Source organism: Phasianus colchicus, chromosome 15 (genome assembly GCF_987193195.1).
Source record: "Phasianus colchicus chromosome 15, bPhaCol1.hap1.1, whole genome shotgun sequence".
In the NCBI taxonomy this organism is placed as follows: Eukaryota; Metazoa; Chordata; class Aves; order Galliformes; family Phasianidae; genus Phasianus; species Phasianus colchicus.
In genome coordinates, this window is record NC_143450.1 from 1,376,331 (window position 1) to 1,661,155 (window position 284,825).

Below are 284,825 nucleotides of genomic sequence, written 5' to 3' on the forward strand. Positions count from 1 at the left end.
TTCATTTTAGATATATTTTGTACTAAGAACGGTATAGAGGACCACAGGAATGGAGCATGTTTTCAGAAACATTTCAGGTAAACCACATGGGTTTTAACAGAGGAGCACTGATCACAGTCATCGTGGAAGCTGTCTCTCTAAGCAAAATTCAGTGTATTTCCTGCACACCCATTTCATTTGGAAAGGAAGGATGAAAGGTTACTCCACATCTCATTGTAGCTAAAAACACATGCACTTCTGTGGAAATGGTACAGTGCTATAGGTAAAGATTCAGAAAAGCAAAGAAGAAAAACAAAAACAACTGAAAGAGCAATGAATTGAAAAGAATGAAAAATAGTAAAGATGAAGTGAATCCGGCACGAGAGGCAATTCCCACAGCAAGCCAACTCTGCAACCTCTGTCCTGGCTGCCAACGAAGGTATCCCTTTGTGGCCAAGAAGATCAACAGTATCCAGGGCAATGGGTCATATTAAAAGGAGAATGGCCAGCAGGTTGGGAGAGGTGATCCTACTCAGCCCCAGTGCTATTCTGGAGCACTGTATCCAGTTCTGGGCTCCCCAGTTCAAAAATGGGATCTTGTAGGAAGAGTCTGGCAAAAAGTGACAAATTAAGGGCCAGGAGCATTGCTTGTGCAAAGAAAGGCTGAGAGAGCTGTGTCTGTTCACTATAGCGAAGAGAAGGCTGAGGGGGGATCTCATCACCGTTTAAAGTGCATCAGTCATGTCGATGGGGTGGAGTGTTTTCATTGATGACCAACGATGTGGCAGCAGTGAAAAACCGGAACACAAGGAAGTATCATTTAAACAAAAGGATAAAATTATTTATTGGCATGCAGACAGAACTCTGAAACAGCCTGCCCAGAGAGTCTGTGGATTTTCCCTCTCTGGATTCAGGACATGCTTTAAGATGGGGAATGGAATCTGTGATGACTAGAGGTCTCTTACAATCCCTACAATTGTGCGATATGGTAATTCCCTGACCACGAGTGGAAGAAGAGGAACTGTTCCCCACTTTCCTCTGTGTGCTCCATCCTTCTATAAAAAAACCGGTAAATCTCCGCTTCCCAATGTGATTGAAACGACTGACAGTTCAGTTTAGTTTGTTGCAAGAAATATCAAGAAAACGCTTGAACAGAGCATTCTTTCAGAGAAATTTCAATTTTACCAGGACAATTTAAAGGAGGACCACACTGATCACAGTAATCGTACCATCTGTCCCAATACCGACAAATACATTCAATGCATTCCAAAGCAAACCCATTTCAACTTGAAAATAAGTGTGAAAGATTACTTGGCGTCTCATTACATTCCAACGGATGTACACTTCTACTAAACGAGAACAACGAAAAATGCGAAGGATACGTCTTGTAAAAAAAGAAAGAAAAAAAAAAGTTGCATAAGGAATAGAAAACGGAAATAAAGGCAGAGAGAATCGAGCACGGTAAGTGGAGAAGCACGAGACGCAATTCCCTCCGCGAGCCGCATGATGCCGCTCCGAGCTAAGGAACGCACGATGCGATCGAGGGAAGGGAGGGGAACACCTTCCGGTGCCCATGGAAAAGAAGGCAGAGCAAGAGCGAGCGGCGGGGAGGAGGACGCGCGTCCCGTGAGGAAGGATTGTGGGGGCGAGCGCGGGCGGAGGGTTTGTAGCAGGCAGGTGGTGAGGTGCTTGGCGTGGAGAAGGAGCGGTGCGGCGTTGAGGGCGATGGTCGGCGGTGGAGCATCGCGTCGGAGCTGGGCGGCCGCGGTGCTGGTGCTGCAGGCGGCCTGGGCGCTGGGCGGCGGGCAGGTGCGCTACTCGGTGCCGGAGGAAGCGGAGGCCGGCACGGTGGTGGGGCGGCTGGCGCAGGACCTGGGCCTGGAGGCGGGCGAGGCGGAGGCGCGGCGGCTGCGGCTGGTGTCGCGGGGCCGGCGGGCGAGCGTGGAGGTGAGCGGGGCGAGCGGGGCGCTGGTGGTGAGCTCGCGGCTGGACCGGGAGGAGCTGTGCGGGAAGAGCGCGCCGTGCGCCCTGCGCCTGGAGGTGCTGCTGGAGCGGCCGCTGCGCGTCTTCCACGTGGAGGTGGAGGTCACCGACATCAACGACAATGCCCCGCGCTTCCCCGCCGCCTCCAAAAACATCAGCATCGCGGAACTGTCTCTGCCCGGATCGCGTTTCCCGCTGGAGGGCGCGTCGGATGCGGATATCGGTTCGAACGCGCAGCTATCGTATACACTGAGCCCTTCCGAGCACTTCGCTCTTGAATTACAAAGAGCAAATGATCGGAATATTATACCTGATCTTGTATTGAAGAGATCTCTGGACCGCGAGTCGGTGTCGGAGCACCGCTTGGTGTTGACGGCGAGTGACGGGGGCAGGCCGGCGCTGACGGGCGCGGTGCAGCTGGTGATCTCGGTGCTGGATGCAAACGACAACGCGCCGCAGTTCAACCAGTCGGTGTATAAAGTGCAGCTGCCGGAGGACGCGGCGGAGGGCACGCTGGTAGCGCGAGTGGCAGCCACGGACCCGGACGAGGGAATTAATAGCGAAGTGACTTACAGTGCCACCAACTTTGTTCCATTCAGTGGAAAAGATTTGATTTCTGTCCATCCCCAGACGGGGGAGATCAGACTCACAGGAGCTTTAGATTTCGAGGAAGTCAGTGTGTTTGATTTTCGCATTGAGGCGAGAGATAAGGGGACGCCTCCGTTGTCGGGGCACTGCAGTGTGGAGCTGGAGGTGGTGGACGTGAACGACAACGCGCCCGAGGTGTGGGTGACGTCGCTGTCGGTGCCGGTGCCCGAGGACGCGGCGCTGGGGACGGTGGTGGCGCTGCTGAGCGTGTCGGACCGGGACTCGGGGCCGAACGGGCGGGTGCGGTGCGCGGTGCGGCCGCCGTCGCCGTTCGGGCTGGTGGCGACGTTCGCGGGCTCGTACTCGCTGGTGCTGCGGGAGGCGCTGGACCGGGAGCGGGTGTCGGAGTACGAGGTGGAGGTGCGGGCGGAGGACGGCGGGGCGCCGCCGCTGCGCGCCAGCCGCGGGCTGCGGGTGCCGGTGTCGGACGTGAACGACAACGCGCCGGCGTTCGCGCAGGCCGTGTACACGGTGCTGGCGCGGGAGAACAACGCGGCGGGCGCGGAGCTGGCGCGGCTGTGGGCGCGGGACCCGGACGAGGCGGGCAACGGGCGCGTGAGCTACTCGGTGTCGGAGGGCGGCGCGGGGACGGGCGCGGGCTCGGGCTCGGGCTCGGGCTGGCGTCCGGCGTCGAGCTACGTGTCGGTGGACGCGGAGAGCGGGCGTCTGCGGGCGCTGCGGCCGCTGGACTACGAGGAGCTGCAGGTGCTGCAGTTCGAGGTGCGGGCGGTGGACGCGGGGGAGCCGCCGCTGTGCGGCAACGCCACGGTGCAGCTGTTCGTGGTGGACGAGAACGACAACGCGCCGGCGCTGCTGCCGCTGGCGGGCGGCGGGCCGGGGCCCTGGGCTGCGGGCGAGGCGGCGGGCGAGGCGGAGGCGGGGTCGCGGGCGTCGGGCTCGGCGGGATCTCCGGGCTCGGCGGGCTCGGTCGTGTCGTCGTGGTCGCTGTGGGCGCGGGCGGCGTGGGGTGCTCCGGCGGGGCAGGTGGTGGCGAAGATCCGCGCGGTGGACGCGGACTCGGGCTACAACGCGTGGCTGCGCTACGAGCTGCGGGAGCCGCGGGGCGAGGGCCCGTTCCGCGTGGGGCTGTACAGCGGCGAGGTGAGCACGGCGCGGGCGCTGGAGGAGGCGGACGGCCCGCGGCAGAGGCTGCTGATCGTGGTGCGGGACCACGGCGAGCCGCCGCGCTCGGCCACGGCCACGCTGAGCGTGTCGCTGGTGGAGGGCGCCGAGGCGGCGCTGGCGGCGGCGGCGGGGGCGGTGTCGGTGTCGGCGGGGGCGGGGCTGCGGCCGGCGGCGGGCGCGGAGGGCGGATCATCGGCGGCGGCGTCGGCGACGAACGTGTGGCTGGTGGCGGCCATCTGCGCGGTGTCGAGCCTGTTGGTGCTGGCGGTGGTGCTGTACGGGGCCGGGCGCTGGGCGCCGCGGGCGGCCGTGCTGGCGGGGCCCGGGCCGGCGACGCTGGTGTGCGCCAGCGAGGTGGGCAGCTGGTCGTACTCGCAGCGCCAGAGCCGGAGCCTGTGCGTGGCCACGGACGGCGCGGGCAAGAGCGACCTGATGGTGTTCAGCCCCAACTGCCCGCCGCCGCCCGGCCCCGCGCCGAAGGAGACGCCGCACGACGCGCCCTCCCTGCTGGACACGGTCAGTATCTCTCGCGCGCCGCTCGTCCCTTGTTTTTGTCCTTCCTTCTTCGTCTTTCCATTAGTCTTCTTGTTCTCTCTTGTTCTCCTCCGTGTACTTCCTTCTCTCTGCCGGAGCTGCGAGTTCTGGCAGCCATATTCTGTTGGACTTTGTTGATGAGCAGAGTCTGCTTGGGGCTCCGGTGCTTGTTATTGATAAATGCATTTGAGAGTGATATGTGTTGGATTATCTCCCCATGTGTGATGCTGGAATATTTTTGTGGATCTGATGCTGATTTTATTAGGATATCTGTCTTCGTAATTCTCACACATCTTTTTACTATTATGAAGGTAATACAAGTGCTTTTGAACTCTGTTCCATTTGAACTTATAGCCATTCTTTGCTGTTCTGTTTACTGGTCTATTTTGCAATTCTGTGAAAATATTAACTCATCATTTGCCTGTATGGTTTTGTCCATCCCGGAGCTCTTTAGTTGTTGGTTTGGAAATTCTCTGAGTTTAGGTGTTCTGTATAGGAGTTTTCCTTTGATGGATTCAATTCAATTGCAGTGAGCTGCTGTGATACGAGTTTTACCATTTCTGTTTGTCATTGTGTAAACACAGAAGGGCTGCTTGACATTCTGGTCGTTGTGATCCACCAGCCATTTTGCCCTGGGGCTGTGTTTGTAAAAGCTTTGTTGAAGGTTGAGCTTTCTATTCTTCTCCATTTGTGGCTATGGAAAATTGTTGTAGCATGCTGACAAAACAATGATGTTGGTGTTGCACTGATTGTGACATATTGTTTCTTAATGTATGGAGAAGAACTTTTGATGTCAGTTCTTCTTCCTGTTCCATCCATGCACTGCTGTTGCATTTTTTGACTTTTTGTGTGAAATTGCCATTTGTTGTTAATTTATCATTCACATTCATGCACAAGCTCCTCAGTTGTTGATTTGGAACTTTTTGTTTTCACTATTCACTCAGTATCTGATTTTTTCCCTAATGGAAGAAAATCAATGCGATAGAGCCATTTGTTCTACAAGTGCTGTTGCCTAGTAGAGCCTCACACTGATGAGCTGCGAGTCATTCTCATGGTGGATGTCCAACAGGCACTATTTCCTGTCTTTAGTGACGCTCAGTGTAGGCTGTGCTCATATCAGGTCCAGTTTCTTCTTAGGGTCTCATCTGCTAAAGACATGATGTGTAACAGTGGTATTGCAGGATTCCCTCTGCCCATGGTACACATTTGTCAACATTGGTTAATATGACAGTGTTCATGATGGAAATGGGAAAGTTGATATGAACTATTGCTCTATCTTTTCTTTTATGTTTATACTTGTTCTGCTCCATAGACGGTTCTTACCTACTAGTCTGTTCCTGCCTACCACTCTGTTGTTCCCTGTGACAGAGGGATGCAGCCTTGGGGCTGAGCATTGTTTGTGCTTGTCTGTTGGTCACATCTGAGTGCTGACAGTGATGTCCCTTGCGTGTGCTCCTTGAACAGCAATTGTTCTGTTGCAGAGTAATTAATTTTGTTCTTCTGATAGATGGAAGGGTTTGCTCTGGGTACTTCTTTAAAACTCTTCTCTGCAGTTTGTATTTGAAGGCATTCTAATCATGTATTGTTTTGTATTATATATTAATGTGGGAAACTATGTTGGGATTAAATATATCTAATCTTGCCATGTGTAGTTCTAGAAGGAGAGTGACACTAGATGTGCTGGACACTAGATGTGCTGGAACCTGAGAGTGGTTTGCTTGGAGCCCCACTCTTGGTGCTGGAGAGGCTGATCAGGATGTTCTGTCCTGTAATGCAGTCAGTGCTGGTTTTGATTGGCACTGTCACGACCTGGAGTCTACAAATGCTCTTGGTTGATGATGCGCGGTCTTTCCAGCTGAGTCTGCTAACGGAGTACAAGTCACAAAGGGTCACTCTTATGGTGACAGCCTAGCAGGTGTTCACTGCCAGTCCTGTTAATCACTCCTGGTTTCTTGACAAAAATTCTATCCTCCTCTTCTTCTTTTGTCTTGTGAAGGAATTGTGTGGAAGGTGACACTTGTGACTTGACGATTTTCTGACTATAAATTTGTGTTCCTGATGGGGAATTGGCAGGATGGCCTCTATTGACGTTCTTTCTGTATTAGTAGCCATACCTTCACAAAAACCAGTACCATTACCTATTTTTGTAAACAGTAATAGAAAAGAACCCTTGAAACATAACTATTGCGAGCATTTGATACATAACAATGCCTTGCTCGTTAACATTAGAATTATCTTGTCTCACATCCGTGTAATATTTCCTTATCAATTTGTGGAATTATTGCAAAACATGAATCATTGTCTTCAGAGAATGTGCAAGGCACTGTCTATGTTGCTGTACTTCAGTGGATTTGTCAGGTTTGGTGCTGTCATTGATGGGGAAGGTCTGTGAAGGTCAAAGCCGAATTTGGGGTGGGAAAGGCAAGTGTGGCATTTGGTGGAGATGAATATGGCAGAGACAATGGGTGGGGCCTGTCTGTTTGCTCCTATGACCTTGGGTGGAATTCCTTCTTCTTGAGAGAGAAGGAAGTCATTGAGAAGACCATGTGTCATGCCATAAGGCAAGAATGGAGATGTCTGCTTGTCTTCTGTATCCATGTTCAGAGTGGGGAATGGATGTTACCAGGAGGCTGTAGGAAATGGGAGCTGGAGGCGTTGAGATAGTACCTGATCGTGAGATATTATGTGGTGTACAGATGAATAAAATGTATTATGAGGTTATGAATTCATCTGATACATTGGTCATGAATCTCTTGCTCTCATTTGGGAATTGTTGAAACTATATCAATGCTTCCGTTGTTCCCGCAAAATGGAGTGAGAATATGATTGTGAGTTCAGTGTTGATGTGAGCATTCTACCTTTGAATGCAAAGTCAAATTTGAGGTAGATAAGGGTGTTGATGGTCTCAATCTTTCAAGGTCTAATTTTCCATAAGGATGGCAGTTCAACACCTTCCATGTCCTGCTGTTCCATAGCATACCATCTCCTGTGTTGGGTTTTGTATATGTACTTGATTATCCTACCTATAATCATTTTGTCTTGTAGGTGTGTTTCTGAAGTAATATATAGACTTTCAGTCTTTTCTGAGTTTTAAAGTAGAACCAGTAGCAATGTTTGGTCATCCCGTTGGCCTTCTCTGAAGGTGATACTTTTCTCCTTTCCTGCTGTTCTTTGCTCACCACATCTCTGCTGTCTACTAACCGTGCTGGTGTCCATCAAGTTTATCTGCTTAGAAGGCGCTGTGCTGTTTTAATTGATCCTTCTCAGTAACAAATGAAAATTGTGTTGACCACTGGCTCTTGGGGTTTTTTTTTAATAACCTTTGAACAAGTAGCAATCTTACAACCTTTGCTTGTGGTAGCAATGGTAATGGAGGACGGTTGGACTAGATGATCTTGTAGGTCCTTTCCAACCTTGTGATTGTATGATTCTAAGTATAGAATTCTTCAAAATATTTTCTTTGGTACCACCAAGTTGTTTCTACAGAAGATGCAGCACACATCATGTTATATTTTCCCATTCCATGTATGCTAATAGCATGCTTTGAAATACAGAGTAGAACAATATCACAAGGAAGATCAAGAATGAGAGAACTGTTTTTCCATATTAGGTTTGGCATTGTGTTTGAGGATGACATCAGAGGATCTGGCAATGTCAGTTCCATGTATCTTGAGTTAGCCAGGCATTCTTGTCTCCTCTGCACACTGATTAAAATGATGTGATTCTTCTCTAGTGTCTTGTGATGAGACTTTGGTTCCACCTGATCTAGCTGTTTCTCCCATCAGAGGTGTTCTCTTCCCCTGGTACCTGCCTGGTGCAAGAGATATGTTGGTAATAGAATGTGGTATACAGAGTGCTAATTATTTTATGATGATATTTTTTCTCCCATATATGGAAATCTGACATGGGAGATTAACACTCCAATTTTCCCTCCTTGTGCCATGGGGGGGAATCTTCGGGAGCTGCAATAGCTGGGGATATTTCCATGATGGTGCTCTTGCTCAACAGTATTTCTGAAGAGACAAGGGGACGTGAATGTAGTCCTTAAGGGTTCAAAGAACAACGTGAGCTGTCTGGGATCAGAGCTTGATAACATCTCCATCTGAGATCGTTGAGATGGTTCAAAGCATTCAGAGTTTCTGAGGCTGGTAAGATCCTGGCAGCCAGCGTGTGCCTCTGCATCAGCTCAGCTGCTAATAGTGTTGTTGAGCAAAGTTGAGGATCTGCAGAACCCTGGGTCATGTTGAGTTTGGGACTTAGAGCTGGATCCATTTGGTGGAATGGATCAAAGTTCAGACTTGTGGTTTTTGTTGGCGGTGTCAAGAAGGGCCTGGGCTTCCTTATCAGAGAAGAAAGTGTCTTGTCTGAGGAACACAGAGATGTTCAGAAGAAGATGGAGTGTATCTCTGGAGAACAGCTGGAAAATGCTGACTGAGCTGGAGCTCGTATTTGCAAGGCACAGGATAGGGTTTGCCAGTAGAAAACCTTTAGAGAAGGCCATCCACACAGTGTTTGAATATGGAATATTGTTGCTCAAACGAGGAGCTTTTCCCAATATTGATAATTCTAGCTGACTTCATTAAACCTCCCCATGATCTTCCCTCTACTGCTATTCTTTCCTGGGAGGGGAAAATGTACCCTCTGTATTCAAGACATTTGCTAAACATGTGCTTCAATGACATGCAATGGGATCTTATTTTTTTTTTCTCTCCTGTTATGCGAGTGTCCCACTCTGTTGTTTTTCTTCTCTCGTAATGGAAATAAGTTGATGATAGTGAATGAGATGTAGTGTGGTGAGTTTTGCTGCTGTCAGATTGTACAACTTTGAGCAGCTGGCCATGAGCCTGAGGTCTGGATTTTCTACTTCAGTGATCTGAGGTTGTCATTGATTGAGAGAAAGTCCTTAGTTTTCAGGTCTCCCGCTTTCTTTCCTTCTGAAAGGTGTGTGCCAGGGAGCGCTGCACACTATGCCATGATCACGTTCCTCTTGGGAACGTGCATCCACCGATACCACAGGCAAATCCATCATACTTAAAAAGACCCTGTGATTGATTAATAGAGGTAAGTTATTCTACTGTTCTGCAGTTGTCTGTTTTCAGTGAATGGAGTTCATATGGCCTGGATATTGCTTCTAGGTTTGCAGGATTCTAGTGATCATGTCTGTACCAATGCAGGTAAGATACAAAGATGCATTTTAAGTTTACACCGGTAAAACTCAGAAGGCACAAACCAAACACAGTGGACAGCAAGGAATTAGATTTGAATCTGGATTCAAAGCATCACTGCTGTTCTTCAGAAGCAGGCTTGCCTTCAGCAGTGTTATTTCTGCATGAACTAGCAATAGGTTGTAACAGGAAGGCTGGCAATACCCCAACTCTTAGGCACTTCCTCCTGCAGAAGCATCCAGCTGTGCTGAGTCTCCTCTCATGTCCTCCTCTAATGGCTTCTGCCATAGAGAAGTGGTGACTAAGCAGCGTTTGGAGAGCTCATGCTCACTTCACATCCCTTCCCGTTGAGCACCTCACAGCAAAGTCGTTGCAGCCTTACATTGCCAGCAGCATGGATTTTCAGCATGGAATCCCCCCCGTTGGAGGAATTGGTGAACGATCCTTTTCCCGTGGAAGGGCTCACTGAGGAGTACACGAGCCAGAAGTGGAAAAGGGAATCTGTTTCTCACTCCTTTCACTGCACTTAATCTTTGTGAGACTTACAATGGCATTTAAAGCCCCGCTTCACCGTGTGTCTGCTACAAGGAATGTGTACATTTAATACAAGAGAGGTAGGAAACAGGTATGTGAACAGAGCATGCTTTCCAAAACGCTCTATTCAGAAAGATTTCTTAACAGAAAAACACTGATCATGGCCATTTTATGAACAGTCTTGCTAACAGGCAAAAGCATTCAGTAGATTTCAAGGCATGGCAATTTCACTTGGAACACAAGTGCGAATGATGATTGGAGCCTACTGTCAATAAAAGGGGTGAAAATGGATGTGAGAAAGGAGTCAGAACAGAAAAACCCCATTAGTGTCTGAAAGAAGTGAATTGCAATGAATGAGGAAAGGAACTCCGAAAAAATAAAGATGAAGCGAATCTGGCGCGAAACGCAGAGAAGCACAGAGGCAATTCCCTCCGCGAGCCACATGATGCCGCTCTGAGCTAAGGAACGCGCGATGCGGTCGAGGAAAGGGAGGGGAACACCTTCCGGTGCCCATGGAAAAGAAGGCAGAGCAAAAGCGAGCGGCGGGGAGGAGGACGCGCGTCCCGTGAGGAAGGATTGTGGGGGCGAGCGCGGGCGGAGGGTTTGTAGCAGGCAGGTGGTGAGGTGCGTGGCGTGGAGAAGGAGCGGTGCGGCGTTGAGGGCGCCTCAACTCTGCCTTCAGTCATTGTAGGACTGACATACACAGCAACTGGAGCCACCATTACCCGAGTCTTGGCTCAAAGCAACATTTAGATATACGTTGCTGTAAGAAATATATACAGAAGGCAGGTGATCAGAACATGTTTTTGGAAGACTTGAGTTAAACCACAAGATTTCCGACAGAGGTCAAAGTAGAAACTGTCCTACTAACCAACCTGTGGGTACAAAACATTTCACGGCATGGTCATTTCAAGTAGAAGACAACAGGAAGAGATTAATCGGTGTCTCGTTGCAACTAAATAGTTGTGAACTACGACTTAACGAGTACAATGAAAATTGCTGAGAGTAAAAACTTGTAAAAAAAAAAACTATATCTCAAAGCGAACTGAAGCATAAGAAATGGAAAATTGCAAAGGCGAAGCGACTCCGGCACGATCTGCAGAAACACAAGAGCAGTTCCCTCCGCGAGCCACATGATGCCGCTCTGAGCTAAGGAACGCGCGATGCGATCGGGGAAAGGGAGGGGAACACCTTCCGGTGCCCATGGAAAAGAAGGCAGAGCAAGAGCGAGCGGCGGGGAGGAGGACGCGCGTCCCGTGAGGAAGGATTGTGGGGGCGAGCGCGGGCGGAGGGTTTGTAGCAGGCAGGTGGTGAGGTGCGTGGCGTGGAGAAGGAGCGGTGCGGCGTTGAGGGCGATGGTCGGCGGTGGAGCATCGCGTCGGAGCTGGGCGGCCGCGGTGCTGGTGCTGCAGGCGGCCTGGGCGCTGGGCGGCGGGCAGGTGCGCTACTCGGTGCCGGAGGAAGCGGAGGCCGGCACGGTGGTGGGGCGGCTGGCGCAGGACCTGGGCCTGGAGGCGGGCGAGGCGGAGGCGCGGCGGCTGCGGCTGGTGTCGCGGGGCCGGCGGGCGAGCGTGGAGGTGAGCGGGGCGAGCGGGGCGCTGGTGGTGAGCTCGCGGCTGGACCGGGAGGAGCTGTGCGGGAAGAGCGCGCCGTGCGCCCTGCGCCTGGAGGTGCTGCTGGAGCGGCCGCTGCGCGTCTTCCACGTGGAGGTGGAGGTCACCGACATCAACGACAATGCCCCGCGCTTCCCCGCCGCCTCCAAAAACATCAGCATCGCGGAATTAACCACTATGCCTGGGACCCGTTTCCCGCTGGAGGGCGCGTCGGATGCGGATATCGGTTCGAACGCGCAGCTCTCGTATACTCTGAGCCCTTCCGAGCATTTCGCTCTGGATGTAAAATCGTTAGATGAAGACAGGAAATCTCTTTTTCTCGTGTTAACGCATCCTCTTGATCGCGAGTCGGTGTCGGAGCACCGCTTGGAGGTGACGGCGAGTGACGGGGGCAGGCCGGCGCTGACGGGCACGGTGCAGCTGGTGATCTCGGTGCTGGATGCGAACGACAACGCGCCGCAGTTCAACCAGTCGGTGTATAAAGTGCAGCTGCCGGAGGACGCGGCGGAGGGCACGCTGGTGGCGCGAGTGGCAGCCACGGACCCGGACGAGGGAATTAATCAGGAGTTTTCCTACAGCATCGTCAGTTCTGTTCCTGCGTCTCGGAGAGATTCACTTAGCATTGATCCGCGGACAGGGGAAATCCGGCTCCGAGCCCCCTTAGACTTCGAAGAAGTCCGTTTACACGAGTTGCAAATCGAGGCGAGAGATAAAGGTTTTCCTCCGTTGTCGGGGCACTGCAGCGTGGAGCTGGAGGTGCTGGACGTGAACGACAACGCGCCCGAGGTGTGGGTGACGTCGCTGTCGGTGCCGGTGCCCGAGGACGCGGCGCTGGGGACGGTGGTGGCGCTGCTGAGCGTGTCGGACCGGGACTCGGGGCCGAACGGGCGGGTGCGGTGCGCGGTGCGGCCGCCGTCGCCGTTCGGGCTGGTGGCGACGTTCGCGGGCTCGTACTCGCTGGTGCTGCGGGAGGCGCTGGACCGGGAGCGGGTGTCGGAGTACGAGGTGGAGGTGCGGGCGGAGGACGGCGGGGCGCCGCCGCTGCGCGCCAGCCGCGGGCTGCGGGTGCCGGTGTCGGACGTGAACGACAACGCGCCGGCGTTCGCGCAGGCCGTGTACACGGTGCTGGCGCGGGAGAACAACGCGGCGGGCGCGGAGCTGGCGCGGCTGTGGGCGCGGGACCCGGACGAGGCGGGCAACGGGCGCGTGAGCTACTCGGTGTCGGAGGGCGGCGCGGGGACGGGCGCGGGCTCGGGCTCGGGCTCGGGCTCGGGCTGGCGTCCGGCGTCGAGCTACGTGTCGGTGGACGCGGAGAGCGGGCGTCTGCGGGCGCTGCGGCCGCTGGACTACGAGGAGCTGCAGGTGCTGCAGTTCGAGGTGCGGGCGGTGGACGCGGGGGAGCCGCCGCTGTGCGGCAACGCCACGGTGCAGCTGTTCGTGGTGGACGAGAACGACAACGCGCCGGCGCTGCTGCCGCTGGCGGGCGGCGGGCCGGGGCCCTGGGCTGCGGGCGAGGCGGCGGAGGCGGCGGAGCCGGGGTCGCGGGCGTCGGGCTCGGCGGGATCTCCGGGCTCGTCGGGCTCGGTCGTGTCGTCGTGGTCGCTGTGGGCGCGGGCGGCGTGGGGTGCTCCGGCGGGGCAGGTGGTGGCGAAGATCCGCGCGGTGGACGCGGACTCGGGCTACAACGCGTGGCTGCGCTACGAGCTGCGGGAGCCGCGGGGCGAGGGCCCGTTCCGCGTGGGGCTGTACAGCGGCGAGGTGAGCACGGCGCGGGCGCTGGAGGAGGCGGACGGCCCGCGGCAGAGGCTGCTGATCGTGGTGCGGGACCACGGCGAGCCGCCGCGCTCGGCCACGGCCACGCTGAGCGTGTCGCTGGTGGAGGGCGCCGAGGCGGCGCTGGCGGCGGCGGCGGGGGCGGTGTCGGTGTCGGCGGGGGCGGGGCTGCGGCCGGCGGCGGGCGCGGAGGGCGGATCATCGGCGGCGGCGTCGGCGACGAACGTGTGGCTGGTGGCGGCCATCTGCGCGGTGTCGAGCCTGTTGGTGCTGGCGGTGGTGCTGTACGGGGCCGGGCGCTGGGCGCCGCGGGCGGCCGTGCTGGCGGGGCCCGGGCCCGGGCCGGCGACGCTGGTGTGCGCCAGCGAGGTGGGCAGCTGGTCGTACTCGCAGCGCCAGAGCCGGAGCCTGTGCGTGGCCACGGACGGCGCGGGCAAGAGCGACCTGATGGTGTTCAGCCCCAACTGCCCGCCGCCGCCCGGCCCCGCGCCGAAGGAGACGCCGCACGACGCGCCCTCCCTGCTGGACACGGTCAGTGCCCATCGCGGTCCTCTCGCCGTTTATATCTTTCCTTCTTTCCTTCCTTCCTTCCTTCCTTTCCATTTTTCTTTCTGTCGTTTCCCCTCATCTCCTTCTTTCTCCTATGCTACTTCCCGTGTGTTTGCTTCACGTCCTCTTGCATGTCCCCGCCATCCCTTCTCCTTCTCGCTCTCCGCTCTTTAACGTGTGTGGCTGCCGCGGTCTCGGGCCCGCCCCGGTCATTGCTGTTTTGGTTCTGGAGCTGCCCATGCTCTCAGCGGTGTGTCTTGGGAGCTTGTCTCCTAGTAGGTCCTTCCAGGAGTTGTGCAAGCTGAGGAAAGATGGAGAAGTTGTGTGAGAGTGGGCTGTAAATTTTTTTCTCCTTTTTCCGTGATGAAAAACTGTGATACCATTTGGTGCTGTATGTGATCCCGTGTCATTTTTATCTTCTTCCTTCTCCCATTTGCCTGCTTGCTGTTAGATAAGTTTGTGAAGTACCATTGAATGTCTCTTCCATTTCTTGTTGCACGCTTGGATTAGTTTTCCTTTTCTGGATTTATTTTATGTATTTTCATTTCTTTGCTTATTGAACATTCTCATCTGTGCTATTGTCCATCCAAGAGCTACTCAGTTGTTGGTTTGGAACTTCTTTCTGAGGTTAGTTGTCCAGTATCTGAGTTTTTCTTTTATTATCGTTATTATGGAATAAAACAGAGGCTTTGTGTTATCAGTTCTGTAGACACTGTTTCCTGGTAGTGTCTGTCAGTGAAGGCCTGCTAGACTTGAAGGATGTTTTTCTTGATGGTTGTTCACTAGCTGTGGTGATGCTGAGTGTAGACTCTTGGGATGTCTGTATCTGACATTCTGATGTACAAGAGATGCAGTGGTAAATGACACTGGTATTTCAGGTTTCTCTCCTCAAATGGTGTATTTTTCTCTTCTTTGAGTCAGCTGACAGAGTTATCCGTGAGGTCAATACATTTTCCCGCATCCTTTCCAACCATGGTATTACTTCTCTGCTGCACCGACTGTCCTTGTCAATTCCTGCCGACCTCTCTGTTATTCTCTGTAGCAGATGGGCTCAGCCCCTGGGCTGAGGTTGGTCACTTCCATTGGCTGTTAGCCATGTCCCATGTCTGCACCTATTTCTGCAGCATGTGATGTGGTGCAGAGCCATTAGCACTTGAAGGCTTACTGATGAAAATGTTACTTGTTTCTTTATTTAATTTGGGTGAACTTGTGGTGGGGTATGTGCTGTCCTATTTCCTTGCCAGGTTCAATTTGAGAAGGTGATTCTAGATTCTGGAGCTTCTGCTGATTTCTTATGATTCAAGCTCTGCAAATGCTGTTGTTGGTGTGCAGCATTTCTTCCTGTGTTTGCTGGAGGTTGGAAGACATGAAGGGTCAGTCTGGTTGTGCCAGAATAGCAGGCAGGATTGAGTGTCATTGGTGAATGCTGTCACTGGATTTTCAGAAACGTTTCTTTTCAGAAACGTTGTCTTCCTTTTATTTAGGTCTTCTTACAAAGAATCATGATACAAGGCAGAAATTTAAAGTTGAGGGTTATGTTTGTGATGTAAACTTCTGTATTTCGATTTTCATGGCAGAGTTATAATGAAAATCGATATGGACTTTTCCTATTTTTATTAGTATATATATATATTTTTTTTAATTTGTTGTTGTCTTCCTTGGTAGTGAAATGTATTTCGAGAGAATAGTGTGACCATATTCATGGAAATGGGAATGTATACTTCTATTTTATTTTTATTTTTTAAATAGGAATGCTGTTACCATATTGAGCAATATGAATTGTTGAGACCTCCAAGATTGCTTTTCAAAATGGCATTTTTCTCCTTCTTCTCTCCTCTACCTCCTTTGGCAGTCTGTGATCCTTTTCTGTCCATTTTGCACTTGAAACTTTCATGACTAATGCTTTTGCTTGCAAGAGTAGCCCATGTATGTATGTAACCCATATCTTAAGAGCAGATCTCAAGAGGATGGGGCCAGGCTCTTTCCAGTGATGTCCAGCAATAGGACAAGGGAACAAACTGAAACATAGGAAGTTCCATCTGAATGTGAGAAATAACTTCTTTACCTGGAGGGTGACAGAGCTCTGGAACGGTCTACTGAGAGAAGTTGTGGTGTTTCCTTCTCTGATGATACGGAAAACCCATCGAGATGCTTTCCTTTGCAACTTACTCCAGGGAACCTGCTTTAGCAGGGGTGGAGTAAGTTGATCTCCAGAGGTCCCTTCCATACCCAACAATTCTGTGATTCTGTTTAATTGTATGAAATTTTCTTACCATGTGCAGTTGCAGAAGGCGGTGTCAGCTTCTGTGTCTGCTGGTGTTGATGTTGCTGCCTTTTCATGGAGGAAAATAATGATTGTGCTCTCAAGTTGGTGTAGTTGTGAACTTGTTTTCTCTATGCTGGAAAATGGTTTGAGGTCTGGAGTCCTGTTCTGGTGTTCTTTTAACAGTGTTATCAGCATCAGCCACTGACTTAGAAAATCCCTGAAACTCTTTCATCCAAGAAGAAGTCAAATGCTTCCATACAGTTACTATTATCAATTACAGTGCTTTGTTTGACGTTGCCTGTGCTATTCCCTCACAGAATGAAATCAGTGCTTATTGCCTTTAGAGGTGTCATGACACCAGCGTTAGAAATAGTGTTGCTTACAGGCCTGTAACGTTTCCATCTGAAATGACTGAAGCACTGCAAAAGAGGAATGGTCAGCAGCACAGATTCTGCTGGATTCTGCATGTATACAGTAGTCTCTCTTTATTTCTGTTAATGGCTCTGTCACTGATAGGAAAGTTGTCCAAAATGCATCCAGCCTCTGGGTGAGAACTGCACGTGTGGCACCTGTGAGAAGTGAAGCTGGCAATGACAGTGAGTAAGGTCTGCTCTTTGCTCATGTGATGGGTGATCCTAATCGATGGGAAAACTTGTGTGAGGGGAGGACATCATTTGGAAGAGGGTGGAACATGTCATAAGAATGAGAGATCTCTCCTTGTCTTGAGAACAAGTGTCCCAGAATGTGGAGTTAACGATACCAGAGGTGGAATGGGCCCAGAGCATTCTGGGCCAGGATCATTTGCCAGGTTCCCAGAGATGGGAGCAGTGATTCTCCTGCTCTTGAGCTTGTATGTAGTACTGGTCTTTCTGAGCATGAGAGGCTGTGTGTTATTCATGGTGCTACGTGATTTGATTTGTTTGCTTGGAAGCTTTCTTTGTTTTCTTCCATGGAAGAATCATTGATGCACATAGGGGAAGACCTGGTATGCTGAGACAATCCAAATAATTGCATATTTATAGGTGAGACTTGGAGAGGCCTTCAAAGAAGCACTTGTTGACAGTACAGCCGTTATATGAGGTGTGATGAGCTTTCCCACGTCCACATGTAGTCAAATTCTGTGTGCCTTCACTTCCTGTTGTCCTTGTGCCATTCCTGATTGTGAAGACATCTGTGCATTTATTCACTTGTGTTCAAATGTGAAACGTTGTTGCCCAAACAGTGGCTTTTCACAATATTAGTATTTCTGCTCTGCTGTAGTGGACCTCCCCATGATTTTCCTTCTCCTGGTATTATTGCTTGGGAGGGGAAGAAGTGTGCTCTGTACTCCAGATGTTGGCAAGCCTTGTGTTTCAATGATGTGCAATTGGATCTTTTTGTTTCCTTCTCGCTGTCAAAAAAGTGTCCCACATTATTGTTTTATTTCTCTCGCACTGGAAATACTTTGGTAGCGGTGGATGGGATGTAGTGCGCTGAGTTCTGGTTGCTGTGACATTGCAGATCTTTGGGCAATTGGCCATGAGTGTGTGATACATCCTTTCCACTCTGGTGGGCTCTGGTACTCTTGGAGAGAAAGTCATTCGCTTTCAGGTTTCGCTCTTGCTTCCCTTCTGGTATATGTGTGCCAGGGAGCACTGCATCCTATCCAGTAACAGTGTTCTTTTTGTGAAGGAAGGTTTGCTGCTACTATGGGTAAGTCGTCCATATTAAAGGAATGTGTGATCTGTGTTGTGCTTCCTTTGTGTTGGAGAGAGTGAATATTGCCTGAGGACTGGAGCCTTCCTTTGATGAAGTGCATTTGAATGGGTAGAGCAGTTTCTGCCACAGTCCAAGGTTCCTTCCTGGGTTGTGTGTCAGTCTAGAGTTGGAAATAGAGGTGGTTTTTCAGGAGACAATATTTGGTGGGTATAATCGTTGTGTACTTGACTTTTTCTCAGTTTATACACTTCCTTTGGACTGATGGTGTGCCATCTTGTGTCAGGACTCATTCTAAAATATGAGTGTATACGCAAAATCCTGTATAGCAGCCCAGGTCACTTTCTCTGCAGAAAAAAGAAAGTTCTTTACAGCCACAGGTATGTGTTTGTATTTTTTATTTTTTATTTCTTGGAGGACTCACCAGTGTTGGAGGCAGTAAGCTAAGGTGTTCGGCAGTAGATACTCTGTCAACTTGGGTGCTATTCACAGAATTTTCTCAGCTTCTCTGTGTGAACTTGGTGGTTTCTCAGTATAGCTATAGGTAGTGTGAAAGACAAGTTCTTTGTGCATTTGTGATGAGTGTGCAGTGGTACAATCCTTGAGGATTTGCTTTACCCTCAGCAGAAGAATAAAATGCCACATCGGCTTGATATGAGTTAGAACAGTACAACTCTCCCAAGATGTAGGTTATCTTGAATCATTCAAATGTCTGTGCAATCTCAATTTTGACCTCAGCCCAACTCCAAGTTACCTGAAAATAAAACAGTACTCATTTTGCTGCCTATAGCGTATGTGTTCTCATCCCTCTGGGTATGGCATGAATGAGAAGGTGATCTGCTTATACTGTGTAAATGGATGATCTTAGCAAGTGGGTAAGTAGAAGGAAAATACATTTATGCTCTTTAAACATCTTTCATTCTGGATTCACATGGAATGAGTTTGCTGTTTTTTTTTTTTTTATATAAAGTCTGTCCCAGAATTTCTTCCCACGCAGTGGTCAAGACATTGGTCTCTATCCAGGCTGTTATGTCTGTTATCTACGTGAAGCTGCAAAAAAACGTGTCTTGGAGAATACTACTCGTAGCATTTCTCTATTTGCTCACAGTCTGCTGCATCTGGAAAAATCAACAAAATGCTTCTACACAGGGCAGGATTCATTTTTGTCTCTATCTGTCAGTCTGGGGTAATACTGATGTGAGATCACAGGAGATACATAGGTGCAAAAAACGGAAATGCAGAACAAAGCCTGTTCCATTGTATCCTGAGTGTGTCAGGAACGTGTTAATGAAAGTCTCCATCCCTGGGTGATGCAGTGTCTGCTGGAAGTTGCTGCTTACCTTTCTCATGAGTTTGTCAGCTCAGGAGCATCACAGAAGCCTCATCTTCAGAGGCTGAACCTCCACTCTGCCCTGCAGGAAAGAATCTGGATTAGGAGACATGCTCTGTCCAAATGCTTCCTCAGACCAATGAGCCTGCCTTTGGTTGGGGTAAAGAAATACAGGTAAGGTACAAAGATGCAGGACTAAGGAGAGTCTTTGTGATTAGAATTTGTAGACTGTGAACTCACCAGAAATTAAACACGAATAACCTGTGAGGAGAAGTCATTGGTCATGAGTGTAAGAAGGGGAGCTGTTTCCCGCTTTTCTCCCTGCACTCACTCCTTATAAGACTTACGTGAACAGCCTGTGAACCTCAACTTCCAGTGTTTAGGCTAAAGATGACATTCATTTTAGATATATTTTGTACTAAGAACGGTATGGAGGACCACAGGAATGGAGCATGTTTTCAGAAACATTTCAGGTAAACCACATGGGTTCTAACAGAGGAGCACTGATCACAGTCATCGTGGAAGCTGTCCCACTAAGCAAAATTCAATGTATTTCCTGCACACCCATTTCATTTGGAAAGGAAGGATGAAAGGTTACTCCACGTCTCATTGTAGCTAAAAACACATGCACTTCTGTGGAAATGGTACAGTGCTATAGGTAAAGATTCAGAAAAGCAAAGAAGAAAAAGAAACAAAAACAACTGAAAGAGCAATGAAGTGAAAAGAATGAAAAATAGTAAAGATGAAGTGAATCCGGCACGAGAGGCAATTCCCACAGCAAGCCAACTCTGCAACCTCTGTCCTGGCTGCCAACGAAGGTATCCCTTTGTGGCCAAGAAGATCAACAGTATCCAGGGCAATGGGTCATATTAAAAGGAGAATGGCCAGCAGGTTGGGAGAGGTGATCCTACTCAGCCCCAGTGCTATTCTGGAGCACTGTATCCAGTTCTGGGCTCCCCAGTTCAAAAACGGGATCTTGTAGGAAGAGTGACAAATTAAGGGCCAGGAGCATTGCTTGTGCAAAGAAAGGCTGAGAGAGCTGTGTCTGTTCACTATAGCGAAGAGAAGGCTGAGGGGGGATCTCATCACCATTTAAAGTGCATCAGTCATGTCGATGGGGTGGAGTGTTTTCATTGATGAGCAACGATGTGGCAGCAGTGAAAATCTGGAACATGAGGAAGTATCATTTAAACAAAAGGATAAAATTATTTATTGGCATGCAGACAGAACTCTGAAACAGCCTGCCTAGAGAGTCTGTGGATTTTCCCTCTCTGGATTCAGGACATGCTTTAACACGGGGAACGGAATCCATGATGACTAGAGGTCTCTTACAATCCCTACAATTGTGCGATATGGTAATTCCCTGACCACGAGTGGAACAAGAGGAACTGTTCCCCACTTTCCTCTGTGTGCACCATCCTTCTATAAAAAAGCCGGTAAATCTCCGCTTCCCAATGTGCTACTCACGACTGACAGTTCAGTTTAGTTTGTTGCAAGAAATATCAAGAAAACGCTTGAACAGAGCATTCTTTCAGAGAAATTTCAATTTTACCAGGACAATTTAAAGGAGGACCACACTGATCACAGTAATCGTACCATCTGTCCCAATACCGACAAATACATTCAATGCATTCCAAAGCACACCCATTTCAACTCGAAAATAAGTGTGAAAGATTACCTGGCGTCTCATTACATTCCAACGGATGTGCACTTCTACTAAAAGAGAACAACGAAAAATGCGAAGGATACGTCTTGAAAAAAAAAAAGAAAAAAAAAAAGTTGATGCATAAGGAATTGAAAACTGAAATATAGGTAGAGAGAATCGAGCACGGTAAGTGGAGAAGCATGAGACGCAATTCCCTCCGCGAGCCACATGATGCCGCTCTGAGCTAAGGAACGCGCGATGCGATCGAGGAAAGGGAGGGGAACACCTTCCGGTGCCCATGGAAAAGAAGGCAGAGCAAGAGCGAGCGGCGGGGAGGAGGACGCGCGTCCCGTGAGGAAGGATCGTGGGGGCGAGCGCGGGCGGAGGGTTTGTAGCAGGCAGGTGGTGAGGTGCGTGGCGTGGAGAAGGAGCGGTGCGGCGCTGAGGGCGATGGTCGGCGGTGGAGCATCGCGTCGGAGCTGGGCGGCCGCGGTGCTGGTGCTGCAGGCGGCCTGGGCGCTGGGCGGCGGGCAGGTGCGCTACTCGGTGCCGGAGGAAGCGGAGGCCGGCACGGTGGTGGGGCGGCTGGCGCAGGACCTGGGCCTGGAGGCGGGCGAGGCGGAGGCGCGGCGGCTGCGGCTGGTGTCGCGGGGCCGGCGGGCGAGCGTGGAGGTGAGCGGGGCGAGCGGGGCGCTGGTGGTGAGCTCGCGGCTGGACCGGGAGGAGCTGTGCGGGAAGAGCGCGCCGTGCGCCCTGCGCCTGGAGGTGCTGCTGGAGCGGCCGCTGCGCGTCTTCCACGTGGAGGTGGAGGTCACCGACATCAACGACAATGCCCCGCGCTTCCCCGCCGCCTCCAAAAACATCAGCGTGTGGGAAAATTCCCCACTGAATTCCCGGTTTCCTTTGGAGGGCGCGTCGGATGCGGATATCGGATCGAACGCCCAGCTCTCATATACATTGAGCTCTTCCGAGCACTTTGCTCTGGATGTGCAGCGAAGCGAGGATCATTTGGAATCGTTGTTCTTGGTGCTTACAAAGTCTTTGGACCGGGAGTCGGTGTCGGAGCACCGCTTGGTGTTGACGGCGAGTGACGGGGGCAGGCCGGCGCTGACGGGCACGGTGCAGCTGGTGATCTCGGTGCTGGATGCAAACGACAACGCGCCGCAGTTCAACCAGTCGGTGTATAAAGTGCAGCTGCCGGAGGACGCGGCAGAGGGCACGCTGGTGGCGCGAGTGGCAGCCACGGACCCGGACGAGGGAATTAATCAGGAGTTTTCCTACAGCATCGTCAGTTCTGTTCCTGCGTCTCAGAAAGATTCGTTTAGCATTGATTCGCGGACGGGGGAAATCCGCCTCCAGGAACTCCTTGATTATGAGGACGTCCGTTTATGCGAGTTGCAAGTTGAAGCAAAGGACAAAGGATTTCATCCCTTATCGGGTCACTGCAAGGTGGTGGTGCAGGTGGTGGACGTGAACGACAACGCGCCCGAGGTGTGGGTGACGTCGTTGTCGGTGCCGGTGCCCGAGGACGCGGCGCTGGGGACGGTGGTGGCGCTGCTGAGCGTGTCGGACCGGGACTCGGGGCCGAACGGGCGGGTGCGGTGCGCGGTGCGGCCGCCGTCGCCGTTCGGGCTGGTGGCGACGTTCGCGGGCTCGTACTCGCTGGTGCTGCGGGAGGCGCTGGACCGGGAGCGGGTGTCGGAGTACGAGGTGGAGGTGCGGGCGGAGGACGGCGGGGCGCCGCCGCTGCGCGCCAGCCGCGGGCTGCGGGTGCCGGTGTCGGACGTGAACGACAACGCGCCGGCGTTCGCGCAGGCCGTGTACACGGTGCTGGCGCGGGAGAACAACGCGGCGGGCGCGGAGCTGGCGCGGCTGTGGGCGCGGGACCCGGACGAGGCGGGCAACGGGCGCGTGAGCTACTCGGTGTCGGAGGGCGGCGCGGGGACGGGCGCGGGCTCGGGCTCGGGCTCGGGCTCGGGCTGGCGTCCGGCGTCGAGCTACGTGTCGGTGGACGCGGAGAGCGGGCGTCTGCGGGCGCTGCGGCCGCTGGACTACGAGGAGCTGCAGGTGCTGCAGTTCGAGGTGCGGGCGGTGGACGCGGGGGAGCCGCCGCTGTGCGGCAACGCCACGGTGCAGCTGTTCGTGGTGGACGAGAACGACAACGCGCCGGCGCTGCTGCCGCTGGCGGGCGGCGGGCCGGGGCCCTGGGCTGCGGGCGAGGCGGCGGAGCCGGCGGAGCCGGGGTCGCGGGCGTCGGGCTGGGCGGGATCTCCGGGCTCGTCGGGCTCGGTCGTGTCGTCGTGGTCGCTGTGGGCGCGGGCGGCGTGGGGTGCTCCGGCGGGGCAGGTGGTGGCGAAGATCCGCGCGGTGGACGCGGACTCGGGCTACAACGCGTGGCTGCGCTACGAGCTGCGGGAGCCGCGGGGCGAGGGCCCGTTCCGCGTGGGGCTGTACAGCGGCGAGGTGAGCACGGCGCGGGCGCTGGAGGAGGCGGACGGCCCGCGGCAGAGGCTGCTGATCGTGGTGCGGGACCACGGCGAGCCGCCGCGCTCGGCCACGGCCACGCTGAGCGTGTCGCTGGTGGAGGGCGCCGAGGCGGCGCTGGCGGCGGCGGCGGGGGCGGTGTCGGTGTCGGCGGGGGCGGGGCTGCGGCCGGCGGCGGGCGCGGAGGGCGGATCATCGGCGGCGGCGTCGGCGACGAACGTGTGGCTGGTGGCGGCCATCTGCGCGGTGTCGAGCCTGTTGGTGCTGGCGGTGGTGCTGTACGGGGCCGGGCGCTGGGCGCCGCGGGCGGCCGTGCTGGCGGGGCCCGGGCCGGCGACGCTGGTGTGCGCCAGCGAGGTGGGCAGCTGGTCGTACTCGCAGCGCCAGAGCCGGAGCCTGTGCGTGGCCACGGACGGCGCGGGCAAGAGCGACCTGATGGTGTTCAGCCCCAACTGCCCGCCGCCGCCCGGCCCCGCGCCGAAGGAGACGCCGCACGACGCGCCCTCCCTGCTGGACACGGTCAGTGCCCATCGCGGTCCTTTCGCCGTTTATATCTTTCCTTCCTTCCTTCCTTCCTTTCCATTTTTCTTTCTGTCGTTTCCCCTCATCTCCTTCTTTCTCCTATGCTACTTCCCGTGTGTTTGCTTCACGTCCTCTTGCATGTCCCCGCCATCCCTTCTCCTTCTCGCTCTCCGCTCTTTAACGTGTGTGGCTGCCGCGGTCTCGGGCCCGCCCCGGTCATTACTGTTTTGGTGCTGGAGCTGCCCATGCTCTCAGCGGTGTGTCTTGGGAGCATGTCTCCTAGTAGGTCCTTCCAGGAGTTGTGCAAGCTGAGGAAAGATGGAGAAGTTGTGTGAGAGTGGGCTGTGAAATTTTTTCACATTTTTCCGTGATGAAAAACTGTGATACCATTTGGTGCTGTATGTGATCCCGTGTCATTTTTATCTTCTTCCTTCTCCCATCTGCCTGCTTGCTGTTAGATAAGTTTGTGAAGTACCATTGAATGTCTCTTCCATTTCTTGTTGCACGCTTGGATTAGTTTTCCTTTTCTGGATTTATTTTATGTATTTTCATTTCTTTGCTTATTGAACATTCACATCTGTGCTATTGTCCATCCAAGAGCTACTCAGTTGTTGGTTTGGAACTTCTTTCTGAGGTTAGTTGTCCAGTATCTGAGTTTTTCTTTTATTATCGTTATTACGGAATAAAACAGAGGCTTTGTGTTATCAGTTCTGTAGACACTGTTTCCTGGTAGTGTCTGTCAGTGAAGGCCTGCTAGACTTGAAGGATGTTTTTCTTGATGGTTGTTCACTAGCTGTGGTGATGCTGAGTGTAGACTCTTGGGATGTCTGTATCTGACATTCTCATGTACAAGAGATGCGGTGGTAAATGACACTGGTATTTCAGGTTTCTCTCCTCAAATGGTGTATTTTTCTCTGCTTTGAGTCAGCTGACAGAGTTATCCGTGAGGTCAATACATTTTCCCGCATCCTTTCCAACCATGGTATTACTTCTCTGCTGCACCGACTGTCCTTGTCAATTCCTGCCGACCTCTCTGTTATTCTCTGTAGCAGATGGGCTCAGCCCGTGGGCTGAGGTTGGTCACTTCCAGGTGCTGTTAGCCATGTCCCATGTGTGCACCTATTTCTGCAGCATGTGATGTGGTGCAGAGCCATTAGCACTTGAAGGCTTACTGATGAAAATGTTACTTGTTTCTTTATTTAATTTGGGTGAACTTGTGGTGGGGTATGTGCTGTCCTATTTCCTTGCCAGGTTCAATTTGAGAAGGTGATTCTAGATTCTGGAGCTTCTGCTGATTTCTTATGATTCAAGCTCTGCAAATGCTGTTGTTGGTGTGCAGCATTTCTTCCTGTGTTTGCTGGAGGTTGGAAGACATGAAGGGTCAGTCTGGTTGTGCCAGAATAGCAGGCAGGATTGAGTGTCATTGGTGAATGCTGTCACTGGATTTTCAGAAACGTTTCTTTTCAGAAACGTTGTCTTCCTTTTATTTAGGTCTTCTTACAAAGAATCATGATACAAGGCAGAAATTTAAAGTTGAGGGTTATGTTTGTGATGTAAACTTCTGTATTTCGATTTTCAAGGCTGAGTTATAATGAAAATCAATATGGACTTTTCCTATTTTTATTAGTATTTTTTATTTTTATTTTTTAATTTGTTGTTGTCTTCCTTGGTAGTGAAATGTATTTCGAGAGAATAGTGTGACCATATTCATGGAAATGGGAATGCATACTTCTATTTTATTTTATTTTTTTAAATAGGAATGCTATTACCATATTGAGCAATATGAATTGTTGAGACCTCCAAGATTGCTTTTCAAAATGGCATTTTTCTCCTTCTTCTCTCCTCTACCTCCTTTGGCAGTCTGTGATCCTTTTCTGTCCATTTTGCACTTGAAACTTTCATGACTAATGCTTTTGCTTGCAAGAGTAGCCCATGTAGATGTATATCTTAAGAGCAGATCTCAAGAGGATGGGGCCAGGCTCCTTTCAGTGATGTCCAGCAATAGGACAAGGGAACAAACTGAGACATAGGAAGTTCCATCTGAATGTGAGAAATAACTTCTTTACCTGGAGGGTGACAGAGCTCTGGAACGGTCTACTGAGAGAAGTTGTGGTGTTTCCTTCTCTGATGATACTGAAAACCCATCGAGATGCTTTCCTTTGCAACTTACTCCAGGGAACCTGCTTTAGCAGGGGTGGAGTAAGTTGATCTCCAGAGGTCCCTTCCATACCCAACAATTCTGTGATTCTGTTTAATTGTATGAAATTTTCTTACCATGTGCAGTTGCGGAAGGTGGTGTCAGCTTCTGTGTCTGCTGGTGTTGATGTTGCTGCCTTTTCATGGAGGAAAATAATGATTGTGCTCTCAAGTTGGTGTAGTTGTGAACTTGTTTTCTCTATGCTGGAAAATGGTTTGAGGTCTGGAGTCCTGTTCTGGTGTTCTTTTAACAGTGTTATCAGCATCAGCCACTGACATAGAAAATCCCTGAAACTCTTTCATCCAAGAAGAAGTCAAATGCTTCCATACAGTTACTATTATCAATTACAGTGCTTTGTTTGATGTTGCCTGTGCTATTCCCTCACAAAATGAAATCAGTGCTTATTGCCTTTAGAGGTGTCATGACACCAGCGTTAGAAATAGTGTTGCTTACAGGCCTGTAATGTTTCCATCTGAAATGATTGAAGCACTGCAAAAGAGGAATGGTCAGCAGCACAGATTCTGCTGGATTCTGCATGTATACAGTAGTCTCTCTTTATTTCTGTTAATGGCTCTGTCACTGATCAGAAAGTTGTCCAAAATGCATCCAGCCTCTGGGTGAGAATTGCAAGTGTGGCACCTGTGAGGAGTGAAGCTGGCAATGACAGTGAGTAAGGTCTGCTCTTTGCTCATGTGATGGGTGATCCTAATCGATGGGAAAACTTGTGTGAGGGGAGGACATCATTTGGAAGAGGGTGGAACATGTCATAAGAATGAGAGATCTCTCCTTGTCTTGAGAACAAGTGTCCCAGAATGTGGAGTTAACGATACCAGAGGTGGAATGGGCCCAGAGCATTCTGGGCCAGGATCATTTGCCAGGTTCCCAGAGATGGGAGCAGTGATTCTCCTGCTCTTGAGCTTGTATGTAGTACTGGTCTTTCTGAGCATGAGAGGCTGTGTGTTATTCATGGTGCTACGTGATTTGATTTGTTTGCTTGGAAGCTTTCTTTGTTTTCTTCCATGGAAGAATCATTGATGCACATAGGGGAAGACCTGGTATGCTGAGACAATCCAAATAATTACACATTTATAGGTGAGACTTGGAGAGGCCTTCAGAGAAGCACTTGTTGACAGTACAGCCGTTATATGAGGTGTGATGAGCTTTCCCACGTCCACATGTAGTCAAATTCTGTGTGCCTTCACTTCCTGTTGTCCTTGTGCCATTCCTGATTGTGAAGACATCTGTGCATTTATTCACTTGTGTTCAAATGTGAAACGTTGTTGCCCAAACAGTGGCTTTTCACAATATTAGTATTTCTGCTCTGCTGTAGTGGACCTCCCCATGATTTTCCTTCTCCTGGTATTATTGCTTGGGAGGGGAAGAAGTGTGCTCTGTACTCCAGATGTTGGCAAGCCTTGTGTTTCAATGATGTGCAATTGGATCTTTTTGTTTCCTTCTCGCTGTCAAAAAAGTGTCCCACATTATTGTTTTATTTCTCTCACACTGGAAATATTTTGGTAGCAGTGGATGGGATGTAGTGCGCTGAGTTCTGGTTGCTGTGACATTGCAGATCTTTGGGCAATTGGCCATGAGTGTGTGATACATCCTTTCCACTCTGGTGGGCTCTGGTACTCTTGGAGAGAAAGTCATTCGCTTTCAGGTTTCACTCTTGCTTCCCTTCTGGTATATGTGTGCCAGGGAGCACTGCATCTTATCCAGTAACAGTGTTCTTTTTGTGAACAAAGGTTTGCTGCTACTATGGGTAAGTCGTCCATATTAAAGGAATGTGTGATCAGTAGACTGCTGTTGTGCTTCCTTTGTGTTGGAGAGAGCGAATATTGCCTGAGGACTGGAGCCTTCCTTTGATGAAGTGCATTTGAATGGGTAGAGCAGTTTCTGCCACAGTCCAAGGTTCCTTCCTGGGTTGTGTGTCAGTCTAGAGTTGGAAATAGAGGTGGTTTTTCAGGAGACAGTATTTGGTGGGTATAATCATTTTGTACTTGACTTTTTCTCAGTTTATACACTTCCTTTGGACTGATGGTGTGCCATCTTGTGTCAGGACTCATTCTAAATATGAGTGTATACGCAAAATCCTGTATAGCAGCCCAGGTCACTTTCTCTGCAGAAAAAAGAAAGTTCTTTACAGCCACAGGTATGTGTTTGTATTTTTTATTTTTTATTTCTTGGAGGACTCACCAGTGTTGGAGGCAGTAAGCTAAGGTGTTCGGCAGTAGATACTCTGTCAACTTGGGTGCTATTCACAGAATTTTCTCAGCTTCTCTGTGTGAACTTGGTGGTTTCCCAGTATAGCTATAGGTAGTGTGAAAGACAAGTTCTTTGTGCATTTGTGATGAGTGTGCAGTGGTACAATCCTTGAGGATTTGCTTTACCCTCAGCAGAAGAATAAAATGCCACATCGGCTTGATATGAGTTAGAACAGTACAACTCTCCCAAGATGTAGGTTATCTTGAATCATTCAAATGTCTGTGCAATCTCAATTTTGACCTCAGCCCAACTCCAAGTTACCTGAAAATAAAACAGTACTCATTTTGCTGCCTATAGCGTATGTGTTCTCATCCCTCTGGGTATGGCATGAATGAGAAGGTGATCTGCTTATACTGTGTAAATGGATGATCTTAGCAAGTGGGTAAGTAGAAGGAAAATAAATTTATGCTCTTTAAACATCTTTCATTCTGGATTCACATGGAGTGAGTTTGCTGTTTTTTTTTTTTTTATATAAAGTCTGTCCCAGAATTTCTTCCCATGCAGTGGTCAAGACATTGGTCTCTATCCAGGCTGTTATGTCTGTTATCTACGTGAAGCTGCAAAAAAACGTGTCTTGGAGAATACTACTCGTAGCATTTCTCTATTTGCTCACAGTCTGCTGCATCTGGAAAAATCAACAAAATGCTTCTACACAGGGCAGGATTCATTTTTGTCTCTATCTGTCAGTCTGGGGTAATACTGATGTGAGATCACAGGAGATACATAGGTGCAAAAAACGGAAATGCAGAACAAAGCCTGTTCCATTGTATCCTGAGTGTGTCAGGAACGTGTTAATGAAAGTCTCCATCCCTGGGTGATGCAGTGTCTGCTGGAAGTTGCTGCTTACCTTTCTCATGAGTTTGTCAGCTCAGGAGCATCACAGAAGCCTCATCTTCAGAGGCTGAACCTCCACTCTGCCCTGCAGGAAAGAATCTGGATTAGGAGACATGCTCTGTCCAAATGCTTCCTCAGACCAATGAGCCTGCCTTTGGTTGGGGTAAAGAAATACAGGTAAGGTACAAAGATGCAGGACTAAGGAGAGTCTTTGTGATTAGAATTTGTACGCTGTGAACTCACCAGAAATTAAACACGAATAACCTGTGAGGAGAAGTCATTGGTCATGAGTGTAAGAAGGGGAGCTGTTTCCCGCTTTTCTCCCTGCACTCAATCCTTATAAGACTTACGTGAACAGCCTGTGAACCTCAACTTCCAGTGTTTAGGCTAAAGATGACATTCATTTTAGATATATTTTGTACTAAGAACGGTATAGAGGACCACAGGAATGGAGCATGTTTTCAGAAACATTTCAGGTAAACCACATGGGTTCTAACAGAGGAGCACTGATCACAGTCATCGTGGAAGCTGTCCCACTAAGCAAAATTCAATGTATTTCCTGCACACCCATTTCATTTGGAAAGGAAGGATGAAAGGTTACTCCACGTCTCATTGTAGCTAAAAACACATGCACTTCTGTGGAAACGGTACAGTGCTATAGGTAAAGATTCAGAAAAGCAAAGAAGAAAAAGAAACAAAAACAACTGAAAGAGCAATGAAGTGAAAAGAATGAAAAATAGTAAAGATGAAGTGAATCCGGCACGAGAGGCAATTCCCACAGCAAGCCAACTCTGCAACCTCTGTCCTGGCTGCCAACGAAGGTATCCCTTTGTGGCCAAGAAGATCAACAGTATCCAGGGCAATGGGTCATATTAAAAGGAGAATGGCCAGCAGGTTGGGAGAGGTGATCCTACTCAGCCCCAGTGCTATTCTGGAGCACTGTATCCAGTTCTGGGCTCCCCAGTTCAAAAACGGGATCTTGTAGGAAGAGTCTGGCAAAAAGTGACAAATTAAGGGCCAGGAGCATTGCTGGTGCAAAGAAAGGCTGAGAGAGCTGTGTCTGTTCACTATAGCGAAGAGAAGGCTGAGGGGGGATCTCATCACCATTTAAAGTGCATCAGTCATGTCGATGGGGTGGAGTGTTTTCATTGATGAGCAACGATGTGGCAGCAGTGAAAATCTGGAACATGAGGAAGTATCATTTAAACAAAAGGATAAAATTATTTATTGGCATGCAGACAGAACTCTGAAACAGCCTGCCTAGAGAGTCTGTGGATTTTCCCTCTCTGGATTCAGGACATGCTTTAACACGGGGAACGGAATCCATGATGACTAGAGGTCTCTTACAATCCCTACAATTGTGCGATATGGTAATTCCCTGACCACGAGTGGAACAAGAGGAACTGTTCCCCACTTTCCTCTGTGTGCACCATCCTTCTATACAAAAAGCCGGTAAATCTCCGCTTCCCAATGTGCTACTCACGACTGACAGTTCTGTTTAGTTTGTTGCAAGAAATATCAAGAAAACGCTTGAACAGAGCATTCTTTCAGAGAAATTTCAATTTTACCAGGACAATTTAAAGGAGGACCACACTGATCACAGTAATCGTACCATCTGTCCCAATACCGACAAATACATTCAATGCATTCCAAAGCACACCCATTTCAACTCGAAAATAAGTGTGAAAGATTACCTGGCGTCTCATTACATTCCAACGGATGTGCACTTCTACTAAAAGAGAACAACGAAAAATGCGAAGGATACGTCTTGAAAAAAAAAAAGAAAAAAAAAAAGTTGATGCATAAGGAATTGAAAACTGAAATATAGGTAGAGAGAATCGAGCACGGTAAGTGGAGAAGCATGAGACGCAATTCCCTCCGCGAGCCACATGATGCCGCTCTGAGCTAAGGAACGCGCGATGCGATCGAAGGAAGGGAGGGGAACACCTTCCGGTGCCCATGGAAAAGAAGGCAGAGCAAGAGCGAGCGGCGGGGAGGAGGACGCGCGTCCCGTGAGGAAGGATTGTGGGGGCGAGCGCGGGCGGAGGGTTTGTAGCAGGCAGGTGGTGAGGTGCTTGGCGTGGAGAAGGAGCGGTGCGGCGCTGAGGGCGATGGTCGGCGGTGGAGCATCGCGTCGGAGCTGGGCGGCCGCGGTGCTGGTGCTGCAGGCGGCCTGGGCGCTGGGCGGCGGGCAGGTGCGCTACTCGGTGCCGGAGGAAGCGGAGGCCGGCACGGTGGTGGGGCGGCTGGCGCAGGACCTGGGCCTGGAGGCGGGCGAGGCGGAGGCGCGGCGGCTGCGGCTGGTGTCGCGGGGCCGGCGGGCGAGCGTGGAGGTGAGCGGGGCGAGCGGGGCGCTGGTGGTGAGCTCGCGGCTGGACCGGGAGGAGCTGTGCGGGAAGAGCGCGCCGTGCGCCCTGCGCCTGGAGGTGCTGCTGGAGCGGCCGCTGCGCGTCTTCCACGTGGAGGTGGAGGTCACCGACATCAACGACAATGCCCCGCGCTTCCCCGCCGCCTCCAAAAACATCAGCATCGCGGAATCTTCTCTGCCCGGATCGCGTTTCCCGCTGGAGGGCGCGTCGGATGCGGATATCGGTTCAAACGCGCAGCTATCGTATACACTGAGCCCTTCCGAGCACTTCGCTCTGGAATTACAAAGAGCAAATGATCGGAATATTATACCTGATCTTGTATTGAAGAGATCTCTGGACCGGGAGTCGGTGTCGGAGCACCGCTTGGTGTTGACGGCGAGTGACGGGGGCAGGCCGGCGCTGACGGGCACGGTGCAGCTGGTGATCTCGGTGCTGGATGCAAACGACAACGCGCCGCAGTTCAACCAGTCGGTGTATAAAGTGCAGCTGCCGGAGGACGCGGCGGAGGGCACGCTGGTGGCGCGAGTGACAGCCACGGACCCGGACGAGGGAATTAATAGTGTAGTGACTTACAGTGCCACCAACTTTGTTCCATTCAGTGGAAAAGATTTGATTTCTGTCCATCCCCAGACGGGGGAGATCAGACTCACAGGAGCTTTAGATTTCGAGGAAGTCAGTGTGTTTGATTTTCGCATTGAGGCGAGAGATAAGGGGACGCCTCCGTTGTCGGGACACTGCAGTGTGGAGCTGGAGGTGGTGGACGTGAACGACAACGCGCCCGAGGTGTGGGTGACGTCGCTGTCGGTGCCGGTGCCCGAGGACGCGGCGCTGGGGACGGTGGTGGCGCTGCTGAGCGTGTCGGACCGGGACTCGGGGCCGAACGGGCGGGTGCGGTGCGCGGTGCGGCCGCCGTCGCCGTTCGGGCTGGTGGCGACGTTCGCGGGCTCGTACTCGCTGGTGCTGCGGGAGGCGCTGGACCGGGAGCGGGTGTCGGAGTACGAGGTGGAGGTGCGGGCGGAGGACGGCGGGGCGCCGCCGCTGCGCGCCAGCCGCGGGCTGCGGGTGCCGGTGTCGGACGTGAACGACAACGCGCCGGCGTTCGCGCAGGCCGTGTACACGGTGCTGGCGCGGGAGAACAACGCGGCGGGCGCGGAGCTGGCGCGGCTGTGGGCGCGGGACCCGGACGAGGCGGGCAACGGGCGCGTGAGCTACTCGGTGTCGGAGGGCGGCGCGGGGACGGGCGCGGGCTCGGGCTCGGGCTCGGGCTCGGGCTGGCGTCCGGCGTCGAGCTACGTGTCGGTGGACGCGGAGAGCGGGCGTCTGCGGGCGCTGCGGCCGCTGGACTACGAGGAGCTGCAGGTGCTGCAGTTCGAGGTGCGGGCGGTGGACGCGGGGGAGCCGCCGCTGTGCGGCAACGCCACGGTGCAGCTGTTCGTGGTGGACGAGAACGACAACGCGCCGGCGCTGCTGCCGCTGGCGGGCGGCGGGCCGGGGCCCTGGGCTGCGGGCGAGGCGGCGGAGGCGGCGGAGCCGGGGTCGCGGGCGTCGGGCTCGGCGGGATCTCCGGGCTCGTCGGGCTCGGTCGTGTCGTCGTGGTCGCTGTGGGCGCGGGCGGCGTGGGGTGCTCCGGCGGGGCAGGTGGTGGCGAAGATCCGCGCGGTGGACGCGGACTCGGGCTACAACGCGTGGCTGCGCTACGAGCTGCGGGAGCCGCGGGGCGAGGGCCCGTTCCGCGTGGGGCTGTACAGCGGCGAGGTGAGCACGGCGCGGGCGCTGGAGGAGGCGGACGGCCCGCGGCAGAGGCTGCTGATCGTGGTGCGGGACCACGGCGAGCCGCCGCGCTCGGCCACGGCCACGCTGAGCGTGTCGCTGGTGGAGGGCGCCGAGGCGGCGCTGGCGGCGGCGGCGGGGGCGGTGTCGGTGTCGGCGGGGGCGGGGCTGCGGCCGGCGGCGGGCGCGGAGGGCGGATCATCGGCGGCGGCGTCGGCGACGAACGTGTGGCTGGTGGCGGCCATCTGCGCGGTGTCGAGCCTGTTGGTGCTGGCGGTGGTGCTGTACGGGGCCGGGCGCTGGGCGCCGCGGGCGGCCGTGCTGGCGGGGCCCGGGCCGGCGACGCTGGTGTGCGCCAGCGAGGTGGGCAGCTGGTCGTACTCGCAGCGCCAGAGCCGGAGCCTGTGCGTGGCCACGGACGGCGCGGGCAAGAGCGACCTGATGGTGTTCAGCCCCAACTGCCCGCCGCCGCCCGGCCCCGCGCCGAAGGAGACGCCGCACGACGCGCCCTCCCTGCTGGACACGGTCAGTGGCTCTCCCTGGCCGCTCGTCCCTTGTTTCTGTCCTTCCTTTCTTCCTTCCTTCTTTCTTGCTTTTTCCTGTTTTGTCTTAGCTCTCCTTTGCTCTTCTCCAATCTTTTGCATTTTACTCTCCATGCCCAAGCTGCCTGTTGTGATTGGTGAGAGCGCTGTTCCGATGCGGGACCTGCCAGGGACTGGTGTATGCACTGCCTGCTACTGCTGCTGGGCATGGTGCAATTCTGTGAACTTTTTGCCCGCTTCCCAGGAAGTTCAGAGAGCTGTTGTGTTGCTGACAGCACTGTGTCTTGGTGCTTAATTCAGGAAAGTGTTGAGGGAGGGTGAAGTTGTAATTTTTGTTTGTATGGTGTTATTTTTTTTTTTTTTAATTTCTGATGCTGATGATTCAATGGTATTGGTGTCGTGCTCCAATGCAAATTGTGGAGCAGTGCCTCTCTTGGGCCTTTTGCCTAGTCCTTCCTGGCTTTCTTCTTCTCCTTTTTTGCTTTCTTCCTGTTGTCCCCTCTTTCCTTTTCTCTGCTTCCTTTTTTTCTATTCCGTTATCCACACAGGAACTTGTAGTTGTATTCTCTGTTTTTATATACTTCTTGCAAGAGTGTTGTATTTGCAATTTTCTGTCCGCATGTGATGCTTGAATATTTTGTTGGTCTTGCTCTTTTGTTTCAGGAATGGTGGTGTCTTGCTCATTGTCACACATTGTTTTTACTCTAACCTAGGTTAGGCAAGCACTACTGGACCCTATTCCACTTCAACTTACATCCCTTCTTTGCTGTTCTATTTATGGTCCAACTGAGGCAATTGTATGAAGATTTTTGTTTTAGATTTGCATCTACCATTTTGTGCATCCCAGATGTCCTTAGTTGTTGATTTGGAACTTCTTTCTGAGGCTTGCTGTTTTGTACTGGAGTTTTCCTTTGATGGTATAAAGTCATTTGCATAGAGCTGCTGTGTCACGACTTCTGGCAAGACTGATTCTAATAGTGCGTAACACTGGAGGACCGCTGGACATGAAGGGTCATTCTGGTAGTGGTGGTCCACTGGGCATTTTCCTCTTCTTTTATTAGCGTGGAGTGTGATTGTGCTGTTAACAGGAGTGTTTTTTTCTTCTATTCTCCCTTGCAAGAGACACGATGCAGTACACTGATTATTATTTCAGCATTCTGTCTGTGCGTGGTGTGTCTCCATCTCCATCTACATCAGCTCATCAGTCAAAGTCATGATAGTAAGGAAGTCGGAAAGTGATTATGGGCTTTTCCTGTATTCTTTCCAGACCTGTAGACTGTCCTTACAAAGTCTTGCAAATGTCTCTCTCTGTTGCTTCCTTTGAGAGAGGAGTGCAGGCCCGTAGCTGAGTCTGCTGGTGACCCCAGAGTGCTGACAGTGACATCCCTTCACTACGTTTCTTGTGCATCAAGTGAAGTGATGCAAAGCAAAGAATTTTTGTTCTGAATGTTGGGAGAGGGGATGGCTCAGGGTTCTTCTGTAACACTTTTCTCTAGAGTTAGCAGTCAAACTCTTTTCAATGGAAATGGCTTGCTTTTTGCTTAATTTGTTATTTTTGTCATTATTTATTGGTGGGACATATTTCGGGCTGTAACCTGTTTTGACTTCTCATTGCCATTTGTGGTTCTCAATGGTGATTGTAGGTTCTGGAGCTGTTAGTGCACAGGACAGTGTTTATTGGAGTTCCTCCTGCTGCTGCAGGACACAACGCTTTTGTTGCTTGTGACCTTCTGTCCCAGACAGACATCAGTGCCTCTTTTGATTTCCCACATCAGACTAATGACTCTACAAATCCTGTTAGTTGATGGTGTGCTGCATTTCCAGGTGGGAGTGCAGAATGTCTGGAAGTCACAAAGGCTTGGTCTTGAGGCAACAGTCCAGCATGTAGCATTCACCATCATTGGCCCTGACTGTGTTGTTATCAGTTACAGTTTCTTTTCAAAAATTCTGTCCTCTTCTTTTTTCATTGTTCTTTGAAGGAGATGTGATACAAGGTGATAGTTGTACCTGGAGAGATTTCTGATTGTAGACTCGTGTTTTGGCAGGATGTATTGAACATCTTTTGGTGTTTTTTTAGTATTTGCATCTCTAGCTGTACCTTCACAAAGCACCTGTGCCATTTTTGAAGTCAAAAGTGAAAAGGGCATCCTTGGATACTCGCCTTTACACTTCAGATGAAACATAAAGATGCCTTGCTCATTAATATTAGAAATTCCTTTTGCCTAGCTCTGTGTAATGACTCCATCTGAATTTGCAGAAGCATTGCAAAACATTGAGACTTATCTGTGGAATGTCAGCCAGGCACTGTGTATTTGACACTATTTGGTGTGTTTGGACTTCTTGCTCTGATTGGTGGGATGGTTCAGGGAACGGCAGTGTCAATGCTGGATTGGGAAAGTGAGTAGAAGCTGGAATAGAGGCTGCTTGTTTTTTGTATCCATTGTTCAGAGTGGGGTTTGGAGGTTACCAGAGGCCATAAGAAATGGGAGGTCTTCCAGATCTGGCAGTAGTTCATTGTGTTGACATGACTACAGTACACTGTCTTTGGATGTTCTGAATACGTGTCTCTCTGTAGTCGTGAATCCCTTCTGCTCCTCTTTGCTTTCCTTAAGTGTATGTAATTAATTCTGGCATGTCTGAGTAATGGATCAGCGAGATCCCAGGAGAGTTCTATGATGTCCTGTGTGTTTTGCCCTTGTGTGAGGCTGAATTTGAGTGAGGTGAGGCTGCTGAAGGCCTCATCCTTTCAAGGTCTGATTATGTCCAAAGAGGAGTATTCAACACCATCCCTGTCCTGCTATTCCATAGCTTGCCCGCTTCCACATTGATATTTCAGTTTCTTTGGTCAAACTCTTGGTTTTCCTTCCTAGAATCATTCTGCACTGTAATCCTGTTTTGGAAGTGATGTGCAGTCTGGCCTTTCAGTCTTCTCTCTCTGAGCATGAACGCTTGCTGCTCAAGTAGGAGATGTCACAGAAATGGAGCATCATGAAATGAAGTCCATTTTTTTTCTTCCATATTATATGATGCTGTTTTCTTGTTGGCGGCCACACCTGTGAAGCTGTGTTTACTCACCACATCTCTGCTTGTGGCAAATCATGCTGGTGTCTACCAAGTTTGTGTCATCAGAAACAGTGTCCTCCTTTTTACAGATCTGTCATAGAAGTAGTCCTGATATGTGGATATCATTGGCATGTGGGTGTTTCTTTTTACACTCTTCTCACTTTAATACCGCAAGGAGTCTCTGGAGAGGATGACATAGCACAAACCATATTCTGTGTTGTATTTCCATGTATGACATTAGCAATTTGAAACGGCGACTTATGGAATGACAAAGAGAGGTAGAACAAGTAATGAAAGATCAGTTTTTCCATGCTATGCAAATGTTTGTTAAAGCGGGAAACTGTACAGGATGTTGCAGTGTTGTTTCAATATATGCTGTGGTGCCAGGCTTTCTTGTCTCCCATGAGTGCAGATAAAAACAATGTGATTATTTCTGTGTGCCTTAAAAACACGTTGTTGCAAAGCAGTGAGCAATTCCTCCCAAGAGATGCAGTCTCTTTCTTTGGCACCTGCCTGATGTAGGAAATGTGTTTGGTACTGGGATGTGAGAAGCAGAATGCCGTCTACTTTCTGATGAATGTTTTCCTCAAGTATTGGGAAAGTTACTCACAGCTGTGCGCGTGCTAATGCTACATTCTGTAAGATGTCAGATGTAATTCATCTTATAATTTCCACATGAGATTTCTTAGTAGATGCAGAACATTCAGAGTGCATCCATTCAGTTCCTGTCGCTGGGAGGAATCTGGCAGACAGTGTGTATTTCTGCAGCTACCCAGCTGTTCATGCTGTCACTGATGAGGAAAGGTGAAGGTTTGCACATCCATGGGTCATGATCAGAGTTGGGCTTAGAGCTATGTCCAGGCAATGGGGGGATCAGTGTGCATGTGTTGTGATAGTGATCATGTGAGCAGCACCAAGGATGGCCTGGGTATTTGATCCTGGGGCTTTTTAGCAGTGAAGAGTCTTGTGCTAGGGTAATGATGATGCTTGGTAGATTAAATGCTAATACGGTGGTCACTAGCTGTAAATGGTCGACTGTAGATACTACTTGCCATGGCCTGAGATAGAGGTTGCAAGAATTAATTGTGGAGAAGAGACCAAGTACAGTGTGCAGCCTGACCTGCTTTCTCTGAAATCCTCCAAAAATTCAGTTGTTTGACCTTAACATGAGAGCCTATGTATTGTTCCTTGTGGCAACACTTGTTCCTTGTCGTATGTTTGAAGTGTCCATATCCTTTTTTCCGTGGACATTCCCTTACGTTATGTAGAGGAAGAACCAGCAAGGAGAGCTGCACAACAGATATTGCCCTCTGTGGGACATGGGGAGGCCTTCCACTAAGTGACTGTTGACAACAAGGCCATCTGTGAGATGTGATGAGTCTGTCTGGTGCCCTGACCGATCAGATTCTGTGTGTCCTCACTCGCTGTTGTACTTGTGGCGTCCTGCTTGTGAAGCCATCTTTCATATGTGCCTTTATTTTCTCATGTTCCAACTTTTGGGGGTTGTTTCTCCTACAAGAGTTTTTCCCATTGTTGATGATTTTTGGCTGATTCCTCTGAAACCTCCCATTTGTCTTCTCTGTGCTCCTGTTCCTCCTTGGGATGGGAAGAAGTGTTCTTCTGTTTTAAGGATGTAGGCAAACTGTATGTTTAATTGAAGTGCAGTGGGATCTTTCAGCTTTCTCTTTCCTGTTTTATGAATCTAAATCTGTTTTTTGTTGTTTTGTTTTTTTCCTCTCGCATTGGAACTATGTTGGTGAGATGCAGTGTGCTGAGTTCTGACTGCTGTCAGATTGCACACCTTTGAGGAGCTGGCAATGACTGTGGGATCTGGATTTTCTACTTCAATGATCTGAGGTTGTGATGAAGTGAATGTCATTAATTTTCAGGTCTCCCTGTTGTTTCCATTCTGATAGATGTGAGGCAGGGAATACTACACTCTAATGAGTGATCATGTACTTTTTCTTAACAAGCAGGCACTGCTACAGCATGCTACAGGTAAGTGTTTTATATTAAAAGATTATATGTTCTATATGTAACTGTATGTTTTGGTGCTGTTTAGTAGTGGTCTTTTCCTGGGGTATTTTCCTGAAGGTTTTAAGCTTCTGGCAGTCATGTGCATACCAGTGCAGGTAAGATACAAAGATGCAGGAGAAAGAAGAATTCCTGTTTAAATTCTGAATATGAACTCAGATGGTATAAACCAAACTGCACTGGCATCAAGGAATATGGATCTGGGCTCCAGACATTTTGCTGTTCCATGTAAGACTGACAGTCTTCCATATTTCAGAAGCAGATTTCCACATGAAACAGTGACTAGTTAAAGCATGAAAGCAAGGAGGACTGTAGGCCAAAGTGTGTTCCTTGATCCTGAACTGTGTTCCATGTTTTTGAGCTGTAAGAAATGAAGATGCAAGTTGCTCTTTGCCTTGGCTGACTGTTGCTGTTGTGCAGTGCAGGTAGTGGTGAAAGCAAAGGGTGGCAGAGAAGAGCTGTGTAAAGTGGTGATGGATTTCTTCGTGTAGGTTAAGATGCACACCCTATTTTCAGGAACAGGGTGGAGCAGAAGAGTAGCATTTAACTGCTGAGTCCATAATTCCTGTCCACCAGCATGTCTGTAACAAATGGTAAGGACAAATATTTTTTTTAAAGTATGTCATAAAATGGAAAATCCAAAGACTTCAAACCCCAAAGTCAATCCCGTCTTGTTGGAAGGAAGCATCTTGCCAGTAACAGAAATTGTTTGCTCTTCTGCCCACCCACTCATCGCATCTCATCTCATCTCTGCTTGCAACGGTTTCCATCTGCAGGGGACTGAGGGTTGACGGCATTACCAGCAGTTCACTCTTGGTTCATACCTTTTCCTCCAAGCATTTCAGAACAAGAACTCTGCGACCTTGAACTGCCAGTCAAGGAAGTGGACAGAGAATCTCTCATGGAGGAAGCATCATTAAACTGCCCTGTTCCCACGGAGTGGAGTACTGGGGATGAACCCATCGTCCAATATCAGTGCAATATTCAATGCATTCCAAAGCACACCCATTTCATCTCAAAAATGAGTGTGAAAGATTACTTGGCATCTCATTACATTCCAACGGATGTGCACTTCTACGAAACGAGACCACCGAAAAATGCGAAGGATACGTCTTGTCAAAAAAGAAAAAAAAAACTTGATGCATAAGGAATTGAAAACGGAAATATAGGTAGAGAGAATCGAGCACGGTAAGTGGAGAAGCACGAGACGCAATTCCCTCCGCGAGCCACATGATGCCGCTCTGAGCTAAGGAACGCGCGATGCGATCGGGGAAAGGGAGGGGAACACCTTCCGGTGCCCATGGAAAAGAAGGCAGAGCAAGAGCGAGCGGCGGGGAGGAGGACGCGCGTCCCGTGAGGAAGGATCGTGGGGGCGAGCGCGGGCGGAGGGTTTGTAGCAGGCAGGTGGTGAGGTGCGTGGCGTGGAGAAGGAGCGGTGCGGCGTTGAGGGCGATGGTCGGCGGTGGAGCATCGCGTCGGAGCTGGGCGGCCGCGGTGCTGGTGCTGCAGGCGGCCTGGGCGCTGGGCGGCGGGCAGGTGCGCTACTCGGTGCCGGAGGAAGCGGAGGCCGGCACGGTGGTGGGGCGGCTGGCGCAGGACCTGGGCCTGGAGGCGGGCGAGGCGGAGGCGCGGCGGCTGCGGCTGGTGTCGCGGGGCCGGCGGGCGAGCGTGGAGGTGAGCGGGGCGAGCGGGGCGCTGGTGGTGAGCTCGCGGCTGGACCGGGAGGAGCTGTGCGGGAAGAGCGCGCCGTGCGCCCTGCGCCTGGAGGTGCTGCTGGAGCGGCCGCTGCGCGTCTTCCACGTGGAGGTGGAGGTCACCGACATCAACGACAATGCCCCGCGCTTCCCCGCCGCCTCCAAAAACATCAGCGTCTCAGAGAACTCCCCTTCTGGTTCTCGCTTTCCGCTGGAGGGCGCGTCGGATGCGGATATCGGTTCGAACGCGCATCTCTCATATACACTGAGTCCTTCTGAGCACTTCGCCTTGGATATAGAAAAAACGGATGATCGAGATACAATACCTGATCTTGTATTGAAGAGATCTCTAGACCGGGAGTCGGTGCCGGAGCACCGCTTGGTGTTGACGGCGAGTGACGGGGGCAGGCCGGCGCTGACGGGCACGGTGCAGCTGGTGATCTCGGTGCTGGATGCAAACGACAACGCGCCGCAGTTCAACCAGTCGGTGTATAAAGTGCAGCTGCCGGAGGACGCGGCGGAGGGCACGCTGGTGGCGCAGGTGACAGCCAGGGATCCGGATGTGGGAATTAATAGCGAAGTGACTTACAGTGCCACCAACTTTGTTCCATTCAGTGGAAAAGATCTGATTTCTGTCCATCCCCAGACGGGGGAGATCAGACTCACAGGTGCCTTAGATTTTGAAGAAGTCAGTGCGTTCGATTTTCGCATTGAAGCAAGAGATAACGGGATGCCTCCGTTGTCAGGTCACTGCAAACTGTTGCTGGAGGTGGTGGACGTGAACGACAACGCGCCCGAGGTGTGGGTGACGTCACTGTCGGTGCCGGTGCCCGAGGACGCGGCGCTGGGGACGGTGGTGGCGCTGCTGAGCGTGTCGGACCGGGACTCGGGGCCGAACGGGCGGGTGCGGTGCGCGGTGCGGCCGCCGTCGCCGTTCGGGCTGGTGGCGACGTTCGCGGGCTCGTACTCGCTGGTGCTGCGGGAGGCGCTGGACCGGGAGCGGGTGTCGGAGTACGAGGTGGAGGTGCGGGCGGAGGACGGCGGGGCGCCGCCGCTGCGCGCCAGCCGCGGGCTGCGGGTGCCGGTGTCGGACGTGAACGACAACGCGCCGGCGTTCGCGCAGGCCGTGTACACGGTGCTGGCGCGGGAGAACAACGCGGCGGGCGCGGAGCTGGCGCGGCTGTGGGCGCGGGACCCGGACGAGGCGGGCAACGGGCGCGTGAGCTACTCGGTGTCGGAGGGCGGCGCGGGGACGGGCGCGGGCTCGGGCTCGGGCTCGGGCTGGCGTCCGGCGTCGAGCTACGTGTCGGTGGACGCGGAGAGCGGGCGTCTGCGGGCGCTGCGGCCGCTGGACTACGAGGAGCTGCAGGTGCTGCAGTTCGAGGTGCGGGCGGTGGACGCGGGGGAGCCGCCGCTGTGCGGCAACGCCACGGTGCAGCTGTTCGTGGTGGACGAGAACGACAACGCGCCGGCGCTGCTGCCGCTGGCGGGCGGCGGGCCGGGGCCCTGGGCTGCGGGCGAGGCGGCGGAGGCGGCGGAGGCGGGGTCGCGGGCGTCGGGCTCGGCGGGATCTCCGGGCTCGTCGGGCTCGGTCGTGTCGTCGTGGTCGCTGTGGGCGCGGGCGGCGTGGGGTGCTCCGGCGGGGCAGGTGGTGGCGAAGATCCGCGCGGTGGACGCGGACTCGGGCTACAACGCGTGGCTGCGCTACGAGCTGCGGGAGCCGCGGGGCGAGGGCCCGTTCCGCGTGGGGCTGTACAGCGGCGAGGTGAGCACGGCGCGGGCGCTGGAGGAGGCGGACGGCCCGCGGCAGAGGCTGCTGATCGTGGTGCGGGACCACGGCGAGCCGCCGCGCTCGGCCACGGCCACGCTGAGCGTGTCGCTGGTGGAGGGCGCCGAGGCGGCGCTGGCGGCGGCGGCGGGGGCGGTGTCGGTGTCGGCGGGGGCGGGGCTGCGGCCGGCGGCGGGCGCGGAGGGCGGATCATCGGCGGCGGCGTCGGCGACGAACGTGTGGCTGGTGGCGGCCATCTGCGCGGTGTCGAGCCTGTTGGTGCTGGCGGTGGTGCTGTACGGGGCCGGGCGCTGGGCGCCGCGGGCGGCCGTGCTGGCGGGGCCCGGGCCGGCGACGCTGGTGTGCGCCAGCGAGGTGGGCAGCTGGTCGTACTCGCAGCGCCAGAGCCGGAGCCTGTGCGTGGCCACGGACGGCGCGGGCAAGAGCGACCTGATGGTGTTCAGCCCCAACTGCCCGCCGCCGCCCGGCCCCGCGCCGAAGGAGACGCCGCACGACGCGCCCTCCCTGCTGGACACGGTCAGTGGCTCTCCCGGGCCGCACGTCTTTTGTTTCCGTCCTTCCTTTCTTGCCTTTTTTAATTTTTTTTTCCCCTATTATCTCCTCTTTTCTTTGCTTCTTTTCCTTCTGTTCCATCCTCTGTGCAGAGGCTTGGAGTTCTGACAGCTGTGTTGCACTGCTCTGCAACTGTGTTGTAGAGCAGTACCTGTCGGGGGCATGTATTCTTTTCTTTGACATATTTGTTGCAAGAATCTTGTATTTGCAATTTTCTTTTCATATATCTTGCTTGAGTATTGTTGTTGGATCTTATTCTGTTGATTCAAGAACGATGGTGTCTTGCTCATTTTCAGTCAACGTTTTTACTCTAAAATGGGTAGGGCAAGCACTACTGGACTGTATTCCACTTCAACTTGCATCCACTCTTTGCTGTTGTATTTATTGGCTCATTGTAGAAATTCTGTGAAGATGTTTATTTTACATTTCCATCTACCATTTTGTCCATCTCAGAGCTCCTCAGTTGTTGATCTGGAAGTTTATTCTGAGGTTTGATGTTTTGTATTGGAATTTTCCTTTGATGGAATGAAATAATTTGCACTGAGTTGCTGTGACATGAATTCTGGCAAGACTGATTCTAATAGTGCGTTAACACTGTAGGATGGCTGGATGTGAAGGGTCATTCTGGTAGTGGTGGTCCACTGGGCATTTTCCTCTTCTTTTATTAATGAGCAGTGTGATTGTGCTGTTAACAGCACTGTTTTTTTTCTTTCATTCTCCTTCTCAAGAGACACGATGCAGTACATTGATTATTATTTCAGCATTCTATGTGTGCGTGGTGTATCTCTGTCTACACTGGTACATCAGACAAAGTCATAATGAAAGTAGGAATTTGATTATGGACTTTTCCTGTATCCAGTCCTGCACACCTCTTGCCAATGCCTCTGTTGTTCCCTCTGAGAGAGGACTGCAGTCCCAGTTAAGGACCATGGAGTGCTGACAGAGATGTTGCTTTGGTATGTTTCTTTTGCATCTGGTGAAATGATGTAAAGCAATGAATTTTTGTTCCGAATGTTCGGAGAGGGAATGGCACAGTGTACTTCTGTTACACTTTTCTATGGAGTTAGCACTCAGAACATTTCCAATGAGAATCGTTTGCCTTTTGCCGAATTTATTATTTTTGCCATTATTTATTGGTGGGGACAAGGTTTGGGTGTAACCTGTCATATCCCGTTGCCGTTTGTGGTTCTCAAAGGTGATTGTAGGTTCTGGAGCTGTTAGTGCACAGGGCTGGGTTTCTCTCAGTTCTGCTCCTGCTGCTGGACACAAGGCTTTCATTGCTAGTGATATTCCTTTCCAGAATGAAATGAGTGCCCCTTTTGATTTGATATGTTGCTGGTAGTAATTCTGTTAGTTGATGGTGTGCAGCATTTCCAGGTGGGAGTGCTGAATGTCTGGAAGTCACAAAGGGTCGGTCTTGAGGCAACAGTCCAGCATGTAGTATTCTCCATCATTGGCCCTGACTGCGTTGTTATCAGTTATAGTTTTTTTGTCAAAAATTGTAGCATTGTCTTCTTTCCTTGTCTATTGAAGGAGATGTGATACAAGGTGACAGTTGTACCTGGAGAGTTTTCTGATTGTAGCCTCATATTCCATCAGGATGTACTTCAGCCTCTTCAGATGTTCTTTCAGTATTTGCATCAGTAGCTGTAGCTTCTCCCACAGCACCTGTGCCATATTTAAAATCAAAAGGAATAGTGCATCCTTGGATTCCCACCTATACAGTTCAGATGAAACATAAAGATGCCTTACTCATTAACATTTGCAGAAGCATTGCAAAACATTGAGTCTTATCTGTGGAATGTCATCCAGGCACTGTGTATGACACTGTTTGTTTGGTGTGTTTGCACTTCCTGCTCTGACTGGAGGGATGGTTCAGTGAAGGACAGTGTCAACGCTGGATTGGGAAAGTGAGTAGAAGCTGGAATAGAGGCTGCTTGTTTTCTGTATCCATTGTTCAGAGTGGGATTTGGAGGTTACCAGAGGCCGTAAGAAATGGGAGGTCTTCCAGATCTGGCAGTAGTTCATTGTGTTGACATGACTACACTGCACTGTCTTTGGATGTTCTGAATATGTGTCTCTTTGTAGTCGTGAATCCCTTCTGCTCCTTTGGGCTTTCCTTAAGTGTATGTAATTAATTCTGGCATGTCTGAGTAATGGATCAGCGAGATCCCAGGAGAGTTCTCTGATGTCCTGTGTGTTTTGCCCTTGTGTGAGGCTGAATTTGAGTGAGGTGAGGCTGCTGAGGGCCTCATCCTTTCAAGGTCTGATTATGTCCAAAGAGGAGTATTCAACACCATCCCTGTCCTGCTATTCCATAGCTTACCCACTTCCACATTGATATTTCAGTTTCTTTGGTCAAACTCTTGGTCTTTCCTTCCTAGAATCATTCTGCATTGTAATCCTGTTTTGGAAGCGATGTGCAGTCTGGCCTTTCAATCCTCTCTCTCTGAGCATGGACACTTGCTGCTCAAGTAGGAGATGTCACAGAAATGGAGCACCGTGAAATGAAGTCCATTTTTTTCTTCCATGATGCTGTTTTCTTGTTGGCGGCCACACCTGTGAAGCTGTGTTTACTGCCTACATCTCTGCTTGTGGCAAATCATGCTGGTGTCTACCAAGTTTGTGTCATCAGAAACAGTGTCCTCCTTTTTACTGATCCTTCATAGAAGTAGTCCTGATATGTGGATATCATTGGAATGTGGGTGTTTCTTTTTACACTCTTCTCACTTTAATACCGCAAGGAGTTTGCAGAGAGGATGACATAGCACAACCCATATTCTGTGTTCTATTTCCATGTATGATATTAGCGATTTGAAATGGAGACTTATGGAATGACAAATAAAGGTAGAACAAGTAATGAAAGTATCAGTTTTTCCATCCTAGGCAAATGTTTGTTAAAGCGGGAAACTGTACAGGATGTTGCAGTGTTGTTTCAATATATGCTGTGGTGCCAGGCTTTCTTGGCTCCCATGAGTGCAGATAAAATCCATGTGATTATTTCTGTGTGCCTTAAAAACGCGTTGTTGTAAAGCAGTGAGCAATTCCTCCCAAGAGATGCAGTCTCTTTCTTTGGCACCTGCCTGATGTAGGAAATGTGTTTGGTACTGGGATGTGAGAAGCAGAATGCCGTCTACTTTGTGATGACTGTTTTCCTCAAGTATTGGGAAAGTTACTCACAGCTGTGCGCATGCTAATGCTACATTCTGTAAGATGTCAGATGTAATTCATCTTATAGTTTCCACATGAGATTTCACAGTAGGTGCAGAATATTCAGGGAGCAGTTCCTGTCGCTGGGAAGAGGCTGGGAGGCAGTGTGTGTTTCTGCAGTTACCCAGCTGTTTGTGCTGTCACAGATGAGGGAAGATGAAGATCTGCACATCCATGGGTCGTGATCAGGGTGGAGCTTAGAGCATTGCCCAGGCAATGGGGGGATTAGTGTGCAAGTGTTGTGATAGTGATCATGTGAGCAGCAACTAGTGTGGCCTGGGTGTTTGATCCTGAAAAGTTTTACCAGTGAAGAGTCTTGTGTGAGGGAAATGATGATGCCTTGGTACATTAAATAGTAAATCGGTGGTCACGAGCTGGAAATGTTTGACTGGAGATACTACTCGCCACGGCCTGAGATGGAGGTTGCAAGAATTAATTGTGGAGAAGAGGCCAAGTACAGTGTGCTGGCTGGCCTGCTTTCTCTGAAAACCTCCAGAATTTCAGCTTTTATACCTTATCATAGAAGGTTATGAGTCATTCCTTCTGTCACTGTTCCTTGCTAATGGGTTTGAATTGACTCTCTGCTGTTTTCCTTGGGCATCTGCTTTTCCTTGTGTAGAGAAAGAACCAGAAAGGTGAGCAGCACAGTGATATTGTCTTCAGTGGGACGTGGGGAGGTCTTCCACCAAGTGACCTTTGACTGCAAGGCCATCTGTGAGGTGTGATGAGCCTCTGTGGTGCCCTGAGGAGTCAAATTCTGTGTGTCCTCACTCGCTGTTGTAGTTGCGGCATTCCTGCCTGTGAAGTCATCTTCCTTATGTGCCTTTATTCACTTGTGTTTGAATGTGGAATGATCCTTTTCATACAGGAGTTTTTCCCAGTGTTGTTGATTCTAGCTGGGTTCTTTGTACCCCATGATTTTCCCTCTGCGTGTATTTCTCGTCTAGTTGGATGGAAGTGCTTCTGTATGTTTAACAGGTGAACTGTATGTTTAACTGTAGTGTAATGGGACCTTTCTGGTTTTTTTTTCTTTTTTTTTTTTTTCTCTCCTCCTTTATGAATCTTGCTCTGCGTTTTTTCTTCTCTCACACTGGAAATGCATTGGTGAGAGTGGATGAGATGTATTGTGCTGGCTTCTGGCTGCTGTCAGATCACACGCCTTTGAGCAGCTGACCATGAGTCTGGGGTCTGAAATTTCTACTTTTGTGATCTGAGGTTGTGATGGAGTGACTGTCATTAGCTTTCATGTCTCCCTGTTGCATCCATTGTGATAGATGTGTTCCAGGGAGCGCTGTGCACTGATCATCGATAGTGCACTTTTTCTTAATAAGCAGCAACTACTGCAGCCATAATAAAGGTAAGTTGTTCATATTAAAAGAACGTGATCAGCAGATGACCGTACATTTTCTCACTGTTTTGTTGGCGTATTTTATGTTGGAGTGTTTATTTTTGGGCTGATGTTGTATTTGTTTTATCGTTCTAGTAGTCATGTGTATACCAATTCAGGTAAGATACAAAATCATGGGAGAAAGTGGAATACATCATTATGTTTTGACTGTGAACTCACATGGTATAAATCAAATCCCACTGGCATCGGAAAGTACATATGGACCTGGACTTTAGGCATCATTACTGTTCCATGGCAGCCTGAGAGTCTTCAGCAATGAAGTGGCAGATTTACGCTTGAGTCAGTGGTAAGTTGGAGCATGAAAGCAAAGAGAATTGTAGGCAGAAGCGTGTTGCTTGACCCTGGGTTGTCTTTGATGTTGCTGAGCTGTAAGACATGAAGATGCAACTTGCTCACTGCCTTGGCCTGACTGCTGCTGTTGTTGTGTGCAGGTGGTGCTGTAAGCAAAGGGTGTCAGAAGAGAGCTGTGTAGGCAGGTGGTTCTTCTTTTTTTCCTGCTTTTCAGTGACACGGCAGAGAAGAATGGTAAAGTTTAGCTTTTGGATCCAGCAAGCTTTTCCACCACATGTGTGCAGCAAATGCTGAGGACAAATTGAAATCTTACATGCACAGAAAAATGGATAATCCATAGAAGCCAAACCCAAAATATCAACTTTATCTTGTCTGAAGGAAACATCTTGAAAATATGACAATGTGTTTGCATTTCTGCCCACCCATGCTCAGTGCATTTTGTCTTACCTCTGCATCTGACAGGTTTTATCTGCAGGGAAGTGGTGATTTACTGTCAGTACTCGCAGTTTGTTCTTGTTCTGCAATCTGTTATCTTTGAGCACTTCACAAAAACATCCCTGGAGCCCAATGGTGTGCATCCACAAGTGATGAGGGATCTGGCAGAAGTGACCACCAAACCACCCTCTACCATGTGTGCAAGGTTTGTCAGTGCTGGGTCCAGTTTCACTCAGCATCTTCTTCAGTCATCTGGATGAAGGCATAGACTCTTCTCTCAGAAAGTTTGCAGATGATACAAAGCTGATAATAGTGTCTGACTCACGGGAAGGCTGTGCTGCCATTGAAGAAGACCTGGACAAGGAGACTGTCAAGTTCGGCATAGGGGAACCTGAAGAGGTTCAACATGAGCTAGTTTAGAGTCTCACACCTGGGAGGAATAACTGCATGTATCAAAACGCATTTGGAGCTGATCTGCTGGAGAGAAGCTGTGCAATGCTGAGCAACCTCTGTCCTTGTGCCCAACAGTTTGGTCCTGAGCAAATAGGTTGCATGAAAAGGAACATGGCCAGGAAGTTGAGGGAGGTGATCCTTTCCCTCTTCTCTGTCCCACTGAGACCACATCTGTGGCACCATGTCCAGTTCTGGGCTCCCCAGTTTCAAAAGGCAGGGACTTCCTAGAAAGAGTCCAGCAGAGGATGACAAAGATGATTATTGCCATGGAGCATCTCCATTACATAGGAAGGCTGGGAGACCTGAATCTGTTCAGCATGAAGAAGAGAAGGCTGAAGGGGGTTCTAATCACTGTTTATAAATATCTAAATTGTGATAGACAAGTTGATGGGGTGGACTGTTTTCCTTGGTGAGCAAGAATAGAACAAATGGCAATGGCTGGAAACTGGAACAGAAGGAAGTTCCATTGAAACACAGGAATAAACTTCTTTATTGTCAGAGTGACAGAACTCTGGAATAGGCTGCCGAGAGGGGTTGTGGAGTCTCCTTCTCTGGAGAAATTGAAGACACGTCTGGATGCCTACCTGTGCAATCTGCTGTAGGGAGACTGCCAAAGCATGGGGGGTGGACTCAGGGATCTCAAGAGGTCGCTTCCAAGCCCAGCAGTTCTGAGATCCCCTTATTCTATGACGACTAGTGGAAGAAAAGAATCTTATTCCATGTGCCTCCATGCACTGCATCCAAAAGATGCGTATCACCGCTTCACAGTGTGTTTGGAACAAGTGACTGTGCAGGTTATTTTGCTGTGAGAAATGTCTTGAAAGACAATTGAATGGAGCATGGTTGGAAAAAAAAAAAAAAAATCCGTTCTACAACAAGAGAACAATGATCTCAATATTCGTATGATCAGCCCCACTCACTAACGAATTCATTCAATATATTTCATGGCTCACCATTTCAATTGGAAAATGAGTGTGAAGGAACACTTCGTGACTCGTTGCATTCCAGTAGATATGCACTTGTACTGAACGAGAACACTGAAGATTACGGAGGATCCATCTTCGGGGAAAAAAATAAAATGAAAAAAAGAGGAAGAAAGATAAAGAAGTAAACAGATGTGTAAAGAATGGAAAATAAACAGAAGACGGATTGAATACAGCGCGATACGCAGAGAAGCACAGAGGCAATTCCCTCCGCGAGCCACATGATGCCGCTCTGAGCTAAGGAACGCGCGATGCGATCGGGGAAAGGGAGGGGAACACCTTCCGGTGCCCATGGAAAAGAAGGCAGAGCAAGAGCGAGCGGCGGGGAGGAGGACGCGCGTCCCGTGAGGAAGGATTGTGGGGGCGAGCGCGGGCGGAGGGTTTGTAGCAGGCAGGTGGTGAGGTGCGTGGCGTGGAGAAGGAGCGGTGCGGCGTTGAGGGCGATGGTCGGCGGTGGAGCATCGCGTCGGAGCTGGGCGGCCGCGGTGCTGGTGCTGCAGGCGGCCTGGGCGCTGGGCGGCGGGCAGGTGCGCTACTCGGTGCCGGAGGAAGCGGAGGCCGGCACGGTGGTGGGGCGGCTGGCGCAGGACCTGGGCCTGGAGGCGGGCGAGGCGGAGGCGCGGCGGCTGCGGCTGGTGTCGCGGGGCCGGCGGGCGAGCGTGGAGGTGAGCGGGGCGAGCGGGGCGCTGGTGGTGAGCTCGCGGCTGGACCGGGAGGAGCTGTGCGGGAAGAGCGCGCCGTGCGCCCTGCGCCTGGAGGTGCTGCTGGAGCGGCCGCTGCGCGTCTTCCACGTGGAGGTGGAGGTCACCGACATCAACGACAATGCCCCGCGCTTCCCCGCCGCCTCCAAAAACATCAGCATCGCGGAACTGTCTCTGCCCGGATCGCGTTTCCCGCTGGAGGGCGCGTCGGATGCGGATATCGGTTCGAACGCGCAGCTCTCGTATACACTGAGCCCCTCCGAGCACTTCACTGTGGATATTCCGAAAGTGGAGGAAGATGGTGAACCCCTATTCTTGGTGCTCACAAAACCTCTGGACCGCGAATCGGTGTCGGAGCACCGCTTGGTTTTGACGGCGAGTGACGGGGGCAGGCCGGCGCTGACGGGCACGGTGCAGCTGGTGATCTCGGTGCTGGATGCGAATGACAACGCGCCGCAGTTCAACCGGTCGGTGTATAAAGTGCAGATCCCAGAGAATACGGAACGTGGTGCTTTCGTAGTAAGGGTAAACGCTACAGATCTGGATGAGGGAACGAACAGTAACATCTCATATTCTCTTACGAACTTCTTCCCTCCTGATGCTAAAGATATTTTCGAAATAGAAAAAAACAGCGGCGAGATCCACCTAAGAGGTTCCTTAGATTTTGAAGATGCTGCTGTATACCGGATGCAAGTAGACGCGCAGGATAAGGGAAATCCACCGCTGAGCGGCCACGGCAAGGTGGTGGTGGAGGTGCTGGACGTGAACGACAACGCGCCCGAGGTGTGGGTGACGTCACTGTCGGTGCCGGTGCCCGAGGACGCGGCGCTGGGGACGGTGGTGGCGCTGCTGAGCGTGTCGGACCGGGACTCGGGGCCGAACGGGCGGGTGCGGTGCGCGGTGCGGCCGCCGTCGCCGTTCGGGCTGGTGGCGACGTTCGCGGGCTCGTACTCGCTGGTGCTGCGGGAGGCGCTGGACCGGGAGCGGGTGTCGGAGTACGAGGTAGAGGTGCGGGCGGAGGACGGCGGGGCGCCGCCGCTGCGCGCCAGCCGCGGGCTGCGGGTGCCGGTGTCGGACGTGAACGACAACGCGCCGGCGTTCGCGCAGGCCGTGTACACGGTGCTGGCGCGGGAGAACAACGCGGCGGGCGCGGAGCTGGCGCGGCTGTGGGCGCGGGACCCGGACGAGGCGAGCAACGGGCGCGTGAGCTACTCGGTGTCGGAGGGCGGCGCGGGGACGGGCGCGGGCTCGGGCTCGGGCTCGGGCTCGGGCTCGGGCTGGCGTCCGGCGTCGAGCTACGTGTCGGTGGACGCGGAGAGCGGGCGTCTGCGGGCGCTGCGGCCGCTGGACTACGAGGAGCTGCAGGTGCTGCAGTTCGAGGTGCGGGCGGTGGACGCGGGGGAGCCGCCGCTGTGCGGCAACGCCACGGTGCAGCTGTTCGTGGTGGACGAGAACGACAACGCGCCGGCGCTGCTGCCGCTGGCGGGCGGCGGGCCGGGGCCCTGGGCTGCGGGCGAGGCGGCGGAGGCGGGGTCGCGGGCGTCGGGCTCGGCGGGATCTCCGGGCTCGGCGGGCTCGGTCGTGTCGTCGTGGTCGCTGTGGGCGCGGGCGGCGTGGGGTGCTCCGGCGGGGCAGGTGGTGGCGAAGATCCGCGCGGTGGACGCGGACTCGGGCTACAACGCGTGGCTGCGCTACGAGCTGCGGGAGCCGCGGGGCGAGGGCCCGTTCCGCGTGGGGCTGTACAGCGGCGAGGTGAGCACGGCGCGGGCGCTGGAGGAGGCGGACGGCCCGCGGCAGAGGCTGCTGATCGTGGTGCGGGACCACGGCGAGCCGCCGCGCTCGGCCACGGCCACGCTGAGCGTGTCGCTGGTGGAGGGCGCCGAGGCGGCGCTGGCGGCGGCGGCGGGGGCGGTGTCGGTGTCGGCGGGGGCGGGGCTGCGGCCGGCGGCGGGCGCGGAGGGCGGATCATCGGCGGCGGCGTCGGCGACGAACGTGTGGCTGGTGGCGGCCATCTGCGCGGTGTCGAGCCTGTTGGTGCTGGCGGTGGTGCTGTACGGGGCCGGGCGCTGGGCGCCGCGGGCGGCCGTGCTGGCGGGGCCCGGGCCGGCGACGCTGGTGTGCGCCAGCGAGGTGGGCAGCTGGTCGTACTCGCAGCGCCAGAGCCGGAGCCTGTGCGTGGCCACGGACGGCGCGGGCAAGAGCGACCTGATGGTGTTCAGCCCCAACTGCCCGCCGCCGCCCGGCCCCGCGCCGAAGGAGACGCCGCACGACGCGCCCTCCCTGCTGGACACGGTCAGTGGCTCTCCCTGGCCGCTCGTCCCTTGTTTCTGTCCTTCCTTTCTTCCTTCCTTCTTTCTTGCTTTTTCTTGTTTTGTCTTTGCTCTCCTTTGCTCTTCTCCGATTCTCTGCTTCTTATTTTCCATGCCAGTTGTGATTGGTGAGAGCACTGTGTCCTTCAGGCATGTTCCGGTGCGGGACTTGCCAGGGACTGTTGTATGCACTGCCTGCTACTGCTGCTGGGCATGGTGCAATGCTGTGAACGTTTTGCCCACCTCTCAGCTCTTTGGGAGAGTTTTTGTGGTACTGACAGTGCTGTGTCTTGGTGCTTAGTTCAGTAAAATGTTGAGGGAGAATGAGTTCTTAATTTTTGTTTGTATGGTGTTATTTCTTTTTGTAATTTCTGACACTGGTGATACGGTGGTATTGGTTTCTTGTTGCCATGGAAGTTGTGGAGGAGTTGGTGTCTCTTCCACTTCTTGTTGTATCTATGCTTTTACTTCTAAGGACTTGTGTTTAATCTGCTTATTATGTTTATTTAACTTTCATGCCTATGGTGTCATCTATTGAAGAGCTCCCCAGATGTTTGTTTTGGATTTCTTACTGAAGTTATCTATCCATTATCAGAGCTTCTCTCTTCTGGAGTAAAGTCATTGCCATCGGGGTATTACAACATCAATTCTATACGTACTCTTGCCTGTAATTGTTCTGCAGAGGGGTCATTTTGGTGGTGATGTCCACCACTGTATTATTTGCCTGTGATGATGTTGATATTAGGTGTTGTTTCTTCTTTGATTCTCATCTGCAAGAGATGTAAACGGCAATGAGAAGTTTGCATTCTCTCCACCCACATTCTATCTGTCTTGACATTGCTTCACCTGATAGAGTTATTATGATGGTAGCAAAGTCAATACGTCCTTTGTCTGTATGCATTCCATCCATGTCATTACTCTCTAGTTCCATGGACTGCCCTCACTCGTTCTTGCCAACCACTCTGCTGTTTCCTCTGACAGAGTGATGCAGCCCTGGAGCTGACCACCACTGACCACAGCTTCCCTGCTGGTCACCTCTGAGTGTTGACTGTGATATTCCTTGTTTGTGACTCCTTTTGTTGTTTGCCACGGATTTTCATTCTTACTGTGGAGAGTGGGGATTGTTTTGGGTATTTGTGCAACATTCTTCTGTACAGTTATCACTTTAAACCATTTTGACGGTAGTATTTTGTTTTGGTTTATTTATTAATGTATTTATTATGTTATTTGTTGTATGTTGCTGTGAAGTGTAATGGTTCTAATTTTCTTGCTAGGTGTAGTTCCAGAAGGTCATTCTGGATGCTAGATGTGCATGAGTCTGTAGCTGGGGTACTTGGAGCCCCACTCATTTGGGTGGGCATGGAGCATTTGTTGCTTGGTGTTTTCTATCCTGTAATTATATTAGTGCCTGTTTTGACTGCCACTGTCATGACATGGACTCTACAAATGCTGTTGGTTGATGGTGTTCAGCATTTCCAGCTGAGACTGCTAAAGAAGTGCAAGTCTGGAAAGGTTGGTGTTGTGGTGACAGCCCAGCAGGCATTGTTCTCTGATGGTTCTGGATATCAGTGCTTGTTTCTTGTCAGAAACTCTCCTCCTCTTCTTCTTTGGTTGTGCTGTAAAGGAGATATGACACAAGGTGTCACTTGTGACTTGAGAATTTTCTAACTATAAATCTGTGTTCCTGGTTAGGAACTGGCAGGATCTACTTTGGCTTCTTTTGATGTTCATTCAGCATTAGCATCAGCAGTTGTACCTTTCCAAAGACTGTTAGATGTTTCTCTTCAAAATCAAAAACAGAAAGAGGGAAAAGAACCCAGGAAATACACGGGTTCAGTCCATTTGAATCATAACGACGACTTGCTCATTAACTTTAGAAATACATTTCATTACATCCATGTAATATTTGCTTATGCACTTGTGGAATCATAGTCATCAGAGTTTTCCAAGCACTGTGTATGTTTTACTGTTCTTCTGGTTTTGTCAGGTTTGGTGCTGTCATTGATGGGAAAGGTCTGTGAAAGCCAAAGCCAAATGAGGGGTGGGAAATACAAGTGTGGCATCTGGTGAAGATGGAAGTGGAAGCGGAACAGGGAAGGGCCTGTTGTTTCCTCCTGTGAAGGGTGACCTTGGGGGAATTCCTTGTTCTTGAGGAAAGATAAGTAATTGGGAAGACCCAGGGACATGCCGTAAGACAAGAATGAGAGATGTCTGCTTGTCTTCTGTATCTATGTTCAGAATGTGGAATGGACGTTACCAGGAGGCTATAAGAAATGGGAGCTGGAGGCCTTGAGGTAGTACATGGTGTGGAAATGCCTAAAATGTCTTTTGATGTTATGAATTTATCTCCTGTACTAGTTTTGAATCCTTCTCACTCCTCTGGGAATTGTTTAACCTACCTCAACACTTCTGTAGTTCCTGCAAAATGAAGTGGGAATAGCACTAGTGAGTTGCATGGTGGTATGGGCTTTTTGCCCTTGAGTGTGAAGTCAAATTTGAGGTAGGTGAGGGTGTCTGCAGTGGCCTCAACCTTTGAAGGTCTGATTATCTCCAAAGAGGGCAGTTCAGTACCCTCCCTGCCCTGTTGTTCCATAGCGTGTCAGCTGCTATGGGGGGGTTTTGATTTTGCATATATACTCGGTTTTCCTTCCTGGAATTATTCTGCATTATAGGCCTGTTTTTAAAGTGATGTGTAATCTCAAATTTCACTGCTGCTTTTGTGAGCTGTTCAAATAGCAGCGATAGGAAATTTTGATCATCCCATTGACTTTCTCTGAAGGTGATGCTTTTCTTCCTTCTCTTCCTGTTTTCTGCTGTCTACTAACTGTGCTGGTGTCCACCAAGTGTTTCTGCTCAGAAGCTGTGGTGTTCTTTCCATTGATCCTTCTCAGAAAGGGACGTAAAATGTATTGACCAATGGCACCTGTTTTTGTTTTGTTTTTTGTTTGTACAACCTTTGAGGAAATATAGATTTCTTCAGTTTCTTTAGTACCACCAAGTTGTTTCTACAAAAGACACAGTATGCATCATGTTATATTTTCCCCTTCCATTTATGATAATGTGCATTGAAATACAAAGTTGTAGGACACTACCATGTGGAAGATGTACAAATGAGAGAAATGCTTTTCTGTATTGGACAAGGCATTGTATTTGGAGATGACAGCAGAGGATCTGGCCATGTCAGTTCCATGTATCCTATGGTAGCTAATCCTTCTTGTCTCCTGTGAGTGCTGATTAAAATGTTGTGATTTTTCTCTATGCCTTATGATGAGCTTTTTGGTACCACCCATCAAAGGTGTTCCCTTCTTCTGGTAGCTGCCTGGTGCAAGAAATGTGCTAGTAATGGGATGTGAGGTGCAGAGTGCTGATTATTTTCTGATTATTTCCTCCCATATATGGAAAGCACACATGATGTGGGAGAGTAGCATCCCAAATTCTCCTCCTTGTGTCATGGGGGGAATCTTCAGGAGCTGCAATAGCTGTGGATGTTTCCATGATGGTGTTCCTGCTCAGACACTATTTCTAAAGAGACAAGAGGAAGTAGATGTAATCCTTAATGGCTCGAAGAACAATGTGTGCTGTCTGGGATCAGAGTGGTCGCAGTTCTAAAGAGAGAATATCTAATCACTATTGAGTGTGGTACTTAGAGTTGGATCCAATTGGTGGAATGGATCAAATTTCGTGTTTGTGATCCTGTGAGCAGCTCTGAGTAGGGTCTGGACATTCATTCTTGGTTTCCTTAGCAGGGAAGAGAGAGTCTTGTCTTGAAGGACTCAGAGATTTAGAAGAAGATGGATTATGTTACTGGACAATAGTTGGAAAATGCTGACTGAGCTGGAGAAGGTGTTTGCAAGGTTAGGGGTTGTCAGTAGAAAAGCTTTAGAGATAGCCAACCACTCAGAGCTTCTTGGCCTGGATGCTATGATAACTTCCAGGAATTCAGCTGTAGGATGTCATCGTGAGAAGTGATGTGAAATTGATGTGGCCACACAAATGCCTTGCTGTATGGGTCTGAAGTGTCCATCTGCTGTCTTCCCTTGGTATCCCCTTCCCCTGTGAACTATCTTAGTTATCTGGGAACACACAGTATATACCATCTTTGACCAGGGAAGTCTTCAAAAGTGTGTCTGTTGACAGCAAGGCCATCTATGAGGTATGATGATGTTCCACAGTTCCCTATGCAGTTAAGTTTTGTATGCCTTCACTCCCTGTTGTATTTGTGTCATTACTGCTGGTGAAGTCATTTGCCATATTTACTTTCATTCACATGCGTTTGAATATGGAATGTTGTTGCTCCAGCAAGGAGCTTTTCCCAATATTGGTTGTTCTGGATGACTTCATCAGACCTCCCCGTGATCCTCCCTCTGCTGCTATTCTTTCCTGGGAGTGGAAGAAGTGCTGCCCGTATTCAAATCCTGTTCTTCAGAGATGTGCAATGGATCTTATGTTATCCTTCTCTCCAGTTATGAAAGCATCCTACTCCATTGCTTTGGAAATATATTTGTTAGCAGTGGATGAGATGTAGCATGTTGAGTTCTGGCTCCTGTCATATTTCAGATCTTTAGGCAGTTGCCCATGAGTGTGGGGTCTGACTTTTCCATTCTAGTGAGCTCAGGTAATCACTGAGTGAAAGTTATTAGCTCTCAGGTCTCCCTCTTACTTCCCTTCTGATAGATATGTGCCAGAGAGCACTATATCCAGTGATAGTCTGTTATTTGTTCTAAGGAAGTATCTACAAAGACTACAGGTAAGTCATTTGTATTAAAAGATTATAGGAGTGATAGACAGCTGTATTTTTTTTCTTTTTTGTGGTGTCTTTTTATTGGATGGACTAAATATTGCCAGGGTATTCCCTGTAGGTTTAGAGTCTTCCAGTAATCTTGTGTATGCTAATGCAGGTAAGATACGAGGATGCAGGAGGAAGAAGAGTTCATCTTTGCATTATGACTTTACACCAGGTAAGCAGATGACAGAAACCAAACTGATCAATGACTTCTTATGAATCTGGACTGAAGACATCATTGCTGTTATCAGGAAGCCTTTCATTTTCTTCAGCAGTGGGTTTCCACATGAACCAGCAATATATTAGAGCAAGAAAGCAAAGAGATCAGGAGGCACAAGATTGTTCAATGCTGAAGGACCATGGCGTACATCATGAGAAAGATGTGGGTTGCTTTCACCCTTACGCTGGCAGATGCCAGAGTACTGGACAGGTGGTGTTGAATACAAAGGGGGTCAGAGAAGACCTGCTGTGTAGGCAGGTGGCAGATTTTGTCCTGCATGTTTAGCCACTCAGCAGACTTATTTGAATCGAGGAAGAGGAGAATGATCCCAGTATCCAGCCCTAACAATGTGCCTGCTGCAAGTATTGGTCACAGATGGTGAGCACAGATACCCACAGAACAAGAAAATGTCATATTTCCTTTCTCATCTGAATCATCTTGCTAATACGGAGGATCCTGTGCACATTCTCCCACAACTCCCAACTGCAGGGAAGTGTAGGCTGACAGGTAGCTCTCACTTTGCATCCCAATTTCCTCTAAGTAACTTCTCTGCCTTCAATCACTGCAGGACTGACATACACAGCAACTGGAGCCACCATTACCCGAGTCTTGGCTCAAAGCAACATTTAGATTTACTTTGCTGTAAGAAATATATACAGGAGGCAGGTCATGAGAGCATGCTTTTGGAATTATTGAGTTAAACCACAAGCTTTCTGACAGAAGTCATAGTAGAAACTGTCCTACTAACCAACCTACGTGTACAAAACATTTCATGGCATGGTCATTTCAAGTAGAAGACAACAGGAAGAGATTAATCGGTGTCTCACTGCAACTAAATTGTTGTGAGCTACGACTTAAGGAGTACAATGAAAATTGCTGAGAGTAAAAACTTGTAAAGAAAACTATATCTCGAAGAGAACTGAAGCATAAGAAATGGAAAATTGCAAAGGCGAAGCGACTCCGGCACGATCTGCAGAAACACAAGAGCAGTTCCCTCCGCGAGCCACATGATGCCGCTCTGAGCTAAGGAACGCGCGATGCGATCGGGGAAAGGGAGGGGAACACCTTCCGGTGCCCATGGAAAAGAAGGCAGAGCAAGAGCGAGCGGCGGGGAGGAGGACGCGCGTCCCGTGAGGAAGGATTGTGGGGGCGAGCGCGGGCGGAGGGTTTGTAGCAGGCAGGTGGTGAGGTGCTTGGCGTGGAGAAGGAGCGGTGCGGCGTTGAGGGCGATGGTCGGCGGTGGAGCATCGCGTCGGAGCTGGGCGGCCGCGGTGCTGGTGCTGCAGGCGGCCTGGGCGCTGGGCGGCGGGCAGGTGCGCTACTCGGTGCCGGAGGAAGCGGAGGCCGGCACGGTGGTGGGGCGGCTGGCGCAGGACCTGGGCCTGGAGGCGGGCGAGGCGGAGGCGCGGCGGCTGCGGCTGGTGTCGCGGGGCCGGCGGGCGAGCGTGGAGGTGAGCGGGGCGAGCGGGGCGCTGGTGGTGAGCTCGCGGCTGGACCGGGAGGAGCTGTGCGGGAAGAGCGCGCCGTGCGCCCTGCGCCTGGAGGTGCTGCTGGAGCGGCCGCTGCGCGTCTTCCACGTGGAGGTGGAGGTCACCGACATCAACGACAATGCCCCGCGCTTTCCCGCCCCCTCCAAAAACATCAGCGTGTGGGAAAATTCCCCACTGAATTCCCGGTTTCCTCTGGAGGGCGCCTCGGATGCAGATATTGGAACGAACGCGCAGCTCTCGTATACACTGAGCCCCTCTGAGCACTTCGCTTTGGATGTGAAATCTAAAGACAAATACAAAGTTTCCATTGCCCTGGTGTTAACGCATCCTCTGGACCGGGAGTCGGTGTCGGAGCACCGCTTGGTGTTGACGGCGAGTGACGGGGGCAGGCCGGCGCTGACGGGCACGGTGCAGCTGGTGATCTCGGTGCTGGATGCGAACGACAACGCGCCGCAGTTCAACCAGTCGGTGTATAAAGTGCAGCTGTCTGAAGATGCCATTCCTGGAACTGTTTTTCTGCAGCTAACAGCGACAGACAAAGACGAGGGGATAAATGGGGAAATGTATTATGGCTTTAGCGGGACAATTCCTGAGAAAATGAAAGAATTATTCGTAATCGATAGAATATCAGGAGAAATGAGAACAGTGGGAAAACTGGATTTTGAAGATGTTCAGTCGTATGACCTGGAGATCGAGGCGGGAGATAAGGGGACGCCTCCGTTGTCGGGGCACTGCAGCGTCATTGTGGAGGTGCTGGACGTGAACGACAACGCGCCCGAGGTGTGGGTGACGTCGCTGTCGGTGCCGGTGCCCGAGGACGCGGCGCTGGGGACGGTGGTGGCGCTGCTGAGCGTGTCGGACCGGGACTCGGGGCCGAACGGGCGGGTGCGGTGCGCGGTGCGGCCGCCGTCGCCGTTCGGGCTGGTGGCGACGTTCGCGGGCTCGTACTCGCTGGTGCTGCGGGAGGCGCTGGACCGGGAGCGGGTGTCGGAGTACGAGGTGGAGGTGCGGGCGGAGGACGGCGGGGCGCCGCCGCTGCGCGCCAGCCGCGGGCTGCGGGTGCCGGTGTCGGACGTGAACGACAACGCGCCGGCGTTCGCGCAGGCCGTGTACACGGTGCTGGCGCGGGAGAACAACGCGGCGGGCGCGGAGCTGGCGCGGCTGTGGGCGCGGGACCCGGACGAGGCGGGCAACGGGCGCGTGAGCTACTCGGTGTCGGAGGGCGGCGCGGGGACGGGCGCGGGCTCGGGCTCGGGCTCGGGCTGGCGTCCGGCGTCGAGCTACGTGTCGGTGGACGCGGAGAGCGGGCGTCTGCGGGCGCTGCGGCCGCTGGACTACGAGGAGCTGCAGGTGCTGCAGTTCGAGGTGCGGGCGGTGGACGCGGGGGAGCCGCCGCTGTGCGGCAACGCCACGGTGCAGCTGTTCGTGGTGGACGAGAACGACAACGCGCCGGCGCTGCTGCCGCTGGCGGGCGGCGGGCCGGGGCCCTGGGCTGCGGGCGAGGCGGCGGAGGCGGCGGAGGCGGGGTCGCGGGCGTCGGGCTCGTCGGGATCTCCGGGCTCGTCGGGCTCGGTCGTGTCGTCGTGGTCGCTGTGGGCGCGGGCGGCGTGGGGTGCTCCGGCGGGGCAGGTGGTGGCGAAGATCCGCGCGGTGGACGCGGACTCGGGCTACAACGCGTGGCTGCGCTACGAGCTGCGGGAGCCGCGGGGCGAGGGCCCGTTCCGCGTGGGGCTGTACAGCGGCGAGGTGAGCACGGCGCGGGCGCTGGAGGAGGCGGACGGCCCGCGGCAGAGGCTGCTGATCGTGGTGCGGGACCACGGCGAGCCGCCGCGCTCGGCCACGGCCACGCTGAGCGTGTCGCTGGTGGAGAGCGCCGAGGCGGCGCTGGCGGCGGCGGCGGGGGCGGTGTCGGTGTCGGCGGGGGCGGGGCTGCGGCCGGCGGCGGGCGCGGAGGGCGGATCATCGGCGGCGGCGTCGGCGACGAACGTGTGGCTGGTGGCGGCCATCTGCGCGGTGTCGAGCCTGTTGGTGCTGGCGGTGGTGCTGTACGGGGCCGGGCGCTGGGCGCCGCGGGCGGCCGTGCTGGCGGGGCCCGGGCCGGCGACGCTGGTGTGCGCCAGCGAGGTGGGCAGCTGGTCGTACTCGCAGCGCCAGAGCCGGAGCCTGTGCGTGGCCACGGACGGCGCGGGCAAGAGCGACCTGATGGTGTTCAGCCCCAACTGCCCGCCGCCGCCCGGCCCCGCGCCGAAGGAGACGCCGCACGACGCGCCCTCCCTGCTGGACACGGTCAGTGGCTCTCCCGGGCCGCTCGTCCCTTGTTTCTGTCCTTCTTTTCTTCCTTCCTTCTTTCTTGCTTTTTCTTGTTTTGTCTTAGCTCTCCTTTGCTCTTCTCCAATTCTCTGCTTCTTATTCTCCATGCCAGTTGTGATTGGTGAGAGCGCTGTTTCCTTCAAGCATGTTCCGATGCAGGACCTGCCAGTGACTGGTGTATGCAGTGCCTGCTACTGCTGCTGGGCATGGTGCAATGCTGTGAACGTTTTGCCCACCTCTCAGCACTTTGGGAGAGTTATTGTGTTGCTGACAGTGCTGTGTCTTGGTGCTTCGTTCAGGAAAGTGTTGAGGGACGGTGAGGTCGTAATTTTTTGTTTGTATGGTGTTATTTTTTTTTTTTAATTGCTGATGCTGATGATTCAATGGTATTGGTGTCGTGCTCCAATGGAAATTGTGGAGCAGTGCCTCTCTCGGGCCTTTTGCCTAGTCCTTCCTGGCTTTCTTCTCCTTTTTTGCTTTCTTCCTGTTGTCCCCTCTTCCCTTTTGTCTGCTTCCTTTTTTTCTATTCCGTTATCCACACAGGAACTTGAAGTTGCATTCTCTGTTTTTATATACTTCCTGCAAGAGTGTTGTATTTGCAATTATCTGTCCGTATATAATGCTTGAATATTTTGTTGGATCTTGTTCTTTTGTTTTAGGAGTGGTGGTGTCTTGCTCATTGTCACACATTGTTTTTACTCTAACCTAGGTTAGGCAAGCACTACTGGACCCTATTCCACTTCAACTTACATTCCTTCTTTGCTGTTCTATTTATGGTCCAACTGAGGCAATTGTATGAAGATTTTTGTTTTACATTTGCGTCTACCATTTTGTGCATCCCGGATGTCCTTAGTTGTTGATCTGTAGCTTCTTTCTGAGGCTTGCTGTTTTGTACTGGAGTTTTCCTTTGATGGAATAAAGTCATTTGCATAGAGCTGCTGTGTCACGACTTCTGGCAAGACTGATTCTAATAGTGCGTAACACTGGAGGACCGCTGGACATGAAGGGTCATTCTGGTAGTGGTGGTCCACTGGGCATTTTCCTCTTCTTTTATTAACGTGGAGTGTGATTGTGCTGTTAACAGCACTGTTTGTTTCTTTGATTCTCCCTTGCAAGAGACACGATGCAGTACACTGATTATTATTTCAGCATTCTGTCTGTGCGTGGTGTGTCTCCATCTACATCAGCTCATCAGTCAAAGTCATGATAGTAAGGAAGTCGGAAAGTGATTACGGGCTTTTCCTGTATTCTTTCCAGACCTGTAGACTCTCCTTACAAAGTCTTGCAAATGTCTCTCTCTGTTGCTTCCTTTGAGGGAGGAGTGCAGGCCCGTAGCTGAGTCTGCTGGTGACCCCAGAGTGCTGACAGTGATGTCCCTTCGCTATGTTTCTTGTGCATCAAGTGAAGTGATGCAAAGCAAAGAATTTTTGTTCTGAATGTTGGGAGAGGGGATGGCTCAGGGTTCTTCTGTTACACTTTTCTCTAGAGTTAGCAGTCAAACTCTTTTCAATGGAAATGGCTTGCTTTTTGCTTAATTTGTTATTTTTGTCATTATTTATTGGTGGAACATATTTCGGGCTGTAACTTGTTTTGACTTCTCATTGCCATTTGTGGTTCTCAAAGGTGATTGTAGGTTCTGGAGCTGTTAGTGCACAGGACTGTGTTTATTGGAGTTCTCCTGCTGCTGGACACGAGGCATTCGTTGCTTGTGACCTTCTGTCCCAGACAGACATCAGTGCCTCTTTTGATTTCCCACATCAGACTATTGACTCTACAAATCCTGTCAGTTGATGGTGTGCTGCATTTCCAGGTGGGAGTGCAGAATGTCTGGAAGTCACAAAGGCTTGGTCTTGAGGCAACAGTCCAGCACATAGCATTCACCATCATTGGCCCTGACTGTGTTGTTATCAGTTACAGTTTCTTTTCAAAAATTCTGTCCTCTTCTTTTTTCATTGTTCTTTGAAGGAGATGTGATACAAAGTGATAGTTGTACCTGGAGAGATTTCTGATTGTAGACTCGTGTTTTGGCAGGATGTATTGAACCTCTTTTGGTGTTTCTTTAGTATTTGCATCTCTAGCTGTACCTTCACAAAGCACCTGTGCCATTTTTGAAGTCAAAAGTGAAAAGGGCATCCTTGGATACCCACCTATACACTTCAGATGAAACATAAAGATGCCTTGCTCATTAATATTAGAAATTCCTTTTGCCTAGCTCTGTGTAATGACTCCATCTGAATTTGCAGAAGCATTGCAAAACATTGAGACTTATCTGTGGAATGTCAGCCAGGCACTGTGTATTTGACACTGTTTGGTGTGTTTGGACTTCTTGCTCTGATTAGTGGGATGGTTCAGGGAACGGCAGTGTCAATGCTGGATTGGGAAGGTGAGTAGAAGCTGCTTATCATCCGTATCCATTGTTCAGAGTGGGGTTTGGAGGTTACCAGAGGCCATAAGAAATGGGAGGCCTTCCAGATCTGGCAGTAGTTCATTTGTTGACATGACTACACTGCACTGTCTTCGGATGTTCTGAATACATGTCTCTCTGTAGTCGTGAATCCCTTCTGCTCCTCTTTGCTTTCCTTAACTGTATGTAATTAATTCTGACATGTCTTTGTAGCGGATCAGCGAGATCCCAGGGGAGTTCTGTGATGTCCTGTGTGTTTTGCCCTTGTGTGAGGCTGAATTTGAGTGAGGTGAGGCTGCTGAGGGCCTCATCTTTTCAAGGTCTGATTATGTCCAAAGAGGAGTATTCAACAGCATCCCTGTCCTGCTGTTCCATGGCTTACCCACTTCCACATTGATATTTCAAATTCTTTGGTCAAACTCTTGGTTTTCCTTCGTAGAATCATTCTGCACTGTAATCCTGTTTTGGAAGCGATGTGCAGTCTGGCCTTTCAGTCTTCTCTTTCTGAGCATGAATACTTGCTGCTCAAGTAGGAGATGTCACAAAGATGGAGCATCATGAAATGAAGTCCATTTTTTTCTTCCATATTATATGATGCTGTTTTCTTGTTGGCGGCCACACCTGTGAAGCTGTGTTTACTGCCTACATCTCTGCTTGTGGCAAATCATGCTGGTGTCTACCAAGTTTGTGTCATCAGAAACAGTGTCCTCCTTTTTACTGATCCTTCATAGAAATTGTCCTGATACGTGGATATCATTGGCATGTGGGTATTTCTTTTTACACTCTTCTCACTTTAATACCGCAAGGAGTTTCTGGAGAGGGTGACATAGCACAAACCATATTCTGTGTTGTATTTCCATGTATGACATTAGCAATTTGAAACGGCGACTTATGGAATGACAAAGAGAGGTAGAACAAGTAATGAAAGATCAGTTTTTCCATGCTAGGCAAATGTTTGTTAAAGCGGGAAACTGTACAGGATGTTGCAGTGTTGTTTCAATATATGCTGTGGTGCCAGGCTTTCTTGTCTCCCATGAGTGCAGATAAAAACAATGTGATTATTTCTGTGTGCCTTAAAAACACGTTGTTGCAAAGCAGTGAGCAATTCCTCCCAAGAGATGCAGTCTCTTTCTTTGGCACCTGCCTGATGTAGGAAATGTGTTTGGTAGTGGGATGTGAGAAGCAGAATGCCGTCTACTTTCTGATAAATGTTTTCCTCAAGTATTGGGAAAGTTACTCACAGCTGTGCGCGTGCTAATGCTACATTCTGTAAGATGTCAGATGTAATTCATCTTATAATTTCCACATGAGATTTCTTAGTAGATGCAGAACATTCAGAGTGCATCCATTCAGTTCCTGTCGCTGGGAGGAATCTGGCAGACAGTGTGTATTTCTGCAGCTACCCAGCTGTTCATGCTGTCACTGATGAGGAAAGGTGAAGGTTTGCACATCCATGGGTCATGATCAGAGTTGGGCTTAGAGCTATGTCCAGGCAATGGGGGGATTAGTGTGCATGTGTTGTGATAGTGATCATGTGAGCAGCACCAAGGATGGCCTGGGTATTTGATCCTGGGGCTTTTTACCAGTGAAGAGTCTTGTGCTAGGGTAATGATGATGCTTGGTAGATTAAATGCTAATACGGTGGTCACTAGCTGTAAATGGTCGACTGGAGATACTACTTGCCATGGCCTGAGATAGAGGTTGCAAGAATTAATTGTGGAGAAGAGACCAAGTACAGTGTGCAGCCTGACCTGCTTTCTCTGAAATCCTCCAAAAATTCAGTTGTTTGACCTTAGCATGAGAGCCTATGTATTGTTCCTTGTGGCAACACTTGTTCCTTGTCGTATGTTTGAAGTATCCATATCCTTTTTTCCGTGGACATTCCCTTTCGTTATGTAGAGGAAGAACCAGCAAGGAGAGCTGCACAACAGATATTGCCCTCTGTGGGACATGGGGAGGCCTTCCACTAAGTGACTGTTGACAACAAGGCCATCTGTGAGATGTGATGAGTCTGTCTGGTGCCCTGACCGATCAGATTCTGTGTGTCCTCACTCGCTGTTGTACTTGTGGCATCTTGCTTGTGAAGCCATCTTTCATATGTGCCTTTATTTTCTCATGTTCCAACTTTTGGGGGTTGTTTCTCCTACAAGAGTTTTTCCCATTGTTGATGATCTTTGGCTGATTCCTCTGAAACCTCCCATTTGTCTTCTCTGTGCTCCTGTTCCTCCTTGGGATGGGAAGAAGTGTTCTTCTGTTTTAAGGATGTAGGCAAACTGTATGTTTAATTGAAGTGCAGTGGGATCTTTCAGCTTTCTCTTTCCTGTTTTATGAATCTAAATCTTTTCTTGTTTTGTTTTTTTTTTCTTCTCACATTGGAACTATGTTGGTGAGATGCAGTGTGCTGAGTTCTGACTGCTGTCAGATTGCACACCTTTGAGGAGCTGGCAATGACTGTGGGGTCTGGATTTTCTACTTCAGTGATCTGAGGTTGTGATGAAGTGAATGTCATTAATTTTCAGGTCTCACTGTTGTTTCCATTCTGATAGATGTGAGGCAGGGAATACTACACTCTAATGAGTGATCATGTACTTTTTCTTAACAAGCAGGCACTGCTACAGCATGCTACAGGTAAGTGTTTCATATTAAAAGAATATGTGTTCTATAGGTACTGTATGTTTTGGTGCTGTTTAGTAGTGGTCTTTTCTTGTTGAATGGAATGAATACTTTTGGGGTATTTTCCTGAAGGTTTTAAGCTTCTGGCAGTCATGTGCATACCAGTGCAGGTAAGATACAAAGATGCAGGAGAAAGAAAAATTCCTGTTTAAATTCTGAATATGAACTCAGATGGTATAAACCAAACTGCACCGGCATCAAGGAATATGGATCTGGGCTCCAGACATTTTGCTGTTCCATGTAAGACTGACAGTCTTCCATATTTCAGAAGCAGATTTCCACGTGAAACAGTGACAAGTTAAAGCATGAAATCAAGGAGGACTGTAGGCCAAAGTGTGTTCCTTGATCCTGAACTGTGTTCCGTGTTTTTGAGCTGTAAGAAATGAAGATGCAAGTTGCTCTCTGCCTTGGCTGACTGTTGCTGTTGTGCAGTGCAGGTAGTGGTGAAAGCAAAGGGTGGCAGAGAAGAGCTGTGTAAAGTGGTGATGGATTTCTCCGTGTAGGTTAAGATGCACACCCTATTTTCAGGAACAGGGTGGAGCAGAAGAGTAGCATTTAACTGCTGAGTCCATAATTCCTGTCCACCAGCATGTCTGTAACAAATGGTAAGGACAAATATTTTTTTTAAAGTATGTCATAAAATGGAAAATCCAAAGACTTCAAACCCCAAAGTCAACCCTATCTTGTCGGAAGGAAGCATCTTGCCAGTAACAGAAGTTGTTTGCTCTTCTGCCCACCCATGCTCAGCACATCTCATCTCATCTCTGCTTGCAACGGTTTCCATCTGCAGGGGACTGAGGGCTGATGGCATTACCAGCAGTTCTCTCTCGGTTCATACCTTTTCCTCTAAGCACTTCACAACAAGGTCTCTGCGGCCTTGAACTGCCAGTCAAGGAAGTGGACAGAGAATCTCTCATGGAGGAAGCATCACTAAACTTCCCTGTTCCCACGGAGTGGAGTACTGGGGATGAGCCCATTGTCCAATATCAGTGCATACAAATCCATGGACCGTGATCGGATACACCCCAATATGTGAGACAGTTGGCAGAAGTGATAGCCAAACCACTCTCTCTCATGTTTGAAAAGTCTCCAGTCTTCTTCAGCATCCAGTCTTGTTCAGCATCTTCTTCAGTTACCTGGATGAAGGCATAGAGCTAGTTTGCTGATGATACAATGTTTCTGACAGACCAGAAGGCTGTTCTGCCATTCAACTAGGTGTAGACAAACTGGCATACTGGTCAGAGAGGAACATGATGAGATTCAACAAGAGGAAGTGCAGAATCTCACACTTGGGAAGAATAACCACATGCATCAATGCAGATTAGGGGATGACATTCTTGAGAGGAGCTCTGCAGAAGTCTGCAACCTCTGTCCTGGTGGCCAACAGGTCAGCTGCTGGCCATGAGCCAGCTGTATCCCTTTGTGGTGAAGAAGACCAACAGGATCCAGGGCAATGGGTCATATTAAAAGGAGAATGGCCAGCAGGTTGAGAGAGTAGATCTTCTCCTCTACTCTGCCCCAGTGAGGCCTTTTCCAGATCACCATATCCAGTTCTGGCTCCCCAGTTCAAAGACAGGATCTTGTAGGAAGAGTCTGGCAAAAAGTGACAAATTAAGGGCCAGGAGCATTGCTTGTGAAAGAAAGGCTGAAAGAGCTGTGTCTGTTCAGCATAGAGAAGAGAAGGCTGAGGGGGGATCTCATCACTGTTTATAAATATGTACCATGCGTCAATCATGTCGATGGGGTGGACTGTTTTCATTGGTGAGCAACGATGGAAGAAGTGAGAGTGGTAAAAAAGTGGAACACAAGGAAGTATCATTTAAACAAAAGGATAAAATTATTTATTGTCATGCAGACAGAATTCTGAAACAGCCTGCCCAGAGAGTCTCTGGATTCTCCCTCTCTGAATTCAGGACATGCTTTAGCATGGGGAATAGAATAAGTGATGACTAGAGGTCTCTTACAATCCCTACAATTGTGTGATACTATAATTCTGTGACCACGAGTGGAAGAAGAGGAACTGTTTCCCACTTTCCTCTGTGTGCTCCATCCTTCTAAGACTTGTACCAAGAGCCTGTGAATCTCCCAATGTGCTTCCCAATGTGCTTGTCACAACTGACAGTTCAATTTAGTTTGTTGAAAGAAATGTCAAGAAAACACTTGAATAGAGCATTCTTTCAGAGAAATTTCAATTTTATCAGAAGAATTTAAAGGAGGACTACACTGATCACAGTAATCGTACCATCTGTCCCAATACTGACAAATACATTCAATGCATTCCAAAGCACACCCATATCAACTTGAAAAGAAGTGTGAAAGATTACTTGGCGTCTCGTTACATTCCAACGGATGTGCACTTCTACGAAACGAGAACAGCAAAAAATGCGGAGGATACGTCTAGTAAAAAAAAAAAAAAAAAAAAAAAAAAAAGTTGCAGAACGGATTGAAAACGGAAATGAAGGCAGAGAGAATCGAGCACGGTAAGTGGAGAAGCACGAGACGCAATTCCCTCCGCGAGCCACATGATGCCGCTCCGAGCTAAGGAACGCGCGATGCGATCGGGGAAAGGGAGGGGAACACCTTCCGGTGCCCATGGAAAAGAAGGCAGAGCAAGAGCGAGCGGCGGGGAGGAGGACGCGCGTCCCGTGAGGAAGGATTGTGGGGGCGAGCGCGGGCGGAGGGTTTGTAGCAGGCAGGTGGTGAGGTGCTTGGCGTGGAGAAGGAGCGGTGCGGCGTTGAGGGCGATGGTCGGCGGTGGAGCATCGCGTCGGAGCTGGGCGGCCGCGGTGCTGGTGCTGCAGGCGGCCTGGGCGCTGGGCGGCGGGCAGGTGCGCTACTCGGTGCCGGAGGAAGCGGAGGCCGGCACGGTGGTGGGGCGGCTGGCGCAGGACCTGGGCCTGGAGGCGGGCGAGGCGGAGGCGCGGCGGCTGCGGCTGGTGTCGCGGGGCCGGCGGGCGAGCGTGGAGGTGAGCGGGGCGAGCGGGGCGCTGGTGGTGAGCTCGCGGCTGGACCGGGAGGAGCTGTGCGGGAAGAGCGCGCCGTGCGCCCTGCGCCTGGAGGTGCTGCTGGAGCGGCCGCTGCGCGTCTTCCACGTGGAGGTGGAGGTCACCGACATCAACGACAATGCCCCGCGCTTTCCCGCCGCCTCCAAAAACATCAGCATCGCGGAATCTTCTCTGCCTGGGACCCGTTTTCCGCTGGAGGGCGCGTCGGATGCGGATATCGGTTCGAACGCGCAGCTCTCGTATACAATGAGCCCCTCCGAGTACTTCGCTCTGGATGATAAATCTGCAGGGGAATACTTGAAATCTCTTTTTCTTGTGTTAACGCATCCTCTGGACAGGGAGTCGGTGTCGGAGCACCGCTTGGTGCTGACGGCGAGTGACGGGGGCAGGCCGGCGCTGACGGGCACGGTGCAGCTGGTGATCTCGGTGCTGGATGCGAACGACAACGCGCCGCAGTTCAACCAGTCGGTGTATAAAGTGCAGCTGCCGGAGGACTCGGTGGAGGGCACGCTGGTGGCGCGGGTGGCAGCCACGGACCCGGACGAGGGAATTAATCAGGAGTTTTCCTACAGCATCATCAGTTCTGTTCCTGCGTCTCAGAGAGATGCATTCAACATTGATCCGCGGACGGGGGAGATCAGACTCACGGGTCTCTTAGATTTTGAAGACGTCCGACAACACGAGTTGCAAATCCAGGCGAGAGATAAAGGGACGCCTCCGTTGTCGGGGCACTGCAGCGTCATTTTGGAGGTGGTGGACGTGAACGACAACGCGCCCGAGGTGTGGGTGACGTCGCTGTCGGTGCCGGTGCCCGAGGACGCGGCGCTGGGGACGGTGGTGGCGCTGCTGAGCGTGTCGGACCGGGACTCGGGGCCGAACGGGCGGGTGCGGTGCGCGGTGCGGCCGCCGTCGCCGTTCGGGCTGGTGGCGACGTTCGCGGGCTCGTACTCGCTGGTGCTGCGGGAGGCGCTGGACCGGGAGCGGGTGTCGGAGTACGAGGTGGAGGTGCGGGCGGAGGACGGCGGGGCGCCGCCGCTGCGCACCAGCCGCGGGCTGCGGGTGCCGGTGTCGGACGTGAACGACAACGCGCCGGCGTTCGCGCAGGCCGTGTACACGGTGCTGGCGCGGGAGAACAACGCGGCGGGCGCGGAGCTGGCGCGGCTGTGGGCGCGGGACCCGGACGAGGCGGGCAACGGGCGCGTGAGCTACTCGGTGTCGGAGGGCGGCGCGGGGACGGGCGCGGGCTCGGGCTCGGGCTCGGGCTGGCGTCCGGCGTCGAGCTACGTGTCGGTGGACGCGGAGAGCGGGCGTCTGCGGGCGCTGCGGCCGCTGGACTACGAGGAGCTGCAGGTGCTGCAGTTCGAGGTGCGGGCGGTGGACGCGGGGGAGCCGCCGCTGTGCGGCAACGCCACGGTGCAGCTGTTCGTGGTGGACGAGAACGACAACGCGCCGGCGCTGCTGCCGCTGGCGGGCGGCGGGCCGGGGCCCTGGGCTGCGGGCGAGGCGGCGGAGGCGGCGGAGGCGGGGTCGCGGGCGTCGGGCTCGGCGGGATCTCCGGGCTCGTCGGGCTCGGTCGTGTCGTCGTGGTCGCTGTGGGCGCGGGCGGCGTGGGGTGCTCCGGCGGGGCAGGTGGTGGCGAAGATCCGCGCGGTGGACGCGGACTCGGGCTACAACGCGTGGCTGCGCTACGAGCTGCGGGAGCCGCGGGGCGAGGGCCCGTTCCGCGTGGGGCTGTACAGCGGCGAGGTGAGCACGGCGCGGGCGCTGGAGGAGGCGGACGGCCCGCGGCAGAGGCTGCTGATCGTGGTGCGGGACCACGGCGAGCCGCCGCGCTCGGCCACGGCCACGCTGAGCGTGTCGCTGGTGGAGGGCGCCGAGGCGGCGCTGGCGGCGGCGGCGGGGGCGGTGTCGGTGTCGGCGGGGGCGGGGCTGCGGCCGGCGGCGGGCGCGGAGGGCGGATCATCGGCGGCGGCGTCGGCGACGAACGTGTGGCTGGTGGCGGCCATCTGCGCGGTGTCGAGCCTGTTGGTGCTGGCGGTGGTGCTGTACGGGGCCGGGCGCTGGGCGCCGCGGGCGGCCGTGCTGGCGGGGCCCGGGCCGGCGACGCTGGTGTGCGCCAGCGAGGTGGGCAGCTGGTCGTACTCGCAGCGCCAGAGCCGGAGCCTGTGCGTGGCCACGGACGGCGCGGGCAAGAGCGACCTGATGGTGTTCAGCCCCAACTGCCCGCCGCCGCCCGGCCCCGCGCCGGAGAGCGGTTCTTTGGAGAAGGGCTCCTCTCTGTCTCCTTATTCTTCGGGCACAGTAAGTTTTCTTGCGTCTTTGTACTTCTCAGTTGCCATTTTTCGGTTCTTGTGCATTTTTTGCTTTTGTTTTTTTTTTTGTGTTTGTTTTTTTCATTACTCGTTGAAATGTTTTATTCTAGTAGTACTTCTACAAGTCGTTTCGCTTTAGTCATTGGCGGTCATAATTTTCACTTTTTGTGTTTGACTGTTTTGCATATGAATGTATTTTTTCGTTTGTGCCATTGCTAATTATGTTTTTGCTGAATGAGGGTTTCACTGAGCTGTGGATTTTTCTCACAGTTGAAAGTTGAACTGAAGGCACTGACAAATGGGGTGTGATTTGAGTGAGAAAAGTTTGTGGATGTAATATATATTCTTCTTCCTCTGGATGTTCACTGAATGGTATGTTAGAATAAGTGAGTCATAAAGGTCGTTAAAGACAGTGGTAGGAATTGTTGGAGGGCACATGTTTTCTGCTTTGCTTCGAGTTCCATGCCAGGCCGGGCTCCCATATCCTTTTCGCGTTGTGTCCCATCCATCTCAGAAACAGGCTATGGGTAAAGTGAAGTCAAAAAGTGTTCTATTGCTACGTATTAAGAGGAAAGAAGAAGGAATCGTTTCTTTATTCATTGTTGAAGTCTGTTGATTTTGTAATGAAAACCAGTCATTTTTTCTCCTGTGTACCTGAAAAAGCTGGAAATACAGATTCATCTGAAGATGAAGAGTAGGTCTTAATACTGGTTTCAGCATCGATTTCCTTATTTGGAGAGTGATTGCTTATTTACTGTTTTTTTCTAATATCAGCTCATCTTGGCTATGCACTGATGGCACTGGTCGACTCTTTTTCATTCAGGCCAGCTGTAAAACACTTTTTGTGATGAAGTATTAGGGTTATGTTTAAAGTTTTGTAGTTGATGCTAGAAACTGGATATGTCTTCTGTGGAGAATTGCAGAGATCTCTTTACACTGCTTTAATTCTCTTTTTATTGTAAAAGCAGCGTATGTTGGGCTGCCGAGGTTGTATGAAGAAAGAGTACTCTTCTCGTTATGCATTCAGTTCACTGAAGGTGTGTGTATGGCTAATTATCATGGTATCATTTTTAAAGCATATTTTCTGATGACTTCTAGAAGTGATTTACACAAAAGTTATGGTCTGAAAAAAAAAATTCTCCGACTGCTAGTGATATGACAAGAATGCTGCTTTTGGGGGTAGCAAAATCCTGTGAAGGGAGCTGAAAACGTAGTGGCTGGTGGTTTTTTGTTTGCTTTTAATAATATAAGATTGAGATTTCCCTGTGAACTAGTAAAAAAAATATCTGAGTGCGTTCCATGAATTTCTGTTTCTGCATCTGTTTTAGATCTCTTAGTTCAAGTTTTTAGTTTTTTGTTTAATCAAATAAATTGGGTATTGTGTTTGTATGCCTTTAATCTCAAGCCACAGCTGATACGTATCAATAGAGCGGGTGATCACCTCTTGATCATGCATGAACTGTCTTCATTTGTCTGTTATCAGGACTTCTTCCAGAGCTGCAGATCTGTCATTTTTCTTTTAATTCACAAGAATGTGATAAGAAGCTGGAAAAGCAAACCGCCATCTCCTAGAGGAGAATTCTGTGATTTCAGTTTATAAGATTAAATCAACGGTGTAGAAGAGAATGTATAACCACATCAAGTAGCTCATTTCTCTGTGCTGTATGATGAAGGGAGATGAGCCTTTTCTTGCCAAACCGTTTGGGATAGAGTGGGCTTTGCCTTCTGTGCGATTTCTCTTGGTAATTCTGAGTTCAATCATGAATTGAAAATCTGAATGTGATTTTGCTGTAGTCGGATAGCGGCAGGAAAGAACGCTGTAGTTCGTTTAGAAATATACAGCAGTCAGCTGCCAGAAACAAACCACGTGGATGCTTTTATTTCGTAGGGTATTCTGGGAAAGAGTCGTCAGCAGAACATGCGAGAATACCCAGTTGATGCCTGGAATAAACAATGACAGCTTGGGGCGGGGTTGTTAGCTGCTGCAAGCTCTGGCTGCTGGAAAGTGGCGCTGACGAATTAGCGGTGCTTTCAGGCATAGGAGGCAGCTAAAGCAGTGCTTGGAGCCGGAAACTTGGCAACACAGCACGGCACTGTGGGAGCCGCCAGGCTCGGAGCTGCTCGGCCGCACGCAGGACCGAACCCCGCTGCTCCTGCATCCTTCTCTGAGCTCGGTGGTCGCTGGCTGCGGTAACCAAAGCAGCCTCTGCCCTCCGGTTCCAAACGCGAGCTCTTTCCTGCGATGTAGCGTCGTGTTTCTGTGGCTTGATGGGGACGATGAGGATGTGGGAAATCAGAATTTTCGTGGCGTTCGCTGAAATCTCTAAGTCCCCTATGTAGAAGATTATTCTCCCCGGCTTATTTTAAGACTTCCCATTCCTACCGTGCCCACGGAGCAGTTGCGAGCTCCCGTGGCTTGCATTTCGACCTCGCTGTCTGCTCATGTAGCGGTCAGATTTCTCTCCGCAGAGGGCTGCCAGCTCTGCGGCGACAAAAGCGGATGAGCCCGGGGCTACCGGGCGGGGGGGAGGCGGCAGTTCGGGCTCGGTGCTTCTGGCTGCAGTTTTTCTCATCCCGCGAGCAGACCCCGTTCTCTGTCGGGCAGAGTACGAGCCGTGCTCACGCTCCAGCGGGGCCCTCGGTTATGGAGGGCACCCCTGGCATTTCCCTACGTATCGAACAGGACAGGACGTGTTTGTACTCTGCAGAAATCTCCCGAAGGCATCTCTCTGCATCTGCACGGCCTCGGGGAACAGAGCAGTAAAAATCGTCGTTCACATAGATAACGCTGTTCCAACGCGCGTGGAACAACAGTTCCATGTGGTGCAGTTATCCCCGAGATAACCCAGTTTAAGTACTCACCTTTATTTTTTGCCCTTCCTCGCTTAACGGTTTCTTCTGGCCGCTACCATTGTCTTTAGCCCAGTGTGCACGTCTGGACTAATGACGTCTTCTGGCCGGAAAAAGGGATGATTGGCTGAAAATACAAGACGGGGCGGGACGAAGAGAAGAGAAGAGAAGGCTCTCGGGGCTGTGGGGCGTGGTAAATGCAGCGCTGCGGCCGCCAACCGGGAGAGGGAACGCGAAGGGGGCGGGAGATGATGGAGGAGGTGTGGCTTCGGGTGGCGGAAAGTGGTGTTTGGGGGAGATTTCGATCGCTTAGCAGTCGATGTAGATAACAGAGATCTGTTTCGAGGTCATAGAATGTGGATTATTGGAATGGACCTACGAGGATCACCGAGTCCAGCTCCTGGCTCCACACTGAACTGCCCCAAAATCAAACCCTGTGTCTGTTACAGCTGTCTGAATATTTCTTGAGCTCTTGCAGTTTGGATACTGTTACCACTGCCCTGGGAAGCCTGTTCCAGTGAAACATGTCTTTAAATAAGCCTTTCAAATGGATCAGTGAAAGAACTTGTCCTCTAAAGGAAAACCTATGTCAAAAACTTTGCATTTAATCTATTGATCTATTGATGATGTCTTATTCAATCTTGATTGAACAGTTTTCATAATATTCATTATCTGTGTTCTTCTTCTATAGTAAATTATTATGATCAGCTAGATTTTGCTGTTGGAGATATTTATGATCTTGTTTCAAAGTTTTAATCTGGGCAGCCATCTGCTGTTCGTTATTCATGGTGCTCCAGTCTTCAGTTAAGCAATTAGGTCCTCTCTGGGGTCTCTTAATATTGAAGGCTTTTGAAGAGGAAGCATAATAAATGTTTGTTTCACCATGAGCTACCCAAAGCTGTAGGACAGGTCTCACTAACTCTATACAGGGTGAATGCCTTTACACCGGTGTTAACATTCTCAGTCTGGGTGTTTCCCTTAGTTGAAGGCAAGCATGAGATCAGAGATGAGAGATTTAAAGTAATAGTTGTAAATCAGCTGTGACACTAAAGAATGGTTCTACATTCTTAGTATTTACAAAGACTGATGCGCAAATACCATAATTAGGGTAAGATCAGGGCTTGAAAGGAGACCCTTGAGATAAGAGATCATGAAAATCGTGTTGGGAGGGAGGGTAGTAAAGCAGGCACCATAGCTGTGTGTTGAGCTGTTTGTTGTTGGGCAAATCTGCCTGACTGTTGGGGACATCACTGTCCATAGCATAGGAGAATAGCACAGGTGCGAGAATATTAAACAGGGCTGAAAAGTCTAAAAAACTAGTAAGAAAGAAAGAATTTTGAGGCAGGTCTCCTAAAAGCCTTAAAGTCAAGCATTAGGCAACTCTGCAAAGGACAAGAGATGTAGCAGAAAACTAAAGAAACTATCTTCAATGGTAAATGTGTAGTGAGTGAGTGAATTAAAGCCAAAATCAATGTAGGCTGCCAAATACTTCCAACAGGTGACTGCATCTTGGAAAGAGGCAAATGTATAATTACTTTGACTGGTTTTAGCCGTTGTTCATTAACCAGTTTTTTTTCCTAACACTTCTGTTATCTCAGGCAGCAGCATGCATAACCACAGGTAGTTATTAAAATATTAGTGTTTGGGTTGGTTTTTTTTTTTTTCCGTGTCCTTTTCAGTGGGTTTACCTGTTGAATGACGGCTCTTGAACTCAAATTTCTTGGGTTTCTTCGACGCCAACTCGGTCACAGATTGGTGAGCACAGTCCATGTTTTACCTGTGTGTGCCCAGGGACACCAACAGCTGGCTGCTCCAGTCCTCCCAGATGGATCGATTTACCTTTGTTATTGCTCAACATTAAGGGAGGTTTGGGTATTTCCTTTGATTTTATGAGGTGTTAACGCATTGGGTCGGGGTGTTTTTAACAATTTTGTATTGTACTTTACAGAACAGTAAGAACACTTTTTTTTTTTTTTTTAATGTATTGTAGAGGATACCATACCTTGGCAGACAAAAGTGTAGTGCACCTTTGGGCTGGGGAGGCCTTGGTGACATTTTTAGGGTGACTAGTTGGAAATTTCTTCTGTTATCAATCAAGCAAACAATAAGCTCCAACATAGATTGGATATTGTATATATTTACGTTATATATTGCATGCAATGGTCCCCTGGCCAAATTTACATGGTGTGTGAGTTAAGGTGGGTGCACACCAATGTTGCAGTACCTACAGTCAGCCCCCTGCAGCTGTAACAGGTACATCAATGCAGTAAAAGGAAAATGCCATGTTCAGACACTCCCAGGAGCTCCTGGAGTTAGAAAATCATAATAACAGCAAATACATGTGCTGAGGCGGACCATGGCTTGCTCTGGTACACACAGGATAGAAACCTCTCTGGGAGGTTTTGCTGAGCTATAAGGTTACAAAGAAATCTATTGATTTTTTTTTTTTTTCCTTTAACTTATATCCAACTTTTGGCTGTGCTCCCGGTTTTTTAAAGGCCCAGTTACTTTGTATAATAGAAATGCTTTTTACTTGGCTGGCATTTCTCAACTGCATAAAGAAACAGTGAACACTGGTAGGGTTAAGTTCTCTTCTTGCTGTGGGTTTATAGCCTCTTGGTTTTGATTGATCGGATCTCATGATGATAATAAGCTCTCAGAGAAGGAAGCTGGAACCCGAGGAGACCAGAGGGGATTGTCAGGGTCGAAACCAGGGGGTAAATTGCTGCCAAAGGTCACTTGAGGAAAGGTTTTCCAGGAGGTTTTTTGCAGCGCATTCTGCCCTTTCTCAGCTGCTTAGTGGGCTGGGGGAGCAGACAGCTTTGATTTTCACACATGGGCTGTTATCTCTGCGTGGTATCAGTTTGTCTCTCAGCACAGTTCCTAAGCATATCCTAAATGCAAGAGCTTTTTGGCGCCGGTCTTTACTTCTATGCGAGCAAATCTCCCGTTGCAGCCTCCCGGTCCTCCCACCCAGCCGAGCCGTCCCATCCTGCTCTGTAGGTTGGATGGGAGCTCGCCTGTGGCTGCGAGTGATCAGACTGGGACTGTTACGGGAGAGACCCGCTTTCCCTCCTGTAATCCGAGTTCATTTACTCTGTCCAAAAGAGTAAGCAGGAAATAGGCTTTTTTTTTTTTTTTTTTTTTTTCCCTTTTATTTTCCCGTCTGCCTTTTTAGTTTAACAAGGGTAGAGTCTACTGCCTCCTTTAATCGTGCTCTTAAAACCCCTCTGGGAGATGTTGTTCTCAGCCGGAGCGTGCTGGGACTGTGCTAACCCATGTTTAGCCGATGCCTGTCACTTCTTATACACGTTTCCTTTCCAGCCCGTACTCTGACAGCGGCGGGCACATCGTCTGTCTGGAGCAGAAAGGGGGAGGGAGCGGGGGCTTCGCTGCGTCTCTCTCTCACGGAAACTCAGCCATGTCTTTAAGTAGGGGACCGCGAGCCTCCTCCCAGCAACGGCTCTCCGTAGGGAAGGAAAAAAAAAAAAAGAGAAAAGGCAAAAAGAAAGGGGTGGGGGGGTGGTAGGAAAAAGAAATAAAGAGGGGAAAAGAAGAGAAAGGAGTGGGGGCGGTAGGGAAAAAAAAAAAAAGAAAGAAAAAGGGGAAAAAAAAGAGGGAAAAAAAGGAATAGTTAAAAAAAAAAAGAGAGAGAGAGAGGCAGCGGCGGGGGTCTCGCAGCCTCCATCCCCGGCACGGCCTCTGGGTGGCGCCGCTGCCGCGGGCCGCCGCCGCGCGCCCGGTAAGAGACGCGCGGGGCCGCAGCTCCCGGCACAGAGAGCGGCGGCGGAGCGGGGGGCAGCGCGGCGGAGCGGAGCGCAGCGCAGCGGCCGCCTCTCTCCGCGCACGGCGGCGGCAGAGCTGCGCGGGACCGGGGCGCCTCCCGCGCCCGGAGCGAACTTCTTCACGCCTTGCCGCCGGTGCGCCCCGGTGCCCGCTCGCTGGGAACTTGGGCTGCTCGCTGAAATATTGGATTATGTTCCTGCCGAGCCGGGCTGCGGGGAGCTGAGCAGGGGAGGAAGAATGCGGGTCTATTGGATGGTCTTCTGCCTTATTTGCTGCACCGCGAAGGGACAAGTGGTGTACTCCATCGCCGAGGGAACAGAGCGCGGAGCGTTTGTTGGAAACGTAGCAAAGGATTTAGGAATAAACGCGGCTGCACTTTCAGCCCGGAAATTTCGCATGATCACCGGTTCAAGTAAGCAATATTTTAATATAAACGCAACCACAGGGGTTTTATCTGTTAATGAGCCAATAGACAGAGAGCAGCTTTGTGAACTAAAATCTACATGTCTTCTGAATTATGAACTTGTGCTAGAAAACCCTCTAGAGCTTTATAGGATGGAATTTAAAGTCCTGGATGTAAATGACAACTCCCCCAGCTTTCCTTTAAGTGAATATCGTGTAAGTGTGCCTGAGTTCCTGTCACCTGGGGCAAGATTTGCACTCCCTAATGCCCAAGATCTCGATGAAGGTACTAACGGTGTCCAGAATTACATTCTGAACCCTGATGACCATTTTCATTTGGAAATGCAGACGCACGGGGACGGGAGTGTGTATCCTGAATTGGTGCTGAAGAAAGCCTTAGACAGGGAACAGCAAGCCACTCACAGACTTGTTCTTACAGCCAAAGATGGTGGAGATCCTCCAAGGTCTGGTGATGTCCCTGTCGTTGTGACTGTTCTGGATACCAATGACAATGCACCAGAATTTGAGCAGTCAGTCTACAGGGCGAGCGTCCTGGAAAACTCTCCCATTGGCACATTGGTAGTGCAAGTGCATGCCACGGACTTGGATGAAGGTCCCAATGGAGAGGTCATGTATTCGTTTAGCAATGCTACGGCTACTGACCTACAGCAAATGTTCTTAATTCACCCGCACACTGGGGAGGTGACAGTCAGTGGCGATTTAGCAGTTCAGAGACCTCTCCTCGAGATGCTTATTGAAGCAAGGGATAAAGGGGCATTTGCCTTGTCAAGCACAGCTAAGCTGCTGGTGGAGATCACTGATGTGAACAATCATGGCCCAGAGATAACGATTGCATCCCTTTCCAATCCCGTCCCTGAAGATGCTGTTCCTGGCACAGTGATAGCACTGCTGAGTATTGTGGATAAGGACCCTGGGGAGAACGGGAAAGTAACCTGCCAGATCCCTGATAACCTTCCCTTCCAGTTAAAACCTTCCCTGGAAAACTACTACAGCCTGGTCACCAGCGGGCTCCTGGACCGAGAGCTAATAAGTGGGTACAACATCACCATCACTGCCACAGACTTGGGATCTCCTCCCATCACCACTCAGCAGACACTTTGGGTGCAGATTTCTGATGTGAATGACAATCCCCCTGTCTTTGCTGCTGACACATTTGATGTGTTTGTGGAGGAGAACAATCCACTTGGTGCTTTTCTCTACCAGGTCTCAGCCTCTGACCTTGATATAGGGGAGAATGGGCAGATCTCTTATGTACTCAGGAATTCAACAGTTGCAGGCAGTGCCCTGACCAGCTTTTTGTCTGTGAGCTTGGTCAATGGGAGCATCTATGCAAAACGTGCCTTTGACTTTGAGCAGCTTAGAAGCTTCCATTTCCAAGTGGAAGCCAAGGACAATGGGTCACCAGCCCTGAGTGCTGCCATGACTGTGAATGTTTACATCTCAGACCAGAATGACAACGCCCCAGCCATCCTGTATCCCATCAGCCAGAATGGCTCAGTGGCAGTGGAAGTTGTGCCCCGCCTGGCTGACGAGGACTACCTAGTGACCAAAGTGGTGGCAGATGATGAGGACAATGCAGAGAATGCCTGGCTCTCCTATCACCTTGCCCACTCTACTGACTCCACACTGTTTCACTTGGCACCGCACTCGGGTGAGCTACGCACCGCTCGCTCCTTGCGCTCCACCGACCTCCTTAAGCACAAGGTGGTAGTGGTGGTGCGGGACCATGGGGAGCCTCCGCTCTCCTCCACCGTGACTGTGGGCATCCTGCTGGCTGACACTCTGCCCCAAGCTCTGCCTGACTTCGATGATAATGGGGAGCCACGGCCGCTGCTCAACGCTACAAACATCTACTTGATTGTTTCTCTTGCTTGTGTCTCCTTCATCTTTACAGTGTTCCTCCTCTTTCTTGCCATTGCACGGCTGTGCCACTGCTGGGCTTGTCACCGCCAGGGCTGCTGCTGCAGCATTTGTTGCTGCTCAGCTGATGAGTATGAAAAATACCGATACAGTGTGCACATGCTTCCCAGCTCCCACCTCCCACCGGACATGCTGGAAGTCACTGGTATGGGTAAACTGACTCATACTTACTTGTACAGGGCATCTGTAGGCCTTGGGCTTGAGAACAGCGACATCCCAAATGGGGATGCTGGGAATGTTCCCAATGGCTCAAGGTTACAAGTGCCAGGACCCTGCATCCAAGTGCAACAGATCCAAAGTGACCGTTTGAGTGCTGTCTTCATGGTAAGTACTTCTTCCTTTCACTTGTTTTCTCCCAATCACCTGGCCACTAAGAAGCTCATCCAGGAGAGCAAGTGTAATTTCATGGTGCCTGTAGGAAACTTCTTATCCTTTTATATATTTCCTAAAGCTAGAATCTGACTGGAAGGCTCTTTTTGAATTGGAGCATGGTCATAGTGTGGCAAAATGTGCCACACACATTTAGAGTATGCAGACGTAGCTGAAGATAAATACCTTGTAAATTGAGCCATTCTATTCAGATAGCTAAGTAGAGTCATGATAAGAGTTCACACAAGTTTCTAATCCATGAGAGGTTTTTCTATGTTTACAGAACTAGTGATTTCTTTTCTAATTCTGAAGACTTTTTTCATTCAGGGTTGAGTAATTTAATGAGCCAGGATGCTGGCTTACAGTGTCCAAGTTAGGACTATGTTGGAATAGCAGGAATTCCATATTGGAAACCTCTTGAGAAGATGTCATAGTACTCATCTCTATTTTCAAACCCTAACATGTGATGGGTGACTGTGGAAGAAAATATGTCATTGTCATTACAGTGAGGGGCTACAATGTGGGGTACGTTTATAGATCATATTTGTTGGGTGCTACCAGGTCACTTGTCCAAGATCCAGTTTTCGTCTATGCAAAGTAACATTACTTGTGTTTTTAATAGGTGTTTTGCATCTTATGTATATTTTTGTGAAGTTTTGAGATGTTTTGTCTGCACATTACCAACTTTCCCTACTATGCGTAGCAGACAACTAATGTGTGGATCCAGCAGTTATGGGCCCTAAAAGCATCATCGTTTTTGTGAGCCAGATGAATTGCCTAGAAAGGCTCAGTCATTTGATTCATTTTTTTACTGTAATATTTACTACTGTAATTAAAGAGTGATCTTTCTTAGTTATGTCAGCTTTGGATGCCTCAGTTTAAGTAACTCAGTGAATCCTGCCCTTCAGGGTACTTTCTGAAACTCAGCACACACCAGTATGTCTCAAGTTCCAACTTTCCAGTTAGGGATAGTGACATAGTTGGACTAGATGATCTTAGTGGTCTTTTCTGATCTTAATAATTCTGTGATTCTGAACGTGTCTACATCAGTGCTTTTTAGGACTGAGACAGTGGCCAGCTCTGTCCAGGCCAACATTCTGTGCTAAGAGCTATTCCAGATGTTCCCAAGGGAAAGGTAAGAACCCTTGGTAGACAGATATGATAATAATCTGTTTCCCACAGTTTTTGTCCTTATTAACAATTATTGGAAATTGTAGTAAGTTTGTAGTCGTGATGCTTATTTCATTATTATGTTTTTTAATGCTTGGAAATGGCCAGTCCCCTTTTGAACCTGGATGTATGGGTAGCTTCAGTAACTTCTTTGGCTAACAAATATACATTCAACTAGACAGCGTCTGAAAAATATTTCCTTCTATAACTCTTGAACTTTTGTGTAGATTCATTGTTCACTCTTAACTATGCAATCAGTTTGTTGTGTCTCTTATTCACCTTTTAGTGAGGTGAAATAGTTTCATGGGTTGTTTTTTTGTTCTCTTTTCTGAACACCTTTCACACAGAAATCCTATTCTCAAGGAAAGATCTGTTCTCAAATATATGCCACTTGATTTACTCCTGATGGTCTACCTAGTATTTAATTGAAGAGCTGGCCAGTTTTAAGCCACTGTAGTGGAGTAGAAGACTGTGCCTCTCAGTAAGAAAATAGCAGCTGACAGTATCAAAAGAAGAGTTTGTTCCTTATGCTTTGGTGTATTTTGGAAATATCATTGATTATTTGGAGGATCTCAAAAAAACCTTCCACATTAAAACCTTTGTAGTGGGGAGTTAAAAACTTTTTGGCTATTGCTTAATTCAGGGTTTGTTTGCAGGAACACTAATTGTGTCTTAAAAGTGTATCCTTGGCTGTAGAGTAGATCCTAATTGCAAAACTTTCATAGCAAAAGTGATACAAAAGAACATTTTTACAATTAATGTCTGCATTCCTATTGAAGAAAATCTTGAAACTCAGATTGCTAACATATTAATGGACTGAGTAATAATAAAAAAAAACAAATGCATTCCTGTTCTTTGTAATAGGAACAACCAAAATGTGTCCAATTACTTCTGTCTGTATTTCAGCCATTCAGATAAATTTTTAGCATTGAGATGTGATAGACATTTTTAGGAGCTTTCCATAGTGGGGAAAATAATTCCTGGATGTTTTCTTCAGCAAATTTCTTCCCTTCGCTCCTATGTTCAGGGATGGGCGACCCTAGTTGTGACAGGTGTGGGAAATCCAAAGGCTGTGCATTAGTTGTGTTGAGCAGAAGAGTAAGGGAGAAGGCTCAGAATTATGAAAATTTATCTACCTTTAGGAACAAAATGATGTCAGTTATTATTAATTTGTTGCTGATAATTGTAGTGATTTGTATGTTGAACAACTAACAACATGTATATAATATAGAGCATTCAGCTCTGGGGATCTCAGCGTTTCACAGAATCACAGAATGGCCAGAGTTGGAAGGGACCTCAAGGATCACGAATCTTCAGCCCCCTGCCACATGCAGGGCCACCAACCTCCCCATTTAATACCAGACCAGGCTGCCCAGGGCCCCATCCAGTCTGGCCTTGAATGCCTCCAGGGATGGACGGGGCATCCGCAACCTCTCTGGGCAGCTGTTCCAGCACCTCACCACTCTCTCTGTAAAGAACTTCCCCCTGACATCCAACCTCAATCTTCCCTCCCTCAACTTCAAACCATTTCCCCTTGTCCTGCTTTATCTACCCTTTCAAAGAGTTGATTCCCCTCCTGTTTGTAGGCTCCCTTTAGGTACTGAAATGCTGCAATGATTCACCCCGCAGCCTTCTTTTCTCCAGGCTGAACAAGCCCAACTCCTTCAGCCTGTCCTTGTAGGGGAGGTGCTCCAGTCCTCTGATCATCTTTGTGGCCCTCCTCTCAACCCTCTCCAACAGCTCACTGTCAAAGATGAACATCAACTATTAGAGCAAGTCCAGAAAAGGCCACAATGATGATCACCTCCCTGTGGAGGTAGGCTGAGGGTGCTGGGGCTGATTAACCTAGGGGAGAGAATGTTCTGGAAAGACCTCTAGTCCTTAAAGGGGAGCTGCTGGAAAACTGTGGAGGAACTTTTTATCAGGCATTGCAGTGACGGAATGAGGGGTAATGGTTTCAAACTAAGAAATTATATGTTTACATTAGATATGAAGAAGAAACTCTTCTTGATGAGGGCAGCTAGGCTGCTCTCTGCTGCCCAGAGAGCTGTGGGTGCCCCATCCCTTGTTGTGCCCAAGGCCAGGTTGGATGAGTTCAGACTTGAAGCAGCCTGGTCAAGTGGGTGACAACCAGCTCACAGCAGAGCTCTTGGAACTGTGTGGGCTTTAAGATCCTTTCCCAGTCATTTCATTATTCTACGACTCTACTTATTTCTTGCAGAAATTTGAAGTTATGAAAATGAGGAGTGGATAGAAGATACAGTTGTGTACTTTGATTTCCGTGCCTCCTTTGGGATTTGCCAAGTTATAGAATCAAGTAAAACAGAACTATTTGAAAGAGATTCTTAAAAAATAGTTTCCAGTTACCTTGGATAGAAAAGAGAACTGTCACTCATTCTTGAAAACTGTTCCTTTACCAAATCCCTTTCGTTGCTCTATTATTGAATATTTTGCTCCTTTTATATTAAAATGAGAGGACAAGCATTTTTTCAGCATTTACCAGTGGATATTTTTTGTAAAAAATAGCATGTAAGTTTGTTCACTGAATTTTCTGTTTACGTGCTTTCAGACCAACTCATTTGAGCATTACATTACCCTCTGAACTAAAATGTAATAAAAAGTAAGCATCAAATATTTAAAAGGGAAAGGGAGCAACTCCTTTGTTATAAAGCAAGGCACTGGGAATGACTCCAAAATTACAATGTAAGCAGAAGTTAAATCCCCAATTAAAAAAAGTATTCTTAGGATTATAATTTTTATTACCTGTAAGACAGAGAAATATCTACGTATACTACAAGTTAGTGGAAGTTCCAGAAATTAAAAGTGTTTTCAAAATTTAGGTTTATTTATTTATTTATAGTTGGTCCTTTTTTGATACGGAATTGAATGACAGGCTTGAATGCTTTTTACATATACAGAAGTGTGAGAGCATTTTGTGCTTTTACATCTTCTATTTAGGTTAGTGCTAAAAATAGAACTTTGGCCACAACTGTAGTACAGTAAACTGTAACTGTACATCTTTCAGCATCTTACTGTCTCTGTGTGCAGTGTAGCATGTGTGGCAGCCAAGTGAAAAGCATTTGACATGGCAATGCTACATTGCTGTATTAGAGACAAAGGCATTAGTGGCTTTACTGACTAAAGGAAGCATTACTTCACTGGGGTCATTAGTTTTCGGGGTCATGATGTGGCCATGGATTGTTGCAGTGTTTTTTGTTTGTATGTTTTGTCCATTATGTGCACAAAAGGCCTGTAAGATATTTGCGCATTCGGAGCACAGTGAGCTCTCTGTGATTTTGCACTCCATATTTAGGTTACATCGACAAAAACAGACATAAATGTGGCAGTGGAGAGTATTTCCTGGTAAATTGTAGTGACAGTGGGATCATTTTATGCTAAGTGGCATGCATTTCAAGCGACAAAAGTAGATGCACTTCTTGACAGTGGCATGCAATCTGGGCTGAGCTGCTGCAGGCTAAGCATCAGTGGCTTACCACAGAAGTAAGGACCAGCCATGTAAGTTCCCTATGCATCTCATTCTGATGGGAACATGCCTCGTAACTTAACCAAATAGAAAGGTAAGACACCATGCCATTTTCTCCCATCTGTGCAGATAACAACCTGCCCAGATACAGCAGTCCTGTGCCCACTTTTTAAGAAGTCAGACTTGTAGGCAGATTTCTTGGCTACAGAAGTTACTCTTGGAGTGAGGCTAAGAAAATCCTTGAAACAGCAACAGTCAAAGGAATTTCAGCAATGGGAATTTAGTGGATTTCCCTCCTTCTGACCACTCCACTTATCTTTCCTGAAGAAGGACGCAGCCTCAAAGTTCAACAAAAAGGACATTGTGTCCAGGGAAGCCTACAGATGTTGCCTGGGCTGAAACTTTGCATGTCTGATGTCTGCCTTGGAGTACTATTTATAGAAGTAGTGGAGGGGAGGGAGAGTGACAGAAGGAGAAGCTTGAGACAAAGGCCTTGAGGGGATGCAAAGAGTAATGTGACTGTATTTGGAGATGTTTAAAGGCAAAGGCAGTGATGGGGAAGCCTGAATGAATTGGGCTGAGGGAGAGTGGATGTGAGTAGTACTTCTTGTATGAAAGCATAAGACAAGAAAACCCCATTTGGATCAAGGCCAGTCCTTTCCTATACGAGCCAGCATTTGATCTTAAATCTTCGTATTTAAAGATTTAGATTTTAATTGTAAAAATGCTCCTTTTATTTGCAAAATTCATTAGGTTGTGCCCAGTGTCCCAGTTGGAAAGTTATTCCTCCAATGCTTTGAAACCAACTTCTAACATCCTGCCAACAGTTATTTGCTATTAACTTGTAGACATCTGTTCTTGTGCCAGCAATGTCATTTTAGTGTAAATAGTTCTTTTCCCTTTTAAGGGCTGTTTTTCTTCATAGTTCAGAAAGCAACTATATTTTTTTCTTAGGCTTTATTTGACTGTGCTAAACAGATCGACCTTTTTTAGTCTTTTTTTTCCATGGTCATCTCTGTATTTGTCTGGTCATGCTAACATCTCTTCTTTGCATCTGCTTTTCCTTTGTGGAAGCATATTTCTTGCAAATTTGTTCCCCAGACTATGTATATTTCCATATGGCCTTCTACACAGTGATAGAAATATTTCCCTAGCCAGAAGATAGAAAATATATTGCCTGATACTTCTTGAGACAGAAGTTACCTCCTCCATAGATGGAATATGTTGATTGATCTATCAGGAAAGTATTATCATAATACTTCTTTGATGGTAAAGTAGATGGGTAAATCTTCCAAATTGGTGTTTCTTGTGCCTGACTTCTTCAATCTAAATGTTTGATGATTGAACATCTGGAAGGCAAAGCTACCTGCTGACAGCAACTCATCCTCTTCGTCTGAGTCATCTCTTTTCACTTTGTTTAGACATAATCTGTAGACAGTGCTCAGACTCGATGCACAACTTTTAAAAGATTGAATTTAGGTGGGATGAATAGTGCCTTGTGGGAGTCTGCACTTTGGGTTCTTAGATGTAATTAATTTCTGTGATGGGTGTCAGGTTGTTCCTGCAGTTAATAATGTCGTATGGTTGTCTTTAGCAAATATTACTAGATTTGCACAACATCCTGTAACGTCATTTCACTTTTACTTTGGGCCCTGGAAGCCATCCCTGGGTGTCAGCTGGTACGACCAGCCCTTGAGGACTCCCTCTCCACTGTCCTCTTTGTAGGCTAATTCTGCTAGTCTCTAAAGAGCTATGCTGCTGGAGTTGGATCCAGTTCTATAGTTTGGCATGTTACAGTGTCTTTATAGTTCTGCCCTTGCTACAGTTCTGTTGAGTCTAATTAGTCAGGTGAGACCATATGTGGGGTTCCTGTTATTGATCAAGCTCCCCAGTCCCTCATAGCGTTACTGCATGATGGTAGCAACATTTCCATCTCAAAAGCAGAGTGAGAAACCAGTTGTCTCATACTTTGTGTCTCTAATGTCTCATGTGCTTACCAAACGATAGTAAGCTATTATTAACATCCATGACAATGGAATAGAGTAAAAATACCCTATTAAAAGCACTTAAAGCCACTGCCACTTAATTTTCTTTGAATAATTTAATTTTACAGTCCGTTCTCCAGCGTCTGGAAGGTGGGACTTCCCAAGTAACCAAATAGTCTAAGTATTGTGGAGTATCTTAGTCCATGCAGGTTAAGATGCTCATGACTCCATGAGGCCAGCTCACAGCCAGGACAGTGTGTTGGCTGGGCTTCTGCAGAGCTTGAGCTGAGCTAAGGCAGCTCTGCTCGATGCGGACTGCTGCTCCAGTCCTCAGAAGCTGTGTTAGCTGAGAGCTTCCTGCACGTAGCTGTATCCATGAATCCTGCAGGACCAAACTTTCTCAGTGCAAATTAAAGTTAGTTTTCCATATCAGTAACATAGTTCACTTCTGGATCATAAAGGCTCTGCATTACATCTAAGGCTGTGTTGAAGGACTTGCTCTGCCTCCTGGTTGCTCCTCATTAATGTGCATGCTTGTGCAGCATCCTTACTTATTACTGGGAAAATCCCTTGCAGAAGGCAGTTCTGTAAACTGTCAGTGCGTACACTGGAAATGTGCTCATATACAGAGATCTCTATTTGCAGAGGCTGAGTATTTAGTTCTGACATACGAGGGAATAGCCTTTGAAAGAATTATTATGAACACAGTAGACTTGTAGTCCTGCAATGTAAGAGTGTTGGACAGGGAAACAGTATCAAAACGTGTTATGACTGAGGTAGTTGAGGGAATTCCAGAAAACACACCTCTCAGTCAATTATCTTTGTAGCAGAATCATGATTTCCACAGTGCAGAAATTATTTCTGATTCATTGGGATTAAAAAGACTGAGATGATGAAAGGAATTTTGGTTAAGTGTGGCTTGATGTGAACTGTCTGAAGAACTGTCAGAACTGTTAAAAGAGGTAATTGGGCATTTGGGAATCAAGAGATTGGCAAGCCAAGACTTTTTGTGATCAGAGACATTTGGAGAATAAAAACAAATCTGACAAATATAACAAGCAGAAAGTATATGTCAGAGAAAGAAGGTACATTTAAAAAAAAATAAGAGGTTTTTACTTTCCACTCTTCGAACAGTGTCTCTAAGGAACATTGATTTGTTTTTATTATTTGGACTCTTTCTTTCTGAAGGAATGGTTTGCTTGTTCTAATTGGTTATTTCTTCTGTCCCTCCCTGGGCTCATCTCAGCCTGATGGATGTTTTCCCCCTGACACCTTGTTCAATGAAAGCCATCTTTTCTTTATTGTTCTGAAAGAGCTGCCTCCTCAAAGTAAAACACCTTTGTATGATTGGTCTGCAAAATCAAAGTTTATGATGTTCATTTGAGAAACATGAGGCTCTTGGTTCCAAGAAGCACTGTGCTGTTCCTCATCCCTTGCCAATTCTTGTGCAGCAAGCAGAAGCTGAGCAAGGTAGTTTTACAGCTGAATGGACTTGGCTGTTATGTGTATTGGGAATGTATTTTAAATAGCTGTTAGGCTCTGCTTTGTAGCCAGCAGTTGTGTAGGGATTGGATATCCATATGTTTCAAGCAGTTTTCATTGCATGATGTTATATTCACAGAGATGTGGTTAGACCTATAGTACTAGGGCATATAGCCTGATTTTCAGACTTCTCCTTTTGTAAGGTCCCACAAATCTCTGTGCAAGAGAGATTGGAGCGACTGGAGAGAGTCCAGAGAAGAGCCACTAAGGTTGGGACTTCTTCTATGAGGAAAGGCTGAGAGAGTGAGGACTCTTGTGGCCTGGAGAAGAAAAGGCTGAGTGGAGAGATCTCATTTGTGGAAAATGTCAGAAGAGAGGGTGTAAGAAAGATGGAGCCAGGCTTTTTTCAGTGCTGCCTAATGCCAAGACAAGAGACAGTGGGCACAAAGTGAAACACGGAGGTGCGCTTTGAACATCAGGAAGCACTTTTGTGCTGTGAAGGTGGTGGCATTGGCACGGGTTGGCCAGAGAGGTTGTGAGATTCTCCTTCTTGGAGATGGTCAAAACCTGCCTGGATGCAGTCCTAAGAAGGATGCTCTGGATGGCCCTGCTTGAGCAGGGGTTGGACCAGATGGACCCAGAAGTCCCTTCCAACCTCAACCACCCTGATTCTGTGATGCTCTTAATGGACGACTGTTCTGGGTGTGCTCTACTCTACAGAGGGACAAATGCTGCAGCTTCTTTGTTAGAATGTATCCTCAAACACCTTTTCTAATGGAAAAATAATAGTCTTGGGCGATTCCTAGGAGAGAGTATGGTGCTGTACTGCATTGACTATGAGGGACAGTTTTCTTTTTCTAAATGGATGGAGATTAAAAAATATGTATATTACTTTTTGACAGAAAATAATAGACGTTCAATTATATGTTTGATCAGGGATAACCTTTTCTGTGTTTCTCATTTTCATTCAACGTATCAAAGATAGCAAGAGCTCAAGACATCTGCTGTGTGGTTAAGACTAAAAGAACTATGGAATGTAAGGAGCTTTATTCAGTAGAAAATCTATGACTGCTGATACACCATAGGAAAAGTGGTTTTTAAGGCAATTGATGAGTTGAGTATTCAGTGACCCAGTTTTATGAAGGGACACTGATTTTACAAAGAGCACCAGAATGCTAAAGGTGCTGAAACAGAACTGATTTAACATTTTGTGTTGTAACACAGATGACCTTTGCAGTGTTGCAGACTGAGGTGTTTATTCTTTTAAAGGATTTCAGATTTGCAGCCAGAATCCCATTGTATTACTCATTTTTTCCACTATTTCTCACACCTCCAGCCCCCTGAAAAGGGAGGTCTAGCCAAATTCGTTCAAATTATCAAATTTTGCTCTGTGTATCAACCTGCTGTTTATCTCCTGTAGGTTTAAATCATAAGAAAATTCATGATATTTCAGGGGTCATTTAAATGTGATGTTTTAAATATATCTTCTTCAGTTGTCTTCTTTGTAGAACTGTGTAGTGTCATGCAGGATGGCCTTTATCAATTCTATGTATTTCTTCAAGAGGACCCTTCACATAATTTAAAAAAAAAAATTGTTTTTGTTTTGGGCGTCATGAAAAATCTGAAGATAATTCAACTCTAAAAATATTGCTTGGAAGGAAATCAAGTGTAAAAGAAATTAATTTCCTCCGTTCCAAACAAAAAGGAGATTATTGCCATCTTCTCTAGCTTTTAAGATCTGGTGAAGTAAAATCACCCTTGTAAATGACTTGTCTAATCTGAGTTGTCAGTTGGAATGGTTTCAAAGGATTTGGGTTGTTGGTTTTGAAGTGCTATTTGCACTTTCATCTTTGTTTGTTTTAATTGTATTATATATTTGTCAAAGGATTGGAATTAGTGGGTTCTTGTCTCCTCTTTTACAACATCCTGCTTCTCTACAAGGCATTCAATCTCTTTAATGCATCTCACCTTATTTGAAAAACTACAAGAAAAATTAACTTGAGCTAATGCAGAACGTGGAAAGATGCCAACTTGATCAGAGTCAGAGTGTGAGTGTAGAACAGAGATGTGCACTGAGGAATACTATATGAGTTCTTCATCTGGTGAAGCTTTTTACTATTGCAATTATGTATGTCAGGAAAGAGCTTTTCTTCATTCAGTCTGCTCACAGTGGAACCAGATCATTTAGAATAAAACTGGAACTGAACACTGGGGCCCTGAAGCTGTAAGCCCCCACTGTACCAATGGATAGCTCAAATCCAAGGGTCTCTTCTGTTTCGTTTTTGTTGTTATCTAGGAAATGAGACCAGTGTTTTTTAATGTAGGAAATGTAGGTTCTTGTAAAACTTAGGAAACAGTTGGAGTTCAAATTAATTCAAAAAAATAAAGGCGAGAGGGAATCTAACATTGTTCCTCTACTGTGTATAGGGTGTTGCAGAGACAGAAAGACAGGTGATGGTTACAAGTTTCAGGAAAGGAAATGCTTGCTGGACATGAAGAAGAAATGGCCTCTTGTGTGAGGTGCAACCCAGGAACAGTCGGGCAACTAAACTCCACCATCTCTCTCTCAGTCTTCCTCCTTAAAAGAAGTGGGGAGAAAGTATGATAGAAAAGGCTCAAGAGTTGAGAAAAGGACAGAGTTGTCACTCACCAATTATTGTTATGGGCAAAACAGACTCAGTGTATGGATGTTAATATAATTTTATTGCCTATTACTAACAGACAGCAGCATGCTAAAACAAAAAGCAAACTAAAATCACTTTCCCCCCCATCCACCTTCTTCAGCCTCTTCTTCTTGGCACAGAGGAACAGGTAATGGGAGCTGTGCTCAATCCAGAACTGAGCATCTTCTACTCTTTCATGGCCACTCCTTGCTCCTGCTCCATGTGGATTCCTCCCATGGATGCCATCCTTCCCAAACTGATCCCTCCCACTGGCTACAGCTCCTCAGGCTCCTCCTCTTCATCCATCAGGGGTGGATTGCGCTAGCGCAAGGCAACAAGAAGCCTAGATCTTGCCTTTAACTACATATAACTGAGATATAGTGGAGAAAATTTTAATTTTCTTCTCCCTCTGTATAAAATGAGGGCTTCCTACAATAAATCAGCAGCATGTGAAAGATGAGTCAGATTACACAGTTGAATCAGCTGGTGGTCTTGTGCTCTCAGGATAAATGCAAATGGAGAAGAGATGCTTCATGGTATAGTGTCATTATTCAGTGAAAAGGTGTAGAAATGGCCTTCCTGCAGCAACTTGTTTGTGCTATCTGTAGAACTGGGGCTCATGTTCTGCCTTTTGCAAGGAAATCCTGCTCTCCCTTTTAAATATTCTTTCTGCTTGAGAATTCAGGGTTCTGTTACTCTGTCTGTTGGTAACTCTGGCACCCAAGCAAAGTTGATGGAAAGAGATTACAAGCAATCATAATCTGCTTCAGTGAAAAACATAATAATGAATTTCATCAGAAAGCTGATAAATGCAAATTCCAGTTTTCATCCGTGATACATACTGAGTAATTTCATCTTGTATCTATGATTCTGTGATTTTTAAGGACTGTTACTGATACTCTTCTCACATTAGGGAAGGGTGCTGCTCAGTTGATTAATGAGAGCACTTTAGGACTTAGAGAACTTGAGTCATGGTTGCCATCTCATAAAATCCAAAGAACTGAAAAAGGCAAAGATATTAAATTTCAAAAAATGTTTACGTGTCCTTATTCCCTCTTAAGTGGTACTGTAGAACAAATGTCAAGACAAAGCGTAAGTAGCAGAAAAAGTATTTTAAAATAGCTTTATATTTATATATACTTTTCTTTCCTCTGAAAACACTGCCACACTTCATCTAATGTGTATTAAATAGATTGAATATAAATAAATCGCAGTCTGGGAGTAGGGGATTTTTGGAGTGCATTCTGGAAAATTTCCATATCTTATAGCTATTTAAAATGCATTAAAATACCAAACAAGTGTATATTACAGTATCTCATGATACATTTTGTCTCTCTATACCAAGGGCTTCCAGCCATCTTCACAGAGGCAGCAGAAATGTGCTATTTATCAGCTGCGATGCTGTACGGTTAGACTGTTCCAAATGTATGTTTGGCTGCTGCTAATGGACAAGTCTGGTTTGCTGGGATGATTTTATATGTAAAAATGTTCTGTCTGAAAGGTACACTTACTTTTATAAACAGTCTTCTGTCTCTTAATGTAATGCATTTGTAATGTAATATTAATTCTTCTAAAAGGAATGTTTTCTGAAATACTTTAACAGAGAGAGACTGGGCAGTAGTAATTATCATATATAGCAGCACCTTGTGTTCAAGCTAAATTTGCTTCTAGTCCCACACCTATATTTTTTATATGGAGAATATTTTGCTCTAGGCAAAGTATCACGTGACATCTGTGACTCCTGCAGCAGATGGAGGGAGATTTAGAAATGTGAGAATGTGAGGAACTAATTACTTTTTATTAATATTCATTAGAACAATTTAAATGGTTAACTTGGATTTATGAACTTCCGTATTTACATCTCTCTCCATTAGTGAATGAATGAAAACCTTTCAGGTTTCAGGCTGTGCTCATACCACTGCTTACTATGAAAGCGGTTTGGTGCTATTCATTATAAAACCCTCTGGCCTCTTAGAGTGGTGATATGCCCAAAGCAATGGTTGCCTGTTAAAAGTTTAACTGAGCAGTTTGATCATTCCTCAGGCTGAAGGTGGTGAAGAATATTCATTTTGCCTGCAATAAAAATGTGGCTAATCTTAAAAGGCTTGGCAAGGCCTATTTTGAGGAAAAAAGACTTGATATTTGTTGTGAAGTAGTCTGTCATGTTAAATAGCTGTTGAGATCTACTCAAGTTGGCTGAGTTATAAGCTTTTGAGAAATTCTTGTCCTTTGAACTTGGTAGACTCTTGAAAGAGCTGGAAAGCTCTTTCCTTCAAGTCCTGCCAACACAGAAGACTGTTTCAGCCAAGAGCTGGCAGGACCTTCCCATAATAGCAGTTGTATGACGGTGTCCCAGATGAGAATGAAAACTGAGAACAGGAGCATTGAAAGGAAAAGGAAAAATAATGCTCATACCAGGACCAGGATGCAGGGAAAGGGAGGATCCCTAATTTCAATGCAGAAAGTGTAGAAATGCATTGCATGGAAGCAGACCAAGTGATCCCATGACCTTACCCTGATGTCTTTTGAGTATCTTGAGATATGGAGACACCAGGGCCTCTCTGGGCAACCTTTGTTAGTGTTCAGTTCCCTCCACAGTTAAAAATAAATAAATAAATAACATTTTTCTTATTCATAGGCAAAATTTATCTTAGAAGGAAATTAGTTCAAAACTTCAGAGGCTTGTAAGTCCTATAGGTCAGTTAGCGCATAGCAGACATTCATCAATGGAAAGTGCGATGTTACTTCTTGAAGAGAGAGGCCACATGAAGCTTCCTGTGGGGAACTGACTTTACAGTATCACTAAAAGCACATGGAAGGAATAAAAGGAACTAACAATAGAAAAACAAACATGTCAGAAGTGTCAAAGTTCAGAATTAAGAGCTTAACTAAGTGATTTGATGATGTAACGCTATAGTAATTAAACAGGTATCACAGTAGAACAAAATAGGTAAACCATTTGGTAGCTCAGAAACCCAATAGCTACTTCTTTTTGATATTTTTACTTTGAGTGGAGGTAGTTTGTTTCCATCAAGATAGCAAACTATAAAGGTTTTTTTATTGCAATAGTACAAAACCCAGAAAATAACCCACCAGTACTTGGCTGCGTCCTTAGTGTGGTTGGTTTTATGTCCTTGAATGAAGGACTGAAAAGGAGCTGAAAGTATTTTAATGAGAATGCAATGTCAAGATTACTCTGTGTTTATTCAGCAAGAGGATAACTATGGTGTCAAGTTTTCAGGACTAAGTATCTTGAGAATGGGAACGTTGTGAGGGCTGTGTCTCCTTGTTTTTTCAAACCTTTTTTTGGCTCTTTCTGCGTTTGACACCACAGTGCCGTTGTCTGCTGTTGTAGGAACAAGTAGACACAATATGGGGCTTCCATCAATAATATATATATACATTTTTTTTTTCCATTATTTTGCATAATCTCTACAAAATGCATAAGGCAAATCTGCATTAATATTCTAGAACTAGATAGTTCTAGGCACCAGATATAGCCTAGCTTTTAAAAGAATATTTTATTATGTATACCACTTTGAACTATTCAGTATAGGCCCTTGTGCTCAAGGAAGGAAATACTGAACTCTTCCTAAAGCTGAAACATAAGTAGTTTAGTGTCACTGACATTACAAGAATCCTGAAAAGAAGATGGAAAACAGATATGCTTGTTGTACTTAAAGTTTTCTCCCTTCAGCACCCATTACAAATAATAAATTATACATATGTATATGTAACTTCTTCCTTGAGAATATCCGCATGTCCTCTGCAGTACTGCTGTAAGCCATTCAGTAGGCACTTGAGCCCAGATACTGCTGCCATTTTAAGAACCAATTAAGACACTTGCTAGAAATCATGAAGCCCTTGATCTAATAGTGAGTAGAACCCAGTCATCATGAATTTATCTTTTATGGCACAATCAGCTGTTTCTGTTACTGTCATAGAATCGTAGAATATTTTTATTTGGAAGGGATACGTAAAAGTTATCTTGTCCAGCTCCTTAGCAATTAACAGGGACACATACAAATAGATGAGGCTGCTCAGAGCCCATCCAGCCTGACCTTGAGTGTCTCCAGAGACAGGCACCACCTCTCCAGGCATTCTGTGCTCAAGCTTCACTGCCCTCATTATGAAAAAACTTCTTCCTTATTTCCATTCTAAATCTTTCCTCTTTTAGTTTGAAACCATTTCCCCTTGTCCAATCACAACAGAACCTGCTAGAGTCTGTCCCCATATTTCTTACAGCCTCCCTTTATATACTGAAAGGCTTCAGTTGGTCTGGGCTGCACAGCCTCAGCTCTCAGCCTGTCCTCACAGGGAGATGTTTCACCCCTTGGATCGTTTTTGTGGCCTTCCTCTGGACTCACTCCAACAGCTTCATGTGTTTCATGTGTTGAGCACTCCCCATCTGGACGTAGCACTCCAGGTGAGATCTCAGCACAGAGCAGAGGAACAGACCTCCTCCCTTGCCCTGCTGGCTGTGCTGCTTTGGATGCAGCCCAGGATATGGTTTGCTCTCTGGACTACAGGGGCACAATGTTGTCTCATGTCCAGCTGCCATTCAGCAGTACCCCCAATCCTTTTAGACAAGGCTGCACTCCATCCTGTCATCCTCCATCTTGTACTGACAGTGGTGGTTGCCATGACGCAGGTATTAGACCTTGCACTTGGACGGTGTTCTCCTGGGCCCACTGCTCACCCAATCCCATCCATTGGGTGTGTTGACCACACCACATAGCTTGCTTTTGTCTTGCCTTATTTTCAAAACCCCCAACTCAGTTCCAGGGAATTTTTTCTTCTTCTTGGTATTGCAAGAGATACTGCTTTTTATTCCTTCCTTTGAGCTTCTGATCATCATCTGCCTTCCACTTACCTGCATTTTCTCTTTCCTTTGCATTTCTTTCTAATGTCTCAATCTCAGGTGCTCTTATTTGCTGCATCAGAGGTTATCTTGTTGCAGCAGTGAATCTGAACAGAGCTATCTCAGCATTTCTGAAGCTTGCTACAGGCCCTGATCTGGACAGCTGTGGTCAGCAACTTTCTGACATCTTCTTAATAACATGATTGCTATTTCACCTAGACCTGTCAGCCCACACAACATCATGCTGTCAAGTTCTCAGCTAGTTTTATCTGTGACATTATAATTCTTGTATTTTCTATGGTCCATTCACCACTGCCTCTTTCTCTTTTTGGATCTTCTGTCTCAGTATTTTGTCTCACCACCCTGGAATGTCTTTGGTGAAATTTTTTGAACTTCACATTTATCTTGTTTTCCTCATCACTGTGTATTAAGGCTCCAGTTCTCTCCGTTTTCTTGACACCTTACCTCAGGTCATTTTGTTGCTCTTCGTTCATTTGAATGAAATCTCACATAGGGTTCTTTGCAGCAAATAATGCCAGCTCTTCCTGTTAGTCCTTTTGTGTTTTCTTTGAGTGCTTTCACTTGTGCACACACTTGTATTCATACCTCAGTCATACTAATCTTAGTCATTTCTTCTAGTCAAATTTCTGCATCCAGCATAAAATATAATAAAAGGGGACAGGTAAAATCAGAAGGATTACAGAAAGGAAAAGCTCAGATTAGTTGCAGGTAATGAACTCAAACTATTGATACAATCTTTGTAAGAAATGATAAAGTGAAATTGTTGCTGGGCTTATGTACAGGATTATTGGCAGATGATCTTTGGCATGTTATCAGATGCTGCTTGTAAGTGCCCAGTTAGAATCCAATTGATGTTCTCTTTCGATGACCTTATTAAGGGCAAAATGTGATAGAGATTGTAAAGGTGGAGTAGAGGGCACAAATTGACTGGAACATAGAATACAAGTGAAGAGGGGAAAAAAGAACCGACTTCTGCATGGCTATTCAGGGAGATGGTGGGGGCAAGGAAGATGTGAGATCTCAGAGTGCTTCAGGACAAAGAAAAACAAAAATGTAAAAGTAATCGGCCAAGGGTGTAAGCCAGGGTCAGAAGCTGTTCCTGGTTCTGCTGAGTAAGAAAATCAATGGGTCTTGTCCTGAGGTGAGATAATATCAGCAGAATCTGCAGTAAAAACATTGTGCTCATTGTGGATGTGGTTATACATTAAAAATAGCCCAAGCACAACACAGTTTAGGCAAATATGCTGGTTTTTATTTATTTATTTATTTTCTTTCCCTAATAGGATTTGAAATAAAATCTTCTAAGCTCAGAAATGCCTGCTGAGAATTTAGCAAACAAAAATGGAATATTTTCCTGCCCTACTTTCCCTGCTCAGCCATTCCCTGGCAGACATGAAATACAGAAAGCTGTGGAACAGCAGCCATTGGATTACTGATCTCATAAAACTCTTCACAGAGTCAGTATGTTTTATGGGGCTGGTGCTGCAACGTGCTTCTGCCTCCTCTATGGCTCTCAGCTGCTGTGTAAAATAGCTAAGGGGTTTATATTTTCTGTCAATGTACAGAAGACCATAGCATGTCTATCAGAACCCCAAGCCAAGACCTGCAGCTCAGCCACAAGGCTGATGGGATGAAGGGTTATTGGTTACTTAGCTGCGTTGCTGGGCAAAGTCTTCCCCGTTGGTGCTAAAAGTTGGGTAGACTTATGTGATGGAGGCTTTCCCCCATCATTTTATCACAGGGTGAAGTTACTTCCTTCTCACCGTATGGAGAATTCCCCTAAAAATGGCTAATCCTGAGAAAGCTGTGAAAGGCTGGAACCAAACATGCAGAACTGAAACATCCACGTCATATGTGGCTCTTATGTCATAGCAGATACACTAAATACTGCTTGTATACAGGCTGTGTTTGTGGTAGGGAGCTCTAGAAGCCCCAAGCAATGCTTTCGTTTTCTTTTGGTTGTTCATCCATTCTGCAGCAAAGAAGTGACTGATACCTAGCTGGTTCTACCTGCTGTTGCTTGAAAGCAATACTGCAGTGGTGTGGGGACTGTGTTTGAGTGCTACATCCAGGGCTAGAAGTGTTGATTTGCCCCATTTTTATGCTTTAGAAGGCATAACACTAATGATTTCTTTTCCTGCTTGATACAAGTTGCAGCTTGATAGGACCCTTAATGGATAACCTTGTTGTTTGTTTAGATAATGGGAAGGATCTGTGTCTCTGTAGTGTGGAATAGATAAGAGAGGTTCTGTGAGACTTTGTATTGAATAGATAAGGGAGATTCCTGAGACTCCGTATAGATGAGGAAGGTTTCATGAGTCTTTGTATGGAATATGTAAGTACCTCAGAGAAGTTTTCTGAGTTAGGCAATCCGCACAAGCAATGCTGATATTGAAGAATGCCTACTTTCTAACACTCCAAATTGAGTCTTAGAGAGTTTCTTGATTGACCACTTTATGGTAAAATGGTAGATTTGATACTGGTTTTTCTGACATCAAGAAAACAGCTATTATATGGATAATCCTAAAATGCAGCCCTGAAAAAGGAGGTCATTCTGACACTTTTAAATTCTGCTGAAGTAGAATTCACTCTATTAATTTTAATTTAATCTATTAATTAAATTGCTGACATTTAGGGCAGCTCTGTAGCACTCAGCATGGTAGGATATGGAGTGTGATTTAAAATGGAGAGAATGTGTCCTTCGTCGTTTCAGTGCTGCTTTACATGCTTAGCTTCAGGAGAAAGTTGTAGCTTGCTGCTGTGTAAGAACCTCATAGAAGTTTGGAACAGACGCTTAAAGCTTGGTGCTAAGCTTCATATAGTTTTGGAGTGGAGGTGTGCCAGGGAGGGGGGCAGATGTGTCACTCTCAGCTGCTCCAAGGAATTTGAGCAATGTGAAAAATGCTTAATTGCAACTATTGGATAATCCGTTTTCACATTGCACACGTTACTTCTCAGGTCTTGGTCTGTTTGGAGTGGCTGCAGATGGCATGTTGAATGCATATTGGAATGCATTCCTGTACAGGGAATGAGCACAAACCATTTAAGTCGCATTTAAGTTGTCAGGTTGGGACTGAAGTGACACTTAGGTCTGTTTGGCTAAGAAAATACACTTGGTATTTGCAGCCCAGTGGAACAAGTTAATGTATGCTTCAACTAGTGTTGTATATATATGTATATATAATTTGTTTATTTCTGTTTTCCTTATTTAACCAGGAGAAGGTCTGCTATATTTTAGGTAACCTGAAGAAGTATTTATGATTGTTTAAGCAGGCAAATAGAAGATGGTTGCAGTGAAAGTATCTTTCAATATCAAAAACACAAGTCAACTGTCATGTGCAAGTAGTGATTTTGCTACTCAGTAGTTAGCAGAGTAACTCTGCTAAGGGAGGGAGGTCTTCATTTTGGTGTTTGTGTGTGTGCTGCTTTGTGGATCTGAATTCAGTATGATTACCCAGATAAAAGGCTCAATAAATTGAACATCAGAAGTAAAGTTTAAGATACACTTTTATCTCTTGAATGTATCATTTCTAATTTGATGTATTTTTGCAGAATAATGGAATTTATGGAGATGCTATTAGGAAATGCAACAAATCTGGAAAAGTCATTAGGTGAGCAGTAGGCCAAGAACTAAAAGTGCAATTGAAGGAGGTGGAATTGACATTTGAAAAAGCAAAATCTGATCTAGCACAAGATGTACAGTTTGTAGGTAGGGCATTGACAGTCAATACTTCTAACATGCTCAAAGACAAACTTAGGTCATCATTAAAACTGTGTGAAAACCAACCTACCTGACTGCCAGCTCCTTTTCAGATCCAAATGAGGACATTTCAGATTTTAGATGATTAACTACTAAGAGACACTTAAGCAGGGAGCAGAAATAAATTTAATAGATATAACTCACTCTGTGTCTTTAAAGGAGTGAAAACAGCATTTAGCTACTCTTACAGTCTTCTATAATGCAAACTTGAACTCTTTTGCTAATAAATGAGAAGCACTGACAGGCTGTGAAGAAAGTGTTGTCAGTCTTTTTCAGCAGTGAATAAGGTGACTGACTGTTCCTCATATTACTCCTTCCCTGTATTTTTGATTCTCACTCTCTATTTTTATACCTAGTTCTCAATTTCCATTGGTTCAGTGCTGCTGTTTGGTGCTTAGCTTCTCACTTTATCTGAAGTGTGTAGACAAAAATTAAGGGAAAAGGAGACATCAGCATCCCTTATCAGCATTGTTTTGGAACACTGTCAATTTCTCATATATCCAGAAGGACAAACATAGAAGTCTTAGGAAGCTGAGGAAGAAAAAATAAGGGAAATCAACATAAAGAGAGGAGAATATTTTCTGGAAAGAGACAAGATTACTACTGTCACTAGTAATATGAAAAAGAAAACAAAACATATGGAACAAATATTCAAGAAGGAGAACAGATAGATAGGAAAACACAGAAGAGAAGGATGGGTTCAAGTCTGTAAACATGAAGACAACACTGAGAGTTTTAGAGCTGCCAGTCCATCTTGAATGAGTTAGCAGAGCTAAGGAGTCAGCAGTAGAGACTCGAACTCAATGGTCATGTATAAAAAAAAAGGATTTAAAACACTTGACTCCCACCCTTTAAATATTTATGAATGTTAATAATGATAATGATCTGGAAGAAATTTGTGGAGTAGAGGATGTCTTACAACCAGATGGCTTGAGATAAAAAATCATAGTATGTATGGAAGACTGACAAAGATGGTGGCAGAGATTGGAATGAAACATAGTATAGGTAAAAAAAAAAAAAAGCACTAACAAACTTTACAGTGGTGGAAATTATTCTGTCCACATCCAAATTGTTAATGTCCTTTCATTTAGAATGGCACAGTATGTGACAGTTATTGTCAATAAGTTATTGGAAGGATTTGTAGTTATCAGAAGAAATATTGCAGACGACAAAGAAGATGAGTCAGAGAGAGAGCCATCCTTACATTTTAGAATACAAGTCAGAAATAATTAACTGAAGACCTTGAGAAGCAGAGAAATGCATTTTGTTTGTGTACTTGTTGTATGTATTTTTGTCTGTGGCTTGTCTAAATTCAGGTTTACAACACAGATCCATCTTTTCTAACCCCAACTCACCACCACTTTTTCTTTACATGCAATTTTCTGAAATAGTATCAAGAAATTGTGACCTAAATACAAGCAGGATTTTTTTTTTTTTTGACTGTTTAGCAGCCTTGGTTCCCATAACAGCAGTGTTTTAAAAAGGCTGGTTTCAGATGTCTATGATACAAAAAAAAAAAATCTCACCAGTTATTCATTTCACCAATGGTGAAAAATGAATTTATGGGAGGATATGAAAGAACAGAGTAAATCCAGCTGAGCAATTTGGCACAGTACCTAATCCAAACAAAGGGGAGGCAAGCTGCATGTAAAACAATCACTTTTCAACATAGAATTCAAGTGCAGAATATGACTAGAACGAAGGAGCAAAGAAGTTGGATGTAGAAACAAGAAGTTTACATTGCCTCAGGGAGGCATTTTGGAGTGTGTTTAGGAAGAGGGACAATCCCATGTCCTCAGAAAATCTCGTACTGAGAATGAAGACCGGATGTGGTTCCACTGCGGGGCTTTGTTTGAAGGGTTGATTGGTGACTCTGTCCTTATTCCAGAACCCACTTGCTCATATTTTGTGATCTCTGAGCTCATGTAGCTGAATGGGGACTGACGGAAGCTCATCAAACCTTTTTCACTCCTGCTTTTACATTGCCTAATCATCCTACATGCCATTTTCCTGATCAGATAGTACTTGAGACATAAAGATTCTCCAGAAACAGTGTAAGGCCCTCTACACTGTTTTCTTCAGAGAAGATGTGCATGAGGGTGGGGGACACAACTGAGGTGAGTGTGATGCAGAAGAGTTCCTGACTCCTAAGGGAAAAATTGAAACAGGGAGTTGAACTGAAGTATTACTGTGTATCCCTTCAGATTAACAAGATCTTCACATAGGTGTTTAGAGTACTCATGGGCTAGAAGAAAGCACCTCTCTGTAAAAACTATCTGTAGGAGTCATTCCCTTACTGTTTGTGAGCATTGTTTTCCCCTGTGGTTGATGTAATTGGCCTTGTGACTGATGGTTGTGCTTTTCCTCTTGACTTGATTTAATTCTAAGCAAAGAAGACAAACAAGAAGCACCACGTGCAAGTGGGCACATGAAGAGAAAATCTAGGGTTTTCTACAGAATGACATAGCTTACCTTTTTGTTAATGGCTGAACTGTGTGAATTATCTAGACTTGTCTCTTGCACACTGCTTTATCTGAAGGCAGGAGTTGTGTATGCCAAGTGCATTGTGTAGCTACTTAAGTAATCTCCTGTTGCTAAACAGTACGTGCTGAGAAAACAGTGTGCAAAAATGTGGAGCCTGGTCCTCAGAACTGCGTCTTCCTACAAGTTCAGAAAGGAGCTGTGTCACAACACTGAGTCATTAGATGTCATGTTTTAGGGATTTGCTTTACTGAAGGTGAAATTATTTGCAAAGAAGCAAAATGTCTTTTCAGGTGTCAAAATTCCTTACAGTTCTTCAGTTAACATGGTGTATGGTCACATGTTCCTATTTTCTGACATCTCTTTACTTTTGCTTTTTGAGAGACTCAGAAATAGCCAGAGGAAGGAAGGACTCTTCAGTGAATTAAAGAGAACAGATATGTTGCAGCTTGAGCAAATTTAGGTGATTCTAGTTACGTTGCTGTATGAAGTTGTTTCTGGTACAGGTGTGATTTGAAATAGGTGAACTTTTAAGGCCCTCAATAAGTACAGAACTGTATTCGTTTTTAATTGCATCACTCCCAGGAGAAATATCTGTGCAGAAATATTTCTGTGGCACTGTGTTACACTGCTACTAATTCTGGCATACCTATATCTAGTAAGATTTCAAGAAATACTTGCATAGGAATATGGTGACTTTCTACATTGAAATAGTTATATTGCTACAGATACATATCACTGTACTACTGCCTTACAATATAACTCATAGCTATTATCATATAACTTAATTGATTTCTGAAGATCTTGGTAAAATCAGTGTGTTCTCTGCTTCCATATGTTTGTACTCATATCAGAGGACTGATACAATTTAATTTAACCAAGCAAAACGTAGTGGTGCAGTTTTTGTGTCAGTGAAGCCCAACAGGCATGAGTATGCAGGTACTGCATGCAGGTTGTATCCAGTCACTTCAGAAGTTGTCAGGATTGTCAGCAAATGGATATTTGGCCTAGAGTGTTCTATCAGCTGTTTTTTGCTGCAGGGACAGACTCTGATGCTCTCTCTTCCGTGAACTGTTCTGAAGTCCTGGAAACACTCTTATGTAGTGATTTTTAAGGTATTTCAGAATTTGGAGTTTTATGAAATTTCAAGAAGTTTCTGGAAAGTGAAATTCCAGGTTTCGAAGTCCAAGTACAGCTGAAACTGAAATTTTGTTTCTGTGTTTCCTTTACTGTCTTCTGCTATACAAATCAATATTATTACAGACCAAACCCCGAGGTGTTTTCTCTATGGGAGTTTTTTCCTGAATTAAAACCCAACATCTGCAGGACTGACTCAGCATTCCCACCAAAGCTAGTGGGAATACCTACACTTGTTGTTGTGGCCATTGATGAATTTTATGTAGATTCAAAATAACTCAGGGGACGCTGAATCAGAATAGAGGTTTCAGTGTATCATTTAAAAACTGTATGGTCAGCCTAAATGATATAAAGCTGCTATTTTCAGAAAGACTGTTACATTTGTACAATGCTAGTGTGTATCAGCCAAGCTACAGTATTAATCTATTTTGATTTTATTCATTCTTTAAGACTTACAAAAATTCCAGAAGCCAGGCAATCACAGGAATTAAATTTTTGAAATTAGGAAAAGAATCTTGTAGGAACTTGACGTTGAGATTTCAGAACACATTTGAAGGGAATTTATATAGTTTTGTTATGTATAGAGTTGTTCAGTTTCACATTATGCAGTACCTTACAAAACTTGAAGTGTGCACAGTTCACTGTTCACAGAGGGGTAGGATTTCTGGAGGTGTTTAAGGAAAGGGTTGGTGTAGGACTGAGGGACATGGTTCAGTGGGCACTATTGGTGGTTGGCAGACAGTTGGACTGGATGATCTTAGAGGTCTTTTCCAACCTTTGTGATTCTGTGGTTCTATGAGGTGAGCCAAGGTAGCATGTGAAGAGGGGTGAGTTGTATTTAAGCATTCACCAGCTGTCACTTGGTGAGGTACCCAGCTAGAGGGGAACCTTAGTATGTATCAGAAGTAAATCACTGTGGCCTAGGAACAATGAGAAAGGGAAACTTGCCCACAGAGGTGGGCTTTGTCTTCCCACTGCCACTTACCATAGGCATTGTTTTTGAGAAAATTCCTACCATTATATTTCTTAAATCAGGGCATAAGATATTGCCTTTTATCCTGTCTTTTGGTGTGATGCATGTTTGTTAAAGGACTTTGTACCTGTATGTCTGGGAGATGTGGGGCAGGGGTGCTCCTTAACCTAACTGGATGAGCCAATGCTGAATTGCCTGGAAAACTGAGGGTGTGTTGGTTCTGTTTCATATGCTGACAGTGAGCTGTTTTGACACAGAGCCACATACTGCAGATTCAGAAATTTCAAAATGTAAAAACAAACAAAAAACAGCAGCAACAAATAAAACCCAACACCAAAAAAGAAAATTTAGGCTTCTAATCATTTAGTTACTTTGTTCTGTCGGGGCATTTTGTTCTCAATCTTTGAACTTTGTGATCTTGAAGGTGGATAGCTAGCCAAAAAATTGGAATCTTTTTTCTTTTTTTTTTTCTTTTAAGTATTTGGCTCCTGTTTTGACCACTGGATGAAATGGGCTTGGCTTCTCCATCTGCCCTTCTTGCTCTGCACAGACCTACATTTGTCCTGCTTAAAAAGATAGGTAGGTTCCCAGATAGGTTCCCACCATGATGTCTGCAGACCCCAGAGTACTGGGCATATTAGAATAAATATGAAGACAAATGTTTGGAGAAGAGAAATGGCCTTGAAAAGTAAATCAACACATGAGTATTGAACATAAATAGGGTGATTCTACTCTTGACGTTGTCTCTTCTAATGTTCCTCTCTGATAATAGTGGCTATAGTTAAAAGCTGATAGACTGGTAATCTCAGCAGTGCTGAGTCGGAGTTAGGGCAGTTGTTCTTCAGGATTTGTTCATCAGGTACATTGTAGAAAAATCCTTTGGGATTCACAATGTAATCTCGTGCTCTCAAAAATCACTCTGCATTGGGGTGGGTGCCCAGACCCACAAAAGAGCAATGAGAAAGATTTTAGCTGAAAATTGAGGTTGACTGTTGCATTTGATAGACCAGCCCCATCCACGGAAGATTCAGTAGTCATTCCGAAAGACCTGGTGGGGTAAGCGAGGAATTTTGCACTGGGTAATAGGTACAGTATGCACCCCTGGAGGATTATGCCCAGTGCTTTGTCTCCATAAATACATCAGTGTAGTGACTTATGTGTTGTATGAATGGGTACTTAAATTTATTGCTTTTGATTGTGATTTGTGGCATTGAGGTAAAAACTTACTGCAGCTGCAGCACCTTTTTCCCCCACTGCTGAGGTGGTTGAATTTCATCACTCCGCTTTTTGTCAGTCCTCTAACACGAGGGCAGAAGAAGATAGAACAGTAACTGGAAAATGGCTCGTATTGTGCTTCTCCATCTTTTCTCCACTCACGCTTGATCACCTTGAGCCTGTCTCTTGCGTTAATGGGAAGCTGAAGCCCACCTTAAATGCTCTGAACTTGGGGATGTGTGACCTGCAGAATTCCTCCAGCCCTACAGCTGGTGGGCTTGCAGCAGGGGCTAAAGGAGGGCGAGAGGCCCCGCAGGGGCTGGGCAGACGGACGGTTCTGCAGCGAAGATGAATCTCCGAGGGAGCAGAGGGGCAGGTCTTTGAGAAAGAGGTCGTCAAACCCACTGCAGCAGCACACAGACGGCACCAGGCTTGGCTGGAGTCCCGGTTTTTTTCGGCGCCCTGCGCTGATTTAACTCTCCCAGGCGGATGCATTTTAGCACTGCAGCAGCAGGTCCAGAAGTGCAGGCGGCTCGGGGCCCGCCCCGCGTCCCCGAAGCTTCAGCGGCGAAACCGGGGCGGAGGCGAGGGGAGGCGCGGCTGGGCACGGCCGGACCGCTCCCCTCCCTCCTCGGCGGCGGCTACCGGCAGCGAAGGGCCCGGCGCTCCGAGGGGCGGCAACACGTGGGTGAGGCCGGGGCCGCGGGGGGGAGCGGGGCTCGTCCGCACGCCTTCCCCCGCGGGAACGGGCCCCGGGCCGGCGCGGCGGAGCGGAGCGGAGCGCGGCCTCGGGATAGGCGTGCGGCGGAGGGGCCGCTGTCCGCGACCGCGGTGCTGAAGCGGAACTCGCCCCTCCCGCCGCGGAGCCGCTGTTCCCGGCCGCGGTGCTGAACCGAAGCCAGCCGCGGCTTAGCGTCCTCCCCCGCCTCCGCCCGCGCGGCAGCTGGAGCAGGAGAAAGCGGATCCGGCGAGTCCCGGTCCCTCCTCCTTCCTCCTCCTCCGCCTTCTCCTCCTCTTCTTCCTCCCCGGAGCAGCCGGAGGGAGAGAGGTCGGAGCCGCCGCCTCGGTCAGCCGCCGAACATGGGCCGGGCAGCCGGCGGCGGCCGGCGGCTGCTGCTCGCCGCTCGCATGAGGCGGCCGGGCGGTGGGGTGTGAGGCCGGGCCAGGGCCGGGCGAGGCGGCTCCGGCGGCTTCCCACCCCCGGCTATGGCGGCGGCGACTCGGCGGAGCCGCGGCGGGGCGGTGGCGCTGGGCCTGCCGCTGCTGCTGCTGCTGGGGCTGAGCAGCGGGCGGACGGCGGGCGGGCCGCTCCGCTACTCGGTGCGGGAGGAGCTGCCGCACGGCGCCTTCGTGGGCAACGTGGCGAGCGACCTGGGCGTGGATCCGCGGCGGCTGGCGGAGCGGGGAGCGCGGCTCACGTCGGGCAGCGGCCGGCAGTACCTGGAGCTGGAGCTGGGCCGCGGGGCGCTGCTGGTGCGGGAGCGTATGGACCGAGAGGTGCTCTGTGAGCTGAGCCCCACCTGCTTCCTCAGCCTGGAGCTGGTCATCGAGCAGCCCATCGAGGTGCACAACGTGGAGGTGGAGGTGCTGGACATCAATGACAATGCGCCCCGCTTTCCCCGTCAGGATTACCGGCTGGAGATCAGTGAGTCTGCCGTGCCCGGGGCCCGCTTCCACATCGAGAGTGCTCAGGACCCTGATGTGGGCACCAACTCTGTGCAGAGCTACCAGCTGAGCCCCAGCCACCACTTTGCCCTGGACCTTAAAGGCTTCCAGAGTGGCAGTAAGCTCCTGGAGCTCGTGCTGCAGCAGCCGCTGGACCGGGAGCAGAGTGCCCTACTGCAGCTAGTGCTCACTGCCGTGGATGGTGGGGATCCCCCCAGGTCTGGCACAGCTCAGATCTCTGTGCGAGTTGTGGATACCAATGACAACCCACCTGCCTTTGATCGCTCCACATATACCGTGAACCTGCTGGAGAACTCACCCCCTGGCACGCTAGTTGTCAAACTCAATGCTTCAGACCCTGATGAGGGCTCCAATGGGGATGTGATCTATTCTTTTGGCAGCTATACCCCGCAGAAGGTGAGGCAGCTCTTCCGTGTGGATCCACATTCAGGGGAGGTACGGGTTAATGGCACCTTGGATTATGAAGAAGCATCCTCTTATGAGATCTATGTGCAAGCCACTGATCAGGGCCCTGTCTCTATGGCTGGGCACTGCAAAGTACTGGTCAACATTGTGGATGCCAATGATAATGTTCCTGAGGTGGTCTTGACCTCCCTGTACAGCCCAGTGCCAGAGGATGCAAAGCCAGGAACTGTGGTGGCCTTAATGAGTGTCACAGACCAGGACTCTGGACTGAACAAGCAGGTGAGCCTGCGTATTCCCCCCGGCCTCCCCTTTATGCTCAACTCTTTCAAGAATTCCTACACCTTGATCACCCAAGGCAATCTGGACCGTGAGAAAGCAGCAGCCTACAACATCACAGTTACAGCTACTGACTCTGGAAGCCCCCCTCTCTCCTCCCAGAAGGTGATCCATGTGGTCATCTCTGACATCAATGACAATCCTCCACTCTTTGAGGAACCTGTGTACTCAGTTTACATCCCTGAGAACAACCCCCTTGGAGTTTCGCTTTGCACTATCAAAGCCACTGACCCGGATGTCGCCGAAAATGCCTACATATCCTATTCTCTGTTGGATGGGGAGATTGAAGGGCTACCTGCCGCCTCCTTTGTCACCATTAAATCCGACAGCGGTGACATGTATGCTGTCAAATCCTTTGACTATGAGACACTAAGGGAATTCCATGTGGTTGTCCAGGCTCAGGATGCTGGGATCCCATCACTGAGCAGCACTGTCACTGTCTACATCTATGTGGTAGATGTGAATGACCATGCTCCAGAGATTCTGTATCCTACCTCAACCAATGCTTCAGCAGCCCTGGAGATGATCCCACGCTCAGCTCACGCTGGATATTTGGTAACCAAAATTATAGCCATTGATGGGGACTCAGGACAAAATGCCTGGTTGTTCTACTACATAGTGCAAACCTCAGATCCAGATTTGTTCAGGATAGAGCTCCATACTGGGGAGATTAGGACTACTCGGAGACTGAGGGAGGAGAGCACAGCTACTTTCAACCTGACGGTGGAGGTGAGAGACAATGGAGAGCCACCGATGTCTTCATCAGTAGCCATCACTGTTGCTGTGGTGGACAGAGTTTCCAAAATCATCCCTGATACAAGAAGGCACATTAGAAGTCCGAGCAATTATTCAGAAATCACTCTTTATCTCATTATTGCTTTGTGCTCCATCTCCTTCGTTTTCCTTTTCACAATCATTGGGCTTACTGTTATCAAGTGCTACAGATACAGTCTGTACGGGGACTCCTGCTGTACAGGTTTCTGTGGGGTCAGAGAACGGTGCCCTGCTGAAATGTACAAGCAGGCCAACAACAACATCGATGCGAGGTTGCCTCATGGTTTAAAAGTGCAGCCCCATTTCATTGAAGTGCGAGGCAATGGGTCTCTCACTAAGACCTACTGCTATAAGGCTTGCTTAACTGCAGGATCGGGAAGTGACACTTTTATGTTTTACAATACTTGTGGCCCAACAGGAACGGTTCCCTCTGCAGTGGTGACTGAGAGGCATCTGACAGGACAGAGTGGGCAGAGTGCACAAAACCTGATCATACTTAAAAATGACTCCATTACTCCTAATGAGGTGAGGCTACATTGATAAATGGTCAGCACAGTGCTCTGAGCAAATTTGTACTTAAGAAGAGGTTCAAACTGGAAAACTCTGATTAACTCTGATTTCCTTTGGGGCTCACTGACACATAGTGAGAAACGTGGTTCTAAAGTATTCTAATGTGTGCAATGCATTTTGTTTCTAGGTAAATACTGGGAGTTTCAGGGTCCATTTGGTAAGTTCAGTATCCGTGTCTGTGTGAGATTCACTTCATTTTTGCAGCATTTGCATCCTTCCCTTTTCTCTTACACATCTAAAATTGCCTGCTGTCATACAGTGCTAAGGAATGATAGACACAGTCTTGAATCTTCAGTGCTAAAACTAATACTGCAGGAAAAAAAAATAGATTAGCTTGGAAATCAATAGGTTATTTCATGGCAATTATAGATGTTTGCTCCTTCACTGTTTTGATACCTAAGCAAAGTTGTTGGATTTAGATAGCTACAAAAATATGCTTTGCTTACTGATCTGGGCATATTTTAATTGTCTGAATGCTGCAAACCCTCCTTTGGTAGCATTTGTTCTACCCAGTGCTGCATAACTGACAACCCAGTGATATCTTTATAGAGAACTACAGCAAATTACCATTGTGGTGTTGCATTGTGACAACTTCTGACCTGCTGGGCTGATATTGAAAATTGTTTAACACCTGTGGTTTAGCCAGCAATGTATTAACCTTTTCAATATCGTCCCACAGTGTAGCATTAATGGCTGCTTCATGTTAGCATGCAGCTAGCCCGCAGTTAGCACGTAGTTTGCATGCTCTGCATTTTATTTTGTTCAGAGATAGGAACTAAACCTGGAAACACTGGAGAAAATCCTGGTTCACAGTGAGAAAAAGTTGCAAGTGCTGTGTGTTTGTACTGTAGGGTTGTGTCAGTTGTAGGATCAGTTTGTGCATTAATGTATGGAATGCGTCTGGATATGGGGAAGCTGGGAGGGGAGTTGTGGAGGGATTGAAAGCTGACTTGTGTGCTTTTGCTGGAGAAATGTAACTCATTTAGTTCTTTATACCTAAACACATATGAAGATATTAGCATCTTTTGCAACGGGTGTTGCAAGAGAATGAAGATGCACGAATCCTAAGGACCAGCAAGTCTTATATAAAATTGCTTCTAGAGAGCAACGATCACCCATTTAAAACAAATCAGTTTATAATGTATGCAGTATTTTTCTGTAATTCACAGTAATGTAGTGTGGGGGATGTATTTTTTCCTTCATTTTCTCTGCAATTTTTGTACCTCGAGTTCTTTCTGAGCATAATGTAATCCTATAATCTGTTTGGTATTGGAGGGAACATGGGAGTGAAGTATTTCACACAGAGGGAAATACACACTTTCAGTCTGGTTTTCTGGGAAAAAAAAAAAAAAGTAATAATTGAAAATTATTTTGTTTTGGTTGCAAGAGCAACAGGAAATAAGTTTAATAGACAGATTCTTGTCCCATTTTAGGGAATCACTCCACTGAATGCAGTGAATTAGCAAATTCTGAAAAGCAGGGCAGATCAGACAAGGGCTGGACTTGGAGTACAGAAGTATGGGCATACATAGAACAAATGAGCAAAGGGCTGCTGGTGTGCATGGGTGACCCAGGAGTCAATTAGTCCAGTAGTTCTGTGTGATGTAAATGGAGGTGAAATTTGACCAAAGCTACTTGTTATAAGTTTCTTTCTTTGGTCTTTGCTTCTTAAACTGCCCTGTGGTAATGCATACCATGAAGATGTGTCAGTGCCACATATAATGAGAAAATGGGTGAATGTGTTGGCATTCTGATTCCTAGCTAGTTACGTGTTATAAAATGATAAGTGTTTTCCTTGTTTCAACTTTGGCATGTACACCAAGGATTGCCTCCATCCTACTTTTGATGAACAATGACATTTGTATGATTAGATCTTTGGAGGACTGTGCTCTTCTGTTAAGCTTAACTGAGAATTCAATTGCAAAGGCCCACGCCTCCACCTTTGAAGCACAGCGATGAGTGTCATTGTCCTTGTAACAGTTTACACAATTAATCTCTGATATGTGTGTCACTTCTAGAAAATATCAAATATAACAGGTCTTTTTTCTCTCCTTCCTTCTCCTCTTCCTTCCCCTCCTCTCTCCCTATAGTTTTTGGAAATGGATATCTGGTAACTGTTGAATGATGGGAATGGGACCAGCTGAACAGACTTTGTATGCATGCATGTCATGTAGAGGGTTTCACAGTGTTGAATTTTACAACTGTTGTTCATAGTGAGATGAAAAATATTTCAGATGTGTTCAGAATTAACGTCAATAACTTAGCCTCAATAATGCTTGATGCAATAAGATCCCAGTCCTTCGTGTACTTGCTAGTAAGTTCAAATATATTAGCAATTGCTCTTTGCTAAGTTGTGACTGAATCCACTGAGTCATTCAATGAATGCAGTGGAGGGGAAAGCGCAGCTTATTAAGGAGAAGTGGTGAGCTTTTTCTATCTGTTGTTGCACTGGTGTCTGTGTGACTGTTCTGACTTCTATTGCCCATGTCATGATAGTGTAATGGGAGCTCATTTCTGCAAGGCAACCTCTGCTTCTGCATCCCCCTTGCTTGCCCGTGTGGTCTTTTTAGCTTTAGAAGAATATCTTAGACTGGGTGGCTTTAGTAACAGAAGAAACATACTAATATAGCAGCACTGAAAACCTTATAAACAGGTAGTGCTGGAAGAGTCTAGTGATAAGATTCAGAGTCCAGGGTTAATGAGCATTGCTCTCTCATCAGCTAGATCATTACCACAGCCATGGCAATGTGGGCACGAAGATTAAGCTGGCAAGGTATTGCAGCTTCACTGCTGGCAGTATGTGAGGTTATGAGCAGCCTGGATTCCTGCCTTTTGGGAAGGAGTGCGTGAAGGGGAGATTTTGCTGCTGTGCACTGCTGCAGTGATGATCTGTCATTTTCAGGGAAGGTTTCAGCATTTCAGTCTGGAGTCCCTTTCTTCAAATGCCTGTGGAGATGCTGAGTGATGTCTGAGCAGTGTCTGGTCCTGGTTTTTCTTTTCATCTCTTCTGTCTTCTTGTTATCTTATGTGCAGTTAAACTCATCCATTGTCTTGTGTCTCATGACAACCTTTCTCTTTTTAATGCAGAGATGAACAATCGGACCGACATATGTTTTGGCTGAAGTTTTCATTCCCAGAGGCACATTCTTAAAGATGAGTGGGCAGCTTGGATCTTTGACAAAACTAGATAGGAGCACTTCTGATTGTACATTTCCTTTTACCTTTGGGTGTGTCTGTGTGTGTGGCACGTGATGGTAACAAAGTACAATGGTGTCCTTAGATAACTTTGTGTTGTGCTCTGTGCACACTTCTCAGAAAGCACAAAGGCTTGCAAATAAGTGACGGTAAGACCCAGTGGTTCATTGGGCTTTTACATTTGTTTGATCACATTGCTCTACTTCTGGCTTCCCCTCTGTGTTTTGTACTTCAAGGAAAGCCTGCCAAGCACAGGGTCAAAAAGCAAGCAACACTTGAACACATCCTGATACTGCTTTTAAGTGCCAGCATGTTTCAAAGTGTCTAAATCTAATAAAGCCACAGCATTGTCTGGAGCTGTCTTACCAAGAGATTTCTCACAGAGGCTTTAAAGGTATTAATGGTGGAATATCTTACAGTCTCAGTTCAAGAACTTAATCCTTTAAGAAATTCTCCAGCCCCACTGACATTGTAAAGGTTAACTATAAATGTTGGTTCTCTTGTTCAGGGTCCATACCTGGACTGTGCTGCTAAGCAGGGACAGTGCTGTGTGCTTCAGGGAAAGTTGGACTCTTAGTTTGATGTGTACTGCTGTGCCAGCAGAAATTTGCATCTAATATTAAACAAAAGAGTTTTCCTTCTCTTGGAACTCATTAAATGCAATTTACAGAAGCGCTTGCTTGTTTCTTTCACCTTAGTTTTCTCAGAGTTAGAAATGCATGCGAGCACTGCCAGAAAGCAAATCTTTGGAAATTTTAGGCTCTTCTAGGTTCCATTCTGATTCCTTTCTGTGACGAATGCATGTTCAGACTATAAATAGGCTGTTCTGTGCGTCAAATTAATCTGAAGCATTTACAGAAGGGAATCAGTAACAGAAGTCTCTGTTTTTCCACATCTGTCAGCACCGTCTCACAGGAAAATAAGTAAAGCCGCATGTGGTCAGAGGTTGTGAAAGGCCTTTTATTATTGCTTTGAAGCACATACATTTGATAAATATAGCTTATGTTATGCTGTTGTGTGTTTGTGTGGAAATGGGAATGGAGTGGGATGCTTTTAGCAGTCTCATCAGCTGGTAGCTGTTTGTAAATGTTTCATTCACACTTCTCTACCTCAAGCAGCCTCTGTTCTAACACCCGCTGAAATCACTGGGAGGTTTGATTTTCATGAATATGGGATCAGAACATCAACATTTTCCAGCAGTTTCTTCTATCTCAGAGATCACTTTACTGGGGTAAATCATCAGGTTTAAAAAAAAAAAAAGGACCAAGCCATATTTTTGTAGCAATGTATTCTCAGTTAAATTTCTTCTCTAAGTAGCAGTGAAATGTTTTAATTGACCCATGCTATGCAGCTTAAGAATGAGTGTGTGAAATTTTACTTGAGCTTTTATGCTGTTAGGGTGACTTCATTTATAGTATAAATTCACTTCACCTATTGAACTTTCCAATAGGATTGGTTGATTGATCACATTGATGCTCATGGTTACGCAGAATGTAATCCTGGCACTTGGAAGAAGCAGGAGGAACAAACTGTTGGCATGAGGTGCTCACCCAGTGTGATGGCAAACACTGCTGTAAGAGTGGGATGGGTCTTTGCTCACCTTACAACAGATGTTGTGTGTTTTTACTAAATGAGAAAAAGCAGGTGATGGGAGGAGCAGCAAATGGTGCTCAGTTGTGTGGTTTCCCTCAGCTCAACTGATGTATGGTAAAAGTAGGACCACCTGCTTTCAAAAACCTCTGAGGGCAGGCTGAGATGATGTTATAGTTAGAAAAATGAACTTGTATGTGACAAACAGTGTCTTGTGACAAGTTGGGAGTTGGAGACGTGAAAGGAAGTGTATTAATCTTCATCTGCATTGTGTGACTGCCAGGGGATTTACAGATGGGGAGCATTGGGACTGCTTTAGATTCTGTGTTCCTCTTTGTGCTTCCTCTCTGTGCTCGTGCTTTCTGGACAGCAGTAACCCTGTTCTGGTGGTGCTGACCTGTGATGCAGCAAAGCCTGTAACAGGGCTTTTTAGAGGAGCCTGCAGACAGCATTCAGCTTTCATCAATGTAGCAATACAGTCTCCTGTTGCATGGGACTGCTCTACTCTGAAATTGGCCATATCGTGCCATGATGCAGTGACTGCTAGCAGCACATTTCAGTGAGTCAGGTTTCAGCTTGTGGTTTGGTGAAAGTGGGCTATTCCTAACTGGAGCCGTGGGCCAACCCAAGTGTGCAGACTGGGAATGCCTGGTGGGTGTACAAGGAAAGTGTTTGAAAGTCATGCTGGTTTTTGGTTGGAATAGCGCCTTCCTAGTATGGTGCCATCTTTTGGACTTGTGATGAAAATAGTGGGGCTTTGTCACTTTGGTTATGCTTGCTTTTTTTTTTTCCTCCTTCCCCAATGTATTAATCTATATTTTGCTCAGCCAATGAATTTTCTAACTTGCCCCTCCAATTCTTTTCTGCCATTCCACTGGAGGAGTTAGTAAGTGGCTATGTGTGCACTTAAACCAGAGCATGAGCTGATTGCTTTTTCCATCTCCAGAGATATGTGCCTGAGATAATTCCTCCTTCTGACTCTGACTATCACTGCAGCCCTGCCTGAAGAGTAATAGCACATAGAGAATGACAGGAATTGGCTATAAGAGTCACAGCATCTAGATAATAACCTTTGAAAATACCACAATCTCCTAATTGCTGATATTTCTCTTATTCTGACATTGAGAGTCTTAGCCCATGGAATGAGAATTTCTAACTGATGAGTTTCTCCTGCTGCCATTACCCATTTACCACCTTGTATCTGAAAGTTTGCACTGCAGTAGACCATAGATTTTGTGGGGTTTTTGTTCTGTTTGGTTTTCAGCTGAGAGCTCTCCAGCTCTTGGTGAGAAAAAAAAATCTGTGTGCATTGAGCAGATCATGCTTTCCCCTTTTCTTGCTTCTGCCTAACTCATGACAGACTTTTCCAGCTCTTTAATGCTGCTTCATCTATTTTGCTTGGAACAGTGGTAGCATTTCTTCTCACACTGCCTACAAGCTTGTGCAAATTTGTAACTTTCACATCTCCTGTTGTATGAAAGAAGGACAAGGACTTCTCTGCTCTCCCACCCCTGTCCAACAGTTCCCATTCTGCAAGAAAATCTCCTGCAGAAAAAAAGCCAGATCTTCTGGTGTTAGCACCCTTCATACATTAAGAAAAACAAACTTGGGGACAGGTCTGATTAGTGTATCTTCTGTCTTTCTTTCATTGAGCATTTCTATATGGTTGACTTTACAGTTACCTTGACATCCCTGGGATTGGGGCCAAAATGGAATGAATCAGAAAATACTGGCAACATGCATAATGGGCTCCTTGTCAAGCCACTTTCTGCTAAACTCAGCAGAACCTGAGCATGCCAGACAACTGGGGTCTAAATGGGAAGGAAATTGCTGGTACAGATGTTTAATGTGTGGTTGCAGATAGCAGCCTCCTCCCTTTTGTGTAATTCAGACCATAAAGGATACTGAGGATGCACATCATCCAAGAGCATCTCACTCCTGAGTGAAGCTGGACTCAGGAAGTACAGAGATAGAATGATGGGGGAGGTTCTAATTGCACCATTTTTATTTGAATAAAGCCTATTGATCCAGGGAAAAGCATGCCCAAAACCTCAAGAGGAAAGGCAGAGCTGGCTGTAAATAATTGAGAGCATTCAACACTTTATTTTTTTCTCTTCAAGTAATGGGGCCAAATTCATTTCTGATCTGACTCCAATAGCTTGAGCAGAATTAAACCATTACTGTCATTTATTATTTGTGTGTTTGGCACTGTATGAGACACACCAGGAATGAGTACAGTCCATTATATTTCTGGACATAAGTTCTCTCTTTGGATTCAAGTGCCTGACGTTAATCACTGGGTGCAATATCAGGTACAGACTAATGCTTTGAGAATCCTGAGAAATAACCTTGTCATGTTCTTAGGGCTGTATAGAAGTGCAGAATTTCAAAAGACCTCTGTTTGCTGTTGTCTACCATAATTGAAAATTCTTTCAATGGTCCTCTGACACTGCAAAGACATTTTTTGGAGCAAGTTTTTTTCAACAGAGGATATTTTAGCTATCTCTTCATTTAGCAAGCCACTCTGCAGCAAGTCAGCATACGCTGTTGGCCAAAGGGCATTGCTGTCTGCTTTTCCCTTCCTTCCCCTATGCCCCCTAATGAATATGGAGAATGTAGAAGTTCTTGATGTTGTGAAAGAGCACGTCTGCCTTTGATAAAAGACTTGCTGCAGTCTGCAAATCTGATACCATCTAGTGCAGTCCTCTGCAGTACATTAAATGCCAGCAGAAACTTCACAGCAGAGGAGCCCACGTGTCCCCTTCACAGGGGGCTCCATTTTATACGTCCTTAGGCAGATGCTATTTGGCTCAGCAGCTGAGCTTCCTTGGCTCATCAAGTAAAGCAGCAGAATGTATATTATGAATTTATGATCCCTTTCTTCCTATGCCCAGAATGTTTATGAATATGTAAAATAACTGTCCTCCAGTTTCCAGCATTATATGTCTTTCCACAGAGATCATCTCTAGCCAAAGGCCTTGGCATCCAAACAAGTTGCTTTGTTACAGAGATCATCTCTGTGTGTCCATTTGAAAGTTCAGAGTCGTAGGACTGCAGAATTCTGAATGTTCAAAAAAACCAAGGATCACCATGCAGACTGTTTGACACCAACCCCAAAATGAGGCAGGTCTACATGCTTTTCCGCACATTTAGTGTCCGCTAACCATGTTTTTCTGGGCTTTTGTTTCTACAGCCAAAACACCCCAATCCTGACTGGCGCTACTCTGCGTCCCTAAGGGCGGGAATGCAAAGGTAGGTTGTGTGCTGCCCCAGGCACAGTGCATTCTCTCCTTGGCCTCTCTGACAAAGACCAACCTGTCCCCCTTCTCTGATGCCTCGAACTGATGGTATCTGTAAGCTGAGATGGGAAGAAGATTCTGCTACTGTCACTTTCAATTTCTAAGTATGACAAATTTGGTCTGACTGCATCTTTTGCTATTACTGTACTACCATCGATCTCTACTTTTGTCGTATTTGCCCTCTGCCTTTTTTATCTTGCTGTCAAGGTATTAGATGCTCCAATTATTGAATTATTTAATTGCAATTATACACTTTTTGTTTTCCTTCAAGGTCCCTCATATCATCAATGCTGATAGATTTCAATAGATCATATGGCATTGGTGCATTTTCCATCTAGCTGTCTCTTGTTGCCATAGAAGTATGCTGCTCCTGCAGCCAGTCTGAAAGCCATGCGGTTCAATCAAGTTGCTAAACACAGTTTAAAGGATGTTCTAAAGATATGTGTGGTAACTGTTGAGTCATGGCCTGAACCACTGATTGAGCACCTGGGGAAAGGACCCAGTCAGCCCTAGGAGCACAGGTGAAGGCAATTCAGCTGTGTGACAAGAAGGGGTGGAGCCTGGCTGTACCTCTCTTAGATCTCATTATAGGGCTGACCCCTGCTGGGGAAGGATCTCTTTTTGGAGATCTCTTCTTAGTGAAGTTTTCCCCTGTGAACCTGGAATCTTTTGATATGGGTGAGCAATCTTCCCTTCCTTTATAGCACCTCTATTTTGTGCCAGTCCTTTTCTCATCGCACCTTTGTTGTAACACCTTTTTTTATTGGTCTTTCAAATTGCTGTAAGATATGAGGCAGTTTTCATATAAGGCAAAGTGAGGCTGCTTCCAAATCTCTTTCAGCTGAAGATCCCCTGCATGAAATGATGAGCGGTCTCTGCTATAATTTACTACTCAGTACATCTGGAAAGGATTAAAATAAAGCTTTTTTTTATAGAGCCTAGAGGAAACAAAATCTTTGCTTCCCTTTTCTGAGCAGAATAGTGAACTGGTGCAACATGATTAATGACGCTACCATGCAGGTTTAGATTTAACTATAATGCTGTGGTAATTTCTAAGATACTACAGGTGCAGGAATTTATGCTTTTTTCCAAAACTGTTCATGCAGTGGAGTCATGGCCATCACTTTTTATCAGTTATCCATGGTGTCGTGGTCTTTTTAAGCTAAAAGTCAAAAATTCAGATTCAGAATGTCCATTTCATGCTATTGTGTTACTCAGGACACAGTTGGACACACTGGATCTAAATTCCTTTCCATATGGAGTTCAAGATTTTGTCTGAAGTTACATAAAGGAAAAATGAGAAGTCAGAGTTCATTTAAAGCAATTTGTCCCACATGTGGAGAAGTTAATGAAGCCTTTCTCAGAAATGGTGCATTCCTCTGTTCTCTTCCCATCAGCAGCCATAGTCGTCCCTGAAATCTCTGGACAGGTCTATGTGACCTCTCCAGCTGAGGATTTTCATAAAATGCTGTTTTATTTATAAAACATGTAGAAATTTGATATCCATATGACCTTTGGCATTTGTTGCATTTAGTTGAAAATGCCCATTAAGTTGAAAGTGTGGGAAGGAGCTGAGGGGCAGATGAGCAGAGGCAGGGTCACGGTCGCAGCATCCTGCTTTTCTAATGAATGGCACGCAAATAAAAGAGCACAGATTTACATTCAGTGCAGCAGATTTTTTTTTCCATTTTCTTCCATGTTGGTTAATATACAGCAGTGGTGCTTTCTCAGCCAAGTGCTTGCCATATAACATCACATTTGATGTGATGCAGTTTCTGCATTTTTAGGTGTATTTCTGAATTGTTCACTGGAGTAGCATATTTACAGAGGCTCAGTGCTAATTCAGCCAACCCTTTATTATTTGCTTTAATGTTAATATGTCGTAAGAGCAAGAATCTGTCTAAGCTTCCTTGTCAGCAACTTCCAGTCAATGAAAGCAAAATGTTCTGGGGTTATGTTTGTTTTATAAATTCTATCACAACTATGTTTTAGTAAATAATCAAAGATTCATTGTAGCAAATGAGAATAGCTGATTCTCCAGTGTTCCAGCAGGAATTTGTTAGCTTGATGCAGTACAACACCAGTGTTTGCATGGTGACCAGTTCGGACCTTTGAAGAATAGCAAGGGGAATATTATGAAGCCAGAGGATAACTGTATAATCTAACCATGCTATGTGCTTGTTCAGTGCTGTGCATATGGAGGAAGCAGGAATCTTACGTGGAGGACCAGGAGGGCCTGACCAGCAGTGGCCGACAGTCTCCAGTGCTACTCCAGGTAATGGTGTGAAGTATATGTGAATATATGTAAGGAACAGTTTGAATGTACCCTTCATTTCCTGCCTGTTTTCATTGACTAGTGCATGGTGATGGAAACTAAATTATAATTTTATTGTCAAAATAAATGACCAGAAATGCTTATTAGGTTATAATTTCTTTTATTCACCCATTGAGTGATGACTTCACAGCAGTCAATAAGAACTGGTAAAAAGTCTGCAGTGAGATAAGAAAAAAAAATTGTCCACATCATTTGCAGGCAATAAACTATTCTTATTTTTTATGTTAGAATAGCAATAATATAGGGGTGTGCTTGACTAGAGCAGCCAGTCACTGGTGTGATCATTGCTTTCAGTCATATTCAAAATAAGCTGTCAGCTTAGGGGGTGCCCTGTGTAGGGTCATGAACCTTTTAGGACACCTCTGTGAATCCTCCAGATGTTCTGTTGAGGAATGATGCTTTCAATCACAGAGCTAGATCAAGTGACCAGATGTGGGGTCTTCAGCAGAAAAAATATCAGAGATGTTCTTTCTTGCTATTACTTCTCAATGCAAAACTTTCCATTAGCTTATATGTGAATTTTACCTGGACGAAGGACCAAGGAGCAACTCTGGGATTTGGATTCACAGCTAAAACATACCCATGGATTAATGTTGTGCAGCAAAACCTGTATGGCTATTACAGAAGGCAATGTGCAAAAACAGATTTAGAAACAAGATACAATGGGCTCCTTTGCTGTAATTGCCTGGTTATCCTTTGCTCTTCCTTCTGTTGCAAGCTTTGCAGTAAGATGCAGCTTGTGCATGTTATGCAGGGTGTGTAACTATTGTCAGTGTATTGAAAATGTCACCACAAGTACACTGTAACCTTTCCAGAGGGTTTCCTCAGGCTCTCAGCTGCGCTGCTCATCCTTCACTGAGCACTTAGCATGTTACCTTATTCCAAGCGAAAATCCACTCAGATGTTTGCTCGCTGATAATGCGGATTTCTAACAGATTTTTCTGAACAGAAATGCAGAATTAGGGTGATCCCCAGACATCTAGGGATGCCTGTTGGCATTTGGGTCCCAGAGCGCAATTCCACTAACTGGACTCCCCCCTGCTATTCTTCTGGGGTCATATCATTTTAGACTCACTTGGGAAATCCGTATGTCTCTTGGTCTCAGGAGCAGCACTAACCTTTGTCTCCTAGTGCTCTTTGCCTTCATCACCACATAACCAGATGCTTTTGCAGTAAACGTACACGGGTCACTCACTGCTCTGTACGAGTTGGTTACTGTGAAGAATGGACCAAGCTGTAAGACAAGCAAGGGGAGAAGCTGGCAGGCAGCTCTGTGGGACTGGGTCACTGGAGAAATGCCAGTCAAAGAGCCAGGGCTGTTTGGCCTTTGGACTGGCAATCATCCATCATTGGTTCTGTGTATTTTATTTCTAAGTAATATGTCCAAACAAGTTGTAAGGAATATCCTCTGCCCGGGGAAATACTTCTGCCATGCAGAGAAGACATGGCTAATTGAAATGGTGGTATGGAACATCCATGCAAATTACAGCTACTTTTAAATCCAGTATTTGTGAATCAGGTTCCTTGTAAAAGACTTTATTTTCCTGTACAACAAAGACTACTTTTGTCTTTGTCTTTTCCCAAGGGTCTGTTGATCCTGACATAACATTATTAGCCTTCTTATAGCTAATATATATATAGATTTTGGGTAGTATTATTCTGTTCTTTGCAAGCAAAACTACAGGTGACAGCAAACAGCTGATAGGGAAACCTCAGGATTAATGAAAATTAAGTTACTCATACTCTGAGTACATTATCAAGCATCACATTTTCGGCAGATTGAGTTTGAGACTTGCAATATTTTTTACCAAGTTAACATTCACAACTGATGCAGAGAAGCAACTCGTTATGGTGTATTACATTTGATTGAGCCAACAAAGGCATTTGCTCCTGAAACATCATCTGCATATGAATGTAGTAAACCTGTGTCCAGATAAGCTGCTAGATAAGCTGTTGGTTATCTCCATTATCATCAGCATATTATGGCAGCTTCAAGTTTTGACTTCTGATTTACTATAAACCAATTCCTAGCCTGTTCTGTGCATACATGCTCCATGCAGTGTTTTTAGTCAATTGATTAATCCCAATCAGTTTGTCACTAAACCATTCATTCAATTAAACAATAGTAATGGATAAGATGCATTATGGAGACAGATTCAGAAAGGTAATCAATGAGAACATTTGAAGGTGATGTCATAGGAATGCTTTAAGAAGAATGAACAAGACAAGTGCTAAATCACTAAAGCTTTAATTCCTAATGCATTGCTGTGCTCAAACATCATGTGATCTTTCATCAAATCTACATTGTCCAAGCAAGGCCTGGACTTCATTTGCACTGACTGACAGCACTTTTACTGGCTTTATGGCATATTTCACCCATGCAAGGAAGAGCAAATCCTGATTTGGTGCATCATTTTCTTCATTTTCTTACGCACCAATCCAATAGTTCGTAGGTTTGTGGTCAGGATCCTTCCAAATGAGGTAGGATGAGAAGGCTCCAATTCCCCCTGGGTAGAAGATAGAGTTGGACTTAGCTCCCTGCAGCATCTCATTTGTCCCCCATATGCCACACAGCAATCTTGGGAACTGCAGACAGGTTACAGATTTCTGCTCTGTGCCCTGAGTCCTTTGATTTGGCAGTTGGATCACTCTTCCTGCAGGCAGTCACTAATCAGAGTGGATTTCATTTTCTGGGTGTCTAATTTAGAATAAGTGGAGCCTGGTTTCTGGAAATGGTGGAAGTTTGTAATCAAAGAGGTGAACGGGAGCTTTGTTCTCAAGATATAATGCTGCAGACATGTAAAGAAGTCAGACCTATCCATAATCAGAGCTCAAACTCGGTGGGCATTAGACAAATCTGTGTGTATTTCTCCATGCTCCAGTTTCTATAGTATAAAATAGAGCTGGTAATGTGAGTTGCTTCACAAACAACGCTCTGCAGATGCATTCTCAGCACACATAGGGCTCAGGAGAATTATTAAGTTTTTGCAATGAACAACAACCGTGAGGAATTTAAAATCCTCTGTTCAAAGAGGGCTTTGTGTATGTGCAGTAAATAAGGCCACACATTGCACATGCAGGTTCAAAAAAAAATGAATTCAGAGAATGGTGTGAGCAAAATACGAATAGTCTTCATGGGAGAAAGGGAAGGAGAACATCTGAAATTTGTAGAATGGAGGTGAATGGAAGTTGTAATCAATCTGGGTCTTACTGGAATCGCTGAAGTCTATGGCAAACTGCTCACTGACTTCAAGGAAGGTAGGATTTTAGTGTCTGTCCTTAGGAGTGTGTGTGAAGGGCTGAATTAGTGACATAAGCAGAGGTATGCTTAAGGTGTACTAATTTGTGTGCTTCTGATTTGGCAATGGCAAAGTTCTTCTACTGGCTGTCATTTTTATTTCATTTCCCCAGGTAATCTAGGTGGTAGCCTCATTTCTGAAAGCACTCTTACAAAAAGAAAAAGACATTGTGTGAGAATCTATGACCTCAACATGGGCAGTCTTCTGTGCTTGGCACTCATGGTGCATACGTTTATCCCTTGAAACTTCCAGTAGTACTTGCTGCTGTTCCCTGAGAGAAATGATGAGGAAGGTGGGACAGGTTGGCAGTGGGTTTCACAGTAACTTAATAAGTACAGTAACCAAGAAAATCAAAGCTCAGGTCTGGCTCTGGAGAGTACTGTACACAAAACACGTATGTATGTATGTATATGTGCATGTCTTCATATTGCTCCTGGTGTCCCATCACTGCCTCACTCTTTCAACGTTTGTCCTCTGCAGTTTCTCTCTCACAGTTTCCTCTCTCTGTCTGTTGAAACATCTTCTCATGTTTCTTACTTCCTGCCTGGCTCTATTTCCACTTCTTCCATTCTGGATAGGGATCTTCTGTGCCCATGTACTTCAGACTGTGTCGAGGGACTCTGTGTGCTCTTAGGTTTTGTGCTGGGAGCTGCAGTTGTTCTGGAATAGATTTCTGTTTCTCCCAGAGGATTGTTCCAGCTCCAGCCAGCTGGAATGCAGCCGAAATCTGTGGATGAAGCATGCGCTGTAGAGTAAGTGATGAATGCTTGCAATTGAATGAGAAGCAATTATAAATACGGCAAAAAAGCAAAATAATCTGAAAGGAAAAGTTAGACTTCCTAGTTACTTTTGTACTGAGGTTTAGGGTGGAGGATAGTGCTGTAGAGGGGAGACTGCAGGAAAGGTGTTAGAGGGAAAGCGGATGCTGAGGTGGATTCTTAGAAATAATGGCCAAGAACAGAGGAGGAGGAAATATTAAACTCTCTTGTGTAAGCTGTGGCATACATGATTCTGTAATTTGCAGTTTAACTGGTATGCCAGGGGAATGACCTCTAGTTGAAGGAGAACATTCTTTCAGAAGGAACACTATAGGAAGGGCTGGGACAAATGTAGGGGCAGTGTTTGTAGGCAAGGGAGGTCTGAGGAGCGTAAGGGCATGGACTAGGAGGAAATAACAGGAGAAAAATGAGAGCAGGAAGGCAAGTGCAGAGGATCAAGGGAAGGGGAAACATGGAAAAGGATGCTAGAAATTCTGCAGGGGCAGATGGCATTGAGAATTGGACAAGGCAGACTCTTTAGTGAGTATTGAGAATAGGTGACTGGAAAGAAGATGGGTGCACTGAGATTGGGTCATCTGTTCTGGTGAAGGGGGCAGAAAGCTATGCTTTCTGAACAGAGGTTCATTCTTCTTTTCTTTGAATAATTACTTGATCTCTCTGCATCTTAACATCTCTTCTGTAACGCTGCTTTCGAAATTCAGCAGGCATAACACTCCAGTAAAAGCTCACAGGGGGCCATGATGCTGTTGCAACACTCTTGGCTTCTGAAGTATTTTACTGAAAATTTCAGTTTAAGGAAAAAGAGCCTAATAACAACTCTGACTCCTCTGAGAACTCAGCTGTAACATATTTCATATGATAGAGCTTTACATTGTGGTTTCAAGTGGAGAGCAATTTCTTCCTAAATGTCAATGAGTTTCTGTTCATTTTCTTTGAATGACCTTCCTTATCTACAGAAAAAGGGACTCATCAACCTCTTCAACCAGTTAAGTCACTGCAAAGAAAGTACAGGGGCTGAAAGTGTTGCTTCTTAGAAACTGCTATAGGTTAATTGATGAGTAACAGCTCAGGATATTGGTCTGGCTTATCTTTGGTAGCTCATCGATTAAAGCTATAAAAGATAATAACTGGTGTGCAACTCAGAATACATAACTGGGATCTAAATGCATTACAAAATGTCGTAGCTCTTTAAAATAGAGGAAGCTAGAAGATGCAGCTGTGCACAGCTCTACCCTCTACAATAACCAGTTTTCCTTGGAATTTTGTAATTGCAAGTTTGAAATCTAGAAATACCTGCTTATCAAAATACGATCTCTAAGAGACTTACCTTTGTTGTCTAAGGACTCTATACTGCATATACTATTTTTAAAGGGGAAAATGGACAGATCTGTAAATTTGCCTTCAAGTCAGTGATTTAATAAACTTCCAAAATGAAGGTCATAGGAAGTTAAAGTAGTTCCTAAGCCTACACTGTGAAGTGTGATAAGAGATTTGATTCACAGCTTATTATAATCAAGGAAAAATCATCCACATAAATCATACTAAAATCATTCTTAAGCAATTGCAATATCCCCACCAGCTCTGCAGAGTCCAAAGGAGGAAACTGTGCCAACTCTTTCATGTAGATGTGGAGCAGTGAGGCTATACTGAAATAGAAATAATCTGCTAGGACTATGTAAGGCTAAATCCCTTTCTTTTATCCCATGCCAATGACCTTGCTTGTTGGATTTTCAAATCAATTCCACCCATTTGCTGAGACCTTCAAGGTGATGCGTACTCATCAATTTTGTCCCAGCTCCCAGAACAGTTTATTCCCAGGACAGATCCCATGTGCTCTGTTTTCTCTATTTTCCTTAATTATCTATTCTGCCAAAGGTGCATCCTGTTCCCTGTTTCTCTTCAACATTTTCACTTACTAATTCTGGTCTATTCCCACTCATCTCCCCATTGGGTGTTGTTATTTTAGCTACCTGTAATTCAGCAAACATGGCTTGGCCACACATGACCTTTACAACATTTTGCAGTGAACTAAGAATTTCCTATGGTAAATGCTTATCCTTTCTGGCAGCCTGATGGGAGCTGAGGATTGCAAAAGCTGCTTGGTCTGATGAAAGCATTTTGAAGGCAGACATTTGGTAAAAGAGTACATCAGAAAAATGTCAATTCATGTGTGATAGATGCTGCTTGACATTTGGCTTATTTTTAAAAAGCTGAAGACTACCCAGATAAGGAACATGTCTGCTTCACCAGATGCAAGCACACTCGAAGCAGCACTTTGGGCTTTCACTGTTTGCAGCCAGGAGTAGGTAGATGGATGTGTTAGTTCAGATACCTGTTCAGCTGAGTGGGCAGAAGGGAAAGACATTGTATTATACAAAAATTGCAGTCAGTTTAACATGGCATAATGTGAAACTTACTTTCTGTGGTTTTATTCTTCTCTTAGCTCCAAAAAAAAAAAAAACCATGGCTGACCTGAAATTATATATGTGAACTTTATCATAGAGTCCATTACTTTTCAGTGTAGGGTAAATTGGTTGATCGGGTGAGAGATTTTTCTAGTGTCCTTGAAGACATAGTGTAAGAAAAAAGGATTCATCAGATTTTGAAAATAGCTGATGTTGGAAACTTCAAAGTTGTGTGACAAGAATTACATATTTGACAAAGAATTGACATGAAAAGTAATGGCTTTGGAAGAGTTTATGCCTTCATAAAGTGAATTATTCTTGATTTCACCTGCTGCAAAGATTTATGAGAGAGTAATTAACTCAGTAGCCCCAGGTTATGAAGAATGGATTTGTGAATCTTGTCATTTAGTCAGGTCCCTGCACAAGCCTTTCAATTTAGCTGTGGTTCCAGGCTGAAACCAATTGTTGTGTTTCCCAAACTGGAGATGATTGTGTTTGATCTCTGCATGAGATGGTTGTTCCAGACCACATTTCTTAAAGGTTCATGTAAGACTTACAGCTCCAGCTGAGAAACTAATAATACAGGATTTCAACAAAATTTCTAGAGCCTAAATAAAATAGAGTAACAGAGTCAAGTAGTTAATAGTTGTCTGTGTTTGTAAAACAGTGGAGAAAAGCAGCTGTAGCTCAAGTCTGTCATATGGAGGAGTGATGAAGTAAGAGATTTTACCCGAGATGCTTGAAGCTTGCCATGCATCATTGTCTGTAAGTAGGCAGCCAGCCTGGGAGCTGCAGTTAGGCTTGGGATGTTGAATACCAAAAAGCAGGGAGCTGGTGTTGAGGGCTGCAGGGCCAGGGAGATGGCGAGTCCCTAGACTGACAGGGTGGAGTTACAGGGCTAGGTTCAAAGTCTGTGGTTTTCGTGGGCTAAAGTATCAGCATGAGAGTTATAGTATGTACAGTGAGTCCAGAACTTCTGGGAACCATCACACTTAGTGCAAATAGCTCGACTGGTGTCTCCAAGAGGCATCAGGCACACAATCAAGCAGGTTCAGAACTGGCATTCAGTACAGGCTCACTCTGCTAAAGGTAGAGGGCTTGGCTCCACTGGCATTGCCAAATAGAGTCCAGCTGGTCATAATTTTTAAGTGCTAGGAGGAAGTTTAATAGCTGACTCCTTGTCTACCCAGTTTATCTTTTCCTACGTTATTCATTTGTTTCTTCAGAATGGAAGTTCCAGTTGCACTTGAACATTTCTCATTTGCTAGCTGTTGCTAACTCTGCTTTTTGATTTCAGAACATAGGATCATCTTTTGTAACGTTTGATTATAGTCAATTTTCTTTTGTCTGTAATGGCCAGTTGTTGAACTCCTTTAAATCAAACACCAACACCTCCAGCCAGTTCAGTGGCTTTCTCATCCTGACTAATCAAGGAGAGGAAACCACAATTCCAACAAAAATTAGATTTGCCAGATTGATTCCTATACATCTGGTTGGAAATTCTTTTGTAATTGAAATTGTCTGATTTTCAAACCTGAGCAGTTTCTTCAGTTGTCTGGCTGTCCATTGCTTCAGGCACATGCTTCTCTCTTATCCTGGTAACAATATCAATGATTTTTCTCTTGCATGCCTACTGGTAATAATCTGTAGCTACACAGAAGACATGGATTTTGATTTCCATCACTATTATTTTCCCAGAGGTTTCAGTAAATGAAAAGAAAAATCACTCTCTTGCAGCTGCACTACCTTGGGTTGTGCTCTTGTCAGAACTTATAAGCTAAACAAGTGTTTATCTGGTCAGTACTTGAGGGAATTGGTGGTAATCAAATTTTTTTCCACATGAGCTTACAGGCTTACAGCTGCTTTGTTTTGTCCCTGTTGTGCCTCTTTTTTTTTTTTCCCTCTACTGATGTGTGTTTATCACAGTGGTCTTAATTTCTTTTTTTTTTTTAGTCTTTTTTTTTTTAAAGGGAAATATACTAAAATAAATGTTAAATTGACCTGTAATGCTCGTGATCTCAGAGGAACATCCACTGTGTTATCCCTTGCTTGTGTATGCAATTTACTATCTGTTAGAAAGTAAGTGGATAAAATAAGCAAAGCTCTAAGCAATAGGAAGAAATTTCGATCTGGAATGTATTTCTATTGCAAGTAGGAGAAGAAAACTGGAGAGTGAGAGAGTACAGCCCACTCTGTGATATTACTTCTTCCCCTAATGGATGTCTGCCTGTGTGCAGCACTTTGCTGTGCACAGAGGTCACGAATGCATTTTTCATGCGTTTATTTTTGTACCCTGCACATCCTAAGAGATAAAACCAGGCACAGCTTCAGTGCCTGGTATTAATATTGTAGTGTGGCAGTACTTCTCAGGTCAGATGGCACTGTGCACAAAGCTGTGGAAACAGCGAAAGACGGGTCTGGCCTTAAGGAACTTCCATGAGCTCAATAAAGTCTGGGAAAAGCAGGGAGAGGAAATGATTATTATCCCGTTTAAAAAGAGCCAAGGTACAGAAGAGTTTAAGTTACTCTTATCAGAGTGCTCTGTTGCAGAGGTGAGGATTGGCACCCAGCCTGCCCCAAATGCTCCATACAGCCAAGGGAGAAGAGAATAAGAGCTGCCTGCATCAGGACTGTCCTCCCTGCTCCTCTTGGCTGCAGACATCAGGGCTCCCTGAACACCCTATGGTTGCTGCTTCAGTCTTTCTGTGCAGTGCTTGCAGGCCTTTTGACTGCAAACTCAGGCCTCCAGCAGCTCACCAGCTATGCTTGTAAGGAGGCAGACAGAGGCTGCTTCACTTTCCCCTTGGCTATTGTATTTTTCTCTTTTGCACCTCCCTGATCTCTTTGCCATATCCTTGCCTGGGCTGCACAAACACAGAGCAAGCAGTACTGTAATGCTGCATATTTTCCCAGCACACCCTCTGACTGTTTACAGAACGCTGACTTAGAAATGTTGAATTTACTCTGAGAGCTAAACTCATACAGTCATTACTTGTGTGCTCTCAGAGGGTGTAATGAGAGATGTAGAATAGCAACAGCAGCATGCAGAGGCACCCCTTCATTATGAGGATTTAATTCTTATAAAATCAAGGCTCTGGCTGTGGAGGAAATGAATCTGTGTGCTGCTTCTCTGCTCTTGTCTTGTATAATTACCATCACCCATCCCTAAAAGCGTTCTCTCTTAGCATGCACACGCAGCTAGCAAAATAAGTGAGTTGATAAGGAAGAGAACAACAACAACAAAAATCTCCCCAACTTTCTGGTCTTGTATCATCCAAAATTTGAGAGTAAACTCACACCGCTGTGGTGTTTGTAAATAGGCATTCTTTATTTATGATGTCAGATGTGCAAGGGGATATCTTTGCCCTAACTGCATACACATTGAGCTAAAGACCTTCAGCTCATGTACACTACTTGTGTTACATGTAACACAAGGTTTCATATCCTCCTCAGATGATGCTTGTGTAAATTGTTGAATGTTTTTATGCTGTGAAAGGTACTGTGCTTGTTCTGCATGCCCAAGTAGGTGGGACAGGTTCTGAAGAGGCAGGGGAACCATAGGATCTGGTACAGTGCCAGGCTTAGATGCCAAGAGGCCACCAAAGACACACTGCACAGCAGCACCATCAAAGAGGCTGGAGCTAGAATGGGGTTCCCTAGTAGTGGTCTGAACATGATAGATTAGATTGCTTATATCTGGATTGAGTTGGTCACTGGGAACAGAGCAAGTGCTTCATTTGCTGTTAGTAACCTAGTTGTCTTATGTCTGCTTCCATGACTTGCTTGAAAAAAGGAGCTGTTGATAAGGCAAGATGTGCTGACCAGCGAGCAAGCCCTGTGCTGATGGATTCACAGGCTCTCTTGGGGTGCACATTCATTCCTGTTGCATAGAGCAGGATGGGGATTTGAGGGCCTGCAAAGGGAGGTCAGTTTCGATGTAAAGGTTTCATTTCAGGCATGTAATACTGAAGCACACACAAAACAGACTGCTACTTGGGCTGGGAGTGGCCCAATACCTAATTGTGTAGTTAATCTCCTTAGTCTCACTTAGACAATTAAGGGCAAGAGAGATGCCCCCATTCCTTATGCCTTCCTCCATGCAGTGAGAAGAGCTGATCTCAGGTTATACCTTCTTATCCTCCCTGGCTCAATGCCTGATCTGCTAGGTTGTTCAAATGTTGAACAAGAAATACCTGGTTATTTCTAGCTTGCAAGCTCTGGTCTTCAACTCATTTCAGCAGGTTTTTCCCATTCAGATTTTAACGTGATGGGAAACCTTACAACACCACATTAAAGATTCAACATCCAAACTGGATTTTTCATCGCTATGGAATGTTGTTACCTATCAACCACATCTCAGCATCTGCAGTTGGAAATTGCTTTCTCCTCCCTTCTGCCCTCAGTTTTCACTGTCCCACAGTTTATTACTTTCATCATGATCCTGTGTGCTCCCAGCAGCAGGATGCCTTCATGTTATTGGTAGATAAGGATGTGTGACTATGGGGGTGTTTAATTTTAATTGATAAAAACAAACTGAGTACTTCATCTTCAGTTTTCACTGCCCCATTTCTAACTCTCCCATTGTCATCTCACACAGTATGAACGCATAGATTGTAACTGTTAGCAGTGTCCTTTCCAAATGCCTGAAGTCAAAATGTATTCTGTCTCATATAGAGGATAAGCCAACCCAGAAACTTAACCTGCAGCTGTGATGTGCAGAGGCCACTGGTAGAAGTGTGGGCAGAGGAGGAGTGTGCTAGCACTATGATACTCAATAGGCTTCCGAGGTGTTTGTTTCTCTCCAATTATTGTGTGCAACATCATCTCTTCAAGGCAAAAATTACCTGTTCTTTCAGATTATTATCTTGCTGCAAATGTATGCCACGTAGGTAGCATCTCCCATGGAGTAGGGAATGAAAGGATTACAATAAATGAATAACATTCGTCTCAGTTTATCTGCCTCAGTTGTTCCTGTAAATCTGTCTATCCATCACAGTGTACAGACTTTCAAACTGCAGCTTGATCTATCTGGGAGAAACATTAGTGGGAAAGAGAAGCACTCACCTCTGGGCTGACAGACAGAATCATTTGGTGCCCCTAATCCAGTTCCTCACTGGCAATTTGCCCCATCAAAGAAAACCCCATCACAGCTGAAGCTGATTGGCAGCCCTAGCAGGGAGGCTAGTGGGTCACATGGACTAAATCCATGTCAAGCATCTGATCTTGTCTGAGGCCACAGTGGGTTGGCAACAAGCAGTTCTGCTAATCTTGTAATTGCTTTCAGTGTGAAATACCCATCCATCCATGAATATCAGTGCTACAACTATGTCTTTCTTGATGCTTTTTTTTTTTCCTGAGCTTACAGATTATATAACACGTCTAATTTTAAAAGCTTCGTCCTCATTAAGGTCCACAATTAACATTTTTCTTGGTAATTCTTTATGTGCTATTCTGGGATGATAAGTTTTTGAAAGAGAGGTTGTAGAAACTACATCTGAATCCTTCGTAGCTGTGATGTGAGATCAGCTCTGGCTGGAGATTTTTGATAAATCCACTCGGAGATAGATTTGTCTTTCCATTTATTCATTTCTCCCCATGAATTTGAATTATGCTTTAGCTTAAGAACTCACCACAGTTCCTTCATGTGGAGGGATAATCATCAGAGGATGAGGTGCAGGTAAGGATGAAATGGAACACTGATTGCTTTCACAAATTTTCCAGAGAGACCTTTGAGCATATTGCACCTGTGTAATACAGAGGAGAGAAGGAGGCAGTTAGAGAGTATAAAGTGTCTATTTGAGAAGAGCAACAACAACCTTACGCTAGCAAGGGCTCAGTACAAAAGTGCTGCCAAGTTGGGCTACAGAGTTGCTAGGAGACAAAAATATAACCCAAGCTTTGTGAAGCACAGAGATATCTCAAGCACAATGGATTTTTGCTGCTATTCCTGTTATGCTTGCCATGGTTGTAGCACAGGGGAAGGAAGAGGCAAAATGCATGGAGAGTTTGGGGGGAACACAGGGAAGTTGATCTGCTCCCATGTCTGTGATCCTACCTGTAGTGCAGGCTTACTGCAGGTGATTCTTATTAGAGTCAATTTTCAAGTTTGGGACAAAGAAATGGTTCCCCATTATTACCTAGTTTGTATCCCATGATGCATGAAGGCAGCTGGCAGGGAGGCAGAGGGACTTGTAACCACTAAGAATCACCTTCATTTCATTCACGTCAACCAAATGGATGGACTTTGTGTTGTCCTGTAGCAGCTTATACTATTGATGTCTGGGATTTTGAGTTCTGCTTTTTCTTCTCATTTGTGCCGTACCTTCTGGTCCTGTCCCCACATCAGCATCATTTCTCTGACTGTGAAGCTGGACTGGGGACTTGTTCTGCCTAAAAGGATTGTGTAGGTTAGATTCAACTCAGTGAACTGCAGCTGAAGACAAATTTGGCACGCAGATGGGTAGGGACACAGCACACTCGCCTTGGTTCAGCTAAGAGGAACTGCATCCTTGGAACAGTGGGCTGCTGTACTTGCTGATAAACAGGCAGGAAGGGGAAATGAGCTGATTTTGTTGTGGAGTTGATCCTAAAAGATAACAAAGAGAAAAGGGAAGATAAGGACTTTCATTTCTCTGAGTATGAAGAACAGAACAGTTCAAAATGAAGCTTTTTCATAAGGTGTTCGAAAAGTGTAGTGATCCTCTGGCTGAATTAATTCTACTAAAACATGTTATTTTTTTGAAGTATACGAATGAGAACATTGAATAGATAGCTGCAAGAGGAACATTGAACTCCAGCAGTGATGTCTGAAATTAGAGATGAGATACAGGTGGGTTACATCTGCAGTGTATTCAGGCGTACATGCATGGCTCCTGCATATTGCAGTGAACTTGGAAAAATCCTCAACATTTCTCCCATTTGTGCTCCCTGTTTGCTTCAGCACAGCCTCAGGTGTAGGTTAACATTGCAGCAGTCTGACTTTCCTGTTCAATTGTGGGGCTACTCCAAAAAAAAAAAAACCAAACAAACAAACCCCCAAACCCAACCAACCACTTCTACTCCCAAAACAACACAAAACGAAATAAGAAGAAAGGAACATATCAAATGCTAGAGACATTCATGCAGACAGTGAAAACCAGATTATTGAAAAAGTGAAAAGAACCAACAGTTACTGCTTGAAACCATTCTCCTTCCTGTACCATTAACACTTTTAGCTATAGGTTTTCTGATCACTGCTCAGTATAGAGAAGATGCCTGTGTGTTAGTCCTTCAGTTCTTGTGAATTCTCCATCTACATGACCACAAAATTTCATCTGTAATCCACATGCAGACATTTTTCTTTCCTCCATCCTGTTTTACTTTCTGTGAGAAATCAGGGTTTGTACTGCTTAAGTGAGTGGCCAGTCAGCTCCGCTCCTCTCCTCTCCTCTCCTCTCCTCTCCTCTCCTCTCCTCTCCTCTCCTCTCCTCTCCTCTCCTCTCCTCTCCTCTCCTCTCCTCTCCTCTCCTCTCCTCTCCTCTCCTCTCCCTGAGATGCCAGGATTATTATCCTGAATCTGGTGAAGATGTGTTCCTGTAGCACAGATCTTCCTGTCTGCTTTGTGGCTTTGGGGGCTCTGTACCAGGTACTTCTATTTTCACAGGTAAACTGAGATGACTGAGGGCTTATTTTGAACAGCCTTCCTTCATGTTGTGCAAATCAAATGTAAAAGTGCATAACACAGGAATGTTGTGCAAAATAAGGGAGTGTTTGCTTGCTGAGATAAATGCAGTATTTTTGAGAAGTGACACGTCGTTGCACCTGGCAGTGAGGTCTCCTGTTTGCTGGAGTGAGAGGCAGTGGGTGGAAATCCCTCCCTCCCGTACATACTTGTTTGTGTTTCATCTCTGACCTGGAAGAATCACGTCTAGCCAGCCCCTGGCTGCTTTCTATTCATGTGTTAATCACTCTCTTATTTCTCTGCCAAGGTTGTCAGTTAGGAGAAAAATATCACTGTTCTTTGTAGTGGGAAGGTTTGTCCACCCACTACTTGACAGGAACCCATTATTTCATGTCACATCAGCTGGGTGGTATGAGTGGCAGTGGAGTCTGGAGGTGAAAGCTCCCAAATTGTACTAATTACTGATGTTTTTGAGATGCAGACAGGACATCGTAGCAACTGCTCAGCTGGGATTTCAGTATAACTCGGGTACACCTTTATGCTGAGATAACAGTTTGGATGCACAAACAGAGCTTCCAGATGAGAATGTCACTGCCTAATCGGGAGAAACATATTCAGGTCAAGTGCCAGATACGGTTATGCAGGATAACAGTATTGCTCCACACAGCCTTTAGGGAAGGAGCGCAATACTGGAATGCCAAAAAAGGGGTCCAGAAAGCAGCACACAGATTTGAAGGAAGCCATCAGAAGGTATTTTTCTGTCTTGCAGACCGTGATTATTGATTACTCAGCTCTGTGATTCCAAGACATGAGCTCTTCATTGACAGGAATGAGATTTATGAAAGCAGTTGATTTCTCTGCAGCAGTCACGCATGCCTGGCACGTTCTGTTTGTCGCAGTTGCCTGGGTATGGGGAAGCACCTGTTATTGAAAGCGTGGCATAGGAGGGAGTAGGATAGATAAACAGACCATGAAATTGCAGTAGGTCAGTCCTGTGCTGCCCATTTCAAACACTCAAAGCTTAAACCTCTAATAAAAATTGTTTTAGAAATAATGAATTTTTTGGAAGCAAAGAACAAATTCCTCTTGTAACTTTTTCCCTGTGAGATTCTCGTACAATTGCAGAACTGCTGATGTTGACGTAAAGTGAGAAACATCCAGAGAATGGGTGTGACATGGACCCACTGCATAATGGCTAGAGACACAAAAACCCCGCATGGGCAGCAGAAGCTTCATGAGAAAGCTCGGGCTGCAGTTTATGAACTTAACATTATTGAATTATGGTTCCAGCAGACTCAAGGAGACAAGCTTGCCTCTGTTCTGTGTATGCAGATGACAGCAGTGGCACCTGCTCAGAGCTTTGCTATAGTGATATAAATCCAGTGCTGAGCCCAGAGCAGAAAACCTGCACATTGCTGAGGATGAGCTGGAAGGAAATGGGTGATTCAGTTCAGCTGCTGCAAACAGACACTGCAACAAAGCTGCTTCTCAGGAGGGAGCAGTGGAAAGAATCTTGGGGAGGTGTGTGTTATTTAGAGTGAGGGGAAATAGTGTTTATTACCTCCAGAAAATTTTGCAGATTTGATGCAGGCACATTTGTCCAAAAAGGAGCATTTGGGTCCCAGTGTGGCCTTGGATCAGTTATCTCAGTACACACCACCCAGTTTCAGACAGGGTCATGGCAGTGTTTGTTCCTCAGCCTCAATATTTGTACACCCTGTATTGTGCCCTCCTGAAGGCAGATGCATCAGCTGTTAGCAGCTGGCAATTTTGTTCATCCACACATCACTGAGTTGTTTCACTAGAGGTACAAATTGGACAATTGCTGATGCAAAAATTGTCAATAGTTGCTTGGCTAAGATCTGCATGCATGATTATATGGCATTTACAGGAAGGAGTATTAAGCATTAGTAAATATGCACACACATTCCTGCATATAAATTCATATCAATTCTGAACGGGGTGCCTCTCTGATGGGTAGGATGATTTAGATCAAACCCAGCATTTTTAAGCATCGTTTTTCTGTCCTCTCTCCTTGGTGCATGATATATGTGCTCTGACTGCACTTTCCCTGGTCTGTAAGCCACTGCAGAAATTCCAGCTGCTGAGCAGCTGTGTGTATGCTTGAATGAAGTGTTTGCTATTCCATGTGTCAGCAGGATGAGATATAAATAGAGCCCTTTCCTCCTTGTTGTCATGAGCTATGCTTCTGTTGGCCACCCCAAGCCATTTCTTCTTGAAATGTGGTTCATTTAGCTTCAGTCGTGGATCACAGGGAGAATATGAAGGAATGCAGGCATTGCAGACATTTACACCTAGTGCTTAGTGAGACAAAGCATAGTACAATTAATGAGCAGCTTTGTTGCTGCCCTTTATTTATTTATTTTTTACCCTTTCCAGTGAGGAAATTTATTGACAGAACTGACAAAAACCCCTGTTTCATAGAACTGCAAGGTTTCAATCTGAGCATGAAGCTCTTTTGGCTTTGTGCTCCCCTGCTGACACATGCTTCTCTCACACCTTTGCCATGAAGAATTGCTGCTGCTGCCAGCTCGTACAACAAATGCAGTCAGCTGATGTGGAGATCTGCTTGGTGAGCTGGTTTGCTTGGCATCTGGAATCCCTGAGTGGGAGAACAGCTTTCCCTGGCATAGAAGGAACATGCAGTTTGTCATCATGCAACCTGGCACGTGTGAGCTGCATCATGCATCAGGACCCTGTAGACTTGAGTGGTCTATGTGGATTGAAATGGACTGGAACACATTACTTGTTTAACTACTGTTCCAGATACACAGCTTATAATAAAATGAGTTCACATTCCAGCATGACCTGGCCTAAAAGGGGTGGCACTGAGGGTGAATGCTGGGAAAACTGAACCTGGAATGAGATGTTCTTTGTGGTGGGAGAGGTCGTGGCCCATTCCAGGAAATTCAAAGACTGGTGCAGGAGGCCCTGATTATAGATGTTTTTCTGGAATTGGAAATAATCTGGTTTCACTTTACTTTTCCACCTTTCATCAGTCCTGGAAGTGTTGCTGAGGTACAGGGATCTGATTTGGACTCAAGCTTCTGAGTGAAACAGTCTATTTGCATGAGATATTTTTACCTTAGTGCAGGGATTACAATGATTAGCAGCAAATCAGAATTTATGCAGGGAATTGGTCAAAGGATGTACTGCCATCACTACTTTGCTTTCTGACAGAGAAGTGCCTCACACAGCCCCAGTCTGTTGCTCAGGGGACCAGTTGTACATCCAAGTGTGTGTACATACACACAATTTCAGTAGGAAAAGTTTAAAGGTTAAAAGCATTTTTAAAAGATTCTTCATGTAGATTCTACCAGATGTTAATTTGAAATTCCTTTTCATGGGAAGGATTCAGTAATGCCACCTTTTAACCTCCATAACTGTTAAGAGCTTTTAAATGTCTCTGTTCTCTGTTAGCCTGTCCCAGTTATGTGGGCATGTGACACATTTCCTGGAATGAGAGTCACTGTGCTAGCAATCTAGGTACAGTCTGTGTTCAGTTTCCTCCCTGCCATCAATTTTAAAAGAATCACAGCTCTAAGAAACATGAATTTTCTGAAATGTAATCAGGACAAGGCTTTTTTCAAAGCCAGCCTTCATTAAGCAATAATATAGAAATCAAGTTCATCTTCCTTACTTTGCTCTCAGACATCCATTGCACGGCCATTACACTTAATTTGTAATCATTCATTTCCAAGATTTCATTTTCAGGTTCATTTCGAGCCGGTTCTTCCATTTTTAATATTTCCTTCAGACAAGTGAAATGCCAGGTATGTTACACAAAAAACCTTTCTGGTAACAATTGCTAACACTGTTTTCTTCAGAGTTCATCAGCAAATGAGCAATTCATTAGTACAATATGAAGAGATAAAAATAGAGCTGATTCATCTTTGTTTTCATGTACTACATTTCTGTTGGCTTTTCTGTAGGGGCAGAAGCCTGATCCATATCTCCAGTTGTTCCATTGAGTGAACAGTTTTTGGCTTAAAGCACGAGTGGGGTTATACAATTAAAATCTGAACAATTAAAGTACAAAGTGGACCATTTGCTAACTGGGATTGTGAGGGCTCTATTCTGAAAAGGTTGCTGGAGTGAAACATTAGGTGATGGTTCTACTCATTATATATATGTATATAAATGTTTTTATTTCAGTTTGCCATATACTTAATAATTATTTACAGTGTGTGAGGCATCCAAGATGTTATTTACCATCTGATGAATATTTGAGCAAGTGTAATGCTAGAGACAGTGACAGAAGGGATCAGCAACTTTCCTTAAAATCACTGCTCCAATGCATTGCTTTCCAGTTCAAGCAACTGCCAACTTTGATCTCATCTTTACTTTGAAAACCATATCTTAATGTTCTGTAATTGGGCATTATTTCCCCCTCAAGTGATCTTCATTAAATTTGTTTTGTTCCTGCATTATATGGCCTTTACAGCACATTACCTAGCAGTCTGTGATTTCAGTGGAGACCAAGTAGAATAAAGCATTGGATGAATCAGGAGCTTTGTAAATGTATTTACATTGGCTGTCAACAGACAGCTAGGGCAGGACCGCAGTCTGATCTGCAAAATTCAGCAGTATGTATTTACTGATGTAACATGTTCATCACGTGCTTCAAGCAGTTACTGTCTTCTCAATGAAGAGAGAACACCTTCAGATGCAGGGCAGTGCAAACAGGTGGAAGGCTTAAAGCCATGCTGTGGCAGATCCAGCTCCCAGGCGGCCAATTTGGTTCATCAGTACCAAAAGAATCTTTTGTAAAGGCTTAAAGGCACAGAAAGACCAGAAATGGTCATAATATCTGCATTTTCTTATAGCCCAAGAAAAAGTCCTCAAACTTTGAGCCTTGCTTCTCTTTGAAAGAGCCAGACAGAAGGAGATTGAATGTGTGGAGTCTGCACAAGGTCACCTCCATCTTCTCCATGGAGAATGTTTAAAGGGTTCTGAAAAAGAGAGAAATTATATAGCGTGCATATCCGGGAGGCTTATCATATTGTATTAGCAGTTACCCATCACATTTAATTAAGGCTCCTTTGTAGCTGATGTGAAATAATATTAGCTCTATTCATTCCGTATCAGGAAAAAAGAATAATAATGAGATGTGATCCTAACAGAGATGTTAGGAAGCTATTAATGTGAGATACATATTGGGGACAGGGAAGGAATGCTGCAGCTGTCTGAGTTTGCTTTGAGGCCTGCAGCATCTTCAGCTTCACAGACAGGATGGAAACTATGAGAGTAGCACACTTCTGCAAGAGCAGGTTGCTGACTGCTTCATTAACTGGCTTTCAGAGAGGATAAAGTTTGCAGATGCTCAGTGATACTCAGTAGGAGTAGGTCAGCTAAAGGTTTTCTTAGGTCTAAATTCATTTTATGCACTTGTGTGGTATGATTTGCTTTTGAAATGATGAAATTCCTTGAGAATAAAACAAATAGCAATGGTGTCCTTTCTTCCCTTTGTGGTCCAGATAGAGAAATGGTCAATTTTAATCCAGAAAATACTGGTACAGTTATTCTTTTATTTATGACAAGAGCTGCAGGGAGTGCAGAATGCCAAGCCAACTCCAGGCTCCGAGGGACAAGGCACTGCACTGCCATGCTCTGAAGCTTTGTGTGGTTTCTGAAAGGCATTTCCAAGCAGAAAGCTTCCCACTGCAGTGCTCACTTTATTCCTGGCTTTACAGTGGTTTGGGCTGTTGTGGTGGGGACCAAATCCAAGAGGAATGGTTGAGGCCTATAGGCTGAGAAAAAAATTATCTTCTAAGAGCATTTCTTAGGTGTCCGTGACTCATTACTATGCAGTCCTTTCCAAGTGGTGAATCTCACACATTCATTTGTGTTTAAAATAGATTCCTCTAAAAGCACTGAAATAAACGTGTCCCTTTTCCCTCTCACTACTGCTTCAATCATCCAATTACTTGGTTAAAATTGGGTTCTGCTACAAAAGGCTAAAGCTGATGCTGCAGGTTTCCATAGTAACTGCCCTTCTATAAATTGTGCTCGATTAAAAAGTGGAGATTCTCTTTTCTCTACCAGCACTGGGCTTTGGCAGCCCTGCTGCTCTCTGTCCTCTCTTTCTGTACGAATGGTGACATGGACAGCTGAAGTCAGTCTGTCTGTCTGTGATTTTTATGGGTATAAAGACTGGTATATGTGGTGAGGAAATGGGCTGCCCAAGGAGGTGGTGGAGTCACCGTGCTGCAGGTACAACGTTGCACTTGGGGGCACGGTTTAGTTGTATGGTGGTGTTGGGTTGGTGATTGGCCTAGGTGATATTAGTGGTCTTTCCAGCCTTAACTATTCTACGATTCAGTGGTTCTGTTCAAGGAGACGGAATTCAGTGAGTAGTGTTCACTCTCTAAGGCAGACATGAATAAAAACATACTAGTCCTGTCTCCACAAGATCCAGTGCTAGCAGAATATTAAATCCTACCTTCAGCTAATCTGGAATCCCCTGATTTGAAAATTTCCTTCTTTGGGGAGTTGGTCACAGGGAGCTGCCTGGCAGGGCGAAGGCAGAAGGTGGCTGTGGTTCCATGCTGCTGATGCTGCCATCACCCCATAGAAGCAGAGTGGCCTCCAGTGGCAGGAGGTGACTGTATAGACAGTACATCTGTGCTCTTGGCCGCAGTTCAAGAGCTCGTTGAGCAGGCACAGGGAAAGAGGGGGTTATCTGCAGAATGCTGTTATGTGCTGCAGCACCAGCCAGCAAATGCTTCCTCCTTTTCACCTTCACAGCAGGATTTATGGTGCTCTGTGAGCCTGTTGTCTTGCACATTAAAGTGCTTGTGTGTAAGAGTGAATTTATTTAAATCTGACAGAAAGCAGTAACCATTCTGGCTTCCCGTAATGCAGAATAGCCAGTGCACAGATCTCTTCCTGCTGTTCAGAGCTTTTTCTTCCTGAATGACTTTTGCTGTCTTGACAATATTTAATGTCTCTAAATAACAGAGCCTGTATGCCTCTACCGCACTGATCAGCTGCAAGATGCTACCTCCATCCTGGTTGCATCCAGGCTGAGATTTGAGTCACAGGTCAAACATCCCAGTTTGTAAACATTTGTCTCAAAGTCCAAATTTTTTTGCATCTGTTGCCCAGAAGTCCTAAAATCAGCCCTCTGCAGAGGCCTGAGGAATGGTTTGCTGCCCCAGTAGCTCGGTGCAGGCTGTTTAAGGAGGCTTTAGAGAGCCACATTTTGCACATTTTGACAGCAAATAAAAGCTTTGAATCCATGTAGACAGGGGATCTCTTGGGGTGTCCCACATTTCTGTAGACCATCTGGAACTCCACCCATGAGCCTCACCATCTTTTCATTTGTGTTCACCTGAGGTGACAATGTAGTACAGAGGGGGGAAGGTCTTCTAAGGAACGTTGCACTTCTTCTGCAGAGCACCTCTCCTGTGAAGAAAGGCTGAGGGAGCTGGGGTAGGCAATAGGAAGAAATTCTTTGCTATGAGGCCCTGGCACTGCTGCCCAGAGTGCTGTGGGTGCTCCATCCCTCAAAGCCCAAGGCCATGGATGGGTTCTGGGCAGCCTAAGCTGGGGAGGGGTGTTGGAACTGGATGATCTATAAGGTCTCTTCCAACCTAAACCACTGTATGATTCTATGAAAAATGAGCACTGTGGCCCATAAACACAGTGAAATGCCAAAACAAAAATTCATCTACTATAGATTGCAGGTTTCATCTTCCCCTAAAATCCTCTGCGTGCTCCACAGACATTCGTACAGCATTAGAAGGATATTACCTAAAAAGGGTGATGTTTTCATAAGAGGAAAAGCCTCTTTTACTGATAAGAGAGCAAGTGGAGCTTGCAGCTGCTCTGTGTGTTGTGCTGTGGTGTAAGCAAATCAGTGTTTGCTTGCATGCTTCATGGAATATACAGGGAGAGCTATTTGGTATCAGAGACAATTGCTGTAATGCACAGTGATGTAAAGTTGCTTTCTTATAATGAGATGGGTAACCTTTATTTAAATTGTCAGCATGGATAGTAACCTGAGATGGAGCTGGGAGTGACCCCATGCCCACCCCGTGCAGCTGGATGTCGGAGCAGCAGGGGGTTACAGATCTCCCACAGCATATGTGCTATAATTACCCTGTTTCACATTACTGCCTTGAAATCCAAGCAATGGATTAAAGCTGCAGGCCCCTCCATGGGGAAAATATCTCCTTTTGTTCATTCCTCCTGTGTGAGTCATTAGTGCAGGACAGGTCAAACAGATGGAGGGGCAGAGAGCGAGAATTATTTGCTTTTCCTTTAGGATTCCAAACTGGCACAGCCCTTAGAGATGGCTGGGACTATTTGTCAAACTGGTAGTTGAAATGGTTCACCTTTGTTCTGGATGAATCATGTCTCTACTTTTCAGCTCAGTATATATCATTTTATCATGAATTTTTGCTTGCTCTGCGTTGATGGCATTTTTTGTTATTTTTGTTATTTTTCCCCTCAAAAAAAAAAAAAAAGAAAAAAAAGAAAAAAAAAAAAAAAGATTAAATGGGCATTTTAATCCCAAAAAGGCTTAGGGATGATCAGTGAAGACAGAATGTCTGCAGAGATCCTCCGAATGACACGGGGAGGGTTTTTTCAGTGCACAGTGCTGAAAAACAGCACATTTGATGTGCTGTTCCAGAATCAGTGCGGGATGTCAGGCTCTTTAGAGCAGTGAATATTCATTAAGCCTGCCAGAGGCAGAAGCTGCAGTCGGTACAGCCTCCGCAGAGGAGGCAGGGAAGGGAGAAATCAGGTTAATGACTAGCTTTCTCTGCAATTTGCTTCCTGCTTATTGCCTGATCTCCATTTTAAATAAATTCATTTAATTAATGTTGGTTGCCACTTTGACCTGGGGACAGAAGGGTCTGTGATTAATGATGGGCGATTCCTAGACTCGCAGCAGCTTTAGTTGGTGTGTTCTGGTGGTTAGGAAAAGAAAAATTCGAAAAGATTTCTTTTTAATTTAATAACGATTGATGATTTGACTGAAAGCTTTTTTCTAAAGCATATCCTGGGTCCGTGAGCCACCAAAATTTTAAAGACAGGGACAAAGCAGTGAACAGAAAGCAAGCTGCTGTCTTGGCTGAAGATGTCACTCAGTCAGAAATGTCTCTGCAGAGAGACAGAGCTGCATAGGAATGCTTTCCTCTCCTCCCCCTGAGCAGGGCACATCTGTTCTAGCATGGATTCTCCTTCTGACAAAGGTTCTTAAAGAAAGCAGCAGAGGCAGAGGAAGTAGTGCTGATGTACATGATGCTCAGGATATACGGGCAGCTCGCGTTATGGGAAGTGAGCACCACCTGTTCCTAGTAAACAGCAGATTGGAGCTGTGGGGCTATGCAGGGATAGGAAGAAAATGTGCACCAAAAAGGAGAGAAAAATGTCAGTGAGATAAAAATTGCAATCTCTGTCCAGGCTTGATGGGTTACTGATGGGAGGACTGAGAGATTCCATGTGCTGGAAGCAGGCACCTGCCCCTACAGTTGAATACAGAGTATGTCTTATTTTCAGGTTGATTGTACCTATCTTTCAGTATTTTGACTTTGTTCCACTTACATATCAGCTTGGCTGGTTTTACAAGCTGATGAACAGCAACCCTTCAATTGAGTGAATTTGCAAAAACCACATTTGCAAGGACAGCACCATACATTTCAGTGACAGATCTGTACTTTGGAATTTTGCATCGCAGTATCACCTAAATTGTACCTGTGTTATTGCTGTCATAACTAAAAGGCTCTTTCAAGGGTGGAAATGGGGCCACCGTCACAACATGGCTGCACTTGCTCAGGCATTTCTCTACAGAAGATACCAATGCCTACAGAAGTGAAAATCCCATGGAGGGATTAGGGCTCAGAAAGAGGTTTCATTTTGCAAATAGTTGCTCAGGATTTTTGTGGCTGTCCTTGTTAAAGAGATTAGATTTCAACTTTTTTTTTTTTTCTTTTTTAAATACTTTGGCATGGCTATTAGTACAACATCCTCTGAGCCACACTGCTGCTTAGCTTGGCTTCTGATTATGGAACCCATCTCATTTCTTGTTGGCCATCCAGAAGTCAGCTTTCTAGTTTATGCTGGTTCACCAGGGTTTATCCATAGTTAAGGAAGCAAAGGTAGGACTCTCTAGTACAGAGAGGAGATGAATGAGGAAAATCCATTTCATCTAAAATACTTAAAGTTGGGTTGAATTGCCTTCCTAGGATGCTTGTCTCTATGGTGAAAAATAGGTTGGATACCTGCTATTTTGGTGGCAGGTTAGGCAGGAAGTGGCAGGTGACAGGAAGTTAGGAAGGAGAAACCTCACTCAGTGATCACATCTAAGAGAAAAATAAAAGGAGGGAGGAAAAAGGGAAAATAATAATGAAAAAATAGAGGCTTACAATTTAGGTACTGCCCTTTGCAAATCTTGTGCCCAGCACTGTGGGCATGGGCCAACGTTTTGGGACCATGGAGCCTCTGTCATCAGCATGATGTTTTGTCTAGGTGCTTTCAGAGCCATTAGGTCTTGATGAACAAGTGCTTATTGACGGTGATTAGTATGATTGTAAAGCCCTGTAAGAGGTGGAGGGCTACAGCATGTGACTGGTAGTGCCTCTGGAAGAGAAAAAGGTAGCTAAACACCATAGCAAATGGCTCAAACTTTCAGATGTGTGATTTTAGGATCTAGGTTCTCTTTTGCACCCAGATCTGACCAGTGCATTTCAGGTAACAGTTACTGGCCTGAAAAATAGGTATTTTGAAAGACAACGTAAAAGTCCTTTCTTCCCAACTAAATACACGAACTACTCAACTGCAACGCCTCAGTGGTTGTGTGTTCCATTTAAAGTCCACTGAGACAGTTGTATTTTGAGACTACGAAGAAATGGAAGGGGTGAAAAGTTCATTTTCCCTTTTAGCAAGCAGACACACGGGCGAGAGAGCATCAAGAGCTGCAGGTGCAACCTAGATTCTGAGTTCTGCTGCATGCACACATTTTAAAAATGATTTGATCTTTCTGTATGAATGCTGCCATATTCCTGGAGAATAAGTCAAAGAGGAGAGGGAACAGTGTCCAAAGTTACACCAAGAAATGGGCAGGATGTGCACTTCTATGTATGCCCTGTGCCTAAAGAAAACTGCCCAGCCACCTATGTAGCTCTTGGAAGAGAAGTTTAACGTTTCAGTTTAAGTGGTATAAATGTAGCTGAGGGATTTGCTTTATTTAGATATTCCTCTAAGTTTACTAAACAACTTGAAGGCATTTAACAAGACCCAGCAAGCATGAAAGAGAAGCACAGCTAATCCCATTAAATGTAAAATAGCGCATAAGTGGAAAATGTTTGTTGTTAAATTCCTGCTGATAAGAAACAGAAGAGATGTTTGAGGGAGCTTTGAAAACTGGGTGGTACGTGACATTTATCCTTGATCTGGAATGGCTAAACATACAATGCTCTTAGGATGGCTGAACTGTGACCTTCCAGCCTGCCAGTCCAAATGCAAACACATTACCTGGTAAATCAAGCAGAAGTGAAATTTCCCGAGGAGGCTGTGGAAGCCCCTCTCCTAGGAAACGAAGGCTATTAACTCATTACCTTCTGCCCATCTCAGTCTTTTTGCATGTGAGCTCTCCACACAGCTGCAAGGATAATTGGTTTCCTTTGGCTTAGCGAGAATTAAGGAATATAATTAATATGCTTAGTTTGTATGGACAACAAACATTCAAGGTCTGGAGGGGGGGAGGAAATCACATAGAAATGCAGGCAAGCACCATAGTCTTTAGGTGAACAGGGATTGCAAGGTTGAAATGGTGGGCTCGTTGTGTTTGGCTGCATGATGTCAGTTGGATTTGTGATATATTTTACTGACTTCATCTGGTGAGTGGATTTGTCTGGGCAGAACCAGATTAAAGGGTCAGTATCCTGTTCTCAATCAGATTTCAGTAATGCAGGCGTGTACGTGCAGCCTGTTAGCCTGGAAGGAGCTTTCATTCAAGGGAAAAAAGGTATTGCACTGCAAGGATACCCCCTGTTCTTAAAGGATCTTGCAAGCTTTGTTTATTACCCAAATGGATAATATAAAGTCATCGTTCCCTATCTTCAGCCTAATATGGCCACATTGAAATGCCATGGCCAAATGTTAAGATAGTAAATGGCCACATGTTAAAGTAAAATGTGTTCTGGCTGTGCAGGGATAGCAGTGAGACCCATTGAGTGGTGTTGTAACCTTACATGTCTCAAACCTGGTTTTAGAGTGTTCACTGCTACAGGGCCATCCCCAGCCAGAGCAGGAATGGTTCAGAAGTGGTTGGAGGTCACCTTCAGCTGTTTGTGGGTTGTTTTGTTTTATTTTGTTTTGTTTCTGCCAAGAACAGGAAAATAGCATTGGGTCTAGGCCAGAATTGTTTGGATTGAAAGCTGTGCAGCCTTGTTGGGAAAGAGGACTTTATTTGTCAAACAGGGCTTAATTTATTGTGTACCATGTGGAGGTTCACATTTTATATTGCTGAAAAGAGACAAATGATAAATAATTTGGAAATAGGCCAGAACACATTTCACATTTTCAATGTTCACATTTGTAATTTATGGCCTCAAAGAAACAAAAGCAATATGAAATGTACCTGACCAAAATACTCCATTAAGCAGAAATGAAAGCTGGTTCATATTAATGTATTTAGTATGAAAGGGCTTCTTAGGACATTTCCATTGCCAACAACAAACATTAAAAATAAATCTGAAGCTGAGAGTTAAGGTCATAGGAAACATACAGAACAGCTTCAGCTCACCAAAATGAAATAGAGGAACCTCTGCATTAATAATATCTTTTAAAAAAAAAAATTATATTTGAGACTCAAGAGATTAAGTTAAGGTCACTAAAAGTACTTCTGCAGTTCCTGGAAAGAACATAAACTCAAAGTTAAAGGTTCTTCATCATCAAAGGCAGTCTGAGGGCAAAATGAAGAAGCTCTTCTAAATCTTGATCCAACATCATGTTGTAAAAGCAGCCATATAAACTCTTTTAAAAAGATTCCCTGTGATAAAACTGTTACATAGGTAAAGTCAGAGACAATGCTGATGTGTACAGATTTGTTTGGCTCTGTAACGTGGAAATACTGTGTAAGTATGAAAAAGGTGAAGAGGAATAATCTTGCCAAAAGTACTTGTTTTGCTGCCAGGCCGGAAAGAAGCTATCAGGCAGCAAAATGTGTCCCTTAGCTTTTGAATCAGGAAAGCCTTCTGTATGCAAACAACACATGTTCTACCTCACAACACAGAAAACTGTGTGAACACCATTACCATCCCTTCTTCCCACTGGAGGTCTTGGTCTGTTTAGCTGGGCAACTCCAATGCAGGGTGCAGTGAAGAGACTTCATGAGATCCACAGGATTAGCAGTGTTTGTGTGTTACTGCAAGAATTTGTGTGTGGCTACGAGTGTTACAAGCATGGCAGGTTAATACCATGCTTTTAGGGTATAGATAAGAACAGTTTCATCAGATCTGATGGTTTTAGGATCAATGCATAAGCACTGAGCTTTCACCTGACCAGAATCCCTCAAGTACTTAAAGTGATACACTAAAGTGAATATGTTGTAACTACCCAATTTGGGAACTGTATAAACTACAGATACTTTTCAGAGTGTGAGAAGACACAAAACAGCAAGGTTTTAAGGTTTTCCATTATGTCAGAGTGTCTCATTATACTGGAAAATTGTCTTTGCTGAGGCATTGTGCATGAAGGTTTCCATCTTGCTGGCTTCAATCATGGCAAAATCATGGAAGGAAAATGAAGAACTTACCACATAGCGTGAGGCTAAATCTGGGGACAGATCTTATATTTGCGTGTATAAAATGTTGTGATCTACCATGTAGCAACGTTGATTCAAGAAAACAAGAGATGGTCACCAGGCTGATTTTTTTCCCAGCCTTTCTGTTGTGACATCGCAATAGGAAAAAAGGAACTTAGTAGTGAGAAGTTTCTCAATTTGAGGACTCACTGCAGTATTATTTACTTCCAGACCATTTTTGACAGCTCACCACAAATTTGGCACTAGTCCTTTCTGATTTCCCCCTTTACATATAAATGAATAGGTTAGAAGAGCTTTCTATCTCTCTTACAAGAGTCACCACATTTCCTGGCAGAAGAGCAGATGGGTAGAACCTTAGCTTGAGTAACACAATGAATATTTCTGAGGTCAGGTTCTATATCCTGATTGTAGGAGTCCTGTGTCACACGTGTCCAGGCAATCACTACACCCATGTTTTTTGCTCCAGGGCCCTGTGTGCTGATCATACTGCAATGCATACATACCAACTCAATCTCTCTATTGAGAATCCTTAATGCAACTGATGGGATGTTTTTCTGTGGTACTCAGCATGGATGATATCCATAAGTTTGACTCCCCCTGCCCTGGACACTCCTCTAACACAATCCCAAAAAGTTTAGCACCCTCAAACACCCCTGTTGCTATGCAGCACTGATGCTGGGGTATCACATTATAGAACACGCCAGTGGGCTGTTTCACAGCAATCTCTTATTCTGAGCACTTCAAATTCAGAAATACAGAATACAGAGAACAATACTCTGGCACAACAGGGAATTCAGAGCACATACCAAGCGGTATGTGAGGTCAATCTGGCACTGAACAGCTGGAACATGGACCAGTCAGTAATACCCATAAGCAGCTAGACCACCAAGACTCAGAACAGGCATAGGCTAAAGCCACAAACTTCATTTATGAGGCTAAATACTCACTGAATCCTTGTATGTCATGATGTTTTGAGCTTTTCTTGCTGTTTCTTGACTTTTTCAGAACCTGAGGCAGGAGAGGTGTCACCCCCAGTGGGAGCTGGTGTGAACAGCAACAGCTGGACCTTTAAATTTGGACCCGGCAATTCGAAACAAGGTGGTCCTGGTGAGTTGCCAGACAAATTCATTATCCCAGGATCTCCTGCAATCATCTCCATCCGGCAGGAGCCACCAAACAGCCAAATTGACAAAAGTGACTTCATAACCTTTGGCAAGAAGGAAGAGACCAAGAAAAAGAAGAAAAAGAAGAAGGGAAACAAGACTCAGGAGAAAAAAGAAAAGGGCAACAGCACCACTGAGAACAGTGACCAGTGAGGGGTTTATAATGAAAGAACCCCCTTAGCCAGTTTTTGTAATAATGGCAGATTTCTCCTATGTAGCAACTCCCAGTTTCTTCCTCCTGTTAACAAATTTCCTGTATGTACAGACTTCAGAAAATCCGCAGGAAATTCATGGTGTCTGTCTAAATTGCTTAACAGGTTTTGTCTTAAAAAGCTTTATTAAGTCTGGTGTTAACTCTTTTTCTCCACTCTGGCTTGTTTTCAGAATCTAAAAAGCAGACACAAGTTTCCTTTCTCCTACGCCGAAAAGGAGAATCTTCACAGTACAGCCAGTGAGAGGTTGGACTCTCTGCACTGTGGTTCCTGTGCTCCTGTCTTGATGACACTTACTTACAGGACAGGTTTAAAAGTTTTAATATTGTGCACCCTCTATCTGATTGGAAATCTTTGTGTGCAGATGTCAGCTAGGTGATAAGAAATCAGGTTATAAGATGCAAGAAGAGCTGGTAAATACGCAACAAAGGAAACACCTAATGAACATACGTGTTCAGAGATGTTCAGGCTGGGGAGGAAATGTCTGAAAGGTGACCAGACATTTCAGACTTTGAGAAGTCACTGTGTGGGAATACTGAGTCTTATACATGACGTATTGTACACACTCCTACAAAGACAACCTCACATTTACAGCTCTTTAAGATACCGTAAATGTTATCTTTTTACCAAGCAAGCCATTGGGAACTTGTCCCTAGAAGCCCTGCATTACCCCAGCAAGGCCCTAATGCTGTAGGGAGGGCTGGGCTGACATCCGGGTATGTGACTGACTGTGATGCTCTGTGTCCCTGTTGCCACTCTTTGATTATTTTGCACATTTTGTCTCTGAAAAGGTCAGAGTTTTTCCACGACACTTATGCAAAAGAGAGAAAAAAGAAATGTTAACTATGCTATTTGTTATCTGAGATATTTATTTATAAAGAAATATAGCTGTAAATGTTATAGAAATATGATGCCCTTTAACCCAAACAGAAGTCAATCTAGAGCCATTATAAATTAAAATTGCTGCTACTAAAGTGCTTTAGAAAAATTGCCTGAGACATCTGTATTATATCGGCCACTTGCCAATAACAGCTTTATTCTGTCGGGTCACTTGGGGGCTGCCTCTTGCATGTTATTAATGAATACAAGAATTTAATTTTTTTGCATTAATCTGCACTTTGAATACACCTTTGCAAATAAACTGTCCTAATATGAAGAAGCAGAAGCGAACTCCTCACGCAAATGGATTTACTAACCTGCTAGTTCTGTGCAGTACCTTGGTGTTACCTCCTACACACCCTTTTCTGACTTTAATTTTACTTTTTCTATGAGATTATGAATTTCTGACCCTATTAACACTTATTATGTAAAATTCAAGTACTGTATGTATGCTGTATGCTCTTATAAGAATCCTGAAATATTTATTCTGTGCTTGTGTATGTGAATGTCAATGCAACTATTATTAGAGTGGACTTTAAGCTTTACCGTTGAATGTAAATTCATTATTTCTTTTTTTGTACACTTGTGAAAAAGTGGAGTAGTGTTAATTTTTTAAGCCACTGTTGATTATCAGTTGTTCTTTCTTTTGTGTATGAAACACAAGTAAAATATCTTTCTTAAATCAACCCATGCATGCATTCTGAGATTTATTGAAGCTAAAGCTCTGTGAATTACTAAACCTATAATTGGAGTGCTAGACGTGATTGAAGATGCTGGTATAAAACCAATACATGTATTTTTAAAAAGAATAGAGCTGATGAGGGAATTCCAAGGAGTTTTCTACATTACTGTACCTTCACAGAATAAAGCTCAAGTGTTGTACTAATTGGAACTGTGTAAGAAACTACATAGCTCTCACATTTCTGGCAGTTGCTCTAATCTAGGATCAAAAAGGACAACTGGATTTCTTGAGACATGTCCTGGATGGTTGACATTTCCAAACTGCTGACAGTTCAGAGGCAGGTCAGTCAGTATTCATTTGAGAAACCTGATGCAAGTCTTAAATCATCACAGAAGATAAAGCTCTAATAAAAGAATGGATCTCTCAAAGTGCAAACCACCGAGAGCCTCAAATGGTCTATTCAGTTTTCCTTTGCTACCAGTCTTGTTTTGCTGGCAATAAAAGCGATGCCACTTGATTCAGTTTCAAAGTCTAGCCTAGAGGAACAAGCTTAAGGTTTGGGGAGGGAATTGTTCTTTTCTTTGGCCTTGCAAATGTGCTGTTCTTACGCATCTAGACAAACTATGGCTTGCAGGTCACAGTCAGGGTAACGCATTCAGCTGGGAGTTAGAAGTTACTGTTTGAATATCACACAAGAGAGGATCAGAGGTGGCCAAGATCAACAAGAATCAAGAAATTAAAATTTGTTTTATCCTCTTACTGACAATAAAGTCAGGAAACCCAGCTCATTAGCAAAGAACTTGCAATTTGGGGATTTTTTTTTTTTACCACTTGATCAATTTACTCCTCTCAGAATTCATGTATGCCTGTGAGCATATTGTCATTGAGAAATTTGTTTGTATGAATACTAGATTGGTGGACAAAACCACAGGGCTTTTAAAATTATTAAAGCTGAGTTATGTTACTTCTTAATTACATTCCATTGTTGAGAAGATACCTCATTTTACCCTGGGCTTCTAAAGTACAGTCTTGTGCCATTTATTGCTACTCAGGATTTGGGTCATAGAACATCAGAGGGTGGAGTTCCAATTAAAATTTTCCAGTGATCTTACTAAGGGGAAGAACATAGAACTCAAAATACATTTCCCAAAATTCATACCTAAAAATCCACTCTGGGATTAATTGCAGTCAGCTTTGACATCCTTTTAGGGTCATCTTTAATTTCTCCTTTCCCTTCATTCACTTGATTTGCTTTAAAGACTGCTTCCATTTTTAGAAAGAGTCATTGTGTTGTTAATTGACTTTCACCCCAAGAGAAATGTGAGTAAGCTACCTTTGTAGACCAGTGCTTATTAGTACATGACGCAGTGACCACAGTTGATGTAATTCATGTTGGATAGTCAAAACTTAGATACACCTATTCTGGGTCTTGGAGACCTCAAGGTTCCAATAAATACCATTTCCTCCAGGAGACCTCATCTTATTATCTCCCTAATCAATGTGCAACATATTTAGGTACAATGAAGCTGGATTCTTCCAGTTTCTTTCCACCAAACACTTCATTTAGAGCTTTCTGTCTTTCTAAAAATCACCTGTTCTCAAATTGTAATTGCATTCTTAAAATGTAAAGACAATCACTGCCTTTCTTTTGCACAGTTGACCTTGGTTATCTTAGTGCAGATCCTCACTAAGCTTGTTTTAACACCTGCGTGCAATCTTTCTTCTTTCGTCCCATTCTCCCCTACCTGTAGTTTATGGAGCCCATAAGCTACAGGCATTCATGAAGATGTTCAACTATTAGCCTAATTTGAGTCCCAAAGAAGGAATGGGTTCCTCACATCACTAAGCTGCTGCTTAGTAATTTGAGAATTACTATCTGTTCCTTGACACAGATATCCTTTATAAGATGGTGCCATGAGTCCCACACTCTTAAAGCTCTTGCAGGTTTAGAGTTATGACTTAGATTGAAATTTTGGCTACACTGAAGTCCTTTGGTTTCCTCCTCCAAATGTCTTTGAAGGAGAAATGTATGAACAGTATTTTGATATCATCACATAAAAGTTAATCTGCACAAAGCAATTGGAAAGGACATGCAATGTGTAACAAGTTGTGTGTACGAAGGGCATGATAAGGTATGTGTTAGGCTCTTCATGGTGCTTGAACAAACTTGAGTGGCTGACTTAATGCTCACATAACTGAACATGTTAAAAATATAAAGATCAGCTGTAACAAAAATACATGCTGTGATAATGACCTTGTGCTGCTTAAGCACATATTAGAAAATCAATATCACTAACATATGAATTGTTTCTTCCATTAGCTTTTAGTATGAGGTTGCTGTGTTCTCTAGAGTTTCTTCTCTGTCACCTCCATTCCTCTCTAATGGACAACACTCTCCTGCACTTGCAGATATATATGCATACACACACACATATGTGCATACACGTATATAATACATATAAAAATCCAAGACCTGCTTATGTTGCTATACAGGATGTTGCCACATTGACTTTCAGTAGTAATACTACTTAGGAAATCTCTGTTTGAATCTGATAATTCACAGTGATGTATTAGGGTGACATTACATACTTCTGTCTTCTCCAGATGCTTTTGCCTGGATTACAGAAATAACGAGAGGAGTCCTTCTGCATGCAGTAGCACATCATTGTTTCTGCCACACTGGAAGGAGCTGACTTTACCCTGCACCTTGGGTTTCCTTTCATATCCCAGCAGCGTTTAATGCAATCACTCTGACATTGAGGTTTTAACATCAAAAGATGACAGAGATATAGCAAAGTAGGTCTCTCTTGTTACTCATACAGCTTCTCACCTGTTAAATATGTTTGCCTGTTAGTAGTGCTAACAACTATATGGCTGTTGCAAAGACAACAAGTAACTCATCCACATTTTAGAATTGAAGTCAAGGGCATATTATAAAACAAACATGGTAGACTTGAAAAGCATATTTCAAAACCAAGATCCTGATAAAGAGCTGGAAGCGGTAAACTGGTCTTCATACCAGGGACAGCAGCCATAAACCTGCTGTCACTCCCACCATTCAAGTCATCTGTCTGACAACGTGAACTGCATGGGGGGGAGGTGAATGGGATATGGTGAAAAGACATCCCCATGTTGGGAAATATTACCCTACCATGATACCATTGCAATAAGACACACAAATCTTTGGATCACCTATTGGGCTTCTTGTTATATGAAGGGTAAAAGCCCCTACTACCAGTGTTCTGTTCCAGCAGGACTACCATCTGAATCTCCTACACGGTAGGAGATGTAAGACCTTGAAGGGCTGTCCTGTGGGCTCATCAGTGGGTACTGCAGTGAAGCACTGGGATAGGATAACAGTACAGCTGGCCCTAGCAGCCTTGTTCCATTTTCTGGTGGTATTGATGGAAGCTTCTGATGTTTTGGCAACATTTGGCATCAAAAAAGTTCTTGCTCATTAATTACTGGAAGCCTGACAAGACATACCAGTTATTACAGCACACTGGCCACAGACACCCTAGACTTTTAAACCTGCATTAGTTTTATGGTAAAGTAAATACTTCTTTTCTGGGACTCAAATTCCACTCAGTGCAGCTTCAGTGTGAAAAAATGTGTGCGTTGGTGGGGGGAAAACCAGATTGAAAGCTTACATGGATGCAACACTGTGCCCCAGTTAAGATCCTGTTGCATCAGAAACCTTAAGAGGATATGTATCACTCTCTACCCTGTAGAAGTTTCTTCAGAGTTAAAAGAACAGGAAGTTACTGATATGACTGAATTAAAGCTGTCTCCAAGCATCACAGAAACTACCTTGATCTTTGTAAAATGACATCAAGCAGATGTAATATAAACATAAACCTGAAGATAAACTGCATCTTCCCCTGAAGGGTGACTGTACCAAGCAGTGGCAGGAGCGCCATCTCCCTCTCTTAGTGATGAAGAGGCACAAAAATTCCGAAACTCATGTGGTTTTATCCTCAGACCCTTTTCACACATACAAGGGGAGGCTTTGGCTGGTCACATAGAGTCAGATTCTGGCCAGCAGCTCAAGCAAAGAGAGTGGGAAGTATGACATTTATTAGCAAGGAGATGCAGGGGAGTTGTTTAGGTGAAATCTTCCACATTAGAAGATACCAGGGACAGGTCAACCCAGGGTACTAAATGCACTTGCTGTCAGAGAGAGGCTGCTCTGCCTATAGATCTTGCTAATGGCCCCTTGGGTCAAGCAAGCTTTCACAAATGGACAGCCTATGCCATCTGCAAAGCTGTCAAATATCCTGGCTGATGGCACAACTGCTGGCCTGTGAGCTACATTGCTACAGTTTTCTGTAGCCAAGAAAAAAAAATTAAAACTCCCATCAAGGATCTTTACTTAGTTCCTTATGTGCTGGGCTCCTCCTGTGAATCTGCAAAGCCAAACTACATAGGTGCTGGCATTCCTTTATGTGCACACAGCTAATGCAAAACAGTCTGGAAGTAACAGGTTATTGCAGTTGCCAAAGCCTTCATGATCTAATCAATATTGATGGTGCAGTTAGTTTTGCATTGATTAACTTACAAAGTGAAACCCCTACAGCAATAGAGCTCATGGTCAAACATTCAGTGCTACAGTGTCTGCCAGAATTATACAGCTGTATAAAATAATAAATAGGTTGCAGATAAAGAGAAAGTTCAAGCACGTGCAGCCCAATTGCACTCTGTGCTGTGCACACTGACAGGTCTCCTGCACAGCCCATAGACTCTGAAGGAGTTGTACTAACTCTTGTCCCACTCCAACAGGGAGATACATGCTAACATCTCCTGCACAGAGAGGCTTTTGCCCATGCTCCCATATGTGCATGCCACCATCTCTGTATTGTTAACTGTAGATGCCAGTGGGCTTTGGGTTGCTGGTACCAGCTCTGAGTAAAGACATTTGACTGGCTGCAAAAATCCATACATGCTGCCTGCCAATCAATGATGGGATTACAGTGGGGAGCAGCCCAGATGCCCTGATGCTCACTTACCCACAGGCAAGTGTTGGAGCCTGCCCTGGGAGCTCGCATACTTTCTGCTCACCTCTCCGTCCCCTCCAAGCTCTCACTGCTCCTATGCAGGCTTCCAGACCTAGTAGTGAACTGTTTAAAAAGTGTGCCTTATTTTCTGGAAACCGATGGCTCACGAGTTTTTAGCCTTTTTTTATAGGTGAGAACCAAGGAATGGTATAGAGTGAGGAAACAAACGTACCTCATCTCTATTAACCAGCTGACCCCATCCTTTCCTGGAATGCATTGCCAGAACTTAGACATCCAAAGACAAACCTAGATGACATTTGAAGCACAAGCTCCCAATGAAACTGGCTCATTTACAAGCCCAAAGCTTTTTTGTACATGGCAGTTACACACAATACCTCTAGTCAGAGGGAAAAAAATCATGTAAGATCAGGTTTTGGAGGTATTAAAATAAATGTGCCTGAGTTGATCTCCACACCTTACAAAGCAGCTCAGGTTAGTTTGTATAATTGACCTCTATGTCTTATTTTCCATCCCAATAGTATGGACCACTTGTATGTTTTTCCTTAAATAATGTTCTTTTCTTAAATAATTTTCTTCGGTGTTTACATTTTAACAGCACTTGGGGAAGAAGAAACCACATAAAGACTCATAGAGAAAGATTGTTTGGGGATTTAAGGTTCTTATGCTTATACCTTGCTGCATTTTGTCTGTTGTAAAGGATTTAATAGTTCATGGCTTTATTAGATATGATTGGTGTTGTGTAAGACTAAGGCACACAAATTAACAATTTTCAGCACATTTTCTTTATAAATGAAGTTGAAGATCCATTAAAAACTCTACTGTGCTCATTTGACAAGATCTAATTTCCATAAAACCAGAGCTATATTTTTTCCAATTCGCACGCAACACCAGTCTTTCCCTAATGTTTTATGGCACAAATTTCCAGCCCCTTGCTCCTGAACTTGGCTCATGCCATTTGACCTCTTTCTCTGGTCTCTCTCCAGGATTCTGGGAGATTTGAAAATAGTCAGTCTCAGGAGGGCTCTGAGCCCATTCTTGTATTGCTCTCCAATAAAAATATCTATCTTACCTGCCAATAACTCCAGGTTGATTAACAAGCAGAAATATATAGACATGTTAACTCATTCTCAGCTGTTGCTCTTTCTATGTTTGACTATAATCTTATCACAGAGGGAATTTATTTTTAATTACTACAGCAGAACAACCAGGTAAAGCTTCAAGGCAAACAGTTCAATAAAATAACAGCAGTTAGTGAAAATCCATACACGTTAAAATCCCGTCTAGAAATGTTCCCATTTCTTAGAATCATTTTTGACAGATATTTATTAGTAATTTCTCATCTCCCTTCAAGGCTCTGTAGAATGAGGCTCTCTCAGACTTTCAGAGCTCGTTTCTTATCTCATAAACAATTACCTTTATACTGACAGTGAGATGTACTGAAGCTCTGATTCTAATGGAACATCTCAGGCTGCAAGAAAGTGTGATAGCCAATATAATGCCTCTGCCTTGTGCTGTTTGGTGGCCACAGTGAAATAGCACAAGTCTCATAGTTAGGGCTATGTATGCGCTGTTGTGAACTGAATCCGAAATTTCTCATTGAAGTATCTCAAGTCCCTTGTGAAGAAGACTAGGAAATTTGCATTGGCTTCCTTTTCAACTGCTTTTATAATCAGGACAGTGCTTCTGAACTGTTTGCTGTAATATTAAATTACATACATGACATACTTTTTTCTTTTTCTGCTTTTTTTCTTTTTTCCTCAAGAGCTCTGATTGTCCTATTCACAGAAAATAGCCTTGTAGAAAATGATTAGAGAAGAACTGAAGCATTTGACACAGAAAAAGGAGCGAGTTGCAGATTAAATATCAGACTTCTCTGTAAATGCTTCCAGTGTTTAAGAGAACAACATAACATGTCATGATAGAAGCTGTAGACAAGTTTGCCTTTAGTAATATGTTTGAAAAATAATGCATTTTTTACATTATTATTCTCAGTCAATACTGAACATTTTCTGCCACAGTCATAAAGAAGGGCATCTTCCTCAAATACACCCAGACAGGTCTCTGTGACCTATCAGTGCCTTGGTTGCTGCTAGTCATCATGGCTTGCTGTGAAAGCAGCTAAGAAAAGACATGCACATGAACTTGAGACATTAATAGGCACCATTTCTTCCCCAGAGAAGCAACATTAATTCCAAAGTGTCTCTGCTGTGGTAGAGCCCACACCACTCCTACAGAGAAGTAAGTGCAAGAGCAGCTGTAAAGGCATGCTGCTGTCAGAGAAATGGTACACAACTGGAAATTCTCAGTAGCTGCTTGCTTAAGAAGCACAGGAACTTTGGATAATACTTGGTAGGCTCCCTGAATCATTGAATCATAGAATCGCCAAGGTTGGAAAAGACCTACAAGACCATTCAAGTCCAACCATCCAGCTATCACCAATAGTTCCCACTAAACCATGTCCCTCAATGCAGTGTTGAAACATTCCTTAAGCACCTCCAGGGTCAGTGACTCCACCACCGCCCTGGGCAGCTGCAACTATTATAAAGATCAATGCAGTGGAATGGTGATACAAGAGGTGCAATAACAAAGGGACAAGCACAATAAAAAGTTATTAAAAAAAAAAAAAATCCTTCTCTAAAGATTTAGGCTCTCAATAAAAACTATACGAGGGAGGGATCTCCAACCAGAGACCCCTCCCCAAAGGCAGTCAGCCCTTAAATGAGGTCTAAGAGAGGTGCAGCCAGGCTCCATTTCTTCCTGTTATTAGAAGGAATTGTCTTCTGCTGAATTGTTTTCACCTGTGCTCTCAGGGCTGATTGGGTCTTTTCCCCAGGTTCAGTGGGTCAGACTGTGACTCAGCAGTTCCCATACAGCAGCCCGTCCCAGCACCTGACTGCTCTTAATATACACCTTCATGGCACATTGTGTGGGAGATCCCATCTTGAACAATGAACCCCCAGTTTTATTCACAATTAATGATTTTGTTGTTCAGAAGAGCTGATTTGGAAACTGAATGCCACTGGGAGCAAAAAACATTCTTCAGTTATGCTGATTCCTTTGTTCCAGCTTACAAAGCTTGTTCCTTACTTAACCCAGTTTCTGTATTTTGGAACTTTAAATTTTGAGCCTTTAATGCTTTATGTAATGTGCTTCTGACTCACGTCATTTCTTAAAAGATAATACATTGTTTTACAAATGATTTTATCATTTAAAAGGCAGCTGAGCTTCTTCTAATGCACAGCTTAGTATATTTCAGAGCAGAAAAGGTTATTCCATATCAAACCTCAAGAATATAGGAAGTGAAAAAATGCTTTTAAAGAACGTGAAAGTAATTCAGCCATAAGAAGATAGAAGTTTGGGGTTATATATCTTGAGAAACTAACAGCTCCACAAAAATACTTAATTATGACTCTGCTAGTGGAACTTAAGATTCTGCAGTTCAAACGTCGGTATGCATCAAAATCCACGAGAACAGCAAAGATTTGCTGACCACGCTTTCAGCTCTCTAATGGGAACTTCCTGTTATTTGCAATTCTGATGCCTTTTCTTTACATCCCTATATCCCAGCTTTCACTTTCAGCCCTGCAATCCCCATCCCCAGGCTCTGGGACAAAGCTTTTACCTCTGAAGCCAAAATGTCCCTGACCTCAGGGCACACTGAGCACCCGGTAGGTCTGTTGGATTTGCAGCGGGATACCAGTGGGTTAATTGGCTTTGCTTTTCCGCCTCTCACCTCTTTGTAGCTTGAATCTAAAACTACCAGGGACCACGTTGTCAGGAGATAACAGCCACTTAAACATCTAATTGACATCACCCACTGATGGGCAGCACAAAGCCTAATGGGCAATCAGTGCTGCAACATCACCATCTAATCTCACTGCCTGATCAAAGGCTTCTCTTATCAACACGATCAGCTTAACGAGTCTCAGTGCAAGCACACATTTACAGCTGGAGAAAGTGGTTGGGAGATCTATGTTGTGTTAGAGAACTCGCTTGTTTGGTCTGGGACAGTGCTTCATTTTTCTGTTCTATTTACTTTTGTGTTTTTAAAAGGATTTTTGCCCAGTAATAACAGCTGCTAGCTGTGGACCCTTGGAGTAAATCTGTATGCATGTAAGCCTCTATTCTCGTTTACTGTGCTACAAGGATAAACTCCTAATTTGATTTTGAATACCGGGGTTGCTGTAGTATTAAATATTAGTAAGATGCTTAAATATTTTCGTTCTCTTCCCCTCCCTTTTTCCAGTAAATAAATGCATCACATTGATTTCTTCATCTCTAATAAGAAACAAGTGCTTGCAAGTGTTTAAACTCTAAAATCACTATTCATAAGTAGTTAGGTTTGCTGTTCATACTTGGGGGTTGGAGGAAGAGAGAGAAGGAAGAAAATAAGAATTGTTCCATAATATTAAACTCTCTGGAGACCATTCTGGACTGCAACATCAGAGCAAGGTATGATTTCAGGTTCTAACTGAATCAACCCCTGGAGCTGTGAGCAACCTGGACTAGTGGGATGTGTCCCTGCCTATAGCAGTGGGGTTGGAAAAAGTGGATCTTAAGCGTCCCTTCCAACCCAATCCGTTCTATGATTCTAACAGACTATCTGTGGTACTGTTTGATTATCTCAAAGAAGATTAATATATATATATATTGTTTCTGTATAGATCTCAAACAGATTGTTGCTTGAAACTCTGGTAGCATCTCTGAGACAAGATATCTCGTGTAGGGTGAGCAATTAAAATCAAGCCAGTAGTTAACAGTTAAAAATACTTAGAGAAGTTTCACTTTGTGGAAGCTGGGATTTCTTGGTTGGAATTGTAACCATCCAAAAGCAAAATAGTTATTCAGAGATATTTTACTGTTGCTTATTCAATACACTTGGCCAGGCTGTGTCAACAATCAATGAAAAAGAACAGTATTTCTGAGCAGTTCATCTGAGTGCCCTTTGAAGAAGTGGATTATCATCTGGGGGTGCCCATTCTCTTTTGGATAATCAAAGCCCTATGTATTTTTCCTTCTTCATATGGGATTTTGTGTTGTTGTGGTTGATCTGTATCACTATGAATGCTTTCAGAAGGGCCTGCGTAGTATGGGACCTAACACAACTGGACAGTTGTTTGGAGACTCAACACTGTGTTTTGAGCTGCTTTCTCTAACCAGCACCAGGTAAGAAATCTCAGCTGTTTCTGAATGCTTGTCCTAAAAGAAAATCCATTCAGATATATGAACTACTCACCTTGCCTGCATAATCCCCATTGTCGCAACTTGTTATGAACAATTTTACAGTAAATTATAGATGGTGCAGCCATGCTACGGAAACCTACGATATTCACAGTTAGTTGCTCTCAGAGTTGATTTTTTTCCCCACAATGCTTCCTTTTATCACAGATTAAGTTTCTATGGTTATGAAGAAGCAAACTCACTGAAAAAGACAATAAGCAGAGCAGTGTGAAAGATGAGGTCCTGTAAGTTGTGGGTTAGGCTACTGTTTCTCCATTAGTGTAATAGGTACTTACATCTTTGGACAGGGCAGATGAAACTGCTGTCTCTAGAGAAGATGAAGCTCCTGAAAAATGGCATAAATGACTCCAAGGCCAACTGCACTTGTGGCAGCAGCTCAATAAGTAAGGTATAATTAATATAACTATATTATATATATATATATAATATATATATTATTATTATATATATTATATATATATATTATATTCAGCTATTTTTACAAATTATGCAATATTGTAATGCTTCTGTTTGAATTTAAGATAATTTAGTATTAATTATTATATTATTATATATTTAATTATCTTAAATTCAAACAGAAGCATTACGATATTGCATAATTTGTAAAAATAGCTGAATATAGAAGTACAACCATTTTTGCACCCAGTGCCCTAGGAAAAGACACTTCCCTATTGCTAGGAAGAGGCTCTGTGCTACCTGCCAGATTGCAGTCCTACCTGTAAGGCTTGTTGCCAGCTTTGTATAAGAACATCCTGTGTAAACTCAAGCCTGATCCATCATCTTTTGTCATAAACAATTTAAACACAGGAAAGCTGTGAAGACCTTGAAAATATGGGTGCACACTGAAACAAAGCTTTCAGACCTAAGTCAAGCAATGGATTGACTGCTCATTTGTGGAGAGATACTGGTCACAAAAAAGGCACTTATTGAAGAGCTGTTTATGCTCCAAGGGGATGACAGGGAAAAAGCTGTATTTTTTTTTCAGAGGAATTTAAAGCAAAACAAACATGGGAGCATTTTAAAAAGAACTGACTAAGCTATGTAGCAGCCTGGAAAAGTTACAACCCACAGCATTCTGCAGTGCAGAAACCAATGGCTAAGGACTGCCTAGAGACAGTCTTATGAAAGTAGACGTGGAACAAGGAATTTTCTGCCTTTAATTCCTGTTTTCCCTCTTGAAGAGTTCTCAAAATTAACCCTCCAAACACTTCTGTCTCAAGGACTAAGATTATCAAGGCCCCAGCTACATGGCACCCTCTCCATAATTACGGATGTTCAAAGACATTCTATGGTATGATTGATAAAATAAATCCTCTGACTGTGGTGATTATTAATAAAGTACTAATAATGTGTATCACTGACATCAGACAAGTCACATGGTGTTAGTTTTAGAGGTTAAAGCCACCCTTGTTTATCTGTGTTCTAAAACATCCCATCACATCAGTCTGTAGTTCTCTTATAAGCACAGATGTGCTCAGCTGCAACACAGTAATGAGTCTTGGTGTTTTACCATCAGTACTGAGAAAATCAAGTGTAATTTAATATTACACCTAGTATTTTTGTATTTCAAGTTGCAAAAGAAAACTGAGAAATACATGGGAAGGATTTAGAGAATATACTGGCACACATCTCACCTAATCTGAGAAGTCTGCAGCATAGATATCTGCATTTGATCTAATTTTTGAGTCTCCTTTCATATTCAGTGGAGTGAAATAAACTCTTCTGAAATCCTAGTCAGTTGTCCTATCTTTGTGTGAGATGAGGTGACCCCTGAAAGCCCTATTTCTGTCTCTTTGTAAAGAGAGTCCAGACAGCTAGCTCAAAGATGACAGTCTGCACTGCAAACATCCCCAGTTTGATGGGGAATCTCACCCTTCATCTATAAGAGATCTCTGCTCCCAAAAGCTTGTTTTGCCAGAAGTTCCTCTTCTGTCCCTTCTCAGGGGAAGATATTAGAATCTAGTTCTAAGCAATACAAGAAATCCCACCAAGATGACTCATGTTTGCTATTCTTAATCTTCTCTGAGCGGCTCAGTTTCTGGGGCCAGCTGTGTGTGCTTAGTCATCAATAAATCCACAGTAAAAGTGGTATGCAAAGGCAGGGATTTTTTTTTTTATTTTTTTATTGGGGGTTCCCAGCCTCCTCCTTAAGGCTTTTTCCCCCCATTTGGATAACCATGGAATCCAGTGAGAAGGCTAAGAGGCACTTGTTCTGGGGAGCAAGGTATGATGGCAATGCACAATAATTACCAACGGAATTAAATTTGAGCTCTAGTAGGACTCATAAACTCACAATATAGGACAAATTGACACTGATAAAGTACTGGAGAAGTTGTTGCTTGTTTAGTTGTCTGCATCCTACAGAAAAGCAGGAGCACACAACGCATTCAGGAAAAAATGAGAAGAAATGGGGCAATGTTACTCCAGAATGTTCTGGCTAGTAATTTCAATGCCATCTCAAACTTGGTTAAGCTGCGGTGACCAGCAGTTTCATCTCCAGGGGATGATTTGGAAAACAGTGGGGAAAAGGATCACTGCAGCAGGCCATGAATTAACAAAACATGGTAAGGGGAAAATATTTGCCACTGGTTTCTAGTCTTCTGAAAGAAGATAATACACATATGTAGGAGTGTACCTGTCATCCCTGCTGCTCTTTGGAGTCTTGCTCAGAGCACATGTGCTTGCATTTGCACTAAAATAGCTTCCAGACAAGAGGAGAAATAAATTTAAAGTGACAGGTGCAGGAATTCAAGGACTGGGGAAGACTCTAGGGATGTACTCTTCTACAGATCACAGACAGGTTAAAGGCACGGTGTAAATGTAAGTGGTTTCTGCCAGCAGTGTAGTGCTGACTCAATGGAAAAATGTTATGCTCCATTTGTGTATATATTTCTGCTTCCTGACTTGGGAACATAATGCAACGTGCAATTTTTGGCTTAAAATCTAAATTATGGTAAACATCACATGCAGGTACAACTAAAGGAAGATTACAAATGCTATCAGAACACTTTCTGTCCCCTTCTCTCTCCTCTGCTCTCAGCAGGCCAGTAGTGTGTCTTTGGATTTTCTAATCAGTTCCAGCTCCTGAAGCATAACACACCTGCCTCCCCTTCTTGGGACTCTTAAGGTGGATTCCAGCTGGCCTGTGCTATTGCATGCTTATGAAACCTCAACCCTACCATCATGGGAAAGTGTAAGAGAGCACACGTCCCAGCCTGCCCAACATCTGCATCAAATGCTAAGTCAAAAGCTTTTAGATTCCAACAATGAGGTTGTTCCTTGGTGTAACAAGAAGATAGACTAGTTCAGAAATAACAAGGAATCACTTCATATCTGGACCCTGAAGAAGGCACCGATACTCCCAACACTTTTTATCAGCACCTCATGTTTGCTGGTGGTCCCTGTGCTATCATATTTTTATGTTATAGCAACATAGAAAAAGACTTATATTGCACCTACTAGTTATCTGAGGTCTTTGGGAGCACCTCAGGGGATGAACTATTCTTCTTACAAGCCTGAAGTAATTGAGTTTCCCACCAAAACTCCTGATGTTGTCAGCAATTACTGTTGTAGCACTGGAGCTGGTCTGTGTTTGACCCAAATTGTTGTTCCGTGCTGACCTACCCATGGTACCTTCTGTTCAGATCGCTTTGCTTAATAGTTCTTCCATTTTTACTTGTTGTTTTTACAAATTTTAATAAGTAATCATCTGATTAACTCTGCATGGACAATCTTTTCTTACATCTCTATGATGCCATGATGGAATTTGACAGCTATTATTTCTTGCTCATCATCACCCAACATTTGCCCATGATGGTAAGCCTATGCATGAGTTGGAAGTGCAGTTCTCTCATCTTGCTGTGTGCATCCTTGGGTGCTTGTTAAAATAAGGCACTGAGGTGAGGACCTGAAGTTACATAGCAGTTGGACAAATGAATACAATGGGAAAGGCATTACAACAGAGGTGTGATGATGGAAGGACCACCACAATAAAAAGGTGCTGTGAAGGATGGGAAGAAGATTGCTCAGTGATATCACAAGAGTCTAGATGTGCAAGGGAAAGCTTCACCAAGGAAGGATCTCTAGAAAGAGAGTCTTCCCTAGTCAGCCCTTAAGGGGGGTGTAGGAGAGGTGGAGACAAGCTGCACCCCTTCCTGCCTCACAGTTGAATTGCTTCACCTGTGCTCCCAGGGCTGACCAGGTCTTTTCCCCAGATGCTCTATCACTGGCTCAGGCCCTGACTCAACAGTTCCCATACAAGATATTAAATAAATGGTTAATCCCTGAGCAAGAAAACCCACAATATATATTTTTCAGTTCTGTCTCTGCTCACTGCTGGCACTTGCACAACCAAAGACCCACAAATGGGGAAGTGAAAAATGATGAAAATTAAGGATGGCTCAAAACAAGCTGATTTTTAATCTGTTTAGTTTACAATAGTGAAGTCAGAGCATTTGCCTGGATGGTTAGACACCTCTCTAAAATGTTTGAAACAAAAATCCAGCAAACTTAGTATCCTTAAACATCTATATGCCCCACTATTCCTCCACAAAATCAAAAGCTTTTGAACTCAGTGTAATAAAACAATGCCATGCTATGTGTTGGAAGACCAGCGCTGCCTTTTGTCACATCTAACAGTGTTCTCCAGTTGGAAAATATTGTGTGTCACAGCATCTGAGCAAGTAAGAAGTTCCAGTGTCACGTGGCAAGAAAGAAGTCTTATTGATAAAAACCATCAGCTTGAAATTCACAAATGCAAAAACACTTGACTTCAAAATAGTGATATGATGTTTGCACTCTCTGTGGATGTTTCCCCCAGGAATTTGGGAGATCAGAGCAGTCCAATGTCAAGGATATGTTGCAGCCTGTTCTTCCACCTGGCTTGCAACATAACACATAGATAGCTCCTGTCACTGATACATCAGCCTAAACTGTTCTTAAAACTTGGTACTGAAGGGATCCTGCTACCAACCCTGCCAGCCTGTTCCAGATCTTAATTGTCCTCAGAGCAGTATGTTTTTCCTAGTGTGTAACCTAAATCCTCTTTGCTGCAAGTTAAGCTGATTGCTTCTTGCCCTCCTTCAGAGGACACGAAGAGCAATTGATCACTGTAATAAGCTTTGATGAACTGGAAGACTTTTCTGCCCCTCCCTCAATTTTCTGCCCTTCCTAATTTATCATCTAAATAGTTCCAGCTCTTTCAGCCCTTCTTTGAAGATCCCGGTTTTCTGAAAAATCTTTTTTCTTTTCTCTGGATATTCTCTATTATTCCCAGGCTTCTTTAAATGCTGTGCCCAAAGCAGGAATCAAGCTCTTACTGGTAATAAGTAGAGCAGAATAATTACCTCCCTTGTCTTACAGACAACACTTCTGATGATATATCCTGGAATGAAATTTTTCTTTCTTTCTTTTTTTTTTTTTGAACATGGTATTTCATAGTCTGTGACCCGCTATAACCCTGGATATTTTCTGCAGCACTGCCTACCCGTTTATTTCCTCATTTTACACTGCTCTGTGTGCTCTCATTTTCCTGACTGTACAAGTTTCAGCATCTTGTCATGAAATTTTCACTTACTTTAGATTCCCTCCCAGGTCTGGGTTCATTTGAATTCCAAAAAGCTTTTCTTTTCCCTTTATCCAGTTTGGCATCAGCTAAGATTTAATGTGCATTCACATAGCAGACGTGGTGCTGGTGAACCAGTTTTATAAGGCTGGATCTATGACAGACTTCTGTAGGAATGTGTATATGAAATGTCATCATGATTTGATGCTAAACCATAGTTTAAATGATGAATTTTTCCTCCATCAATCACTTCTGACTGTTATTGCGATTTATTCTTATCCATTATTAGTGTACAATCAGGTTCCTATATGAAGTTTATCTGCAAACTCAAGGACTCAAAAAATGTGCCAGCTTGAATGGTGAAGGTGTTTGGGATGGGAATCACAGAATCACAGAACATCAGAAAGGATCTTGGAAGATCATCTAGTCCAAGAAGAGCAGGAAGAGGACAGAAGACGAGGAAGAGGACAGAATTGGTCAATAAAAGTTAACTGTTGTCCACGTGGCATTGGGAGAATAAAGCTTAGCGGGGAAAAAAGTATACACAAGATGAATCCAAACGCAAAGATTCTCAAAACTTTTTCTGGAGGAAAAGGAATTGAATGTTACCAGAGACCTACTGTAGGTTGGGGAGAGTAAGTGAAGAAATACGTTTTTCTTTCCTCGGGAATGGATCAGATTTCAAGTAGAAAATTAATGTGGAAAGTAAAAACAATGCTTTAATGAGACTTCTTTCAGAATTCTTACACATCACAGCCAAAAGCAGCTGAAGTGTATTTTGGAAATAGGCTCCAGCTCTTGCTTATGAAGAAACAAATTCTTTTTGGAAGAATGGGCCAAACATATCAGGGCAACTGAAAAAGAGGCCAGAAACTTCAACGTTACTGCAGAGGAAAGGCATGCTTGTCATAGGAGATGGAAGGTGCAGGTGACAGATGGGCAGGTGAGTAAAGAGCAGTAAGATATAATAGTTCCCTATTCAGTATTAGGAGTTTTACAGGACAGAAAATGTACCAGGTAGTCACTTTTTCCAACACAAGTCACTCCTTTACAGACTTCTTTCTTATCCAGAGCAGTCTGGGATTTCCCTATACATTCCCTGTCACTTCAGTTCCTTGTAATCGCAGGTGACAGCACAGTGAGGTAAACCAAGCATGCTGGTGCCCATGTAATTGGATGCTCCTGTGCACAATAAGCACTTTTTACTGCACAGTTCACAGTGTCTGTCATGTGTGAATCATTCTGTTCTGCTGATGCCTCCTTCACTTTGCATCGTTTTCTTGCTCAAGGGCATTTTGTTCTTACTTAAAGAAGCCTACGTCTTCCTTCCTTTTGATGTTTCACTGTAGTTTTATTCTCTTTAAGATCTGGAACCTTAGGGTCGAATCTTAGTTTCAATTCTCTGAAGCATACCTTTAGGTTGAAGTGATCTGCTTTCTGGGGAACCAGTCATCACAAATTGAATCTCCATGTATGATACTGAGAGCAGCCCTAGGGAATAGGTCTTGGGGGGTTCTGGTGGATGAAAACTTGTCATGAGCCAGCAGCCAGAAGACCAACTATATCCTGGGCTGTATCAGAAGAGGAGTGGTCAGCAGAGAGAGGAATGTGATTGTTTCTCCTCTACTCTGCTCTCATGGGGACCCATCTAGAGTATTACATCCAGCTCCGGGGTCCCCAGCATGAGAAAGATGTGGAGCTGTTGAAGCAGATCCAGAGGAGACCATGAAGATGCTCAGAGGACAGGGACACCAAAAGGCTGAGGGAGCTGAGTGTTCAGCCTGGAGAATAGTAGTCTCCGGGAAGAATTAATTCTAGTACTTAAGGGACCTTATAAACAGGAGGGAGAGTAACTTTTTTATGCAGGAATTTAGAGAAAGGACAAAGGAGGAATAGTTTAAAAGAGAGGAGATTTATGTTAGATGCTAAGAGGAAATTATTTACTCAGAGAGGAATGAGGCCCTGGCACAGGCTGTCAAGATCTGTTGGTGTCTCATCCTTGGAGGTGCACAAAGTCACACTGGATGAGCCCTGGGCAGCCTGAGCTGGTGGGTTGCAATCAGCATAACTGAGTTGGAACTGTGTGGGCCTTCAGGTCCCTTCCAGCCCAAACCATTCTGTGATTCTGTGATAACCTGTGACTTTCAGTCCTATATGCCAGAATGTTGAACTCCCACATATTACACTATCCAAGTGCAAGATGAAATTTTTCTTAGGCGCTAAGCTTGAGGGAGGAGAGGGAAGGGGGAAATCTTACTGCCTTATAATCAGAGCCTATGTCCCATGCACCCCTCTCTGAATCTGCAGTTCTTTTCAGAGGCCAGGAATCAGGATTGGTGCACTAAAGAACTGTGACTGACTTATTTCCCAGATCAGATAGGTAATATCGTCCATGGTAACCACTAACTAAAAATTGTTCATTTTGATGAGCTCAGCACCAAACAATTATGGGATTTGCTTTTCAGCCTTTTCTCAGTACTGCAGAATCCCCTCTTCAGGTCTGTTGAGCAATAGCTATGCTTCTATACACATAAATAGACAAAGACTAATCATCAGCTGGAGGCCTTCAGAAAAGGGATTGCTGCATCTTCTTCCCTGAGGCAAAACACCGGGACAGGATTACACAATGTAGTTATGTGATGTCATGCAGCTTTCACACATATGAACCCCACAAAGCATATAACTAAACACCATGCTAAGATTTGTTTTTAAAAATATGTTACAGTATATATGGAGCTAAACTTTCTAAGCATTACTTTACTTATGTAAAGTGTTCTTACATTATCTTAGGAAGAAACCTGCTGTCTTGCTTTCTGTCTAAGAAATGAGAACAATACCAGCAGTCAGAGATGAACGTTGCTTTCTTGCTGTCAAGCTGAAAGCTTTAAGACTGCACTCAGAATGTTATTACAGAAAATCAATATGTGGTCCCAACCCTGATCTTCAGAACAGATATCCATCAAAGTCTGAATTTAATTTCCTTGAAAATATTAGGCTGTTTTCAGATGATCTCTGTAACTGATTATGTTGTTGTAAACATTACTGTTGGTAGAACAAATGATGTTCTTTCACATTCTTTGTTATTTAGTTGACGTTATCTAGAATGACTGGCTGTGTTCCCTCAACCTTAACAAACTTTATAAACACATTTTGAACTCCCATAAATAATGTCGATGTGGGCTAAAGTATAGCTTTGGTGCCAAACTTCAGTATGGGTAGGGATGGGAGGGGAGGGGTAGGGATGGGATGCGATAGGGTAGGGTAAGGTATGGTAGGATAGGGTAGGGTAGGGTAGGGTAGGGTAGGGTAGGGTAGGGTAGGGTAGGATAGGATAGGATAGGATAGGATAGGATAGGATAGGATAGGATAGGATAGGATAGGATAGGATAGGATAGGATAGGATAGGATAGGATAGGATAGGATAGTTTGAAAGGACCTACAAAGATCATTTATTCTAACTGCTTGACCACTTCAGAGCTAACCAAAAGTTAAAGAATATTATGGAGGGCATTGTCCAAATGATTATTCAACACTGATGGGCATGGAGTACCAACACTCTCACAAGGAAGTTTGTTTCAGTGTTTGACCACACTGAAGACTCCATTCCTGAAGATATTCAAAACCCACTTGTTGAGAATCGGAGTAACCTGCTTTAGCTGACCCTGATTTGAGGAGTGAGGACATTGAATATGATGGTCTCCAGAAGGCACCTCCTAACCTCATCCTTTCTGTGGTTCTGGAAATGATGAGAAAACTGCTTTCTGATAAAGCAGCTCAACTGTAAGTTCCAGGAAAGAAAGACAAGACTGGAATTGAATAAGGGGACATGGTTCAGTAGGAAATATTGGTAATAGGTGGATGACCTTAGAGGTCTTTTCCAACCTTGGTGACTCACTGATTCTACAATTCTAAAGCATTACTCATATTCAGGTAGTGTACCATTTATGTCCTTTAAAGCATCAGACGAGGCAGCAAAACATGAAATTGGTAAAACTAATTAAAAGTGGTGTATTATGCCTCTATGATTAGTAGGGCAAAAGATATTGGGGGTAGACAAGCTACATTTAAATTGATGAAGCTGAACCAATTAAAATTTGATTTACATTTTATCATTTGATTTCATGTATTTCATTTCAAAGACAGCTTTTTCCTTTCGCAAGCTTTTCATGCAGTATATTCCTTAATCATTACATTTTCTAATTTAACAGTATGCAGTACTGTGTCAAATCAGTTTTATGTCCACAGTTTCCTTCTGTGATACTTGTTACCACTGTGAAAAATTCTGTCAGATTTGATAGGAATAACCTCCCATGTGTAAATCCCACAGAGTCAAACTCTCCTTAATTAAATCATAACAGTCCAGCTGGCCTGCTCCATCTAGGCTTAACAGTGTCCTCTGTTACCCTTCCAGTCTTAAACATGCATTTTTTTTATTCTTGTATTTTCCTTAGTATACAAGACAGGTGTTGTATTAAAATTGTTCCAAACATCTCCTTGCTTCCAGGAGTGTACTGAATACATATGCTAATATTGGCCCAGTTTTTCTAGCAGTTGCCTCAGGATTCTGGGATGGAGTCTTCCTCGTTCTGCAAATTTGCTTAATCTTTGAATGCTCTACTTCTTTCTTTCTTTCTTTCTTTCTTTCTTTCTTTCTTTCTTTCTTTCTTTCTTTCTTTCTTTCTTTCTTTCTTTCTTTCTTTCTTTCTCTCTCTCTTTCTCTCTCTCTTTCTCTCTTTCTCTCTTTCTCTCTTTCTCCCTTTCTCCCTTTCTCTCTTTCTCCCTTTCTCCCTTTCTCCCTTTCTCTCTTTCTCTCTCTCTTTCTCTCTCTCTTTCTCTCTCTCTTTCTCTCTCTCTTTCTCTCTCTCTTTCTCTCTCTCTTTCTCTCTTTCTCTCTCTCTTTCTTTCTTTTTCCTTCTCTCTTTCCTCCCTCCCTCCCTCCCTCCCTTCCTCCCTTCCTCCCTCCCTCCCTCCCTCCCTCCCTCCCTCCCTCCCTTCCTTCCTTCCTTCCTTCCTTCCTTCCTTCCTTCCTTCCTTCCTTCCTTCCTTCCTTCCTTCCTTCCTTCCTTCCTTCCTTCCTTCCTTCCTTCCTTCCTTCCTTCCTTCCTTCCTTCTTTTTCCTTCTTTCATTATTTATTTTGACCTTGCAGTATCCCAGTTTCCTTCAGCAGGTTTTATTTTTTAAAATAATGATTTCTATTTTGGGGAAAAAATTCTTGCTTTAATGATTAGACTTCCTCAGTGTTTCCCATGTATGTTCTTGTTTGTCATGTAACTGAAATGCTGTTATTAACCGATGGCTGATATCATGGTGACTGCAGAACAGTCAGACCATGAGCTCTTTGCCAAAAAAAAAAGTATTGTATACTTGATGGAGATTATATAAACTTCTTCTGCACTATCATGACCATTTAAATGATATAAGTAATACAAGGTGTAATTATGAAGAAGAGATGGAACTCAGTATCTAATTCATGTCTGTCCTTATCTTTGTTGGGCAGAGGCTAAACCTGGTATTTTAATAGTAGCAATGCTAATTTCTTTCAGTTACTACAGCAATTTCTCTTAAATTAATAGCAAGTACATCTCTGTAAACTTGGATTTTTCTCACTTCAAAGACAGTTATTAGAAGGCAAATGATCAAGTAGGTCAAGAATGTTGATCATTATCTTCCTCTGTCTGTTTCTCAGTTTTAATCCAGAATATTAAAAACAAAATTCTACCATAATCAACTTCAGAATGTGATTTTATATGGAGATTATGTTTGGACTTCCAGGGATCTATATGTAAATAAACCCCAACTGTTCCTCTGTGTATAGCCTACATCTTCCCCTAAGCCATTCTGCACACATGGCTGGTTTGGTACCCCCATGTCTCTGCAAGTTCTTGCTTCATTGTTGACACATTTGTTTTTTTGCAGACTTTTATCACACCTCCTCATCTCCTTCTCCCTAAGCTAAACATTTTTAGCTCTCTTTCTTCATGTTTAATTTCCTTCAAGACTTTTATCAGTTGATAATATTTCTTTGGACTGGCTGAGCTTATGAACACATAATACTTTACTTTAGCCATCCTGTGATGTAGGCATCCATTTGTTTTAAAACGGATATTACAGAAACAGAAGAAGTATAAATCAGCCAGAATTAGAGATGGACCTGGAACTGCAGTTAATTAAAAATATTAGAAAACCTTCATGTCTGTTGTTTAGAAAATAGGAAACTTGCTAGAAGTTCATTGTTCAAAGCACAGAGATGTAAGAGTGTATTTGAACTTGTTGTCTTTTTAGATTTACAGTGGATGCTAGAAAGAAATATATGAGAAAAAGCAGTAAGCACCAATCTAGGAAACTGCCAAACTGCACAGCTGTCTTGCTGTAACAGATAGGTTCAGTTCCTGCATTTGACATAAGCCTTGCTCAGGCTGAGGAAACACAGTAAGCTTCAATGTGACTTTTCTCTGGACCAGACAGTTCATTAATATTAAACCACCAGGTGGGTGCTGATGGTCACAACCACGTACAGGTGGTGTATTGAAATCTCTCACAGAGGAATAATAAATTACATCAAGAGGCTGAAAGCAATGTGGTAAGATTGTAAGCTTGAATATGAGCCAATCACTTTATCTTATAAATAAAGCAGTCAGAGAAGGCCTAATTGGAGTTCTCCTTGCTGAAGCAGTGCACAGCAGCTATCTTGCCCTGAGCAGGGGCATCTCTCAGGATTTCTCCTTCATGTCAAGAGATACTAACTGCATTTACCGGTGAGTAAAACTTTAATTTTCAAAGGTGCCTGATTTATGTTAAGATCTAGTGGCTGAATTATGCAATAGACTGATCACTGTGACTGCTGTCATCATAACAAATTAAAAATACCAGCATACATCCTCTAATAAACCAAACCGTAATTACATCATTAAAACTGTATTGGGTGTCTTTAGATACAACTTCTTCCAAAGTGCCAAATGTCACTCATGACTCCTGAGAGGCATGGTATTATTACACCTCCTCGAGTAAGAATGTTATAGATGATGTCTTGGGGTGGGAGGTGTCCCTAAATATCAAACGGAAGTAAACTAAGAAACTGGATTTGGGAAAAAGTGTTTATCTTCTTACAGATCCTGTCTACTATTTTTATTAGTACCTTGTGAGTTCCTAATGTTTCTAAAAAAATAATGTACAAGATATGGGAACAGCATACAGCATGAAAAAATTGATATGGTATTTATTTTATGTATAAAAGTCCACCTTTATGCAAGCTGAGCTCCCTGCTACCCTCTCTTCTTTTAATACAGCACATAGTTTATTAGACTGCTGATTCAAATGCATGGGTTTTTTCAGTATATAGAAGGCATGGAAAGGCACACAGTCAAGTGACTGGGAAAGGTTTCATGCATCAGAACATGCTGTAGGATGTCATGAAGAAATCAAAGGATTCAAAGCATTCTCACTTGGATCAATTCAAACGAAGAGCAGCTTCCTCCAGTGTCTATCTCCTGATCTTAATGAAGATGTAAAGGTATCATTAAGCAGCAATAACTACTTCACATTTCTTTGTGGGAAGCTACCTCTTTTATTTTGCATGAGGGTTTTTGAACTCTGGTGATGCGCAGAAATTTTTTGCCTTTGCGCTGCTCTCCTTCACCTGCTCCCCCAGGTCTGTCTGTGTTATCAGCTCTACAGAACCATCTTGAAATAAAGGCCAGAGCTGCTAGCTGGGGTTCCTGCTCTGTCAGTAAGTAAGAGAGCAGATGAGGGAGCAAATGAGAAGGCCATCTTTTGGTATTTCTTATTTGTACTGGCAACATAGATGCTCAACATGTAAACAACCAGGTGATAACAAATGTAGATTAGTGACTCATTAATATCAGTAGAAAGAGTTTAGTTTTGAATGTCTTGTGTTGACTTTTTTTTTTTTTTTTTAAATATATAGAGGTTATCTATTCTCTCCCATGTTTCCCTTGCATCCTATTACTTGGCTATGAAATATCTTTCAGAACTCTCCTCAAACTTCACTATCATTAATACAAAAGAGGTGAGAATGAAAGATCGAGACACTGGAAACAACAGTGTCAGATCCAAACAATGCTGTGATTTTCTGGGGCAATAAGTTAATGCTGTAATTAGCAAAGGGCACAAGAAGTGATTGAAGATGTCCTGCACCAGAACCCTTTTTGGCTAGTGTGTGGGAACTACAGCTGTAAAGCCTGTCCTTGAGGAAATTCTATATATAAAATATTCTTTATTTGTATAGTTAATACATTAAATCACCCCTCCCAGTTCCTATTGGTAGTATTCATGTGTTATAGCCCTGCAAAGGAGTAAATGTTAATGTTCCACTCCGTTTTACTCACATCCTGGTCACGTTCCTTAGAAACTTTCCCAATACTTTTGTGATACTACAACATCCTGCCCCCGGGGTTTACTTACAAGGAGATTATTTGTCTTTCTCTTTAAAATGCTTCATTATAAATTAAATCACATGTAGTTAAGAGAGGATTCCTGGGCTTATTAGGAGAATGACAGCAGACTGTTAAATACTGAATTCCAGCTTTATGCTTCTGAGTGAATTAAGGTTGATGTTAAACAGACACCCCCAGTACTATTGATGACAAGTGGAATGAAAGTCCTGTGAGGGCAGCAAAATAAACTCTAAAATAAGCATTAAGCCATTTTGCAACATTATCTCATATGAGATCAGGCCTTGCAAATGGCAGAGAATCTGCAGCATTGTGGTTCTTACTAAAGGAAAAAGAACAATGAACGAAATATCCCTGAAATGTTTGTTCAGACAAACAGAAGGATAGGAGAACCAGAGGGACGTGGTTCAAAAATTGCTGTGGTGGTTGAAGGTTCAGCCAAATTTTAAGCACTCTGTAGTACTGTAGTGTACTACTTTTGTTATCGTTGCCTTGTGGAAAATGAAATTGAAGCTCTCTGAGAAGTACAGACATTTGTACCACTGACGAGGCATGTGTGTTCTTCTAAATCTACTGGCAATCATCTTAACAGTTAATGAAGAGAAAACACAGAACAGACTTTTGGAACAGGAAGATACTTTTCTCATTAAAAAAATATATATCCTTACAGACTTTCAGGATAGAAGGGAATTGAAAATCAAGCCAAGTGGGAGGATGGGATCCAAGGACATTCTGGTGGCATGGGTTCCTGCATTTGTGTGAGCTTCTATGTCCTGAAGATAAAGCCCAGAGGTGCGGCTTTCTGCATAAAAGGGAAATGATTTTAAAATCCATGACTGCTTCCTGGCAATAAATGGTGCTTTGTTTAAGACAGGAAATGTAGTGTGATCAAGGAGCTCAAGGACATGAGTCAAGAGTTATGAAGAAATTAGAAACACAATGTGGGAGAACAGAAATACGGAGCACATTTTCAGTTATGCAGAGTTGGGAGGCCACAGGGGGAGGGAAGCAAGCAGACTTCCCACATAAAAGGAGTCACAGGTGAGCAGCGAAGTCCTGGCTGTGCTCAAAGGAAAGATGGAATTACATATAGAGTGACAGTGAAGACAGGCTATTCAGCAGGAGTATCAGAAGGCCTTAATTGTGCAGAGGTGAAGTTAGAGTAGTTGAAGAAGCCCTGGAGTGAGACGTGGTGAAGGACTTCAGGGCTACAAGAAGTGTCCTAGAAGTACAGAGATATCAAAAAGAAAATGGTAACACACTGCTCAATGGGACACGGGTAATGTGGTGACAAAGGTCATGTCAAAGGCTGCCCTATTCCAGTTAAGGCAGATTAAGCTCATATTTCACTTTAGAAGCAATGGTACAAATGTAGGATTTGTAAGAATCCCTAGTTTGCAATTTCACTGAACACAGATCAAACATGTTCCTAATATAAGCGAGAGGACTTACAATTTTATTGCTAGAAAACACTATTTCCAATGAGAGTCAGGGGGGTTTCACTGCCTGGTAGATAGGTGCAATAGGAAATGTGAAGTACAGGACATCAGATTGGTATTTATCTTCTTCTGCTTGCCATCTCAGAATATGAAATGGCAGGGAGGGAAGTAGCTGGACACAGGCATTACTAAGGCCAGCATGGCTAGCATATGATCTTGCAAATAAATATTCATTAACACTTCGGCCAAGCAGACAGAGCAGAGATGGTTCTACATCAGAGAAAAGCAAAACAAAGATAAGCTGGAGGACCAGGAGGACATCTGGTCTTCAGAAGAAAACTGGAATTGAAAAGTGATGTTTCCAAAATGTCAGAATAATATGTAGATGTGTGTGTGTATTCTCCTTAGTACACATGTATGCATTCCCTGAGGGATAACATGGAGGTGACTCTCATTGGAAAGAGTCCCATGGGAAATGGATTCACAGAAAGCAACATCTGATGCTCACATACATCTCAATCTGAAGCAAAATACTTTGTTCATTACCAAAGGTCTGAAGTTTGATCATAATCCTTGTTATTTTATTAACTTCTATGAAGTTCTCTAGTTTTATTTAACACTATGTTGTGTTTTAAACCCAGCAGGCAGCTCAGAGCCACATGGTTGCTTGCTCATTCTCCCCACGGGGTGAGGAAGCCAAACCGAGAGGAAAAAAGGCAAGAAGTCATGGGTTGAGATGAAGACAGTGACTGCATCATAGGTAAAGCAAAAGCTGTGCAACAAGCAAAGCACAGCAAGGAATTCTTTCACTACTTCCCACTGACAGGCAGATGTTCAGCTGCCACTAGGAAAGAAGGGCTCACCACACATAATGGTGTCTTAGGAAGACAAATGCCATCACTCCAAGTGTCCCCCCAAGCTTTCTTATTAGCCCAGCTTTTATTGCTGAGCATGATGTCATATGATATGCAATATTCCTTTAGTCAGTCTGGGTCAGCTCTACTGGCTGTCTCCTCCCAGCTCCTTCTGCAACCCCAGCCTGCTTGCTGGCAGGGCAGCATGAGAAGCAGAAAAGCCCTTGGCTCTGTACAAACACTGCCCTGAAGCAATTAAAACATCGGTGTGTTATCACCTCTATTTCCATCAAAAATCCCAAATGCAGGATTGTACAGCATTGTGAAGAAAATTAACTCTATCCCAACCAAAACCACGACAATCTGCCAGCACACAAAGGTGAACAAAAACTGAATTCAGTGTTCCTTGTGTTGTTTAAAATGTAATTCCAAGGGAATCTTTGTGTTGAATAAATAAAGTAAGCATAGTCTTGATAACTAATAGATGCATAGTTGTCATGTCCCACTTTTTGTTTGTCCTTTACAATGATATCTGGGAATGAAATGTGGATATGCTAAGTAGATAAGACATATATATAACCTGGAGTATGTTGGATAGCAACGGATACATTTCACAGGTGCAGGAGGAATTTTGTGAACATGAATTTTGTGTATATGATGTATTTGTGCCCACTGATCCCTCTAACAGGACCACTACCTTGTGATAAAATTACAATCTAACTCTAGAAAGACACCTACTATTGACTTCAAGGAAAAAAAAAATGAGAGAAAATGCACCATATGCCTTAGCCATGTCTTCTAGTTGTTATAAATTTGGCTTTATTCCCTATTTTTAACTCCTCGAACTTCCAAATCATAGCAAGGACATGTCAGATAGCCTTGCTAGGTTAGAGAGCCATCTGATAGATACTCGTTCATCAGAGTCTGATGCAATGACATAACTTCACTGTAAGTCACAGACCGGATTTTTTCAGTCTGTGTCCGGAGCTCCATAGGTCATTTATCACTCTCACTGTTCCTCTGTGAAATATCAACAACTTTGAAGTTTACACATGGAGGTGATGTTCCAATGTCTTCCACAAACTAAAGGGTGTACATTCAGTGCTTCTCTGCAATACTCATGCTTCGTGTAGGACAATCCATTCCTCAAGAGGTTGCCTACAGAAATTTGTAATCTGTCCAGAGCTGATAGTTCCTGGACCACTGTCCAGACACGTGTCTGTGTGTGATTCTTTGTTCCTGCAGGTATGATACTGTGTTTTATTATATTAAAAAGTGCCTTACTTGATTTTTTTTTCTGCTACACCAAGCATTTCATAACTCTCTGAAACACTCCTTGGCCTTTTTGTTCATCACCATCCCAAATGTTTATTATCTGAAAACTTCCCAGGAACAAACCTGTGTTTACACTAACATTAATTCTCCATATCGTTAAATAAGAATATTACATAGGCAAGGCACAAGAAAAGAGTCTTTACAGGGCACTACTCATCTCACTGCATTTATTTGTTACATCACCACTGATGATCACACTGAGGCTATTAAATAGGCAGATTAAATTTGATTCTGGCTGTGTGCTTCTGATTTTCCATGATGCTGCTGTTTTCACTTATTTATCTGAATGCTGGAAGCAGAAAGTCAGGCCTTATAAAAATCTAATTATATCATATCAACAGAGCAGTTTCCGTTATCTTACCTATTTGTAATCTTGTCAGAAAGAGATATCAAATCTCCCTGACATACCATTATGCCACACTCTCCTCATGAGAGACTTGAAGGTGCCACACCATGAGAGGACTATCTGTGAGAAGTTAATAAATAAAGATGGGACAGCGGGAACTGAAGGGTTAATTTGTTCATTTCTTCTGCTTCCTGGTAGCTGAGAGTGTTTCCTTTTCCTTGTTTGGGATTTCTGCTCTTTGCCTTTGGGCCCAAGCCCAAGAAACATTTCAGCTGCCTTCATCTGCCGGTTGGCAGCCAGTGCTGTGTGGAAAAGTAATCAGAATATCTACAAATTGGACAGTGTAACTTTGGGTGTAACACAGGAATTGCTGGAGACCTTCGTCCTCCTGGCACTGAAGAACTAGCCCAGACATCCTACACACTGTATATATATATGTATGTATCCCAGTTACTGGTATATATATACCAGTATATATACATCATGCTGTATGCTATCTTAAACAGCACTGAGCATCTCTATTTAAGCACTGAATAGACAAAGGATCCTCTCTAGGAAGGGTGGCAGAGGTCACTCCCTCCTGACATGCTTTGTACACAGCATCCCTTATAGAAATCAGATTCTGATGCTGCATTCCCATAATACATCTAATGGCAAACTTCCCAGTGCTGGAGGAAAGGCAGGAGCAGAGCAATGGTAAATCTGGGGGTCTCTGGGTTGGGATTAACAGGATCCACGACAATAGCCAGGATGTCTCTACAGCAGTGGCAGGTAAAGGTAAGGCCAGGGTGCTCTTCAGCACTGGCACATCCATCAGCTAAATATTTCATAATCACATATAACTGTTCCATGGAGCAGCAAGCGAAGGGACCCACAGGATGGGAAATGGAGAAACTTCACTATCTCATCACTACTATGCATGTTTATCTTAAAGAATGAAGATCATTTTGAGTCTACCTACTGTAACTTCAAGTTTAAACTCCCATAAACATTTTGCAAACAATGTATGAGAAATTTACACTTGCTGAATACCTGCAAACTTTGGCCTCCAGTGATGTTCAGCTGATTAATTGCAAGGAAAGAGCCAAACTGAAGTCTACTGTCTGATTTGGTTGAATGATTGCTTAAATATCTTTCTCTTTGACAACAACCAATGTAACTGTGGTGAGGAACTGGGACTCACAGTGGGCTCACCTGTCCTTGCAGAGTAGTTCAGCATATCACCCACTTGAACAAAATTGGTGAATTTCTACCTTTATTTTCTGCAGAAAAGGTGTATTTGTTCACAAAGTTAATTAAGACAGCTTCAGAGCACTGTTAGGATTTTGTTTCCATGGGCTAAGGAAGTGGTATCTGTACCGCTCTGATCTATCCTCAGTGTCTTTCACTATTTAACTAACTCACAGCAAAATCAGTTTTCAAGCTTGATCTTATTTGTAACCATATGTAATATCACACATTTTGATTTCAGAAGTGTGTGCACATGTCTATTTAATTGCAACAGGGTTTCATTCTTTTTCACAATTTGATGTGAAATCACAAATGATGCAGGAAGAACTTCTGTGTGAAGACTATTTCAGCCCTTCTAAGAGATCCATCTGACCCCTCATATCAGTTTGAATATTCTGCTGGTTTATTTGTTGCACCAGTTTGCTGGTTGCTGCTGTTGCTTTAATGTGATGAAAAGATTTTTCTGATTTGACCATTTTCCTTCAGCTCACACAAGCGTATTCCAGTTCTGACACTCTCTTCTCTTTCCCAACTCTCTGATAGTTGTCTGTCTGTCACTTATACGTGTTCTCTTTGCTGGATAACACTTAATTATTCCTCTTAATAGCAACCTTAATGCAAAGCAAAGCTGTGTACAAAGCTTCCTACAACACACAGCAGCACATTACATAACACATCCCTCATTTAGGGATTCTTCCAGTAGATTGCATTTCCTGGTGCTGACCTTTGTAATGGAGTCATGACAGTTCATGCCCCTCTGACTGAGATTTCTGCCCCTTGTCACATTGCTGCTTCTGGATCCTGTACACAGCACATGCGCCGTGCTGATGCTGCCCCTAAATTTCAATCTACAGACAGCAAATGGACGGCTTCTAGGTAACAGCAGAAAGCAGTAGCATATATCAGAATCTGCTAGGTTTTTTTTTTTTTTTCCTATGTTATCTCCTTTGCAACACACTGGAGAATATTGAATATTTCCTAATGGAAGCTGCGTTTTCAGCCAGCTGTGGCTCACTGTTCCAAAGTCAGACAGCATTTGAGCCATTAATGATGTGTGAGAAAGAACAACTTAAAAACCTCAGATTTTGAGAGACAGTATCATTAAACATGTTTGAACGTTATGTAGATTAAAAGCCTTTTTTTTGTTGTTGTTTCTGTATGCATCAATCTTGAGGAAAATTTTTGCTGTGTTTTCATGTTTCTGTATCACATTGATTTTTACCACTCAGCATCCAGCTTGATCTTTTTCATGCTTTTCTCCAGAGGCATACACAGGAAGAAATGAAGATTGTGTAGAAAGAAAGAAAGAAACACTGCATGGGTTTGTTCTGTTCAGCCTAAAGAGTTTGGCAAATAGTTTTCTCTGATGTCTTTTCTCTGATATGTATATTTGGTGGGAGGTGTTCATGAACAAAGAGATTGTGCAGGGGGAATTCTATTGCTTCATGTAAAAGTAGCTCATACTCCATCTACTGAGTAACAGAATAAAGAACATCTATTTGCTACTGCACTCCAAACACCAGAGCTAGTTTCTGAATGGCAGATGATGGTGCATACAGCACACAGCTGTTTTTGGGGGGGATTGTTTTTTTTTTTCTTCCATATATTCATAAGTATACAAATCTAGATTTGAACTTGGAATTAAAAAGTTCATCTCATATGACACACTCCATATTCAGACAGGCAGCCTGCATTCATTCTTAAAGCTGTCCCAGGGTCACCCATGGCTCACTGCAACCATGGTTCACTGGAACAGGTTGCCCAAGGAGGTTGTGGATGCCCACCTCTGCAGGCATTCAAGGCCAGGCTGGATGTGGCTCTGGGCAGCCTGGGCTGCTGGTTGATGACCCTGCACATAGCAGAGGGTTGAAACTCAGTGATCAATGTGGTCCTTTTCAACCCAGGCCATTCTGTGATTATTCTATGGCTGCTGTACAGGCATTTATGCAGAACATTTCTTTCTTTAGCTACCTTGATTCATGTCTCAATCAATAGAACGACATTAATGAAAGAAATCAATAAGGAAGCAAAGATACTGATGAAGTCGTGGACTACCACCTGATATTGAATATAATGCATGTTTTGAGGAAGGCTAAGATAAACTTCAATATCATCCCAAAGTTCCTACAAGCTGATATCCAGAGTTTGAATCCTATTAGATAGAAGGAAGAGAAAGAAGAGAAGAGAAGAGAAGAGAAGAGAAGAGAAGAGAAGAGAAGAGAAGAGAAGAGAAGAGAAGAGAAGAGAAGAGAAGAGAAGAGAAGAGAAGAGAAGAGAAGAGAAGAGAAGAGAAGAGAAGAGAAGAGAGAAGGGAAAGGGGAAAATGAGAAGAAGAGGAAGAAAAAGAGAAAAAAGAAAAAAAGGAAAAGGGGAGGAATAATGCAATATTCTTCTCTCTTTTAGAATTTTAAACAGAAAGCACTGACCTTTGCACAGCAGCACTGCATTCTGCATAGGCTCTGCACAGCCTGCCCTTTAAATGGCAGGTGATCCAAACCCCTTCTAGAAGGAAAACACAGGATCACAACCTTCTGGACCCTATCTGAGCACATAAAGGAAGAACTAAGTTACTTAGACATGGCAGGAACAGAATGCTGTGATCTTAAAGAAACCTACAGTCAAAAAGCTAATGCTTTTCACCAGGTTCAGGAGATGCAATTTTATTTTCCTCCAACACAATAAGAAACACACTTCACATTCAAGCTTAAATTATATCTGCTTAACTAGACTTACTTTCCTTGAACTAGAGGTCGAACACAGCCCAAGCAATATCAAACATGCATTAGGTATGCTCTGGTTTGGCAGGAAAGGAAATTAAGGGATTATTCAGCTCTGGTGTCTCCTGCGACAATCCCTGAATCCCAGGCTTTAAGCTGACTGCTGTCCCCACTTGCCCTGCAGTCCCAGTGCTGGAGTGAACCAATACACTGCTCAATACTGCTTTAATTTCATTTTTGATCCACAGCAAGAGCAGGAAGCCAGAGTTAAGGCCCCTGAGGGTTAAAATGATCTCCATTACTGCTCCATGACCTACATCCCCTCCAAAAACCAGCTTGTTTTGGAGTGCCAGGTCCCCCCTCGAAGCCTCGCTAATGACCCCATAATTGATGTTTCTCTCCAACCTCCTGATTGTAGTTGGAAACTCTCAGTGTGTTCATTTTCCCTAGATCTGAGTGCACTCTCCTCTCCCCCAGGCACTGAGCAGAACAAAAGCAGCCAGCTCCTGCAAGGAAGAGTGCGGATGCACGCGTGTGTGGATGGATGGGTAGACGAACGGATGGACGGATAGATGAAAAGATCAGCCTCACTCCGGAGGAACCTCCCCTAGCAGAAGCGAAATGCTGAGAATTCCGGTAGTTTCCGATCCTTTTTCTGCCCCTCCTTTCCGTGACTTGCAGAATCGCGGCTCACTTTCTTTCCTTGGTGGCTGCTGCCCTCCGCTGGAGCAGAGCAGGTGTTGCAGCAGGACGTCTCCTGCCCAGCCAGGGACGGGGCAGCAGCTCCAACCCCGCTGCCTCTGCTCCATCCTGGGAAGCTCAGGGCTTGGATCGACTTTCTGATAGATCCGAAGCTGCGTTTTATTGATTCCCAGAGGTAGTCGTGTCTAAGTCTCATCACTTTCTTGTCAGTCTTTTCTTTTTTTTGACAGTCAAATTGTTTTCCATGAACCATCTCTACAACTGATGAAATGCAGAAACTTAAATATAAGAAGAAACCATTATTTTTTTCCTCCAGAAATGGGAAGCCAGCAGCTGAAGAATCTTGAGCTATGAAGTGTGTTGCACTTGTCCTGCTATCATCTACCCTTTCAAAGAGTTTGTACCCGGACAAGGAGAAAAAGGTTTTAAGATAAAGGAGGGAAGTTTTAGGTTGGATGTCAGGGGGAAGTTCTTTCCTATGAGAGTGGTGAGGTGCTGGAACAGCTGCCCAGAGAGACTGTGAATGCCCCGAACCTAGAGGTCAAGGTTCAAGGCCAGATTGGATGGGGCCCTGGGCAGCCTGGTCTGGTATGTGGAGGTTGGTGGCCCTGCCTGTGGCAGGGGAGTTCCAGCTTCGTGATCCTTGAGGTTCCTTCCAACCCAAGCCATTCTATAATTCAATGAAACTCTTTGAGAAGTAAATTAACTATGATGCTCCTTCAGCAATACCTACTAAATGCACTCCTTTCCTTTCTGTATGTTTTGTAGTGATTAATTCTGTGTTCACTTACAACATGAGAAAACAACAGCTCACTTCTATCTGTCTCTCCTTTGAAAGCCTTTGCTCAGAAGTTCTGTTTCCTTTCCAGGCAGTGACTTCTCTGCCCATGAAGTTACACTTTACTACTGAGTTCCTTCTAAGGTGTGTCAGCACCAAGTATTTCCACTTTCTCAATATTTCTTATGCTATGAATTTAATACTGAGAATTAAATCCAAGGGGCTGGAGAACTTGTTTTGAAGATGAAACAAGCTTGTCCTCAGGACACTTAGGAAATCAAACACTACTGTTTGCTCTGTCTGGGCAATTCATCCTGTTAAACTGGCTACAATAGCCGGACTCCTTTTGTTTTGCTGCTACTTTTTGCAAGTTTTCTTGCTCTTCAAGTGGATCTTCAGGTGGAAAGAGAGAATCTAGGTCTTGAGCCAAACACTGAGAATGGGGCAAGGATAAGCACAAATCAGGACAGTGCCTCAGCTTTATTTCCTCCTGTCTCTCTCTCCTAATGGTTTTGTTCCTTCCTTCATTATGTGCACTTTGTCGCTTTTCTGATCCATTGCATAATCAATAAATATAGGGATGTCATAATTAGGAAATATACAAGAATGTTAGGCTAAACAGGTTATCACACTAAAGAAGAATGGATGGAAAGCTTACCCTTGTCCAGGGCTTGCTAAAAAGACTCCAAGAGGAGCAATCTCCAAAAGAGATCCTTCCCCACTGGTAGTCAGCTCTTAAATGGGGTGTAGGAGAGGTGCAGCCAGGCTGCACCCCTTCCTGCAGCACAGCTGAATTGCCTTCTCCTGTGCTCCCAGAGCTGACCCATTGCTCACCTCCGGTGGTCAATCAGAGGTTCAGGCTGTGATTCAGCAGATCCCATACATCCATGCAGCTGCTTTGACTTCAAACTGTATCTGCTGCCCTTCCCACCTTTCTCTAAATTCTTCCATTTCTTTTTAACTGATTGAACCCCGCTTTCCCTCGGGTAATGCCCACCTTTTCTTACAGATTATTGTAGTGTAACCCAGCAGGCAGCTCAGCACCATACAGCACTTTGCTCACTCCTTCCCAGGTTGGACAAGAGAGAGAACTGGAATTAAAATAGAACATGAGTTGAGAGAAAAACTGTTTACAAAGAAAAGTAAGACTGCAATGATAATTATATAGGTTTTACTCTGAAAGTAATGTCTCCTGTTTGTTTCCACGGAAACTACAACAGATACAAAGAACACTGTAACACTATTTGAAAACAAGTTCTCAGCTACAACATAGTATTATTTTTCAGTGTAGGCACCACCATTAGCTATGCATTTTTGCCAGCAATGAGCAAGAGCCTGCATGCTGCACTCAGAAAAATCTGCACCAGTGGAGATGACAGCTCTGCATGGCCATCCAAAATGTGGATTGTCTTTCATGACACAGTCACCACTGCTGAAACACACTACCCACCACCTCACTGTGCTCACATTCACTGTCTGGTCTCCATAAATGTTCAGCAAGCACTGATGAATGTCAGTGAGTGCAATTTTTTCTGCATGGAGGAATTCAGTTCCACACTTTTGCTTCATAGGCAATGACAGGGCTTCCATGTCAGATGGCATTTTGTCAGTGTCCTTCTGCTGCCATCTGTCAAACAGCAACAAAATGTAATGGAATATTGGTGGGAAGGTTAAACCTCTACTTCCACAACATCACCATCAGCCTCTGATGTCATGGGCCACCATAATAACACAGGCAGCATTACTTTCAGAGCAGACCCCATAACCACAATTCAATTGCTTGCCACCCACTGGCCAATACTCTGCTAACAGCACAACGGCTCTTCCTCTCCAATCAATGCCCAGCATCCTCTTCCTCAGCCAGCACCCCACAACTTTATGTCCTTCTGCATGATGTCACGTGGTATAGAAAAATCCTGTTATTATACAGGCCAGATGTCCCAGCTCCACCCCACCCCAACCACCACGCCATCATGGTGGTGACTCTTTGCTGTTGAGTGGCCTGATCCAGCCTCAGATGTGCTCCCATTGCTCAGCAACAACATTGCCTCAGATAAAACCACGATCATCTTACACTGACAAGCTTCTTCTAAGGTGGATCCGCCTTCAAGGTAGATCCTAAATATATAATCTCTTTGATCAAACTTGTCATCCAAGCAGATTTATGCTTAGCTTCTCTAGAGTTCTCTCTCAGGTCATCTTTCTCTCCTGTAATCATCGCTGCTCCTCCTCCTGCTCTTCCTTCCTGTCCTTCTCTTCCAAGTCAGCATCTCATTTCAAGTCCTGCTTCTCTCCTCAGTTGATCAAGTAGAATTGCAAAGTTAACCTTCTTCAGGCCAACCTCTCCTCAAGTATTTTTCTCCCTTATCTGTGAATTGAAAATAATATGTGTTATTTCCATGTCCATAACTGCATACAGTCTGGATACTTCTCTGCTTCTTACTCTCACTTAACTGCTTTCCTTCAATTACTCATAGTCACAGTCTTCTGGTAGTCAATTAGAAAAGCATTTGTCCACAAGCTGGAATTTTCTTGCCCTTGCTCCTGTGATACCTTTCTGGCCCTTCTGTCCCTGAAGTTTTTTTCAAGGCTATTCCAGTATTACAATCATCTTATTCTCCTCTATTGCGTTGTGAAAATGTAGAAAGCTGGGACTACTGGTACAGTGGGTTTGAGCTGCTTGGCAACTTTGTGCTGCTTGTCTGTTCATCATGCTATTTTTCCATGCATAATCTCCTTGTCAACTGGAAAACCCACTCCAGCAAACTCTGGAAGTAGTCATGAAAAAAAAATGGATGCAAAACCATTAAAAATATGTCCATATATTTGATTTCTTTACAAGTGACATTAACTTAGAGATCATAGAATAGTAGAATGGTCTGGACTGGATCCCACTAGACTAGTCTGCTAAAAGCCCCATCCAGCCTGGCCTTGAACACAGCCAGAGATGGGACATCCAGCTTCTCTGGGCAGCCTGTGCCAGTGTCTTCCCACACTCACAGTAGAGAATGTATTCCTAATATCTAATCTAGATCAACTCCGTTTTGAATCCATTACTTCTTGTCTTGCCACTACATTTACTGTTAATGAGCCCCACCTGAGGTTATTTTCTAGGCCCCCACTATGTACTAGAATGCAGCTATAAGGTCCCCACAGAGTTTTCTCTTCCCCAGGCTGAACAACTCCAACTCTCCACTTCTCTTCAGAGAGGTGATCCAGCCCGCTATGTATCCTTGTCCAGGACACAGTTGGCCTTCTGGGTTGGAAGCACACTCTGCTGGCTCATGCTGAGTTTTTTAGCCATTAATACCCTCATTTCCTTCTCTGCAGAGCTGCTCTCAATCCTCTTAACCATCCAGCCTGAGTTTATGTTTGGGATTGCCCAAAGTGTAGTTGGACACTACACTTTTCCTTGTTGAACTTCATGAGGTTCATATATGCCCACCTCTCCAGCCTGCCCAGGTCCCTCTGGATGACATCCCTTCCCTTGAGTGTTCTGACAGCACCACACAGCTCCGCATTATCCACAAACTTGCTGAGGGTGTACTCAATCCCAATGTCATGGGGATTGACAAGAGAGCATCTAAAGCAGAGACTAAGATAATATTTGTGGACTAGCTGAAATCACAGGATATGTGAAAACATGCTGCCTGAAGGATTTATGAAGAGAATTTTCAGCTGCATGTTTAAACTGAGAATGAGGATGAAGATGGAAAACCTGGATCTCGCTGGCATTAGTAGAAAGGAAGTACTACTACCTAGAAGGAAATGTGCTGATAATTATACTGAGTTGTTTCTTCATGTTACTTTAGGAGAAACACACACAACAGAGATCCTCCTGTGAAAAACAAAGTATGCAAAGCTCTGAGCCTCCTTATCACAGAATTATAGAATGGCCTAGGTTGAAAAGGACCACAATGATCACCTAGTTCCAACCCCCTGCTATGTGCAGGGTCACCAACCAGCAGACCAGGCTGCCCAGAGCCACATCCAGCCTGGCCTTGAATGCCTCCAGGGGTGGGGCAGCCTCCTTGAGCAGCCTGTTCCAGTGCACTACCACCTTCTGTGTGAAAAAATTCCTCCTTATATCTAACCTCAACCTCCCCTTGTCCTATCACTATCCACCCTCCTGCAGCCTGTGTGTACTTGAAAACTCCTAGATGATCTCCCTGACTTCCAGAAGATGTTCTGCCCAATCAGTTCTCCCTATGTGTGCCCAGAATATCTCTTTCTCAAAACATTTCACACCTGGTTTGTACAGAATGTTTCACATCGGCTTGGGTTATTAGTGTCAAACCAGATGACTATTAAGAGTAGAAGCAGAGCACTAAGAAAGTGTGTCTGTTTGCCAAGTGCTTCAGGTGGGAAGAGTATTTCTTAATTTGCTCTATTAGCAGATGAGACCTGACCGAGGACTGGAACAGGCTGCTCAGAGAGGTGGGGCAGTCACCGTCCCTGCAGGCGTTCAAGAAACGTGTAGAGGTGGTACTGTGTGATATGGCTAAATGGTCAATATTGACGATAGGTGGAAAGCTGGATCTGAATGATACTGTGAGGGAGTGCTGAGGTTGGGGGCAGACGGCCAAGTGTAGTTCCTGTGCTGGACGACCAATGCCGCTGTTGGCCGCTGACGAGCAGGGATAGAACCGAGAACCAGCCGGATGCTGCCGGGCTGCCGTTCGCTGCGAGATCTTTAGCCGAAATAGCTCGGCTGTACTGGAATACGTCCCATTTCAGAGCCCTTCCAAAGGATCTGCCGCAGGGAGAACCGTCAGGATAAACGCCAAGAGAGCAAAGCAGGATTGAAAACGGGAAGGCAGGAGAAAATCAACCGAGTTTTCCGCAGCCTACTGATGCCATACGCCGTTCCTGAGGAATCTGGAGCCAGGCAGAGCCCATTGGTTGGTAAGTATCGCGAGAAAGAGACGTTTACTTTTAACAGGGAGATGGGGGAGCTTGGGACTGAATGCGGGGAGGAGGCTGGTTTGGCTCTCGGAATCCACAAGCAGGATTACACGCCGGTAAGTGCAGTAAAACGGAGAGCCAGAAGGTGAGAGGAACGATTCTCCTGGCTTTTCTCACGCTACCATCCAGAGGGCAGCTCAGGGCTGCAGCTCTGCGAGAGCGCTGGGAATTCAGAGAGGAGAGAGAAGAGAGAGAGAAGAGAGAAGAGGGTAGAGGGAAGAGAGAAGAGAGGAGAAACCCGACCTGGGAAGCGGCTGGGAAGGGCAGGAGGGGAGCGAGCCTTCATCTCTGCAAGCGGCCATGGAAATCACGGCGGTTCGGGAAAGAATCGGTGCTGCTGATGTGAGCTGGAGAGGACGGTTCTCAGAGCTGCGTGGCAGTGATGGAGAAGAAGCTCTCATCCGACAGGAGCTGTACACGACATGGCAGCTCTGAGATTTCACTCGACTGATGTGAATTCCACATGGAAGAGCAAGATTTTGGAAATGCGAATTGTTCAGGCTGCAGAAATGCGGGATGAATACTCTTTCAGGAACGCTGTGTTTTGAAATATGGAGACACAACAGGAACTGACTGGAACATGTTGCTGTGGCTCTTTCTTAAGAATAAAATACAGATCCTCAAGAGAACTATTTTTTAGTCATTTCAAATTACCTTCTTTGGATAAAGAAGTCATCACTAAATAAAAAATAGAGGAAGCCTGCAACATCACTATGTGATATCTGAAAGATATAAGAGAAGTCTCTGACATTCATATAGATTATACATCTTATTGTGGCTTTTGTTCCTTAGTCTGTCCTACGTTTTGCTACGTTTTGCTTTTCTTATCATAAACACCCATTTCACTGCAGTGACTCAAAGGAAAAGAGAAGCATTAGCTTGATGCAGAGTAAGTTCCCTATTGTATTTCACATTTCTCTAAAATCTGAAAGCCTCAGTCTAGGGGCACTATCTTCTGATGTGCAAAGATATTCTACCTAAGAGCTCTGTGAAGGATCACTGTTCATCTTATACCTCTTCTGCACCTGGAGCTGAAGGAGAACATCTCTCTGTAAAAGGAGGAGAGCTGGAGTGAGAAGTGCCCATGGAAGCACTTCTCAGCCTGGATCTGTTTGTTACCATAATGATACCTCACAGCAGCTCATCTGTCATGATGCACCTTACAGTAAAGCAAGGTTTTAGATCCACCTTCTTCTCTCTGAGGTTCCAGGGGTCAATCAGAAGCATTGCTCAGGGAATAAGCAAGTGGAACCCAGGTGTCACTGTTATTTCTGCACGGCATGAGCGAGGAGTCATATTCCAAACTCTGTCTACTGATGTAGATGGCCAATGGCTGGTTCTACAAGTTTTAGTGGTGCTGAAAAAATAGAAACTTCAGAGATGGACACATCCCCAACTGATGGAAGGATGGAATGAAGGAAGAATGCAAGGAAGGAAGGAAGGAAAGAAAGAAGGAAAGAAAGAAAGAAGGAAAGAAAGAAAGAAGGAAATATAATTTAGTCTTCTAGATATTATGAGGATTCCAAGTAAAAAAAATTCAAGAGAAAAAACGAACACACACACAATGACTGCATCCTCGTGAAATTGTCAACCAGTTATAAATCTAACTAGTCATAAAAACGACCCTGTTTACAACTTTCTCCAAACAACATAGTTATGAAATTTTTAAAAAAGAAGGTATGAAGGCATCAGCGAATTACTCAGAACAAAACAAGAGAATATCGCTTATGAAGCAGCAACCAAAGCATTTGCTTCCAAGACTTTTCCCTGTTAGCTTTCCCGCACTGTCTCTCATACTCACATTCTCAAACATCAGTAATTCTCCACTCCGTTCAAGTTTCTAAAGGTCCTGCGCGGATAAATAAGACAGCAAAACAAGGAAAACAGCACAACGTAACCCATATAAAAATGCTCCTAATTAGAACAGGGAAGAAGAGCCTATAGCAGAAAAGACGCAGGAGCAATTCGCCGTTGCGCCGCTGGGTGGGGATGTTGGCCACGGAGCGGCAGCTCCCTCTGGCCGCAGCGCGCTTTCAGGCGCAGGCGCCCAGCAGAGCCGCGCGAGCCGCTCGGGAAGGGCGGCGGGGCACGGAGGCGGGCGCTCGGGGGCTTCGGGGCCGAGCCGCTGGGAAAGTCCGGCGGCTTTCGGTCGGCGAGCGGCAGCTCTCGCCGTGCGTCGGGGCCGGCGAGAAAGGCCGCGAGGCATGGAGGCCGCCGGGAAGGGCCGGCCGTGGCGGAGCGGGACGGCGAGCGGGAGACGGAGCGGCGGCGGCGAGAGGCGAGTGCTGTTGTGGCTCGTGTGCGTTTGCGTGTGGGAGAGCGGGGCCGAACCGCTGCGCTATTCCGTGGCGGAGGAAATGGCGAGGGACTCGTCGGTGGGCAACGTCGCCCGGGACCTGGGGCTTTCTCCGAGCCAGCTGGCGGCTCGCAAGGCGCGCGTGGTGTCCGAGGGGAGCGAGCAGCATTTCCGCCTCGATCCGCACAGCGGCGTCCTGACGGTCACGGAGACGCTGGACCGAGAGCGGATCTGTCCGCACAGCGAGAGCTGCGCGCTCTTCTTTAAGCTGTTCTTTGAGAACCCGGTGCAGCTGATCCGCGGGGAGGTGGAGGTTCGGGACGTGAACGACAACTCCCCCGTGTTCCCGCACAAGGAGGTGGTTTTAAAGATAATCGAAACGGCATCTCCCGGATCTCGATTCCCCCTAGAAGAAGCGCGGGATACGGACGTGGGGATTAACGGCTTAAAGAATTACAGTCTCTCTCCAAACTCGCATTTCACCCTTGCTGTCGAGAAAGGAGAAGGTGGAGCCAAATACACGGAGCTCGTCCTTGAGAGGGCTTTGGACCGCGAGGAGCAGCGGGAGCTGCATTTGGTGCTCACGGCTGTGGACGGGGGCTCGCCGCCCAGGTCGGGCACGGCTGAGGTCCGGGTGGTGGTGCTGGATGCCAACGACAACGTGCCGGTGTTCTCGCGGGAGGTGTACGAGGTGCGCGTGGCCGAGAACAGCCCCCCGGGGCAGCTGGTGGTGCGGGTGTCGGCCGCGGATCCCGACGAAGGCTCCTACGGCAAAGTGCGGTATGAGTTTACCAAGGCATTGGAAGGATCCCGTCAGCTCTTTGATCTGAACCCTGAGACAGGGGAGATTCGGCTGTCGGGCAATTTGGATTTTGAAGAAGCAAAGACACACAAGCTGGTGGTGAGAGCCAGTGACGGCGGCGGTCTGTCTGCGCACTGCAAAGTGCACATGGAGGTGCTGGACGTGAACGACAACGCGCCGGAGATCGAGCTGAGCTCCGTGAGCGCGTCCATCCCCGAGGACGCCCCGCCGCGCACCGTGGTGGCCCTGCTGAGCGTGCGGGACCGCGACTCCGGCGACAACGGGCGGACGGAGTGCGCCATCGAGGGCGACGTGCCGTTCAGCCTGACGGCCGCGTTCGCCGACCACTACGAGCTGCGCACCAGCGCGGCCCTGGACAGGGAGACGACGGCCGAGTACAACGTGAGCATCGTGGCGGCGGACCGGGGCCGGGCGCGGCTGAGCGCTCGCGAAAGCGTGCGGGTGCGGATCGGCGACGTGAACGACAACGCGCCGCGCTTCACGCAGGCGGCGTACAGCATGTGGGTGAGCGAGAACGAGGCGGGCGCGGTGCGGATCGGCAGCGTGAAGGCGACGGACGCGGACGCGGGCGCGAACGGGCGCGTGAGGTACGCGCTGGTGCGGGAGGAGGGCGAGGAGCGGCCCGCCGTGTCGGTGGACGCCGAGAGCGGGGACGTGTCCGTGGTGCGGCCGCTGGACTACGAGGAGGTGCGCGCCGTGGAGGTGACGGTGCGCGCCGCCGACGGGGGCTCGCCGCCGCGGAGCGCCACGGCGCTGCTGCGGGTGCTGGTGCGGGACGAGAACGACAACGCGCCCGTGGTGCTGCACCCGCCGGCCGACGGCGGCGCGGCGCTGCTGGGCGAGCTGGTGCCGCGGCGGGCGCGGGCGGGCTACCTGGTGGCCAAGGTGGTGGCGGTGGACGCGGACGCGGGGCAGAACGCGTGGCTGTCGTACGAGCTGGCCAAGGCGACGGAGCCGGGGCTGTTCCGCGTGGGGCTGCACAGCGGCGAGGTGCGCACGGCGCGGGCCGTGGGCGAGCGCGACGCGGCCCGGCACAGGCTGGTGGTGCTGGTGCGGGACCGCGGGCGGCCGCCGCGCTCCGCCAGCGCCACCCTCGCCGTCGCCCTGGCCGACGGCTTCTCCGAGGGCCGCCTGCGGGCGAGCGAAGAGGCGCCGGCCGCCGAGCCCGACGGCCGCCTCACCCTGTACCTCAGCGTCTGCTTGGCCTGCGTGTCCGCGCTCTTCGTGGCCGGCGCGGCGGCCGCCGTGGCCGCCAAGGTGCGGCGGGCCCGGCGGGGCGAGCCGGGGACCTTGCCCGCCTTCCCGCGCTCCGCCGCCGACAGCGGCGCCGGCTCCCTGCCCCGCAGCTACGTCTACGACGTCCGCCTCGCCGCCGGCACCGTCGACAGCGAGTTCCGCTTCCTCGGGCCGCTCTTCCCCTGCTTCCCCGCCGGGCTGCCGCAGGGCGCGGCCGAGCAGCGGAGCTCGCTGTGCTCGGCCGGCCTCGGGCAAGAAGAAGGCGACTGGGCCGTGCAGGTGAGGGAGCGGAGCCCCGCGCGGGGGACGAGGGGGAGCGCGGGGGCAGCGCGCTGTCTGTGGGGGAGGAGGGAGGCGGGGACGGAGGCTGGGAGTGAGGGTTCGGCCCCGAGTGCGGCTGTGGGACGGCAGGGAGCTGCGGAGAGGCCGCGGCGCTGATGGCGTCGTGTTTCTCCTGCGCAGCGTTAGCGACAGCAGAGCTGATGTCCCCTCAGAGTCTCTTTCCCCTCCGTTACTGAGTTCCCACACCCATTATCCTCTAGTTACCGTTGGCTTTAAAGCACGTTATTTGTTATTTGTTCATGAGGGAACCGTCAGTGTCTGCTCCCCTCTTCCTGATCCAAAAAAAGATTTCCAATTTTCTGGGGTGTTTATTTAGGGCTTTGATAGGTCTATAGGGTTCATTATAGGGTTTTACTGTTGTCTTGTTCGGGTCAGAGAGCTGTTTTCCCCGGCCTCCTCTTTCTTTGCCTGTGGGCAGGGAAGAGTGGTGTCCCATTCACATTGGTTCAAATGAGGCTTCCCAGCGTCTCACTGACACGTGCTTAGCGTTTACGCCCCAATGTCAGCCGTCCACTGTGTTCTTTGCAGGGCCGAGCTCCCCTGTCTGAAGGCACGGCTCCCGGGGCAGCAGAGGAGAATGGCAGTTTGGATCAAAGCCCCTGGCTCAGCCATCAGTAAGGGAGGAGAAGGAGAATCATCTCGGTCCTCATGGGCAGGTCTCTTCCAAGCAAAATGAAGGAGACACCAACATTGTACCAAAAATAACCAGGGAAGCAGAGATCTGCTGTGTGAGAACTCAAGGACAATCTCTGCCTATGCAGCACTCTATTATTTTATTCCTTTTGAAATTTTGTTCCTTTTGAAGGTGGGTGCATGCTGGGAACACAGATATGTGATATTTAGTTGTGCTAGTGCTATTGCTTGTAAGCATTAAGTGACAAATGGGAAGAAAATAGTATGATATTGAAGCTATCATTTTCATCCATCTGCTTTTCTGCATTCTTTTTTGTTATCATGTGGACTCTGTAATAAGGGAATTCCATGCCAGGCTGTGTTGCTCTTAATCCAAGCTGAATGTTGCCAGCGAAGGTATTCTGTAATATCTCTGAGAAGCTGGCTGCCATAGAGATGGCTGACATTCACACAGTGCACATTCAACCAGGAGTTCCCTCGTTCTGAAGGCTATACTCCTTGAGCACTTCAATTGTTTTTAGTTTGATTTTTTTTTTTTTTTTTTCCCAACATAATGTCTAAATGAATTGTTCTGGAGCACTTCAGGATTATGGAATATTAGATAATAGAACATTCAAATCTATTTGCTATTTGCCTTTGCTGACGTATTTCCAAGTGTTGAATGCTTGTTGACAGAAACCAATAAAATCTACTGAGAAATCTGAAGGAGTATGAGCTTCACTCTTGCATGCAAAGTTATTCTTCCTTTGTAGAGACGCATTAAGGATCACTGTTGCTGTTAAAGCCTTCTACACCTGCCATAGCAGTGCCAGCAATCAGGTTACAATAAAGGAAAGGTACAGGTCCACCTTCCTCTCTTTGAAGTCCTCGGGGCAAATCAGGAGCATTCGTAGGAGCATAAGGAAGCAGATACTGGGTGGTACTGTAACTTCTGTGGGGCATGAATGAGGAGCTGCATTCCCAACTTTATGTGCTGATGATGGCTTACAGCTGGTTTTTGTAACATGGTTCTGTGTTGCTGATTGCCCTATTTTTCATGTGAATTCAGTTGACTTTCTTTGTAGTGGTTTGTTTTACCTTTAGGAGGAAAAGCCCGTTTAGAACAGTGACTACTGAGTTGTTGCTGAGCAGTGCTGCACAAAGCCAGGGACATTTCTGCTTGTCATTCTGCCAGAGTGAGTGTGCTCGTGGTGCACAAGAAGCTGGTAGGGGGCAGAATGAGGTGTGCTGCCCTAAACTGTCTGGAGGGATATTCTCTACCATGTGACATTGCACAGAACTCTAAAAGAGGGGATATCTCAGGGTTGGGGGTCAGCAACTGCTTGTGAGCTGGCTAGACATGGTCAGCAGGTGGTGGCATACAAGTAGTATTTGCCTGTATTCCTATGGTGGGGGGAAGGACAGTGAGAGGAGCAGGAAAACCAACCTTATAAACAAATGGCTGAGAGGCTGGTGCAAACGCAAAAATTTTGGGTTCTTTGATAATGGGGGAGTCTACTCAGCACGTGGTATGAAGGCTGCCGATGGGTATCACCTATCCCAGAGGGGAAATGGATCGTTGCCCAGGAGTTGGTGGGATTGTAGAGAGGGCTTTAAACTAGATATGAGGGGGATAAAAGAGGCCCACTGGAATTGGGCCTGAAGGAAACATGGTGGGACCACTCCCATGACTGGAGTGCTGCAATGGCTGGCTACAAACTCTTCAGGAAGGATAGGCAAGGAAGGAGGCTCTCTATATTAGAGAGTGCTTTGATGTTATTGAGGTTGAGACTGGGAATGATAACGTTGAATCCCTATGGATAAAGATCAGTGGAAGGGCTGACAAGGCAGACTTCTGGTGGCTGTCTGCTACAGACTGCCAAACCAGGATGAAGAGACAGATGAGGAGTTCTAAAAGCAGCTGGTGGAAGCTGCGCGATCGTCAGCCCTTGTCCTCATACGGGACTTCAACATCCCCGACATATGCTGGGAATACAACACAGCGCAGCAGAAGCAGTGTAGGAGGTTTCTGGAGCGTATGGAGGATAACTTTCTGACGCAGCTGGTGAGAGAGCCCACAGGAGAAGCTGCCCGCTTGACCTGCTGTTCCCAAACAGAGAAGGTCTGGTGGGAGATGTGGAGGTCAGGGGCTTTCTTGGACACAGTGACTGTGAAATGGTAGAGTTCTCGATTCTTGGTGGATCCAGGAGAGGGAACAGCAAAACTGCTACCTTGGACTTCCGGAAGGCGGACTTCGAATTATTCAGAAGGCTATCAGGGGGAATCCCCTGGGTTTCAGTCTTGGAGAGTAAAGGGGTCCAAGACGGCTGGTAGCTCTTCAAGAAGGAAGTCTTCAAGGTGCAGGGGCTGGCTGTGCCCCTGAGCTGCAAAATGTGTTGGCAGCGAAGAAGTCTGGTGTGGATGAACAGGGAACTATTCTTGAGGCTCTGGGAGTAAAAGGGAATCCACCTGCTGTGGAAGAAGGGACAGGTGACTCAGAGTACAGAGAAGTTGTTAAGATGTGTGGAGAGAAAATCAGAAAGGCAAAAGCCCAGCTTGAACTCAAAGTGGCCGCTGGGGTTAAAAGGAACAAAAAACCCTTTCGCACATATCATCAGTGGTAAGAGGAGGACTCAGAAGAATCTTTATTCTTTTCTGGATGAGGATGGGAATGTGACCACTGAGGATAAGGAAAAGGCAGAGGATCTGAATGCCTTCTTTACGTCTGTCTTTAAAGGTCACACCAGTTATCCTCAGGGTACTCCACACTCTGACCTGGTAGTCTCGACTGGAGACTGATGGACAGAACAGAACCCCCTGCAATTCGGGAGGACGCAGTCAGAGACCTACTAGTCCAGCTGGACAGTCACAAGTCCATGGGGCCAGATGGGATTCACCCGAGAGTGCTGAGGAAACTGGCGGAGGCGATAGGCAAGGTGCTCGCCATTATCTATCTGTGCTCTTTGTTGACTGGTGAGGTCCCAGAAGACTGGAGGCTTGCCAGTGTGTCTCCCATCTATAAGAAGTGTTGTAAGGAGGATCCGGGGAACTCCAGGCCTATTAGCCTGACCTCAATGCCAGGAAAAGTTATGGAACAGATTGTCTTGAGGGAGATCACGCGTCACGTGTGGGACAACTAGGGGATCAGGCCTAACCAGGATGGGTTCATGAAGAGCAGATCCTGCTTGACCAAGCTGATCTTCTATGATCTAGTGTCCCATCTGGTAGATGAGGGAAAGGCTGTTGATGTATTCTACCTAGACTTCAGCAAGGCCTTTGACACTGTCTCCCACAGCATTCTCCTGCAGTAGCTGACAGCCCGTGGCTTGGACAGGTATGCCGTTGGCCGGGTAAGGAACTGGCTGGAAGGCCAGGCCCAGAGAGAGAGAGTGGTAGTGAATGGAGCTAAATCCACCTGGCGTCTTGTCACGAGTGGTGTTCTCCAGTTGTTGGTGCTGGGGCCTGTCCTCTTCAGTATCTTTATTGATGACCTAGATGAGGGCATTGAGTGCACCTTCAGTAAATGTTTGAATGACACCAAGTAGGCTGGAAGTGTCAATCTGCCTGGGGTAGCAAAGCCCTGCAGAGGGATCTGGACAGGCTGGATAGCTGGGCTGAAGTAATGGGACGAGTTTCAACAAGGCCAAATGCCAGGTTCTGCACTTTGGCTGCAATAACCCCAGGCAACGCTACAGGCTTGGGCCGGAGTGGCTTTAAGATTGTGTAGAGGAAATGGACCTGGGGCTGTTGATTGATGCTGGGCTGAACATGAGCCAGCAGTGTGCCTGGGTGGCCAAGAAGGCCAATGGCATCTTGGCTTGCATCAGGAATGGTGTTGCCAGCAGGAACAGGGAAGTGATTGTCCCTCTGTTTCTGTGTTGCTGATTGTCCTGTTTTTCATGTGAATTGAGCTGTCTTCCTTTGTAGTGTCTGATATGGTTTGTTTTACCTTTAGGAGGAAAAGCCAGTGACTACTGAGTTGTTGCTGAGCAGTGCTGCACAAAGCCAGGGACATTTCTGCTTCTCATTCTGCCATGAGGGTGAGTGTGCTGGTGGTGCACAAGAAGCTGATAGGGGACAGAATGAGGCGTGCTGCCCTAAACTGGCTGGAGGGATATTCTCTACCATGTGACATTGCTCAGAACTCTAAAAGAGGGGATATCTTCGGGTTGGAGGCCAGCAGCTGCTTGTGAGCTGGCTGGACATGGTCAGCAGGTGGTGGCATACAAGTAGTATTTGCCTGTATTCCTACGGTGGCAGGGAAGGACAGTGAGAGGAGCAGGAAAACCAACCTTATAAACATATTGCTGAGAGGCTGGTGGGACTTGCATGCCAAGTGGTTTCAACAACCATCGCACATTCCCTGTGGTTGCTCCAACTCACATCACTGGCCTTGAAGTTTCTCCTTCCTCTGGAATAGACCCTGTGGTGGCACCAACCCACTCAGCACATTCTGTGGTTGCTCCGAGTTGCATGAGAAGCCCTACAGTTGTTCCAACTCATCAGCAGGCCTTGAAGTTGTTGGTTGCAACCCTCAGAACAGGCCCTGCAGTTTCTCCAGTCACTGTACCGAGCCTTCTATCTGAACCAGGGAACTGTTTCTGTCATTATCAGTTGCTCCAATAGGGAAGACATGACAGTGACTGCAAATGTCATGCAACTTATTGTCATAACCCATAAAGAGAGAAATTACTGTCTGACCCCTGACTTGTCACCTGGCAACTTCAGTGCTGGGATAATGGAGACAGTAGTCTGGAAATAGTGAGCAGCAAAGCCAGACAGCTGACATTCAGGCTGTTTAAGGAATTGTTGGTAGAGATCTCATGAGAAGCTGCCTTGAGTGACTAAGGAAGAAAGCCAGATACTCTACAAGGATGTCTTTCTGTGGGCACAAGAGATCTCTCTCCCTCAGAATAAGAAGGTGGGCAGGGGAGGCAGGCAACTGACATGACTATGCAATTATCAGCTGGTCAAACTGAGGGAAAAGAAGAGACTGTAGCAATTGCGGAAGCAAGGGTGTGTCACCTGGGGAGAATAGAGGGATGCTGTCTGGACTTACAGAGAAAGATTAGGAAAGTCAAGACACAGGTGGAATTGAATGTGATGAGGGATGTTAACAAGCACAAGAAGGGATTCTATAGGTACATTGGCCAGAAGAGGCAGGCCCAAGAGAGTATACCGCCTTTGGTAAAGGAGAAAGGAGAACTGGCTGCAACAGATGAGGTGATCTGAGCATGGCTTCACCAAGGGAAGGTCATGTCTGACCAATGTGGTGGCTTTTTATGATGGAGTGACAGCATTGGTGGACAGAGGGAAGGTAACCAATGTCATCTACCTGGACCTGTGCAACGCCTTTGACACGGTCCACATCCTTATCTCTAAATTGGAGAGGTATGGATTTGTGTGGTGAACAATATGATGGGTAATTAATTGGTTGGAAAGCTGTAGACAGAGGGTTGTATTGAACAGCACTATGTCCAGATGGAAGCCAGAGATGAGCGTTCTGCCTTGGGACCAGTGCTCTTCAGCGTCGACATCAATGGCATTGATGATGGGCCCAACGGCACCCTCAGTAAGTTTGCCAATGACACCAAGCTGAGCAGTGTGGTTGACACATTAGAAGGAAGTGACGCCATCCAGAGGGACCTCAGCAATCTTGAAAGGTGGGTCTGTGTGAACCTAATCAGGTTCAAGATTGCAAAGTGCAAGGTTTGACACTTGCATTGGAATAACTCCCAGATATGTATGCAGACTGGGAGAAGTACACTTAGTATGGATTGCCCCCGGGCTGGAAATGTCCCTACAATTTCTATCGGAATGATTTAAACTGCACTGGAACAGAAAGAAGCTCCTGAATACCTGTACTACACAGATGGCATCATTGCATGGGGCAAAAGAGCAGAGGAAGGTTTTGAGAAACGTAGGAAAAGAATCCAAATTCGTCTGTAAGCCATTTTTTCCCTGCATAGGAGATCCATTTTTTGAGGAATGAAAAGGCAAGATGGACATCATCTGATCGCAAAGGAGGAGATCAACTAAACAAAAGCTGTATTTCCACCAACTGGCAAAAAAGAAATGCAAGCTTTCTGAAAAGTTTCCATTTTCTCAAGAGCGTATAGTCTGCATTTTAGTCTGATTGCAAGTCCTCTCTATCAACTGACCCAGAAAAAGAATGACTTCAAATCAGGGTCTCAGCAATGAGAAACCTCTGAAGAAATGAAAAAGGGAGGTAGTTCATGGGCCAGGACAAGACATAAAAAAATTAAACTACACTACAGATACGGAAAAAAAACAACCTGAAGCATCTGGCAGAAAGCTCTGTGGGAGGCTCTAGGTCATCCTCTTTGTTTTTGTATACCCTTTGACTCTGGGATACTGAGGATCAGAGGCCTGCTGCATTCCACCTGAAAAAGACATATTGGCAGCACATGGAGGAGTTCAATTTCATATGAATAGAACAACAGAGGTAAAGAAGAGTAACAGTAGGTAACAAAAAGGAAAACTGGCTCACCCCTCATAATGACTGGTGATGACTGAAAGGAGTGCAATCTCTGTCTAAAGAGATGCTACTCCCCTGTCTGCAACCCCTGAAATGAGGGTGAGAGGGGGTGGATACAGGCTCTGCTCCTTCCAGTCCCTCAGGCACATTGCTTGCCCCTGAGATCCCAGGATTAGCGATGCCTTCTCACCTGGTGCTCAGCCATTGGTTCAGGCTGTGACCTGGTAATTCCACTGCAAGCTGTATTCCCAGTTATGTCTGCTTGGGCTATGACAGTTTTTACTGGACATTTATGTGTTGCTGACATCAGTGGTAACATGAGAGATGGTAAGTATCCCAAATGGATGGATGGATGGACAGATGCATGCAGTGCATGGAAGGAAGGGAAAGACAGAAACTGACTTAATCTCTGATACTGTTTAGACTATTGTGCATCCAGACAAAACTGATTTAAGAAGAAAGCGCAACAGTGACTGCATCTGAGTGAAGTTGGGGACGTGCCTTTGCAATAACAAGAAGAAGCTCCCACACCTGGTAAAGCTGGAGAAGTACTCCATCCTGCATTTCATGTGGTGTCAATGAGGAGGCAACAAGAGGACTACAAAACGTCCAGAGAACTCATATCCCTTGCGAGATGATGAAGGGGTTGGGAGCTCAGGTAGCATTCTCCTCCCTCAGAGCTGCTTGAAAGGAAGCAGGGAAAGCTCCTCCAAAAGGTAATGCAGCTTGAAGCCCATCTGAAGTTCCTCTATCCCAGTGCGTGCATCATGGGAAATAAGCAGGAGCTGAAAATCCCAGCTGAGAAAATTATAAAGCTACTAACTATTTGATATTATGGAAATGTGCTGGGAAGAATCACACAACTGGAACACTGCAATCAAGAGCCACAAGCTGTTTACAAGAGTTAGGCAGGAAAGGATGAGCGAGGGTGTTGTCTACTAGGAAGACCTGGGAAACTACAGACCCACGAGTCTCATGTCTGTCCCAGGGAAGATTAGGAATCACATTCTCCTGGAAGCCATGTTAAGACACATGCAAGAAAAGGAGGTGATCCAACACAACCAACATTGCTTCACTAAGGACCATGGATCACGGCTGACCCATCCGGTGTACTTCAATGATGAAGTAACAGCATCCTTGGGCAAATGAAGAGTAGGTGATGTCATCCAGTTGGACTTGTGCAAGGCCTTTGACATGTCCCCTCACAGTATCTGTATGTTGAAGACACATGTATTTTAATGGTGGACTATTCAGTGGATAAGGAATTGATTGGATGGTCACAGCCATAGGATTGGGGTCAAGAGTGCTATGTCCAGGTGGAGGCCAATGACAAGTGCTGTCCCACAGGCATCAATCTTGGGACCACTACCCTACAAAATCTTTATCAATGGATCTAGACAGTGGGATGAAATGTACCCACAGCAAGATTGTTGGTAACATTTACTGGAGTTGTACAGTTGTTACAATAGGAGGAAGAGATGCCGTCCAAAGGACCTGGACATGCTTGAGAAGTGAGCCTATGTGAACAGATAGAGTTTCAGTACATCCAAATGCAAGGTGTTCCAAGTTGGTTTTGAGTACAGTCAGGGAGAAGAACTAATAAAGTGCAGCCTTGTGAAGCGGGACTTGGAATTTTAAGCAGACAAAGAGCTTGACACAAGCTCATGCATGCATGGACTCAGATGACACATGTATCCTTAGCTCCATCAAAATAGATGTGGCTAGCAGATGGAGAGAGATGATTGTCTGCTTCAGCTTTGCTCTCATTAGGAACAACCTGGAATACTGTGTGCAGGTCTGTGTTCAAGCTGGAGCACCTGTGATTTGAAGAAAGGCTGAGGCAGACTGGCTTGTTCAGCCTAGAGAAGGATCTGTGGAGACCTCATTGAGGCATTCCAGTACTTAAAGGAAGGTTGTAAAAAGAGGGAGATTGATTTCTTCCCTGCCCTTCTGTAGCATCGTGTCTGGTATTCCAAAACCTCTGCACTTCCCAACCGTGAAAGTAGTATGCAGCTCTTTGCTTGACTTGTATGAAGCTGGGAACAATTTTCAGTCAGGTGTGGGATTCTGTTGTGTGGCAACACACTTTCATAGGTGCAAGGGAGGTTACATTTGTCGTTTGAGGGAAGGAAGATGCCACTCACCAGGGGAAGAATTAGAGCCCTGGGTCCATTGGTTGAGGTGTGATACACAATGTAAAGACAACATGATCAGGATTTTGTCCTAGAAGAGAATTATTGTTCTAGTGTGAAAGCAAGCTGGAGTGATGGTGAATCAATACCTTACAGCACCTAACCCTGTAAGCTGTCTGGAAGGCTCCAGGTAATTACAATTTGCTGATTATACAGAAGACAAAGTGAAAAAAACATGGATGTACATGAATGGAAATCCCGTTTTCCCACTTTGAGACAGCACAGAGCAAAAGAGTTCACGGTGGAAAGCCGGGAAGTGATACCCAAAGCAGCACTGCGTGAGCGAGTATTTACATTGCGCTTTGGGATCGTGTGTGCAGGAGGAAAGGAGATGGGAACCGGGAACTCCATGCGCATCGGCAGCGCCGGTGAGAAGGCGGAGAAGGAGCAATTCGCCGTTGCGCCGCTGGGTGGGGATGTTGGCCACGGAGCGGCAGCTCCCTCTGGCCGCAGCGCGCTTTCAGGCGCAGGCGCCCAGCAGAGCCGCGCGAGCCGCTCGGGAAGGGCGGCGGGGCACGGAGGCGGGCGCTCGGGGGCTTCGGGGCCGAGCCGCTGGGAAAGTCCGGCGGCTTTCGGTCGGCGAGCGGCAGCTCTCGCCGTGCGTCGGGGCCGGCGAGAAAGGCCGCGAGGCATGGAGGCCGCCGGGAAGGGCCAGCCGTGGCGGAGCGGGACGGCGAGCGGGAGACGGAGCGGCGGCGGCGAGAGGCGAGTGCTGTTGTGGCTCGTGTGCGTTTGCGTGTGGGAGAGCGGGGCCGAACCGCTGCGCTATTCCGTGGCGGAGGAAATGGCGAGGGACTCGTCGGTGGGCAACGTCGCCCGGGACCTGGGGCTTTCTCCGAGCCAGCTGGCGGCTCGCAAGGCGCGCGTGGTGTCCGAGGGGAGCGAGCAGCATTTCCGCCTCGATCCGCACAGCGGCGTCCTGACGGTCACGGAGACGCTGGACCGAGAGCGGATCTGTCCGCACAGCGAGAGCTGCGCGCTCTTCTTTAAGCTGTTCTTTGAGAACCCGGTGCAGCTGATCCGCGGGGAGGTGGAGGTTCGGGACGTGAACGACAACTCCCCCGTGTTCCCGCACAAGGAGGTGGTATTGGATCTTATTGAAACGGCAGCTCCCGGATCTAGATTCCCTTTAGAAGCAGCACGGGATAAAGACGTAGGGATCAACGGTTTGCAAAATTACAGCCTCTCTCCAAACTCGTATTTCTCCCTAGCTATCGAAAAGGGAAAACGTGGTGGCAAATACGCGGAGCTCGTCCTTGAGAGGGCTTTGGACCGCGAGGAGCAGCGGGAGCTGCATTTGGTGCTCACGGCTGTGGACGGGGGCTCGCCGCCCAGGTCGGGCACGGCTGAGGTCCGGGTGGTGGTGCTGGATGCCAACGACAACGTGCCGGTGTTCTCGCGGGAGGTGTACGAGGTGCGCGTGGCCGAGAACAGCCCCCCGGGGCAGCTGGTGGTGCGGGTGTCGGCCGCGGATCCCGACGAAGGCTCCAACGGCAAAGTGCGGTACGAATTCACACAGACATCACCGGGGTCCCGTCAGCTCTTTGATCTGGACGCTGAGACCGGAGAGATTCGCATCTCGGGCAATCTGGATTTTGAGGAAGCAGAAACGCACGAGCTGGTACTAAAAGCCACGGACGGCGGCGGTCTGTCTGCGCACTGCAAAGTGCACGTGGAGGTGCTGGACGTGAACGACAACGCGCCGGAGATCGAGCTGAGCTCCGTGAGCGCGTCCATCCCCGAGGACGCCCCGCCGCGCACCGTGGTGGCCCTGCTGAGCGTGCGAGACCGCGACTCCGGCGACAACGGGCGGACGGAGTGCGCCATCGAGGGCGACGTGCCGTTCAGCCTGACGGCCGCGTTCGCCGACCACTACGAGCTGCGCACCAGCGCGGCCCTGGACAGGGAGACGACGGCCGAGTACAACGTGAGCATCGTGGCGGCGGACCGGGGCCGGGCGCGGCTGAGCGCTCGCGAAAGCGTGCGGGTGCGGATCGGCGACGTGAACGACAACGCGCCGCGCTTCACGCAGGCGGCGTACAGCATGTGGGTGAGCGAGAACGAGGCGGGCGCGGTGCGGATCGGCAGCGTGAAGGCGACGGACGCGGACGCGGGCGCGAACGGGCGCGTGAGGTACGCGCTGGTGCGGGAGGAGGGCGAGGAGCGGCCCGCCGTGTCGGTGGACGCCGAGAGCGGGGACGTGTCCGTGGTGCGGCCGCTGGACTACGAGGAGGTGCGCGCCGTGGAGGTGACGGTGCGCGCCGCCGACGGGGGCTCGCCGCCGCGGAGCGCCACGGCGCTGCTGCGGGTGCTGGTGCGGGACGAGAACGACAACGCGCCCGTGGTGCTGCACCCGCCGGCCGACGGCGGCGCGGCGCTGCTGGGCGAGCTGGTGCCGCGGCGGGCGCGGGCGGGCTACCTGGTGGCCAAGGTGGTGGCGGTGGACGCGGACGCGGGGCAGAACGCGTGGCTGTCGTACGAGCTGGCCAAGGCGACGGAGCCGGGGCTGTTCCGCGTGGGGCTGCACAGCGGCGAGGTGCGCACGGCGCGGGCCGTGGGCGAGCGCGACGCGGCCCGGCACAGGCTGGTGGTGCTGGTGCGGGACCGCGGGCGGCCGCCGCGCTCCGCCAGCGCCACCCTCGCCGTCGCCCTGGCCGACGGCTTCTCCGAGGGCCGCCTGCGGGCGAGCGAAGAGGCGCCGGCCGCCGAGCCCGACGGCCGCCTCACCCTGTACCTCAGCGTCTGCTTGGCCTGCGTGTCCGCGCTCTTCGTGGCCGGCGCGGCGGCCGCCGTGGCCGCCAAGGTGCGGCGGGCCCGGCGGGGCGAGCCGGGGACCTTGCCCGCCTTCCCGCGCTCCGCCGCCGACAGCGGCGCCGGCTCCCTGCCCCGCAGCTACGTCTACGACGTCCACCTCGCCGCCGGCACCGTCGACAGCGAGTTCCGCTTCCTCGGGCCGCTCTTCCCCTGCTTCCCCGCCGGGCTGCCGCAGGGCGCGGCCGAGCAGCGGAGCTCGCTGTGCTCGGCCGGCCTCGGGCAAGAAGAAGGCGACTGGGCCGTGCAGGTGAGGGAGCGGAGCCCCGCGCGGGGGACGAGGGGGAGCGCGGGGGCAGCGCGCTGTCTGTGGGGGAGGAGGGAGGCGGGGGGGGGGACGGAGGCTGGGAGTGACGGTTCGGCCCCGAGTGCGGCTGTGGGACGGCAGGGAGCTGCGGAGAGGCCGCGGCGCTGATGGCGTCGTGTTTCTCCTGCACAGCGTTAGCGACGGCAGAGCTGATGTCCCCTCAGAGTCTCTTTGCCCTCCGTTGCTGAGTTCCCACACCCATTATCCTCTTGTTTCCGTTGGCTTTAAAGCACGTTATTTGTTATTTGTTCGTGGGGGAACCGTCAGTGTCTGCTCCCCTCTTCCTGATCTAAAAAATGATTTCCAAATTTCTGGGGTGTTTATTTACGGCTTTAATAGTTCTATAGGGTTCATTATAGGGTTTTACTGTTGTCTTGTTCGGGTCAGAGAGCTGTTTCCCCGGCCTCCTCTTTCTTTGCCTGTGGGCAGGGAAGAGTGGTGTCCCATTCACATTGGTTCAGATGAGGCTTCCCAGCTTCTCACTGACACGTGCTTAGCGTTTACGCCCCAATGTCAGCCGTCCACTGTGTTCTTTGCAGGGCCGAGCTCCCCTGTCTGAAGGCACGGCTCCCGGGGCAGCAGAGGAGAATGGCAGTTTGGATCAAAGCCCCTGGCTCAGCCATCAGTAAGGGAGGAGAAGGAGAATCATCTCGGTCCTCATGGGCAGGTCTCTTCCAAGCAAAATGAAGGAGACACCAACGTTGTACCAAAAATAACCAGGGAAGCAGAGATCTGCTGTGTGAGAACTCAAGGACAATCTCTGCCTATGCAGCACTCTATTATTTTATTCCTTTTGAAATTTTGTTCCTTTTGAAGGTGGGTGCATGCTGGGAACACAGATATGTGATATTTAGTTGTGCTAGTGCTATTGCTTGTAAGCATTAAGTGACAAATGGGAAGAAAATAGTATGATATTGAAGCTATCATTTTCATCCATCTGCTTTTCTGCATTCTTTTTTGTTATCACGTGGACTCTGTAATAAGGGAATTCCATGCCAGGCTGTGTTGCTCTTAATCCAAGCTGAATGTTGCCAGCGAAGGTATTCTGTAATATCTCTGAGAAGCTGGCTGCCATAGAGATGGCTGACATTCACACAGTGCACATTCAACCAGGAGTTTCTTGCGTGTGGTTCTTTTCCCAACACAATGTCTAAATGAATTGTTCTGGAGCACTTCAGGATTATGGAATATTAGATAATAGAACATTCAAATCTATTTGCTATTTCCCTTTGCTGATGTATTTCCAAGAGTTGAATGCTTGTTGACAGAAACCAATAAAATCTACTGATAAATCTGAAGGAGTATGAGCTTCACAAGCGTGCAAAGTTATTCTTCCCGTGTGGAGATGCATTAAGGATCAGTGGTTCTGTTAAAGTCTTCTACACCTGAAGCTGAAGGGCAGTGTGTCCCTGTGAAATGAAGGCAGTCATAGTGAGAAGTGTGTGGGGAAGCTCTTCTCAGCCGGGATGTGTTCCCTGCCATAGCAGTGCCAGCAATCAGGTTACAGTAAAGGAAAGGTACAGGTCCACCTTCCTCTCCCTGAGGTCTGAGGGGCAAATCAGGAGCATTGGTAGGAGCATAAGGAAGCAGATACTGGGTGGTACTGTAACTGCTGTGGGGCATGAATGAGGAGCTGCATTCCCAAGTTTATGTGCTGATTATGGCCTACAGCTAGTTTTTGTAACCCGTTTCTGTGTTGCTGATTGCCCTATTTTTCATATAAATTGACCTGTCTTCCTTTGTAGTGGCTGATATGATGGTTTATTTTACCTTTAGGAGGAAAAGCCCGTTTAGAACAGTGACTACTGAGTTTTTGCTGAGCAGTGCTGCACAGAGCAAGGGACAGTTCTGCTTCTCATTCTGCCATGAGAGTGAGTGTGCTGGTGGTGCACAAGAAGCTGGTAGGGGACAGAATGAGGCGTGCTGCCCTAAACTGTCTGGAGGGATATTCTCTACCATGTGACATTGCACAGAACTGTAAAAGAGGGGATATCTCAGGTTTGGGGGTCAGCAACTGCTTGTGAGCTGGCTAGACATGGTCAGCAGGTGGTGGCATACAAGTAGTATTTGCCTGTATTCCTACAGTGGCAGGGAAGGACAGTGAGAGGAGCAGGAAAACCAACCTTATAAACACATGGCTGAGAGGCTGGTGCAAATGCAATAATTTTGGGTTCTTTGGTCACAGGGCAGTTTACTCAGCACCTGCCGATGAGTATGCCTATCCCAGAGGGGAAACGGATCGTTGCCCAGGAGTTGTTGGGAGTTGTAGAGGGGGTTTAAACTAGATACGAATGGGGTAGGAGATAAAACCAGGCCCGCCAGAAATGGGGCTGGAGGAGCAGTAATGGGATTAGGGGTGAGGTGAGGGGCTCAGCTGAAATGCATCTACACCAATGCATGCAGCATGGGCAACTAACAAGAAGAGTTGGAAGCCATTGTTCAACAGGCTAACTATGACCTAGTTGCTATTACAGAAACATGGTGAGACCACTCCCATGGCTGGAGTGCTGCAATGGCAGGCTACAAACTCTTCAGGAAGGATAGGCAAGGAAGGAGGCTCTCTATATTAGAAAGTGCTTTGATGTTATTGAGCTTGAGGCTGGGAATGATAAGGTCAAATCCCTATGGGTAAAGATCAGGAGAAGGGCTGACAAGGCAGACTTCCTGGTGGGTGTCTGCTTCAGACCACCAAACCGGGATGAAGAGACAGATGAGGAGTCCTACAAGCAGCTGGTGGAAGCTGTGCGATGGTCACCCCTTGTCTTCATGGGGGACTTCAGCTTCCCTGATATATGCTGGGAATACAACACAGCGCGGAAGAAGCAATTCAGGAGGTTTCTGACGCAGCTGGTGAGAGAGCCCGTGAGAGGAGCTGCCCCGCTTGACCTGCTGATCGCAAACAGAGAAGGTCTGGTGGGAAATGTGGAAGTCGGGACTGTGTTGGAAAGAGCGACCATGAAATGGTAGAGTTCTTGATTCTTGGTGGAGCCAGGAGGGGGAAGAGCAAAACTGCTTGGACTTTTGGAGGGCGGACTTTGAATTATTCAGAAATCTAGCAAGGGGAAGGGATGGGTGACTCAGAAGGAGTACAGAGAAGTTGTTAAGATGTGTGGAGAGAAAATCAGAAAGGCAAAAGTCCAGCTTGAACTCAACGTGGCCGTTGGGGTTAAAAGGAATAAGAAACCCTTTTACACATTCATCAATGATATGAAGAGGACTCAAGATAATCTTCATTCTTTACTGGATGAGGCTGGTAATGTGACCAGTGAGGATAAGGAAAAGGCCGAGGTTCTGAATGCCTTCTTTACATCTGTCTTTAAAGGTCACACCTGTATCTTCAGGGTACTCCACTCTCTACCTGGTAGTCTTGACTGGAGTGCGGACAGAACAGAACTCCCTGCCATTTGGGATAACGCAGTCAGAGACCTACTAGTCCAGCTGGACAGTCACAAGTCCATGGGGCCGGATGGGATTCAACCGAGAGTGCTGAGGGGACTGGCGAGGTGATAGGCAAGCCGCTTGCCATTATCTATCTGTGCTCTTTGTTGACTGGTGATGTCCCAGAAGCCTCCAGAGGTGTCCAGAACCTTGCGAATCTGACTCCCATCTATAAGAAGTGTTGTAAGGAGGATCCGGGGAACTCCAGGCCTATTAGCCTGACCTCGGTGCCAGAAAAGGTTATGGAGCGGACTGTCTTGTGGAAGATCATGCGGCATGTGTGGGACAACTAGGGGATCAGGCCAAGCTATGATGTGTTCTCGTAGGGCAGATCCTGCTTGACCAGCCTGATCTCCTTCTATGATCTAGTGACATGTCTGGTAGATGAAGGAAAGGCTGTTGATGTAGTCTACCTAGACTTCAGCAAGGCCTTTGACACTGTCTCCCAAAGCATTCTCCTGCAAAAGCCCATGGCTTGGACAGGTACGTTCTTGGCTGGGTAAGAAACTGGCTGGAAGGCCAGGCCCAGAGAATGGTAGTGAATGGAGCTAAATCCAGGTGGCGAATGGTCACGAGTGCTGTTCCCGAGGGGTGGGTGCTGCGGCCTGTCCTCTTCAATATCTTTATTGATGATGTGGATGAGGGCATTGAGTGCACTCTCAGTAAATGTTTGGATGACACCAAGTTGGCTGGAAGTGTCGATCTGCCTGGGGTAGCAAGGCCCTACAAAGGAACAGGGCCTACCTGGACAGGCTGGATAGCTGGGCTGAAACCAACGGGATGAGTTTCAACAAGGCCAAATGCCAGGTCCTGCACTTTGGCTGCAACAACCCCATTCAACACTACAGGCTTGGGTCGAGATGGCTGGAAGAGTGCGTAGAGGAAGTGGACCTGGGGCTGTTGATTGGTGCTGGGCTGAACATGAGCCAGCAGTGTGCCTGGGTGGCCAAGAAGGCCACTGGCATCTTGGCTTGCATCAGGAACGGTGTTGCCAGCAGAAACAGGGAAGTTGATTGTCTCCCTGTACTCAGCTCTGGTGAGGCCACGCCTCAAGTACTGTGGGCCCCTTGCTGCAATCAGGTTTTGGGCCCCTTGCAATAAAGACATTGAGGGCCCGGAACAGGTTCAGAGAAGGGCGAGAAAGCTGGTGAGGGGTCTGGAGCATAAGCCTTCTGAGGAACAGCTGAAGGAGCTGAGATTGTTCAGTCTGGAGAAGAGGAGGCTCAGGGAAGACTTTATTGCTCTCTATAAATACCTGAAGGGAGGCTGTAGTGAGCTGGGGGTCGGCCTGTTCTCCCATGTAACTAGGGATAGAACTAGAGGGAATGGCTTCAAGCTGCACCATGGGAGATTTAGGCTGAATGTTCGGAAATACTACTTTTCTGAAAGAGTGATCAAGTACTGGAATAGGCTTCCCAGGGAGGTGGTGGAGTCAGCGACCCTGGAGGTGTTCAAGGAACAGTAGGATTTTGTGTTGAGGGATATGGTTTAGTGAGTACTATTGGTGACAGGTGGATGGTTGGTCTGAATGATCTTGAAGGTCTTTTCCAGCCTTGGTGATTCTGTGATTCTGTGGTGCATCCATTTCTTTCTCTTTGTATCTACAGGTGGTTGTGCATCACTTCTTTTGTCTGTCTCTATCTGTGTCTCTTATCTGTATCTCAGTATCTCTATGACTACGTCTATGTGGTTCTCAGTATGTCTACCTCTATTTGTACTTCTGTCTCCATACCTCCACCTCTACATTTTTTTTTGTATTCTCTCACGAGTCGCATGTAAGATCATGTTCTGATGTGTTCAAGTTACTGCTCAGGTGACTCAGCTGGTGTTAGTACTGCACACTGTCATCATTTTTGTTCTAGGGAAACCATCTCTCAGACTCTATGAAGAATTACACATTTTCCTTTGTGTGTTTAGAGAGCCAGACTATGGGAGCGTGAACAGGCCATGTTTTCCTCCATTTCCTCACTTTTCTTTCTCCTTCACCTACCCGTTATCTTTTAGCCTAGTTACAATAGCTCTTGAGAATGTTAAATTTTCTTGCGATGTTCAAACCAGCATGATCCTAGTGCTGTGTCTCCTGAATATGTTTCTGTTTTTGTCTATGTTTAACCAGCTCTGTATTAATACAAGCCAGAGATCTGCTCTGTTGCAGTGTCAGGCTCTGTGGGAGGATACTAGCAGGCACACAGAAGATTGGGCATGGTCTGTGCTTTGGAACTGCAGTCCAGAGCATGAGCATGATCCAGAAAATGTAGCAAACTGTTGGCAGCAGATATGCCATCACTCTGGCAATTGTAGAGAGACAGCAATCACTGCAATGTGCTGGGGCTTGGCCTATGCCTACTGCACCCTGATCAGTGCTATTCAGCACACTCAAGGGAAGGGAAGAGAAGGTCTCTAACTCTGATGACAGGCCCTGTGGCTGCTCCACCTTCTGTGATAGGCCCTGCGGTTTCATCAGCTATCACTACAGTGCCTATGGTTGCTTTGAGGCCTGTGCCAGTTGCTGTGGTGGCTCCAAGCCCTGCTCCGTGTTCTGAGGCTGCTCCAAGTACCACCACAGACCTGTAGTTACTGCAACCCCGCTATCGGTCCTAGAGTTTCTCCAGCTCCTCCATCACAGCCTGTGGTTGCCTCCAGTCCTGCGGAAGGCCCTGTAGTTTCAGCAGTCCTCAAGACAGGCACCAGAGTCAATTCATTCCAATTGATTCCTATTCCAATCCATGCTGATTGGAGGCCATCCAGTTGGCTTTAAATACTGCCACATGAGAGAAGTGACCAATGCTCTATCTCTGCACTTAATCATGAATGGTGGAAAATACTCCATGCGAGTGGTTACAACCATACAAGTTGTGCAACAGGCAGTGCAGAGGCAAACCCTTCATGTCTGCTGCATTGTGGAAAGGTATTGCCACCCACATGGCGAACGTGATTACAGAGGTACATTCTGTAAGATGCTTACAATTCCAAGAGTTAAGCCACTGAATGACATCTAAACAACCAGCAGGTAGGTAAAGCTGCTTGGATTAAAATGGTTTAGGTAGCTCTGGGCAGGTGACATACAAGTGTGTTATTTACAGTCCAATATGCCTAAGGAAGGCAGCACATCTTAAAGCCCATCTGAAGTTCCTGTATCCCAATGCATGGATCATGGGAAATAAGCAAGAGCAGGAAACCACAGCATTGAAAATTACAACAAAGTAACCTATTTGTTCTCATGGAAATGTGGTGAGAAGATTCACACAACTGGAACATGGCAGTCAAGAGCCACAAGCTGTTTACAAGAGTTAGACAGAAAAGAATGGTCAAGGTCTCACCCATAAGGAAGAGCTGAGAAAGTACAGACCCATGAGCCTCATGTCTTTGCTGGGGAAGGTCAGGGAACACATCCTCTCAGAAGCCACGTTAAAACACTTGCAAGAAAAGAAGGTGATCTGACACAGCCAGCATTGCTTCAGCAAGGGCAGATCCCGTCTGACCGATCTGGTGTACTTCTATGGTGGAGTAAGAGCATTATTGCACACATGAAGAGTAAGTGCTGTCATCCGGTTGGACTTGCGCAAGGCTTTTGATATGGTCCCACACAACCTCCTTATGGGTGCGTTGGAGAGGAATGGATCTGAAGGTTGGGCCATTCAGTGGATAAGGAATTGGTTGGATGCTCACAGCAATAGAATTGTGGTCAAGAGTGTTATGTTCATTTGGAAAGCAGTGATGAATGGTGTCCCCCTAGAGGTCTGTCTGAGGTCCAGTGCTCTTCAACATCTCTATCAATGGATTGAGTGGGATGAAGTGCACCCTCAGCAATTTTGCCGATGACACTTGTGTGCATAATACAGTTGATGCAAGAGATGGTAGGGATGCTCTTCAAAGGACCTGGGATGCTCTCCAAAGGACCTGGAAGAGCTTAAGAAGTGAGTCCATGTGAAGTGAATGAGGTTCAACGTGTCCATGAGGTGGACTTGGACGTGGGTCAGGTCCTTTCCGAGTATGATTACAGTCTGGGAGGATACTAACTGAGAGCAGCCCTGTGAAGATGGACTTGAAGTTTCAGGTGCACAGAGAGGCAAGCCATACATGCATGCTTGCAGCAGAGATGATGAACTGTACTTTGGTCTTCATGAAAAGAGAGGTGGCAAGCAGGGTGAGTGAGGCGATTGTCCCCCTCTGCTTTGCTCTTATGAGGACCCACCTGGAATATTTTGTCCTGGTTTGTGCCTACCAACACTGACATGGAATGAATGGAACAAAACCAGAGAAGGTCTGAAGATGATCAGAAAGTCAGAGCATCTCTGCTATGGAGAGGAAAACTAAGGCAGACTGACTTGTTCAGCCTAGAGGAAGATCACATTGTGGCTTTCCCGTACATAAATGAGCTTACAAACAGGAGGGAGATTGACATTTTAATCCCTTCCCTTCCCTTCTGCTGATACCTGTGAGACTGCGGGTCCCAACTACTGTTAAAAGGACCACAGTGGGATTCACAGATGATCAACATGAACATTCCTGAGTGCTAACTCTTGAGTGCTCAGGCACTTCCCATGAGGGCGCTATTTGCCTGGTTGCAGAGAGATGCTCCCCTTGGCACCAGTCACACTCTTCTCACAGCTAACAGCTCACAGCTCACAGCTGAGGCTTCACAAAGAAGCAGTGTAATGGTATAAGCAATAGATCTCTGACAGGAGCATCTGTGCTTGTCTCAAGCCACCTGACACCTCACAGAGTACCACATGCTGATGGTACCCTGAATCTCCCAGGGCTCTGAGGCAGATCTGAGTACCAAAACAAGACCCAGCCTAACCATAAGGCAGAAGGCATGTGAATGTGGTCAAAGCTCAGTAGATCAGATGCAGGAGAGCATGCAAGCATTTCAGGTTGGATATTGCAGACAATTTTTTCTCACAATGTGTAGTAATGCACTGCCAGATTGTTTACTGGGCACGGTAGGTTGATGGTTGGACTTGATGATCCATTCCAACCTTAATTTTTCTATGATAAGAGATCTATGAATAGCTCTCCCCCTGCTCAGGATGCCTTTACGAGGAGATCCTTGCTTCTTGACATGGTTTAGGCAAGTGAATCACTGATACCAGGATTACAGCAAAGTGTACAATCCCTTCTGTGTCCTAGGAGATCTGAGAGCATTGTTGTGTAATGCCACACTTCAGTATATGCGCAAGGCAGGATATGTTTGTCATATCAGGGAAGAAAGCTGACTTTCGAAAAGGAAAGAATTAGAACCCTGGAACCATAAGGCGTGCTGATATACCCACTGTGAAGAAAACAATATCAGTGTTCTGTCCTGAAACAGTATTATTACATAAGATGACACAATGTCAACTTATTGTCACAACCCATATAGGAGGCAGTAACCTTCTGATCCCTGACCATACAGCACCATGAAGCAGAGTACTGTCTCATACACAACAAGTTGCAGAAACCACTGAAGGAGGGATGAGTTGGGCCAATGTACAGAAGTGAAGGCCATCCAGCTGGCTCTAGATATTGCCAAATGAGAGAAGTGATGGGTGCTTTGTCATTAATCTCACTCATGAATGGTGGAAGACACTCCCTGGAAGTGGTTACAACCATGGAAGCAGAGTTTATGGCAACAAGGAGGCAAACCCACCAGGTCTACTGCATTGAGGAAAGATACTGCTGCCCATGTAGAGAACACGATTAGGAAAGTATACCACGTAGGATGCACTCGCACCCAAGAGTTACACTACTAAACAACAAGAAAGGAACCAGCAGCTGGATAAAGCTGCTAGGACTGAAGTGGTTCAGGTAGCTTTGGACAGGCAAACTAGTGCTATGTTATATACAGACTCATGTACCTATTTTTCCTTTCACACACTTCTACATCTGAGGATGAAGAACAGCGTGTCATTTGTGAATTGAAGGCAGAGTGGGAAGTGTCTTGGGAAGCTCTCCTCCACCTGCGTCTGTCCCCAGCCACAGTGGAATCAATACTGAGGCTACAATAAGCAAGGTTATGGATTCACTCTCCTCTCCCTGAGGTGCCAAGATCCTATCAGGAGCATAAGTTCCTGATATGGATCCCAGGTGTCACTGTCATTTTTGCATGACATGAATGAGGAGATGTGTATGGCAAAAGAAAACAATGACTGTGCCTTCTTACAGGATGCAAGCACTCCAGAGCAAAGAAGAAAAAATAAAGAGGCTCAGCCCTTGTAACAACTGCTCAAGAGACATGCAATCTCTATTGAGAGAGATGCTACTCCCTTTTCTGCCAGCCCTGAAATGAGGGTGATAAGGGGTGGATCCAGGCTCCTCCCCTTCCAGTCACTCAGGTACATTGCTTGCACCTGAGTTCCCTGGCTTAGCCATCCCTTCTCACTTGGCGCTCAACCATTGGTTCAGGGTGTGATCTAGCAATTCCTCTGCAAGGCCTGTTCCCATTTTTTTCTACTCAACCATTTGGCCTATGGTTTATTTTACTAGAAATTTCTCTGTTGCTAATAACTATAGTTATTTGTGAGTTGGTAACAATGCCAATTAGATGGATGTGTTGCATGCATGGAAAGAAGGAAGAAAGGAAGGAAGGGAAAGATAAAAAACTGTCTTGGTCTCTGTCACGGAATTAACTAGATCAGTTTATGCCCGTGACAGGGGGCAGTAGGCCCCTGCCCTCCCCACCCCCCACCTGGGCCCACAAAATGGGAAGGAAGGGGGAAAAGGAAAAAACAGCAGCAACAATCTATGGAGGTAAACTTATTTTACTAACTATGATATTGGAATACAAAATAATACAATATAATACAATCTAATTGAAATTGAGACTAATAAATCAACTAAGATATGAGAGAGAGTTCCCGAGACCGAGTCAAACCTGAAAAAGCTTGGAACGGCTAGGAAAGCACCCTCCAGCACCCACTGCCAGGCAGTAAGAGATCCCATGACTTCCGTAATGTATAGGGATAGGTACGTAGAGTTAGAGCATTAACACTTTAATTCCAGTACATGATGTTTTGATGTGGAATATTGAAAATCAAATAAGCAAAAACCAAAACCATGACATTCCACCCCTTATTCTACATCACTACATCACGCTTAATATATATATATATACATATACAAACAAACAAAATGATTAAAAATGCATCACACGCACACGTCTATATACATATACATGGAATTACTGTCTGCACTCCCCCAGCATCAAATTTCCTTGTGGTACACATTGAACATCCCCATTTTCCTGCATTACCCACCAAGTGGATCCAGGTCCCTGGGCAAAAACAGTACCGCGGAGAGGTTTGCCCTTTCCAGAAGCTGGAAGAACCCAAACTGCTTTTCCCAACATGCTCTTTACATGTATTACAGGGACCTTATCTCCCTTGACAGTATGTAGGGAGCTAGCAGGACCATCACGATTGATAGATCCTCTGGTATTGACTAACCAGGTGGCTTCTGCCAAATGCTTCTCCCAGTGCTTAAATGTTCCGCCACCCATTGCTTTCAGCATTGTTTTTAACAACCCATTGTATCGTTCGATTTTACCAGAGGCTGGTGCATGATAGGGAATATGGTAAATCCACTCAATGCCATGATCTTTGGCCCAAGTATTTACAAGAGAATTTTTGAAATGAGTCCCATTATCTGACTCAATTCTTTCTGGGGTGCCATGTCGCCACAGGACTTGTTTCTCAAGACCTCATATGGTGTTTCGGGCGGTAGCATGGGGTACTGCATATGTTTCAAGCCACCCAGTGGTTGCCTCTACCATGGTAAGCACATAACACTTACCACTGCGGGATCGTGGCAAGGTGATATAATCAACCTGCCATGCCTCCCCATATTTATACTTTTGCCATCGCCCTTCCTCCCAGAGTGGTTTCATCTTCTTGGCTTGTTTGATTATAGCGCATGTTTCACAGTCATGAATAACTTGTGCAATAGCATCCACAGTTAAGTCCACCCCTCGGTCTCTAGCCCACTTATATGTTGCATCTCTCCCCTGATGGCCCGAGGTCTCATGAGCCCACCGAGCTAGAAATAATTCACCCTTGTTCTGCCAGTCCAGGTCTATCTGAGCCACCTCAATTTTGGCAGCTCGATCTACCTGATGGTTATTTTGCTGTTCTTCAGTAGCCCGACTCTTGGGCACATGAGCATCTACATGGCGAACCTTTATGACCATATTCTTTATTCGGGCAGCAATATCTTTCCACAGTTCAGCAGCCCAAATAGGTTTACCCCTTCTTTGCCAGTTATTTTGCTCCCACTGCTGTAACCACCCCCACAAAGCATTTGCCACCATCCATGAGTCAGTATAAAGATAAAGCATTGGCCACCTCTCTCGTTCAGCCACATCCAAGGCCAGTTGGACAGCCTTTACCTCTGCAAATTGGCTTGATTCTCCTTTCCCTTCAGTGGCCTCTGCAACTTGTCGTGTGGGGCTCCACACAGCAGATTTCCATCTGCGATGCTTTCCCACAATACGACACGATCCATCAGTGAACAGGGCATACTTTCTTTCATTTTCTGGTAATTCGTTGTATGGTGGGGCCTCTTTAGCTCGTGATACTTCTTCTGCTGGTGTTCCAAACTTTTTACCTTCAGGCCAGTCCATGATGACCTCTAGGATTCCTGGACGGCTGAGGTTCCCCATCCGCGCTCTCTGCGTAATCAACGCAATCCACTTACTCCAAGTGGCATCAGTTGCGTGATGGGTGGGGGGAACCTTTCCTTTAAACATCCAGTTCAACACTGGTAGTCGAGGTGCCAGAAGGAGCTGTGTTTCAGTACCGACCACTTCAGAAGCAGCCCGAACCCCCTCATACGCGGCTAAGATCTCCTTTTCAGTTGGAGTGTAGCCCTCTTCCGACCCCTTGTAGGCCCGACTCCAGAATCCCAGGGGTCGGCCTCGGGTCTCTCCTGAGGCTCTCTGCCACAAACTCCAAGTGGGGCCTTTCTCTCCAGCAGCAGTGTAGAGGATGTTCTTTATATCCTGCCCTGTCCGTACTGGCCCTAAGGCCACGGCACGGGCTATCTCTTGCTTAATCTGTTCAAAAGCTGCTGCTGCTCGGGGTCCCATGTAAACTCATTCTTCATTCGCGTCACATGATAAAGGGGGTTTACAATGAAGCTATAGTTTGGAACATGCATTCTCCAAAAGCCCACTACACCCAAAAAAGATTGTGTCTCTTTCTTACTAGTGGGTGGAGACATAGCGGTGATTTTGTTGATCACATCTGTCGGGATGTGACGACGGCCATCTTGCCACTTTATACCTAGGAACTGAATCTCCTGAGCAGGTCCTTTCACTTTGCTACGCTTAATAGCAAAACCAGCACGCAGAAGAATCTGGATTATTCGCTCTCCTTTTGTGAAGACTTCTTCTGCTGTATCGCCCCACACAACGATATCATCAATGTACTGCAAGTGCTCAGGGGCACTGCCCTGTTCTAATGCAGTTTGGATCAACCCGTGGCAAATGGTTGGGCTGTGTTTCCACCCCTGGGGCAAACGGTTCCAAGTATACTGAACACCCCTCCAGGTGAAAGCGAACTGTGGCCTACATTCTTTGGCCAAAGGAATGGAGAAAAAGGCATTAGCAATGTCAGTGGTGGCATACCATTTGGCTGCTTTTGATTCCAGTTCATACTGGAGTTCTAACATGTCCGGCACAGCAGCACTCAGTGGGGGTGTGACCTCATTCAGGCCACGATAGTCCACCGTCAGCCTCCATTCTCCGCTGGCTTTACGCACTGGCCATATGGGGCTGTTAAAAGGCGAGTGAGTTTTGCTGATCACTCCCTGACTCTCTAGTTGACGAATCAACTTATGAATGGGGAGCAAGGAATCCCTGTTGGTGCGGTACTGCCGTCTGTGCACCGTTTTTGTAGCAATTGGTACCTGTTGCTCTTTTACTTGTAGCAACCCCACAACAGACGGATCTTCTGACAGGCCAGGCAAAACAGACAGCTGCTTAATGTTGTTTGTGTCTACAGCAGCTATTCCAAAGGCCCATCGATACCCCTTAGGATCCTTGAAATGCCCCCTTCTGAGGTAATCAATACCAAGTATACATGGAGCCCCTGGACCAGTCACAATAGGGTGCTTTTGCCAGTTCCTACCAGTGAGGCTTATCTCGGCCTCCAACACAGTCAATTCTTGAGAGCCCCCAGTCACCCCAGAAATATGGATTGATTCTGTCCCTTCATAAGTCGAGGGCATCAGAGTGCACTGTGCACCGGGTATCCACCAATGCCTTATATTTCAGTGGTTCTGATGTGCCAGGCCATTGGATCCACACAGTCCAATAAACTCTATTATCCCTTTCCCCCCCCTGACTGAGGGCAGGGCCCCTCTATTCATTACCTGTGGTAACCGGAGCAACTGCACTGGCGGTTGATCTGCCTTGTAATTCTCTCACCCGTGCTCGTAGTACATGAGTAGCTTGGTCGTGCCACTTCCTCATGTCTTCTCCATGGTCACGTAAGTAACGCCACAAGGCAAGTCGTGATGTAGGATTCCTTCCTGGAGCTGGAGAGCGTTTGCCTCTAACAGCTGAGATTTTTGATTTTGCACCTGAGAAGGAGGGTTCATTGTCTTTAGTTAGTTCGATCCGTATTAGTTTCATCAGCTCCTTCATTAGACTCTTTTGACTATTCTGATCTTCATCAAGCGTTTCTGATACTTCTACAGGTTTGTCACGATTCATCAGTGAAGACATTTGCTCTTGCATTTTATTCAGTTGCTCCGTCATTTGTGAGATGGCGGCGATGGCGGCGTGAGTTGGGGGTAGCTGTTGTTCATAGCTTTGGAGCATAAGAATCAATTCATAAACTAAGGGGCTTCTCTGTTGGTCCTGGTATCTGTCAGATGCTGCCAGTAGTGCAGAAGCGTATCTGGCTGGTGCTGTTGATGTGAGTTGCTGCCACATTTCACGCGTTGTTCTCACTCTCTCAGGGTCATGGCCTTGTGGGTCGTTAAAAACACAGTTCGGGTCATACAACATTTCCACCACAGCTATTTCCCTCAAATACTGGATACCCTGTTCATCTGTATCCCATCTTTTCGTCACAGGCTTCAAGCCGATTTGAAGGGGTACCTTTCCTTCACAGCTGTTAATACTCGTTCCCAGAGGGAGGCAGCCCCATCCAGACATCGACTAATTCCTCTGTCAATAGCTGGATCTCTGGCAATGGCTCCTAGTTGGCGGGCTTCATTACCATCTAGAGACAAGCTACTGGCCCCGTCGTCCCAACAGCGAACTAACCAGGAAACGATACTTTCATTTGGGCGCCGTGTAAATTCCTTTCTTGAGCCTTGGATTTCAGTCATCTTCAGAGGCCGACGAGTAGTAATAGAAACTTCCTCTTCATCACTCTCTTCTGCATGTCTCTTAGTTTTTCCTTTTGCCTTTCTTGATGTTGGTGGTTTCGAGGAGGGCCCCTCACCTGGATCTTCCTCCACCTCCTCCTCCTCTTCTTCTTTTTTTCCGTTCTAGACGTGAGGACACTCGTTTCCATTTCTTGCCCTCCACAGGGGCAACTGATATTGTTACTGGTGTCTCCTGTAATTGATCAGATTTGACTCCCCCTTTGGCTTGAACCTCAGCTCGGAAACTCTCTCTCTCCAAAACAGTATTATATAGGGCACGGTAAGCACAAGCCAAACCCCAAATAAGTTGTACCTCCTTAGATTTACCTAAGCCGCACTGCCCCTGTTTCAAATACTGGCTAAGTTTCTGGGGATCCCACAGGTGCTCAAGAGTGAAATCCCATGACATTGCGGGTCCCCATGCTTCTAAGATTTTTCCTAAACCTCTCCATATTCCCTGCCAGTCAGCATTCTCTGGTTCTGGAGGAGACTCCTTCTGCTTACTATTCCTGTATAGGACTACATTCAGGGAGAGTGATATGAACAGGACTGTTACGACCACAAGCATGAGAGTTAACTCAGCATTGGAAAAACGTCTGATAAACCAAAAGGAAAACCTGGAAACTGGTTTGAACATCGTGTGGTTTGTAAAATTAGCTATTCCATCTGGGATGTAGTTGCTTGTGAAATTAGCCATTCCATCCGGGATGCAAGTGTCAAAATTCATATTAAACATTGCATATAGGTACCAAGATAGGTACCATACAGGCGTCTCCGTCAGTGCCCATATGTAGTTATATATGTACACAAGTCCACAACAAGTAATGATGACATTGATGATTCGCCAGTAGGTCGCGAGAAACACCATAGCTTTTAATCCCTTACTCAGCACTCCCACAAAAAAGAGTGGGTTCATCGCTGGTTTCTGCTCAAAAAGGGTTTATGAATTGAAACTAACAAGAGGGGGGGGAAAGGAAAAAAAAGGCACTACCCAGACTAAGCAGTGCTCAAAGTTTACAAATATCCCAGAATACTGGCAGTACGCCTGGTCTTTCAAGGTCAAGTTTCCCAGCACAAAACCTGAACTACTGATAATGCTCCCTAACGAAGCTCTCTAAGAGCAGAGAGCGAGATTCGTTCTAAGAGCCAAAAAGCAAAAACCAAAAACAAAAGGCAGCTATGCCCGCATTCTCCACCAAAATCTGTCACGGAATTAACTAGATCAGTTTATGCCCGTGACAGGGGGCAGTAGGCCCCTGCCCTCCCCACCCCCCACCTGGGCCCACAAAATGGGAAGGAAGGGGGAAAAGGAAAAAACAGCGGCAACAATCTATGGAGGTAAACTTATTTTACTAACTATGATATTGGAATACAAAATAATACAATATAATACAATCTAATTGAAATTGAGACTAATAAATCAACTAAGATATGAGAGAGAGTTCCCGAGACCGAGTCAAACCTGAAAAAGCTTGGAACGGCTAGGAAAGCACCCTCCAGCACCCACTGCCAGGCAGTAAGAGACCGCCCCCCCTGGAAGGGTCAGATCCCATGACTTCCGTAATGTATAGGGATAGGTACGTAGAGTTAGAGCATTAACACTTTAATTCCAGTACATGATGTTTTGATGTGGAATATTGAAAATCAAATAAGCAAAAACCAAAACCATGACAGTCTCAGATGCTATTGAGCCTGTCATGCTTCCAAGCCAAAGGAATGTAAGAGCACAAACAATGGCTTCATCGGAGTGATGTTGAGGGTCAGCCTTTGCATTAACAAGAAGAGACTCCCATACCTGGTAAAGCTGGAGAGCTACTCTATCTTGCTTTTTCAAGAAGATTCAGCGAATTTGCAAAGAGTGGACCGGAAAACATCTAGAGAATTCATATCCTTTGAAATGATGCTGAAGGATTGAGAGCACAGGCAATGTTCTCCTTCCTCAGAGTTGTTTGAAAGGAATTAGGGAGGGAACCTTTAAGAAGGTAACGCATCTTGAAGTCCACCTGAAGTTCCTGTATCACAATGCAGGCATCATGGGAAATAAGCAGGAGCTGGAAGCCACAACTTCAAAAATTAGAAAAGTATTACCTATTTGTTATCACGGAAATGTGGTGAGAAGTTTCCCACAGCTGGAACACTGCAGTCAAGAGCCTCGATCTGTTCACAAGTGTTAGGCAGGAAAGGATGGGGGAGGGTGTTATTCACTAGGAAAACTTGGGAGACTCCAGACCCATGAGTCTCATGTCTGTGCTGGAAAAGAGCAGGGAACAGGTCTTCTCGGAAGCCTTGTTAAGTCACAAGCAAGAAAAGAAGGTGATCTGACACAGGCAGCGCTGGCTTCACCAAGAGCAGATCATGCCTGACTAATGTGGTGTACTTCTGTGATGGAGTATGAGCATCAGTGGTTGAAGGAAGAGCAAGTGATGTCATCCCCATGAACTTGTGCAAGGCTTTTGACGTGGTCCTACACAACCTCCTTATCTCTAAGTTGGAGAGGTATGAATCTATAGGATGAGCTGTTCAGTGGATAAGGAATTGAATTGGTTGGACGGTCACAGCCATAAGACAGTGGTCAAGAGCACTACATCCAGGTGGAAACAGGTGACGAGTGGTGTCCACCTGTGATCTGTCCTGTCTCCAACATCTCTATCAGTGAACTGAGACAGTGGGATCAGATGCACCCTCAGCAAGTCCGCAGATGACACTTATCTGAGAGGTACAGTTGATGCAAGAGATGGTAGGAATGCTCTCCAAAGGACCTGGACAAGCTTGAGAAGTGAGTCCACATGAATCGAATGAGGTTCAACATGTCCATGAGGTGGACCTGGACTTTGGTCAGGTTCTTCCCGAGTATGATTACAGTCTGGGAGAAGAACTACTTGAGAGCAGCCCTGTGGAGACTCCGAGCTTCAGGTGCACAAAAATCTTGACATGAGCTGTAACTGTGTGTTTGCCACCCATATAACCAACTATATTGTGGGCTCCATCAGAAGAGACATGGCAAGCAGGGTGAGGGAGGTGATTGTCCCCCTCTGCTTTGCGCTTATGAGGATCCACCAGAATACTGTGTTCTGGTTTGTGTCCACCAGCGCTGACGTGGAGTGAATGGACCAGTACAAGAGGAGAAAATCAGAAGGTTGAAGCACCTCTCCTACGAAGAAAATCTGAGGCAGACTGGCTTCTCAGCCTAGATTAGAATCACACTGTGGCTTTCCCATACTTGCATGAACTTACAATCAAGAGGGTGATTGACTCTCTACATTCCTTCCCTTCTGCTTATATGTGTGTCACTGGGGGTCCCAAATGCTGTTAAAAGGATCACAATGGAGTTCACAATGCAAAAGCATGAACACACCTGAGTGCTAACTCTGAGTGCTCAGGCATTTCCCATGTCGGCTCTATTTCTCTTGTTGCAGAGGGATGCTCCCCTTGGCATCAGTCACATTCTATGAAACAGGAAAACATTAGAGCCCTAGCATCTTTGGGTGAGGTGTGATACACGATGTGAAGAAACAATATCAGCATTCTCTGCTGTAGGAGAAATATCATTCTAGTGTGATGGCAAGATGGGGTGACGGTGAAGCACTTGCCTAGAACATGTTTCCCTGTAAGCTGTCTCGCACCAGTTCAATCATTCAATACTTGTATGTGTCTGAACTGCCCTTCTACACAATAATCTGGTAAAAAAAAAAAGGGAAAGTAAAGAAAACTTGACCGTGCACTGAAAAGACATGATATACCAATATGTGACTTCCACACAGCAGGGAGCAAAAGATTTCGCAGTGGATACCCAGGAAGTGATACCCAGAGCAGCCCTGCGTGTAAGCCTGCTGCCAATCGCGGCGGTTATTCAATACTGCGCCTTTCGGATCGAATTATCAGGAGGAAAGGAGACTGGAGCCGGCAATTCCATCCGCATCGGCAGCGCCGGTGAGAAGGCGGAGAAGGAGCAATTCGCCGTTGCGCCGCTGGGTGGGGATGTTGGCCACGGAGCGGCAGCTCCCTCTGGCCGCAGCGCGCTTTCAGGCGCAGGCGCCCAGCAGAGCCGCGCGAGCCGCTCGGGAAGGGCGGCGGGGCACGGAGGCGGGCGCTCGGGGGCTTCGGGGCCGAGCCGCTGGGAAAGTCCGGCGGCTTTCGGTCGGCGAGCGGCAGCTCTCGCCGTGCGTCGGGGCCGGCGAGAAAGGCCGCGAGGCATGGAGGCCGCCGGGAAGGGCCGGCCGTGGCGGAGCGGGACGGCGAGCGGGAGACGGAGCGGCGGCGGCGAGAGGCGAGTGCTGTTGTGGCTCGTGTGCGTTTGCGTGTGGGAGAGCGGGGCCGAACCGCTGCGCTATTCCGTGGCGGAGGAAATGGCGAGGGACTCGTCGGTGGGCAACGTCGCCCGGGACCTGGGGCTTTCTCCGAGCCAGCTGGCGGCTCGCAAGGCGCGCGTGGTGTCCGAGGGGAGCGAGCAGCATTTCCGCCTCGATCCGCACAGCGGCGTCCTGACGGTCACGGAGACGCTGGACCGAGAGCGGATCTGTCCGCACAGCGAGAGCTGCGCGCTCTTCTTTAAGCTGTTCTTTGAGAACCCGGTGCAGCTGATCCGCGGGGAGGTGGAGGTTCGGGACGTGAACGACAACTCCCCCGTGTTCCCGCACAAGGAGGTGGTTTTAAAGATACCTGAAACAGCGTCTTCATTGTCTCGTTTCCCACTAGAAAGAGCCTGGGACAGAGACGTAGGAATCAACGGCTTAAAGAATTACAGTCTCTCCCCGAATTCGTATTTCTCCTTAGCAGTGGGAACAGGAAAAGAAGGAGGCAAATACGCGGAGCTCGTCCTTGAGAGGGCTTTGGACCGCGAGGAGCAGCGGGAGCTGCATTTGGTGCTCACGGCTGTGGACGGGGGCTCGCCGCCCAGGTCGGGCACGGCTGAGGTCCGGGTGGTGGTGCTGGATGCCAACGACAACGTGCCGGTGTTCTCGCGGGAGGTGTACGAGGTGCGCGTGGCCGAGAACAGCCCCCCGGGGCAGCTGGTGGTGCGGGTGTCGGCCGCGGATCCCGACGAAGGCTCCAACGGCAAAGTGCGGTACGAATTCACACAGACATCACCGGGGTCCCGTCAGCTCTTCGATCTGGACGCTGAAACCGGAGAGATTCGGGTGTCGGGAAACCTGGACTTTGAGGAAGCGAAATCCCACGAGCTCGTGGTGAGCGCCACGGACGGCGGCGGTCTGTCTGCGCACTGCAAAGTGCACGTGGAGGTGCTGGACGTGAACGACAACGCGCCGGAGATCGAGCTGAGCTCCGTGAGCGCGTCCATCCCCGAGGACGCCCCGCCGCGCACCGTGGTGGCCCTGCTGAGCGTGCGGGACCGCGACTCCGGCGACAACGGGCGGACGGAGTGCGCCATCGAGGGCGACGTGCCGTTCAGCCTGACGGCCGCGTTCGCCGACCACTACGAGCTGCGCACCAGCGCGGCCCTGGACAGGGAGACGACGGCCGAGTACAACGTGAGCATCGTGGCGGCGGACCGGGGCCGGGCGCGGCTGAGCGCTCGCGAAAGCGTGCGGGTGCGGATCGGCGACGTGAACGACAACGCGCCGCGCTTCACGCAGGCGGCGTACAGCATGTGGGTGAGCGAGAACGAGGCGGGCGCGGTGCGGATCGGCAGCGTGAAGGCGACGGACGCGGACGCGGGCGCGAACGGGCGCGTGAGGTACGCGCTGGTGCGGGAGGAGGGCGAGGAGCGGCCCGCCGTGTCGGTGGACGCCGAGAGCGGGGACGTGTCCGTGGTGCGGCCGCTGGACTACGAGGAGGTGCGCGCCGTGGAGGTGACGGTGCGCGCCGCCGACGGGGGCTCGCCGCCGCGGAGCGCCACGGCGCTGCTGCGGGTGCTGGTGCGGGACGAGAACGACAACGCGCCCGTGGTGCTGCACCCGCCGGCCGACGGCGGCGCGGCGCTGCTGGGCGAGCTGGTGCCGCGGCGGGCGCGGGCGGGCTACCTGGTGGCCAAGGTGGTGGCGGTGGACGCGGACGCGGGGCAGAACGCGTGGCTGTCGTACGAGCTGGCCAAGGCGACGGAGCCGGGGCTGTTCCGCGTGGGGCTGCACAGCGGCGAGGTGCGCACGGCGCGGGCCGTGGGCGAGCGCGACGCGGCCCGGCACAGGCTGGTGGTGCTGGTGCGGGACCGCGGGCGGCCGCCGCGCTCCGCCAGCGCCACCCTCGCCGTCGCCCTGGCCGACGGCTTCTCCGAGGGCCGCCTGCGGGCGAGCGAAGAGGCGCCGGCCGCCGAGCCCGACGGCCGCCTCACCCTGTACCTCAGCGTCTGCTTGGCCTGCGTGTCCGCGCTCTTCGTGGCCGGCGCGGCGGCCGCCGTGGCCGCCAAGGTGCGGCGGGCCCGGCGGGGCGAGCCGGGGACCTTGCCCGCCTTCCCGCGCTCCGCCGCCGACAGCGGCGCCGGCTCCCTGCCCCGCAGCTACGTCTACGACGTCCGCCTCGCCGCCGGCACCGTCGACAGCGAGTTCCGCTTCCTCGGGCCGCTCTTCCCCTGCTTCCCCGCCGGGCTGCCGCAGGGCGCGGCCGAGCAGCGGAGCTCGCTGTGCTCGGCCGGCCTCGGGCAAGAAGAAGGCGACTGGGCCGTGCAGGTGAGGGAGCGGAGCCCCGCGCGGGGGACGAGGGGGAGCGCGGGGGCAGCGCGCTGTCTGTGGGGGAGGAGGGAGGCTGGGAGGGGGACGGAGGCTGGGAGTGAGGGTTCGGCCCCGAGTGCGGCTGTGGGACGGCAGGGAGCTGCGGAGAGGCCGCGGCGCTGATGGCGTCGTGTTTCTCCTGCACAGCGTTAGCGACGGCAGAGCTGATGTCCCCTCAGAGTCTCTTTCCCCTCCGTTGCTGTCTGAGTTCCCACACCCATTATCCTCTAGTTACCGTTGGCTTTAAAGCACGTTATTTGTTATTTGTTCGTGGGGGAACCGTCAGTGTCTGCTCCCCTCTTCCTGATCTAAAAAATGATTTCCAATTTTCTGGGGTGTTTATTTAGGGCTTTAATAGGTCTATAGGGTTCATTATAGGGTTTTACTGTTGTCTTGTTCGGGTCAGAGAGCTGTTTCCCCGGCCTCCTCTTTCTTTGCCTGTGGACAGGGAAGAGTGGTGTCCCATTCACATTGGTTCAAATGAGGCTTCCCAGCTTCTCACCGACACGTGCTTAGCGTTAGCGCCCCAATGTCAGCCGTCCACTGTGTTCTTTGCAGGGCCGAGCTCCCCTGTCTGAAGGCACGGCTCCTGGGGCAGCAGAGGAGAATGGCAGTTTGGATCAAAGCCCCTGGCTCAGCCATCAGTAAGGGAGGAGAAGGAGAATCATCTCAGTCTTCGTGGGCTGATCTCTTCGAATTGAAATGAAGGAGACACCAACATTGTACCAAAAATAACCAGGGAAGCAGAGATCTGCTGTGTGAGAACTCAAGGACAATCTCTGCCTATGCTGCACTCTATTATTTTATTCCTTTTGAAATTTTGTTCCTTTTGGAGGTGGATGCATGCTGGGAACAGTGAGATGTGATATCTAATTGTGCTAGTGCTATTGCTTGTAAGCATTAAGTGACAAATGGGAAGAAAAGAGTATGATATTGAAGCTATCATTTTCATCCATCTGCTTTTATGCATTCTTTTTTGTTGTCACGTGGACTCTGTAATAAGGGAATTCCATGCCAGGCTGTGTTCAGGATTATGGAATATTAGATAATAGAACATTCAAATCTATTTGCTATTTCCCTTTGCTGATGTATTTCCAAGAGTTGAATGCTTGTTGACAGAAACCAATAAAATCTACTTAGAAATCTGAAGGAGTATGAGCTTCACTCTTGCGTGCAAAGTTATTCTTCCCGTGTGGAGATGCATTAAGGATCAGTGGTTCTGTTAAAGTCTTCTACACCTGAAGCTGAAGGGCAGTGTGTCCCTGTGAAATGAAGGCAGTCATAGTGAGAAGTGTGTGGGGAAGCTCTTCTCAGCCGGGATGTGTTCCCTGCCATAGCAGTGCCAGCAATCAGGTTACAGTAAAGGAAAGGTACAGGTCCACCTTCCTCTCCCTGAGGTCCGAGGGGCAAATCAGGAGCATTGGTAGGAGCATAAGGAAGCAGATACTGGGTGGTACTGTAACTGCTGTGGGGCATGAATGAGGAGCTGCATTCCCAACTTTATGTGCTGATTATGGCCTACAGCTAGTTTTTGTAACCCGTTTCTGTGTTGCTGATTGCCCTATTTTTCATGTAAATTGACCTGTCTTCCTTTGTAGTGGCTGATATGATGGTTTATTTTACCTTTAGGAGGAAAAGCCCGTTTAGAACAGTGACTACTGAGTTTTTGCTGAGCAGTGCTGCACAGAGCAAGGGACAGTTCTGCTTCTCATTCTGCCATGAGAGTGAGTGTGCTGGTGGTGCACAAGAAGCTGGTAGGGGACAGAATGAGGCGTGCTGCCCTAAACTGTCAGGAGGGATATTCTCTACCATGTGACATTGCACAGAACTGTAAAAGAGGGGATAACTGTAAAAGAGGTTTGGGGGTCAGCAACTGCTTGTGAGCTGGCTAGACATGGTCAGCAGGTGGTGGCATACAAGTAGTATTTGCCTGTATTCCTACGGTGGCAGGGAAGGACAGTGAGAGGAGCAGGAAAACCAACCTTATAAACACATGGCTGAGAGGCTGGTGCAAATGCAATAATTTTGGGTTCTTTGATAATGGGGGAATCTACTCAGCACCTGGTATGAAGGCTGCTGATGGGTATCACCTATCCCATAGGGGAAACGGATCGTTGCCCCCTGCGGTTTCAGTCTTGGAGAGTAAAGGGGCCCAAAATGGCTGGTAGCTCTTCAAGACGGAAGTCTTCAAGGTGCAGCGGCTGGCTGTCCCCCTGAGCTGCAAAATGTGTTGGCAGGGAAGAAGTCTGGTGTGGATGAATAGGGAACTATTCTTGAGGCTCTGGGAGAAAAAGAGAATCTACCTGCTGTGGAAGAAGGGACGGGTGACTCAGAAAGAGTACAGAGAAGTTGTTAAGATGTGTGGAGAGAAAATCAGAAAGGCAAAAGCCCAGCTTGAACTCAACGTGGTCGCTGGGGTTAAAAGGAACAAGAAACCCTTTGACACATCATCAACGCTAAGAGGAGGACTCAGGAGAATCTTTATTCTTTACTGGATGAGGCTGGGAATGTGACCACTGAGGATAAGGAAAAGGACGAGGTTCTGAATGCCTTCTTTACATCTGTCTTTAAAGGTCACACCAGTTATCCTCAGGGTACTCCACTCTCTGACCTGGTAGTCTCAACTGGAGACTGGCAGAGAGAACAGAACCCCCCGCGATTCAGGAGGATGCAGTCAGAGACCTACTAGTCCAGCTGGACAGTCACAAGTCCATGGGGCCGGATGGGATTCAACCGAGAGTGCTGAGGAAACTGGCGGAGGCGATAGGCAAGGTGCTCGCCATTATCTATCAGTGCTCTTTGTTGACTGGTGAGGTCCTAGAAGACTGGAGGCTTGCCAATGTGTCTCCCATCTATAAGAAGTGTTGTAAGGTGGATCCAGGAAACTCCAGGCCTATTAGCCTGATTTCAGTGCCAGGAAAGGTTATGGAGCAGATTGACTTGAGGGAGATCACGTGGCATGTGCGGGACAACTGGGAGATCAGGCCTAGCCAGCATGGGTTCACGAAGGGCAGTTCCTGCTTGGCCAACCTGATCTCTTTCTATGATCTAGTGTCCCGTCTGGTAGATGAGGGAAAGGCTGTTGATACAGTCTACCTAGACTTCAACAAGGCCTTTGACACTGTCTCCCACAGCATTCTCCTGCAGAAGCTGACAGCCCGTGGCTTGGACAGGTACACTGTTGGCTAGATAAGGAATTGGCTGGAAGGCTGGGCCCAGAGAGTGGTAGTGAATGGAGCTAAATCCAGCTGGCAACTTGTCACGAGTGGTGATCCCCAAGGGTCGGTGCTGGGGCCTGTCCTCTTCAATATCTTTATTGATGATGTGGATGAGGGCATTGAGTGCACCTTCAGTAAATGTTTGGATGACACCAAGTAGGCTGGAAGTGTCAATCTGCCTGGGGTAGCAAAGCCCTGCAGAGGGATCTGGACAGGCTGGATAGCTGCGCTGAAGCCAATGGCATGAGTTTCAACAAGGCCAAATGCCAGGTTCTGCACTTTGGCTGCAATAACCCCAGGCAACGCTACAGGCTTGGGCCGGAGTGGCTTTAAGATTGTGTAGAGGAAATGGACCTGGGGCTGTTGATTGATGCTGGGCTGAACATGAGCCAGCAGTGTGCCCGGGTGGCCATGATGGCCAATGGCATCTTGGCTTGCATCAGGAATGGTGTTGCCAGCAGGAACAGGGAAATGATTGTCTCCCTGTACTCAGCTCTGGTGAGGCCACACATCTAATACTGTGTCCAGTTTTAGGCTCATTGCTACAAGAAAGACATTGAGGCCCTGGAGCGGGTTCAAAGAAGGGTGCCAAAGCTGGTGAGGGGTCTGGAGCATAGGCCTTATGAGGAGTGGCTGAAGGAGCTGTGATTGTTCAGTCTGGAGAAGAGGAAGCTCAGGGGAGACCTTACTGCTCTCTATAGCTACCTGAAGGGAGGTTGTAGTGAGCTGGGTGTCGGCCTCTTCTCTTGTGTAACTGGTGACAGAACTAGGGAGAATGGCTTCAAGCATCAGGGGAGATTTAGGCTGGTCTTTAGGAAATACTATTTTTCTGAAAGTGTGGTCTGGCACTGCAATGGGCGTCCCTGGAGATGTTCAAGGAACGGTTAGATTTTGTGTTGAGGGATATGGTTTAGTGAGTACTATTGGTGACAGGTGGATGGTTGGACTGGATGATCTTGAAGGTCTTTTCCTACCTTGCTGATTCTGTGATTTTGTGGTGCATCCATTCCTTATTCTTTGTATCTACAGGTGGTTGTGCATCACTTCTTTTGTCTGTCTCTATCTGTGTCTCTTATCTGTATCTCAGTATCTCTATGACTACGTCTATGTGGTTCTCAGTATGTCTACATCTATCTGTACTTCTGTCTCCATGTCTCCACCTTTACATCTCTTTATTTTCTCTCAGGAGTTCTACTTTGGTTTTGTATTCTGATTCTCTCCCCCATCCTGCTGGAAGAGAGTGGTCAGTAATGAACGTGTGGTGCTGAGCTGCTGTCAGGTTATACCAGGACACTGTTTTTGGTGTCCAATGTGTGGCCTGAAGGGCTGAGATAAGACAGATCTTATCCGAGTGTGTTAAAAGAGAATTATACGTGTTATAGTAGTTCATTAGCTTCTGGGCACCGTGATAGCTTTTAAATTATTTTTGGAAGTCCTTTGGAGCGTATTCTAGAAGTGATTACATTTCACACCTTATTTGCTATTTCTGTTCCCTGTTGTGCTGTTTACTACCTTAGGAGGCTGGAAGAAGGTGATCATTGCTGTTACATGTCACATCAAGTTCTGATGTGCTCAGGTTACTGCTCAGGTGACTATTCAGCTGGTGTTTGTACTCCATATTATCATCATCTTCGTACGTAGGGAACCATTTCTCAGACACTATGAAGAATTACACATTTTCCTTTGTGTCTTTAGAGAGCCAGACTATGGGAACGGGCCATGTTTTCCTCCATTTCCTCACTTTTCTTTCTCCTTCACCTACCCGTTATCTTTTGGCCTAGTTACAATAGCTCTTGAGAATGTTAAATGTCCTTGAGATGTTCAAACCAGCATGATCCTACAGCTGTGTCTCCTGAATATGTTTCTGTTTTTGCCTATGTTTAAGCAGCTCTGTATTAATACAAGCCAGAGATCTACCATATTGCAGTGTCAGGCTGTGTGGGAGGATATTAGCAGGCCCTGAGAAGATTGGACATGATCAGTGCTTTGGAACTGCAGTCGAGAACATGTTGGGTCCAGAAAAACTGTTTGCAGCAGATATGCCATCACTCTGTCAACTGTAGAGAGACAGCCATCACTGCAGTGGTATGGCGCTTGGCCTATGCCTTCTGTACCCCGATCAATGCTATTCAGGACACTCAAGAGAAGAGAAGAGAAGGTCTTTATCTCTAATGACAATGTGACAGGCCCTGCGGCTGCTCCAACTTCTGTGATAGGCCCTGCGGTTTCTTCAGCCCTCACTGCAGTGCCTATGGTTGCTTTGAGGCCTGTGCCAGTTGCTGTGGTGGCTCCAAGCCCTGCTCTGTGCTCTGTGGCTGCTCCAAGTACCGCCACAGGCCTGTAGTTACTGCAAACCCTGCTATTGACCCTGCAGTTGTTCCAGCTCCTCCATTACAGCCTGTCGTTACTTCAAATCTTGTGGCAGTCCCTGTAGTTTCAGCAGTCCTCAAAACAGGCCACGGAGTCGCTGCATTCCTAGCAACAATCCCTGCTGTTTCTTCAACTCCCATGAGAGGCCTTGTGGTTGTTTGAACCCATGCAACTGGCCCTGTGGTTGCCCCATTTCTCACAGCAGGCCCTGTGGTTGCTCCAACTCATGGCTGGGCCCTGAAGTTTCTCCTTCCTCTGCAATAGGCCCTACGGTGTCTCCAAGCCACTCAACACTCTTTCTGGTTGCTCCAAGTTGCATGAGAAGCCCTATAGTTGCTTCAATTCCTGCAGGAGGCCTTGAAGTTGTTCCAACCCTCCAGACAAGCCCTGCGGTTTTTCTAGAGCTTGTGCCAGGCCTTCTGTCTGAACCAGGGAACCAACTGTATCAGTATCAATTGCCCCTGTACATAAGAGAAGACAATGACTGACAATGACTGTTAATGTTAATTTATTGTCGTGACCCATAGTGGAGACCATAACTATCTTTCTCCTGGCCTTACAGGAGCATTTATGGAATATGGAGTCCTTCATGACAAGTTACAGAAACCCCCGAAGGAGAGAGTGAATATAGTCAATATGAATAATTGTATGCCATCCAGTTGGCTTTAGATATTGCTGAATGAGAAAGGTGACCAATGCTCTATCTCTGCACCTAATTATGAATGGTGGAAAATACTCCATGGGAGTGGTTACAACTATACAAGAAGTGGAACTGACAGCACCTTACCAAATATTTCATGTCTGCTGCATTGTGAAAAGGTATTGCTGCGCACGTGGAGATTGTGATTACAGAAGTACATTCTGTAAGATGCTCACATTTCCTAGAGTTAAACCACTGAATGACATCTAAACAACCAGCAGGTAGGTAAACTGCTTGGATTAAAATGGTTTAGGTAGCTCTGGGCAGGTGAAATACAAGTGTGTTATTTACAGCCCAACGTGCCTAATTTTCCTTTCACACACTTCTACACCTGAAGGTGGAGAGCAACGTGTCATTTGTGAACAGAGGGCTATCAGAGTGGGTGGTGTTTTTAGAAGCTCTTCTCTGCCTGGATGTATCCTGGCTATACACACTCCAAAGCTGAAGTTACAATAAGTGAGATTATGGGTTCCCTCCTCTCTCTGAACTGCCAAAGGCCAATCAGGAGCATAAACAAATGGATCCCAGGTGTCACTGTCATTTTTTCATGACAGGAATGGGGAGCTGTGTATGGCAAAAGAAGATGATGGCAGTATGCTCCTACAGGATACAAACACAATGGAGCAATAGCATGTAAAAAAAAAAAAATTCCCAACCCTTCCAATGACTGCAGATGACTTAAATGGACTACAGTGTCAAACCAGAAAGATGCTACTCCCTCATCTGTGAATGAGGGGTGAGGAGGTGTGGATCTAGGCATCAGCGCTTCCAGTCACTCAAGTACATTGCATGCAGCTGAACTCCCCGGATTAGCCATGCCTTCACACCTGGTGCTGAACCATTGTTTCAGGATGTGATCTGGCAGTTCCGCTGCAAGCTGTATTCCCCATTTTTTCTACTGAAGTACATAGCTCATGACTGTTTTTACTGGAAATTTCTGTTTTACTGATATCAGTAATATTTTGAGAGATGGTAACAGTCCCAAATGGATGGGTGCAAGTATGGATGTATAGAAGGATGACTGCATTGCAATCATGGAAAGAAGGGAAGGAAGGAAGTGAGGGGAGAGGGAGGTAGCTCCATCAGGAGAAAGATGGTTAGCAGGGTGAGAAAAGTGACTGTCCCTCTCTGCTTTGTCCTTGTGAGGACCCAGCTGGAATATCGTGTCCAGGTTTGTGCCCACCAGCACTGACATAAGGCAAATGGAGTAAAACCAGAGGAGGTCATGAAGATGATCAGAAGGTTGGAGCACCTCTGCTATGAAGGAAAGCTGATGCAGACTGACTTGTTGAGCTAAGAGAAGGGACTCTGGAGACCTCATTGAGGCTTTCCAATACTTGAATGAGCTTACAAGCAGGAGGGAGATGGACTTCATCAATCTCTTTCCCTTCTGCAGATATCTGTGAGACTGGGTGTCCCAACTGCTGTTAAAAGGACCACAGTGATGGTCATGGTGCATAAACATAAACACAGAGCGCTAACTCTGCATGCTCAGGTACTTCCCATGTGGGCTCTATTTCTCTTGTTGCTCCCCTTGGCACCAGTCACTCTCTTCTGGGAGCTCACAGCCAGAGGCTTCATAAAGAAACAGTGTAATGGTATAACCAATAGAACCCTGACATTGGCCTGTACAGACAGCCACAGCAATCAGGAGCATCTCTGTTTATCTCAAGCCACCCGACTCCTGGCAGAGTACCACACACTGCTGGTTCCCTGAATCTCCCAGGGCTCTGAGGCACATCTGGATACCAAAACAAGACCCAGGCTAAGCATGCAACAGGCCCTGTGGTTGCCCCAACTCTTTAAACACTCTCTGTGGTTGCTGCAACTCTCCTTACATGCCATGTGGTTTCAACAACCCTCGCACGTTCCCTGTGGTTACTCCAACTCACATGACAGGTGCTGAGGTTGCTCCTTCACCTGGGAAAAGCCCTGTGGTTGCTCCAACGCACTCAACACCCTTTGGGGTTGCTCCGAGTTGCATGAGAAGCCCTACAGTTGCTGCAGTCCTTGAAGTTATTGGTTGCAATCCACAGAACAGGCCCTGCAGTTTTTCCAGTTCCTGTGCCAGGTCTTCTGCCTGAACCAGGGAACTGTCTCTGTCAGTATCAGTTGCTCCAATAGGGAAAACATGACAGTGACTGCAAATGTCATGCAACTTACTGTCATAACCCATAAAGAGAGAAATTACTGTCTGACCCCTGACTTGTCACCTGGCAACTCCAGTGCTGGGATAATGGAGCCAGTAGTCTGGGAATAGTGAGCAGCAAAGCCAGACAGCTGGCATTCAGGTTATTTAAGGAATTGTTGGTAGAGATCTCATGAGAAGCTGCCTTGAGTGAGTAAGGAGTGGAAGAAAGCCAGATATTCTACAAGGATGTCTTTCTGTGGGCACAAGAGATCTCTGTCCCTCAGAATAAGAAGGTGGGCAGGGGAGGCAGACAACAGACACGACTATGCAATTATCAGCTGGTCAAACTGAGGGAAGAGACTGTAGCAACTGTGAAAGCAAGGGTGTGTCAATTGGGGAGAGTAGAGGGATGCTGTCTGGACTTACAGAGAAAGATTAGGAAAGTCAAGGCACAGATGGAACTGAACATAGCAAGGAATGTTAACAAGCACAAGAAGAGGCAGGCCCAAGAGAGCATACTACCTTTGGTAAAGGTGAAAGGAGAACTGGCAGCAACAGATTAGGTGATCTGAGACAGCCAGCATGGCTTTGCCATGGGAAGGTCGTGCCTGACCAATGTGGTGGCTTTTTATGATGGAGTAACAGCATTGGTGGACAAAGGGAAGGTAACCAAAGTCATCTACCTGGACCTGTGCAAGGCTTTTGGCACGGTCCACATCCTTATCTCTAAATTGGAGAGGTATGGATTTGTGTGGTGAACAATATGATGGATAATTAATGGGTTGGAAAGCTGTAGACAGAGGATTATATTGAACAGCACTATGTCCAGATGGAAGCCAGAGATGAGCGTTCTGCCTTGGGACCAGAGCTCTTCAGCGTCGACATCAGTGGCATTGATGATGGGCCCAAGAGCACCCTCAGTAAGTTTGCCGACAAGACCAAGCTGAGCGTGCGGTTGACACATTAGAAGGAAGTGACGCCATCCAGAGGGACCTCAGCAATCTTGAAAGGTGGGTCTGTGTGAACCTAATGAGGTTCAAGATTTCAAAGTGCAAGGTTTGACACTTGCATTGGAGTAACTCCCAGATACGTATGCAGACTGGGAGAAGTACACTGGGTATGGATTGCCCCAGGGCTGGATACACGTCCCTACAGTTTCCAATGGAATGCTTTAAACTGCACTGGAACAGAAGGAAGCTCATGAACGCCTGCACTACACTGATGGCATCATTGCATGGGGCAAAAGAGCAGAGGAAGGTTTTGAGAAACGTAGGAAAAGAATCGAAATTCGTCTGTAAGCCATTTTTTCCCTGTGTAGGAGATCCATTTTTTTGAGGAATGAAAAGGCAAGATGGACATCATCTAATCGCAAAGGAGGAGATCAACAAAACAAAAGCTGTGTTTCCACCAACTGGCAAAAAAGAAATGCAAGCTTTCTGAAAAGTTTCAATTTTCTCAAGAGTGCATATTCTGCATTTTAGTCTGATTGCAAGTCCTCTCTATCAACTGACCCAGAAAAAGAATGACTTCAAATCGGGGTCTCAGCAATGAGAAACCTCTGAAGAAATGAAAAAGGGAGGTAGTTCATGGGCCAGGACAAGACATAAAAAAATTAAACTACACTGCAGATAAGGAAAAAAGCCCAACCTGAAACATCTGGCAGAAAGCTCTGTGGGAGGCCCTTGGTCATCCTCTTTGTTTTTGTATACCCTTTGGCTCTGGGATACTGAGAATCAGAGACCTGCTGCACTCTACCTGAAAAAGAGATATTGGCAGCACATGGAGGAGTTCAATTTCATATGAATAGAACAACAGAGGTAAAGAAGAGTAACAGCAGGTAACAAAGAAGGAAAAGTGGCTCACCCCTTGTAATGACTGGTGATGACTCAAAGGAGTGCAATCTCTGTCTAAAGAGATGCTACTCCCCTGTTTGCAGCCCCTTAACTGAGGGTGAGATGGGGTGGATCCAGGCTCCACTTCTTCCAGTCCCTCAGGTACATTGCTTGCTCCTGAGATCCCAGGGTAAGCGATGCCTTCTCAGCTGGTGCTCAGACATTGGTTCAAACTGTGACCTGGTAATTCCACTGCAAGCTGTATGCTATTTTTATATTATCGGGCATCCAGACAAAACTGATTTAAGAGGAAAGCGCAACAGTGGCTGCATCTGAGGGAAGTTGGGGACCTGCCTTTGCAATAACAAGAAGAAGCTCCCACACCTGGTAAAGCTGGAGAAGTACTCCATCCTGCATTTCATGTGGTGTCAATGAGGATGCAACAAGAGGACTATGAAATATCAAGAGAACTCATATCCCCTGGGAGCGTGATGAAGGGGTTGGGAGCTCAGGTAGCATTCTCCTCCCTCAGAGCTGTTTGAAAGGAAGCAGGGAGAGCTCATTGAAAAGGTAATGCAGCTTGAAGCCTATCTGAAGTTCCTCTATCCCAGTGCGTGCATCATGGGAAATAAGCAGGAGCTGAAAATCCCAGGTGAGAAAATTATAAAGCTACTAACTATTTGTTATTATAGAAAAGTGCTAGGAAGAATCACACAACTGTAGCACTGCAGTCAAGAGCCACAAGCTGTTTACAAGAGTTAGGCAGGGAAGAATGAGCGAGGGTGTTGTCTACTAGGAAGAGCTGGGAAACTACAGACCCAAGAGTGTCATGTCTGTGCCGGGGAAGATCAGGGATCAGATTCTCCTGGAAGCCATGTTAAGACACATGCAAGAAGAGGAGGTGATCCAACAGAGCCAACATTGCTTCACTAATGATGGCTGACCCATCTGGTGTACTTCAGTGATGAAGTAACAGCATCCTTGGGCAAATGAAGAGTAGGTGATGTCATCCACATGAACTTGTGCAAGGCCTTTGACATGTCCCCACACAGTATCTGTATGTTGAAGACACGTATTTTAATGGTGGACTATTCAGTGGATAAGGAATTGATTGGATGGTCACAGCCATAGGATTGGGGTCAAGAGCTCCATGTCTGGGTGGAGGCCAATGACAAGTGCTGTCCCACAGGCATCAATCTTGGGACCACTACTCTACAAAATCTTTATCAATGGATCTAGACAGTGGGATGAAATGTACCCACAGCAAGATTGTTGGTAACATTTACAGGAGTTGTACAGTTGTTACAATAGGAGGAAGATATGCCATCCAAAGGACCTGGACATGCTTGAGAAGTGAGCCTATGTGAACAGATAGAGTTTCAGTACATCCAAATGCAAGGTGTTCCAATTGGTTTTGAGTACAGTCAGGGAGAAGAACTAATAAAGTGCAGCCTTGTGAAGCAGGACTTGGAATTTTAAACAGACAAAGAGCTTGACACAAGCTCATGCGTGCATGGACCTCAGATGACACATGTATCCTTAGCTCCATCAAAAAAGATGTGGCTAGCAGATGGAGAGAGATGATTGTCTGCTTCAGCTTTGCTCTCATTAGGAACAACCTGGAATACTGTGTGCAGGTCTGTGTTCAAGCTGGAGCACCTGTGATTTGAAGAAAGGCTGAGGCAGACTGGCTTGTTCAGCCTAGAGAAGGATCTGTGGAGACCTCATTGAGGCCTTCCAGTACTTAAAGGAAGGTTGTAAAAAGAGGGAGATTGATTTCTTCCCTGCCCTTCTGTAGCATCATGTCTGGTATTCCAAAACCTCTGCACTTCCCAACCGTGAAAGTAGTATGCAGCTCTTTGCTTGACCTGTATGAAGCTGGGGACAATTTTCAGTCAGGTGTGGGATTCTGTTGTGTGGCAACACACTTTGGCATAGGTGCAAGGGAGGTTACGTTTGTCATTTGAGGGAAGGAAGATGCCACTCACCAGGGGAAGAATTAGAGCCCTGGGTCCATTGGGTGAGGTGTGATACACAATGTGAAGACAACATGATCAGGATTTTGTCCCAGAAGAGAATTATCGTTCTAGTGTGAAAGCAAGCTGGAGTGATGGTGAATCAATACCTTACAGCACCTAACCCTGTAAGATGTCTGGAAGGCTCCAGGTAATTACAATTTGCTGATTATACAGAAGACAAAGTGAGGATGTACATGAATGGAAATCCCATTTTCCCACTTTGAGACAGCACAGAGCAAAAGAGTTCGCGGTGGAAAGCCGGGAAGTGATACCCAAAGCAGCACTGCGTGAGCGAGTATTTACATTGCGCTTTGGGATCGTGTGTGCAGGAGGAAAACAGATTGGAACCGGGAACTCCATCCGCATCGGCAGCGCCGGTGAGAAGGCGGAGAAGGAGCAATTCGCCGTTGCGCCGCTGGGTGGGGATGTTGGCCACGGAGCGGCAGCTCCCTCTGGCCGCAGCGCGCTTTCAGGCGCAGGCGCCCAGCAGAGCCGCGCGAGCCGCTCGGGAAGGGCGGCGGGGCACGGAGGCGGGCGCTCGGGGGCTTCGGGGCCGAGCCGCTGGGAAAGTCCGGCGGCTTTCGGTCGGCGAGCGGCAGCTCTCGCCGTGCGTCGGGGCCGGCGAGAAAGGCCGCGAGGCATGGAGGCCGCCGGGAAGGGCCGGCCGTGGCGGAGCGGGACGGCGAGCGGGAGACGGAGCGGCGGCGGCGAGAGGCGAGTGCTGTTGTGGCTCGTGTGCGTTTGCGTGTGGGAGAGCGGGGCCGAACCGCTGCGCTATTCCGTGGCGGAGGAAATGGCGAGGGACTCGTCGGTGGGCAACGTCGCCCGGGACCTGGGGCTTTCTCCGAGCCAGCTGGCGGCTCGCAAGGCGCGCGTGGTGTCCGAGGGGAGCGAGCAGCATTTCCGCCTCGATCCGCACAGCGGCGTCCTGACGGTCACGGAGACGCTGGACCGAGAGCGGATCTGTCCGCACAGCGAGAGCTGCGCGCTCTTCTTTAAGCTGTTCTTTGAGAACCCGGTGCAGCTGATCCGCGGGGAGGTGGAGGTTCGGGACGTGAACGACAACTCCCCCGTGTTCCCGCAGAAGGAGGTGGTTTTGGAGATACCCGAAACGACATCTCCCGGGACGCATTTCCACGTAGAAAATGCCCAGGATGAGGACGTGGGGATCAACGGTTTGCAGAATTACAGCCTCTCGCCAAATTCGTATTTCACCCTTGCTGTCGAAAAAGGGAAAGATGATACTGAATTCGTGAAACTCGTCCTTGAGAGGGCTTTGGACCGCGAGGAGCAGCGGGAGCTGCATTTGGTGCTCACGGCTGTGGACGGGGGCTCGCCGCCCAGGTCGGGCACGGCTGAGGTCCGGGTGGTGGTGCTGGATGCCAACGACAACGTGCCGGTGTTCTCGCGGGAGGTGTACGAGGTGCGCGTGGCCGAGAACAGCCCCCCGGGGCAGCTGGTGGTGCGGGTGTCGGCCGCGGATCCCGACGAAGGCTCCAACGGCAAAGTGCGGTACGAATTCACCTCGGAGAAGTCCCACCAGTTATTTGATTTGGACGCTGAGACCGGGGAAATCCGGGTATCGGGAAACCTGGATTTCGAGGATGCAAGAGTCCATAAATTTGTAGTCAAAGCCACGGACGGCGGCGGTCTGTCTGCGCACTGCAAAGTGCACGTGGAGGTGCTGGACGTGAACGACAACGCGCCGGAGATCGAGCTGAGCTCCGTGAGCGCGTCCATCCCCGAGGACGCCCCGCCGCGCACCGTGGTGGCCCTGCTGAGCGTGCGGGACCGCGACTCCGGCGACAACGGGCGGACGGAGTGCGCCATCGAGGGCGACGTGCCGTTCAGCCTGACGGCCGCGTTCGCCGACCACTACGAGCTGCGCACCAGCGCGGCCCTGGACAGGGAGACGACGGCCGAGTACAACGTGAGCATCGTGGCGGCGGACCGGGGCCGGGCGCGGCTGAGCGCTCGCGAAAGCGTGCGGGTGCGGATCGGCGACGTGAACGACAACGCGCCGCGCTTCACGCAGGCGGCGTACAGCATGTGGGTGAGCGAGAACGAGGCGGGCGCGGTGCGGATCGGCAGCGTGAAGGCGACGGACGCGGACGCGGGCGCGAACGGGCGCGTGAGGTACGCGCTGGTGCGGGAGGAGGGCGAGGAGCGGCCCGCCGTGTCGGTGGACGCCGAGAGCGGGGACGTGTCCGTGGTGCGGCCGCTGGACTACGAGGAGGTGCGCGCCGTGGAGGTGACGGTGCGCGCCGCCGACGGGGGCTCGCCGCCGCGGAGCGCCACGGCGCTGCTGCGGGTGCTGGTGCGGGACGAGAACGACAACGCGCCCGTGGTGCTGCACCCGCCGGCCGACGGCGGCGCGGCGCTGCTGGGCGAGCTGGTGCCGCGGCGGGCGCGGGCGGGCTACCTGGTGGCCAAGGTGGTGGCGGTGGACGCGGACGCGGGGCAGAACGCGTGGCTGTCGTACGAGCTGGCCAAGGCGACGGAGCCGGGGCTGTTCCGCGTGGGGCTGCACAGCGGCGAGGTGCGCACGGCGCGGGCCGTGGGCGAGCGCGACGCGGCCCGGCACAGGCTGGTGGTGCTGGTGCGGGACCGCGGGCGGCCGCCGCGCTCCGCCAGCGCCACCCTCGCCGTCGCCCTGGCCGACGGCTTCTCCGAGGGCCGCCTGCGGGCGAGCGAAGAGGCGCCGGCCGCCGAGCCCGACGGCCGCCTCACCCTGTACCTCAGCGTCTGCTTGGCCTGCGTGTCCGCGCTCTTCGTGGCCGGCGCGGCGGCCGCCGTGGCCGCCAAGGTGCGGCGGGCCCGGCGGGGCGAGCCGGGGACCTTGCCCGCCTTCCCGCGCTCCGCCGCCGACAGCGGCGCCGGCTCCCTGCCCCGCAGCTACGTCTACGACGTCCGCCTCGCCGCCGGCACCGTCGACAGCGAGTTCCGCTTCCTCGGGCCGCTCTTCCCCTGCTTCCCCGCCGGGCTGCCGCAGGGCGCGGCCGAGCAGCGGAGCTCGCTGTGCTCGGCCGGCCTCGGGCAAGAAGAAGGCGACTGGGCCGTGCAGGTGAGGGAGCGGAGCCCCGCGCGGGGGACGAGGGGGAGCGCGGGGGCAGCGCGCTGTCTGTGGGGGAGGAGGGAGGCGGGGAGGGGGACGGAGGCTGGGAGTGAGGGTTCGGCCCCGAGTGCGGCTGTGGGACGGCAGGGAGCTGCGGAGAGGCCGCGGCGCTGATGGCGTCGTGTTTCTCCTGCGCAGCGTTAGCGACGGCAGAGCTGATGTCCCCTCAGAGTCTCTTTCCCCTCCGTTACTGAGTTCCCACACCCATTATCCTCTAGTTACCGTTGGCTTTAAAGCACGTTATTTGTTATTTGTTCATGAGGGAACCGTCATTGTCTGCTCCCCTCTTCCTGATCCAAAAAAAGATTTCCAATTTTCTGGGGTGTTTATTTAGGGCTTTAATAGGTCTATAGGGTTCATTATAGGGTTTTACTGTTGTCTTGTTCGGGTCAGAGAGCTGTTTCCCCGGCCTCCTCTTTCTTTTCCTGTGGGCAGGGAAGAGTGGTGTCCCATTCACATTGGTTCAAATGAGACTTCCCAGCTTCTCACCAACACGTGCTTAGCGTTAGCGCCCCAATGTCAGCCGTCCACTGTGTTCTTTGCAGGGCCGAGCTCCCCTGTCTGAAGGCACGGCTCCCGGGGCAGCAGAGGAGAATGGCAGTTTGGATCAAAGCCCCTGGCTCAGCCATCAGTAAGGGAGGAGAAGGAGAATCATCTTGGTCCTCATTGGCACATCTCTTCCAAGCAAAATGAAGGAGACACCAACATTGTACCAAAAATAACCAGGGAAGCAGAGATCTGCTGTGTGAGAACTCAAGGACAATCTCTGCCTATGCTGCACTCTATTATTTTATTCCTTTTGAAATTTTGTTCCTTTTGGAGGTGGGTGCATGCTGGGAACACAGAGATGTGATATTTAGTTGTGCTAGTGCTATTGCTTGTAAGCATTAAGTGACAAATGGGAAGAAAATAGTATGATATTGAAGCTATCATTTTCATCCATCTGCTTTTCTGCATTCTTTTTTGTTATCACGTGGACTCTGTAATAAAGGAATTCCATGCCAGGCTGTGTTGCTCTTAATCCAAGCTGAATGTTGCCAGCGAAGGTATTCTGTAATATCTCTGAGAAGCTGGCTGCCATAGAGATGGCTGACATTCACATCGTGCACATTCAACCAGGAGTTCCCTCGTTCTGAAGGCTATACTCCTTGAGCACTTCAATTGTTTTTAGTTTGATTTTTTTTTTTTTTTCCAACATAATGTCTAAATGAATTGTTCTGGAGGACTTCAGGATTATGGAATATTAGATAATAGAACATTCAAAGCTATTTGCTATTTGCCTTTGCTGATGTATTTCCAAGAGTTGAATGCTTGTTGACAGAAACCAATAAAATCTACTGATAAATCTGAAGGAGTATGAACTTCACTCTTGCGTGCAAAGTTATTCTTCCCGTGTGGAGATGCATTAAGGATCACTGTTGCTGTTAAAGCCTTCTACACCTGAATCTGAAGGGCACTGTGTCCGTGTGAAATGAGGGCAGTCTTTGTGAGAAGTGTGTGGGGAAGCTCTTCTCAGCCGGGATGTGTTCCCTGCCATAGCGGTGCCAGCAGTCAGGTTAGAATAAAGGAAAGGTACAGGTCCGCCTTCCTCTCTTTGAAGTACTAGGGGCGAATCAGGAGCATTGGTAGGAGCATAAGGAAGCAGATACTGGGTGGTACTGTAACTGCTGTGGGGCATGAATGAGGAGCTGCATTCCCAAGTTTATGTGCTGATGATGGCTTACAGCTGGTTTTTGTAACATGTTTCTGTGTTGCTGATTGCCCTATTTTTCATGTGAATTCAGTTGACTTTCTTTGTAGTGGTTTGTTTTACCTTTAGGAGGAAAAGCCCGTTTAGAACAGTGACTACTGAGTTGTTGCTGAGCAGTGCTGCACAAAGCCAGGGACATTTCTGCTTCTCATTCTGCCATGAGAGTGAGTGTGCTGGTGGTGCACTAGAAGCTGGTAGGGGGCAGAATGAGGTGTGCTGCCCTAAACTGTCTGGAGGGATATTCTCTACCATGTGACATTGCACAGAACTCTAAAAGAGGGGATATCTCAGGGTTGGGGGCCAGTAACTGCTTGTGAGCTGGCTGGACATGGTCAGCAGGTGGTGGCATACAAGTTGTATTTGCCTGTATTCCTATGGTGGCGGGGAAGGACATTGAGAGGAGCAGGAAAACCAACCTTATAAACAAATGGCTGAGAGGCTGGTGCAAACGCAAAAATTTTGGGTTCTTTGACAATGGGGGAGTCTACTCAGCACCTGGTATGAGGGCTGCCGATGGGTATCACCTATCCCAGAGGGGAAATGGATTGTTGGCCAGGAGTTGGTGGGACTTGTAGAGAGGTTTAAACTAGATATGAATGGGATAAAACCAGGCCCACTAGAAATGAGCCTGGAGGAGTTGTAGTGGGATTAGGGGTGAGGTGAGGTGCTCAGCTGAAGTACATTTACACCCATGCACACAGCGTGGGCAAAAAACAAGAAGAGTTGGAAGCCATTGTGCAACAGGCTAACTATGACCTAGTTGCTTTTACAGAAACATGGTGAGACCACTCCCACGACTGGAGTGCTGCAATGGCTGGCTACAAACTCTTCAGGAAGGATAGGCAAGGAAGGAGGCTCTCTATATTAGAGAGTGCTTTGATGTTATTGAGCTTGAGGCTGGGAATGATAAGGTCGAATCCCTATGGGTAAAGATCAGTGGAAGGGCTGACAAGGCAGACTTCCTGGTGGGTGTCTGCTTCAGACTGCCAAACCAGGATGAAGAGACAGATGAGGAGTCCTACAAGCAGCTGGCAGAAGCTGCGCGATCGTCAGCCCTTGTCCTCATACGGGACTTCAACATCCCTGACAGATACTGGGAATACAACACAGTGCAGAAGAAGCAGTGTAGGAGGTTTCTGGAGCGTATGGAGGATAACTTTCTGATGCAGCTGGTGAGAGAGGCGATAGGCAAGGTGCTCACCATTATCTATCGGTGCTCTTTGTTGACTGGTGAGGTCCCAGAAGACTGGAGGCTTGCCAATGTGACTCCCATCTATAAGAAGTGTTGTAAGGAAGATCCGGCGAACTCCAGGCCTGTTAGCCTGACCTCGATAGAAGGAAAGGTTATGGAGCGGATTGTCTTGAGGGAGATCACGCGTCACGTGTGGGACAACTAGGGGATCAGGCCTAACCAGGATGGGTTCATGAAGAGCAGATCCTGCTTGACCAAGCTGATCTCCTTCTATGATCTAGTGTCCCATCTGGTAGACGAGGGAAAGGCTGTTGATGCAGTCTACCTAGACTTCAGCAAGGCCTTTGACACTGTCTCCCACAGCATTCTCCTGTAGTAGCTGACAGCCCATGGCTTGGACTGGTATGCCGTTGGCCGGGTAAGGAACTGGCTGGAAGGCCAGGCCCAGAGAGAGAGAGTGGTAGTGAATGGAGCTAAATCCACCTGGTGTCTTGTCACGAGTGGTGTTCTCCAGTTGTTGGTGCTGGGGCCTGTCCTCTTCAGTATCTTTATTGATGACCTAGATGAGGGCATTGAGTGCACCTGCAGTAAATGTTTGGATGACACCAAGTTGGCTGGAAGTGTCAATCTACCTGGGGTAGCAAAGCCCTGCAGAGGGATCTGGACAGGCTGGATAGCTGCGCTGAAGTAATGGCATGAGTTTCAACAAGGCCAAATGCCAGGTTCTGCACTTTGGCTGCAATAACCCCAGGCAACGCTACAGGCTTGGGCCGGAGTGGCTTTAAGATTGTGTAGAGGAAATGGACCTGGGGCTGTTGATTGATGCTGGGCTGAACATGAGCCAGCAGTGTGCCTGGGTGGCCAAGAAGGCCAATGGCATCTTGGCTTGCATCAGGAATGGTGTTGCCAGCAGGAACAGGAAATGATTGTCTCCCTGTACTCAGCTCTGGTGAGGCCACACCTCTAATACTGTGTCCAGTTTTAGGCTCCTTGCTGTAATAAAGACATTGAGGCCCTGGAGCGGGTTCAAAGAAGGGTGCCAAAGCTGGTGAGGGGTCTGGAGCATAGGCCTTATGAGGAGTAGCTGAAGGAGCTGTGATTGTTCGGTCTGGAGAAGAGGAGGCTCAGGAGAGACCTTACTGCTCTCTATAGCTACCTGAAGGGAGGTTGTAGTGAGCTGGGTGTCAGCCTCTTCTCTTGTGTAACTAGTGACAGAACTAGGGGGAATGGCTTCAAGCACCAGGGGAGATTTAGGCTGGACTTTAGGAAATACTATTTTTCTGAAAGCATGGTCAAGCACTGGAATGGGCGTCCCTGGAGGTGTTCAAGGAACGGTTAGATTTTGTGTTGAGGGATATGGTTTAGTGAGTACTATTGGTGACAGGTGGATGGTTGGACTGGATGATCTTGAAGGTCTTTTCCTACCTTGCTGATTCTGTGATTTTGTGGTGCATCCATTCCTTATTCTTTGTATCTACAGGTGGTTGTGCATCACTTCTTTTGTCTGTCTCTATCTGTGTTTCTTTTCTGTATCTCAGTATCTCTATGACTATGTCTATGTGGTTCTCAGTATCTCTACCTCTATCTGTACTTCTGTCTCCATGTCTCCACCTTTACATCTCTATGTTTTCTCTCAGGAGTTCTACTTTGGTTTTGTATTCTGATTCTCTCCCCCATCCTGCTGTAAGAGAGTGGTCAGTAATGAACGTGTGATGCTGAGCTGCTGTCAGGTTATACCAGGACACTGTTTTTGGTGTCCAATGTGTGGCCTGACGGGCTGAGATAAGACAGATCTTATCCGAGTGTGTTAAAACAGTGTTATAGTAGTTCATCAGCTTCTGGGCACCGTGATAGCTTTTAAATTATTTTTTGAAGTCTTTTGGAGTGTATTCTAGAAGTGATTACATTTCGCACCTTATTTGCTATTTCTGTTCCCTGTTGTGCTGTTTACTACCTTAGGAGGCTGGAAGAAGGTGATCATTGCTGTTACATGTCACATCAAGTTCTGATGTGCTCAGGTTACTGCTCAGGTGACTATTCAGCTGGTGTTTGTACTCCATATTATCATCATCTTCGTACGTAGGGAACCATTTCTCAGACACTATGAAGAATTACACATTTTCCTTTGTGTCTTTAGAGAGCCAGACTATGGGAACGGGCCATGTTTTCCTCCATTTCCTCACTTTTCTTTCTCCTTCACCTACCCGTTATCTTTTGGCCTAGTTACAATAGCTCTTGAGAATGTTAAATGTCCTTGAGATGTTCAAACCAGCATGATCCTAGTGCTGTGTCTCCTGAATATGTTTCTGTTTTTGCCTATGTTTAAGCAGCTCTGTATTAATACAAGCCAGAGATCTACCATATTGCAGTGTCAGGCTGTGTGGGAGGATATTAGCAGGCCCTGAGAAGATTGGACATGGTCAGTGCTTTGGAACTGCAGTCCAGAACATGTTGGGTCCAGAAAAACTTGCAGCAGATATGCCATCACTCTGTCAACTGTAGAGAGACAGCCATCACTGCAGTGGTATGGCGCTTGGCCTATGCCTTCTGTACCCCGATCAATGCTATTCAGGACACTCAAGAGAAGAGAAGAGAAGGTCTCTATCTCTGATGACAATGTGACAGGCCCTGCGGCTGCTCCAACTTCTGTGATAGGCCCTGCAGTTTCTTCAGCCCTCACTGCAGTGCCTATGGTTGCTTTGAGGCCTGTGCCAGTTGCTGTGGTGGCTCCAAGCCCTGCTCCGTGCTCTGTGGCTGCTCCAAGTACCGCCACAGGCCTGTAGTTACTGCAACCCTGCTCTCTGCCCTGCAATTGTTCCAGCTCCTCCATTACAGCCTGTCGTTACTTCAAATCTTGTGGCAGTCCCTGTAGTTTCAGTAGTCCTCAAAACAGGCCATGGAGTCGCTGCATTCCTAGCAACAATCCCTGCTGTTTCTTCAACTCCCATGAGAGGCCTTGTGGTTGTTTGAACCCATGCAACTGGCCCTGTGGTTGCCCCATTTCTCACAGCAGGCCCTGTGGTTGCTCCAACTCATGGCCGGGCCCTGAAGTTTCTCACTTCCTCTGCAATAGGCCCTACGGTGTCTCCAAGCCACTCAACACTCTTTCTGGTTGCTCCAAGTTGCATGAGAAGCCCTATAGTTGCTTCAATTCCTGCAGGAGGCCTTGAAGTTGTTCCAACCCTCAAAACAGGCCCTGCGGTTCCTCCAGTGCCTGTGCCAGGCCTTCTGTCTGAACCAGGGAACCAACTGTATCAGTATCAATTGCCCCTGTACATAAGAGAAGACAATGACTGACAATGACTGTTAATGTTAATTTATTGTCGTGACCCATAGTGGAGACCATAACTATCTTTCTCCTGGCCTTACAGGAGCATTTATGGAATATGGAGTCCTTCATGACAAGTTACAGAAACCCCCGAAGGAGAGGGTGAATATAGTCAATATGAATAATTGTAGGCCATCCAGTTGGCTTTAGATATTGCTGAATGAGAAAGGTGACCAATGCTCTATCTCTGCACCTAATTATGAATGGTGGAAAATACTCCATGGGAGTGGTTACAACTATACAAGAAGTGGAACTGACAGCACCTTACCAAACATTTCATGTCTGCTGCATTGTGAAAAGGTATTGCTGCGCACGTGGAGATTGTGATTAAAAAAGTACATTCTGTAAGATGCTCACATTTCTTAGAATTAAACCAGTGAATGACATCTAAATAAGCAGCAGGTGGAAAAAGCTGCTAGAATTAGAATGGTTCAGGTAGCTCTGGGCTGGTGACATACAAGTGTGTTATTTACAGCCTAATGTGCCTAATTTTCCTTTCACAACCTTCCACACCTGAAGGTGGAGAGCAACGTATCATTTGTGAACAGAGGGCTATCAGAGTGGGTGGTGTTTTTAGAAGCTCTTCTCTGCCTGGATGTATCCTGGCTATACACACTCCAAAGCTGAAGTTACAATAAGCAAGATTATGGGTCCCCTCCTCTCTCTGAACTGCCAGAGGCCAATCAGGAGCAGAAACAAATGGATCCCAGGTGTCACTGTCATTTTTTCATGACAGGAAGTGTATGGCAAAAGAAGATGATGGCAGTATGCTCCTACAGGATACAAACACAATGGAGCAATAGCAGGTAAAAAAAAAAAAAAAAAATTCCCAACCCTTCCAATGACTGCAGATGGCTTAAATGGACTACAGTGTCAAACCAGAAAGATGCTACTCCCTCATCTGTGATTGAGGGGTGAGGAGGTGTGGATCCAGGCATCAGTGCTTCCAGTCACTCAGGTACATTGCTTGCAGCTGAAATCCCTGGATTAGCCATGCCTTTACACCTGGTGCTGAACCATTGGTTCAGGATGTGATCTGGCAGTTCCGCTGCAAGCTGTATTCCCCATTTTTTCTACTGAAGTACATAGCTCATGACTGTTTTTACTGGAAATTTCTGTTTTACTGATATCAGTAATATCTTGAGAGATGGTAACATTCCCAAATGGATGGGTGCAAGGATGGATGCATGGAAGGATGACTGCATTGCAATCATGGAAAGAAGGGAAGGAAGGAAGTGAGGGGAGAGGGAGGTAGGATGGGAGGGAGGGAAGGATAGAAAACTGACTTTGTCTCTGGTGCTATTTAGCCTATCATGTTTCTGTGTCAAATGAATGATACAGTCCCCGAATCCCCTTTGGCCTTTGGCTATAAATCACGTTGGTCCTAAATCTTTTGGGATGTGTCTCTGAGAAATCAACAGCGGCTGCATTTGAGTGAAGCTGAGGGCCCGCTTACAATAGCAAGAAGCTTCCTTCCGCAATAAAACTAGGGAATTATACTGTCCTCCCCTAGAGGTCTGTTCTGTGACCAGTGCTCTTCAACATCTCTGTCAATGACAGTGGGATGAAATGCACCCTCAGCGTGTTTTCAGATGACAATCTGAGTGGCACAGTCAGAGCAGTAGATGGTAGGGATGCTATCACAATGGACCTAGAGGAGTTTGGGAAATGTGTCCATGTGAATTGAATGAGGTTCAGTATGTCCATGCGGTGAACTTGGATTTTGGTCAGGTTCTTCCCAGGTTTGATTGCACTCTGGGAGAAGAACGAACTGAGAACAGCCCTGTGGAGAAGGACTCTGAGTTTCGGGTGCACAAAGAGGTTGACGTGAGCCATAAATGCGTGCTTGTAGCCCAGATGACCAACCGTATTGTGAGCTCCATCAGGAGAAAGATGGTTAGCAGGGTGAGAAAAGTGACTGTCCCTCTCTGCTTTGTCCTTGTGAGGACCCAGCTGGAATATTGTGTCCAGGTTTGTGCCCACCAGCACTGGCGTAAGGCAAATGGAGTAAAACCAGAGGAGGTCATGAAGATGATCAGAAGGTTGGAGCACCTCTGCTATGAAGGAAAGCTGATGCAGACTGACTTGTTGAGCTAAGAGAAGGGACTCTGGAGACCTCATTGTGGCTTTCCAATACTTGAATGAGCTTACAAGCAGGAGAGAGATTGACTTTGTATATCCTTTCCCTTCTGCAGATATCTCTGAGACTGGGAGTCCCAACTGCTGTTAAAAGGACCAGGGTGGTGTTCATGGTGCATAAACATAAACACATCTGAGCTCTAACTCTGAGTGCCAGGTACTTCCCATGTGGGCTCTATTTCTCTTGTTGCAGATGGATGCTCTCCTTGGCACCAGTCACTCTCTTCTGGGAGCTCACAGCCAGAGGCTTCATAAAGAAACAGTGTAATGGTATAACCAATAGAACCCTGACATTGGCCTGTACAGACAGCCACAGCAATCAGGAGCATCTCAGCTTATCTCAGCCACCCGACTCCTGGCAGAGTACCACACACTGCTGGTTCCCTGAATCTCCCAGGGCTCTGAGGCACATCTGGATACCAAAACAAGACCCAGGCTAAGCATGCAACAGGCCCTGTGGTTGCCCCAACTCTTTAAACACTCTCTGTGGTTGCTGCAACTCTCCTTACATACCATGTGGTTTCAACAACCCTCGCACAGTCCCTGTGGTTACTCCAACTCACATGACAGGTGCTGAGGTTGCTCCTTCACCTGGGAAAAGCCCTGTGGTTGCTCCAACACACACAACACCCTTTGTGGTTGCTCCGAGTTCCATGAGAAGCCCTACAGTTGCTGCAGTCCTTGAAGTTGTTGGTTGCAACCCTCAGAACAGGCCCTGCAGTTTCTCCAATCCCTGTGCCAGTCCTTCTGCCTGAACCATGGAACTAACTCTGTCAGTATCAGTTGCTCCAATAGGGAAGACATGACAGTGACTGCAAATGTCTTGCAACTTATTGTCATAACCCATAAAGAGAAATTACTGTCTGACCCCTGACTTGTCACCTGGCAACTCCAGTGCTGGGATAATGGAGCCAGTAGCCTGGACATAGTGAGCAGCAAAGCCAGTCAGCTGGCATTCAGGCTGTTTAAGGAATTGTTGGTAGAGATCTCATGAGAAGCTGCCTTGAGTGAGTAAGGAGTGGAAGAAAGCCAGATACTCTTCAAGGATGTCTTTCTGTGGGCACAAGAGATCTCTGTCCCTCAGAATAAGAAGGTGGGCAGGGGAGGCAGAGAACAGACACGTCTATGCAATTATCAGCTGGTCAAACTGAGGGAAAAGAAGAGACTGTAGCAACTGTGAAAACAAGGGTGTGTCACCTGGGGAGAGTAGAGGGATGCTGTCTGGACTTACATAGAAAGATTAGGGAAGTCAAGACACAGATGGAACTGAACATAGAAAGGGATGTTAACAACCACATGAATGGATTCTATAGGTGCATTGGCCAGAAGAGGCAGGCCCAAGAGAGCATACCACCTTTGGTAAAGGAGAAAGGAGAACTGGCTGCAACAGATGAGGTGATCTGAGACAGCCAGCATGGCTTCACCAAGGGAAGGTCGTGCCTGACCAATGTGGTGGCTTTTTATGATGGAGTGACATTGGTGGACAAAGGGAAGGTAACCAATGTCATCTACCTGGACCTGTGCAAGGCTTTTGACATGGTCCACATCCTTATCTCTAAATTGGAGAGGTATGGATTTGTGTGGTGAACAATATGATGGATAATTAATGGTAAAGCTGTAGACAGAGGGTTGTATTGAACAGCACTATGTCCAGATGGAAGCCAGAGATGAGAGTTCTGCCTTGAGACCAGTGCTCTTCAGCGTCGACATCAATGGCATTGATGATGGGCCCAAGAGCACCCTCAGTAAGTTTGCCGACAAGACCAAGCTGAGCGTGCAGTTGACAGATCAGAAGGAAGTGACGCCATCCAGAGGGACCTCAGCAATCTTGAAAGGTAGGTTTAAGATTGCAAAGTGCAAGGTTTGACACTTGCACTGGAGTAACTCCCAGATACGTAAACGGACTGGGAGAAGTACACTTGGTATGGATTGCCCAGGACTGGAAACGTCCCTACAGTTTCCAACGGAAAGCTTTAAACTGCACTGGAACAGAAAGAAGCTTGTGAACACCTGCACTACACTGATGGCATTATTGCATGGGGAAAAAGAGCAGAGGAAGGTTTTGAGAAACGTAGGAAAAGAATCAAAATTCGTCTGTAAGCCACTATTTCCCTGCATAGGAGATCCATTTTTTGAGGAATGAAAAGGCAAGATGGACATCATCTGATCGCAAAGGAGGAGATCAACAAAACAAAAGCTGTGTTTCCACCAACTGGCAAAAAAGAAATGTAAGCTTTCTGAAAAGTTTCATTTTCTCAAGAGTGCATATTCTGCATTTTTTAGTCTGATTGCAAGTCCTCTCTATCAACTGAACCAGAAGAAGAATGACTTCAGATCAGGGTCTCAGCAATGAGAAACCTCTGAAGAAATGAAAATGGGAGGTAGTTCATGGGCCAGGACAAGAACATAGTAAAAACTACGTTACACTGCAGGTACGGAAAGAAGCCCAACCTGAAACATCTGGCAGAAATCTCCATGGGATGCTCTTGGTCATCCTCTTTGTTTTTGTATGCCCTTTGACTCTGGGATACTGAGAATCAGAGGCTGCTGCAATCTACCTGAAAAAGACATATTTGCAGCACATGGAGAAGTTCAAGTTCATATGAAGAGAACAACAGAGGTAAAGAAGAGTAACAGTAGGTAACAAAGAAGGAAAACTGGCTCACCCTTTGTAATGACTGGTGATGACTCAAAGGAGCGCAATCTCTGTCTAAAGAAATGCTACTCCCCTGTCTGCAAACCTTTAAATGAAGGTGAGGAGGTGGCGAGGAGAGGCACCACTCCTTCCAGTTCCTCTGGTACATTGCTTGCCCCTGAGATCCCAGGATTAGCGATGCCTTCTCACCTGGTGCTCAGCCATTGGTTCAAGCTGTGACCATGTAATTCCACTGCAAGCTGTAGTCCCAGTTATGTCTGCTTGGGCTATGACAGTTTTTACTGGACATTTCTGTGTTGCTGATATCAGTGGTAACATGAGAGATGGTAAGTATCCCAAATGGATGGATGGATGGACAGATGCATGCAGGGCATGGAAGGAAGGGAAAGAGAAACTGACTTAATCTCTGATACTATTTTTATATTATCATGCATCCAGACAAAACTGATTTAAGAGGAAAGCGCAACAGTGACTGCATCTGAGTGAAGTTGGGGACCTGCCTTTGCAATAACAAGAAGAAGCTCCCATACCTGGTAAAGCTAGAGAAGTACTCCATCCTGCATTTCATGTAGTGTCAGTGAGAATGCACCAGGAGGACTACAAAACATCAAGAGAATTCATATCCCTTGGGAGATGATGAAGGGGTTGGGAGCTCAAGTAGCATTCTCCTCCCTCAGAGCTGCTTGAAAGGAAGCAGGGAGAGCTCCTCCAAAACGTAATGCAGCTTGAAGCCCGTCTGAAGTTCCTCTATCCCAGTGCGTGCATCATGGGAAATAAGCAGGAGCTGAAAATCCCAGCTGAGAAAATTATAAAGCTACTAACTATTTGTTATTATGGAAATGTGCTGGGAAGAATCACACAACTGGAACGCTGCAATCAAGAGCAACAAGCTGTTTACAAGAGTTAGGCAGGGAAGGATGAGCGAGACAACTTCCTAGTTGTCTACTGGGAAGACTTGGGAAACTACAGACCCATGAGTGTCACGTCTGTGCCGGGGAAGATCAGGGATCAGATTCTCCTGGAAGCCATGTTAAGACACATGCAAGAAAAGGAGGTGATCCAACACAGCCAACATTGTTTCGTTAAGGACCATGGATCACGGCTGACCCATCTGGTGTACTTCAGTGATGAAGTAACAGCATCCTTGGGCAAATGAAGAGTAGGTGATGTCATCCACATGGACTTGTGCAAGGCCTTTGACATGTCCCCACACACTATATGTGTAAGTTGGAGACACATGTATTTTAATGGTGGACTATTCAGTGGATAAGGAATTGGTTGGATGGTCACAGCCATAGGATTGGGGTCAAGAGCTCCATGTCTGGGTGTAGGCCAATGACAAGTGCTGCCCCACAGGCATCTATCTTGGGACCAGTAATCTACAAAATCTTTATTAATGGATCTAGACAGTGGGATGAAATGTACCCACAGCAAGTTTGTTGGAAACATTTACTGGAGTTGTACAGTTGACATAATAGGAGGAAGAGATGCCGTCCAAAGGACCTGGACATGCTTGAGAAGTGAGCCTATGTGAACAGATAGAGTTTCAGTACATCCAAATGCAAGGTGTTCCAAGTTGTTTGGAGAGAGATGATTGTCTGCTTCAGCTTTGCTCTAATTAGGAACAACCTGGAATACTGTGTGCAGGTCTGTGTTCAGGTTGGAGCACCTGTGATTTGAAGAAAGGCTGAGGCAGACTGGCTGGTTCAGCCTAGAGAAGGATCTGTGGAGACCTCATTGAGGCCTTCCAGTACTTAAAGGAAGGTTGTAAAAAGAGGGAGATTGATTTCTTCCCTGCCCTTCTGTAGCATCGTGTCTGGTATTCCAAAACCTCTGCACTTCCCAACCGTGAAAGTAGTATGCAGCTCTTTGCTTGACTTGTATGAAGCTGGGGACAATTTTCAGTCAGGTGTGGGATTCTGTTGCGTGGCAACACACTTTGGCATAGGTGCAAGGGAGGTTACGTTTGTCATTTGAGGGAAGGAAGATGCCACTCACCAGGGGAAGAATTAGAGCCCTGGGTCCATTGGGTGAGGTGTGATACACAATGTGAAGACAACATGATCAGGATTTTGTCCCAGAAGAGAATTATCGTTCTAGTGTGAAAGCAAGCTGGAGTGATGGTGAATCAATACCTTAAAGCACCTAACCCTGTAAGCTGTCTGGAAGGCTCCAGGTAATTACAATTTGCTGATTATACAGAAGACAAAGTGAGGAAAACATGGATGTACATGAATGGAAATCCCGTTTTCCCAATTTGAGACAGCACAGAGCAAAAGAGTTCACGGTGAAAAGCCGGGAAGTGATACCCAAAGCAGCACTGCGTGAGCGAGTATTTACATTGCGCTTTGGGACCGTGTGTGCAGGAGGAAAGGAGATGGGAACCGGGAACTCCATCCGCATCGGCAGCGCCGGTGAGAAGGCGCAGAAGGAGCAATTCGCCGTTGCGCCGCTGGGTGGGGATGTTGGCCACGGAGCGGCAGCTCCCTCTGGCCGCAGCGCGCTTTCAGGCGCAGGCGCCCAGCAGAGCCGCGCGAGCCGCTCGGGAAGGGCGGCGGGGCACGGAGGCGGGCGCTCGGGGGCTTCGGGGCCGAGCCGCTGGGAAAGTCCGGCGGCTTTCGGTCGGCGAGCGGCAGCTCTCGCCGTGCGTCGGGGCCGGCGAGAAAGGCCGCGAGGCATGGAGGCCGCCGGGAAGGGCCGGCCGTGGCGGAGCGGGACGGCGAGCGGGAGACGGAGCGGCGGCGGCGAGAGGCGAGTGCTGTTGTGGCTCGTGTGCGTTTGCGTGTGGGAGAGCGGGGCCGAACCGCTGCGCTATTCCGTGGCGGAGGAAATGGCGAGGGACTCGTCGGTGGGCAACGTCGCCCGGGACCTGGGGCTTTCTCCGAGCCAGCTGGCGGCTCGCAAGGCGCGCGTGGTGTCCGAGGGGAGCGAGCAGCATTTCCGCCTCGATCCGCACAGCGGCGTCCTGACGCTCACGGAGACGCTGGACCGAGAGCGGATCTGTCCGCACAGCGAGAGCTGCGCGCTCTTCTTTAAGCTGTTCTTTGAGAACCCGGTGCAGCTGATCCGCGGGGAGGTGGAGGTTCGGGACGTGAACGACAACTCCCCCGTGTTCCCGCAGAAGGAGGTGGTTTTGGAGATACCTGAAACGGCAGCTCTCGGCTCTCGATTCCCTTTAGAAGCAGCAAGGGATAAGGACGTGGGTATTAATGGATTACAGAATTACAGCCTCTCGCCAAACTCGCATTTCTCTCTCGCTCTCGAAAAAGGAAAAGGGGATGCTAAATATGTCAAACTCGTGTTAGATAGGCAGTTGGACCGCGAGGAGCAGCGGGAGCTGCATTTGGTGCTCACGGCTGTGGACGGGGGCTCGCCGCCCAGGTCGGGCACGGCTGAGGTCCGGGTGGTGGTGCTGGATGCCAACGACAACGTGCCGGTGTTCTCGCGGGAGGTGTACGAGGTGCGCGTGGCCGAGAACAGCCCCCCGGGGCAGCTGGTGGTGCGGGTGTCGGCCGCGGATCCCGACGAAGGCTCCTACGGCAAAGTGCGGTACGCCTTCTCACAGACAACGGAGGGTTCCCGACACCTATTTGATTTGGACGCTAAGACCGGAGAGATACGGGTGTCCGGAAACTTGGACTTTGAAGAAGCGGAATACCACGAGATTGAGGTCAAAGCCACGGACGGCGGCGGTCTGTCTGCGCACTGCAAAGTGCACGTGGAGGTGCTGGACGTGAACGACAACGCGCCGGAGATCGAGCTGAGCTCCGTGAGCGCGTCCATCCCCGAGGACGCCCCGCCGCGCACCGTGGTGGCCCTGCTGAGCGTGCGGGACCGCGACTCCGGCGACAACGGGCGGACGGAGTGCGCCATCGAGGGCGACGTGCCGTTCAGCCTGACGGCCGCGTTCGCCGACCACTACGAGCTGCGCACCAGCGCGGCCCTGGACAGGGAGACGACGGCCGAGTACAACGTGAGCATCGTGGCGGCGGACCGGGGCCGGGCGCGGCTGAGCGCTCGCGAAAGCGTGCGGGTGCGGATCGGCGACGTGAACGACAACGCGCCGCGCTTCACGCAGGCGGCGTACAGCATGTGGGTGAGCGAGAACGAGGCGGGCGCGGTGCGGATCGGCAGCGTGAAGGCGACGGACGCGGACGCGGGCGCGAACGGGCGCGTGAGGTACGCGCTGGTGCGGGAGGAGGGCGAGGAGCGGCCCGCCGTGTCGGTGGACGCCGAGAGCGGGGACGTGTCCGTGGTGCGGCCGCTGGACTACGAGGAGGTGCGCGCCGTGGAGGTGACGGTGCGCGCCGCCGACGGGGGCTCGCCGCCGCGGAGCGCCACGGCGCTGCTGCGGGTGCTGGTGCGGGACGAGAACGACAACGCGCCCGTGGTGCTGCACCCGCCGGCCGACGGCGGCGCGGCGCTGCTGGGCGAGCTGGTGCCGCGGCGGGCGCGGGCGGGCTACCTGGTGGCCAAGGTGGTGGCGGTGGACGCGGACGCGGGGCAGAACGCGTGGCTGTCGTACGAGCTGGCCAAGGCGACGGAGCCGGGGCTGTTCCGCGTGGGGCTGCACAGCGGCGAGGTGCGCACGGCGCGGGCCGTGGGCGAGCGCGACGCGGCCCGGCACAGGCTGGTGGTGCTGGTGCGGGACCGCGGGCGGCCGCCGCGCTCCGCCAGCGCCACCCTCGCCGTCGCCCTGGCCGACGGCTTCTCCGAGGGCCGCCTGCGGGCGAGCGAAGAGGCGCCGGCCGCCGAGCCCGACGGCCGCCTCACCCTGTACCTCAGCGTCTGCTTGGCCTGCGTGTCCGCGCTCTTCGTGGCCGGCGCGGCGGCCGCCGTGGCCGCCAAGGTGCGGCGGGCCCGGCGGGGCGAGCCGGGGACCTTGCCCGCCTTCCCGCGCTCCGCCGCCGACAGCGGCGCCGGCTCCCTGCCCCGCAGCTACGTCTACGACGTCCGCCTCGCCGCCGGCACCGTCGACAGCGAGTTCCGCTTCCTCGGGCCGCTCTTCCCCTGCTTCCCCGCCGGGCTGCCGCAGGGCGCGGCTGAGCAGCGGAGCTCGCTGTGCTCGGCCGGCCTCGGGCAAGAAGAAGGCGACTGGGCCGTGCAGGTGAGGGAGCGGAGCCCCGCGCGGGGGACGAGGGGGAGCGCGGGGGCAGCGCGCTGTCTGTGGGGGAGGAGGGAGGCGGGGGGGGACGGAGGCTGGGAGTGAGGGTTCGGCCCCGAGTGCGGCTGTGGGACGGCAGGGAGCTGCGGAGAGGCCGCGGCGCTGATGGCGTCGTGTTTCTCCTGCACAGCGTTAGCGACAGCAGAACCGACATCCCTCAGAGTCTGTTTCCCATTATCCTCTTGTTACTGTTGGCTTTAATGCACGTTGTTTGTTATTTGTTCATGGGGGAACCATCAGTGTCTGTTCCCCTCTTCCTGATCCAAAAAGAGATTTGCAATTATACTTTTCTGAGGTATTTATGCAGGGCTTTATTGATCTACAGGGTCTATTATAGGGTTGTCTTGTTCGGGTCAGAGAGCTGTTTCCCCGGCCTCCTCTTTCTTTGCCTGTGGGCAGGGAAGAGTGGTGTCCCATTCACTTTGGTTCAGATGAGGCTTCCCAGCTTCTCACTGACAATGTCAGCCGTCCACTGTGTTCTTTGCAGGGCCGAGCTCCCCTGTCTGAAGGCACGGCTCCCGGGGCAGCAGAGGAGAATGCCGGTTTGGATCAAAGCCCCTGGCTCAGCCATCAGTAAGGGAGCAGAAGGAGAATCATCTCGGTCCTCATGGGCAGGTCTCTTCCAAGCAAAATGAAGGAGACACCAACATTGTACCAAAAATAACCAGGAAGCAGAGATCTGCTGTGTGAGAACTCAAGGACAATATCCGCTGATGCAGCAGTCTATTAATTTAGTCCTTTTGAAATTGTGTTACTTTTTGGAGGTGGATGCATGCTGGGAACACAAAGATGTGATATTTAGTTGTGCTAGTACTGTTGCTCCTGGGCATTAAGTGACAAATGGGAAGAAAATAGTATGATATTGAAGCTATCATTTTCATCCATCTGCTTTTCTGCATTCTTTTTTGTTATCATGTGGACTCTGTAATAAGGGAATTCCATGCCAGGCTGTGTAGCTGTTCATGCAAGCTCAATGTTGCCGGCAAAGGTATTCTTTAATATCTCTGAGAAGCTGGCTGCCTTAGAGATGGCTGACATTCACACAGTGCACATTCAACCAGGAGTTTCTTGCGTGTGATTCTTTTCCCAACACAATGTCTAAATGAATTGTTCTGGAGCAATTCAGGATTATGGAATATTAGATAATAGAACATTCAAATCTATTTGCTATTTCCCTTTGCTGTGTATTTCCAAGAGTTGAATGCTTGTTGACAGAAACCAATAAAATCTACTGATAAATCTGAAGGAGTATGAGCTTCACTCTTGCGTGCAAAGTTATTCTTCCCATGTGGAGATGCATTAAGGATCACTGTTGCTGTTAGCGCCTTCTACACTTGAATCTGAAGGGCACTGTGTCCCTGTGAAATGAGGGCAGTCATTGTGAGAAGTGTGTGGGGAAGCTCTTCTCAGCCGGGATGTGTTCCCTGCCATAGCAGTGTCAGCAATCAGGTTAGAATAAAGGAAAGGTACAGGTCCGCCTTCCTCTCTTTGAAGTCCTCGGGGCAAATCAGGAGCATTGGTAGGAGCATAAGGAAGCAGATACTGGGTGGTACTGTAACTGTTGTGGGGCATGAATGAGGAGCTGCATTTCCAACTTTATGTGCTGATGATGGCTTACAGCTGGTTTTTGTAACATGTTTCTGTGTTGCTGATTGCTCTGTTTTTCATCTGAATTCAGTTGACTTTCTTTTAGTGGTTTGTTTTACCTTTAGGAGGAAAAGCCCGTTTAGAACAGTGACTACTGAGTTGTTGCTGAGCAGCGCTGCACAGAGCCAGGGACATTCCTCATTCTGCCATGAGAGTGAGTGTGCTGGTGGTGCACAAGAAGCTGGTAGGGGGCAGAATGAGGCGTGCTGCCCTAAACTGTCTGGAGGGATATTCTCTACCATGTGACATTGCACAGAACTGTAAAAGAGGGGATATCTCAGGGTTGGGGGTCAGCAACTGCTTGTGAGCTGGCTAGACATGGTCAGCAGGTGGTGGCATACAAGTTGTATTTGCCTGTATTCCTACGGTGGCGGGGAAGGACACTGAGAGGAGCAGGAAAACCAATCTTATAAACACATGGCTGAGAGGCTGCTGCAAACGGAAAAATTTTGGGTTCTTTGGTCACAGGGCAGTTTACTCAGCACCTGGTATGAAGGCTGCCGATGGGTATCACCTATCCCAGAGGGGAAACGGATCGTTGCCCAGGAGTTGGTGGGATTGTAGAGAGGGCTTTAAACTCTCTCTCCCCTCAAGATATGAGGGGGATAAAAGAGGCCCACTGGAATTGGACCTGAAGGAAACATGGTGGGACCACTCCCATGGCTGGAGTGCTGCAATGGCTGGTTACAAACTCTTCAGGAAGGATAGGCAAGGAAGGAGGCTCTCTATATTAGAAAGTGCTTTGATGTTACTGAGGTTGAGACTGGGAATGATAACGTTGAATCCCTATGGATAAAGATCAGTGGAAGGGCTGACAAGGCAGAATTCTGGTGGCTGCTACGGACTGCCAAACCAGGATGAAGAGACAGATGAGGAGTTCTAAAAGCAGCTGGTGGAAGCTGCGCGATCGTCAGCCCTTGTCCTCATGGGGGACTTCAACATCCCTGACATATGCTGGGAATACAACACAGCGCAGAAGAAGCAGTGTAGGAGGTTTCTGGAGCGTATGGAGGATAACTTTCTGACGCAGCTGGTGAGAGAGCCCACAGGAAAAGCTGCCCGCTTGACCTGCTGTTCGCAAACAAAGAAGGTCTGGTGGGAGATGTGGAGGTCAGGGGCTGTCTTGGAAAGAGTGACCATGAAATGGTAGAGTTATGGATTCTTGGTGGAGCCAGGAGGGAGAACAGCAAAACTGCTACCTTGGACTTCCGGAGGGCGGATATTGAATTATTCAGAAGGCTAGTAGGGGGAATCCCCTGGGTTTCAGTCTTGGAGAGTAAAGGGGTCCAAGACGGCTGGTAGCTCTTCAAGAAGGAAGTCTTCAAGGTGCAGGAGCTGGCTGTGCCCCTGAGCTGCAAATTGTGTTGGCAGGGAAGTAGTCTGGTGTGAATGAACAGGGAACTATTCTTGAGGCTCTGGGAGTAAAAGGGAATCCACCTGCTGTGGAAGAAGGGACGGGTGACTCAGAGTACAGAGAAGTTGTTAAGATGTGTGGAGAGAAAATCAGAAAGGCAAAAGCCCAGCTTGAACTCAACGTGGCCGCTGGGGTTAAAAGGAACAAAAAACCCTTTCGCACATATCATCAGTGGTAAGAGGAGGACTCAGAAGAATCTTTATTCTTTTCTGGATGAGGATGGGAATGTGACCACTGAGGATAAGGAAAAGGCAGAGGATCTGAATGCCTTCTTTACGTCTGTCTTTAAAGGTCACACCAGTTATCCTCAGGGTACTCCACTCTCTGACCTGGTAGTCTCAACTGGAGACTGGCAGAGAGAACAGAACCCCCTGCAATTCGGGAGGATGCAGTCAGAGACCTACTAGTCCAGCTGGACAGTCACAAGTCCATGGGGCCAGATGGGATTCACCCGAGAGTGCTGAGGAAACTGGCGGAGGCGATAGGCAAGGTGCTCGCCATTATCTATCAGTGCTCTTTGTTGACTGGCGATGTCCCAGAAGACTGGAGGCTTGCCAGTGTGTCTCCCATCTATAAGAAGTGTTGTAAGGAGGATCCGGGGAACTCCAGGCCTATTAGCCTGACCTCAATGCCAAGAAAAGTTATGGAGCAGATTGTCTTGAGGGAGATCACGCAGCAAGTGCGGGACAACTAGGGGATCAGGCCTAACCAGCATGGGTTCATGAAGAGCAGATCCTGCTTGACCAAGCTGATCTCCTTCTATGATCTAGTGTCCCATCTGGTAGATGAGGGAAAGGCTGTTGATGTAGTCTACCTAGACTTCAGCAAGGCCTTTGACACTGTCTCCCACAGCATTCTCCTGCAGTAGCTGACAGCCCGTGGCTTGGACAGGTATGCCGTTGGCCGGGTAAGGAACTGGCTGGAAGGCCAGGCCCAGAGAGAGAGAATGGTAGTGAATGGAGCTAAATCCACCTGGCGTCTTGTCACGAGTGGTGTTCCCCAGATGTTGGTGCTGGGGCCTGTCCTCTTCAGTATCTTTATTGATGACCTAGATGAGGGCATTGAGTGCACCTTCAGTAAATGTTTGGATGACACCAAGTTGGCTGGAAGTGTCAATCTGCCTGGGGTAGCAAAGCCCTGCAGAGGGATCTGGACAGGCTGGATACCTGGGCTGAAGTAATGGGATGAGTTTCAACAAGGCCAAATGCCAGGTTCTGCACTTTGGCTGCAATAACCCCAGGCAACGCTACAGGCTTGGACCAGAGTGGCTTTAAGATTGTGTAGAGGAAATGGACCTGGGGCTGTTGATTGATGCTGGGCTGAACATGAGCCAGCAGTGTGCCCGGGTGGCCAAGAAGGCCAATGGCATCTTGGCTTGCATCAGGAATGGTGTTGCCAGCAGGAACAGGGAAGTGATTGTCCCTCTGTACTCAGCTCTTATGAGGCCGCCCCTCGAGTACTGTGTCCAGTTTTGGGCCCCTTGCTGCAAGAAAGACATTGAGGCCCTGGAGCGGGTTCAAAGAAGGGTGCCAAAGCTGGTGAGGGGTCTGAAGCATAGGCCTTATGAGAAGTGGCTGAAGGAGCTGTGATTGTTCGGTCTGGAGAAGAGTAGGCTCAGGGGAGACCTTACTGCTCTCTATAGCTAACTGAAGGGTGGTTGTAGTGAGCTGGGTGTCGGCCTCTTCTCTTGTGTAACTAGTGACAGAACTAGGAGGAATGGCTTCAAGCACCAAGGGAAATTTAGGCTGGACTTTAGGAAATACTATTTTTCTGAAAGTGTGGTCTGGCACTGCAATGGGCGTCCCTGGAGGTGTTCAAGGAACGGTTAGATTTTGTGTTGAGGGATATGGTTTAGTGAGTACTATTGGTGACAGGTGGATGGTTGGACTGGATGATCTTGAAGGTCTTTTCCTACCTTGCTGATTCTGTGATTTTGTGGTGCATCCATTCCTTATTCTTTTTATCTACAGGTGGTTGTGCATCACTTCTTTTGTCTGTCTCTATCTGTGTCTCTTATCTGTATCTCAGTATCTCTATGACTACGTCTATGTGGTTCTCAGTATCTCTACCTCTATCTGTACTTCTGTCTCCATGTCTCCACCTTTACATCTCTTTATTTTCTCTCAGGAGTTCTACTTTGGTTTTGTATTCTGATTCTCTCCCCCATCCTGCTGGAAGAGAGTGGTCAGTAATGAACGTGTGGTGCTGAGCTGCTGTCAGGTTATACCAGGACACTGTTTTTGGTGTCCAATGTGTGGCCTGAAGGGCTGAGATAAGACAGATCTTATCCGAGTGTGTTAAAAGAGAATTATACGTGTTATAGTAGTTCATTAGCTTCTGGGCACCGTGATAGCTTTTAAATTATTTTTGGAAGTCCTTTGGAGTGTATTCTAGAAGTGATTCACATTTCACACCTTATTTGCTATTTCTGTTCCCTGTTGTGCTGTTTACTCCCTTAGGAGGCTGGAAGAAGGTGATCATTTTGCTGTTACATGTCACATCAAGTTCTGATGTGTTCAGGTTACTGCTCAGGTGTCTACTCAGCTGGTGTTTGTACTCCATATTATCATCATCTTCGTACGTAGGGAACCATTTCTCAGACACTATGAAGAATTACACATTTTCCTTTGTGTCTTTAGAGAGCCAGACTATGGGAACGGGCCATGTTTTCCTCCATTTCCTCACTTTTCTTTCTCCTTCACCTACCCGTTATCTTTTGGCCTAGTTACAATAGCTCTTGAGAATGTTAAATGTCCTTGAGATGTTCAAACCAGCATGATCCTACAGCTGTGTCTCCTGAATATGTTTCTCTTTTTGTCTATGTTTAACCAGCTCTGTATTAATACAAGCCAGAGATCTACCATATTGCAGTGTCAGGCTGTGTGGGAGGATATTAGCAGGCCCTGAGAAGATTGGACATGATCAGTGCTTTGGAACTGCAGTCGAGAACATGTTGGGTCCAGAAAAACTGTTTGCAGCAGATATGCCATCACTCTGTCAACTGTAGAGAGACAGCCATCACTGCAGTGGTATGGCGCTTGGCCTATGCCTTCTGTACCCCGATCAATGCTATTCAGGACACTCAAGAGAAGAGAAGAGAAGGTCTTTATCTCTGATGACAATGTGACAGGCCCTGCGGCTGCTCCAACTTCTGTGATAGGCCCTGCGGTTTCTTCAGCCCTCACTGCAGTGCCTATGGTTGCTTTGAGGCCTGTGCCAGTTGCTGTGGTGGCTCCAAGCCCTGCTCTGTGCTCTGTGGCTGCTCCAAGTACCGCCACAGGCCTGTAGTTACTGCAAACCCTGCTATTGACCCTGCAGTTGTTCCAGCTCCTCCATTACAGCCTGTCGTTACTTCAAATCTTGTGGCAGTCCCTGTAGTTTCAGCAGTCCTCAAAACAGGCCACGGAGTCGCTGCATTCCTAGCAACAATCCCTGCTGTTTCTTCAACTCCCATGAGAGGCCTTGTGGTTGTTTGAACCCATGCAACTGGCCCTGTGGTTGCCCCATTTCTCACAGCAGGCCCTGTGGTTGCTCCAACTCATGGCTGGGCCCTGAAGTTTCTCCTTCCTCTGCAATAGGCCCTACGGTGTCTCCAAGCCACTCAACACTCTTTCTGGTTGCTCCAAGTTGCATGAGAAGCCCTATAGTTGCTTCAATTCCTGCAGGAGGCCTTGAAGTTGTTCCAACCCTCCAGACAAGCCCTGCGGTTTTTCTAGAGCTTGTGCCAGGCCTTCTGTCTGAACCAGGGAACCAACTGTATCAGTATCAATTGCCCCTGTACATAAGAGAAGACAATGACTGACAATGACTGTTAATGTTAATTTATTGTCGTGACCCATAGTGGAGACCATAACTATCTTTCTCCTGGCCTTACAGGAGCATTTATGGAATATGGAGTCCTTCATGACAAGTTACAGAAACCCCCGAAGGAGAGAGTGAATATAGTCAATATGAATAATTGTAGGCCATCCAGTTGGCTTTAGATATTGCTGAATGAGAAAGGTGACCAATGCTCTATCTCTGCACCTAATTATGAATGGTGGAAAATACTCCATGGGAGTGGTTACAACTATACAAGAAGTGGAACTGACAGCACCTTACCAAATACTTCATGTCTGCTGCATTGTGAAAAGGTATTGCTGCGCACGTGGAGATTGTGATTACAGAAGTACATTCTGTAAGATGCTCACATTTCCTAGAGTTAAACCACTGAATGACATCTAAACAACCAGCAGGTAGGTAAACTGCTTGGATTAAAATGGTTTAGGTAGCTCTGGGCAGGTGAAATACAAGTGTGTTATTTACAGCCCAACGTGCCTAATTTTCCTTTCACACACTTCTACACCTGAAGGTGGAGAGCAACGTGTCATTTGTGAACAGAGGGCTATCAGAGTGGGTGGTGTTTTTAGAAGCTCTTCTCTGCCTGGATGTATCCTGGCTATGCACACTCCAAAGCTGAAGTTACAATAAGCAAGATTATGGGTCCCCTCCTCTCTCTGAACTGCCAGAGGCCAATCAGGAGCAGAAACAAATGGATCCCAGGTGTCACTGTCATTTTTTCAAGACAGGAATGAGGAGCTGTGTATGGCAAAAGAAGATGATGATAGTACACTCTTACAGGATACAAACACAGTGGAGCAATAGCTGGATTAAAAAAAAAAAAAAATTCCCAACCCTTCCAATGACTGCAGATGACTTAAATGGACTACAGTGTCAAACCAGAAAGATGCTACTCCCTCATCTGTGAATGAGGGGTGAGGAGGTGTGGATGTAGGCATCAGTGCTTCCAGTCACTCAAGTACATTGCATGCAGCTGAACTCCCCGGATTAGCCATGCCTTCACACCTGGTGCTGAACCATTGGTTCAGGATGTGATCTGGCAGTTCCGCTGCAAGCTGTATTCCCCATTTTTTCTACTGAAGTACATAGCTCATGACTGTTTTTACTGGAAATTTCTGTTTTCCTGATATCAGTAATATCTTGAGAGATGGTAACAGTCCCAAATGGATGGGTGCAAGGATGGATGCATAGAAGGATGACTGCATTGCAGTCATGGAAAGAAGGGAAGGAAGGAAGTGAGGGGAGAGGGAGGTAGCTCCATCAGGAGAAAGATGGTTAGCAGGGTGAGAAAAGTGACTGTCCCTCTCTGCTTTGTCCTTGTGAGGACCCAGCTGGAATATCGTGTCCAGATTTGTGCCCACCAGCACTGACGTAAGGCAAATGGAGTAAAACCAGAGGAGGTCATGAAGATGATCAGAAGGTTGGAGCACCTCTGCTATGAAGGAAAGCTGATGCAGACTGACTTGTTGAGCTAAGAGAAGGGACTCTGGAGACCTCATTTTGGCTTTCCAATACTTAAATGAGCTTACAAGCAGGAGAGAGATTGACTTTGTATATCCTTTCCCTTCTGCAGATATTTGTGAGACTGGGTGTCCCAACTGCTGTTAAAAGGACCACAGTGATGGTCATGGTGCATAAACATAAACACAGAGCGCTAACTCTGAGTGCTCAGGTACTTCCCATGTGGGCTCTATTTCTCTTGTTGCTCCCCTTGGCACCAATCACTCTCTTCTGGGAGCTCACAGCCAGAGGCTTCATAAAGAAACAGTGTAATGGTATAACCAATAGAACCCTGACATTGGCCTGTACAGACAGCCACAGCAATCAGGAGCATCTCTGTTTATCTGAAGCCACCGGACTCTTGGCAGAGTACCACACACTGCTGGTTCCCTGAATCTCCCAGGGCTCTGAGGCACATCTGGATACCAAAACAAGACCCAGGCTAAGCATGCAACAGGCCCTGTGGTTGCCCCAACTCTTTAAACACTCTCTGTGGTTGCTGCAACTCTCCTTACATGCCATGTGGTTTCAACAACCCTCGCACATTCCCTGTGGTTACTCCAACTCACATGACAGGTGCTGAGGTTGCTCCTTCACCTGGGAAAAGCCCTGTGGTTGCTCCAACGCACTCAACACCCTTTGGGGTTGCTCCGAGTTGCATGAGAAGCCCTACAGTTGCTGCAGTCCTTGAAGTTATTGGTTGCAATCCACAGAACAGGCCCTGCAGTTTTTCCAGTTCCTGTGCCAGGCCTTCTGCCTGAACCAGGGAACTGTCTCTGTCAGTATCAGTTGCTCCAATAGGGAAAACATGACAGTGACTGCAAATGTCATGCAACTTACTGTCATAACCCATAAAGAGAGAAATTACTGTCTGACCCCTGACTTGTCACCTGGCAACTCCAGTGCTGGGATAATGGAGCCAGTAGTCTGGAAATAGTGAGCAGCAAAGCCAGACAGCTGGCATTCAGGTTATTTAAGGAATTGTTGGTAGAGATCTCATGAGAAGCTGCCTTGAGTGAGTAAGGAGTGGAAGAAAGCCAGATATTCTACAAGGATGTCTTTCTGTGGGCACAAGAGATCTCTGTCCCTCAGAATAAGAAGGTGGGCATGGGAGGCAGTCAACAGACACGACTATGCAATTATCAGCTGGTCAAACTGAGGGAAAAGAAGAGACTGTAGCAACTGTGAAAGCAAAGGTGTGTCAATTGGGGAGAATAGAGGGATGCTGTCTTGACTTACAGAGAAAGATTAGGAAAGTCAAGGCACAGATGGAACTGAACATAGCAAGGAATGTTAACAAGCACAAGAAGGGATTCTATAGGTGCTTTGGCCAGAAGAGGCAGGCCCAAGAGAGCATACTACCTTTGGTAAAGGAGAAAGGAGAACTGGCAGCAACAGATTAGGTGATCTGAGACAGCCAGCATGGCTTTGCCATGGGAAGGTCGTGCCTGACCAATGTGGTGGCTTTTTATGATGGAGTAACAGCATTGGTGGACAAAGGGAAGGTAACCAAAGTCATCTACCTGGACCTGTGCAAGGCTTTTGACACGGTCCACATCCTTATCTCTAAATTGGAGAGGTATGGATTTGTGTGGTGAACAATATGATGGATAATTAATGGGTTGGAAAGCTGTAGACAGAGGATTATATTGAACAGCACTATGTCCAGATGGAAGCCAGAGATGAGCGTTCTGCCTTGGGACCAGAGCTCTTCAGCGTCGACATCAGTGGCATTGATGATGGGCCCAAGAGCACCCTCAGTAAGTTTGCCGACAAGACCAAGCTGAGCGTACGGTTGACACATTAGAAGGAAGTGACGCCATCCAGAGGGACCTCAGCAATCTTGAAAGGTGGGTCTGTGTGAACCTAATGAGGTTCAAGATTTCAAAGTGCAAGGTTTGACACTTGCATTGGAGTAACTCCCAGATACGTATGCAGACTGGGAGAAGTACACTTGGTATGGATTGCCCCAGGGCTGGATACACGTCCCTACAGTTTCCAATGGAATGCTTTAAACTGCACTGGAACAGAAGGAAGCTCATGAACGCCTGCACTACACTGATGGCATCATTGCATGGGGCAAAAGAGCAGAGGAAGGTTTTGAGAAACGTAGGAAAAGAATCGAAATTCGTCTGTAAGCCATTTTTTCCCTGTGTAGGAGATCCATTTTTTTGAGGAATGAAAAGGCAAGATGGACATCATCTGATCGCAAAGGAGGAGATCAACAAAACAAAAGCTGTGTTTCCACCAACTGGCAAAAAAGAAATGCAAGCTTTCTGAAAAGTTTCCATTTTCTCAAGAGCGTATAGTCTGCATTTTAGTCTGATTGCAAGTCCTCTCTATCAACTGACCCAGAAGAAGAATGACTTCAAATCGGGGTCTCAGCAATGAGAAACCTCTGAACAAATGAAAAAGGGAGGTAGTTCATGGGCCAGGACAAGACATTAAAAAATTAAACTACACTGCAGATAAGGAAAAAAGCCCAACCTGAAGAATCTGGCAGAAAGCTCTGTGGGAGGCCCTTGGTCATCCTCTTTGTTTTTGTATACCCTTTGGCTCTGGGATACTGAGGATCAGAGACCTGCTACACTCTACCTGAAAAAGAGATATTGGCAGCACATGGAGGAGTTCAATTTCATATCAATAGAACAACAGAGGTAAGGAAGAGCAACAGCAGGTAACAAAGAAGGAAAAGTGGCTCACCCCTTGTAATGACTGGTGATGACTCAAAGGAGTGCAATCTCTGTCTAAAGAGATGCTACTCCCCTGTTTGCAGCCCCTTAACTGAGGGTGAGATGGGGTGGATCCAGGCTCCACTTCTTCCAGTCCCTCAGGTACATTGCTTGCCCCTGAGATCCCACGGTAAGCGATGCCTTCTCAGCTGGTGCTCAGCCATTGGTTCAAGCTGTGACCTGGTAATTCCACTGCAAGCTGTATGCTATTTTTATATTATCGGGCTTCCAGACAAAACTGATTTAAGAGGAAAGCGCAACAGTGGCTGCATCTGAGGGAAGTTGGGGACCTGCCTTTGCAATAACAAGAAGAAGCTCCCACACCTGGTAAAGCTGGAGAAGTACTCCATCCTGCATTTCATGTGGTGTCAATGAGGATGCAACAAGAGGACTATGAAATATCAAGAGAACTCATATCCCCTGGGAGCGTGATGAAGGGGTTGGGAGCTCAGGTAGCATTCTCCTCCCTCAGAGCTGTTTGAAAGGAAGCAGGGAGAGCTCATTGAAAATGTAATGCAGCTTGAAGCCTATCTGAAGTTCCTCTATCCCAGTGCGTGCATCATGGGAAATAAGCAGGAGCTGAAAATCCCAGCTGATAAAATTATAAAGCTACTAACTATTTGTTATTATGGAAAAGTGCTAGGAAGAATCACACAACTGTAGCACTGCAGTCAAGAGCCACAAGCTGTTTACAAGAGTTAGGCAGGGAAGAATGAGCGAGGGTGTTGTCTACTAGGAAGAGCTGGGAAACTACAGACCCAAGAGTGTCATGTCTGTGCCGGGGAAGATCAGGGATCAGATTCTCCTGGAAGCCATGTTAAGACACATGCAAGAAGAGGAGGTGATCCAACAGAGCCAACATTGCTTCACTAAGGACCATGGATGATGGCTGACCCATCTGGTGTACTTCAGTGATGAAGTAACAGCATCCTTGGGCAAATGAAGAGTAGGTGATGTCATCCACATGAACTTGTGCAAGGCCTTTGACATGTCCCCACACAGTATCTGTATGTTGAAGACACGTATTTTAATGGTGGACTATTCAGTGGATAAGGAATTGGTTGGATGGTCACAGCCATAGGATTGGGGTCAAGAGTGCTATGTCCAGGTGGAGGCCAATGACAAGTGCTGCCCCACAGGCATCAGTCTTGGGACCAGTAATCTACAAAATCTTTATTAATGGATCTAGACAGTGGGATGAAATGTACCCACAGCAAGATTGTTGGTAACATTTACAGGAGTTGTACAATTGATACAATAGGAGGAAGATATGCCGTCCAAAGGACCTGGACATGCTTGAGAAGTGAGCCTATGTGAACAGATAGAGTTTCAGTACATCCAAATGCAAGGTGTTCCAAGATGGTTTTGAGTACAGTCAGGGAGAAGAACTAATAAAGTGCAGCCTTGTGAAGCGGGACGTGGAATTTTAAGCAGACAAAGAGCTTGACACAAGCTCATGCATGCATGGACTCAGATGACACATGTATCCTTAGCTCCATCAAAATAGATGTGGCTAGTAGATGGAGAGAGATGATTGTCTGCTTCAGCTTTGCTCTCATTAGGAACAACCTGGAATACTGTGTGCAGGTCTGTGTTCAGGCTGGAGCACCTGTGATTTGAAGAAAGGCTGAGGCAGACTGGCTGGTTCAGCCTAGAGAAGGATCTGTGGAGACCTCATTGAGGCCTTCCAGTACTTAAAGGAAGGTTGTAAAAAGAGGGAGATTGATTTCTTCCCTGCCCTTCTGTAGCAACGTGTCTGGTATTCCAAAACCTCTGCACTTCCCAACCGTGAAAGTAGTATGCAGCTCTTTGCTTGACTTGTATGAAGCTGGGGACAATTTTCAGTCAGGTGTGGGATTCTGTTGTGTGGCAACACACTTTGGCATAGGTGCAAGGGAGGTTACGTTTGTCATTTGAGGGAAGGAAGATGCCAATCAGCAGGGGAAGAATTAGAGCCCTGGGTCCATTGGGTGAGGTGTGATACACAATGTGAAGACAACATGATCAGGATTTTGTCCCAGAAGAGAATTATCGTTCTAGTGTGAAAGCAAGCTGGAGTGATGGTGAATCAATACCTTAAAGCACCTAACCCTGTAAGCTGTCTGGAAGACTCCAGGTAATTACAATTTGCTGATTATACAGAAGACAAAGTGAGGATGTACATGAATGGAAATCCCGTTTTCCCACTATGAGACAGCACAAAGCAAAAGAGTTCACGGTGGAAAGCCGGGAAGTGATACCCAAAGCAGCACTGCGTGAGCGAGTATTTACATTGCGCTTTGGGATCGTGTGTGCAGGAGGAAAGGATATTGGAACCGGGAACTCCATCCGCATCGGCAGCGCCGGTGAGAAGGCGCAGAAGGAGCAATTCGCCGTTGCGCCGCTGGGTGGGGATGTTGGCCACGGAGCGGCAGCTCCCTCTGGCCGCAGCGCGCTTTCAGGCGCAGGCGCCCAGCAGAGCCGCGCGAGCCGCTCGGGAAGGGCGGCGGGGCACGGAGGCGGGCGCTCGGGGGCTTCGGGGCCGAGCCGCTGGGAAAGTCCGGCGGCTTTCGGTCGGCGAGCGGCAGCTCTCGCCGTGCGTCGGGGCCGGCGAGAAAGGCCGCGAGGCATGGAGGCCGCCGGGAAGGGCCGGCCGTGGCGGAGCGGGACGGCGAGCGGGAGACGGAGCGGCGGCGGCGAGAGGCGAGTGCTGTTGTGGCTCGTGTGCGTTTGCGTGTGGGAGAGCGGGGCCGAACCGCTGCGCTATTCCGTGGCGGAGGAAATGGCGAGGGACTCGTCGGTGGGCAACGTCGCCCGGGACCTGGGGCTTTCTCCGAGCCAGCTGGCGGCTCGCAAGGCGCGCGTGGTGTCCGAGGGGAGCGAGCAGCATTTCCGCCTCGATCCGCACAGCGGCGTCCTGACGCTCACGGAGACGCTGGACCGAGAGCGGATCTGTCCGCACAGCGAGAGCTGCGCGCTCTTCTTTAAGCTGTTCTTTGAGAACCCGGTGCAGCTGATCCGCGGGGAGGTGGAGGTTCGGGACGTGAACGACAACTCCCCCGTGTTCCCGCAGAAGGAGGTGGTTTTGGAGATACCTGAAACGGCGTCTTCGTTGTCTCGTTTCCCACTAGAAAGTGCCTGGGACAGAGACGTTGGGATTAACGGTTTGCAGAATTACAGTCTCTCCCCGAATTCATATTTCTCCTTAGCAGTGGGAAGAGAAAAAGAAGGAGGCAAATACGCGGAGCTCGTCCTTGAGAGGGCTTTGGACCGCGAGGAGCAGCGGGAGCTGCATTTGGTGCTCACGGCTGTGGACGGGGGCTCGCCGCCCAGGTCGGGCACGGCTGAGGTCCGGGTGGTGGTGCTGGATGCCAACGACAACGTGCCGGTGTTCTCGCGGGAGGTGTACGAGGTGCGCGTGGCCGAGAACAGCCCCCCGGGGCAGCTGGTGGTGCGGGTGTCGGCCGCGGATCCCGACGAAGGCTCCAACGGCAAAGTGCATTACGCCTTCACACAGAGATCGCAGGCATCCCGCGAGCTTTTTTATCTAAATCCTGAGACAGGGGAGATTCGGGTGTCGGGAAACCTGGACTTTGAGGAAGCGAAATCCCACGAGCTCGTGGTGAGCGCCACGGACGGCGGCGGTCTGTCTGCACACTGCAGAGTGCACGTGGAGGTGCTGGACGTGAACGATAACGCGCCGGAGATCGAGCTGAGCTCCGTGAGCGCGTCCATCCCCGAGGACGCCCCGCCGCGCACCGTGGTGGCCCTGCTGAGCGTGCGGGACCGCGACTCCGGCGACAACGGGCGGACGGAGTGCGCCATCGAGGGCGACGTGCCGTTCAGCCTGACGGCCGCGTTCGCCGACCACTACGAGCTGCGCACCAGCGCGGCCCTGGACAGGGAGACGACGGCCGAGTACAACGTGAGCATCGTGGCGGCGGACCGGGGCCGGGCGCGGCTGAGCGCTCGCGAAAGCGTGCGGGTGCGGATCGGCGACGTGAACGACAACGCGCCGCGCTTCACGCAGGCGGCGTACAGCATGTGGGTGAGCGAGAACGAGGCGGGCGCGGTGCGGATCGGCAGCGTGAAGGCGACGGACGCGGACGCGGGCGCGAACGGGCGCGTGAGGTACGCGCTGGTGCGGGAGGAGGGCGAGGAGCGGCCCGCCGTGTCGGTGGACGCCGAGAGCGGGGACGTGTCCGTGGTGCGGCCGCTGGACTACGAGGAGGTGCGCGCCGTGGAGGTGACGGTGCGCGCCGCCGACGGGGGCTCGCCGCCGCGGAGCGCCACGGCGCTGCTGCGGGTGCTGGTGCGGGACGAGAACGACAACGCGCCCGTGGTGCTGCACCCGCCGGCCGACGGCGGCGCGGCGCTGCTGGGCGAGCTGGTGCCGCGGCGGGCGCGGGCGGGCTACCTGGTGGCCAAGGTGGTGGCGGTGGACGCGGACGCGGGGCAGAACGCGTGGCTGTTGTACGAGCTGGCCAAGGCGACGGAGCCGGGGCTGTTCCGCGTGGGGCTGCACAGCGGCGAGGTGCGCACGGCGCGGGCCGTGGGCGAGCGCGACGCGGCCCGGCACAGGCTGGTGGTGCTGGTGCGGGACCGCGGGCGGCCGCCGCGCTCCGCCAGCGCCACCCTCGCCGTCGCCCTGGCCGACGGCTTCTCCGAGGGCCGCCTGCGGGCGAGCGAAGAGGCGCCGGCCGCCGAGCCCGACGGCCGCCTCACCCTGTACCTCAGCGTCTGCTTGGCCTGCGTGTCCGCGCTCTTCGTGGCCGGCGCGGCGGCCGCCGTGGCCGCCAAGGTGCGGCGGGCCCGGCGGGGCGAGCCGGGGACCTTGCCCGCCTTCCCGCGCTCCGCCGCCGACAGCGGCGCCGGCTCCCTGCCCCGCAGCTACGTCTACGACGTCCGCCTCGCCGCCGGCACCGTCGACAGCGAGTTCCGCTTCCTCGGGCCGCTCTTCCCCTGCTTCCCCGCCGGGCTGCCGCAGGGCGCGGCCGAGCAGCGGAGCTCGCTGTGCTCGGCCGGCCTCGGGCAAGAAGAAGGCGACTGGGCCGTGCAGGTGAGGGAGCGGAGCCCCGCGCGGGGGACGAGGGGGAGCGCGGGGGCAGCGCGCTGTCTGTGGGGGAGGAGGGAGGCGGGGAGGGGGACGGAGGCTGGGAGTGACGGTTCGGCCCCGAGTGCGGCTGTGGGACGGCAGGGAGCTGCGGAGAGGCCGCGGCGCTGATGGCGTCGTGTTTCTCCTGCACAGCGTTAGCGACAGCAGAACCGACATCCCTCAGAGTCTGTTTCCCATTATCCTCTTGTTACTGTTGGCTTTAATGCACGTTGTTTGTTATTTGTTCATGGGGGAACCATCAGTGTCTGTTCCCCTCTTCCTGATCCAAAAAGAGATTTCCAATTACACTTTTCTGAGGTGTTTATGCAGGGCTTTATTGATCTACAGGGTCTATTATAGGGTTGTCCTGTTCGGGTCAGAGAGCTGTTTCCCCGGCCTCCTCTTTCTTTGCCTGTGGGCAGGGAAGAGTGGTGTCCCATTCACATTGGTTCAGATGAGGCTTCCCAGCTTCTCACTGACAATGTCAGCCGTCCACTGTGTTCTTTGCAGGGCCGAGCTCCCCTGTCTGAAGGCACGGCTCCCGGGGCAGCAGAGGAGAATGGCAGTTTGGATCAAAGCCCCTGGCTCAGCCATCAGTAAGGGAGCAGAAGGAGAATCATCTCGGTCCTCATGGGCAGGTCTCTTCCAAGCAAAATGAAGGAGACACCAACGTTGTACCAAAAATAACCAGGGAAGCAGAGCTCTGCTGTGTGAGAACTCAAGGACAATATCCGCTGATGCAGCAGTCTATTAATTTAGTCCTTTTGAAATTGTGTTACTTTTGGAGGTGGATGCATGCTGGGAACACAGAGATGTGATATTTAGTTGTGCTAGTACTGTTGCTCCTGGGCATTAAGTGACAAATGGGAAGAAAATAGTATGATATTGAAGCTATCATTTTCATCCATCTGCTTTTCTGCATTCTTTTTTGTTATCACGTGGACTCTGTAATAAAGGAATTCCATGCCAGGCTGTGTTGCTGTTAATCCAAGCTGAATGTTGCCAGCGAAGGTATTCTGTAATATCTCTGAGAAGCTGGCTGCCATAGAGATGGCTGACATTCACATCGTGCACATTCAACCAGGAGTTCCCTCTTTCTGTATGCTGTACAAATTGCTCTTTGAGCACTTTGTTTTTGGTTTGATCTGGTTCTTTTCCCAACATTATGTCTAAAAGAATGGTTCTGGAGCATTTCAGGATTATGGATTATTAGATAATAGAACGTTCAAAGCTATTTGCTATTTCTCTTTGCTGATGTATTTCCAAGTTTTGAATGCTTGTTGACAGAAACCAATAAAATCTACTGAGAAATCTGACAGAATGAGAGCTTCACTGCTACATGCAAAGTTATTCTTCCCATGTGGGGGAACATTAAGGATCACTGTTGCTATTACACTGTTCCACACCTGAATCTGAAGGACAGCGTGTTGGTGTGAAATGAGGGCAGTCATTGTGAGCAGTGTGTGGGGAAGCTCTTCTCAGCCCGGATGTGTTCCCTGCCATAGCGGTGCCAGCAATCAGGTTACAATAAAGGAAAGGTACAGGTCCGCCTTCCTCTCTTTGAAGTCCTAGGGGCGAATCAGGAGCATTGGTAGGAGCATAAGGCATCAGATACTGGGTGGTACTGTAACTGCTGTGGGGCATGAATGAGGACCTGCATTCCCAACTTTATGTGCTGATGATGGCTTACAGCTGTTTTTTATAAGATGTTTCTCTGTTGCTGATATCTCAGGTTTGGGGGTCAGCAACTGCTTGTGAGCTGGCTGGACACTGGTCAGCAGGTGGTGGCATACAAGTAGTATTTGCCTGTATTCCTATGGTGGCGGGGAAGGACATTGAGAGGAGCAGGAAAACCATCCTTACAAACACATGGCTAAGAGGCTGGTGAAACGCAAAAATTTTGGGTTCTTTGGTCATGGGGCAGTCTAGTCAGCACCTGGTATGAAGGCTGCCGATGATATCACCTATCCCAGAGGGGGAGTCGGATTGTTGCCCATGAGTTGGCAGGACATGTAGAGAGGGCTTTAAACCAGATTTGAAGGAGGTATAGGGATAAAACCAGGCCCACTAGGAATGAGCCTGGAGGTGTTGTAACGGGATTAGGGGTGAGGTGTGGGGCTCAGCTGAAGCGCATCTACACCAATGCACGCAGCATGGGCAAAAAACAAGAAGAGTTGGAAGCCATTGTGTGACAAGCTAACTATGTCCTAGTTGCCATTACGGAAACATGGTGGGACCACTCCCATGACTGGAATGCTGCAATGGCAGGCTTCAAACTCTTCAGGAAGGATAGGCAAGGAAGGAGGCTATCTATATTAGAGAATGCCTTGATGTTATTGAGCTTGAGACTGGGAATGATAACGTTGAAACCCTATGGGTAAAGATCAGGGGATGGGCTTATAGAGCAGAACTTCCTGGTGGGTGTATGCTACAGGCTGCTGAACCAGGATGAAGAGACAGATGAGGAGTTCTACAAGCAGCTGGCAGAAGCTGCGCGATTGTCAGCCCTTGTCTTCATGGGGGACTTCAACATCCCTGACATATGCTGGGAATACAATACAATGCAGTGTAGGAGGTTTCTGGAGCGTATGGAGGATAACTTTCTGACGCAGCTGGTGAGTGAGCCCACAAGAGGAGCTGCCCACTTGACCTGCTGTTCGCAAACAAAGAAGGTCTGGTGGGAGATGTGGAGGTCAGGGGCTGTCTTGGAAATAGTGACCATGAAATGGTAGAGTTCTCGATTCTTGGTGGAGCCAGGAGGGAGAACAGCAAAACTGCTACCTTGGACTTCCGGAGGGCGGATATTGAATTATTCAGAAGGCTAGTAGGGGGAATCCCCTGGGTTTCAGTCTTGGAGACTAAAGGGTTCCAAGACGGCTGGTAGCTCTTCAAGAAGGAAGTCTTCAAGGTGCAGGGGCTGGCTGTCCCCCTGAGCAGCAAAATGAGCCTGCAGGGAAGATGACCGGCGTAGATGAACAGGGAGCTATTCTTGAGGCTCTTCTGTGGAAGAAGGGACGGGTGACTCAGAAAGAGTACAGAGAAGTTGTTAAGATGTTTAGAGAGAAAATCAGAAAGGCAAAAGCCCAGCTTGAACACAACCTGTCCACTGGGGTTAAAAGGAACAAGAAACCCTTTGACACATATCATCAGTGGTAAGAGAGGACTCAGGAGAATCTTCATTCTTTTCTGGATGAGGCTGGGAATGTGACCACTGAGGATAAGGAAAAGGACGAGGTTCTGAATGCCTTCTTTCTGTCTGGCTTTGAAGTTCACACCAGTTATACTCAGGGTACTCCACTCTCTGACCTGGTAGTCTCTGTTAACTGGAGTGCGGACAGAACAGAACCCCCTACGATTTGGGAGGACGCAGTCAGAGACCTACTACTCCAGCTGGACTGTCACAAGTCCATGGGGCCAGGTGGGATTCACCTGAGAGTGCTGAGGGAACTGGCAGAGGTGATAGGCGAGCCACTCGCCATTATCTATCATCGCTCTTTGTTGACTGGTGTGGTCGCAGAAGACTGGAGGCTTGCCAATGTGACTCCCATCTATAAGAAGTGTTGTAAGGTGGATCCAGGAAACTCCAGGCCTATTAGCCTGACCTCAGTGCCAGGAAAGGTTATGGAGCAGATTGACTTGAGGGAGATCACGTGGCATGTGCGGGACAACTGGGAGATCAGGCCTAGCCAGCATGGGTTCACGAAGGGCAGTTCCTGCTTGGCCAACCTGATCTCTTTCTATGATCTAGTGTCCTGTCTGGTAGATGAGGGAAAGGCTGTTGATGCAGTCTACCTAGACTTCAACAAGGCCTTTGACACTGTCTCCCACAGCATTCTCCTGCAGAAGCTGACAGCCCTTTGCTTGGACAGGTACACTGTTGGCTAGATAAGGAATTGGCTGGAAGGCTGGGCCCAGAGAGTGGTAGTGAATGGAGCTAAATCCAGCTGGCAACTTGTCACGAGTGGTGATCCCCAAGGGTCGGTGCTGGGGCCTGTCCTCTTCAATATCTTTATTGATGATGTGGATGAGGGCATTGAGTGCACCCTCAGTAAATGTTCGGATGACACCAAGTTGGCTGGAAGTGTCGATCTGCCTGGGGTAGTGAGGCCCTACAGAGGGATTTGGACAGGCTGGATAGCTGGGAAATGATTACATTTCACACCTTACTTGCTATTTCTGTTCCCTGTTGTGCTGTTTACTATCTTAGGGGGCTAGAAGAAGATGATCACTGCTGTTGCATGTAACATCAAGTTCTGATGTGTTCAAGTTACTGCTCAGGAGACTCAGCTGGTGTCTGTACTCCATATTGTCATCATCTTCGTACGTAGAGAATCATCTCAGTATCTCTATGACTAAGTCTATGTGGTTCTCAGTATGTCTACCTCTATTTGTACTTCTGTCTCCATGCCTCCACCTCTACATTTTTTTTGTTTTCTCTCAGGAGTGGCATGTAAGATCATGTTCTGATGTGTTCAAGTTACTGCTCAGGAGACTCAGCTGGTGTCTGTACTCCATATTGTCATCATCTTCGTACGTAGAGAATCATCTCTCAGACTCTATGAAGAATTACACATTTTGCTTTGTGTGTTTAGAGAGCCAGACTATGGGAGCGTGAACAGGCCATGTTTTCCTCCTTTTCCACACTGTTCTTTCTCCTTCACCTACCCATTGTCTTTTGGCCTAGTTACAAGAGCTCTTGTTAAATATTCCCGAGATGTTCAAACCAGCATGATCCCCCTACTGAGTCTCCTGAATATGTTTCTATTTCTTCCTATGTTTAACCAACTCCTTATTATACAACCCCGAGATCTTCCGCGAGACAGTAATTTTTGAGTGTCATGCTGTGTGGGAGGTTTTTAGCAGGCCCCCAGAAGAATTGGGCACCATCAGTGCTTTGAAACTCCACCCAAAAACAACTGTAGGATCCAGAAAATGTAGCTAAGTGTTTGCAGCAGATATGCCATCACTCTGGCAACTGTAGAGAGACAGCAGTCACTGCCACGTGCTGGGGCTTGGCCCATGCCTGCTGCACCCTGATCAATGCTCCGAGGCATGCTCCGTGCTCTGTGGCTGCTCCAAGAACTGCCACAGGCCTGTAGTTAGTGCAACCCTGCTATTGGCCCCGCAGTTGTTCCAGCTCCTCCATCACAGCCTGTGGTTGCTTTCAAACCTGTGGCAGGTCCCGTGGTTTCACCAGTCCTCAAATCAGGCCCCAGAGTCAATGCATTCCTTGTGACAATCCATGCTCTCTCCCAAGAGAGGCCTTGTGGTTGTTTCAACCCGTGCAACTGGCCCTGTGGTTGCCCCATTTCTCACAGCAGGCCCTGTGGTTCCTCCAACTCGTGGCCAGGCCCTGAAGTTTCTCCTTCCTCTGCAAGAGGCCCTGTGGTGTCTCCAACCCACTCAACACTCTTTGTGGTTGCTCCAAGTTGCATGAGAAGCCCTATAGTTGGTTCAATTCCTGCAGGAGGCCTTGAAGTTGTTCCAACCCTCAAAACAGGCCCTGCGGTTCCTCCAGTGCCTGTGCCAGGCCTTCTATCTGAACCAGGGAACCAACTGTATCAGTATCAATTGCCCCTGTACATAAGAGAAGACAATGACTGTTAATGTCAATTTATTGTGGTGACCCACAATGGAGGCAATAACTGTCTTTTTCCTGGCCATACAGGAGCATTTATGGAGTATGGAGTTCTTCATAACAAGTTGCAGAAACCCCTGAAGGAGAGGGTGAATGGAGTCAATGTGCATAATTGCAGGCCATCTGGCTGGCATTAGATATTGCCGAATGAGAGAAGTGACCAATGCTCTATCCCTGCATTTAATCATGAATGGTGGAAAATACTCCCTTGGGAGTGGTTACAACCATACAAGATGGGGAACAGACAGCACAGTAGCAAACACAACGCTGCATTGTGAAAAGGTATTGCTGCGCACGTGGAGATTGTGATTACAGAAGTACATTCTGTAAGATGCTCACATTTCCTAGAGTTAAACCACTGAATGACATCTAAACAACCAGCAGGTAGGTAAACTGCTTGGATTAAAATGGTTTAGGTAGCTCTGGGCAGGTGAAATACAAGTGTGTTATTTACAGCCCAACGTGCCTAATTTTCCTTTCACACACTTCTACACCTGAAGGTGGAGAGCAACGTGTCATTTGTGAACAGAGGGCTATCAGAGTGGGCGGTGTTTTTAGAAGCTCTTCTCTGCCTGGATGTATCCTGGCTATGCACACTCCAAAGCTGAAGCAAGATTATGGGTCCCCTCCTCTCTCTGAACTGCCAGAGGCCAATCAGGAGCAGAAACAAATGGATCCCAGGTGTCACTGTCATTTTTTCATGACAGGAATGAGGAGCTGTGTATGGCAAAATAAGATGATGATAGTACACTCTTACAGGATACAAACACAGTGGAGCAATAGCTGGATTAAAAAAATAAATAAATAAATTTCCAAACCCTTCCAATGACTGCCGATGACTTAAATGGACTACAGTGTCGAACCAGAAAGATACTATTCCCTCATCTTTGAACTCTTAAATGAGGGTGAGGAGGAGTGGATCCAGGCTCCAGTGCTTCCAGTCACTCAGGTACATTGCTTGCAGCTGAGTTCCCTGGCTTAGCCATCCCTTCTCACTTGGTGTTGAACCATTGGTTCAGGCTGTGATCTAGCAATTCCTCTGCAAGCCATGTTTCTCGTTTTCTCTACTGAGAACAGCCCTGTGGGGAAGGAGTCAGTTTCAGGTGCACAAAGGCCTTGACATGAGCCATAAATGCATGCTTGTAGCCCAGATGACCGATTCTATTTGATCTGCACCAAGAGAGAGATGGCTAGCACGGTGAGAGAAGTGACTGTCCCCCTCTTCTTTGCCCTCATGAGGACCCAGCTAGAATGTTGTGCCCAGGTTTGTGCCCACCTGCACTGGCGTAAGGCAAATGGAGTAAAACCAGAGGAGGTCATGAAGATGATCAGAAGGTTGGAGCACCTCTGCTATGAAGGAAAGCTGGGGCAGACTAACTTGTTCAGCTAAGAGAAGGGACTCAGAAGACCTCATTGTGGCTTTCCAATACTTGAATGAGCTTACAAGCAGGAGGGAGATGGACTTCATCAATCCCTTTCCCTTCTGCAGATATCTGTGAGACTGGGAGTCCCAACTGCTGTTAAAAGGACCACAGTGGTGTTTGTGGTGCATAAACATAAACGCACTCAGAGCGCTAACTCTGAGTGCTCAGGTACTTCCCATGTGGGCTCTATTTCTCTTGTTGCTCCCCTTGGCACCAATCACTCTCTTCTGGGAGTTCACAGGAAGAGGCTTCATAAAGAAACAGTGTAATGGTATAACCAATAGAACCCTGACATTGGCCTGTACAGACAGCCACAGCAATCAGGAGCATCACTGCTTATCTCAAGCCACCTGACTCCTGGCAGAGTACCACACGCTGATGGTACCCTGAATTTCCCAGGGCTCTGAGGCACATCTGGATACCAAAACAAGACCCAGGCTATGCATGCAACAGGCCCTGTGGTTGCCCCAACTCTTTAAACACTCTCTGTGGTTGCTGCAACTCTCCTTACATGCCATGTGGTTTCAACAACCCTCGCACATTCCCTGTGGTTACTCCAACTCACATGACAGGTGCTGAGGTTGCTCCTTCACCTGGGAAAAGCCCTGTGGTTGCTCCAACGCACTCAACACCCTTTGGGGTTGCTCCGAGTTGCATGAGAAGCCCTACAGTTGCTGCAGTCCTTGAAGTTGTTGGTTGCAACCCTCAGAACAGGCCCTGCAGTTTCTCCAGTCTCTGTGCCAGGCCTTCTATCTGAACCAGGGTACTATCTCTGTCATTATTAGTGACTCCAATACAGAAGATGTGAACTTATTGTCAAAACACATAAAGAAAGAAATTACATCTGACCCCTGACTATGAGGGAGCTGCAAGTTTTGTGAAAATAGTTCAGTAATTGTCCAAGTGAGCACATTGTCACCTGGCAGCTCCAGTGCTGGGATAATGGCAACAGTAGCCTGGACATAGTGAGCAGCAAAGCCAGACAGCTGGCATTTAAGCTGGCGGTTTAAGGAATTGTTGGTAGAGATCTCACAAGAAGCTGTCTTTAGCGACTAAGGAGTGGAAGAAAGCCAGATACTCTACAAGGATGTCTTTCTGTGGGCACAAGAGATCTCTGTCCCTCAGAATAAGAAGGTGGGCAGGAGAGGCAGACAACAGACATGACTATGCAATTATCAGCTG

General features: G+C 47.5%; 7 protein-coding genes and 6 pseudogenes across 11 annotated transcripts; all 13 read left to right on the forward strand.

The window, feature by feature from the left end:
• Positions 1 to 263: 263 nt before the first annotated feature.
• LOC149915816 (protocadherin alpha-5 pseudogene) lies at positions 264 to 4,594 on the forward strand (annotated as a pseudogene).
• A 4,901-nt stretch (positions 4,595 to 9,495) lies between these two features.
• LOC149915817 (protocadherin alpha-2 pseudogene) lies at positions 9,496 to 14,077 on the forward strand (annotated as a pseudogene).
• Positions 14,078 to 20,662: 6,585 nt separating this feature from the next.
• Positions 20,663 to 24,180, forward strand: LOC149915818 (protocadherin alpha-2 pseudogene; annotated as a pseudogene).
• A 6,901-nt stretch (positions 24,181 to 31,081) lies between these two features.
• LOC149915819 (protocadherin alpha-2 pseudogene) lies at positions 31,082 to 34,316 on the forward strand (annotated as a pseudogene).
• Positions 34,317 to 39,736: 5,420 nt separating this feature from the next.
• LOC149915820 (protocadherin alpha-2 pseudogene) lies at positions 39,737 to 43,701 on the forward strand (annotated as a pseudogene).
• A 5,777-nt stretch (positions 43,702 to 49,478) lies between these two features.
• LOC116240886 (protocadherin alpha-5 pseudogene) lies at positions 49,479 to 56,689 on the forward strand (annotated as a pseudogene).
• Positions 56,690 to 58,327: 1,638 nt separating this feature from the next.
• Positions 58,328 to 152,022, forward strand: LOC116237700 (protocadherin alpha-C2). 5 transcript variants are annotated; one of them, XM_090151121.1, is made up of 5 exons: positions 69,044 to 71,930; positions 118,271 to 118,329; positions 120,563 to 120,651; positions 149,658 to 149,759; positions 150,200 to 152,022. In XM_090151121.1, exons 1-5 carry the CDS (start codon positions 69,147 to 69,149, stop codon positions 150,268 to 150,270), a joined length of 3,105 nt encoding a protein of 1,034 aa, XP_090007247.1. In that variant the 5' UTR covers positions 69,044 to 69,146; the 3' UTR covers positions 150,271 to 152,022. The 5 variants fall into 5 exon arrangements, with proteins under 5 accessions (XP_090007246.1, XP_090007247.1, XP_090007245.1 ...); XM_090151122.1 differs by lacking the exons at positions 69,044 to 71,930; positions 150,200 to 152,022 and adding exons at positions 106,306 to 110,247; positions 110,420 to 110,449 and having other exon boundaries at positions 149,658 to 150,191; XM_090151120.1 differs by lacking the exons at positions 69,044 to 71,930; positions 150,200 to 152,022 and adding an exon at positions 58,328 to 61,523 and having other exon boundaries at positions 149,658 to 150,191.
• Positions 152,023 to 190,073: 38,051 nt separating this feature from the next.
• On the forward strand, positions 190,074 to 197,828 carry LOC116241476 (protocadherin beta-15-like). The gene is made up of 5 exons (XM_090151077.1): positions 190,074 to 190,241; positions 192,108 to 194,819; positions 195,411 to 195,496; positions 196,268 to 196,351; positions 197,612 to 197,828. Exons 1-5 carry the CDS (start codon positions 190,074 to 190,076, stop codon positions 197,826 to 197,828), a joined length of 3,267 nt encoding a protein of 1,088 aa, XP_090007203.1.
• A 1,700-nt stretch (positions 197,829 to 199,528) lies between these two features.
• On the forward strand, positions 199,529 to 210,736 carry LOC116241605 (protocadherin beta-15-like). Its single transcript, XM_090151078.1, has 6 exons — positions 199,529 to 199,534; positions 200,223 to 200,255; positions 204,889 to 207,246; positions 207,843 to 207,928; positions 209,988 to 210,165; positions 210,626 to 210,736. Exons 1-6 carry the CDS (start codon positions 199,529 to 199,531, stop codon positions 210,734 to 210,736), a joined length of 2,772 nt encoding a protein of 923 aa, XP_090007204.1.
• A 15,091-nt stretch (positions 210,737 to 225,827) lies between these two features.
• Positions 225,828 to 229,409, forward strand: LOC149915821 (protocadherin beta-15-like). The gene is made up of 2 exons (XM_090151079.1): positions 225,828 to 228,719; positions 229,320 to 229,409. The coding sequence occupies exons 1-2, from the start codon at positions 225,828 to 225,830 to the stop codon at positions 229,407 to 229,409; spliced, it is 2,982 nt and encodes a 993-aa protein (XP_090007205.1).
• An 8,600-nt stretch (positions 229,410 to 238,009) lies between these two features.
• On the forward strand, positions 238,010 to 252,512 carry LOC149915822 (protocadherin beta-15-like). Its single transcript, XM_090151080.1, has 7 exons — positions 238,010 to 238,129; positions 241,260 to 244,094; positions 244,691 to 244,776; positions 246,878 to 247,020; positions 251,948 to 252,027; positions 252,147 to 252,320; positions 252,402 to 252,512. The coding sequence occupies exons 1-7, from the start codon at positions 238,010 to 238,012 to the stop codon at positions 252,510 to 252,512; spliced, it is 3,549 nt and encodes a 1,182-aa protein (XP_090007206.1).
• A 1,696-nt stretch (positions 252,513 to 254,208) lies between these two features.
• On the forward strand, positions 254,209 to 260,951 carry LOC149915823 (protocadherin beta-15-like). Its single transcript, XM_090150858.1, has 3 exons — positions 254,209 to 254,415; positions 257,477 to 260,317; positions 260,862 to 260,951. Exons 1-3 carry the CDS (start codon positions 254,209 to 254,211, stop codon positions 260,949 to 260,951), a joined length of 3,138 nt encoding a protein of 1,045 aa, XP_090006984.1.
• A 9,493-nt stretch (positions 260,952 to 270,444) lies between these two features.
• LOC116241758 (protocadherin beta-15-like) lies at positions 270,445 to 277,181 on the forward strand. The gene is made up of 3 exons (XM_090151067.1): positions 270,445 to 270,564; positions 273,705 to 276,545; positions 277,092 to 277,181. Exons 1-3 carry the CDS (start codon positions 270,445 to 270,447, stop codon positions 277,179 to 277,181), a joined length of 3,051 nt encoding a protein of 1,016 aa, XP_090007193.1.
• Positions 277,182 to 284,825: the final 7,644 nt, after the last annotated feature.

Excerpts from the sequence above, each read along its gene's own strand:
- LOC116237700 (XM_090151119.1), top strand. The coding sequence starts at position 69,147 with ATGATGCCGCTCCGAGCTAAGGAACGCGCGATGCGATCGGGGAAAGGG. Across the intron at positions 71,931-118,270 it reads CTCCTTATTCTTCGGGCACA|CCAAAACACCCCAATCCTGA; the intron begins GTAAGTTTTCTT and ends TTGTTTCTACAG. Across the intron at positions 118,330-120,562 it reads CTAAGGGCGGGAATGCAAAG|TGCTGTGCATATGGAGGAAG; the intron begins GTAGGTTGTGTG and ends GTGCTTGTTCAG.
- LOC116241476 (XM_090151077.1), top strand. The coding sequence starts at position 190,074 with ATGCCATACGCCGTTCCTGAGGAATCTGGAGCCAGGCAGAGCCCATTG. Across the intron at positions 190,242-192,107 it reads ACAAGCAGGATTACACGCCG|AACAGGGAAGAAGAGCCTAT; the intron begins GTAAGTGCAGTA and ends GCTCCTAATTAG. Across the intron at positions 196,352-197,611 it reads CAGGTTACAATAAAGGAAAG|AGAAGGTCTGGTGGGAGATG; the intron begins GTACAGGTCCAC and ends GTTCCCAAACAG.
- LOC116241605 (XM_090151078.1), top strand. Across the intron at positions 207,247-207,842 it reads AAGGCGACTGGGCCGTGCAG|GGCCGAGCTCCCCTGTCTGA; the intron begins GTGAGGGAGCGG and ends TGTTCTTTGCAG. Across the intron at positions 210,166-210,625 it reads CGCAGCTGGTGAGAGAGCCC|GTCACACCTGTATCTTCAGG; the intron begins GTGAGAGGAGCT and ends CTGTCTTTAAAG.
- LOC149915821 (XM_090151079.1), top strand. The coding sequence starts at position 225,828 with ATGATATACCAATATGTGACTTCCACACAGCAGGGAGCAAAAGATTTC. Across the intron at positions 228,720-229,319 it reads AAGGCGACTGGGCCGTGCAG|GGCCGAGCTCCCCTGTCTGA; the intron begins GTGAGGGAGCGG and ends TGTTCTTTGCAG.
- LOC149915822 (XM_090151080.1), top strand. The coding sequence starts at position 238,010 with ATGGAAGCCAGAGATGAGCGTTCTGCCTTGGGACCAGAGCTCTTCAGC. Across the intron at positions 244,095-244,690 it reads AAGGCGACTGGGCCGTGCAG|GGCCGAGCTCCCCTGTCTGA; the intron begins GTGAGGGAGCGG and ends TGTTCTTTGCAG. Across the intron at positions 247,021-251,947 it reads CACAGTGCAGAAGAAGCAGT|TGCTCTTCAACATCTCTGTC; the intron begins GTAGGAGGTTTC and ends TTCTGTGACCAG.
- LOC149915823 (XM_090150858.1), top strand. The coding sequence starts at position 254,209 with ATGGAAGCCAGAGATGAGAGTTCTGCCTTGAGACCAGTGCTCTTCAGC. Across the intron at positions 254,416-257,476 it reads TTAAGATTGCAAAGTGCAAG|CACAGAGCAAAAGAGTTCAC; the intron begins GTTTGACACTTG and ends AATTTGAGACAG. Across the intron at positions 260,318-260,861 it reads AAGGCGACTGGGCCGTGCAG|GGCCGAGCTCCCCTGTCTGA; the intron begins GTGAGGGAGCGG and ends TGTTCTTTGCAG.
- LOC116241758 (XM_090151067.1), top strand. The coding sequence starts at position 270,445 with ATGGAAGCCAGAGATGAGCGTTCTGCCTTGGGACCAGAGCTCTTCAGC. Across the intron at positions 270,565-273,704 it reads CCGACAAGACCAAGCTGAGC|CACAAAGCAAAAGAGTTCAC; the intron begins GTACGGTTGACA and ends ACTATGAGACAG. Across the intron at positions 276,546-277,091 it reads AAGGCGACTGGGCCGTGCAG|GGCCGAGCTCCCCTGTCTGA; the intron begins GTGAGGGAGCGG and ends TGTTCTTTGCAG.